Source organism: Etheostoma spectabile, unplaced genomic scaffold (assembly GCF_008692095.1).
Source record: "Etheostoma spectabile isolate EspeVRDwgs_2016 unplaced genomic scaffold, UIUC_Espe_1.0 scaffold00018250, whole genome shotgun sequence".
NCBI lineage: Eukaryota > Metazoa > Chordata > Actinopteri > Perciformes > Percidae > Etheostoma > Etheostoma spectabile.
In genome coordinates, this window is record NW_022604179.1 from 345,033 (window position 1) to 609,698 (window position 264,666).

General features: G+C 39.1%; 21 protein-coding genes, 2 long non-coding RNA genes and 1 other non-coding gene across 53 annotated transcripts; 11 read left to right on the forward strand and 13 right to left on the reverse strand.

Moving 5' to 3' along the window:
* Nucleotides 1-8,627: 8,627 nt before the first annotated feature.
* On the forward strand, nt 8,628-19,005 carry LOC116679841 (autophagy-related protein 9A). Of its 2 annotated transcripts, XM_032509320.1 has the most exons (21): nt 8,628-8,795; nt 9,080-9,135; nt 10,261-10,412; nt 10,547-10,590; nt 10,726-10,790; nt 10,907-11,056; nt 11,859-12,000; nt 12,147-12,287; nt 12,424-12,544; nt 12,735-12,910; nt 13,033-13,155; nt 13,440-13,627; nt 14,177-14,330; nt 14,514-14,693; nt 14,839-15,051; nt 15,167-15,393; nt 15,772-15,889; nt 16,019-16,289; nt 17,149-17,297; nt 17,394-17,425; nt 17,467-19,005. In XM_032509320.1, the coding sequence occupies exons 3-20, from the start codon at nt 10,310-10,312 to the stop codon at nt 17,400-17,402; spliced, it is 2,574 nt and encodes an 857-aa protein (XP_032365211.1). In that variant the 5' UTR covers nt 8,628-8,795; nt 9,080-9,135; nt 10,261-10,309; the 3' UTR covers nt 17,403-17,425; nt 17,467-19,005. The 2 variants fall into 2 exon arrangements, with proteins under 2 accessions (XP_032365211.1, XP_032365210.1); XM_032509319.1 differs by having other exon boundaries at nt 17,394-19,005.
* Nucleotides 19,006-20,332: 1,327 nt separating this feature from the next.
* On the forward strand, nt 20,333-20,405 carry trnak-uuu (transfer RNA lysine (anticodon UUU)). Its single transcript has one exon. It is a non-coding gene; the product is annotated as a tRNA-Lys (tRNA).
* Nucleotides 20,406-21,279: 874 nt separating this feature from the next.
* Nucleotides 21,280-23,462, reverse strand: LOC116679800 (uncharacterized protein C21orf58). Its single transcript, XM_032509242.1, has 8 exons — nt 23,448-23,462; nt 23,272-23,328; nt 23,047-23,104; nt 22,611-22,684; nt 22,191-22,382; nt 21,841-21,931; nt 21,619-21,758; nt 21,280-21,504 (listed from the first exon to the last, which is right to left on the reverse strand). The coding sequence occupies exons 1-8, from the start codon at nt 23,460-23,462 to the stop codon at nt 21,280-21,282; spliced, it is 852 nt and encodes a 283-aa protein (XP_032365133.1).
* Nucleotides 23,463-30,609: 7,147 nt separating this feature from the next.
* LOC116679818 (pericentrin) lies at nt 30,610-60,448 on the forward strand. Of its 5 annotated transcripts, none has more exons than XM_032509275.1 (56): nt 30,611-30,847; nt 30,935-31,303; nt 31,838-32,018; nt 32,235-32,651; nt 32,740-32,958; nt 33,197-33,292; nt 33,435-33,578; nt 33,736-33,955; nt 34,168-34,247; nt 34,393-34,690; nt 34,800-34,900; nt 35,160-35,271; nt 35,520-35,646; nt 35,893-36,012; nt 36,106-36,184; nt 36,379-36,483; nt 37,437-37,548; nt 37,640-37,680; nt 37,778-37,912; nt 38,044-38,269; nt 38,383-38,533; nt 39,042-39,495; nt 39,641-39,838; nt 39,944-40,015; nt 40,883-40,987; nt 41,261-41,413; nt 42,167-42,313; nt 44,152-44,312; nt 44,695-44,861; nt 45,059-45,240; nt 45,345-45,507; nt 45,741-45,983; nt 46,494-46,726; nt 46,950-47,057; nt 47,372-47,392; nt 47,779-48,015; nt 48,100-48,273; nt 48,483-48,635; nt 48,808-48,978; nt 49,087-50,115; nt 51,125-51,295; nt 51,476-51,665; nt 51,997-52,331; nt 52,431-52,533; nt 52,730-52,902; nt 52,980-53,255; nt 53,656-53,813; nt 54,196-54,325; nt 54,667-55,458; nt 55,575-55,775; nt 55,904-56,113; nt 56,656-56,879; nt 56,963-57,042; nt 57,138-57,279; nt 57,371-57,498; nt 59,975-60,448. In XM_032509275.1, the coding sequence occupies exons 1-56, from the start codon at nt 30,714-30,716 to the stop codon at nt 60,016-60,018; spliced, it is 10,995 nt and encodes a 3,664-aa protein (XP_032365166.1). In that variant the 5' UTR covers nt 30,611-30,713; the 3' UTR covers nt 60,019-60,448. The 5 variants fall into 5 exon arrangements, 4 of the variants coding, with proteins under 4 accessions (XP_032365169.1, XP_032365166.1, XP_032365167.1 ...); XM_032509276.1 differs by having other exon boundaries at nt 53,656-53,804; XM_032509277.1 differs by lacking the exon at nt 47,372-47,392.
* A 1,403-nt stretch (nt 60,449-61,851) lies between these two features.
* LOC116679809 (sentrin-specific protease 2) lies at nt 61,852-69,599 on the forward strand. 4 transcript variants are annotated; one of them, XM_032509255.1, is made up of 17 exons: nt 61,852-62,197; nt 63,736-63,797; nt 63,892-63,998; nt 64,306-64,372; nt 64,496-64,577; nt 64,708-64,870; nt 65,602-65,708; nt 65,818-65,900; nt 66,146-66,209; nt 66,277-66,343; nt 66,455-66,598; nt 66,696-66,827; nt 67,477-67,701; nt 67,931-68,010; nt 68,124-68,208; nt 68,296-68,391; nt 68,495-69,599. In XM_032509255.1, the coding sequence occupies exons 1-17, from the start codon at nt 62,019-62,021 to the stop codon at nt 68,555-68,557; spliced, it is 1,806 nt and encodes a 601-aa protein (XP_032365146.1). In that variant the 5' UTR covers nt 61,852-62,018; the 3' UTR covers nt 68,558-69,599. The 4 variants fall into 4 exon arrangements, with proteins under 4 accessions (XP_032365146.1, XP_032365149.1, XP_032365145.1 ...); XM_032509258.1 differs by having other exon boundaries at nt 61,853-62,197; nt 66,146-66,194; nt 66,271-66,343; XM_032509254.1 differs by having other exon boundaries at nt 61,854-62,197; nt 66,452-66,598.
* A 919-nt stretch (nt 69,600-70,518) lies between these two features.
* LOC116679811 (transformer-2 protein homolog alpha) lies at nt 70,519-76,144 on the forward strand. 3 transcript variants are annotated; one of them, XM_032509261.1, is made up of 9 exons: nt 70,557-70,783; nt 72,527-72,832; nt 73,161-73,294; nt 73,446-73,605; nt 73,947-74,135; nt 74,589-74,704; nt 74,815-74,970; nt 75,164-75,234; nt 75,406-76,144. In XM_032509261.1, the coding sequence occupies exons 2-9, from the start codon at nt 72,830-72,832 to the stop codon at nt 75,414-75,416; spliced, it is 840 nt and encodes a 279-aa protein (XP_032365152.1). In that variant the 5' UTR covers nt 70,557-70,783; nt 72,527-72,829; the 3' UTR covers nt 75,417-76,144. The 3 variants fall into 3 exon arrangements, with proteins under 3 accessions (XP_032365151.1, XP_032365152.1, XP_032365153.1); XM_032509262.1 differs by having other exon boundaries at nt 72,527-72,802; XM_032509260.1 differs by lacking the exon at nt 72,527-72,832 and having other exon boundaries at nt 70,519-70,783.
* Nucleotides 74,428-96,036, reverse strand: LOC116679812 (uncharacterized). Its single transcript, XR_004329513.1, has 3 exons — nt 96,023-96,036; nt 87,400-87,402; nt 74,428-74,519 (listed from the first exon to the last, which is right to left on the reverse strand). It is a non-coding gene; the product is annotated as an uncharacterized LOC116679812 (long non-coding RNA).
* LOC116679810 (probable nuclear hormone receptor HR38) lies at nt 91,474-97,526 on the reverse strand. Its single transcript, XM_032509259.1, has 7 exons — nt 97,336-97,526; nt 94,937-95,757; nt 94,113-94,242; nt 93,725-93,888; nt 93,397-93,599; nt 93,103-93,281; nt 91,474-92,998 (listed from the first exon to the last, which is right to left on the reverse strand). Exons 2-7 carry the CDS (start codon nt 95,753-95,755, stop codon nt 92,736-92,738), a joined length of 1,758 nt encoding a protein of 585 aa, XP_032365150.1. The 5' UTR covers nt 95,756-95,757; nt 97,336-97,526; the 3' UTR covers nt 91,474-92,735.
* A 1,150-nt stretch (nt 97,527-98,676) lies between these two features.
* On the reverse strand, nt 98,677-117,603 carry LOC116679869 (diacylglycerol kinase alpha). Of its 5 annotated transcripts, none has more exons than XM_032509358.1 (25): nt 117,343-117,603; nt 114,380-114,465; nt 111,047-111,123; nt 110,440-110,581; nt 109,467-109,541; nt 109,254-109,303; nt 108,443-108,517; nt 108,094-108,210; nt 107,335-107,452; nt 107,024-107,112; nt 106,051-106,125; nt 105,488-105,598; nt 105,301-105,399; nt 105,091-105,141; nt 104,200-104,273; nt 103,975-104,049; nt 103,656-103,741; nt 103,468-103,557; nt 103,207-103,367; nt 102,982-103,046; nt 102,780-102,870; nt 102,488-102,668; nt 102,203-102,323; nt 101,965-102,025; nt 98,677-100,718 (listed from the first exon to the last, which is right to left on the reverse strand). In XM_032509358.1, the coding sequence occupies exons 2-25, from the start codon at nt 114,450-114,452 to the stop codon at nt 100,638-100,640; spliced, it is 2,238 nt and encodes a 745-aa protein (XP_032365249.1). In that variant the 5' UTR covers nt 114,453-114,465; nt 117,343-117,603; the 3' UTR covers nt 98,677-100,637. The 5 variants fall into 5 exon arrangements, with proteins under 5 accessions (XP_032365249.1, XP_032365246.1, XP_032365247.1 ...); XM_032509355.1 differs by having other exon boundaries at nt 104,962-105,141; nt 114,380-114,461; nt 117,343-117,547; XM_032509356.1 differs by having other exon boundaries at nt 104,962-105,141; nt 114,380-114,466; nt 117,343-117,547.
* A 951-nt stretch (nt 117,604-118,554) lies between these two features.
* Nucleotides 118,555-124,809, forward strand: LOC116679870 (syntaxin-16). Of its 4 annotated transcripts, none has more exons than XM_032509360.1 (9): nt 118,556-119,054; nt 120,776-120,787; nt 120,892-120,999; nt 121,208-121,348; nt 121,592-121,754; nt 121,926-122,014; nt 122,581-122,724; nt 123,061-123,141; nt 123,455-124,809. In XM_032509360.1, exons 1-9 carry the CDS (start codon nt 118,929-118,931, stop codon nt 123,554-123,556), a joined length of 966 nt encoding a protein of 321 aa, XP_032365251.1. In that variant the 5' UTR covers nt 118,556-118,928; the 3' UTR covers nt 123,557-124,809. The 4 variants fall into 4 exon arrangements, with proteins under 4 accessions (XP_032365252.1, XP_032365251.1, XP_032365254.1 ...); XM_032509362.1 differs by having other exon boundaries at nt 118,557-119,009; XM_032509361.1 differs by lacking the exon at nt 120,776-120,787 and having other exon boundaries at nt 118,555-119,054.
* A 1,324-nt stretch (nt 124,810-126,133) lies between these two features.
* LOC116679873 (EEF1A lysine methyltransferase 3) lies at nt 126,134-128,930 on the forward strand. The gene is made up of 3 exons (XM_032509375.1): nt 126,134-126,557; nt 126,652-126,763; nt 128,109-128,930. The coding sequence occupies exons 1-3, from the start codon at nt 126,396-126,398 to the stop codon at nt 128,546-128,548; spliced, it is 714 nt and encodes a 237-aa protein (XP_032365266.1). The 5' UTR covers nt 126,134-126,395; the 3' UTR covers nt 128,549-128,930.
* Nucleotides 128,931-131,522: 2,592 nt separating this feature from the next.
* LOC116679871 (uncharacterized) lies at nt 131,523-137,010 on the forward strand. 3 transcript variants are annotated; one of them, XM_032509367.1, is made up of 4 exons: nt 131,525-131,574; nt 131,784-131,856; nt 132,147-135,436; nt 135,479-137,010. In XM_032509367.1, the coding sequence occupies exons 1-4, from the start codon at nt 131,541-131,543 to the stop codon at nt 136,567-136,569; spliced, it is 4,488 nt and encodes a 1,495-aa protein (XP_032365258.1). In that variant the 5' UTR covers nt 131,525-131,540; the 3' UTR covers nt 136,570-137,010. The 3 variants fall into 3 exon arrangements, with proteins under 3 accessions (XP_032365256.1, XP_032365258.1, XP_032365257.1); XM_032509365.1 differs by having other exon boundaries at nt 131,523-131,574; nt 132,147-137,010; XM_032509366.1 differs by having other exon boundaries at nt 131,528-131,573; nt 131,782-131,887; nt 132,147-137,010.
* A 1,273-nt stretch (nt 137,011-138,283) lies between these two features.
* On the reverse strand, nt 138,284-141,265 carry LOC116679874 (protein canopy homolog 2). Its single transcript, XM_032509376.1, has 7 exons — nt 141,004-141,265; nt 140,705-140,811; nt 140,482-140,597; nt 139,764-139,961; nt 139,469-139,565; nt 138,503-139,336; nt 138,284-138,472 (listed from the first exon to the last, which is right to left on the reverse strand). Exons 1-6 carry the CDS (start codon nt 141,066-141,068, stop codon nt 139,293-139,295), a joined length of 627 nt encoding a protein of 208 aa, XP_032365267.1. The 5' UTR covers nt 141,069-141,265; the 3' UTR covers nt 138,284-138,472; nt 138,503-139,292.
* Nucleotides 141,266-142,985: 1,720 nt separating this feature from the next.
* On the reverse strand, nt 142,986-160,557 carry LOC116679872 (natural resistance-associated macrophage protein 2). 6 transcript variants are annotated; one of them, XM_032509368.1, is made up of 17 exons: nt 160,385-160,557; nt 157,143-157,227; nt 155,383-155,519; nt 154,868-154,987; nt 154,187-154,306; nt 153,981-154,087; nt 153,793-153,863; nt 153,639-153,706; nt 153,367-153,522; nt 152,833-152,991; nt 152,578-152,664; nt 151,702-151,821; nt 151,457-151,606; nt 151,244-151,317; nt 150,249-150,402; nt 149,896-149,949; nt 142,986-145,684 (listed from the first exon to the last, which is right to left on the reverse strand). In XM_032509368.1, exons 2-17 carry the CDS (start codon nt 157,174-157,176, stop codon nt 145,613-145,615), a joined length of 1,683 nt encoding a protein of 560 aa, XP_032365259.1. In that variant the 5' UTR covers nt 157,177-157,227; nt 160,385-160,557; the 3' UTR covers nt 142,986-145,612. The 6 variants fall into 6 exon arrangements, with proteins under 6 accessions (XP_032365259.1, XP_032365261.1, XP_032365260.1 ...); XM_032509370.1 differs by lacking the exon at nt 160,385-160,557 and adding an exon at nt 160,072-160,096; XM_032509369.1 differs by lacking the exon at nt 160,385-160,557 and adding an exon at nt 157,630-157,653.
* Nucleotides 160,558-161,347: 790 nt separating this feature from the next.
* On the forward strand, nt 161,348-176,007 carry LOC116679845 (serine/threonine-protein phosphatase 6 regulatory ankyrin repeat subunit C). Its single transcript, XM_032509325.1, has 28 exons — nt 161,348-161,520; nt 162,558-162,641; nt 163,027-163,105; nt 163,266-163,336; nt 163,439-163,639; nt 163,990-164,077; nt 164,270-164,412; nt 165,005-165,217; nt 165,382-165,460; nt 165,615-165,729; nt 166,021-166,103; nt 166,218-166,320; nt 166,807-166,878; nt 166,961-167,101; nt 167,245-167,301; nt 167,882-167,993; nt 168,094-168,165; nt 168,280-168,481; nt 168,666-168,753; nt 169,378-169,495; nt 169,658-169,877; nt 170,313-170,400; nt 170,511-170,594; nt 171,003-171,148; nt 171,495-171,577; nt 171,967-172,049; nt 172,715-172,806; nt 172,924-176,007. The coding sequence occupies exons 1-28, from the start codon at nt 161,494-161,496 to the stop codon at nt 173,112-173,114; spliced, it is 3,135 nt and encodes a 1,044-aa protein (XP_032365216.1). The 5' UTR covers nt 161,348-161,493; the 3' UTR covers nt 173,115-176,007.
* A 581-nt stretch (nt 176,008-176,588) lies between these two features.
* LOC116679846 (probable aminopeptidase NPEPL1) lies at nt 176,589-183,980 on the forward strand. Of its 2 annotated transcripts, none has more exons than XM_032509327.1 (12): nt 176,589-176,861; nt 177,793-177,978; nt 178,214-178,384; nt 178,753-178,842; nt 178,949-179,030; nt 179,732-179,874; nt 180,676-180,753; nt 180,857-180,957; nt 181,138-181,261; nt 181,469-181,645; nt 182,257-182,371; nt 183,658-183,980. In XM_032509327.1, exons 1-12 carry the CDS (start codon nt 176,712-176,714, stop codon nt 183,771-183,773), a joined length of 1,533 nt encoding a protein of 510 aa, XP_032365218.1. In that variant the 5' UTR covers nt 176,589-176,711; the 3' UTR covers nt 183,774-183,980. The 2 variants fall into 2 exon arrangements, with proteins under 2 accessions (XP_032365218.1, XP_032365217.1); XM_032509326.1 differs by having other exon boundaries at nt 182,257-182,367.
* A 145-nt stretch (nt 183,981-184,125) lies between these two features.
* LOC116679847 (uncharacterized) lies at nt 184,126-184,379 on the reverse strand. Its single transcript, XR_004329520.1, has 2 exons — nt 184,272-184,379; nt 184,126-184,187 (listed from the first exon to the last, which is right to left on the reverse strand). It is a non-coding gene; the product is annotated as an uncharacterized LOC116679847 (long non-coding RNA).
* Nucleotides 184,380-186,087: 1,708 nt separating this feature from the next.
* LOC116679808 (cathepsin Z-like) lies at nt 186,088-190,055 on the forward strand. Its single transcript, XM_032509253.1, has 6 exons — nt 186,088-186,356; nt 187,363-187,526; nt 187,749-187,928; nt 188,022-188,172; nt 188,343-188,505; nt 189,236-190,055. The coding sequence occupies exons 1-6, from the start codon at nt 186,232-186,234 to the stop codon at nt 189,359-189,361; spliced, it is 909 nt and encodes a 302-aa protein (XP_032365144.1). The 5' UTR covers nt 186,088-186,231; the 3' UTR covers nt 189,362-190,055.
* Nucleotides 190,056-192,734: 2,679 nt separating this feature from the next.
* On the reverse strand, nt 192,735-199,563 carry LOC116679807 (negative elongation factor D). Its single transcript, XM_032509252.1, has 15 exons — nt 199,326-199,563; nt 198,165-198,271; nt 197,862-197,971; nt 197,577-197,686; nt 197,346-197,453; nt 196,617-196,769; nt 195,848-195,978; nt 195,575-195,740; nt 195,357-195,491; nt 194,963-195,102; nt 194,728-194,842; nt 194,545-194,640; nt 194,310-194,450; nt 193,560-193,689; nt 192,735-193,091 (listed from the first exon to the last, which is right to left on the reverse strand). The coding sequence occupies exons 1-15, from the start codon at nt 199,560-199,562 to the stop codon at nt 193,057-193,059; spliced, it is 1,914 nt and encodes a 637-aa protein (XP_032365143.1). The 5' UTR covers nt 199,563; the 3' UTR covers nt 192,735-193,056.
* An 802-nt stretch (nt 199,564-200,365) lies between these two features.
* Nucleotides 200,366-218,478, reverse strand: LOC116679806 (lysine-specific demethylase 5B-like). Its single transcript, XM_032509251.1, has 27 exons — nt 218,326-218,478; nt 214,027-214,104; nt 213,628-213,750; nt 213,327-213,497; nt 212,575-212,700; nt 212,157-212,241; nt 211,939-212,033; nt 211,604-211,762; nt 210,979-211,098; nt 210,224-210,382; nt 209,605-209,786; nt 209,152-209,314; nt 208,618-208,737; nt 207,965-208,159; nt 207,381-207,562; nt 205,998-206,122; nt 205,717-205,867; nt 205,263-205,383; nt 204,543-204,898; nt 203,633-203,771; nt 203,348-203,527; nt 203,105-203,263; nt 202,417-202,836; nt 202,210-202,300; nt 201,950-202,137; nt 201,577-201,840; nt 200,366-201,444 (listed from the first exon to the last, which is right to left on the reverse strand). Exons 1-27 carry the CDS (start codon nt 218,476-218,478, stop codon nt 201,307-201,309), a joined length of 4,443 nt encoding a protein of 1,480 aa, XP_032365142.1. The 3' UTR covers nt 200,366-201,306.
* A 2,802-nt stretch (nt 218,479-221,280) lies between these two features.
* Nucleotides 221,281-224,088, reverse strand: LOC116679831 (guanine nucleotide exchange factor MSS4). Of its 2 annotated transcripts, XM_032509299.1 has the most exons (3): nt 223,952-224,088; nt 223,265-223,416; nt 221,281-221,778 (listed from the first exon to the last, which is right to left on the reverse strand). In XM_032509299.1, exons 2-3 carry the CDS (start codon nt 223,406-223,408, stop codon nt 221,530-221,532), a joined length of 393 nt encoding a protein of 130 aa, XP_032365190.1. In that variant the 5' UTR covers nt 223,409-223,416; nt 223,952-224,088; the 3' UTR covers nt 221,281-221,529. The 2 variants fall into 2 exon arrangements, with proteins under 2 accessions (XP_032365190.1, XP_032365191.1); XM_032509300.1 differs by lacking the exon at nt 223,952-224,088 and having other exon boundaries at nt 223,265-223,568.
* A 2,510-nt stretch (nt 224,089-226,598) lies between these two features.
* Nucleotides 226,599-232,999, reverse strand: LOC116679830 (adiponectin receptor protein 1). The gene is made up of 8 exons (XM_032509298.1): nt 232,852-232,999; nt 230,665-230,880; nt 230,469-230,585; nt 229,402-229,573; nt 229,048-229,234; nt 228,273-228,460; nt 227,944-228,137; nt 226,599-227,746 (listed from the first exon to the last, which is right to left on the reverse strand). Exons 2-8 carry the CDS (start codon nt 230,809-230,811, stop codon nt 227,618-227,620), a joined length of 1,134 nt encoding a protein of 377 aa, XP_032365189.1. The 5' UTR covers nt 230,812-230,880; nt 232,852-232,999; the 3' UTR covers nt 226,599-227,617.
* Nucleotides 233,000-235,391: 2,392 nt separating this feature from the next.
* On the reverse strand, nt 235,392-252,366 carry LOC116679829 (innate immunity activator protein). Of its 4 annotated transcripts, none has more exons than XM_032509294.1 (11): nt 252,056-252,366; nt 246,092-246,206; nt 242,392-242,525; nt 240,827-240,949; nt 240,467-240,698; nt 240,209-240,262; nt 239,654-239,960; nt 238,955-239,086; nt 238,061-238,766; nt 237,181-237,258; nt 235,392-237,032 (listed from the first exon to the last, which is right to left on the reverse strand). In XM_032509294.1, exons 2-11 carry the CDS (start codon nt 246,144-246,146, stop codon nt 236,967-236,969), a joined length of 1,887 nt encoding a protein of 628 aa, XP_032365185.1. In that variant the 5' UTR covers nt 246,147-246,206; nt 252,056-252,366; the 3' UTR covers nt 235,392-236,966. The 4 variants fall into 4 exon arrangements, with proteins under 4 accessions (XP_032365185.1, XP_032365187.1, XP_032365184.1 ...); XM_032509296.1 differs by lacking the exon at nt 252,056-252,366 and adding an exon at nt 248,225-248,408 and having other exon boundaries at nt 238,955-239,083; XM_032509293.1 differs by lacking the exon at nt 252,056-252,366 and adding an exon at nt 248,225-248,404.
* Nucleotides 252,367-259,328: 6,962 nt separating this feature from the next.
* LOC116679859 (probable G-protein coupled receptor 25) lies at nt 259,329-261,448 on the reverse strand. The gene has a single exon (XM_032509344.1). It carries the CDS (start codon nt 261,351-261,353, stop codon nt 260,298-260,300), a length of 1,056 nt encoding a protein of 351 aa, XP_032365235.1. The 5' UTR covers nt 261,354-261,448; the 3' UTR covers nt 259,329-260,297.
* Nucleotides 261,449-264,666: the final 3,218 nt, after the last annotated feature.

Consider the following 264,666-nt stretch of genomic DNA (forward strand, 5'->3'; position numbering starts at 1 on the left):
ATTCATGCAAAAAGAAAATGAGGAAAGTATCTCAGCTTTCTAAAAAGCTGTATCTAATTGGATTCATAATAATTATTGTTGCCTTTTGTGCCATTTATTTGTGCCTAATGTAAGCTCTTTATTCACTCAGGAAGACTTCCACAATGGATTATTTGACCTCTGATCTTCTGGAAAAGAGCTAGACCGAACTTCATTCAGGAACATACTAATAACATTTACAATTGCAGAACCCACTTAAAATACCTGACAGTTACGATTGCAGGCTTAAAGTGGTAAAACAATTATTTGCCTACAGTATATATGTCTACTTTGGCGTGTATAGTATACAGTAGAAATTATTGTTGAAAGTTAAAATAATGAATTTTGACAAGTTGGCTTGATGGGATATGAATATGTAACAACATAGAAGAAGAAATCCCCCGATCACTGAATCAAAATTATGTCTTAATTAGCCATGAGGCAAGAGCTGTCTGCAGTATTCACTTTAATGTGAATCTAAAATTGCACAAAGAAAGAAAGAGTGAGAAGGGGGAGAGTGAATATTTCTGTATCATCTTTCCTAAAAAGCCTACCCCTCATTGCGTTAGAGGAGGAGACTTGGTTACAGGATTAGTCAGAGCCCACACGTAAATGCACACAGGACCAGAAGAGCAGGGGGGAAACAACCCAAAATCAAGGAGGATAACACACAATGTCCCCAAAGACACCAGTTTGTGTGAATGAGGTAGAAATAGATAGACAGCTGGTTTAAGCAATGTGGAACTTGTGTGGTTTTAGCCAAGCTGCGGGAGCCAGGTGCAGCCATCAGGAGCCCAGCGGCGTGAGGCCTCTCTGGGGTAGAGTATTTTGAATCTCAGCCTTTTCCCTCTGGAGCCCTGGGGGCATAGAGGGGCCCTCCTGTATGCATATGCCTGGAAGTATTATTTAACTGTGCCCTCCATCTTCATCAGGGAGACAGTTCAAAAGCCAGCCCCAACAACAGGGCCCCCTTTTTTGTTAGAAGTGTGTGTGTGTGTGTGTGTGTGTACACTCAGGAAATGAGACCTGATCAGACACTCGCACTCACTCTTAACTGTAAGAAAGATTGTCTGGACCTAAGCTGAGTGTTGTATAAACAAAAAACAGTAGAATTTTCCATCAAACCCCCGATACTGTTGTTGATCAAACCTTCCTCATACCCACCACAAGACCTCCAGCAATAAAGTCAACATTTATAGTAACACAATACACCAATTAGTTTAGGTCATACAGCACTTCTTGGAAGCAGACCCACAAAAACATGTTATGATGATGATCTGAAACTATGTGAAGAGCAAGCCTTGTAAGATCGTCAGAGGATAGGCATAATTCATTTTAAATATTCAATTATATGCATTGAAAAGAATTGCCAATATTATATTGCAGTTGTGCAGTCTAGGTACCAGAAGCAGTTTGTTGACACATGACTAAAAGAGGTTACAGCACTGTCAGCTTGATTAAGTGGCCCGCAATAGCACTTACAAATCATAATGGACTTTCAAATTATCTCTACTGTTTTCTCAGGAGTGCTTCTTTTAAAAATTTAATGAAGCCCTGGTGAAGGACACTGACAACACTGGCCACTTTGTAAGAAAAGGGGAGATTCATATTTTTGGGGTTGCTGCTGTCCGTGATAACATGCCTAAAAGCCATCGACTCAACTCATCTAACATGCACACGTGTGTTGGAACATGCATGCATTAAAACACACATTGAATCACACCATTAGAAAACATTACAAAGTCTGGGAAATTACCATGACAGCACTTAGTGACACTCAGCGTTGATTTGATTTAGTTCCCTGCGAGCAAGAGCGTAACTTTGGGTTCAACATTGGGGGGGTGGAGATCTCCACTTTTGAGCGAAATCGAAATGTAGCGTGTCAAACTCTTGCTTTTCTGCATTCTGATGATTTTGTTCTGCAACAATTTATGCTGTAAATATCTTTAATTGTGTAAAGGACGTTATAATAGGTTTTGAGGGTGGGTTGCACAAGCCATTTTTTGATTATTGGGGGAGGGTTGTTAGCCCCCCATACACCCTGTAAAATTACACCTATGCCTGCAAGTCAGGAGCAGAACTCTGCTTACTCATCTGACCACAGATCTCTGTCTCTCTCATTCTCCTTGATGTGTCCTTCTCCTCTTACAGTTATGAATATGAGTGTGTGTGTGGTGTGGGGGGGGGGGGGGGGGGGGGCAGATGATCAATAGGTCCTCTGGTTGTCTGAGTGAAAACGCAGACAGATTACTGAAGAGCCCACCCATCCACAGTGCTGATTCTTTATCTGTATGTACATTTCTATGAAACTGACAAACAACACATGAATCATTTAACACATGGATCTGGTAACTGGTGTGTTAGGCTGTGTGTCTCTGTATGTCATATGTTGCGTGCACCAATAGGCATCACTCACAATGTCACAGCCAATCAGTTTTTATGACCGGAGCATCCATAAATCTCTCTTCATTTATTAACCTCGTTCTCTTTCAGTCGCCCCTCTCCTGTGACCTGACTCTGCCCCCACCCCTGCAGACACATCTGTTTATGGCTGTCTGAGAGGACACGCTGAATCAAAGGCATGCAGAGAAACTCAGTGTTAAATGCTTCGATTGATCATCAAACTAACTTTGTACTGGTTAACTGGTATAATAGGACAATCCAAAACAAGGCCTGAAGGCTAAATTTGGTCATCAACAAGCTCTCTTTTGACTTTTTAAACGGTCCCAGAGAGACAACGCAGCATTATTTGGTCTAATTTAATGCAGCTCTGGAGAGAAATTTATATACAACGTATATAGGCTGAAATTAACCCCATCAAAAATACAGTACATTAAAAGCTGCCCCTTTATATGTTTACAATAATCTATCTATTTAATGTCTAATACCCTTCTCCATTCTTCCTCTGCAACAAAGTCCTTCTTTTGGCAGTGCAAAAAAAAAAATGGTATTACAATAACTGCAGTTGCTTTATTAAAACCTTGTTTTTATCAATCTACTTTGTGGTTTAAGGGGTTCACAATGACACACAAACACACATAACTCACACACACACTCTCTCGAGGAAAAGTAATATCGAGCAGATGAGGTTACTTAGTCTCTCAAATTTAATTTACTTTGAATTACTCAATATTAATCTTCTTCTGGCAGAGGGCAAACACTCCACACAAGCAATGTTTCCACATTGGTCACTCAGATACACATCAAAATTAAAACAAAACAATTATCACATTTAAAGTACCCATATTATGAAAAAAACCTATTTTTCTGGGATTTGGGGTATTATTTTGAGTCTCTGGTGCTTACAAACATCCATGCTGTTTGAGTGGGATGCAGGTTTCTGAATGTCCTCTGCCTTCATTCTCCGGGTGAGCTGTTCAAAATCTGCACGTCTTTCTACGTCACTAGCCAAGACGGGTTGGCTAACCGTAGCATGCTAGGGCTAGCATGCTAGCTCGTGCTCAATGGCAAAACACTGCTACAACACTAGGGTAACCAGACATCCCCGGTTTCCGGGGACAGTCCCCGGTTTTGGTGACCTGTCCCCAGCTGGATCTGTCCCCGGAAATGTCCCCGGTTTTCACTGTGACTGACAGACCCGAAATTAGAAGGAAAGAAAGAAAACATTGACCAAACGGAGCCAATAGTCGCTCAAGACAGCCAGAGCCAGCGCTGCTCAGAGATGTTTTAGAAAGCCGTATTTTACGATGCTAAAATGACTGATTATTTACATGGAGTCTGGTGGGTTTAGCGAACGCACTTTTCTGTTTTAAAAAAGGATCTTAATCTTTAACAGAAAGGTCGACCTGCTTAGAAATCCTTTCCACAATGGAGATTGCAATTTATTAATCCCCTTGAGGGTTTTTCGGTAATTTTCCATCACATATTGTTTGTGAAACATATCATAATACTTATTTTATGTTTTTGTTGTGAACATAAAATAAATCAAATCAAATCAAATGTTGTCATACACTTAGAATATTAATCTGAGCCTGTCAGTAGCAAAATGAGCACTTTTATGAACGTAAATACAAGCTGAACAATTATTCTATTAACTTCCATTGTAGCTTGTTTCGCAGCTGCCAACTGCAGCGATCTCGTTTAATACGTCAATGTGAAAAGGAAATATTTCCTTAATAGTTTTTATTGTATCTGATACTCAATGAGCTGTTGCAGAAACAAGCCTGAAGCAATAAAGCAAAAGTTGTCAGATAAATGTAGTTGAGTAAACATTACAACATTCCACTCTGAGGTGTAGGGGACTGCAAGTATGAAGTAGCAGCAGGGGTGTTTCTAGGATCAGACTTTTAGGGGGGCTCCGCCCTTAATGAGAACAGCTCTAGGTCTAGTGTCCCCGTTTTAAGTTTTACAAAAATAAAAACATGACGTGTTTTGGAGGTATATACGCTTCTGAGCTGAAAATGTCCCCGGATTTTGTCTGAGAAATCTGGTCACCTTATACCACACACACTAGTTCACCATAATCTACAGAAGAACTACTTCCATGTCCTTATTCTGCAAGTGTGCCCTCGTTTCGAAGAAGTCTCCCAGCTAATCCTGTCTTGTACTGACCAAAGTTGGAGAAAGCGTTATCCAGCTGATGTGATCTTACCTAGCTGCTGCGCACGTGCGACTCCCAACAAAAGAAGTGAGATGTCTCAATCTGTAGCTAAAACAGAGACCTAAACACACAGGGTGAAAAGAAGATTTGCAGAAATGTGCAGTACAACAAAAATACAGTGTTTTTTGAAAATGAAACCGTGTAAACCCATTCTGGTACAACCTCAAAATACAATTATGAACCTGAAAATGAGCATAATACGGGCGTTTTAAGGAAGGCATTTCCACTGGTCCAATAATAGACACAATATTCTACAAACTGAATGCCTTGTTTGGTTGTCAGAGAACTGGAGTTACATTTGATCAAATTTAGTTCCTCTTGTAAACTGATGGAGCAATAACATCTGGAGGACTAAAACTGTTCTTATGTTGAAGGGTGACTCGTCTCCTTAAAATAATAGCAAGACATTTTAGGAAATATGCTTATTTGCTTTCTTGCCAAGAGTTAGTTAGATGAGAAGTCAGTCTCCACAGGGAAGTTACCGTGTCTGTCTCTGCGCTAAGCTGAACGGTAATTATATTTATAATTAATATTTACCATAGCAACAAGAGGGCCAATTTATCATCTGACTCAACAAGAAAGCAAATAACGTGTGACAAATTTATTGATTGAACAAGAGTATTTCCCAAAATGTTGAACTATTCTTTTAAAGGGAGCTACTCTATTGTTTTTATTATTTGTACTTCCAGACAGTTTCTATCCATTCTATCATGCCACCATCTTTTCATAAGTCTTTACCTCTGTATTGATTATTAACTACAATGCTGATCTTGACCTTTAACCTTTCTGTCTAGTGAGCAAGTCTGAAGGAGACTTGCATGTCTGGACAAAGAACATTAATTAATATGCGATACAGGAACAACAAGGATAAGTATATAGAGAGTAAGGACAATGAAACAATATAAAAACATGGAGAGACAACTGCTGTGCAAAGTAAGAATTGCTGATTTTTTGCTCAAAATAGTCAATTATATTAATTTATTTTTTCAGGTAAAACTGCCTTTCCATATAATAAAAATGAATACAAAGACGCTGGTGGTGCTTGTGAGGGACAATCCATGCAGTCTGGTGTCAGAGTTCACTCCCCTGGGGACAAGTATACTGAACGAAAAAATGATTCATGCCTTCATGTCTGATGCACACATCCCCTCACACACTCACACACACACACTCACAGAGAGAGACATACAGTATATGATGTCAACCAATCTGTATGACTCATGCGAGACACACACACACATACACACACACACAAACACATACTCAAACATACACACACACACACACACACAAACACACACACAGTTTGTGGCTCTGAATTTTAAATGAAATCACATTTCTGAGAATAAAGGAGGACTAAAGGTCAGATTGGAAGAAACCTTACTGACCAGGTGTCTTTTTAAAAGTAACAAAATGTATGTGTTCAAATCATAATTACTATCAGCAGACCATGGAGAGTGTCATTGCTCCTATCCGGAGACAGATGTGAACTATTTAAATTAGGGCCAACGGTGCCAAGCGGGACAATTAGGGCTGTTGGACGATAAACCCTGTGTAAATTTTTGTGTGCATGTGTGTGTATAGATTTCATACCTGCTGTGTTGGGTACACATGGGTGCACGTACAGGAAGAAGCTTGATCTAATGAAGTTGCTCTATAGAGATGACCTCATCCTGATTCCCTTTTCACTGCCCCCCTTCCCCAGCACCCTCACCTGCCACACCCCACCCCCACCCCTGCTATCCCAGCACCACCCATAGCAGCATGACAGCACGTCTTTGGACCAAATTAGCTGCCAATGCAACCCCCTAATTCCCGAAAGACAGTGGGGGTAATTTAATCAGCTAGCTATGGCCTGCAGCAGAGCACTATCATGCTTACAAATACACACACACACACACACACACACAATCATACAGACACAATTAGTTGAGAGCCATCTCATATAACACAAGGATAGTTGACAAGTGTGGTAACAAAGAATTTAACAGTAAAATGCCATTTAATAAACTAATTTAAGGGAAGAAAGGGTACTACTCTCTTTAGCTTTATTTTAAGTTTTAAGACTCAAACTATCCTCTTTTTGATTTATCTTAAATACTCTATGTCAATGCAAGGTACTTTTTGTTTGTACTTTAGCAGTTCAAACATGGTCTGCTAACAATAGCTGAAGATTAATCAGAAACACTGGTTATCACATAGCTTTTATATCTGAGATACTGTTGGTGTTTATCAGCTTTAGTATAACAGATTTTTTTTCTTCTGGATTAAACTGAACAAAGACTAATCCAAATCAGAACTCATGAAATTACCCAGATCACTATAATAACTGGATTACACGGACTTCCCCCTTACTCGAGACACGCCCTTTTTTAAATTTATTGTTGAGAAAGAGGGAGCACAGAGAACTGCTTTCCTTTCAGATTGCAAACATGAATGGCCATGTGTGTCCTTGTGTGAAACCCACAACTTTTTAAATACTAAATAATAAAACAAAATACACACACACACACACACACACACACACACACACACACAGACAGTGATTGGTGTTAACAGTGAAGCTAACACAGTAACATAGTGAACAAAAGCCCAGCTGTCACTCCAGGAGCTTAACAGTCATACATGAATAATGAATATTCATCACAGCAGAGAGCGACAGAGGGTGAGCTTGGCTTTGCAAAGACTGGGGACTCAACTCTTGCACCTCATCTACTGTATGTGCATCGATACATGATGCACATGGCAAATAGCTTTGGGAGACTATTATTCATTTAGCGTTGTTAATAACAAAACGTGCAGAGGACATACTGTCCGTTTCAGTGTTAATATCTGTCGTGCTATATGCTATATCAATCTGAGCAAGAATGTTAATATTTGACCAAGAAAGCTATTAGGTTGTTGCCTTGTTTGGTCTCAGCTACATTTGAAATAAAAACAATAATAGTATTTTTTATATTAAAATGCATGATTAAGCAGGTAGATGGAAACTAGCTGACACATTATCAAAGCCTAAATGGCTGTTTTTTATATGGAAATAGTTTCTTTTGAAGACTCTACAGCAAAAATGCATTCTGATCACAGACTTCAGGTCATTTTGGGGTGGAGGTTTTAAGGCATGGGGGTGTATTTCACCAGCACTTGTTAACTTTACATAATTTCCCTTTTCAATTTTTCTTACCCATTTTGGTAATGCTTTTTTATGGGTTTATAGTTTCTCTTTAATTTTCAAATGTCCTTGGAATTCAGCACTAATTAGGGAAAATGTAAATGTTCTTCTCCATTTAAACTCAAGTAATTATTGATTTATTATTGGAAATGTTATTGCCCATATTGAATTGTATGTTAATGAAAAATTTCTCTACAGGAATGCCTGTTTAGCATTTTGCATTTAAGTTGACCTACTGTGCACTGACTAAAACACTCTCTAAGTTAAGGTGGCAATTAATTGAAATTAATTTATTTCGACGATAATCAATTGCCCACTGCTTCTATTTTCAATAACGTTAAACGTCTTGGAAACTATGATGAAATTTGTAATAAAATAAAGCATACCCTTATTGTTATTTATCTCACTGCACATTTTATGATCATGCCGTTGATTTGATCAAAAGTAGGCTAGTATTATAATGACTCATTTTAAAAGTATTGTAGGACATTAACAGGAGTTATTGCACATATTAGTTGATGTAGCAGCATCACCAAGAGTACCCTTGCAGTATTACAGTACCTCCGAGTCTGATCGCATTGTAGTGCTACTGAAAATGACCAGGCGGTGGTAGTAAACAACCATTCAATTAGACAAACCACAGTAGCCGAAATGAGGAGCCCGTCATGGAGGCTCATGCAGGGCGTGTCACTGATGTCCCATATTTACACACTCTGTACACAACCCATTCTAAGAGCCCGCCTCTGCTTGCACCTTATTGGCTGCTCTTGTAACAATCAAAGAACTCTCTTTCTGATTGGATATGGTCCTTGTCCCTCTGCTGTGACAGACGCCACACAGCTAGCTGTTTCGAAAATGAAACTGGCTCGTGTTTGACTTCGAGAGGCAGTGAAAAGAAAGCGAAATCGAGACCGGTGTTAGATTAAAAAAAATTCCGCGTGGAATTACTCTTTCAACCTGGCCCAGTGAAAGGAGAAGAACCCAACGGTAAGGACTTCATGCGACGACATATTTTTTTGTGTGAGAGGCAGGCCTACTGTCAAACCACGACAACAACAATAACACCTGAATCCTGTGTTGGCTTCGTATTTTCATGTGTCGCTGCTAATTATCAGTTTCCAACAGCCCTCAGCAGTCAGCAATGTCTGTCCTGTGTAGGTTTAAATTAGCCCTGTGTTGTAGGCCTACTGTATGTGTGCCATAAGCCCCGTCGTACATCTGTTATTGCGCTAGATAAAGACTGAAGAAAAATGTCTCTTCCTTTTTTACAGCTGGGGATGTTAAGTAAACACCAGAGCTGGATAGGACTCACTGTACTGCAATGGAGGTAAGAGTATCTCTGTAGCTGTCGTAAGCCACACCATTGCTTTGCTTTGAGACAGTATGTGTGGTGGGTTAGAAGTGTAAATGGAACATTATGGTTAATAATTTCACCATTAACGTTTCAAGGATCTGAAGTACCTCTTTCCACCTACAGTATAAACTAAGAAGGGTCACAGAGTTATGGTGTAATCACGGGGGTTTAAGTTATACCGTACGATTTTGTTATAACAGTTGGGTAGGCCAAAATAAGATGCTTCCTTGAGAAAGATTTAGTCTCCTTTTAAGTCATTTTTGTTGTACTTCAATCCTGCCAAGTGCCATTGTTTTGTCATTTTACTGTATGTGTTTGTACTCCAAACCGTGTAATTGTGGTCTTAAATCAGTACAATATCTTAATCTTTGTAGTCTTTTTGGTAACTCCTGACCTGCTGCTTTTATTATTTACCTGGAGGTTTTTAGATGTTGCTGTTACACCAATAACTAACAGATATTGAGGCAAAGACTGTAGTTAGTTTCAGTATAACTGATGAGGGTGGCTGTAACATAAAGTCGCTATACCAGAAGTAGACACCCTTTATTTGTACAACAGAGAACAGCAGAGAGAGAAGAGTGACATTCTTTGTAGACCATCAGTCACAAACACAAATTGTACTTTTTGGTTGTTTTCTACTATGCTCTCTCGAAATGTAGCAATATCACATGTGTGAAGATAATTTAATAATCCAGGGTTGCATTTCTAAGATGCAGACTGCCCTTTAACCAGGTTTTGAAACCCTTTGTCAGCAAGAATTCAGCTCCAGGATTGCAGCTCGGGCCCTGATCCTGACTTCTGACTTCCCCTTAAAAAGGATCAGGCAAAACATTCCCTACAACGATTAATATTCAATAATAAAATCAAACCAAAAATTAAAGCTAATGTTGTTGGTAAGGCCTATATAGAGGCTGTGGTCTGTACTACATGTTTAAATAATATAGAGTTTGAATGTAAACATGAGTTGATTATTAACCAACATATGATGTGTCCTTTCTATCACTTTTTTTCCTTCTCCTTCACCTTGTCATGTTTTCTATTATATCTTCCACCCTCCTGCCTTCCCCTCATCTCTCCCTGCCGTTCTCTGTGCTCCAGTCTGTAGCAGTGGGCTCAGCTACTTGGTGAGACTGAAGCTGCTGTCACTATGGCGCACTTTGACACAGAGTACCAGCGCCTGGAGGCGTCCTACAGCGACTCTCCCCCTGGAGAGGAGAACCTGCTGATGCATGTGCCTGAAGGAGCCAAATGTATGACATGAAAACACAAATCACACACACGTCATGAAGTTATCATAACACAGAAACACACCCTCGCATTTTTACAATGATGGTGATGCCTAACAACAACACACCATCACTAATTTGTAATCAATCTTTTGCAGCCCACTGGCACCACATAGAAAACCTGGACCTGTTTTTCCAGAGAATATCCTTTTTACATGGTTTGTGTTGTGTCCATTACGGCTGAGTTGTGGTTCTTTGGTTTCACACCATGGAAGTTTTTACATGAATAGTATTGCTAACCTCAGATACATTTACATTATTCCCTAACATCCAATACGTCTATAATCTGCACCAGAAGAATGGATTCACCTGTATGCTGCTGGGAGAGATCTTTGAGCTGGTGTATGTATTGTATCCGTCAGAAATTATGTTTTTTGAGGGATTCTCGTGTCTCTCTGTAAGCGGATCATTTATGGCGGAGCTTGATGATTTTTCTCCTTCTCTCTTTCTCCATCCAGTCAGTTACTGTTTGTGGTTGGCTTCACAGTATTCCTAGCTAACTGTGTGGACTATGACATACTCTTTGCCAACAAGTTTGTAAATCACACTGATTCATCTAAAGTCACCTTGCCTGATGCCTTCCTCCCAGTGGATGTCTGCAGTGCCCGGTAAGTGACACTTTATTTAGTTAAAGGTCCCATGGCATGAACATTTCATTTTTTAACATTAATATGAGTTCCCCCAGCCTGCCTTTGATCCCCCAATGGCTGGAAGGGGTGATAGATGTAAACAAAGCCCTGAGGATCCTGCTCTGACTTTGAGAAAATGAAAGCTCAGATGGACCGAGCTGGAATCCCCCCTTATGGCGTCATGAGGGGAAATGTTACAGTACAGTATTAGGGGACCACTAAGGGTATATAAAATCATCCAAAAAGTAGCATGTCATAGGACCTTTAATGATACTTACTTTTTTGCTAAAAAGCTGCAATTGTAGTTTCATTGCAAGTGTGTAGCTGAGGATAGGGGTAATGATTGTCTTCACACGGTTGTTTGGGAGGAACAAAAGGATCAACAATATTAAATTCCAGCAGACTTTCTTAGTGTGTGATGAAAATTATCACCTGGAGCTGTTATTTGACTGTTTATTCCTTACTTCATCTGCCAGGAACATAACTCGATCACTTATCAATGTGATGTTTAGTATAAGGCAATGCAACCCCAAACACCTTCTTACTTGTCAATTTCCTTTTTCATGCTGTATCTTCTTCCACAGTTATAACACTTAAAAAAATAAAGCTTCTGTTGATAAAACTGAAATGTGGCATGAGTTAAGTTATTCGGGTTAGCGCCCCTGTTTATTTTTGCTATATGGTAATATTAAATGTGTCAAAGCAATTAGACATTTTAAGACCTCACTGCTGTTGAACACACACATCTTTAAATTATAAAAGTGAATATTTTCTCCTGCAGTATCCGAGATAATGCATTTGTGATCTTCGTGCTGATAATCTCTGGGGTGTTTTGGCTACATCGCCTGGTCAAATTCCTCTACAACGTCTGCTGCTACTGGGAGATCCGATCCTTCTACATCAACGCACTGAAGATGACCATGGTGAGACAGACATTGTGTCAGGAAGACATTTTTTTAGATGGGTATTGAAGATTCGTTTTGTTGGCTTTGAATACATGTATTAGGATTTATTATAATCACACATATAAGTCATTGTACAAACTAACCTTCACTGTGTATTTTTTCAGTCAGAACTCCCCTATGCAACATGGCAGGAGGTTCAGGCCAGGATAGTGGAAATCCAGAAAGAGCATCAGATCTGCATCCACAAAAAAGAACTGACAGAGCTTGACATTTACCACCGCATCCTCCGCTTTAAAAACTACATGGTGTGTCCATTTGTGATGAAATGTCAAAAGCACTGCTTAGTTGCTGAACTTCTTCATGTCTCACACACTTTGCTACTTGCAAACCTAACAAAACAGTGTAACCTCAAACCAAAACTTTCTTCCTGTACTTCTCAAGGTTGCCATGGTGAATAAATCACTCCTTCCGGTGCGATTTCGACTTCCTGTACTTGGGGAGTCTGTGTTTTACACTCGAGGTCTCAAATACAACTTTGAGCTCATCTTCTTTTGGGGGCCAGGTGCGTCCACGTTTGATGGGATTCATTATGTATGTACAGTCTGCATGTGTTTACCTTTCTATGGTGTCATATTCAGGTGAAGTGAACCAGTTGCATGCATGCCCTTATATATTTGCCTATTTGTCAAGGTTTCAAATTACAAAGGAGTCTTCTTTTCAGCTCCCTTGGCTTTTTTGTTATTGCTCTATAGGCTCTCTGTTTGAGAATGAGTGGAGCCTGAAACCAGAGTACAAGAGAGGAGGTAACAGGCTTGAGCTGGCAGACAGGCTAGCATCCCGTATCCTGTGGATCGGGATAGCCAATCTGGTGCTGTGTCCAGTCATCCTGGTCTGGCAGATTCTCTATGCCTTCTTTAGTTATACAGAGGTAAGTAGTTCACGTGCACATATAAACTTTATTATACAATTTGTTTTTTAGTGCTCTAGACAATAATTTGTTGTGTGTGTGTGTGTGTGTGTGTGTGTGTGTGTGTGTGTGTGCGGGCCTAGGTGATCAAGCGAGAGCCTGGTTCTCTGGGAGCAAGATGCTGGTCTCTGTATGGCCGATGTTACCTGCGGCACTTCAATGAGTTGGACCACGAGCTCATGTCGCGCCTCAGCAAAGGCTACAAGGTCCATGCATTTACTAGTTAATCTGCTAATAGTTGATGCTCTTATGTTACTTGTCCTCTGAAACCTAGTTTTATAAAAGTTTTTTTTTTTTAGAAATTCAACAAAAAAAAAACATGTCTTTATGTGGCAGCGCATCACTCAAGTTAATTAACATGGTTTTGTATTGATATCATCATGCTCTTAATTCTTATACGTGTGGGTATGTCTCATCCACTGCCTGTGGAGTCAATAATTAATGATAATGTTTATTTATCTTCCTCTTCCTCTGTTTCTGTTTCATTCAGGCCGCATCCAAGTATATGAACTGTTTCCTCTCACCACTTCTGACAGTGGTTGCCAAAAATGTAGCATTTTTTGCTGGATCTCTCCTGGCTGTCCTTATCGCCCTGACTATCTATGATGAGGATGTTCTCGCAGTGGAACATGTACTCTCATCAATCACTCTGCTTGGAGTGGGTATCACTGTCTGCAGGTACTGGAGGAAATTAATGTCACCCAGTTCTACTGTTCTCATGCATACACCTGCAGAATTAATTTAATGATTTCATTTAACTGAAGACACTCTTTTAAACACACGGATCAATAATTTAATGTTGTTGAGGTTGCCCATGAATTATTGCCTTTGTTGCTATAAAACTAATATGAAATGGCAAAAATCAAATACGAATATAAGACACAAATCTTCACCGACGTGGAATTGTCGGGCAGCTAACAATGAGCCATTTCTTTATTTTTCAAAGCTACCCAGAGTTGTAATCCCGTTGGGAGCTTATTCTGCTGTGAAACTGAGGATATATAAGAAGGTTTACTCCCTTAAGTAGCTCTCGTCTAATTGAAGTCTGTTAATAGTTGGATATTGAAATAATTAGATATGTGGGAACATTCCCATGAATATAACTGTGTTGAACACAATAAATGATCCAAAACACCCCAGAATTTGGAGTTCAATCATTAGCTTTTGATTATAAACCTCTTTAGTTAATAGACTAAGTTCTTTTCTTCCACCTCTCTCTCTCTTCAGATCATTTATTCCAGATAAGCACATGGTGTTTTGTCCTGAGCAGCTGTTGAGGGTTATCCTGGCTCATATCCACTACATGCCTGACCATTGGCAGGGCAATGCACATAGATATGAGACTCGTGACCAGTTCTCCCAGCTCTTCCAGTACAAAGCAGTGAGTATGAATACTGAACTAGGAATACATATCAGTACTCCGAATAAGTATATTTAATCATGAAGTCAGAAGTGTTCCTCCAGATTTCAATCAAAATACTTTAAAAAAAAAACACGTTCTAACTTGTGAATCCCTACCCAAGAATACAGTGTCAACCTTTCCCCTTATTATTTTTTCCTCCAGGTGTTTATTCTAGAGGAGCTGATAAGTCCAGTGGTGACTCCCATCATCCTGATCTTCTGCCTAAGGAGGAAGTCTCTGGAGATCATTGACTTCTTCAGGAACTTCACTGTGGAGGTGGTTGGGGTTGGAGATACTTGCTCCTTTGCGCAGATGGACATCAGGCAGCATGGACACCCTGCTGTGAGTGCTGCCACACAGATGAAGACAAACATTAAAATACCTAAATAAGTTATCTATAGAATGTGTAACGTGCATTAGATTGAAAATATGAGTGAATAAGAGTGTGTGTATATCTGTGGGTTGATCATCTCTCCTCTCTCTGTAGTGGATGTCAGCAGGGAAGACAGAGGCATCTATCTACCAACAGGCAGAGGATGGGAAGACAGAGTTGTCTCTGATGCACTTTGCCATCACCAATCCTCAGTGGCAGCCTCCTCAGGAGACCACCCAATTCATCAGCCAGCTAAAGGAGCGAGTTCACAGAGAAGCCACAGGGGCTGCTTCGGACACACATCCACTCTCACTGTCTGAGTCTGAGGTACAGTGATAAACAAACGTTCATGCTCAAGTGTCACAGAGGTCATGAGTTAAATGTCATTACATCGCTAGAGATAAAAACAGATTTTCTTTTTTGTTCCTTCCCTCGCTTGCAGCCAAGGAGCCTCATTGCAAACCTCTTGGTAGGGCCCTCTACGCTGACCTCCGTTCATTTCAGCAGCTCTCTGACCAATCATGCAGCAGCTGGCTCAAGCGACGGGGCGTCGGCCTTGCGCTCCCTTTCCCCAATCAGCAGCAGTTTTCACCTGAGAGGCAGCTTGAGTGCAGCTAACAGGGCCTCGGGTCACACTTCAACTATGAGCAAAGCAATGGCAGGCTCTGGGTAGGAACATTCTTCTAAATTATGACTCAGCTCAATTTCTTTTCAGGCTACGTCTTTCTGTGCAACACATAATATTTACTTAGCAGCTGGATGAAATCTCTCTACAGAGTGCAAAATCTAAAAGCGCTTGGTCATGGATGAAGTATGCTTTATTAGTCTCGCAAGGGGAAATTACAATTTACACTCTGTTGTTATTACACACAGGCCTGTACCTATACATGCACTACTGGATAGATGTCAGAGTGAGGTATATAGGATAACCTAGTTTAAACCTTAATTTATATTCAGTGTTCTCATTTGTTTTTCTCACCTTCTCATCCCTATTACCTCCTCTTCATGTCCTCATTTTCTCTACATTTGTGCGTTCTCTTTCTGTAGGACGGATGCCCGGACTGTGAGCTCAGGCAGCAGTGCATGGGAGGGTCAACTCACCAGTTTGGTCCTCTCAGAGTATGCCTCCACTGAGATGAGCATCCATGCACTTTACATGCATGAGGTAACTGTGTGTGAGCATGTGTGGGATGAGAGTACAGGACATCTGTGGGTCTTCTCCTGAAAATCTCACAGATCTTCTCCATCTTGGGTCCTATACATTCTTCATCCTATCTTTTTTTCCTCCTTGCAGCTACACAAGCAGCAGTCCCGTGGCGAGCTATCCCGTCACACATGGCACAGGCAGGAGAGTGACGAAAGCAGTGACAGTGTCCCCGATGAAGTGAGAAGTGAACCGAACCCGCACTCCAGACATTTCCCTCGCTCACACACTTTCCCCACCACAGTTCCCAGTCCCAGTGCCATTCCCACGTCATCTTCAGCCATCAGCAGTACCACCCTGGGGCAGGAGGGGGCTTCATCGCACAGCAGCACTCAGCGGCGCTATAGTGGACCTACCACAGGTACATACCTTTTTTTTTTAAATTACTTATTATCTCTCTCTCCATGTTTCACATTACACGCATCGGAATGCTGTTTTTTATATTATCACAAGTGCATGACCAGCATCTACATATTTTTCTAAAGAGTTGTAAGAATACTGTACCATGACCTTACTTTTCTGATATTGTCACAGCGATGCTGCACTCTCGCAACATCATTGTTTTAACAAATGAAAACAAGTTGATAGAATAAATACACCTTTAGAAAGAGGGTACATTTAAAACAGAGACATGAGATCAGCTTAGGACAGGAAATACTGTATTGCAAGGTGAGGCAGTAACATGGCAATATCTAAACCCTGGTGTAAAAGTAAGTACATTTTCTCACTCTGATTACTTACTAACCTAATCTACATGTATCTCACACTGACTTAGTATTAGAACTATAGGGCCTTAGTATTTCATTTTTTGTTGAAATCAACTGGGGACAGTTGCTGTTCAGGTGCTATGAATCAGAATCAGAAAAGGAGTTATTACCACAGTAAGCTACACCTACAGCTACGTGGAATTTCACATTTTATTGCATTTAATTATTACTCTTACAATAATTTTACTAATCTGTGCAGTATTTTATTATTATTTAGATCTGTGCAATATATGTATTATTTATCACAACCTGCCTGCCCTTGTTTTATGATGAATGTTGGTTGTTGAATAAATGCTGATGTTATATTCGAATGTGTGCAATATAGTTGTTGGTTTTTGTTACAATTTTGATGTATACATTGTAAAATCATGGCATTAAAGGCTTCTTATCTTATCTTCTTCTTATCTTGCTGGCACTTTTTAACTCTAATGTCTATGTCTTTCTATTTTCCAGACTCTTTTGGGGCAGGCGGGAAAGTAGCGCGGTCAGCCCGTGGTGTGCCCATGGGAGGGTGGGCAGAGGAGGGTCAGGGAGCACCACGACACCATGAGACACTACCAGAGGAGAGCTCAGAGGACGATATGCCTCCTCAAATACACAAGGTGGATGCGGTTTGTGTGTGATGGGAATGGCGATGTTAATTTGCCTGTGTGCATTGCAAGTAAATGAACATGTTTCTTCTCTTTCTCTCACTTTAGATTGCATAATCAAGCCATGTGAATAAGTGTCATCGTCCCACCCTCCATAGAAATCCAAACACACATCCTCGTCCTTGACCAAACCTTTTCTCCAGGATTGACCATCTGATCTGACACAGATGGAAATGAACACGTCGCTGAGCGGTATACCATGATACCAACTAGAAACACTTAACTAGTGAAACCACCTGGACAAGTTACAACAGATGCCACGATCAACCATTTACAGATCCTTCGTGACTTACATGCCTAAACAGGGTAAATATCTGAATTTGTGTATCAGAAGAGGACCTACATGATCAAGTTATTTCTAATAGCCTGTGATGACAGCAGATTACACTACTCTTTTATATCGACAAAAGATTAAACATTGAAAGGTCATGTGTTGCTGGGATGTACTGTAAACAAAAGTACTTCACTTCAGTTTTACTGGATGCATCCTTGCGCAATGCAGCTGTTGCTTTAGAAAATGGGATCACAATAATCCTAATTGTGCTATCTGTATTGTTTTCCTTTTTTACAAATCGGATAGCATGACAGGTGAAATTTGAAAAATATATGGTGTCTCTCTAACAATAACAGCATTCACCAAAATGTGTTCAGAAAGATGCTGTTGTGTGTATCTGTTTTTGAACCAGTAGCAGGAGTTCATGTATCCTACCCTGTGCTCTGTGTTTCAGCTTGCATTCTGCCTCTTCTCAAAACATCTGAAGGCCTCACATAGTATCAAAGTCACCATACATTTTTAAATAACATTAACTCCTTAGAGAATTTTTTTTATTTTTTTTAGCATGTATTGCATTACAAAGTTCATGTTACATGTTCTAAAATTTGGCTGAGTCAGTTTGCACAGATAGATGCTTGTTTAAAACATAATTGTACAGCATAGCCCGGTATTCTGCACACAAACATGCGCTCTGTAACAAAATGTTATCAGGATATTTTACAGCAATCATTCAGAATATTATAAGGCCAACGTTTCGTGATGGGTGACCAGACATGTGGAGGCAAGCAAATTTTTATCTGATTTAACCCAGGTTAATTTTTTTTTACCATGCATTATTTTTTAATAGACTTGCAAAAAAGTGCAGCAAATAAACAAAGCTGTTTTAAGCATGTAATATTGACGTCTGTGCCATACAAAAACCCCTCAAGCACAAGTGCATGGCCATCATCCACACATTCTTCAAAAGAATAGCTCATTCTCCATTAAGAAGATTGTCCCCTCATGTCCTGCTTAATCACAGCACGACTTTCTCATGTTCTCCCACTCATAAAGCCGCATATCTATTCAGAGTTATGCACTTTAATTATCTGTTAATGCAGAGGGTGTCACTTAACTTGGATGTTTGTATGTATATGTTTTCGTATATATTTTTGAATTATTTTATTTATCAAAAGGGATGTGCCATGATCATTGACCGTTGGGAATAAAAGTTTGGTGTTCTGTTGTGCACTTGAATGGGAATACAGAAGCACTGTTGCAGGCACTGTATGGCCATAACGTTAATTAAATGAGTTGTGTTGGTTTTTTTTGTTTTATAGATCCTGTAAATACCATTTTGTACAGCTGTAAATTCATCAATTAAAAACACAGCAATGGCTCAATGATGTTATGTACAGAATGAAAAAGCTACCACCAGGATAAAATGACACGGATGACACTGACTATGCAATGACTATCATTAAAAGTTGCATTAGTTGTTAACATTAAGGCGGGGAGACCGGGTATGGTTGTAACACTTTTTGACTCAGCTCCTATAACTTGCAGAATCTTTGTGGTAAGGCACTCAAATTTTGGCGCAAAGTACCCTCATTTATCTACTACCAATAGCAATGTTTTTAACTTCTCCAACAATATCACAGAATTCATTATTTGATGTAAAATACCAGCGTACCACTGTTGCAACCTACCCCACCATCAGGCTATGTTGTAACACAACCTGGGGTAAATTGTAACAGTAAGATTGAAGAACTAAAAACTGAGACTACAACACAAAATATGCATCTATGTAAGTGTATTGTGCATGTGCCAACACTAAAGCATCTTCCTGTACTTCACTAAGAACAAATTCAGAATCAGAATCGGCTTATTTACTATAGTAATAGTATATATAGTAAAGTAATATAGTATAGTTAAAAATAACTCATTACTGATGGCTAAATGAAGAACAGTGTCAGTATGGAATGGATCCTAACATTAGAAGAGCTTTCTTAACGAACATTCTGATAATACCTATGAATGTTACATACAGAAATGGAAACCTTCAGGAGGAGGTCAGATGTTGCTCACGATTAACGTAAAAGTACAGGAAGACGTTTGACAATAAGTAAAACAACAAACATGCATTTTCTTATATGGTGTTACAACCATCCCCACCCCTGTCAGCCAATGTTTAGCTAGCTGTATCAGCATGGTGGTTTGAAATTAGCATAGATGAAATGACTCACATTTTACGTAAGAACCTTTCTTACCTGATACAAGTTACCTAGCTAATTCAAACTTTAACATACTAATTAAAATAAAGACTTGGTCCCGAAAATTACATTCTTACCTGAGAATTGATGTTTTGGCTGTACAATCTGCACACTTTACTGCCTTGCAAATTCATATGCAAGATCAGTGAGTGAGTGGTTATACGTGAAATGTACATTACTCTTATGTTATCCCTTATTGGTCAAAGTGATGCTGTTGCAACTATCCCTTTGTTACAACCATCCCTTTCATTAAGGTTACATTTTACTTTTGCGTGCAGTCATAGCGCTACAAGTTAGCATACGGCTAACTATTTTGCTACTTTCGGCAGCTAGCTTTCGTCAGCTGCTAACGCTCTAACATTATGGATATGGAATACATGTTTAATCTATACTCACTTGTGCCAATTAAACTTTTCGCACTGCATGATTTCTTAATAGGTCTGATATCAGACTCTGACAGAGCCCGGATAGCTCAGTCGGTAGAGCATCAGACTTTTAATCTGAGGGTCCAGGGTTCAAGTCCCTGTTCGGGCGTCAAATTTTTTTCTTCCGTACTTGATACAATTAACATGCAATTGTTCGGATGAAGAAAACGGTTTGGGAGTTGAATCGATCATTTTCCTTTGTTCTTCGTCATTCTCCAACTGCTCTTATGAATGAACTGTCAACTTTCAACTTTCATTTAACAACTTTTACGTTATAGCCTACATGTGTTCACTTTCTGTACCTGTTCTTATTGAACCGTGGGTCGGGGAGAAACGTATTTTCGATTCCTCTGTGTGTCTGGCACATATTGCAGAATTGTCAATAGCCTACAGTTGACTTGACTTTGACCTACCATTGATTGATATGCTAGAATAGGGTTAACTTAGTTTAAAATTTTGGTCAGGTTATTAAAACAAGCACTCACGTCTATCACGCATAACATTGAAACAATAATTGCTAATGTCTCCAGAATATAGGCTAAAAGATAAAGCGAGTAAACCGATACATACTGAGAGTTTGCGACTAACAGTTAGCTAAAGTAGTGCAAGCCTAATGTCTGTTTTTGTTTCTCTAGCATTCTCACTTAGGCCTTTTACATTTTGCATTCACACATGTATTTTGGAAAGATTTTAAGGATAAGCAATATTTCCATCTGACCTAATTTCATTCGTGCAAGTGCAATGTGTGCTCCTGCCTTAAGTTTTTAGTTATTTTTGTTTCATATGTTTGACAAGTCTACAGTCAGGGCTTCATTTCCAACCAAGTTGTCTCTGTGTACCACCGTTTTGGTTTTGAGACAACAAGGGACTCTCAAAGTATAACCTGTGAGTCCTGTATACACACAAACAAATGTGTGTATCAGTCAAATTGGTTGAAATGCTAGACACAAAGTGGACTACACATGCTGTTAGTAGGCTAAACCTTACACATTGAGTGGTGGGAGTCTCAAAGGGTCTGTTGCATGGTGTATGGAGGGTAGATGTCCCCCTCCTGGGTCAGATGACACCCCTGGTAGCCATGTAGGTTGGCTGATGGGAGGCAGCTGTGGTGCTGCAAGGGTAGGACCATAGTGATAATGATGATGGACAGCATGTCCTCTTGGTTTGACATCTGGCCTTAAAAAAATGGGGTTTCCTTGGTAACCATCCTGGAAATACAGATTTAGGACTTTGTTAAGAGACAGATAGGCTATGCCAATTTTCAGCATTAAGAAGTTTTGTTTTTTCTCTGTCTGCCAGACAATGTGTGTGTTTGTGTGTACCTGCCCAAGATATGTAGTTTGAGGGACACAGAGACTGGGCCCTCCAGCTGGCAACATAGGAGGCATGGCTTTCAGCATCATATTGTGCATTATGATCTGGTGCATCTGGGCATTTTGCATCAGCATCAATTCCACCATGTCTAACACACAAAATACACATATACAAGCATATGAATACAGGAAGTTACTCAAATAAGATGTTCTCTATCTTCTGTTAAATACCCTCTTTGATGCTGCCTGAGCGTGGTGCAGGGTAGGACTGAGGCAGCTGTGGCAGCAGCTGTTGTATGATGGCGGCAGGCTGCTGGGGTAGCTGAAAAGAGAAAGAAAGCCGGAGAAATAATTGCATTTTTTGCATATTTAATTTGTACTATTCTTACACTATACTTGAACTCAACTCACTGCAAGTCAGTCTGGATATCAGTGTCAGTATATACCTGACATGTCAAAGAAAATGATTGTAGTAGGGGATCAGGAGGAGAAAAAAAGAGGATTAAATACAGACCACATAGAAACAGAGTTATGGATCTGGGGGATTGGGGTGTTTTCAAGATTAATTCTGAGTGTCTCACAGTCTGCTGGATGATGCGTGATGGCTGAGGCAGAACAGGTGGTGGACGGGGCGGAAAGGACAGAGCAGGGACTGGTTGGTGGAGTGGGGGTGGTGGAGGCGGTTGAGGGGCAGTGAAGAAATGTGACTTGTACTGTCTTTGTGACCCTCCCCTGGTGTGAGGTCTGTTGAGGTCTTCTAACATGTGCTGCTCCTACACAAAATATACCAATTGTCAACAAAACACAAACAATTTGACATATTTTACACTGACAGGTGAAAGACTAAGACATTGGTTAAGTGCTTGAACTTATTGGGATTCTGTCTTTCTCTAGTTTTGTAGTATTCATCTTAATGTGTGAATGTAGGTATGTAAGAAATTATAGTTATGTTAATAAAAATATGTATTCTTGGAATACAAAGATAAAGATTTTGTTTATACCCTGAGTCTTTGCAACAGGTCCTGCTTTCGCCTCAGTGCACGGTGCAGTTGATCCAACTCTCCATCATAACTCCCTAAATGGACAAAATCAAGTTCTCAGAAACTACTCCCTTAACTTTTTATCAAACCCCATATCTGCTAACTTGCTTCAATATCTTGTTTTAAAGAAAATAAAAAACAGTTGCTTTTTTTTCTTCCTACTTACTTCCTACTATTTAGCTGATACAAAAGGTAGAAGCAATTGTTTTTAATAAGTATGCTTTTTATTATCAGGTTTATTTACATCTAAGTGTATTTAGAGTACGCTATCTTGCATACTTTCAACTTTCCATTTTGGGACGTCATTCTTAATATTAGCTAAATGTCTATAATGGAGAATGTAAATGAAGGCTTACCTTCCACAGTATTCATCACAAATAAATCTTTGTTATCTTACTTGCAGACTGGGCAGACTCCGCTCTGTCGTCCATATTGTGCTTTTGATTTTCCAGTTTCTAGAAATATAAGTAAAGAATACGTCTTAAAGATTTTAATTTAAAATTCTCAAGAATTTTTTTTCACTCACTCTTTCACTTATACTTTCTTATACTTTTCGCCAACACTAAATGACCAAAGCAATATCTTTCCTCCTTAACAAATTGTAGACTAGCCTCTCACTTACCTTCTCCAGCAGTTTGAGTTTGAGTCTTGTCATCGGATCAACCACTGAACTGTCATGCTAAACAATTACACAAAGCGTTATTTTAGTATTTTTAGGTGCTGGATGGAACATAAATGTTTAAAGAAGACACAAACATACATACACATACAATGCATACTTTTTAATATCTTATTTACCTGAAATCCTAGCATTTGGAGTCACATAGACTTGGTGTACACCTATGTGTTTTGAGTTGAGAGTAAAGCCAGACAGTGGTTGCCATGGGACACATCTGTTGTGTCCCATGGCTTTACTAATCAAAACAAACTACAAGGTTTCTATGATGAAAAAAAGAAGAGCTCAGACTCTCAACATCAAATAATTCCTCAACAAAATGTTTCAAATCCCATTTGCTATTTATTGTACTTTTTATTAAGACGTTCCAATTTTAGAACCTAATTGCAGGCCATATCTTCAGTGACACTGTAAATAATGTCCTGCCTGAATATATGGGCTAGGTGTAATACCACACAAGAACACTTGAACAAAAAAAATGAATGCAATCTGAATGGTGGGGATTTTTACCCTATTTTGCCACATAAACTCCATAAAGACCATTCTCTTATTACATCCATGTGGAAGACTCCCTACCCTACATTCACTTTCAAAACATACAAGTGAGCGGGGTACTGTTTAGTATCAGCTTGTCTTGATTGGCTACAAGAGCCGTCAATGTGAGATTGGTGACTTGACACAGCCATTTCATTGGTCTACTGTGTACATATTTTGAATGATGTACAAGACAGAAGGTGGTATTCATGCGACGCAACACTCATTGGCTGAAGACGTGGAACGTTATAATTTGATTGGTCCGTTTTTTCGGGGGAACTCGATAAGGGCGGAGTTGAAATGACTTGGCGGCCATATTGAATATTATCTGTTGACAGTTGTGTGAGAGAGCTCAAAGATTTTGTTTTAGCCAACTTGTGCTAGAAGTGAAGGTCTGTTTTGCTTTTCAGTTGAAGAAGGACGTGTGTCCTAAACTTTTAATGGTTTGATTCAACCCGAGAGATGGATGACGATGAACGGCAGAGGAAACTAGAAGCTGGAAGAGCTAAGGTTTGTTGCTAACATTTAACGCACGTTAATACTGAATGCTAGCAGGTAACGCTAGCCAACTCTTTTGTCATTAGCTTTGCGTTTGTCTACTGCTGCACTCCTCTAACATTATTGCATGTATTGTTTGTCGTTGCTTAGATTCCATTTGCCCGTTAAATTACAATTTATTGTAACTACTCATTTGCCGCGCTTATGCAGCGGGTTAATAATTAACGTTAGCTGAGGTTGCATACAATAACATTTATGGAGTAACGTTATGGTAATCTGCTATTTATTTTGAATCACATCCGTTATTGGAGTCCAGTAGATATAGAAAGATGCACCTATTTACAAAGACGAGGAATATCTGTTTCTTAAATGTTACTTATTTCAAGATGTTACCTTTTAAGCTGTGTCAAACGTTTTAAGGTTTTGGTACGTGGTTAAATGGACTTCCATTTAGTTATTGCCTAGTGTTGCCTTGGGGAAAACGAGTTTTTTGCAACCCAATAGACACTTTACAGATCTAAAATGTCCCCATTAATAAGTGTAATAAAGGGATTATGTCAGCCTCACAGCCTCGAAAACTTAAAAATTACTTTTTGAGTTTTTAGATCTTGGTCAATCTTGTTCTTACTAGTTCATCACAGCTCTAAACAGATGCATCTTAGTGACACGTACATGAGCCGACGACTGTATGTTGTAAAAAAAAATATGAAAAAGTGTCTCCTATCGCATTTTTTCACAAGTCTGTGAACATTTGCTACTGTGGTGTTGCCAAGATAGAAAAAGCAAGCAGCTGTTTTTTTTAATGGGAGGCCCTATTAGTAATGGGCCAATAATCAAGAATGGCCTTCCCTATATTGACAAGGAGGCCACATTGTATAAAGAGTTTCAATTCGTTATTTGTTGAACTATGAAGCATTTTGTAAAAAAACAAAAACACTTAACAAATCAAAATCATTTAAATGAAAAGGTTCATGAAACCCCAAGCAAAGTGCCACAAACCCCACTTTGAGAATCACTAGTAAAAAAAAAAAAAGGATTTTGAATTAGGTCATCTGTTAAGAGTAGTTCATTGAATTCCATTTCTTAGATGTAGTAGTTGCATCCGGCCCATGTTGGATCTCATTCAAAAGATTAGTAAATGATACAAATAACTCAACTGAACCACTGACATTCCTTATGACAGAAATCCTCCAACATGCCCCGAAGCCAGTCGGTAAGTACGCTATAGCAACTGGTGACTGGTGCAGACATTTAACTGTGTAGGGGATTGTGGACATTATTTTTTTAGGGATTTGGGTCTTCTGGCTTTGTGTTTTGTTTCTCTTTGCAAGGCAATCAGGGCTATCTTCTGCTTTTCTGCACCATGATACAATTGCTGTCAGCTTTGGAAATTTATGCTCTTAAAAGAATGACACGCAAAACAGATTATCAAGACTGTAACCCAGAAAGGAAAATTGCTTTGCAATTGTAACGTCTAATATAACCATGCAACTTTTTTTACACTGTCATGCTGGTGGCAGGCCATTAGGAGGTGCAGTGGCCCATGAGATTTGGCAAGGTTTAACTTGTTGCACTTGCATTTCACTTGAATGGTGTTGCTATGGTAATGCAGTGCTGTCAGTTGCCTTTACTGGCACATCAAAATTGATTTGATTTGGCACATGAAAAAGCTCCGATTTGATTTGCCACACTAAAAGCATGGGACGTATGTGTACAAATTGCACACTGACAAGCCAAACACGCACAAAACAACCTTGTGAGGTGTCTTGGTTAACATTGTAGAGAACACAACAGCAGCATTCAGCCAACCATTAACATAACGATGTGGCTACAATAAGCTCCATCCAGCTGGTTAGTCAGACTCTCAGTAGTGCATAAGCGGCCTTGGGCTAAACAACGCTCATCTGGCTAATATGTCTAGCTGAGATGTGATGTGTGTTGTGGCAGGCGGAGGCGGTGAACAGGGTGAAGAAAGGACATGGAGGGTGGGGTTTTAAGTGATAGTATGAAAGCAGATAAACAATGTGATGTGGGAAGAGATTTAAGTGTGGTGGTGGAATTAAGGCATGATTTTTTTAAGCAAAGCTTTTGGTTTTAGGAATCAAAAAAGGGGTGATAGTATGGTGGTGAACGCATTGCATGGCGCTAAACTGGAGTACAAAGCAAATCTACAATGTGGTATAATAAACGGTCATGAAAGATGTCATCAGAATTACCATTGGTGCACAAGCACACACAATGTTGTCATGCACATGCATGTGTGACTCATCATACAAAGCAACAAGTTGCTCTCCCGGCGCTGTGCAATCTCATATTGAATTGAGCAAGCACACTCTGATGCTGCTCGCCACACACAGAGCTCTGTCTCCTCCTCTCCATGTGAATGCATCTCCCAGTCTCCACCCTCTCTCTTCAGCCTAGGCACATACCATCCCCTATCCAGAGTTGTGGATCCCTTTGCACTGTACGTTGGTTGTGGCAGGGAGTTTTAGGATGAAGGCTGCAAGATCTACATCTGGACAGTAGAGCAATTGCCCTGATGAGGAAGAATTGACAGGTCAAGAAAGGAAGTCGATGCTTGGCTGTCAGTTATTGATGGAGGGATTCATGAGGGTTTCTGTCACAATGTGGACTGCTGTAATCTGATTTAAGCTGCTTAAAGAAGACAGATCGGCTGAGAGGGAGGGAAAGGGAGGGAGGGAGAGAGAGAGAGAGAGAGAGAGAGAGAGAGACTGCCATAAAAAGAGGACTGTGTTGCAAAGAGAAAGTGCCTGAGATGGATTTGTACCAAATCTGTCCCTCTGGAATTCAAGCTACATTCTGACTGGGGATGGTGTTTGAATGAACTTCTTGGGTTCAAATTCCTGACTTTTTTTTTTTTTTCTCTCGTGACTTTCAGAGGATGTTGTGATGCTTCTCGGAGCACCTGTCAACCTGTTTTCCTGTCTCTGAATTTGACTTTGCCACTTAAAAAAATAATAATCTTTTAACCTGGGACTGTTTCTGATCTGAGAGGTTGTTCAATGTGTGTCACAAAAATCTGCACTTCTCATGAGTTACATATAGCTCTCTGGAGATTTGACAATATTTAGCATCGTCACCTCATTTTAAACTTGGATACTTTGTCAGGCTATCGGGTGTAGGCTATTTTGGGTGTGAGTTTGGGATTTCTTCTTGGTTCATTAGGTACTGCAAATCAATTTTCTTTTCAACAGTGGGGACTATCAACAACTGGTACTTGTAATGATTTCAGAATGATGCTGTGAACATTCTTTTTCCTTTTTTTAACTGGGAAGATACCTCTGTACTCCAGTACTCTCTCACCATTGACCCCTGAGCATCACTATGCTGATAGTGTGGTGGTGCTCAGTGGTCCTGACCTACGTCTCCATCTACCTCTCGCTGTCCTTCCTGCGCAGCTTGCTAGCTTCCGACAGAAGCGGGCGAAAGGCGACGGTGCGGGGGCGCCGAAAAAGACGCAGAAGAGGAAGGGCAAGACTGTCACGCAGAATGACGGAGCGACGCAAGGCCGCCTCGTAGAACCAGCACTATCTTCAGCCAATGACACAGAGCTGAACAAGAAGACCAACCATGAGGTACACCACCGAATCAGTCATGCATCATTAATAGTTACTGAGGAGACTGGAGATATCTGATTTGTGTGAATCGGTTTAATTAGAACAGCTGCTCATTTTCTCCACACATACTGCTGTATTGCATGCCATCAGTCTGGATTGTTCCTGGGTCACACTACCTGACCTACTGTAGTTGTCTGTTTGCTCACTGTATGCTTTAACAAGTGGTCTGTGCCCCCTGCTCAGTAAACCTACATTAGAGAAATGGGTCACTAACCATTACGTTGCCTGTAGGGCATGTTGTCATAGCAACCTGGTCAGGATTAACTCTGGCACTATTTACTGCCTTTTTTAAAGGAAACGTTCACAACATTAGATCACACATGGATTGCAAGGATAAAAGATGGACTCAATCAATTCTAAACCTCCTTTAATCCTTCAGGAACCCCAGAAGCCAGAGAAATCAGAGGTTGAGCAGAACCAACAGAAGGCGGCTCAGCCCCCTACCTGGGACCAAAGCTCGTATCCTGTGGAAGATTTTAGAGAAGAGCTAGTGGCGCTCACTGGCAAAGAACAGCTCAAGGTATACACAGTTGGGGATTGTCTAGTTGTTGCTGTTAAAGAGTAAACTGGGCTTAGCTATGTGACTCAATATGAGTAGCACCAGAGAAGATAGGTTTAATGTCATAAATGCATACTCATTATTATAATCTTAGGCTTTGGATTCACACATTGGAACTGGGGTCTGAAATCTTGCTATAAATCATTGTTCCTCTTGCAATGTATTTAGATTTATTTTGTCATATGGAGTTATTTCTCTTCATGCTTGATTTACCCATTAGACAACTGGAGCCGTGTTGTGATAGTGTGTATGATTAAGAGGGGGTGTGTATTTGTGTGCAATGTGCCATCAGCAACCCATGGGAATGTAACTGCTCTTCTGCATTGTCTGCTTGACTGAACTGACCATCAAATACAGCGTAGTATATCTATTTGTTTCGAGTTGTGCAAATGCTATAAAATGTCTTTGTTATTTTATGTGATTTCAAGGCCTCAACTTGTCTTGACTATAGTGTCATATCGTGTGTCACATGTTACACATGTTATAGAAGTCTTAAAGTGCTCATATTATGCTTTTTTTCCCTTTCCTTTATTGTGTTATACTGTATATCGTTTTTGTGCACTTTATACGTTTACAAATTGAAAAAGCACAAAGTCCCCCCCCCCCCAGGGACAAACCATTTCCAAAAGAGAACACTGTTCACAAACCGCTCTATTGTAGTCCAACCTTTACTTCTGTGACAAACGTGATGTCACTTTGTAACAAACGTTATAATCCTCGCCTAGCTGCTAGCATGGCACTCCCTCATGCTCTGCAACTGACAAGCTAGCAGTGCTTACCTAGTTACTACACATTTGCGACTCCCAACAAAGATGGTACAGAAGCGAGATGCCTCACTCTGTAGCTAAAACAGAAAACTCTGTTGCTGCAGCAATGTGCGGTACAACAAAAATATGGTGTTTTCTGAAAACTAAACCACATAAACCTATTCTGGTACAACCTCTAAATACAATTATGAATCTGAAAATAAACATAATATGAACACTTTAAAATTATGGTACAGTTTCCTCTGATACTGTAGGGCAATTGGCATTGCCAATTTTCTATTCTAAATATGTATGATTGTGTGTATGTCTGTGCTTCGGAAAAAAAATCAACCCACACATTTATTACACTTGCAGCAGCTACAGCAGGCTGTGGAGAAGCGTAATGAGATAATTGCTAGGCTCAGCTCCAACCTGCAGGAGGCCCTGGCCAGCAGAGACCAGGTACAACTGGAGGCACAGTCACTTGCTGGACAGATTCAGGCGCTACAGAGACAGCTCCAGCAGGTAAGTGCCTCTCAAAGCTAAATCTGGCACAGCACTTCAGGATTGATGTTCACTAAATATAAGCATTTCACTATTCAAATGCACTGAACTTGGATGAATTGTCTTTTACACAGACCAGTGCAGAGTTCCTGCGCATCAAAAGTCAGTCAGGGGCTGAAGTCCTCAACACTCGACAACAGCATCAGCACGGCCCTTGCTCTCAAGATGCAGACCTTGGTCATAAGGAGGCTCCTTCAGGGGAATCGGGGAGTGCGGGTCCTGGCTCCCAGTCATGTGTTGAACGTTTTAGCATTGGCACTGACAGTGAGACAGACGTTGTTCGCAAACTGAGGGCTGAGCTGGAAGAAGAAAGGGAGAACAGCCAACGCATATGTGCTGAACTAGTGAAGGAGATGGAGAAACACCAACATGTGCTTTCTTTACTGGAAGAGGAGAAGAAAGGCAGGGAAGAGGAGCAAAAAGAAAGGGAGGCACAGCTGCAAGACCTCCAGACCAAGTTTAACTTAGTCCAAACTCAGTGCCTTGAGATGCAGCAGTACAAAGAGGAGAAGGAGACGCTGAACAGAGAAGTGCTGGAGCTGAGGAAAAGGCTTCAGGAGGAAGAAGATGACATAAAGAGGAGATTTAGTGAGGAGGTGGCCAGCTCTGCTCTTCGTCTCCAGAGACGGAGGAGGAGATGCAGAGGCTCAGAGAGGAGCACAGAGAGGAGGTAGAGAGAGTCAGGCAGCTGTTGGAGGAGAGGGAGAGAGAACTGAAGTTTAGAGAGGAAGAGGTCATAGGACTCAAAGCTTCTAAAAATCGTCAAAACAAGCAAAAGCTGGTTTTAGTTGTGATGAAAAGATTAGCATAGGTGAGGCCAATCTGGAAAGCGGACCTGATGAGGACAGCATGAATGTATCAATTCCTGGGGATATTCTAATGGAGCGCTACCTGTCTTCAGCTCCTCGTGCACACTCCCCATCTTCAGTGGTCAATGAAAGCTTAGAACACTGCAGTCAGCTGGACATCTCTGCAGACTACAGGTTAGAGGAATGCTAATTGTTATCTTTTGTGTGTTTCTGAGGCATAGGCGGGTTTAATCCCCTAATTTGTTTTTGTGCCTCTTGCAGTTTTGAGCTAAACAGTGAAATATTGGGAGATGAACCGCTGTTGTCAATTTCAAACCGTTTCGCCGAAGACGACAGCCTCCACAACAGCCTCCACAACACCTCTACCCCTCAGGGCTCCCCTGGCATCCCTGTGACTGACCATTCCCAACCTCAGTCTCCATCCCAGTGGCTTCACAACTCCACCTCCGGCGAGCTGGAGCTGAGTAAACTGTCCGAGCAGCACTTTGAGGAAACTGACCTGGAAAAAGAGCTGCTGAATCAGCAGTGTGGGGAGCTCCGTGAGGAGCTGGTGCTCAAGGACAGAGACTTGAATGTGCTAAGGGAGGAAGTCATCAACTGTGCTGAAGAGCTGGAGGAGGCCAGGAGCAGGTACTTAAGTTAATTAGGGCATGTAGTTAATACATTATTTTTTTCCAGATAGCTTTCTTTGTATTACTATTTAAGCTATTATACTATACATGTATTATTTCTTGGTGCTCACTTTCTTACAGTATGCATGTACCAATTTTAATTTTCGGGTTAAATGTTTCATCCTAATATTTTTCTCCAAGTAAAAATCATTGTTGGTTCATTTTAAAGTCTGTTAAAGCTTTTGGATAAAAGTGAATTTACTGAAACTCGTTATCTGTCCTTTTAAAAAGAAAGTTTTAGTGAACTAACACTCATACGGTTGTCAACTAACTGATTAGTTGGTTTAATTGACAAATCTGAAAAACTGAGTTTACCCACAGAGAATCATGCAAAAGCCCCTCTTTAAATCTTGTGTTTGCCAGAGCTGTGCTCATAAGTTTCTTGGCCCTATTATTATCTCATGCAAAATTGAATATGTTTTTATTGGTTGTCCAAAGCTATTTTACCATTTTAATCAACTCAATAACTTTTTGACTGTCTTTGTATGTTCAGGTGGGCCCAAGTAACAGAAGAGCTCCAGCAGACTCTGTGGGAGCTTGAAGAGGAGAAGGAGAAGAGGAGACATGTTGAAGAGGAGATGAACTTTAGAGTCCATGATCAAGACAACCTGAAGAACAAACTAAGTGCCTTAATGGAAGAAAGAGAAAATGACAACCAGCTGCAAACACTGCAGGTATGTGGGTTTGTCTTAACTGCTAAATAAGAATGTAAACATGCTAGTCTCTGCATGCAGTTTTTTGCCCAACTTAGTTTAGATGGATATAAATAATACAATACAGCAGCAGTAATGTGTTTGTGCTTAAAGCTTCAAAAGTAGCAGGCATCAAATTCATGAGAAAAATAAGTATTGTATACAAAAAGCTAATTGACATTTCTTCTTTTTCCCAAGGCTCAATGTGAAATTCTCACATTGGAGCTAGAGGAGGCCAAAACAGCGCACAAAACCACAGGAGCCCTACTAGGTCAAAGGACTATGGAGCTGGACGAAACATTAAAGGAGCTTGAAACTACTCGTGCACAGGTTGTAAATGTTCAAACCGAAGTGGAAAGGTTGCGGGAAGAGCTGGAGAAGAGCCAGGGCAGTCTGGACAGTGCTGGAAAAGAGAAGAATGAACTAGAGTCTCAGATCTTCTGTTTGAAACAAAACCTTAGCAATCTGGAGGAGGCCCAGGTCCAGGCAGCGCAGGAGAGAGAGGAGCACAGGAGAAAAGAAGAGGAGATGGAAGACCGGATTAAGAAAATGGAACAAGTCTTAGAGGAGGAGCTGGAACAGTTTGAGAACCTGCTAAAAGCCAAGGATTTTGAGGTGAGATGTATAATGTTAATTATTTAGCTTGTTGGAATGTCTACTGCTGTCAAGAGATTAAATATGATGTACACAATTGTTTTTAAAGTTGGCTGAAAAGAAGGAGAAATGGGAGGAAGAGAGACAGGAGAAGGATAAAGAGCTTATTGATGTGAGGCAACACCTGGAGGAGCAGAGGAGGGAGAGAGAAGAGGAGGTGAAAGCTCTTCTGGAGAAGCAACTTGTGGCTGTTGAGGAGGCTACAGAAAGGCTCAAGACATCTCATAAACAGGAGATAAAAGACCTGATGGAGAAATGTCAGCAAGAGGTGGGATTTACAGACTGCACAAACTTCAGAGGCCATTCTTTTTTTTCCTTTTTTTACAATTTGTATCTTTTTACCATAACTATTTTTTCATAAGCTACCATATGAACCTAGAGGATTTTTTTTTCTCCACAGCATTGAATGTTTTCTCACTGGGTGGATTTGATACAGATTCCCATTAAATATCTTTGCCTTCTAGGCCTGTAATTTTCTTAATATGTTTATCTCCATAAATTCTTAGATTTCTGAGTTAAACTCTCACCTGGAGTCGGAACTGCTAAAGCGGCAGGCCATTATGGAGGAAGAACAGAAAAGGCAGATCAGCCTAATCAAACAGGTATCAGAATAAAGTGTGATCACTGCACTTTCAGCAAGACTCACTACAGTGGAATCTCCTCTCTTAGTTATTACACGTTTTGCATTCAATTGCAATTTTGTGTATTATTTTTCAACCCATTCCCATTCTTTGTCCTCCCCAGGTGACTGAACGTGAACATGAGAGGATGGTTTCAGAGCTGACCACCAAACACAATGAGGAGCTGAGTCAACTAAGGGCAGAGTTGTTTTCTGAGCTGAGGGAAAGCATGGAGGCTGCTCACCAGGCTGAACTGCAGCAGGCCCAGGTACAGTGTCTCCTACATACCAGTTTTCATAAATTGGTATGTAGGATAACCGTGTCCCCTAAATGTAAAATATAACACACTACTGTCCCAACATGCGATCAATACTTGAGTAGGAAAAGCTCTCACACGAAACCTTATGCTTTTAACTTGACGCTAGGTTGAAAAGACAAGGGAGCTTGAAGCCTTGCGTCTGAGCCTGACCAACGTCCACGTGTCCCATGAGTCTGCTCTCACCAAGGTCCAGGTGTCCTCAAGGGAGACATTTGCCCAGGAAAGTGCACTCTTGCAGGCCCAGCATCAGTTCGAACTGGACCAGATCAGACGGCAGAACCAGGAGCAGCAGGAGTCTCTGCATGAGCTGCACCAACAAAACATGAGTGAGTGCAAACTAAGAGAGCTTTTTTAGTCATTGTTCTTGTTTATGTTTCCCCGTAGGTGCACTCAAAGTATGTTCCATTATAGATGCGAGTGAGTCACCCTCATTCTTCAGAGACATGTTCAGGACAAAGTAGAGCACAATGACTGTAACCTTCACATTGGAGTTGGACATGGCTGAATCTTTTCATTTGTTTTGTGGATTTATGTTTAGGTGAATTGAAGCAGCAGTGGGAGACTCGTGTTGCTCAGGAGAGAGCTGCCATGGAGGAAAAGCACTCCAAAGAGATACAGGTCAAGCTTCATACAAATTGGGTTGCATTTACGGCAATTCTGTGATTTTGAATTCTGTCAGTTATTTGATTCTGTCATTTTATTGGTACATTTAAATTATTTAGATTATATATTTCAAATTATCTTGGTCTTCTCTTTTTCTCAGGCTCTTAGATCACAGTGGGATAAGGATGCTGAGAGCACTCATTGGAACCTCCAGACATCTCTCTCAGAGACCCAGAAGAGCCTTACTGCGACCCAGACAGAACTCGCCAGCACTCAGGCCTCCCTCACCCAGACAAACAAAGCTCTGACTGAAGCCCAGGCTGCTCTGTCACAGACCCAGTCAGAGCTGCAGGAGTCACTGGCCCAGCTCCGGGAACTCCAGACTTCTAGTAAGGAGCAGAACCAGAAACGAGAGGAGGAGCTGAAACAAGCCTGGGCTGACAGAGATGCCGCTGCCCGTGAGTTGAATCCTTGTACTGAGTTTATGCCGTGCATGTTGTTCCATGGATTTTGTGTTCTTGTTCTTTTAAATTGTTATGGTGTTGCTCTGTTGTGAATGCTGCTTAGGTGCACTGGAGGAGTTGGTTTCTAGTCAAAGGGCAGTGCTGCAGGAGAAAGAGCAGCAAGCACTCCACCTACAGGAGAAGGAGCAACAACTACAGCAAGAGGTGAGTTCACTGAAACACATGAACACATAGTTTAGTTGCCATTTATTTCTCATTTCATAGGCTATATCATTTAATAACAATAAAGCTTAATAGTTTTTTAAAATTTTAGTTTTAAAGACATTTCACATATTAGGTAGCACCAGCCACTAAAATAATAGGACATTTATAAAAATCTAAATTCACAATAAATAAAAGTAAGTTTTTGTTAAAAAGAGAGAAAAAAAAAGAAATTGATTGATGTTTTCTCTCTGTGAGCCAGGTTTTGCGCCTTCAAGAGGAAAAGACCTTGCTAAAACGGAGCTCAGAGCAAGAAGTAGGTCAGCTGTGGACCCAGCTGGAGAGCATGAGGACCAGTCGCCAAGAGTTGGGAGGTGAGATTGATAAACCAGCCTGATATCTGCTTGACAATGCTGTACTTTCACCTGGTGCATTATGTAAATACTCACAGCTAAGTTATTCCAAACTTCCCCCAAATACAAGGTATAAAAAAACATGTTGCTTTATCAACAATGGCTGTTGTCTGTGATGTGATATGACACAAAGACAGAAAAATGGAACTTGACTGCAAGCATGTAACTTCAGTTGCTGTGCTCTTACCTTTTTTTTGTATTTGTTGTAGAGCTGAAGGAGCAGCTGCTTGCTCGCTCAACTCGTGTGGATGATATTGAGCGCCTGAAGACGGTATTTAATGAACAGAAACAGGAAATCAAAGAGCAGAATGAGGCTGAGCTGGAAAGCCTGCGGAGGTATGAGGGCACAAAACGGGATCGTAGGTTGATGCATTTCTTCTCACAAAAGTATTTTTTTTTCAGGTTTGAAGTGATGTTTAGAACCAAAATTGATGTCAGAAATTGTTTTGATGATGCGGTTTGCACTGCATGTCTTATGTTGGTCACAGTCTACAAGACTGTAACTCATATGTGTCTATTGTCCTCTGCCCTTTCACTGACCCCATGCAAATGTATACGTGCTTTACCTTTATCCTCCTTTAGGTACTTTGAGCAGCGATTGCGGGCAACAGAGGAGAGCTACAGAGAGGAAATTGCTCTACTCCAGCTAAGGCTGGTGGAAAATGCCTTGGAGGAATCAATGCTTAAGACTGTAGATAACAGGTATGCCAGTAGATGAGTATGGAAGACAAGATACATGTACTACAAACTTGGATTTATTTCTTTTCATATCAGTGCCTTTGGACTCTCTTTCAGTTCCATATCTCAAGGCGAAACTGAAGAGGAGAAAGATCATGTGCTTTCTGATACTGGTCTCAAACTGGAGAAAAACACAGTGCGTACATACTAAATGAGAAAATGAATTGTATAAGACATTTTAACCACCTTCTGTTGCTAGATAAATATGTGCAATTGAGCACTTTCATATGTCTTAATAGAATGTCACAAGATCTTCTGCACATTTCGAACTGCATTTGTTTTGTGATCTTGATCACAACGTATCTTAGCATCATGTTATCTCTCAACCAGGAAGCGCTTGACAGTTTGCGCCTTCAACTGGAGGAGAACCACACAGTGAAGCTTGCCAATCTACAATCTTCTATGGATCTTTCCTTTGAGGAAGAGCTGCGACAGGTCAGACACAAACTCCATCCTTCAATCTTGAATGCCTCAAAAAAAAAAGAATAAGAAGCTAATATGAGAGGTTCTTGGCGCACAGTAGCCTTAAGGTTGGTTTATGCTTTTTAGAGTCATTCTTGCTCATTCAGAACTAGTTTTTAAGATGTGTTGTTCAGCCACGTCAGAAATCAGAAGTGTTCATGGTTGTGCCAAAGGACAATGCTTGAAAGCGGGGTGAAAAACCAACTATCATAGAGAGATGGGGGACATGTGAAATTGTTTTAATGGTGCTCCTGTTAAGACAGTCTCTCCTGGAATCCATTTACAGTGTTGCACTTGGTTGTTCAGATAAAAAGTGACAGAATTGGTTGTCAAGAATAGGAGGGGGGAGGAGAGAACTAGCGAGAGGTAATTGAACCCTGCCCCCTTTCTCACCTCTAATTAGACAGCACAGCTGGCTAATTAGAGCGTGAAGTGGTGTGAATGTAAATGTAAATGTGCTGTATTTATATAGCGCTTTTCCAGTCTTACCAACTGCTCAAAGCGCTTTTACATCATACAGGAAACATTCACCATTCACACACATTTTTACACTGTGGCCGGGGCTGCCGTACAAGGTGCCACCTGCTCATCAGATAAACACTCACACACATTCACACTCCGATGCGCAGCACCGGGGGCAACTTGGGGTTCAGTGTCTTGCCCAAGGACACTTCGACAATGACTGCAGGGGCTGGGATCAAACCACCAACCTTCCGATTGGCAGGCAACCGCTCTACCACTGAGCCACAGCCACCCCAATGTAGAATTGAGAGTTCTTGAAATGGTTGGACACAGCGCCTTCAATCCAATGTTGGGATGATGTTGGCAGAGGAGGAAGCTATTTGAACGTCAAAGAAGCAGTTCTTTTGAATATACTGGCCCTTTTATTCTCTTGACTTGTTTTTAAATCGTAACTTGTGCATTAGGTGCGCTCAGACATCACTGACCAGTACTATGAAGAGCTGGAGGAGAAGAAGACTCGTCATGCCCTGGAGATGGAGCAACTCAGAGCCAAACTTTCTGACCATCATTTACATGGTACTTCACTTCACACACATTATAAAATACAAATATAGTATTGAGAAGTTGTTAAAATTAAATAACGACTCCTCAAATATCTTTGTCGCAGAGCTTACCAGAGTTCGTTTGGAGGCAGCAAGGCAGGTTGAGGTGAGAAGAGATAATTGGATAATCTATCCCAAAAAAATAAATAAAAATAACACGCTGACTTTGACCATATAATGCAATTTTGTGGTGATATAATTAGGTGGAGGTTGAACAGAGGATGTGGTCTCAAACTGAGGAGCTGCAGACGAGGATGAGCATCATTCACACTCTGGAGAACAGACTGGCTGCCTTGAGTGAACAACATGATGCAGAACTGCAAAGAAACACACAAGAGGTACACACTCGTATATAAGCCTGCATACTAGAAAGGTTGTAAAAATATATGATTGTTATACGGATTTATTAATACAATATGGGAAATTCAAACCATGTTATTTATTTATATGTTCCTTCCACCTCCTTCAGATGAAACAGGAGTTTGCTGGTGAGCTTGTTCATCTTGAAGAAGCACAGAAACAGCAAAGGGAGACGCTGAGAGAAGAGCTCCAAGAGAAGCATGAAGCCGAGCTCTCTGACCTAAGGTCAGACCTTCACAAAGAGACGGAGAAGGACAGGACATACCTTGAAAAATCACTTCATGAGGAGAAGGAGAAGTTAAAATCTCTACAGGCTGCACTGGAAAACGATGAGAGTAAGATCATTTTTAAAATACTCAAAGTAGAATTTTGGTTCATTATAGCTTCTAGTCAGATCAGAAGTGTGGGTTTTCTAATAGCTTCATACATGTTGTGTTTTGTCTTTTAGGCCCACAGGTCCTAATAGTGCGGCAAAGACTGGAGGCCCAGTATGATGATGAGCTGCAAAGGGCAAAGAACTGCATGGCAACAGAAATAAAGGAGCTCACTGCTCTCCTCCAAGAGCAGGGGGAAGAGCGGCTACGCCAAGCCAAAGAGAGGTGAGCTCTCTATCGAGGCTCTAGATTCTTAAGTCTTGATTGCAGCTGGAGGTCAATGTTTTTTTTGTTTTTTTTGTAGATGTGTCACATAGCATTAATGACTTTAATGTATCAAAAATCTATTTCCTTTTTTGACATAACAAGAAAACTTTAAAAAAGTGGAATCTTTAACAGTGTTGTATTTGTGATCAGCAGTCATAATCAGCTAATCTCAAGTATGAGAAACCATTAACTGATCAAATTTATTGTAATTTTCTGTTGATTGAATAATCGTTTCAAGAGTGTGTGGGTAAGGACAAAATGTATTTAAAGGGGCAGTCCCCTTTTCAAAAGTTGAGATTTGTGTCACTTCTATTATGGTATGAAAACTGAATGGTATGCAGCAAGCCACTGGAAACTGGTGTGTTTTTTCCTTTTTAGTCAAAATAAAATCACTTCAAGTTGGGTTTTGACGGGGACTGAAATTCTTTGTTTTGAAGAATTTGAGGTATTTTGTGTGTGTGTTCAGGTTCCAAGAGGAAAAAGCAGCGCTGGAGCAGAGTTTGGCCCAGAAATCTGAAATCTCTCTGGCAGAGCTAAAGAACAGACATCAAACTGAGCTGGAACATGAGAGAGCAACACTACTGAAAACACACTCGCAAGAGAAGGACACACTCATTGCCAAACACAAAGCACAACAAGATTCACTCAGTGCCAGTCACAGAGATCAGCTTGCCGCTACGGCCGTTGAGCTTGAATCCAAACACGACGCTGAGCTTGTTGCCTTGGAAGCAGCCTTCGATTCCAAACGAAAGGCAGACCTTGAAAGTCTGGAGGCTGTTTTTCAGGAGACCAATCAGGCTCAGCTGGAGGCTTTAGAAGCCGATTTGACTCGCAAACACCAAGAAGAGAGGGATGAACTGGAAAAAAGGATGTTGGGTAATATGGACACGTTGGAGGCAACATACCTGAAGGAAGTGCAAGTAAGGACACAGAATTTGTAACAAGTTAAACAATATAATTTCAGACCTCATGTTAGCAATGTTTGAACTTCTTTAGAACACAATACTGCCCTTGTTCATGGTTTCGAAGTACTTTTGAATGCCATCATTTTGTTGAAAATCTCAGACACTGCGTGATGAAATACCGCAACTTGAAGAGAGGTATCTTCAAAACCTGAATTTCCAGAAGTCACAACATAAGCAGACAATGGAGCGCCATGCCGCAGAGCAGATATCCATCAGGGAGGAACTGAGGAAAGAGCTGGCTCAGGTGCACGTAGAGAAGTTTAGTGCCATGGCAGCAGAGCTCAGCCACGTTCACAAGGTGAGACAAAAAGATGGGTGGCCGACCTCTGGCTAACATCAAATAATCAATCAATAAGCAAACATACAGGCAATTGACAACTTCTACAACAATTTGTTCTTACAGACTGAGCTTGCTACTCAAAAAGAGGCCTTAGATACTGAACACTGCAAAGCCCTGGAGACCCTTAAGAAGCAGGTACTTACCCAATCATCCTTGCATTACTATGGTTTTCTAATCTCTTAAAAAGCCCAAAATTTAATTGTTGACATAAATAAGAAATATTGAATATTTTGTGATTTTTTTTTTATTATTTATTTGTTTTCATTTAACTGATCAGAGACAAAAAGTCAAATGCAATATCTAGTCAAAGCAAAACAGTGTTTTCCACGGATTGCGAATGTATTTGCAGTGGTTGGCCATCACACACTACTGCACCATTCTGTCATTCCGAACTTGAAATCCCATTGCTTCAGTGGTTACAAAGGGAGAGTTTAAAATGTAAAAATACAAAATAAAATCAGTTTTTTGGGATCATATTTGGGTGGGATGCCCAAAAATTAAGACCAAAGCTTTTAAGGGAGCTAGATTACACTTGCTAGATGTGATCACTAATTGCTAGTGTAGGGAAATATGATATATATATATATATATATATATATATATATATATATATATATATATATATATATATATACATACACATACACACACACACACACACACACACACACACCCCGAAAAACAATAAACTGAATCTCTGGTATTTGACCTTTTGTAGGTAATGGGTCACCTGTCCGGTTATTGTATTCTATAAATTATTAAAATATTACTATATACATTGTTAATGCAACATAAAATGACATTACATAGTTAAAGGCCATATGAGGAGTTTATACATACTGCAAACCCTTATGCTGGTAGATTAAATAATCAATTTTCTTAAAGGCTTTTCCCTTTTGGACAGAAAATGTTGACCTTTCAATTGCGCACTGTCCAATTTGATGATGTTTCAATGTTCAGCAAGGTTTAATTTGTCTTTGCACTGTGTGCTCTGTTTCTCAGGTTTTAGAACTCGAGCAACAACACAGCACTGCTCTTCAGGAGCTCTCAGATACCTGCACTGCTGAAAAAGAACAACTCATTGCACAGTACCAGCTCCAGCTACAGGTGTGTATGTATGTGTGTGTGTGTGTGTATGAGTTTACGTGCAGTGCTCTGACAGTTTAATAGTTGTCAGTAGAGTTCTTGTCTCTCTGGCTCTTACAACCCATCACAGAAGGGATTACACAGAATTATTGTTCATCCTTCATAATGGTTTATTTGTAAGTAGAGAGACTGAGTATTTATTTGGATTTGCTCTGAGAAGCACTATGAATCTGCGCATTTGACCCAACTGCACTGTGTGTTATTAAACAAACACATGACGTGTGTCTGCTGTAGGAGTTGAGGGGTGTCTCTGCGCAGGAATTGGAGGCATGTCGCAGGGAGCTTGAAGAGGAGTCATTAAGACAGCGTCAGCACTTCCTCGAAGAGGTGGAGCTCCTCAAAGTCCAATCAGAGGAGAGACTGCAGGACCGGATTCATCAACTGAAGGTAAAATAGGAGATTCCTTGGAGTGATGAGGAAAGAGATGATGGAGAAAAAGCTTAAACGCATCCTTTTGCTAAACATCTAAATAAAGAACACCTTTTTTAGGCAGCCATGTTGCCTGTATACAATCATTCATGTAATGTGAAAAATATGATCTTTCCCATTATGTTTTGTTTATATATCTGAGTCTGAGTGCCTGTTTGAAACAGTATTATGTAATATCTCTGGATTATTGAGAGCTGTAGTGTGTAAGCGTGTCAGTGTGTTGTAGCGTTGCCCTCTCTAAGCTGCTGGTGCACCAGTTTGTTCCTAGGGATAGCTCTTCCGGTTGGACTCTGTCCCACTGGAGCTTTATTCAAACCCAGTTTCCACATAATCCCACCATCATATATGTAGAAGTGTTCTTCTCTGTCTGTCTCTTTGTTCTCTGAATCTGTGTGCTGAGCTGTACTGAGTGTGTGTTTTGTGTTACTGCCATCTGAACAGTGGCTAAATGGGATGGATCTAAGCTTTTTATCCTCTGATGCAGAAGGTTTTAAGGCTGGAGGTATTTAATTTTTTTTCAGACATTTGGCATTTAACCATCTGAAGTGTGCAAACCAGTAGCCGGCCCCAAGGCAGTGAGACATGGCCGGAGATCTCTTTAGCTGAGGAACAAATAAACCTGCAGCTTTTAAAAATGGTGATCTGCATCTTTTAAAGATGGTGATTTGCATCTTTTAATTGATGTACCAACATCACTGCTTTTGTTTGAAGACTGAGTTTGAAGAGCAGAAGGAGGCAGAGCTTGAGGACCTGAAGCAGAACTTTACGTCTGAACAGGAGGAGAAGGAGCAGAGCTACACGGACAAAATGAGCCAGCTCACTGTCCAACTGCAGCAGCTAGACGCTGTGGTGGCCCAGGTACTAGAGAGACACACACACACACACACACACACACACACACACACACACACACACACACACACACACACACACATACATATATATATATATATATATATATATATATATATATATGCAATCTTCTAGTCTAGTGTTTTTAAATTGTGTTTTTAGTGCAAACAAAAAGACAGGTAAGTGCCGCCTCACTTTGCTGGCGGTCAGACAAGACAGACCTGTTTTGAATTATAATAAATACTGTAATACAGAATAATCCGTAAACTCACATTTATACCAACATACATTTATTTTAATTTCATAACCGTAAATTCTGCCTGTCATTGGAGCAATGATTTATTTTGTTTGTTGTTGTCAAGATGTGAGGCATACTGAAACTTTTATGTTAATTGTTTACTATCCCCTTGGTAACTAACAAGATAGTCACTATACCCCCTAAATCCTTTGGCTGCATAGGAAGTTGCTTCATAAATACATGTGATTTCTGCTGTCCCATACCTTTCTACTACTTTTGATTTTATAAATCCATAATAAAGCTTTTCGGCCCAATCAACATGTATGTGGCTAATGATGTATGTATACATGCCATGTTTCCATGGCACCGTCCTGGCTTGGTTTGTGATGGTGAGATACCGGTATTAACTACACACACACACACACACACACACACACACACACACACACACACACACACACACCCCCATGAGGTTAGCAAAGAGAAGCTTAAAGAGCGGTTGGGAAGGTGCAGTTGTCAGGGCAACAACAATGTTTTGTTGAGGCAGGTGGCTGCATGAGACGTGTTTGATGGGAGGGAGAGGGAAAACGGGAGGGAAGACGTGATCAAAGGACAGGGAGAGAATGAAGTGTTCGAAGAATTAAAGGTTAAAAGAAAATGACTACAGACCTGAATGAAAACGCGGGTAAAGTTGTGCTTACCTCAAATCCCGCACTGACTTGGCACTTAACTGGAGTACGGCTGCCAAGGATGCCTGATGATTACAGTCAGTGTATGTATGCATGTATGCTTTAGGCTTGTTTTAAAAGAGCAGGAATGTGTTTTTTTTAAGCTTTTATATAACTGATGTGTTTTGGATACTGGTGCTGGTGGTTGTCTCTGGATAAGGTGGATTTCTCTAACCATCAACATCTGGTTTTGATTTCCTTTTTTGAATGTAGCTTTTGTCATGCTATTGGCACTTATAGGTTGTTGGTGGCCATGTGATTTTTGTTGTTTCCCTTGTGACTGAGACTATGTGATGCTTTTTAAACAAACCGAACGAGCTGGCAGTGAGCAAGTCTTTGAGGTGTTCATTTAACTAATTTTGGCTTGAACTTCTTGCTCTAATTGTGGGTCAATTCTGTGTTTCTCTCCTCTCTGGCACACAGTTACACACATGCATATCTTTTAAAGAAGTCAAAGCAGTTGGGAGATAGGGGTGGCGGGAAAAAAACAATACATCATAGTATCACAAAATTTTCTGTGGCAAAACTATATTGATACACAGATGCCAAGTACAGATCTTTCATTATGTGTGTTAGTCAGTTTGTTTGCTTGACAATCCCATTTTGCAGCAATAAAATTAAAGTGAAATGAACAAGCTATCTTTTTAGATAGAACAGATAATCACAAAGTTTTTCTTTGGGGACATACATTGCAATATATTGTAGAATATCGCAATAAACATTAAAATCTCAATATCTTATGTGCCATAAGTAAAATGAGAATATCGAATCATGGGTCCTCTGGTGATTCCCACCCTTAGTGGGAGAGGGCAGTTAATAGGTTGGTCTTAATAGTTTGGTAGAATTAACCTGCTCTCTCTGTGTTTCTGTTTTTCTAGCTGCGAGCTGAAGTTGGCTGTCTGCAGGGAGAGTTAGAAGGGAAGCGCGCAGAGATGGAGACTTTGGACAATATCCTCCAACGAAGGGAGCGAGAGAGTCAGGAGGAAGGCAACCTTCTCAAGATGCTCACTGATGACTTGCAGACTGCTAAAGAGGAAAGGTAAGTGATGGTCTTTGTGTTTTTATGTTGTGTACATTGTTTAATATGTATAGCTGGGTGAATTTCAGCCAGCCCTTTGTTAATATTACCTGGTGACTTGTAGGTTTTTCAGTTAAATGTATGACATGACAAGCTAATGGCAACTTTGGACCATATAGATTACCTCAGATTCAGAAGAAATGTTACTTTCTGCCTTGATAAGTCTTGTTGGTGCTACCGAACTGAAGACTTGCTTTTTTAATTTTATTTTACTATTTCATCCATTTTAACTTTATTGGAAACATTCTGTCTGTCTGTCTCTCTGTGAAATAATTAATTTGCCAACATAGTTGTGTGTGTTGCTTTAGCGTATGTGTGTCTGATGCCACTTTTGTTTTTGCAGACGTAAACTGCACCAGACCAATGAAAAGCTGAAGAAGGTTCTGATTGAGATGATTCGTAGCACCATTGCAACAGAAGACCTGATTGGACAAAAGATCACTGCCAGAGCTGAAACATCGTTGAGCCATCGGAAGAGCTCAACAGGAAACAAAGATGCGCACGAATCAGGTCTGTTGGCCTCTCGTTTGTTCTGAGGTTGCAGGGCATGTTATGCTTTGATGATGTGTCGTTATTTTGTCTGTCTAGTTTCTGGTTGAAATACAGATATACATAAATATTTAGTTCTTCACAAACCAAGGGTATTTAGTTTTGTATGTACAATTTAAATATTTTCATCAATGCAACAATACATATTCTGTTTGTAGGTATTTCAGTTGCAGACATGTCTTCAGAAGACATGGAGCTGACCCATCTGCTCTGTGAGAGCCTGCTGGTTTCAGATAGTCAGATCAATCCTAGGGGAGAAGAAGCTGCTCTGAATGCCTGCAGCAGACTGCATCACACTGTGGACACACTACTGGAGCTGCTCAACCAGGCCAACACACAGGTAAAGGATGCATATACCTGATATCTACAGTCCACACAAAAACCTTCTTTCTTCTTAGTATTGGAAGCTGTCTTATAATCGTGGGTTTTTCACTTTTTCTTTAGCTGGAGCAGACTCGTGATTTCCACCATTCTCTGGAGGAAAGGTTCTCTCAGGGCAGAGAGGACTCCGCCCAACTCTTTATGCAGCACAAGCTCCAATTGGAGCAGCTTGACCAGGACGCAAAGCTGAAGAGTAAACTCCAGCTAAACCTCCACAAGGCAGAGGGTGAGCACTGTATCCTCGTTGAGTGTGCTTCACATGACTGTTATGCTGCCAAGTTACAGTAGTAGCCACTGACTGTTAACACACCTCGTTCCTGTGCCTATGCTCAAATTTCACCATTTACACTAAAGTTTAAACATAACACAGCTATTTCTGATGCTGAGCATAATAATCTCAAACGTGTGTTGTTTTTTTGCCTTTCACATACCCCTAATGACTTTGCATGATGTGTTCAGGGCTTGTAGAGGGCTATGTGGCTGAGAAAGCAGTGTTAGAGGAGACTCTGCAGCGGAAGGAGGCTCAAGAGGAGAGGCTAGTGAAGGAGCTGGAGGACCTGAAAGCAAAGCTACACAAAATGCAGGGCCTTACTGCAGAGCTGGATATCCTCAGACTGAAGCATCAGGAGCTCAGTGAGGAGCATTCACTTCTCCTGCGCCAGAACGAGCACCTCTCTGCTGGACTGGGGGAGAGGGAGAAAGGTGAGCGGTTCAAGCACAAAATCATGAAATCATGCCTCTCTGTCTGCATAAAATCTTACATGACCTATTTAGTAAGGTTGACCACACACATAATATGTCACTTATGTCTGTGCTCAGATGTGTCTTCTCTCCATAGGCCATTGGCTCAATTTAGATCCTGACGCAGGTTTGTGGGTCAGAGTGGAGTATGAGTGTGTGTTGAGGGGGTGGGGATGAATATGTAGTATATTTGCAGTGCTGTGTAAGGTTGCTGTTTGTAACATTGCCATTGCCAGTAGCTTCTAGCAAAGGCTTTTTTGAGTGCCATGTCGTTTTTACCTCTTAAAATAATGTTCTAGTTCAGAGCTGTCAAAGCAAATGCATTCAGTGCCTTTTCTGGAGGAAAGGCACAGTATGTGTGGTAGTTGTATGTATTAACTCCTCTAATGGCTTGCCCACTTTTAAAATCCCTCTGTGTGCTTGTATTCATATCGAAACAATTGCCCTGACCTTCTGCTTTAATTTTTCAAGCTCTACTGGCAGAGACGGAGCGTTTAACCCGGGATAGGCTGGACTTGCAGCGGCAGGCAGAGAAGGACCACAGCTCTCTGTCCCTGCGCCTCAGGGCCCTGGAGAGAGAGCTGGAAGAGCAGGAAACAAAGGGCCTGGAAACGGAGCAACACCACAAGACCCACACAGAAGACCTCAACCAGCGTGTCCAAGCACTTGAGAAACAGCTGAAACATGACAGGCAGTTTATAGAGGTGAGATTTTACAAATTAGAAAAATCAGAAATCTTGAATAATGTTAATTGTATTTCTTCATAAATCTGCTCTTTTGTTTCTCCCTTTCATTTGCAGTCTAAACAGTTACAGTTATGACTTTCTTGCTTCATGAATGTTATTTGAGTGTCACAGGCAATTTTTTTATGTTGCTGCTTTAAGTAGCGGACACACTCTTTCATTTCACTTGTTCATGTGGATATAGGAGCAGGCTGTGGAGCGTGAACACGAGAGAGACGAGTTCCAGCAGGAAATCCGAAGCCTGGAGGCCCAACTCAAACAGACAGGCAGCATGGATAACAAAGGACACAGGGTGAGGCCTTTTCATTGGATAGCAAATATATACAGTAACATCTAATAATTTGTAATATTTCTCTACTGGACGATACCTCACAATGTTTTGCACAAAATGCACGACATGCTTGTTTCTAGATAAAGAGTGCATTGTATTTGCAGTGTTGTTTTGTGATGAGTGTCTGATGCATTGCTGATGGGATTATGAACCAGTTAACCGAAGTAGATGTAGTAGTTGTACTCACAGAGGTTGAAGTGATGAATGCATTGTTTGTTGCCAATGAGCCTGACCTATGCCATGTGTTTATCCCTGTGCTGAATGGATTGCTGTAGTTTGAGGACTTGGTTCTGCAGGTATGAAATCTAACTGTAGCGAACTTCTCTTAGCTCCTCTGACTCTTGTGCATGGTGTGTTCTGTTCATCATTATTTCTGTTTAATCATCCATAGATTAATTCTTCCTGCTTGTATGTGCTTGCCATTAGTTCAACAATAATTTCCCTTTTGTCCTCTGTTTGTTTATATTAATTTACTTCTGTTTTGTACTTCCATTTGTCTTTCACCTCCATGTCACTGTTCTTTGCAATGGCTTCTTCAATGTTTGGTACCAGTGGCAGCAGATCTGGAATGGCTTATTTATCTGAAGAAACCATGTCGTTTTCCACTCGAAACTGTTTTTCTGCTGCTTGGAACATGACAAACTTGTCATCCAAAAATGTTGCCCCCTCTATTTCTCCGCAGGTGGAGAGTCTACAAGCTGTCATCAAAGACAAGGCAGATGACCATGCCTCTTTGCTCGCAGCCAATCAGCAAGCACAGCGTGATATTGCAGAGCGCAACGAGGAGATAGACAAGTTAGCTGGGCGAATCAGAGAGCTCGAGCAAGCACTGCTCAACAGCGCTGAGCGTAATGGATCTATCAGTCATCTGGAACAAGAGCTGCACAGAGCAAAGTTGAGAGAACAGGAGCTTACACAAGTAAGAAAACTGAACACAAACTCACTCTTAACACTATTATGCACCCAACTGTTCTTTTTTCACAAATGTACTCCCTTTTGTTAGGATAAGGAGGCACTGGAGCAGCAGCAGCTATCTAACAGGCTTCAGATCTCTGCCCTGCAGTCCAAAGTGGATGAGACTAGACACTGTTTCCATGACAACACACGAGAACCCATCCAGGAGCTTAGCGATGCCCTGGACGCTGCTCAGCAGAGCCTACAGAGCAAAGAGCAAGAGGTCTGTAAGATTTTTCGCCAAGTGGTGGTTATTGATTGATGTATTTGGTTGCAGTGCCACCTTTTGGTAAAAATGTATATGGGTATGCTGATCCAGCTTTTAAAAGCCGACACTAGGAATAGAAAACTCTGAAAGCTCAATATTTTTAACTCCCTACCAAAAACTGCTGCATCTTGTCTTTTGTTTAATAAACATGGTATATCTTTTAGGTGGAGGTCCTACTTGGCCAACTGGAGACAGCGCAGAGGGACTTGAGCATCAAAGAGGTTGAACTAAAACACCTCACACTACAGCTGGAGCTACTGACCAATCAGAATGCAGCTCATGTTAACGAGCTACAGGAACAGATTGCTGCCCTAAAGGTAGATGCCATTTGGTTAATTTCATTAAATTTGCTAAATTTAAAAGGTTTTCTTATCCACATGGTGTTGATTTTGTTTCTTATATCCATTCTCTCATTAAGAAATTTAAAAAAAAAAAAAAAAAAAAACATACAACCTATTATTAAACAGGTATGTAAAACTGTATTTGCAGGAGACTGTGTCTGCTCTTACCATACTTGAGGAGGAGAAAGAGGAACAAAGTGAGACGGAGGAAGATAATCTACCCTCAGCATTACTTCAGGAGAAAAATCAGGAGATCGACCACCTCACCACTGAGATCCAAAGACTGGAACAGGCGTTGGAGAACACCAGGGACAACAAGGTCAGATTAAGTTAACACAAAATACATGCAGACAGTGTGAAAGTGACCGTAATTGGAATAGGAAAATGTAACTTTCTGATTCATTGTTCTGATCTTTCTGACAAAAAGGCTTTGGAGGCTGAGCTTGAAGATCTACGCTCACAGGTGGAACACCTTCAGTCTGAAATCATGAGAGTGCGTCAGGACAAACAGGAAGAAGAGGAGCGCCTTCATGAGGTCATCAGCACGCTGCAGGCGGAACTCGCCACATTAGGCCCCAACCTGCATGAAGTCAGTGACTCTCAGGATGGTGACAGCATCAATCCTTCGCCGGCTCCTAGCCCTGAACCTCCCCACTTTACCATCCAGGAACAAGAGAGGGTGGGAGGACCAAACAGCCTGAAGCAAGAGCTTAGGCTGAGTCATTCAAACTCCTCTCGTTCCCTTCGATCTCGTCTCAAGGCCCTCCAGAGTCAGCTGGAGACGGCGGTGGCAGAGAAAGATGGACTGGAGCGATTACTGCTCACCCAGGAAGAAGAGTACAGAGAACACGGCAAGGAGTTTGGAAAGAGGCTGACGGCTCAGAGAGAGAGGGCAGATGAACTCCAAAGTGTCCTCACTGTCAAAGAAGCTGAGCTGGAGAAAGTCAAAGCACAGATGGAAGAAGTGGGAATAGAAAAGAGGAAACTATCTGAAGAGGAGAAAGACATTTGCAAAATTCAAGCCCAAGAGATGAGCACTGTGCATGAGAGGAACGTTCACCTCAGCTCTCTAATTACAGAGCTCCAAAAGAAAGAACAGGAGAGCGTGAACGAGATCAAGACTCTAAAAATAAAAGAGGAGGAGATGAAAATGGAAATAAAAGTCCTCCGAGAAACCAGTCTCACTCTTGAGGGACAAGTCCAGGAGGTGAGAGCCAAGGTGGTAGACATGGAGGAACTGGTTGCAGAGGAAAGGACAAAGATTCCAAACCTCAATACTGTTAAAGGAGAGCTTTATGCTGAACGTGAGGCACTGAGGAAGAGGGAGGGGCGACTCCAGGAGGAAATTGAAAGGCTTAGACAGGAAGTGACATCAATGAGAGCTTGTATCCAGGACCTGAGCACTCAGCTCAACGAGAAGGAAAACAGTCAAGAAGAGGCTCATAAGGAAGTTCTGGTGAGTGTCAGCTACAAGGGTAACTGTGGTTTCAGCATGAAAAGCACATCTAAAATGTAAACCAAAATTTCAAAAGACAGAAATGCAACCACCTTGTCATTTCCAATCATACATATCTAAAAGGAATGAATATATTTAGGTGTGTGTGGAGGGGGGGGGGGGGGGTCAAAAGCACTGATTGGGCCTTTTAATCTTGTCATAAGAACCAGAACAAGTTTTTTCCTTTAACCCATGCTGAAGGGGGTCTGGGTTCTACCCAGCAAATTAATTCAGATACCTTGGTAAACCTGCTTAAACAGCCCCCATGTCCAGACAAGAAATATCTTGTGGACGTTTTTTTTTTTTTTTTTTGTTTTTTTTTTTTTTTGCTAGCGTACAGCTGTGCTAGCGACTGCAGGCGAGACCACATCTGGTTATAGTTAACTGCCGTAACACGTCACATCACAGCGTCGCTCCTGAGAGAACAGAATCTTACTAACACAGAGGAAGTGACCTTAAAATGAGGAAGCAGGAGGGAAATCTTTGTTAGCTGTTGTTTTTAAAGCTCTGATGCACTTTATTTTTCATTTCTTTATGTTCTAACTTGGCAGGATGTGGTAAGAAGAGGTTGTGGTTGTTAAAGAGAATGCATTGAGGCTGCAATCATTTGTTGGGCTGCTACATGTCTCCAATCTGATCTGTTTTTGATAAGTACATAGTTTGTAGCAAATGTAGCCAATGTTGTAGTGTACTAAAGAGGTATCTAGCAGTAGATGTTGGATATAAAATGAAGCATGTACATGTGGTACTCGTTACATTGCAATGCAGGTTTTCAGTTGTTGCTCGTATGAACGGTAGTTTTTCCAAGAAAAAACTGAAAACTATGACAAAAAAAATAAAGTTAGTTATGGTATGGGGTCATGTAGGATTTCATAAATACGAGTTGAAGGCATGGGGAAGTAGGGTTTCATGAAAATTAGTTTAAGAAAAGAACTATGTGGCTGCTAATAGGAATGTTTCTCTTTCTCAGACCCATGCTGAGGTGACCCTGGCTAAAGCAGACGCTGCCTTGAGACAGAGTGAGGCTGAACTCACCAAACTGAGAGCCGAGCATCAGGCTTTGAGTGCAGAGCTGACTGCGGTGAAACGGGGTCTGAGTACCAGTGCAGAGAGGGCTGAGAAACTACACAAGGATGGACAGGTGGGAATATATGACAACTGAGTACAGAATATCAGATATAAATTGCAGGAGTTTATCCATCCATCTGCACAAATCCACAATTTATTTGAAATCATGGCTGTACTGGATTGAGTGTAATAAGCTGTATTGACAGCTGTATTTTATTGTACATTATTACTTAATGTCACTTATTTCGGTCAGACCAAAGACCGTGCCCTAGTCGACCTGGAGAATGATAACCAGCGGCTGAAGGCGGAGCTTCAAGGTCTACAAGAAGACCTGGCCGTACAGGAAGAGGAACTTGCCTATCAGCAAAGAGAACTACAGCAATTGAGACAAGACTGTCAACAGCAGGACACCCTTCCTCACCAACAAGGATACCCACAGAAGGGTGAGTACTTCATGATGCTTCAAACATATACTATATATTTTCAGATTCTGTACAGTCTATGGCACATTAATGTCAATGACATGGAAGTAATTACTTTTACGTGTTACTGCCACCTATTGGACAGTGGAATAGTGTGACACCATTGGTAGGGCTGTGTAGCATCTCACCTGTATGTGTGTGCATGTACGTCCTCCTCTGCATACACAAGATGAACAAAAGGGGTACCCACTCATAGAAGAACTCCAGTGTCATTAGAGGTCTAAATCTCCACAGGGAAACTTTTTAAAGAATGATGACATAATGACAACCTGTTATTTTCTTCATCTGTCAGGTATTTCTCACAGAGCTTTTGAGGACATTGTGAGCGTCTCTCATGACGAAGCCTCTCTGAGCTCCCCGGAGGTTTTAAGGAGACTTGAATGCTCTGAAGACAGAATCCCAGAACGGTTCCACACCTCTGTTCTTGGCTCTCGTCTGTCAGAGTTCAGTGCTCTGAACAGCACAGGCCTGGATCTCCCCCAGGTCAAGACCTCTCCCAGGGTTGTGATGGAGCCTCCACACTCGAGGACCATCACACCAGATCCAGCCACAGAGAGTAGCCACTCCCCGGGCCCTGTGTCGGTATCTGACAACTTCTCCATGCTAGACTCACTCAACACTGACAAAGTATGTGGTCTTAAACTTCCATACATGCTACGTTTTTGAGCATTATGGCCTTTTCTTTGGTTCTGATATGGTTAATTTTTTTTTTTTTTTTTTTTTAAGGTTCGCGAGTTGGAAGAACTTGACGTAACAACGCCTCCATCTCCTCTTGGCTCCACCTCCTCTTTGTCAGCACCAGAATGGGCCAGCGATGGATATGGCAGCAGTGAGTATTATTGCCACTTTTAGAAATAAATAAATAAATAGTTTTTGGTGCTTTCAGGCTTTGGCTACATAGACAATGCTTGTTAGTAGCATAAATTAATTGTTGGTTGTAGTATTTTCATGGAGCTTGTTGACATTAGAAAAAAACTGAATATCACCAGACTTATTAACTTAACTCTTATGTTCTTGTGCTTCAGATGTGAGTTCAGAATTAGGTGCGAGGCTGAGAGTGGAGCTGGAACAGACTGAACGGCTGGATGCTCAGTTTCTTGAGTATCTCCGCTGCCGAGGGATGAACCCCACAGTTAACACAGATAGTGCTGCGGGTAGTATGAGCTACAGTGATGACCTGTTGTCACCTGAGCTTCAGGTAAGCTTAATTGATACTTGGCAGTAAATCTATTCATTTGACAGTAGGCCTAGATTTTACTCTGTGTCTTTCTGCAGGGTCTGTTAAAGAAAGTGTATCAAGAAAGCTGCAGAATTCTCACTTTGTCCCAACGTCGTGCCACTTCCTCAAGCCGACCTCATGTCTCCGACTTAAGAGCCTTCTCACTGAGTCAGACAGAGCAACATTCTGAAGGTGGCTCAATCATACTGGACCCCCGGGACAATTCATCCTCCAACCCCCCCATGAGCTGGCAGCAGGAGAAGAGAGCACTGCAGGAGACTGTAATTGCTCTCCGAGAGCTGCTCTGTCGAATGGCCCAGAAACACACGCATGTGAGTTTATTTGGTTTTGAAGATACTTTGCAATCATCTAGTGACGAGGAATTTTGTTTTAAATCTTACTCAGTGGCACGACACTATTACATTCTTTGTATACTTAACTGCAAGGTCCTCCTTCACTTTTTATTTAATTTTTTTTAGGTATAAGGCGAGAGTGATTAAACTTAAAGATTTTCATTTAAATAAATGTCTGTTGAGTCACTATCACTAAAGGAGGTAACACTGGCGACTCAACAAGCTAATGCAGGCACCACCCTCAGCTGTCTTGAGAGGGGCCAGTTCCGAACGCTGCAACTTTTCCCATCACAAATCTTAGGTCTGAACTGGGCTTAAGGAAAGCCATTATAATGTCTGAAATTTTGTCTTGCTGATTACCTTCTTCTTTCTTCTGCAGACTGACTACAGAGATGAAGAGGAGTGGCACAGAGATCAGCCCTGGACTGACAGACCGGTTGAATCCCAACTAAGGGCCGAGCTGGAGGAGAGTCAGAAACAACTGAAATGTGCCCAAGACACTCAGCATGAGCAAAAAAACAAAATTCAGTCAGTCAGGTATAAAGCACACACACACACACACACACACACACACACACACACACACACACACACACACACACACACACACACACACACCAGCTCAACCACCCCTCCACAAATTGACATATCAAACAAAAACCGACCACATTGTATATTTTTAATCATATTGGGTAAGATCACCAGTTTGTTACTAGCAGGATGCAACCAAACAGTGTTTATTTCAATTTTTAAAATAGAGATTAAATGACTGGATTTATCACGACTGGACTTATCACGTCAATTAAATTAAATCCATTATATAAATCCCTTTTGTTCTCTTCACTGTATCTGTTGCACTCACACAAAGTGGTGAAAAGTAAGGTTACACACAATTCCAATTGTGCTTTTTGTTCTTCAGGCTGGCTCTGGAAGAAGGTGAGGAAGCTTTGAGAAGGGAGAAGTCCAGAGTCCAGGAGCTTCAACAACAACTGGAGCAGGAGAGAGCTCTGAGTCTCCGTCAGGACAGAGAGGAGGAGGAAAGGAGAGAGGTGGGACGAGGACTAAAAACATGCATATTGAATATACTGTCAATTTTTATATAAAAGCTGGTATTCAAATGATGAAATAACCGACAAGAACAGCACAATAGAAGAAGTAATACATAAGACTAGTAAGATAGTAAATAAAATGTTTTTAATTTTTTTTTCTTTAAAAATATTTTATACTCCTAATACTTTATAGTATTAGTATTATTACCAGTTGTTTTTTTTAAGTTTGCTTAACGTTGTTTTGGGGAAAGGTCAAAGTATAAACTCAGAGTTTTTTAAGATGTTACTTGAGCTTTTCCTTTTTTAAGCTCTGACAGATGACCCTCCTCTTCTCTCCCCAGGCTTTGCAAATGTCTTCTGAGCAGCAGAGGTCAGAGTTCATGGCTCTGAAGGGTCAGGTGGAACAGGAGAGGGTGACCTGCAGCAACCTCCGACGGGAGCTTCAGATTGAACAGTCCCGCAGTGTGCTGCTGGAGAAACGTCTTAACGACACCCAAAAGGAGCTAGTAGACGAACGACAACGTTCTGTTCACCAACAAGAGCTCAACTTGCAAGACAAGACACGTCTTGAGCGCCTTCTGACTGAAGCGGAATCGCGCCTAACTGAAATTCACTCCAAGCTCGCAGATGCTCACAGCAAGCTGGATAAAGAGAGAGACCGTTGCTCCAAGCAGGTAGATGAACTCAGCCGCAGACACGAGGCGGATGCCGCCAGAGACAGGAAGTTCATCTCTGACATGCGCGCCCAGCTAGAGCAGGAGCGACGGCAAGGGGAGGCGCTGGCAGCTGTGATGGACAAACTGAGGGCCGAGGCCCTAGAGAGCAGGAGGAAATGGGAAGAGGAGGACCGAACGAGGAGGGTGGAGCTGCAGAGGGAGCAGGAGGCCTCCACCCGACATCGCGTAGCTATGGAAACCTTGCAGCAGCAGAAACAGGAAGCCAGCTGTGCTTTAGAGGTGGAGCGAGAGCGGTTCAGACACCAAGGGGTTGAGCTGGCCGAGCTGAAGGAGAGACTGCAACTGCTGAAGGACAAAGAGAGGGAGAGGGAGGAGCAGTGGGAGCGAGAGAAGAGGAAGGGGAGGCAAGAGCAGATGGAGAGGGAACGACGACAGGAGAGGACCAACAGCAAACTGGTAAAATTAAAAAAAAATCTTAAAAGTACCTCTTTAGAAATTTAAAATGTAATGCTCTTATTTGAGATAATTTTGGATACACACAAACACGCTGCCTTAAATATTTCTGACATTAGTGTGAGCTGGAGTTGTTGAGGCAACAGGACCAGCAGCGCATGCAGGCGTTGCAGCGCACACTGGAAGAGCTAGAAAGAGAAGAGAGAGACATGGCTGCTCAGAGGCTGTCAGGACAAACCAAAGGGCAGCAACACATGGCTGGCTCTTCACAGCATCTCCAAAGTGACTTCCAGGCAGGCAGCACACAACCAAACCAGCAGGTGCACAGAAGTTATTACACAAACACTTCAGTGAAACCAGAATGTGGTGCCATGCCATAGATTTATTTGTTATAGGAATGTAAAGTTACTGGATTGTTGTAAAATGAATGTACTATTTCTTGCTGTAGATGCCGTCATCACCCAGTCTGCTGGACAGGTTGTTGAAGGAGAACTCCGAACTGATGGAGCGTGTGACATCACTGAGTCAGGAGAGAGCCACTCTCAGACATAGACTCACCTGCCTGGAGCGACAGCTGCGGCGCACCGAGAAGGAGCTTGCCAAGGTCACCACGGAAACTGAAAACAGACCCATCAATGATGTGACCAGCAACTGCAAGGTCAGTGAGAAACACATGCACACTTTGGTGAATCCAAACTGTTTAATTACTACATGTTGGTTTAAAGCTGTAGTGCGTAGTTTCAGTCGCCCCAATGAGGAATTCTAAGTAACAACACTGTCGGCGAGTCCACATGATACAAGCCTTACGTGATCTGGGACACGCCCCCAACCCCTCCTCTTTGCAGTTGCTAGCAGCTAAAGAGAAAAGGAGGATTAAAAAAACATGGACTCTTCAGAAGTGGTCATTATCTTCACTCGAGTTTCTGCATGGGAAAGTCACCGAACGCCACAATCCCCTGAACATATCCATGCTGACAAATACAGAGAGAATTGTGTGGCGCTGATAGTCTTAATTAGCTTTGTAGCAACTTATTTGGCAATGGCTTGAATGTAAAAGACGTTTATTAATATCAACAAGTTACGCACTAAAGCTTTAAATGTAAAATAGCTTTGAAATGCAATGTTGGCATATGTCAACTTGAACATCTTACTGTTGTTACACAGTGATGAAACAATTAAAACCAGTTTATTGGTTTGCAGATGCAGCGTTTGTATGAGCGCTACCTGCGTGCTGAGAGCTTCAGGAAAGCTCTGGTGTACCAGAAACGTTACCTGCTGCTGCTGTTGGGAGGTTTCCAGGAGTGCGAGCAGGCAACACTGTGTCTCATCGCTCGCATGGGGGCACGGCCATCACCCTCCCTCTCCCAGAACAGACCCCTCGGGAGATTTAAGGCTGCTGTACAAGTTGTCATTGCTGTCTCCAGGTGGGGAGCGTACCAGGACGTAAAGATGTACGAGTTACCTCAGCCTTGTCTATGGATACAACTGATCACACACTTTCTTTCAGAATGAGGTTCCTGACCAGGAAATGGAAGAAAGCGATCAGAAGATTATCTGTACCGGGGACTGTCAATGGGCACGCTCCAGGTCAGCTCAGTGAATGCATTTCATGATGATATGCATTGTGTGTAGGTGTGGGTGTGGGTGAGAGGGTGGATTTTTAATCTCAGTCTTTCCTACAGGGCCTAAAGCTGAAGTTTTAAGGCAACAACAGCCAAGATTAAATCTTGACTCGCCACCAAACCGAGACAGCAGTGCCGTCCACACAGAGACTGTGTCCGCTCTCGTTCCACCCACAAAATCACCCTTCAGGCTGCGCAACAGGTTTGGGCTCTTCTTCCACTTCAGATTGTCAAGGGGACTTCGCAAATATTCAAATGGAATTATAGTCATATTTCATTTCTATATTCCTTAGGTCGTGCTCCAGCACCTCTCTGGCCTCGGAGCATTCAGGAGGAACGTCTCAGGATCCAGAACGATCTCTGACAGAATATATCCTCCATCTAGAGAAAGTCCAGCAACGGTTGGTGGGGGCAAGACAAGGTGAGCAGTGTTAAGTATGGGTAAACAGTTGAATTGCTTTATAGCACAGAAGACTGAGTTGAATGCACAAAGGTGGATGACATTTTGATGCAGATGGGAAACACTGGGGGTAAGGTCAACACTGGGTCCATTCATCGGTTAAAGGATTGGGACACTGTCACTTGCTGGCTGTCATTCACTGCACTTTGCTCCATGGCAAACATGGTTGTGTTTATAATTTATCAATGATTGGCTGCACAAGGCTCTGGGCAGCGTACAGTTAGGTTAGAAATTACACTGGTGATGGTACCCACAAATTTCAAGGCATCCCACTCAAAAACCGCCTTTATTAAGCACAACTTAACTTGGGTTAAAAGGGCCTAATTGGGATATTAGCGAGTGAAATCACACTGGGAGATGTTACAGGGCAATGGGTTTATGTTTTTATAGTTTTTATGCCAAGATCAGACTGTACAATATTAGCCCGATGCTTTTGACCAAACAAATGAGTTGTAGGCGCAACAGTCTATTATGTTTCCAGGTTAATATCACTCATGTAGGTGCTGACAGGTGGAACAGTAATGTTGTTTCCTGGCACCTTACCAATCACCTTAATATGTCATGCAAGTCAAAAAGACTGAGTCATGGCCAGAATTTAAAACTCTAATTCTGTCTGACACAATAACTATATTGTAAAACAAAAACAATTGTGTCGTCTGATCCCAGCATTAGATGCATGTCTCCTAATTTGGTGGCTTGTTTTCCAGGAAGTGTTTTTCCCCATTTCTCTATGCAATATTCAAAAGTGCTTTTGCACACCTTTTCTGGTCTGGTTTTAAGTCCCTCACACTGTCCATTACACAAATATTTTATTACATTTCGGTCATGCAGACCTTCCTCAGGTGAAATATGAAAGATATATATATATACATATATATACAGAGAAAATGCACTGCTCGCCACAGAGTTCTTTACATGACCAATAATTCTAGGGGGAAAAAAATCAGATTTTCTGACAGGTGTCCTAACACTTCCTGCAAAACAGCATGTTATTAAATCCAACAAAACCTGTTTGCTCTCCCATCTCCCAACCTAGCAAGCAAGACTCATTTAACCCTGCCCCCTAAAGAGGAAAGGAGGATACAATCAGCCTGTTCCCCAGATATGATTGGTTATCGGCAGCGCTGGCTGCAGGACAATAGGACATGGCTGTACCTGAGCTGCTTGTCACCCCTGTACCTGTATGGTCCAGGTGAATGTGAGTGTAACATACTCACTCCACCAAATGATAAAGCAGCACAATGCACCTCTCAGTGAATGATAAAAAGTCAGCACCTATCCTGAGTGCACTAATAGAGGTGCTAACACTGTCTGGAATGTACATACCCTGCAGGTTTATGATCCTCCTATATTGGTTAATTCATATTAAAGCCCATTCTTTGCCAGACTATACAGCCAGCCATTTGTTTCCGTACATGTCAGAAAGACATACAGCTTTTCCTCTCTCTCTCCCCCCTTTCCTCTCTGTCACTGTCTAAGTAAAGCATGACAATGCCTAAAATAAATCTTCAAAAATAAAACGATATGAACATTAACTAACTTGGATTTAGATTTAGGCATTCAAACAAATCCTTCATTGTAAGAAAATCAATTGAAAACATCTTGTTGGTGTGGTACTTTTATGTGATTGATGGGATATTCGACAATGCGGGTATTAAATTGCATTCCATGTGGTATTAAAAAGGTATTGTAAAAGTATTGGATTTAACTTGGTGAACCCTCCAGAAACCCTGAGTAATAAATGACCCTTGCCCCGTAGTAACATAGTCATAGTATAGTCATAGTATAATCATAGTATAATCCTATAACAAGAAAAACCTGGTGTAGGAAATAGAAAATGTGGCTCGTCAACTGTAACTTTGTTACAATAACAAAAAATTGCAAGACATTTACCCTCTAAGACCAGAGTATGATTGTGGACTATTTGTCATGTTTGATTCTTTTTTTTAATTGCAGTAGCATTTTCTCATGTATTAGTTTTCAGAACTCAATATTACATATTTCATCTGGTGATGATATGGAAGGTTCTGCAATCTGTGTTAAATTACTTTAAGAGGGTTAAGGTTGAGCTGTAGAGTCAGATATTCACCCACAAAACATTTATATGTTAATTCAAATATTGAAGTTTTTTAACATTTTATTTTTGTAGGTGTTTTTACACTATTACAGTTGTCTAATGGCAAAAATATCTGCAATTACAAAACTCTATTGATTGCTTATACATCGAGTCAGAGTTTTAATTCAGGACATGTATTCTTTAAAGCATGTACACGATGGCTGGGTTTGGTCTAGATATGTTAGGAATACAAGTCAGACCATCACTTGTGGTTTGGTTTTACTGAGAACTTTACAATAGACAGTTATGTATTTTATGTTCTTAAATCCCCAAAAAGAGAAGCTGTTGACCTGGTCTGATAATTTGTGTGTCTCCTATCAGGTCCATCAGTTTTCCAGCCTGACCCGAAGTTATCCGATCACTGAATGGAAGAATGTCTTCATATTGTTCCAAACCTGTCCATGCCTTACACCCATGTAGAAAGGAATATCACAAATCTTTTGTAAGACGTGATTTTTATAAGTACATTAATTATTTTTCAATGTTTTCTAATGTAATTTTTCTATTCTCTGTACAATAGTATTTTGAAGGGCACTCTTGAGATGTTGCAAGAACAAATGTTTTTTGTTGTTTTAAATAGTACTGTTTGTTATTTTTCTACTATGTTTTTATCAACTTTTGTGCTTGTAAATAGGACTGATCTGTTCATTGTAAATGTGTCCAAATTTGCATTGATATTTACTAGAAATCTATGATTGACATAGCTAGTGAGCACATTATTGCATGAAGGTGAACCGTTTTTTTGTATTATCTATGTTCCTACCATAAAATTGACATTTTAAATGTGTTTACACCCAACACTGGATTTTTTTTATGGCAGCTTATAATTGAAGTAAATTCTGTGGTTTGTGTCACTTTTGGACATTCTGGAAATTCTTCAAGAAACAATCCGTATTAGATGTTTGTTGTGTGCTATTTATTTATTTAACCATAATACTGGATCTACTGTTTCAATATTTCATACAAGAATATAATACAATACCCTGTTAAGTTTACAATAAAAAAAATACATACGTTAAACTAGTTCCAGGAATCGACTACTGCAGATTTTTGTTCTGCAGTAGCCGATAATAAACAATGTACAGACTAGTTTAAACTGGTCACAGGCAGGTAGAGGATGGTTCTTGAAAACAGACTTTAAAATATAACTATATAGACATGACAAAAGATCAGTGGGATTAGGAACGCTGTAAAAGTGAAATGTCATCAATGTCAGAAACCCCTCAATTTTTCACCTTGATGGAACCAGTTTCATCTTGGCTTCTCTATACAGATTATTTTAATTACTTTGTCATTGTGATAGTGTAAAGTGACTCCTGACCTTTGCTTATTTTACTTTTTGGTGAGATTTATGATTACTATGTATGGCTGTTTCCATGAAGAAAAGTCAAAATAAAATGCATGGTAAGTCAGATCTATGAGATACCAAATGTGAAATTTGCACTTACAATTTCTATTGTTAAAATACAGAGATAACTATAAAGAATCTACTTAAAAAGTAACACTTGAGATGACTTTTAAATGTCAATGATGTGATTCATACTTTGGTGTCTTTTTTATTTTTTTTATTTTACCCCTTAGAGTTTTTGATTCATCAACTCCTGCTTTTATAAAATTCCCAACACTGAAAGAGAGAAACAAAACAACCCAAAATAGAAATCATATTCCAAACCTCTACACTATAAAGAAATAAGGTTTGGATTGTGAATTTAACACTTATTACTAAGCTTGTTTCATAGATATTTAGTTGTAATAGTTTTTAGTCAACAAGTCACAATTTCAACCTCATAATTTTAATTTACCATTAACATTTTTTCCTGAAATGGGCTTTCCTGAGATTTTTAATTGATTACACCATATACTGTTTAAAACACTCGTTTGTTTTAAGCAGCAAATACAATTTGTTTTTATTTCAAATGAACTATATATTATACTATATATATTTTTCCAGTATTTGTTTGTCTACTAGGGACAATTGATCATTTCTACGTAACAAATATTCGAGACCTGGGATCTGATCAGCCAGTTTTCGTGTGATCGGCTTCTGACGCTCTTTTATCCGCCCTCTCGGTCAGGGGTTCGCTTGTTTATGAAGTCCGCAGAAGCCGCTTATGGTCGTTCATCCAGTTCTTGTTTTCATGCCAATTTTACTTTAGAACTCCGCCCACCCTTTTTCCGTAGGCGTACAAAACGTTCGCCCTACGTGAAACAGCAACATTGAAGGACGCACATCTTTGGCGTCTATCGAAGTGCTGCTAACGCTAAGCTAAGCCGACGGGAAGCTGTGTCGTAGATCGTTGTTTGACATATTATCTGTGGTGAAATAGTCCTGGACTACGCTACAATTTTCTCGTATTTGTCTGGGATGTATGGATGGATAGTTGACGGAATCTCGTCGCTGTTTGAGCCCGTTAGTGGGCAAACGTCCACCGAGTGGCCCGGGAAAGGTAACGTTAGCGAGAAAGTGCCCACGCGACCTGGCGTGAAAGCGGGAGCTCAGCGGCAAGATAACCACGGCAGACCGGCTAAACGGAACTACCAGAGGTCGGTTGTTGAGGATAAAGACTATTTTTCAACTCTGTCCAGCTAGCTAGGTGTCCACTAATATAGTTGAATTGTTGTGCCACTAATAACGTCAATTTGTTTTTAGCTATCTAAAGCTAATAATCAATAACATAACGAAAGAGGTTAACGTTAACCGCTAGTGGCTGTGGTAACTTTAAGTCATCAAGCTACGTTTACGTTAACCAGCTAACGGTAGCTACCTAACACTAACGTTATTGCGATGGCCTGTGCAAAAAATCAGCAACATAAAATAGTTCTATTACTTTAAATATCGTCTGGTATTGCCAATGTTTATTCATTTCCACTATCATCAGTCATTTGCAATACTGTGTATTCAGCCTCCAAATAATTTAGCTAAGCTGCAAAATACAACTCATTTCAGAGATAGAAACAGTGGCACTTCTCCACAATCCTAATTTAAGAAACTATTTGTAATCTAATCATATAGCTATACTTCTGCCAGTAATACAACCTGTATTCAGTCCGTTTACGTATTTTTACCTTCATTTTTATTTGCCGTTTTCTGTTCTATGGCTTGTTTTTACTGTTTTATTTAATCGGTTTTAAGGAATACCTTATTTTAAAGTATTGTGATATTGGCACACTGAGATCTTAAACATGTCCTTTCTGCCATACAGCATTTCTGTTAATTTGATTAACTCTCCTGAGCATAACATTAATAGTCTATATAAAACATCAACACTTTTTATTTTACATATTTTTGCTTATAGGATTGTATGAAGGCATCAACAGCCACCCAAATGTAATGCTTGCGCTAATGCAGTCTTATATAGGCTGTAGGTAATGGCAAATGCAGTCTTATATATGCTGTAGGTAATGGTACAGTGTAAATTGTATTGTGTTGAGAGAAGTGCTTTTTAATAGTATGTTGAGTACTATTATGTACTAGTATGTACTACTAGTATGTTAGTTATGTAAGTGAGGTATAACAATACATTTTGATACACTTGTAATAGCAACTATTTTGATATCATGAAGATTATTTCTTAAGCAGAACAGTTTCTGTTTTTAGCTTTTTTCTGTTTTATATCACAGAAGATACATGTTGTTTGTGTTTGGACGGTAACCATCATAGTTTCCCCGGACTGTTGTGCCAAACAAAATTTAAAGAAAATATTTAGTTTCAATATTTTGTCTACCTCATTTATATCTGCACCAAGTACTAGACCTTGGTAGTAGACCAAGAAACACTAAAAAACGGCAGCCTCCTAAATGAACATGAAGTTAAATCAAAACCACTATAAAACCGTTTCAACAAAAATTGAACATTATATTCTTCATGAAGGTAGGATTTCTTGCAGAACTGTTGCATTAGACTGAATACATTTTACGCAGGTGTACCTAAAGAACTGACAACTTGAGATTCAAAATATATGAGCGGCACAAATTGAAGCTAACCCATCACATGGTTGATATTTTGTTATTGAGTCAGAATCATTGTGATATTTCATATTGTTTGTACCACCCATCTCAAACTTTTTTTCTTCCTGTTACAGTGTTGATGTTGCAGACAGTGTCTGCCAGAGTGACCAGGTAGAGGTGAAAAGACGAAGGCTAGGTTTGTTTTGTTTCTAACAGAAAATCTTGACATTCATTCCCAAACTCTCCCACAAATGAAGACAGTTGTTGATTTGTGGTGTCCTGTGTGCCAGATGTAGTCATTAGCTTTGTGAAGAAGACGCTGTCTGGGGTAGCAGGTCTGCTCAGGCTGCAGAAACCGACCAGATGTGAGAAGACCAGACATTATGAAGAGACGCAGGTTTGTGCTCCAACTCCTCCATCACACATGGGCATTCAAAATCTGATCCACACGGATGCGCAGCGGCTAAAACATTCAGCAGTGTGACTCCTGTATTTCTTTTTGTTCTGCAGTGACCAGGTTCCTAATCATTTATATAAAAATGTGGTAGAAAAACTTAATTCAACTAATGGTTAATTAAGTTGCATTTGAGTTAGATAACAAGTAGATCAGGATGTAAGCGCAACTTAAGTTTGAAGCTCTGGCATTACATCTGTGATTTGTATTCTCCATCTTTAATTACCCTGCATTTCCTGTTTTGATCCAGCCTATTACGCTGATGGGAATAGATGAGCTCCACACCTCATGGCTGAACAGTACTGAGTGGAGAATGAGTAAGTGTAGCCAGCTGGTACTGCAGGAGAAGAATGATCTGTTGACTGTATTTATGTCACTTTGTTTCATCCACGTTCTTTACTCAGTGGTCCTCTCGTCCTTATCCCCATGTTTCTCCACAGGTATACCAGTAAGTGGAGTGAATGAGAGGAGTGGGAAGAATCCCTTTCAGAGCTCCTCGCCTCCTTTAATGAGGAAATACAGGCAAGTGGTCTACTGTTACGGTCCTTTTGCCTTTACTCACCCAGTTTGCTGTAAATATATCTAGGACTAACCATCAGTATCACCTTTGGAAAATGTGCCCTTGCTAATGTGCATAATATTTTTGAATCAGTGGGGCAGGGCTCCCTGACCGGGGTAAGGACAGGGAGAGGAGAGGCTCCCTCCAGCTGCTACCCTCCAGACCTGCTCTGAGGGTGGGAACCACTAATCCTGATCCATCTTGCAATGGCTTTGGACACAACCGCTGCTACAAGCCCAGTCTTACCGTGGAAGAGGTAAAATTGTCATTTTTGGGCTTTATTGGTTAGGCTTAAATAAGGATACTTTTTAGATGTCATTAATTTTACAATTTTGATATAAATTTAGAGTCTTTATAATTCCAACCAACACTAGATTTTTGAGGCCAACTCTGAAATCAATATTTGTGAGTTTAATAAATTTGGTGATGATATACACACTGATAGTAACATTTTTTCCAACAATAACACATAAACAATATTGATACAGATACCATTTTATATTTGTATTTTTGAGAAAAAAGATGTGATCAAAAGACAAACTGAATGGGACATTTAACGTAGTAGTAAAAAATAAACTTGGCAGTGCTCTCTGGTGGTCAAACACTGTTTCTAAATTACCTCAAACATAAGTTGGCTTTTTTTTTTTTTTTTTTTACTGCAATTTCTTGTACCTTATCAGCCGATTTATTTACCAATATGATAACAGCAACAAGCTGATATGTCAGTCTAGATCTAGTAACAGTCCCGAAGTACAGCCTCCAGTAGCTTTCCCCCCTTTTTAAGGACAGGTTGAAGGAGTCAAATTCACTCTCAAAGTTTGTCTTAATTAAGTTTCAACCTTTTAACCAGTTGTCCCCATTAACCCCTCTCAGCATTCCGAAGATCAGATGTAGTTTTAAGTTGAAAATCACTTCATAACACCACTTATAATGCTTTCTGTACCATTTGGCTGTGTTGGTTATCATTTATTTGTGTTCTTCCTTCAGGCCATAAAGCAGAACAATAAGGAGCACTACAGGCGCTTACTGGAGATGGTGACCGAGAAATACAGCAAAAGCCAACCACTACCTTTCACCCAAACAAAACCGAAAGAGTGAGTATAACCATCCATGGGAAGTATTTGAGAATTTCATCAAGACTTATAAAACAACATACGGTAGCACATGCGCTACTCTAATATCCTTTTCTCCTTCTGCTTCTAGTGAGTCACTTTCACAGGTTGATCACAAAACTGCTGCGTCAGGGAACGCCTATGAATCTGTGCCCAGGAAGACGGGATACACAGGTACGACGCCTATTCACCTCCAACCTGTGAAGGGACTGATCTGAATCTGTGGCTAGAGTTCCAGGTCCCTTTTTTAGGTTGTAATTGCCTCCTAGTTGTTTGTTTTTAATATATTTGAACAATTTCTTAAATTAACAGACCAATTTAGACAAAGGCCGCTGATTTAAACTAGGTTAAGAAAATGTCCACATCATTATACATGTTCTAATGTATCTAAACCAGCTCAACTGTCTTTTTTTGTACAGCTGCACCAAGTGTGTTTACATGGAGGAATGCATCTGCAACCAAGGACAGGTTAGTTTTGTGTGGGCGGGGGTGTGGGCGAGTAGGTAGTGTTTGTTTTTACTAACTCTTCATAATTCCTCTCCAGGCGGAGTAGTTTGACTTTTACGAAGACATTCAGTGGAGCCCTTGAGGACACACAGCCAGCTAGATGTGCAAAGGTAGTAATTTCTCTTGCTCATTCATTACATGTCAAAGCAACCATTAAGTCGTAACTATGGGTGAAAAATACATACGTTTTATTTCTGTAATTTCTACCTGTGTTGCAGCAGGAACAAGCAGCAGATTTGGACCTTTCTACAGAAGTAGCTACTCGCCTAAATCTAGTGGACAAAGAGACTTCTGCAGTCAGTCTCCCTGACACACATTCTGCACATACACGGCACAGCGATGAGGACATACCCAGGCTCACCAAGGTGAGATGGTCAGGAGTGGGGTGTAGTCACTGTGTTGAAAAAAGCATGGATACAATTTATTTGTCATATTTCATGTGTTTGCTGTCTTGTTGTGTAGGAAATGACAGTGGAGGTGAGTTGTGCGCTGGCTCAGAGTGATCCCAACCTCGTTCTCAGTGCGGCTTTCAAACTACGCATCACACAGAGAGACCTGGCCACACTGCAGGAAGGCGGCTGGCTCAATGATGAGGTATGTACTATTATTTCCATTACATTTTTCCACTTTTGCCATCTGGTGGAATTCCCCCACACAACTTCTCCTTCAACAGTGAAGAATGTTGGTCTTGTTGCTTGTACAACTTTTGTCATATTCAAACACACATTGGTGTTGAAGCTTTTATTGTTTCCAATGAAAATGCAGAACGCATTAAAAGTTAATGCTACCTGTCTCTTTATGAACAGTGTATTCATTAAGTGGTCTCTGTGTGTGGAGTGTCAATGTTTGGCATACCAGACAAGTTTTTCTTGGTGGTAGTAGCAGCTGCTGCACACAGTTACCATGGAAACGGAGCTTGTTTTGTGACCTGTTTTCTTAAATTAGTATTGTAAAATGAGGTTAATACAACTGTGATGCTCAGTATTATGTGAGCATTCCTCTTACTATACTGCTTCTACACTACTGTGTTGCTGACAATAACTTAACTAGGCAATTACTGTTTATGACAGTTATATATGAATTAAAATGCAATACCTCATCTTATTTTTGAGCAAATTGTATTATCATGTCAAATTTATTAAAGAATTCAGTCCCCTATTTTTCTAGTGAAAAAACTAAGAGATAACAGTTAGATATCTAATGTATTGTAGTCTATTGTGCCTCCTCTGTTTCCTCTACCAAGGTGATAAACTTCTACCTGTCCCTTGTCATGGAGCGTTGCTCTGGTGAAGCAGCAGGATTAAAAATCTACTCGTTCAGCACCTTCTTTTTCCCAAAGCTGCGGGGTGGAGGAGGCGGGCGGGCCGGAGGACACGCTGCTGTGAAGCGCTGGACCAAGGCTGTCGACCTTTTCCTTTTCGACCTCATCCTGGTCCCTCTGCACCTCGGCGTCCACTGGGCAATGGCTGTGAGTCAGAACCACAATGACTATAAGATGTTTGTCCCCATGTCACATTCCTCATTTTTCATTTGGTAATTATTGACAAACGGTGCCTTAAATGCTTGAGCAATTTTGGTGTAAGAACGGGATAAACATGTATTATAATTCATCAACTACTGGACTACTGTAGAAAAATTAAAAAGGGGTGATAATACTGTATATTTTAATGTTTTCTTTCCTCCCTCTCTCATTACAGGTGATTGATTTAAAGTCCAGGACAGTTAAGTCGTATGACTCGATGGGCCAGAGACACGATGACCTCTGTAGTCTTTTACTGTGAGTCCTCATTGTGCTCTTAAGCTTTAGTTTTCTGGCCATTTTAAATTCTTCTTTCATGTATCACCTTGATTTCTTGCACAATGAATAACATCAATGTGCTCATTTTCCAGACTCTACCTTAAAGAGGAGCACAAAGCAAAGAAAGGCAGAGAGCTTGACAGTGCCAAATGGACTTTTGGAAGCTTAAGGCCCACTGTAAGACAAACTGAGATAAATGACATATGACTAAATTTATTTTCTTTTTTAAGATTAATGTTTTGTACTCTGGTCATGCCTCTATAGGAGATTCCGCAGCAGAAAAATGGCAGCGACTGTGGTGTTTTTGCCTGTAAATATGCTGACTATATTGCAAAAGGAAGGCCTCTCACCTTTAAACAAGTATACACTTTATGTTCACCTAACATAGTAACACTTTTAGTTTTGTTTTATTTTCGACAACTTACTTTTTGCTGAAAGTAACATTTGTCTTCTTTGTCTACAGTGCCACATGCCTCTCTTCAGGAAAATAATGATTTGGGAAATCCTCAATCAGAAGCTGCTATAGGGGATTGCGAGAATCATAATGAACCGCCTAACAACAGTGACTTTCTCAATGGGAGCAACATCTGTGTACAGTAACTACTTTGGGAAGAAACTGATATGAATGGGCCAAAGTTGCGGACTCCACTGACTGAAATCTAACCCAGTGTAGCTGTTCTGTTCTGGAGAAATTATAACACAATAGTCTTAAAAGGTGATTGTTTATCTTTTTCTGTCTGGGACGTATTAACACTTTGTAATCTCTGAGTTGTAATTGGAGACATTATTGGGAAATAAGAAGTGTATGTATTACACAAGCTTTGGCACTACTGAGTGAATTGCTTTTTTTATTGACTTTGTTCGTTCTGTTTGAGGTTCTGCCTGAAGTGCCTTTAGCCCTCAGCCCTTTTGTATATTTTTGGGAGTTACTTGGGCACATAAAACTTAAACATCTGACTCAGAATTAATATTGTTGCTGGTCAGTGATATTTTGGTGCAATTTGGCGGTTCCCCTCCCAATTATGATCTGCAGAGCTTACTACAATGCTATTTAGTCATGAACCTCAATCTCTCTGTGACATATAGACAATGAAAATCAAAATACCTCCTTTCCAGTCCCTTTTTCAGACAAAAGATACATGGTTGAATGCTTGTATGTTTGTTTTGCTATTATTTATGACATGACTGGAGGAGAGACTGTTTTTGGAGTGTGTAAAGTTTGTTTTACCTCTGAGTGAAGCATTAAGAGTTGTTTTTCTGTTAACATAAGGCGCTGTTGTGTCTGAATTGTTTCCATGAGCATATTACAAGAGGCTATTTAGGGCTATTATGTTTACTGAAGTATAGTATACTGCATAGCAAATTACTGTACACACATGCATGTCTGAGTTTAATGCTTTCAAATGTGATTTATTTTTTTCCTCTCCCTGTAATAAAGTATTTCATTTTTTTTAAAATGGAGTTTGATATATTGAATGACTCATGCAGAGCTACTAGAGGTGTCAACTGGAGCTGAATGGCATGATTTAAAATCTATTTTACAATAAATTCACATTTATCTCAATACATTACAATATTATATTAAAAATGCATTCTGTTTTGGTAGTCTGCTACATCAGGGATTGTAATGCAAACTGGAGAGCAGGCACACAACTATATTGTCACTGAATCAGCTATTGAGAATTAATACATTGTCAATAAACCTATAACAAAAGGTGCTTTTTATTGCAAACAGCGCCCCAGTATGAATTTTTATATTGTATAGCTGTATTTATAACTTAGAGGGCCGGCACAACTGTTGTCATTTTTGTTAAGTAGCCTCTATGTTAATTTTAAGTTAGTTTTTGATAAATAAACGTCTAGGGGTGTTAAATTTGTGCAGTAGCAATGGAAGTTACATATACACTTAGTAAATAGTGCCAACATGCATTCCCAAAATTGCATTTCCTGATTAAAATGAAAAGGGGAACATTAAACAAATCGATTATTATAGTTAGTTTATTTGGCATTTAAATACCTGCTTTTCTGTCAAATATTTTTGTCGGCGTTTTATTGAGATGGCGCTTTCGTTCCATGGATTTATTCGTTCTGACATTCAAACCAGAACTGGAAATAATACACACCGCAGATAAAATCACCTTTTTCGTTTTTTGTTTGTTTAGCTTTATTTTTGTTTGTTTGGTTTGTATTTGTTTTATTAATAATACCATCATTTGATTATTACTTTATTTACCTACTGATATAAAGTAATCTAGGGAGGTTACAGCAAAAAAATATGTCCTAGGATGAAGGCATCAAGGAAGATAGAACAATCTGGAAGGTACGACCCACACTACTCTTCCTTCTGATTGGCTAGTAGTCGTTGCCTTCGTTGGTTGGGTTGGTTCAGAGCGGAGCCGTTTAAGGTCGCTGGATTGGTTAAGCAAGAGGAGTGGGATTGGATAAGGTTAGGGTGTATCTCAGGGTAGGCCAATCAGAGGTAGAGTAAGTCAGAGAAAGACGGCACATGCCTCCGGTACAGTAGGTGGCGCTATTACGATAGATGTAACGTTAGGTCTGACAACCCGCGATAAAACCAAAAGAAGAACAGGAAACCATCCGGGGAAACTGGTCTGCTTTGTGGTCAATTCGGCAGGCGATTAAGTTAAATCAGTCGTTACAGTCAGTTTTCCACGTTCTTTTTACACATCTGCTGACTAGTTAATTCAGCAACAATAACATGAGCGACAACGATAAAGATTTTAGGGAGCAGGTGAGTTGTGATTATAAGTTAAGATAGCAGTTGAAAACACCTAACGTTTGCTAGCTAGCTAGCTTTTAACAGCGTCTACAGGTCGGGTAACGTAATGGTAACACATTTTGAAAAATGGCATCAAACCTGAGAAAAATCAGTTTTATATAGCGTCAATGGGAGTTAATTAAACTAGAAAAGTAGACAATGAGTGTGGCAAATGTTTAAAACAATAACGTTACACAGCATACGGCCTGCAAAGCATAACGTTAGCTAGCAGTCGAGACATGCGGCTGCCCCCTTGTCATGCTATTTTAACAATTGCTATTGAAATATTGACTAATGTTACCAGTAAACATTATATTATGACTACTAAGTTTGTCACGACACTGAGTTAGCATCCGATTCGCAGCTTCCGATTCGGCAGTTAGCTAGCTAACGGTAACGTAACTAACGTTACCGTTACATTGCTGATCAACCGTTTTGCACCTTTAGCTATAGCTACTGTTGAAGCGTGTTAGCTAGACATCTTAGCTAAAGCATTACAGCTGTCTGACACCCACTTTGCGATTGGTGAAAGCTTTAGTCTATTTATGAAAATGCAAAAAGGGAAATTTAAATGATTTTTTTCACAAATAACGATAGACCAATTATACTAATACCTAGACATACTCCGGTTAAAGATTCGAAAACAGTTTATGATTTGACAATTCTAGCTAGGTGTAGGATTTTATGTGGGGGGGGGAAAAAAAAACCTTTTTTGCATTTTCACAAATAAAATAAAACTAACATCTTTAAAGTAGGTTTCACAGAGCTTTGACGCTTCACTTAAAATGTGGTACAAGGTGCAAACAACTGAAAAGCAGTCGCTCAGCAATGTAAAGGGTGTTTTTTTTTTCTTGACCTTCCACTTCCGGGATTGCTCCGTTGCTGCCGGAATTCCGCCAAATTTCACTCATTTAGGCCGGATATCCGGTGGCTTGGGCTTTCTTTTTATGTTCGAATTTTAAACTCCAGTCGTTATAGAGGATTACGGTTAACCTTTTTCTCAGATCTCTCCAGGGTAAATCCAGACAGCTAGCTGGAACTATCTGTCCAATCTGAGTTTTCTGTTGCAAGACTAAAACAACTTTAAAACGGACACGTTTCACCAAAACATGTTCCTTCCTAAGCCTATTTAGCACCGCCAAAGATGATTGTGATTGGTTTAAAGAGATGCCAATGAACCAGAGCATTTTATCCTTCCATCCCCGAATGCCATGTGGAGTATTAGATGTGAGTTGTGCATGAGTCACTTTGCGACAAGAAACCTACAAGATGCTAACGAGAAACTTCTGTAATGTCAATACATACATGTGACTCGACTCTTACGGGTATGACACGTTATGCCGTAAACGGTTTAAATTTGATCATGCGCGACTCAAATCTGCACTCGGCTCACATCGGGCAGTGACACCCTCCTGCAGCTCGCTTTGGAGGAGGGTCTGGATAAATGAGACTGTTTATTCCGTCGCGGCGAATCGGAAGCTAACTCCAGCGTTGTTTACTAGTCAATATTTAATAGTCGTAATGTTCTTCTTTGTGTCCGTTTTATAGTCATTTAGGACCAATCAAGACCATTTCAAGCTAAGTTACATACAAACGTGTATTCAGCTAATGTGTGTTGTTTTCCTGGTTTTGCTGTTTTTTTTGTTTTTTTTTTGTACATTTTGGTTTATTACAGAAACCAACATGCCTTATCACCCTTGTTTGTTCTTTGTTAAGGTTGAGGTTGGAAGAAAGAAAAAGGCGGAAGACGTTTCAGATGTGAAGTTGTTATTGTTTGGCGCTGCTGGTGTTGATGCATGCTAATATATTGGATGCTGAAAAGAAGCAATCAAGATCTGTCCCCACTACTAGTGTTGTAATGGCAGATGGTAAATGGGGGAAGAGGAGGAAAAAAGAAGTCATAATGTCAAACTGAAGAAAGAAGAAATGAAGGGTTGTTTTGAAGTAATGAAGTTAAAGAAGTTATGAAGTTAAGATCAGAAGTTTACCAGGGTATGAGTAATTTCCTAACAGCCTGCTATGGTACTATATTTCATCCTGTTTCTTTTAAGCATGCACGATTGTTTTCCTCTCTGTCAGAAACATCACTGGTCAACCCCTCCATACCTTTTTTAGGTTTACTTTTTGTACAATCTGTCTTTCAGCTAAATTAATGAATCTCTAATTTAAACAGTTGTTGCAATGTATGACCTTATCAAATTCCTAAATGTGTAGTTTAAACCTCGTAAATGCCAAAAGTGGTGAATTCTTTCTGAAGAGGGCATGTAGAGGGCAACGCTGTCACCTTCTTGCCCTTTAGGCACACACTTGGTTTTAGAGTGTTTCTAATGTCCGTGTCTGGTCTGTCCAGGACTCACGGCCTGGCTCAAGGAGTGCATCCCCTCAGGGCTCAGCGAAATCAACCAGCCGCTCACCAGCACACTCAAAAGATGGCTCCCGCCGCTCCAGGTCCAGATCCCGGTCTCGATCCAAATCCAAGTCCAGGTAAAGTGGCTTTATTTATTTATTTTGTGCATATGGAGATGTTGTTTATCGATGTTAGGTTGTGACATGTGGACTTTAAAATTAAATTTTCAAAGCTTGTGTGCATGTGACGCAAGTAAATGACATGCTCAGAGTTGACGTCTATTCCCAGGTCCCGTTCCCATCGCAGCTCACGCAGGCACTACTCCCGCTCTCGTTCCCGCTCCCACCGACGCCGCTCCAGGAGCCGGTCTCGTAGCTGGGAGTACCGCCGGCATAGGAGCCATAGCCGTTCCCCCATGTCAAATCGTCGCAGACACATTGGCAACAGGGTATGTATTAAGGACTTCCTCTAAATGATTGCTGTCAGGTTTCCATGTGCCTTTTTAAAGTTACAATTTTTTTAGTTACGAGTGGGTTACCTTTTTAAGATACTTGTTATAAATAAATTTAATGGACTCAGTGTGTTTCAGAGTCAAGATTAAACAATGTTATGTTGACTTTGTGATTTTACAGCTAAGATCATGTGTAAAACCTTTTTTTATGGTCTCAAATCATTAGGAATTTCATGTCTTGTGAGATATACCTGGCTTTCAGTAAAGCAAGACTTATTGCAGTGATGTGGCAGGTCAGTTGCTCACAATATGCTTTACGCTCCTCTTTACTCATACAGGCCAATCCAGACCCCAACAACTGTCTGGGTGTGTTTGGACTGAGTCTGTACACCACTGAGAGGGACCTGAGGGAGGTTTTCTCAAAATACGGCCCTTTGAGCGCCGTCAACATTGTGTATGACCAGCAGTCACGTCGCTCAAGAGGCTTTGCCTTTGTCTACTTTGAAACCTCTGAGGACTCCAAGGAGGTACGGAGGATAGGACAGGCGTATGAAACTTTTATAGTGTGAACTTCTCACCACCAATTACACAGCACATCATTTTTATTACTAGTACTTAGATAGTTTGGGATTTTCACCATTCAAGTAAGCAGTTTTGGGCTCTGGTAACGTGTGATTGATTTGTCGTTCTTTTTGTTATGGCCCGTGGATTGTGTAAATGAGAGCCAAAAAGCGTAAATACTGACGGGCAGAGAAGTAAAACTGTAACTACAGTCCATGCTGAAGTCTCAGCTAGTAGTGACAGCCATCATATAAATGGTTTATGTGTGTGTGTGTTCAATAGAGAACGTCTTACATACGTCTCAATATGGGGTATTTGTCTGTATTCTCTGCAATGCATTGGATTCAGGACTGTTTTGTTTGCTTATTAGATTAAAGAAGAAAAAAAGAAAAAAAAGTTGACTTCTAACTGGGTTTTAGGCCAAGGAGCGCGCTAACGGGATGGAGCTTGACGGGCGCAGGATCCGAGTGGATTTCTCCATCACAAAACGAGCCCATACACCCACTCCTGGAATCTACATGGGACGTCCCACTTAGTGAGTATTTCTTAACCAGGCAGCTGTGTTGTTAGAGTTGGGGGGGGGGGGTTGTCTTCTAAGGTGTCAAAAATCTTAATTCTGTGTGTGTTGTTTTTTTTTTTCTTCAGTGGTGGTGGTGGTGGTGGGGGAGGTAGTAGTAGCAGCAGTGGTGGTTCATCGCGGCGTGCCTCGAGGGACTGCGACAGGGGCTACGACAGAGGTTATGACAGAAGTTATGATCGTGACTATGATCGTTATGACGACCGAGATTACAAATCATGCAGGTGAGTTTGGGTTTTTCCCTAGTAGCCTAATACTAATCAGTAGATTGTGCCAATGGTTGATTGAGAATTCTAAAATAAAATGCGGGGTAAATGTCAGCTTTTAGGATTTAATGACTCAAATGAATCTAATTTAGTAAGTAATCCTGAAGATGTGTAACAAAAAGAGCTTGAATTGTTGTTTTTTCCCTTACAGACGCAGGTCCCCATCTCCTTACTATAGCAGAGGGTACCGCTCAAGATCCCGATCTCGCTCCTACTCACCACGTATGTTTAGACCACGTTTCTGCCATTAGACCGCAGGGATTGGAATATTGATGTATAATTTTTTATGAAATGCTAAAAGTTGTGTAACCTTCGCACATACTTTGTCACTGTTACAGTTTAGATTATCCACACAACTCTGACATTAATACCCTGTCTTTTTTTTCTCCACAGGTCACTACTGAGTGAAGAGTTGCCAACCGTTTCAGTTTTATTGTTCAGATATTTTTGTTTTTTTTGATCAGATTATCTATGGAATATGTATTCTGGATTTGTTAATGTATTGAAGGTATAAGACATAGTCCGAAAGATGCGGTCAGTCTGAGCACCACAAGTCAGTGGTGATCTGTTTTTATGTAGGCAGAATTTTCTGTGGTTGTTATATTATAATTTCTCCTTTTTGCTTTCTGTAGGTGGTTTATTAATATTAAACCTTACACATACATATTAGTGAAAATACACATTTTGTTTTAAATACCATGTTTCTTATTAGTGTTGTGTTTGCCGGTGTTAAGTACTTTTTGGGGGTGTTGTACATAAACAATAATATACGACTTGGATCATTTGCTCTGTTTAGTAACCGTGTGTAGTGTACTGTAATGGCCACACTGCCGAGTGGTTTTAGAGGCAGGAATAATGCCGGTAATTAGTCCCATCAAACATTATGATTTAATTGGTGTTTTTTTTTACTTGACATAAATAAAAAATATTCCTGCTTGGACTTCATGCATGCAGCCTCGACACCCTTCAACATCAGTGATCTTGCATAATGAAGCCCTGTTGTGTCACAGTTTGAGTTTTTGGTTAAAGTTGTTAACCGTATTGAGCATTTTTAAATTCAGTGAAATGTATTCTGTTTATCCTGTAACAATCCTGTTACGTACTAGTAAATAAAATATTTTGGGAAAAGAAATAGAAATCCCTGCATAAATCAGGCTGCCCATGACTTTCTGTAATTCTGTGTTAACATCCATAGGACAGCTGGCTTTCGCCCAACAGCAAAGTAAAAGTGTTGTTTTGACTGCAGTTCAGTTTTTATGCTAAGATAGTTTTGTTTTAGTAACCACCAGACGTTTGTTACAACATGTGAAGGGTAAATGCTGTGTAATTAAATGCAAATATAAACTATCATGTGGCGTAGTAATATGAATGTTTGTCACTGCCAACCATTGATATAAAAAAGTCAAAACAATATTAATATTCACCTTTGGTAATGTTGCTACGGTATAGGATTAGCACTTGCTTACAAAGGCTTTGACTAAAGGTTTATTTTTATTACTGAAATATGTATTGTACTCCTTCGAATTGAGTTGCTCAACAAGGACCTTCAGTCTTAAATAGGTTCATGGTTCTTTATGTGCTATACAATAACAAGTTGATAGTAAAAATATTCACCCTCAGGCACCCTTAATAGTGCACATTAAATAACTAAAGATAATCACAAGTAAAAGCCACATCTAACAAAATTAAGATAAAAAGTACTAAATTTGTGTAAATGGTTTTGCAAATGAATAAAACTGAATATGTAAAGGAATAATGTAGGCTATATATATTGCATAATGAGAAGTCACATTCAAATAAAGTGACTATCGGATGGTTTGTGGCTTGGGTGATTTGCGTCTTCCAGTCTTAGGCTGTCTCTTTGACCTCTGGCGCAGACCGTTGTGCTCTCTTGGACAGCAACTCGTGAACATCACAGTGCACAAATGTCCCTCCTAATTCTCTGGTTGGAGGCTATGCACTAGTACAGTCCAGTTCAAAATGTGCCAGTTTGGAACAGGCGGATTACTTGGCCTGTGGTATTGCTGCTTGTAGCATTCTCCAGAACCAAATTTTACCCCAAAATTGCTTATAGAAGGACCCCAAACCACTAAATATGCAACTCCACTGTATAGCAACTTCTACCACTGACTAGTGTACTTCCACATCAGAGAGACATTGTACTAATACATTTACCTGACAGAGAACATTGCAGAATTACAAAATATCAAACCGGTGTCGTGCCAATGTACTTATCCCCGCCAGGATCTGTATCCCCTGGCCGGGTCATAAGGAACAACCTGACATAATTTGGAGAGGTCTGCTGTAGTCTCTCAAAAGTTACATAGGGGGTACCCAAAATATCAGGCTGTTTTTCACCTGATATTTTGTGTACCCCACCCCCTAACATGCAGAGGGTCTGTCCTGTCATCATATGTGTTATTTTGTGTGTTTAATAGGTCACAATAAACAACCTGACAACATTTGGAGAGGTCTGCTTTTGTCTAGCAAAAGTTACATGGGGGTACCCAAAATATCAGGCCGTTTTTTGCCTGATATTTTGTGTACCCCGCCCCCTAACATGCAGAGGGTCTGTCCTGTCATCATATGTGTTATTTTGTGTGTTTAATAGGTCACAATAAACAACCTGACAACATTTGGAGAGGTCTGCTTTTGTCTAGCAAAAGTTACATGGGGGTACCCAAAATATCAGGCCGTTTTTCGCCTGATATTTTGTGTACCCCACCCCCTAACATGCAAAGGGTCTGTCCTGTCATCATGGGTGTTATTTTGTGTGTTTAATAAGTCACAATAAGCAACCTGACAAAATTTGGAGAGGTCTGCTGTTGTCTAGCAAAAGTTACATGGGGGTACCCAAAATATCAGGCCGTTTTTCACCTGATATTTTGTGTATCCCACCCCCTAACATGCAAAGGGTATGTCCTGTCATCATGGGTGTTTAATAGGTCACAATAACAACCTGAAACAATGTATTGTTATAATAATAATGGGTCTGTCCTGTCATCAGGCGTGTTAGTGTGTTTTTTGTTTGTTTTTTATTCACAACAACAAGTACTTAAAAAGTATGATTTTATAAAGTGTTAGAAAACAGACAAGGCTTTACAAAATAATAATGAACATCCCCTAAAACAAGTATAAAGAACGGCTGTTAAGGCCCTTAAAATGCAATTAAAGTGCATAACAATAATAATATAATATTTATAAGAATAAGTGATTTTAATTGAGCTTCCTGCCTGTCAGGTTGCATATTGTGACTTATTAAACACACAAAATAACACACATGATGACAGGACAGACCCTCTGCATGTTAGGGGGTGGGATACACAAAATATCAGGTGAAAAACGGCCTGATATTTTGGGTACCCCCATGTAACTTTTGATAGACTACAGCAGACCTCTCCAAATTTTGTCAGGTTGTTTATTGTGACCTATTAAACACACAAAATAACACCCATGATGACAGGACAGACCCTCTGCATGTTAGGGGGTGGGATACACAAAATATCAGGTGAAAAACGGCCTGATGTTTTGGGTACCCCCTATGTAACTTTTGCTAGACAACAGCAGACCTCTCCAAATTTTGTCAGGTTGTTCCTTGTGACCTATTAAACACACAAAATAACACACATGATGACAGGACATACCCTTTGCATGTTAGGGGGTGGGATACACAAAATATCAGGTGAAAAACGGCCTGATATTTTGGGTACCCCCTATGTAACTTTTGCTAGACAACAGCAGACCTCTCCAAATTTTGTCAGGTTGTTCCTTGTGACCTATTAAACACACAAAATAACACTCATGATGACAGGACAGACCCTTTGCATGTTAGGGGGTGGGGTACACAAAATATCAGGCGAAAAACAGCCTGATATTTTGGGTACCCCCATGTAACTTTTGCTAGACAAAAGCAGACCTCTCCAAATGTTGTCAGGTTGTTTATTGTGACCTATTAAACACACAAAATAACACATATCATAGACAGGACAGACCCTTTGCATGTTAGGGGGCGGGGTACCCATAATATCAGGTGAAAAACAGCCTGATATTTTGGGTACCCCCATGTAACTTTTGATAGACTACAGCAGACCTCTCCAAATTTTGTCAGGTTGTTTATTGTGACCTATTAAACACACAAAATAACACATATGACGACAGGACAGACCCTCTGCATGTTGGGGGGTGGGGTACACAAAATATCAGGTGAAAAACAGCCTGATATTTTGGGTACCCCCTATGTAACTTTTGATAGACTACAGCAGACCTCTCCAAATTATGTCAGGTTGTTCCTTGTGACCTGGTTAACACAAAAAATAACACCCATGATGACAGGACAGACACACAAAATAATAGGTGAAAAACGGTCTGACATTTTGCGTACCTCCTATGTAACTCATATGGTAGACAGGTGAAAAAGTGTTTAATTGAAAAGCCATATTAAACTAAATTAAATTAAAACAGAAATCACGTTAGAGGACAGGGAGGATACGCCTATCAGTCCATAATAGTAAACGACGCTATAAACAATTCACACGTGGCCTTAATGTAACAGACAAAAACACGTATTTATGTAGTTAACTGAGACCCATGTTACTATGGAAAACCCTGCCGAGTCTTCCACGTCGCTATTTGTTCCATTTAAAGGTAAATTAAAAGTGCAGCAGTTAAACAATTCGAAAGGCAGCAGAATATCCGCTCTGTGTGCATGCGCGCTCCCGCGGCCAGGGGATACAGATCCTGGCGGGGATAAGTACATTGGCACGACACCGGCTCTAGCCGAGTGCAGATGTTAGTTTTTGTGAAATCCATGAAATAATAATCTTTAGTATTACAAACAATAACAGAAGATGCGAATCATTTCAAAGACGTTTTAGCTATCTATCTATGATTGATTGGATGCTAACGTTGGCTCAAAACGCCATTCAAATGACAACCTTTGTTGCGTTTGATTGCTAGCTTTAGCTAGCAGTCATTTCAAAAACGTTGTAGGTTATCTATTACAGTTGATTGCTAAGTTAGCTCAAAACACCATTCAACTGACAGCCTTTGTTGTTTGATGCTAACTGTAGCCAGCAGTGAACCAACTTAGTTAATTAGCTATGTCCATTTATACTGTTAAGTAGGTCCATTTTTACTGTATTGACATTAGCTACAGAAGTCTCTCGTTAGCACATTATATGCTAACTGCTTGTCGCAAGTGACACATGCGCGACTCAAACTGCACTCGCCTCACACACATTGGGCAGACACTGTCTTGGAGAGAGAAGCTACGATTTCCATGTTGCAAGAGTCCAAGGTAAGCAAACCATTTCATCTCGTAAGTGACTTGTTCTTGCACATAACATAGTTCCTCACACCTGATAATGAAATCAAGTTAGGACATTTCTGGTCTCGATATGTTTAGAACTGAATCACATCTAAGCAACTCATCGAAGCAGAAGCGAAACATCCAAATTCAGTATCTTGCTAGGGGTACACCATCGTGATGTTAACACGTAGCTCATCCGTCTTGGCTGTTTGCATTGCGTTAACTATATTATACATCAAACAAGGAAGGGATATAGCATCCAGTAAACAAAAAAGGAGAAAAACAGCAGTAAGAGAAACAAATCAAGGGGTTGAGGAGCAGGAAGAGGGAGAGCCACAATAGTCGGTGGAGTTTTGGAGAGGGGGCATGTGATGAAAGTGAGGGCGCTGAAAAAGAGAGGGATGCAGAGGGTGAGGAGGTGAAGAAGAGGGTGAGGAGGAAGAAACATACAGGGACAGAGAAAGGCACAGCCAAGGGTACAGCAAGTGGAGGCATGTGGATCAAGTACAAGTACACCATCAGGTTTGTGACAAAGAAGGTTCTTACTATTTGCAAAGCAGTGCAATTACAATTTCATTGTAGGTCTACTGTCCGTCCTTAAAAGGGTGCATTCTGCTGTAAATTCTTTTTTTTGTGTTAATATGACTCTTTTTCTTTTTTTAAAGTACATACTTAGCCTACGTTTTGAAATGCATGCAGGTATACATGCATACAGGATAGACATAAGTTTAGGAACCAGCTGAAGTTAACTAAAAGAGGAATTAAAAGAAGATCTTTTGGAAATTGATCTTAATGCGTTATTAAAAAAAATAGGAAAATCCAACCTTTAAGGACACCAATTTGTTTTTGAATGAATAATGTATAATAAATAAATAAATGTTTTCCTTAAAATAAGGGGCATAATAAGTATACACACCCCTATGTTAAATTCCCATAGAAGCAGGCAGATGTTTATTATTAAAGGCCAGTTATTTCATGGATGCAGGATACTATGCATCCTGATAAAGTTCCCTTGGCCTTTGGAATTAACTAGCCCCACAAACCCTTCACCATACCTAGAGATTGGCATGGTTTTATGTCAGTTAGCCTAATACCTGGTTTGATTTGCATTGATATGGATCTAATTTCAGGGGTGTACTTACTAATGCCCCCTGTATTTTAAGGAAGAACATTTATTTATTTATTTATGATACATTATTTATTCACAATGAAAATTGGTGTCCTTAAAGGTTGGATTCCTAATCCTAATTCCTATTTTTTTTAAATTAAGGCATTAAGATCAATTTCCAAAAGATGTTTTTTTTATTCCTATTTTTAGTCAACTTTAGCATGGGTGTCTAAACTCATGCATAGCACTATAAGTAAATAAATGTTGTAGTTGTACCTTATGTTTACTGTACATCTTTCTACAGATATCCGCAAGTCCAAGAATGATGTAGCTACCAGTACAGCCCAACTTGAATATATTCCCACCATTGTTTGGGGGACAGGAGACGGAGCTTCCGGCCAAACTGCTATAATCTTCATCCACGGCTTGACCATTATGTCATGATGGACTCTACATATTGCTATGCATGAAGACATTTTTCATTTTTTACGGCCCTACCCTCTCTTGCACCTGCACTCACTCTTGTACAAAATAAATATTTATGATTTTAACGTAAAATAAAGTTTATAATCTTTAAAATATAATTTGTTGCCATTTTTAATGTGCCCCCTGGTTAAACACTGGCCCTTTCTTGGCCACCCTTGTAAAATTTGTCTAGGACCGCCACTGAACACTTGTGCTTAATATAATTAGTATTCCTAAATTTGCATGTGTTCCAGCCTGGCCCCTCCATTTGAAATGGTTTAGATCTGCAACTGAGGATCTTCACAATGGTTGGTACAGTCATTACTTTTGCAGGACAAATTAAAATTTTGATCTGATGATGGCACTAGAAAAGTTAAGGGATCACCAAAGTTATTACAATTCATCCTGGGGATGTGATACTATGTGAGTACCAAATTTCATGTCAAACCATGAAGTAGTTGTTGAGATAATTCAATCCAGAGCTATTGGGACAAGAGCTCCCTCCCGAAAATGTTTAGTCATGTTGAGTTCCCATTCAATTTTTGAGCATGTGTGAAACTTTAGGCGTTCAGTCATGTGTTGACTGTAGCTGATATTGATTTAAAATAGATCAGCAGTCAGCAGAGTCCTGTAGGTGGCAGACTGCCTTCAGGCCATCCATCCAGTCAAAAGGAGCAGCAGTTTTTGCCCTCAATGTCAACCCCTGAAAGCTGAGCTCAGAGCTACCTTGTGATCACAGGGGTGCTAGCTCTCTTTGCTTCAAGCTGGTTAGGAAACTCTGGAGAGGGATGGGCAGCCTTCATCTCTCTGATACTGAGTTGTGTCTACAGAGCTGCATTAATTGTAACTGTAAAGGTAAACACTTTATAATCCAGCTTTTGCTTTTGCAGTGTCATTTTGTTGTACTCAAATACCAATGAATTACTACAGGTTCTTACAGACATTTCTCTCAGCCCCCTTAAATTTCATCTTAGCCCCCCTAAAATTTATAATAACAATCATTTTTGTGCTTCAAAGTTAGAGTTGCAAACTGGTTTGTTAGTGACAAACAATTACAGTTCAAAGGGCTTGAGAGAGGTTTCATATCCTGTGTTGCCAATACTATGCACCTGCAACCCAGTCAAGGAAAGGGTTAACAGAAACCTAGTTTGGGCCAATCGGAGGTAGTTGTGCCATTCCATTGACTCCCATTCATTTTGGAATCAGTTTTACAGTGAATAACTTTACATCTAAAGCCTTTAAAGACTCTATTTGACCATTGTTTATTTCTAAAGACCCACAACAAGGTGTAAGGCTTCACCTGTATTGTTTCACGTTATGGCACCGTAGCATGCTGTAAAATAAGCTTACAATGTATCATAAACCAAGCAACTTTCTGTTGCACAGTAGAGAAATTACCGTATAGTTAAGAGAAGCTTGCAGGCAATCGGGGGAATTTGGAGACATACAGTCAAGGGAGAAGCCCATAGAGCAGGGGTTCTCAACCTTTTGCAAGCTGGGCCCCCCCAAAGCTGGTTCATTGTAGTTGGGGCCCTAGTGCCCAACGCCCCACACACCACGAACGATAGAACGATAGATAGATAGATAGATAGATAGATAGATAGATAGATAGATAGATAGATAGATAGATAGATAGATACATAGATAGGCTATTATTTTTAGGCCCACATTATTATTATTAATTTTATTATCATCATCAGTAGCGGTAGGTATGCCTATTATCATTACTAGGCTATTTTTATAATTGGCAGTAGTACCAGACTTCTAATGTGAGCTTGCAGATATTATTATTAGTAGTAGTAGTATTATTATTAGTATTATTATGAGTAGTATTAGGCCTATCATCATTACTAGGCTATTGCTATATATTATATGAGGTTACATGCTTTATTGTTATTTTATTATTATTATTATCATCATCATCATCATCATTATCATCATCATCATCATCAGTAGGCCTATTATCATTACTAGGCTATTGCTATAATTGGGAATTGGCACCAGACCTCTGATATTTATTTATGCTTTATTATTGTTATTATTACTAGGTCTAATAGTAGGCATCATCTGCATTTTGTAAAGAAGCTTGCAGGTTGGTGATATTAATGTGAGACCTGAGCCTGCTTTGCCTTGCAAAGATCCTCAATTCTTGGCTCAATGTTTGATAAACATAGCCTCAAATCATCTCGATTTGTGCACGATTACGGTATTTAGTTGGTTTTTTTTAAGTTATTTTTCGGGGTTTTTTTCCCTTTATTAGATAGCGTGACAGTGATGTGTGAAAGGGGAGAGAGGGGGGAGTGACATGCAGCAAAGGGGCCACCAGGTCCGCTGCGTCGAGGAGCAAGCCTCTGTACATGGGCACCCGCTCTACCCACTGAGCTATCTGGGTGCCCGGTATTTAGTTTTGAGTGCAGTCATTTTGAGAATCCAGCCTCACACAAATATGTTGACGCGAAAGGAAGGAGAATCTCAAGGCGACGTCCCAGAGTTCAGCGTATTCCTGCATCAATGATGCCCAGAAGGACGAAAGAGGGCAGGAGCTAAAGAGGTCCTTCAGTCGACTGTCACTCTTCAGCTCAATAAGCTGTTCCTGCATATCCATTGATAGCTCGTTTGCTGTGCACACAAAACGGATCTCGAACCCACGCAAAAGATCGATAATCCTCTTTAAAGTACGTCGCAAATTGTTTTGAATTGTTTTAAAATAGTTTGACTCACCAATCGGTAGATTTGTACATAAAATCCATCCGACGCTTTCTCGTGAAGACGTCGATCACATCGTTGTAAAACTCGTCTTTACGGCGCTTTAGTTTGCATCGTCTCTGACTCGGCGAGGGCTGGAAGACGTGCTGGCCCGGTCCGGTTCCGATGGATGTTTTGATCCGTTTCAGGGTGGAAATGTGCGAAGCTGTAGTTGCCGGTATTATATGAGCTGACGGTTTTTCCTGCTTGGTAAAGCTGCAGGCGGTTGTTCAGATCCCAGGACCCCGTAGAGGTCCCGCCGCTCACTGTTAGCACGGCCACATAGCCACAGCTTTTCTTCCATACCAGTCAGTTTGAAACGATGCGACGAGTATTTGTCCCTTTTGCTGCAGTAGTCCATTTAAGGCTGGCGTAGACCTCCATGTTGCTATTAGTTCTTTTCTTGAATTAAAATCGAGTTTAGAGAAGTTCCTCACCGCTGTGATGTCGGCGGACACCGCTGCTGTTATTTTGACTTTGAATTTCGCGGGGATTGCGCTTACAACGTAGCTGGTGTAATGACGTCAGCTACGCAAAGGGACAGTAAGATCTCGATTTTAATTGGTTCATGTTTGATATCTAACGGAGACGATTACTGGCATAACACATTTACGTACAAAGGCACGGCAGAGTTGTGCCTTTTGACGTACAGGTTAAAGAATACAGGATCGAAGTGCGCATGCGCGGTGTGTGTCTTCTCTCTGCTCTGACTGCAGGCTGTGCCTGCTGCGCGAGGCTACTGCTGACTGGGAGTGCTTTTGGACGGGAGAGGGGCTCACGGCATCTCCGTGGTTGAGCACAGTAGGCCTAACTGCAGAGTGATTCGTGCTTTCGATTCTACAAACACTACAAAGTCTCCAAAAACACCATTAAAAGTCGCTAGATTTTTAGCTTTTGAAGAAAAAAATAAATTATTATTATTTATTTTTTTTTTCAGTTTTTTTCCCCTCCCATCCTGTAGTCTACTCGCGCCCCCCCGGGAGAGAGTCCGCGCCCCCCCGGGGGGGCGCGCCCCACCGGTTGAGAACCACTGCCATAGAGAGTCTAGTAAAGCAACAAAACAAAATATTTCAGCAACGTTGGTGGATTGGAAATACTTCGGTATATGGCAAGTGAATTCATATGAAGTAACATTTATCCAGGAACTGATTTTTCAACAGGTACTTAAATGTACTGTAAAGGAACTATGGACAACAAAACAAACAAAATAACAACTAGGTATTTTAGATGAATGTAGATGGATTAAACATAGCCAATCTAAACTAACTATTTCTCACTCTGTAATTACACAGTAAGAACAAATTATGCAGGCTGTGATATAAAGTGTTCACGGTTCTCCCCTTTTTGCTCTCTAATTAAACAGCATTAACAAGGTAATATCAGATGTTTGTAGTTTGTATATCTCTAAAGCAGACGTTCTGTTGGGGTAACCTTTTAACTGCAATAAATAAAGGGTAAAAAAAATGTTTTTACTGTTTTTCATTGCGTTTTACCATTAAGTCCACTACAAGTACATTGCTGTCCATCAGTTTGTCTCTTTGTCACACCCCCACAACATGACATACCAAAGAGTATATGTGATCATGCAGTTATGCATGCAAACAAAGAAGTTGACATGTTAAAACGTGCACTCCGGTACAGTAACAGGCTGCCACAAATGTATCGTACAAAAGTAAATAACACTCATACTCCTTCTTTACACTGTGTAAAAGCCTATATGTTAGTTCCTATTTTAACAGCGCCTCATGTTCCCTCATGTGTGATGCTTTATCCTTCCCACAGCTCTCAAGGAGAAGTGTCCAAAACTGTTCAAGAAATGTGTGTGTGCGTGTGCGTGTGTGCGGTTGTGTACGTGCGTGTATATGGGGTGGTGGGGACTTTGCTATGAATAACTTCTCAGGCACGCAGCCAGTGCAACACTATCCGTCCTGTCAATCTTGTTTTATACCGTAATTGTAACATTCTCATAGTCTGCGGCTGACATATGCACACACACACACACACACACGCATTTTGCTAACTTGTATTGTTAACTGTACTTCTCCAGCAACATATTCATATCTCTATACAGTAGTTAAGGTTTTAAAGGTGTAGCATTATAAAGTTTATTGTTTGGGAAATAAAACAGTCTGTGAGTTGTTTGCATTCACTGTTTCAGTCTTTTTCTTTTACCTGTTTTGATCCAAACACCTTTTTTCTTTTTTTATACAGTAATAAATAAAAGGGAAAACAGTGTAATCTTAAGTAATCTTCTAGCATAATAACAGCATAATTATGATTTTAGCTTTGAAGCATGTTATCCGTCTTTGAAGTGCAGGACTAAAAGACCAGTTAACACCCAAGGACACAACAAAGACATCCGTTAAATGTCCACTGTGTTTCCACTAGGTTTCCACCATCCATTCCTTTCATACACTTCAGAATATTAATTCAGCCAGCTCACCATTCACTTATGAATTTAATCCTAAAGAGACTAAGAGTTTAAGACAGTGATGTGGGGCGTACAGTTATCACAGTGATGGCATGAGCAATGACATCTGCCAACTCATTTATCACCGGACTCCCTTGGAGAGACAAGATCCAATTACAGAGGTTTCTAGGGGCTCAACAATAGCCTGCTATAAATACACTCACAGAGGGTTTTCCACACTCAACAGTACACCCACATACAATAAAGTACCGTTGGATGAATATAAAGTATGTGTACAAATGAATGTGTGTTTGGAGGAACATTCTGTGGTCATCACTGGAACAATGATACCAACTTTTCTTAGACACCTTCAGTTTTGTCTTTTTCTGTAGCATGGTGAGGGATCCAGTATTGTGCTAAAATGTTCAGGAAAAGAAACGGGATAAAAATCTGCAAAATGTTATGTGCATCTGTGCATAGAAGCGTACAGAAGAGGAAGAACAGTGGATAAGAAAACAGAAAGGGAAACACAGAAGCCCCCAGAGAGCGCTAAACAGCATCACAAATCTATTTACAGCTCAATCAATCAACAAACGACAGGTGCAGCATCCACACAAACAAACCTATTAGCTTTCCTCCCGCTGGAACAATATCCTCTGCAGCAATTAGCTGCTCATGCACACACACACACACACACACACACACACACACAAACACACACAAACACAAACATTTTATGAGAGAAATAAACTCTGCATTTGCTGAATCTGTTTTTTTGCTGGAGGACAGTCCACCACTTTCGTTTATACCAAAATATTTGAACTACTATTGTATGTATTGCCATTACATTTTGTATACATATTCTCAGAGGATGAAATTAACGATCCCCTGACTTTTCCTCCAGCACCAACAGAAAGTCAAAGTTTTCACCTTTTCTGTGAAATATTTCTTCTAAATGGATTGGCACCTTCTAGTGCCCTTATGTTTGGAAAATATGCAGCACAACAACCCTTTTGGATGCCCCTATAGGTAGAAAAAACATAACATGCCATCCACGTTGGCTCAACGTGCAAGAAAATGTGATAAAGTGACATAAAGAGGAGGAAACACGGTGCAGTGATATATAGCCTGCTCTACATGCATATGCGGCGGCAGGGCTGGATTGAGCTACAGTCCCACTAAGAAAACTGGGAAAATGTTTGATATAAGTCAACACGTTCCATGTATTGAAGCTTACTTTGAACATTATGCTCTCCCGCTGACCCAACATCGCATCCACATACCACAGCAGTACAGTACTTAGTTAAACTCTGGTTAGAAAGCTAAAATTGTCAAGAAAATTATGCCCAAAAGAAAATACAGCAAATATTCACTAATTACACATCAAACCATTCCTGTACAGTAGGAGGTGGTGCAGACGCAAGTTTGGTTCAGCATGTTTTTGCAACAAATGACCATGACAAGTGAGCCACATATTACTGGGCAAAATGTAAGGTATCATGTGTACAGGGTTCGGCTATAGTTTGTTCCTGAATGCAGAGTGTTGCATGTCAGGGCACAGGTCAAAAGTTAAGGGTCCAATGGCAGCTTCAGATAGTACCTTTCCACTTTTGGAAAAAGATGGTGTGAAGACACACTGCGATTTCAAACATGCCAAATATAGACAGGAGGATGTATTTTGAGTTTGTGAAGAGCTAACGTGTTTGACTTGTCATGGATTAGTGACCATAAAGTATGAAAAGTCAAAAGGGACTTAAACAGTTCTGATTTAAAAAAAAAGCTGCCATATTCATCTAAATCCCTCTCATGAAAGTGTACTTGTCTGCTGTTCCCGTTACATCTGACTTGGGCAGCATGCTTGCCATTTTGTAACATAATGAACACCTCAATGCAAGCTAGCTTTCATATTGCCTTCTCCTTTTTTATCCTCTTGTCCCTTTTTTTCCACTCTGTCTGCCAACACCAAAATCCAGATAACCGGAACGTGGTGTACAGTAGGATCGGGTGTTGAGAGGCTGAATGCAGTGCTGCTGCCGTCTGCTCCGGCTGAGAGCGGCACGGTGTCCTCTTCCCTTTGGTCAGGGATGTTGCCAACATTAACACTGTGTGACAAAACAACAGACTGAGTGAAAAGGAGATGAAGGACTACTTTTGGTCACTTTTCATCACAACACTAATTCGTAACAAGCTGCAGCACAGTGAGTGCTTAAATAACGCCTAGGCTTTGTTTCCTGCACTGCACCATCTGATGGAAAACATTTTCTAAACTCTTCTTAAAGGTCCAGTTTGTAACGTTTTTAGTTGTTTTTTGGTATCAAAATGTGTGTTGCCCGTTCACAAACTTGTCCTTTTCATGAATATTTACCACCACCATCAATTCCAATTATTCCTATTGGGTTGAAATTTCACATTTGCACTTGCATGAACTGGGGGAATATTTTAGCTGGTAAGGGACATACAGGATATACTGCTCTACCTTTTGCGTTTTTGCAGTCACATGATAAACTTACAAATGCTGCTAATGGGTAAGGTCGCTTCCCCACCCCGGCAAGTTTGAAGAAAGAAACACGGCTAACATCAAGAAGACAGTTTGTAGTACTCACCGAATCTTTAGATAAAATTTCGCAATCAATACAAATTAAACAAATTGCTGGAGGTAAAGGATGAAGATGAGGATGACATCTTGGCTTTTTGAAGCGTGAAGGCTATCATAGCTGTAATACGTACTTTGAACTGCATGGTTCTGGCACCTCACAGTCTTTGAGGCTATGCAGTGTCAACATGTTAGCATTATGAAAATGGCAACGCTAACATGCTCATGTTTACCATGTTCACCATCTTAGTTCAGCGTGTTGCCATGCAAACATTTGGTAATTAGCATTAAACACATGCTGATGGGAACATCTTTAGTTTTTCGGTTATTTAGCAAAGTATTGGATAAATACTCATTTCTAACTGGTGATGGCGCTTTAAAAGTTATTTCAATTCATCCTGAAGGTGTCAAGCATGAATGCTGTACCATATTGCATGCCAATACACCCAATAGATGTTAAGACATTTCATTTAGAGTGTCAACCTCCTGATGGCGCTAAAAGAAAAAGCAGGGGGTCGACAAAGTCGTGAGGATTAAATTTATTGGAGGAATGACTGTAAAAAATCAATAAGCCACATGAGTGACATGTTCATTCATTACGATGAATCTGGGCACTGCAATCCCACAAACACAGTTCTGCTGCTGCAGATAGGCCTACTTACTAGCGCAAAGCCACTGCTGAAAATAATTTAATTGTTGGATTAACATTTGCTAAAAGCTACAGTGCCCCGCTGTTTGAGGAAATTATTTAGCTTTTGAAAAAAATGAAAGTATGTATTAGTGACCTGTTTTAAAAATAAGATTTACATCTTCTTCAGCAAGAACCAATGGGCTTGGGGCTGAGACCCAGAGACAGAGTAGGGAAATTGGAAAGTATTGAGAGACGGACACATAAAACATTGTTGTTTAGGGTCTTTTTGGTCTTTTTTGGTCAATTGATTGTTGATAGTCTGTAGCCTTGAATATCCGGATTTCAGTCATGTAGGCTGGATATCCGTTGCCTTGGGCTCCCTTTGTGTTGGCATTTTAACTCTGTTCGATTTATGAGGACTATGGTTAATTTTTTCTCAGATCTCTGCACGATAAATTCCGACAGCTAGCTAGACTATCTGTCCAATCTGAGTTTTCTGTTGCACGACTAAAACAACTTTTAAACGCACATTTGTACCACAAAAACAAGTTCCTTCCGAGCCCTTTTGCAGCGGCAACGCAGCTTTTCTCTGGTGCTTAGCACCGCCCAAGATTGTGATTGGTTTAAAGAAAATGCCAACACACCAGAGCACGTTTTCCTCCTATCCACGAATGCCATGTGGAGTAGCCGGACTCTCTTCCAGCGCACTTTGGAAGAGGGTCTGGCAAGCGAGACTAATTTGTTGACAAAAAAATCTACAAAATCGCCTGCCTTATCCTATAACCCATTTCTATACACAACCTGTGAGTTTCAAACCATAATGAATTGAAGCAAACATATAGAGAAATTGGCACATAAATCATCTTCCCCAATAGAAACCAGAAGTAACCAAAGATATATTCGGAGAACATAGAAACTATAAAATGGTGAAGGGCACAAGGCATACAGGAAATATATCACTCCATTCCCTAACATTTAAATAAAGGCAGCCAGGGGTGAATTTTCAAAAAAAGATTTAATATCAAATATTCTCTGTTTTTTATCACTTCTGCACCATTTTACGGAAGCCCTGGCAGCATTTTCAAAGTCCACAAACATCGCAAACAAAACACATACAGTAGGAGAAAGAAGTGTTCTTCATATTGGTTTGTACATTGTTTGAGTTACTCGTAGCTGCTCATCTTTTCATCACAATTTACTGTGATTCCTTAACATATTTATTTAGCTCATTTTGAGATTAAAATACAAAATAAATCCAACTGCACAACTCAGAATAATGTGGAAGACAGTAGAAGAGCTTTATGAAAACACATGTAGGGTAACAGATTTGCAGCCAAAGACAAGTAACCAGTGGATGCCAAACATGAAATGTCTGCTTGTGCATGTATATTTTCAAGCAGTGTTGGGTAAAAACAAATCAGGGTATACTGTTTTGTTGTAATTGTTTTAATTGATAGAGGGAGACTCTCTATTTAGCCGTGTGAAGTGTGTCTCAAGCACTGTATGTTTTTGTCAAAGTGTATTGAAAATCGCATGCCTTAGGCACTTCATATCAAATACAAAAATAATTTTTATGGTGTAAAAGATTATTTCACATCTGTAATAAATAGGGCTATGTGATTTTTGGAATGAAAACTCACTTTGTGTTACTTATTATGATTCGAGTAGTGAGACTTTATAAAAGGCACTTTGTATTTCCATTCAGAAAGTTCATTTTTGTTCTTAAAACTACAAAGTATGTTGTTACAGGAACATGTGGTTCAACAGGAACCCTGTCAGCACAAGCCTTTACAAGGTGTTGCAAAATGGCAGGATGGAGTTCTAGCATAAGTTAGCATAAGGCAATAAGGTTTGTAAGTGGCAGTATCAAAATAAGAGTAAGCTTTGGTCCAAGACCTTCCACAGGAGCATGATCATAACTAAAACTATCTTTTGTGATACAAAGAAAACAGTAAAATTTCCCTTTTATAAAGTAGGACTATCCCATCTTCTTAGTTGGATTAAAAAGCAAAGCATGCTTTTTAAGAGATTAGTGTGTTTCTTTTGTTCATAAGAAAAGCTGAGAATGTAACCAGGGATTTCATCTGGCCAAATATCCATGTCTTACTAGCTGCATAGCAGGACAACATTAACACATCCAGCACAGCAATAAAGTCATTTTACAAATGCACACAAACATATACAGTGTATAAACTGTGTCCTGAGCTGTATTTCAGCTCTGTCTGGGACAGTTTCATTAAACTGAAATATATCTTTATGCGGTACTCACACAGGTACCATATTCCATTTTTAAACTTAATGTTTACTGTGAGAATGATCTCTTGAACAATGTCAGACATTTGTCAGCACACAAGTCAGTGTGATGGAAGGAGGTTCACCAGTAGAATTAAAACCTCACATTAGGTTCTTTGTGTCTATCAATTTTTTTTGTACATAAACAACACATTTAGGTCCGTGTTTTCTTCAGAATGGCAGAGTATCCATAAAGATTTTCTCTACTATTGGTGGAGGGGGGACCAGGTCCTCCAGTTTCAGGTAGAAGATGCGCTGCAGGCCCTGTGTGCAAAGAGTCCTCAGTTCGGGGAGTTTGCCTAGAAGACGAGAAAGATAGTTGGACTGGGTCCGACTCGGTTCCGATCCGTTTCCACTCATGTGTTCCCTTAAACAAGTGATGAGATGAGTCTGAAAGGCCTCGACCCGTTTGGGCTCTTTCAGGCCATGGCGATCTAGATGCAGAAGAAGTTCTCATGAGAAATACAGTCATGCATATAAACATGAAATTTAAGTGCAGTGAGATTCACTATAATGAATGGCAAACAGTAGCTCTCACCTGTGATAATAACTAACGCTGAAAGGCAGGCAAACAAGGAGACATCTAAGTTCATGCGGTGAAGGCTCTGGGAGAAATCCATGATGGAGTCAATCCAGTCACCAAAACTGCGAATGCACTGTAGTCGGTGGAGGACCAAACCATTACAGAAGATCAGCTTGCTCTTCTCAGGATTTGACCTGCACAGTTTCAAAACAATAGTAGAGTCAGCATATTGAAAAGTGCACATAAGTCTAGTAAAATATTAGTTAACGTGTTTTTTTTTTTTTTTTTTATATTGTAAAAGAAGTTGACCTGTATGCGAGTCGCAGAATGAAGAGCTCAACAAAGGCTGATTCAAGAAGCAGTTCCTGGTCCTCTGCGCAGAATTCTGTGAATCCTGGGATGGTTTCAGCCCAGTTTGTTATTACATCCAAAGCACCGGTCAGCAAATCATAAAACTGCTGAATATCACCGGCATCCTCCTTTTCTTTCAGGTTGTCCACTGTCTCCTTGTACTGAGAAGGAAGAGAAGGGAAGGGTTCACTGTCTACGCTTTAATTCCACATCCTGTGTTGAGGTAATTGTAAGCGATCTGATTTGTACAAAAGAGCTCTGAACATGCTGCAATTCTTGGACTTACCTTGGAGTAGTCAAGCTTTCCAATGGTTGGGTTTGAGTCAAAATGAGCCCTGACAAGAGAGGCTATGGTGTTGACATTGGGGGTTGTGGATGGAGACTCGGCCACAGTCTTAGGTTTGGAGGGAAGACGACCCCGGCGACCTTTAAGGCTGTCTGTGCGAACAACTAAGAGAGGGACAAAAAAGAGAGACACTTGAAGCACATGTTTGTGACTCTTACATGGTTGTCACTGCATCCTGCAATTTAAAAAACAACCGCTATATCGGTTTCAGTTTCTCTCTTTCTGCAGATGACACTCTAAGGCTCTGGTTTCATATGTCTGTCATTACAAACAAGGGTTTCTCGTTATCATACATTAGTCACAGAAAGTGAGTCTGACGTTGCATTACCTTCTCTGACCATTCCCATTGCAAGACATTTCTGGAAACGGCAGAACTGGCAGCGGTTTCTCCTCCTCTTGTCCACAGGACAGTCTTTATTGGCAAGGCACACATACTTTGCATTTTTCTGTACAGTTCGCTGTCAAACAAAATTATCTTAATATGGGTTTGTAATGCTGCACATATAACAATTTAAATGACAAATGCAGAAATAAATCTGCATACTATCTTATGTAACTCTGTAATATAGTCTGACCAATACTCAATTTATGAGGCTGATACCAATATTTGAGAGTTCAAATAAAATCCAATAATTAATTTCTTACACAAACGCATGATAACATAAGGAAACACTTTTAATACATTGTAGAGTTGAAAAAATAAATTTGTCAATGCTCTCTTGTTGACAGATTCTATATGGTGTCACTGTTCATTAACTTCCTTAACCCTCATGTTGTCCTTGGGTCATTTTTCTTTGTCACAAAAAATGGGCCACCGAAATAAGCGCTGAAAATCCACAACATTAAAAATATCAAAATTTTGGAAAAAACACCAAAAACATAAAAAAGGCACCTACAACATTGAAAAAAGTGACACAAATGTTGGAAAAAGCGATAATAATGTTGAAAAAAAGGGACCATTGTCGACGGGAAGACAACACAAGGGTTAAACATATCTTTGACGCTTCTGTAATGTATCTTATTGTTGCTTATCGCTCACATTTCCACGGATATATGCAAAAAGCTATAATCAGCCAATATTTTGTCCTAGCCAAATTATCAGATGGCCCTACTTAGTAGAATAAACTTGCAAAATGCTATCCAGCAATTTACCTTGAAGAAACCTTTACAACCCTCACAGGTGCGTACTCCATAGTGCTGACAGGATGCATTGTCACCACAAACTGCACAGCGGCCCTCACTGGATCCTGGGTTCTGGGATTTTGGAGACGTCATGGCCCCCTCCACTATCCTGGGGCTTTCTAGGGGTACGTGCTCCAAGGAAATGGGAGGACAAGGAAGTGGAGAGACATGCTGCTGTGGAGGCATGAAGAAAGGGTCGTTGTGGCCCGGCTGAACATCCTGATGCTGCCCTACGGGAGAGTTCTGCTTTGGTGCGGGGTTAAAGGTGAAAAAGGAGAGCTGCTGGGCCATAGAGGCCTTATCAGCCTCAGAGGAGGGGGGGGCTGAGGGGTAGGGGCTGAAAGGGGAATCCCAGACAGGTGCAGGCTGGGCCTGAAAGCCAGATAATGGAGGAGAAACAGCAGCATAAATTGGGCTGCCATAATAGTCAGAGCCACATGACGTTTCATCAAGGCAGCTCAGCGCAAAGGAACCTGGGTAACAGCCATACACCTGAAGATCATCCAGTTTGAAGGCTTGGCTCTGCATCTGAGCGCAGGAGCTTTCAGCTACTGTGGCGTGGCTAAATGAAACTGTAGAGGCAGGAGGAGCGGTGGATATCTTGCAGGAATAAGCATCAAACTCTCCCACATAGCCATTTCCCACTAAGGTGTTGATGCTGGGCAATGAAGACGTAGACAGCTGGTCCTTTTGGCTACTGATGTCCATCACCAGGTCAGGATTCAAGAACTCAGAGCTGAAGTAGGTGTCATGCGGTAGGGATGCATACTGGGTTTGTACACAGGGCATCGCTAGGACAGAGCACAACAAAGATTACTACAGATGAAAACTCCAATGTTTGTCCATAAAATATTGTTTACATGTATGTGTCATTGAATCAAAGAAAGTTTTTTCTATAATTCAAAAAATGTTTCTATGTATGAAAAAGTGTTGATTGTCCCTCATTCAAATTCCACTAAAAAGTGTGACTTTCTATGCTAACTTGTTTCCAAATAAAAGCAAGTATAGTTAAATCAGTGGGATAACTAGGGCTGATAAGGAGGTGTCTGTCTGAACATGTTATACATGCACTGAAGTTCAGACATCCCAGTAAATTAGATCATGCATAAATACTCTAGGTCAGCATTTTTTAGTCCCCACTCTGTAACCATCCAAAGAGTAGCCTACATTTACACCTTGAACGCACACGGTCTCATTTCCCTACATGCCATAGCTATAGCTTCAGGGCCAATCCGTCCACTTTAAATATGCACAGGGTGGTCCATTTGGGAACTCAGATATAGTGTTACTGGCTATTATTGCTTTGAAAACCTCCTTCAGCGGCAGGGCAACCCTCTTCTACAGGGACTGTACTAGGGAGTGTTGCAGATTGTATTTCAGTGTGGGCTGAATGCCAGCATGCCAGCTTAAATGGAAAAGGTAGGCCTGTGCGTGCGTGCGTGTGCACGTGCATGCTTGTGTGTGTGGTTGGGTGAATGGGCGTGTACCAACAAGTGCGTACTTCCTCAAAGTAAAGTTTTCAATACAAAAGTGAAGCACATCTTGGTCACTCTTCAAAAATTGTTCAAACTTAAACCTGATTGTTAAATTATATTCGTAAACTTAAGCTTGACTTGGGGAGACCATGCTGCTCAAGTGTCAAACATGTACTTGATGCCCTCTAAGTATACCCTACTCCTTACGTCTTCTCATACAGCAACAGTAATAAACCCACACATAAAACTTACATGTAAAATCATGTTAATTCATAAAGATACTGACATACTCTCTGAGTTATTGCAGTATTCACTAATGACAAAATATACTCTATTTTAATGTTTTATCATGTAACAAGAATGGCTCTTTCCATAACATTGCACTCAGATGCTCAACTTTATTAGCTACAGTTAGCTAAAACTAATGCTCAGTTTTGGTTGAAACTGTTCAAAGTGGTGTTGATTCAACTTCATGGTCATTTTGGAGGCTGTAGTTTGTTCTGCTGGTATGGTGTTGTTTCTAATATGTTGCCACCCAAAAGGTAGTCTAGTTGAATCAACACATCTCTAAAATGGTTTTAACAAAACATTAAAACTATGAAGGAAGGATTTGTTGCAGGGATGTTGTATTAGACTGCATTACTAGGTGTAGCCTACCTAACAAACTTGCAACTGAGTGTATAGCTGTGATTGCTACCCAAAGAGGGAGACTGAGGCACATATGGCATATTTAAACATTATTTGAGTATAAGGGTAGCCCAGTCAGTCTTGTCCTATAAGCTTATATTATTATGGAAGTAGCTAATTATAATTAAACAGATAGGCATTTAACATCAGCATGAATGTGGCCACCTGATTAAATAGCCTCAATACATTTAAAAAACTTTCACTTACCTGGTTCATGTAAATTTCCGGATTTTAAAGCTTTTCATTTATTCCAAACGAGTGAAACTGATAAATGTCACCTTTGTCAGCTGCTGTCAGCACACACACACACACACACACACACACACAATTTCAAACACACTCTCACACACACATACTGGGTCAGACCAACGCAGGAGACTCCTCCACTCTTGTTTTATTTTGGCTCCGTCGACAAAAGAGGCGGGTTAATGCCCAAACATGGTGAACAGGGCGGTGGAACTTTCCGGGTCGTGAGCCAATCAGGGTTGTGTTCGACACAGACGTTCTTCCGTATGACGCACACACGGGATTCCATTGACGCAAGAACCGGGGGAGTGCGCGTTCTAAAAATAACCCGACAGTGGTGCTCACGTAGGGCTATTACTAGATGAAAAATGTAAAAAAAAAAAAAAAAAAAAAAGCTTAACACTTGCTTGATGATTTTATACTTTTTAAAATGTATGGAGACCAAATGTATGGAAACGCAAGCGGTTTCTATTTAAAAGGACATTCTGAAATAAAAACTGATGGAATTATATCTGCATTAAATTGTGTTATGTCATGTAGGCCTATATGTTTTTTTTTCTTTTAGTTTATATGAGTGTTCATTCCATAACGTTTTATTTGTTTGATATTCAACACTTTGGCTCTTCATAGTAGGCTTATTTACATTTCAGAAAACAGTCTTCTGTTTTTGTTCTTGAGTCTAATCTCAAGGTCCATTAGCTGTTCTTAAATCATATCATCATCACTAATGGAGTTTGTCCAATTTACATGGGATTGTGGACAAATGTCAAAGAACTTCCTGTCCATGTAGGTCTAAAAGCTGCATTTAGTAACTCCTTGGGAGCTTTCCCTCATATCCCATGTTAAAGAAATTTGGATTCATTAATCAAATCAAATTAATGTAAATGTTATCATCTACAGCATATAATTGAAAGCATAAAACAGCAACTAAATGGTGTTGTTTGTTGTTATACCTTGCATGTAATCATTATTACTTTGTAATGATGTGCTAAAGCTTTTTGTTTTATTCTGTGTTTCTGTTTTACTGCTGCACTGCCAATAACACCGTGGAGACAAATAAACTGACAATTTGATACTTTGAGACTTGACACAATGTGAAATTTTATTACTGCAATCAGTCATGCAAGATTTCATATTTTCAATTAGATTGTTTAAAAAAAAAGAAGTAAGTAATACTCCAAACTGTATGTTGTCATGTTTTGATATTAGGGAGATTTAAGGAAATTATTTTAAGCTTAGATTTGCATACAATGCTTCAAATAAATTCACAAATCAGTACTTTGAAATATAAGCATTGTTAAGTGCTGATAAACTTTCATTATGGCAGATAAGCATTAGGAGTGCACTACATGTGTTAAAGATGTTTTACAGGCAATTTTTCTGTATTTTCTACTTTGCAGTGTAAGCAATATGCAATGCATATGGCCATGTTAACATTTGAATATGCTGCCTTTTGTCCTTTAAAAGTTTAAGATTTCAATGAAAAAAATGTTTTCTGTATCCTCATAATAAACACTAGCACCTTATGGTAAAAGTCTCCATTATTCCAGTGTAACCAAAACTTTGAGAGTGTATTATTTAGCTGCAAATAACAGTAATATCTCCACAAATATAAATAGGTCAGAAAATATATAACAAAGTGATTTGGGGTTGGGGCAACAGATTGTAATTCTTTCTGAGAACAATTCGTTGCTGTATGAGCCTCACTGAACCTGAATATGCAGTATTGTCGAAACAAATGCAAAGGACAACTACACAATTTGACATTAAGACAATACAATAATAATAATAATAATAATAATAATAATAATAATAATAATGAAAGCATGTTACATGTATATGTTTACACTGAAAATCCAACACAAGACTGACTCCAGAAGGTTGAAGACACATATGCACATCACTGAAACACAATCTTATCAGCCTTTTCCCCCGACATTTCTCCAGTCACAAAATAGATTATTAGGTGGAATATATTTGACTTTAATAGATTTCTAAAGGTAAATCTCTATTGTGTGACTGCTTATAAGAAGCATCAGCAATGAGAGAATTTTGTAGTCATACACAGAGTTTGTGGGGTGGGGGGGGGAGCACTACAGAGTTTCACTTTGTTTAAATGGCGAAGTGGAGAGGCCTCGTTCACCTGTTTGGAGCTGGCTGGTGAATGTTCCAAGACAGCCGGGCCGCGATTGGATTTAATAAGGACAAATTGTTAAATTGTTACAATGTAATTTAAAATCTGCTTTAAAAATAAACATACATGTTTATTTATGTTTGTTTGTTTTGTCCATATGTGCTCGTTCCCCAATTGGTAGGCCAGGTCTCAGCTGCTACAATTAGTTTTTTGTTGTTGTTTTTTTGCACCCCACTGGCTCGAATGTCAAACTCTGCCAATGAGCGGAGTTACAGTACAACAACATCCAGAAAACTTACTAAACTAACTAACTTGTCCAGTGCACCTTAATGTTTTAAATTCAATGGAATGCGTTCTTTTACACTGAACTTGGAAAATTTGGGATAGCTCTGTCAAACCCCTCCGCCCAGCACTTTCAGGACTCAGTTATAACTGTGGATCAAATCTTTTTGTAGCCACATTTATAGTCAGTCAAGTGTTTCTCAAATAATTTCTCCACCTATCTAATAAACAGTAAAAAAAAACAATGAAATTATTACATTATATATTTTTCTTTTAGTTGGATGAAAACTGATAGTGAAAGTCACAAGAACAGACAGGTAGGACAGTGTCGTTGATCAAGGGTGAGCTGCTGGGAGCTTCTGAAGGCAGAACAAAGCAAGTTTATCACCAGCTGCATTAGGAAGTACAGATGAAACTCTACAAGACACTACTGTAAATTTGATTAAGCACAAAAAAAGCTCTCACAACGTACAATAAGCAATATATATTCTGTATCAGTCTACTGTAGAACATTCTCTGCTCTTTTATTTACAGAAAAACAAAAGGATGCATTGCATTGAAGTTGGCACACAATAGCAGCGATCAGACTGAGTAGTGAAATTTGCACTTTTGATCTGGCCTATCAGTGTGGTCTCTGCCTGAGTGCAAACTGTCTGTAATTATTTAGAATTATATCAGGGATTAAAGTGCAAAAGACATACACAATAATACTTAATAATAGAAACACACAGTTACACACTCAGCGATGGACGCTCCCTTTTAGTGTAGTCATCCTGCATCATTCAAGATAATATAGATGTTCTGTTGTGACCCTCGGCAGACTGGAGGATGTAGTGGAAGCGTTAATCTACTTGAGGTGAAAGAAGCCGGTTGGTTTTGTTGGTGCAGCCATCAGCATGTTAGCTTGGTTCTTGTGAGTTATGTGGATCTATAATAAATACATAAAATGATTTTGGTAAATGACAATTTTATTATTTGTATTCAAATTCCTTTAAAGTGATGCCTAATATCTGATCTTCTTAGGGAAATGTATAAAATGTCATTAAAAAAAAAGACCTGAGCACTGAATTCTACCTGAATTCTCAGTTCCCAGTTTACTAGGTACACCTATATAAACCTAATCCAGTCCTCCAATAAATCCTCCCATCTTCATGAAGGTTATAGTCTGGCATCGCTAAACCTATCCTCACAGGGCTGTACCAGCGCTGGAATATAGTCTGGCTTATATACTTTTGGATGGGTGAAAAAAAATGTCCCGACTTGTTCTTGTTTGTCCTTCTTTAAACTAATCACAACCGTCCTGTCCCAACGATGCTCTTGCAAAGTAGATAGCAGAAATACCAGAAGGGGGAGGGACATCACGTTGATGTCAGGCCTTATACCAGCAATGTACATCTGTTAAGCCAGACTATTCAGTTCATGTGCATTTTGTGGCGCTGTCATATTGTATGGCAATGACATTGTTTTTAATATCAAGACACTATGAACTGTGAATAACTGGGTGACCGAGATTCGGTTGGTAGTTTGCTATGAATCCCAAGGTTAGTGGATCGATCCTTTTCTTAAGATTGTTTTTGGGGCATTTTAGGCCTTCAATGACAGGACAGCTGAAGAAGTGAAAGGAGAGAGAGAGGGGGAATGACATGCAGCAAAGGGCTGCAGGTCGGAGTCGAACCCTGCCCTGCTGCGTTGGGAGTAAACCTCTACATATGGGCGCCCACTCTACCAACTAAACTATCCGGGAGTCCGAGTGGATTGATCCTTAAGCTTCCCCTGTTCACATAAGCAAATTGCACACAATGTATTGGTGCGATAACTGTAAGTCACTTTGGATAAAATTAATGTGATATAATGTACAAAAAAAGAGAAGCCTCAAACACTTGCTGATTCCACAGAGTGACAGCCCTGATCCCTCACAGATTAAAATTGGCTTCGAGCAGCTCATACAGATAAACATAATCAGGGCGAATACTAACTGTGTTTGTGCTGTAGTGGCGATGTGTCTCTGACACAGTAACCAAATAAATCTATGGATGAATTGAACTATGTTGTACACTACGATGCTGTAACCCCTGGCTTTAACAAATCTAAAATGGGTCTTGACCATAGAAATAACATTCTTTTTCTATGGTCTTGACTCTTGGCACTGAATTAAATTGGTTAATAACACTTACAGTACATGGAGGCTGCATCCAGGGCTCCCCATCAATTTGCATGGGCAAGGCTTTGATTGTCCTGCACACAGGGAGGAGATAAAGTGAGATTTAAATATACTGTACTATTTATACTGTACTTGAACATTGTGTGTCTGTTTACATCAGACTGCATAGAGAGAAACAAAATACCAGGACCACCTGTTGTTGTCTTATTATTATTATTGCCATGATCCACTTGTAGGTAAAAGTAAACAACCTGATGGTAATTTGGGAAGTCTGTGCCAGTCTGTGCCCAGCTCTCTTCAGTCCACTGTAGATCTGTCCCATTTCTATGGCTCCTTCCAGCCCCACCACTTCCAAACGCTCATCACTCATATCTGCGGAGTGACAAAACACACACAGATGACATTTAAAGTGTCTAAAAGATTAAATCAGCTTTAAAAATCAACCAGCGTGACAGGATTCACACGCAATGAGGCAGGGAGGGCTTACTGACAATATTCAGACACAAACAAATGTGGTGATTTATGAAAGTACAGACCTTGAGAGATTGTTTTTAAAAGGTCAGGGTCAGTGATAACCTCACTGTTCTCCACCTCTGGCACACTATCAGGCTTCTTGGACTCGCCCCAAAGGTTGGAGCCTCCGTGCATGCTGGGTATGTTGAGGACAGCTATGCCCTCCAGCGACATGTTGCTCAGGTCCAGGGTCCTCCCACAGCACTGGTGAAGGCAAAAAACAACAACAAGATGTTGACACAACTGAACAAAAGCAATTATGTGAATTTCTGTACAAATATTTAACAGCTACATGACTATATCAGATATTCTAACCTCAATCATTAGACACTCCTTCAACTTCTTACAAGACGCAGAAATGGTCTCAGTAGTGGCAAACTCAAAATACCAAAGTTTGTTCTTCATTCTTAAAAACAACAAAAAACAACAACTTCACCTTTATGGATTTAAAAAAGAGCTCTGTTACACTTTTCATCAGAAAACACTCTTTGTTCACACAGTGAGCATGAATCCTCACCTGCTGTTGAATCTCTGGGGGTGTTTCTCTCTCATGGAATGGAAGCGATGAGCGATAGAGGCATCCTGTCAAAGTCATATTTTCAATAATGTATTCTCGTTTCTGTGTACGTCAAAAAAAAATAGTAAGAAATGTTTTTTGCGCTTAGGGTTTTTTTGGGTTAAAGAAATCCTTCTATAATAATGTGTGATGTTATCATTCTTTCCAGCTGAGACAGTGACTCACCACTCCAATAGAGAAGTAGTTGTTAATGATCTGGAAGGGCACAGGGTCTCCTGCCTCTTGGGGGTCGTCTGGTATCACCTGGATGCTCCAGCGGTCCATGAGAACCAACTGGCTAGCTTCGATCTCCTTCAGGATCTCTCTCAAGTCTGACCCATCGTAGCCTTTCATAGGATTACAGAAGAAGCAGAAGAAGTTAAACTATGGCTCCAAAGGTGCAAATACCTCAGTGATGGTGTCGAGTTAACATGCTGATGGTTTTACCTCCTCCCCAGCGAAGACAGCGAGCCAGGTCATTCCCGGTGCCCAGAGGCAGGACAGCTACTGGAGGATGCACCGGCAGGTTTTCTTTGTCTGAAATCACAGGAACATTTTTTTTTTTTTTTTATATTTAGCCTTAGGGATGGTTATCTTAATTAACTCTCAGAAACCCACAAAAGGAGCCACAGTACCTATAGCATCCAGTAGCCAACCAACGGTGCCGTCTCCTCCACACACCAAGATCCTGTACTCACGCAGGTTGCGGAAGAAGTGTAGTCTGAGAAAACAAAGACAACATTAATGTGGAGAAAGCCAAATGTGTACAGCTAGTAGGTGAAATATTAGTAGCCTTACTATGCTGTCTGTGGGTTTTATTTGTAATCGCGACTTTTTTCTCTGAGTCCCGCCCTTCTGTCCCTTTCGTTTCGGATCTATAATATTCTATAAACTATATATAGAGGTTAAAAATTGCCTACTGTGTGCAGGTATAGTGGTGAAAATTTACTGTACCCTGGTGTAGGACCTCCGTTGGAAAGGTTGTACACTTGACGTGGGTTCAGCAGGTACTGAAACTTCCTGAGCACTCTGTGAAAAACATTGAGACGCACACACACAAATTGACACATCCAGGTGATATGATATTCTATGTGACATAAAAATGAATGCACTGTAGATTTTTTTACACTAAGAGTGAAATAAAGTTACACAAACATATCAAGACTTTGAGCTGCTCACCGTTGACCCTGCTTCCCTCCACTTTTTGGGTTCACAAACACCAGCAGAGGGTGGGTGTCTGGAATCGTGACAATCTGAAGAATACATGACAGATTAAGATCCAATGGATTATATGTAGGCTACTGTATCTCATCTGAAAAACACATACAGTACATGATATGTAAGGATATACGGACATGCTGTGAGTCAGGTCACTGTACACATTTTGTACATAATAACTTTTGAGGCAGTGTCATTTAAACTTCTGCTGCTGTTGAATCATAAAGATTTGGGGGTTTTCAAGGAAAATAGCCTTTGTTTACACATTACTACCATACACCATAACTTCTTTGTGTCCTGTCTCACATTAAAAATTTTGATTTCTTTAATATTCAAACATTATGATGGTATATAGCAATTGCCATAGTAGATATTTTTAGAATTTAGGAATATTCCACTTACACAATGAAGCAGTGTATTTAGACATATTTGAGAAGTGGAATATGCTGCAGGAGTACGTTTTGGTAGTTTTTACCAATGGTACCTTTGTAATATGTTGAAACCAACATGATTTTAAGTTTGTGACAGGTAGTGAGTATTAGGTACTTTAAATACTGGATCAGTGGCCTTGTCTCAGCTGAAGCGGACACAACCATGAGAGGTGTATTTGTCTAGGATTTCATCCAAAACCCAGAACAGAACCAATCAGTTACAAAGACACTGGCACAGTCTTTTTTAACATTAAAATCTTGTGAAAATAACATGACAAATCACTCAAATTACCTCTTCCAAAAGCAATGATATGAAGATTGTAGTTTGAGAAGACAACTTGAAATACACCTCACAGAAAAGACACAAGTGCACAGTTGGAAAAGAAATGCGAGTGTGTAGGAATATGTGACAACGACAGACCTGCAGGATGTGGCCATCAGGGGTGACATTTAACAAGCTAGTGTCCTCCTCCTGCAGGAAACACGGGACAGTTAAACAACAACAGACAATTAACTGACAATAATGAAAAAAATCTAAATCTGATAAAGCCAAATATATATATATATATATATATATATATATATATATATATATACATACACACACACACACACATACTGTTCATATTACCTTTGAGACAGCGTATATGGCCCACGGAGGCAGAATATGATCTCTAAGTTGCCCACAATCACAGGAGGACAAGCCAGAGAAAAGACACTCATCATGACGCTTAAAAAGAGACAAGACTCAGTGAACATACAAAAAAAAGATCCCCCTAATTCATTTATTATTGTCCAAACACGCACACACTCCTCACCATCTCCTGGCACCACACACAACGTTTCCCCGCTACAGTTTTGATCTTCTTGTGGCAAACCTGACACTTGGAAGAGTTGCAGTCAGCTCTGATCCAGTCGTGAGCTGCTACCTGAGACACAGAGGAGTAGAAAAGGAGAGGTTGAGGGAAAGGTGTAATTCACTGCTATTACTTATCTTGTTTTTATTAAGATTAACAGTTTGATAAATGGAAGCGATTACAGGACCATGACAGTTACTTCTTTTTCCATTTCTAATTACCCAGAAAAAAATGCACCTATTCTTCTACTCATAATGTCTAGGCAAGTCTTTAGATGATATCAAACTCCTGTTCCAGGACCAACGTTCACTACAGTGGTGCCAAACCCAACCCAAGCTCTGAATGGCTTCAAGGAAAATGATGTTATAGTTGAATTTAAAATAATCCAAACAGATCACACCCATCTTAGAGCAGCTGTGGAAGTTAAAGTTAAAGACAACGTTTGATTTATGAATTTTTGGATAACCTTTGACAGGTAGACGTGCATCAACAGATTTAATATAGAGCACACATGCACATCAAACCTCCGGCAGCAGCTGACGAAACTTGGCCAGTTCACTGTTGTGATCCATCACAGATCGTGTGTTGTGGTTGCGACACTACACCGGAAAAAGACAGTGAACACATCATTGTCCATGTCTGAGCAAAATCAGGACATTTAGCAGATGTGCAGAGCAGACTGTGCCAGCTGTAATCTGCACTTAAAAAACATGGATGGGCTGCACTTATTGCCGACTAATGCACTTTGGTGTTCCATGTCGGTAAAGTGTTTACTGTTGCTGCCGTTTTGGTCAGTAAAAAGAGAACTGACAGGGATATATTCACATGACAAATGTGAGTATTCAGTTCATTATTGACCTTGACAGTAGTTTGACAACATCATCACCAAAAACTCAAGGTCCATTTAATAGCTTTTTTTTTCTTTTTCTTTTTTTACAGATTTAGTTTAAAAATAAAAAATTCCAAAGATAAGACATTATCATTGTCAGCAAATCTCATGAAATGACCAAAACCAGTATGAATTATTATGAATTAAAGTATTGGCTGTATATCCACAGCCTGATTTTATTTCCATGGAAGTTAGGCTTCATTGTTGTCCAAAAACACACCATTGCACTGGATGATATGTTCTTTCATTACAATTTACATGCACACTGTAGTTTATTTTGAGTCAATCCCACATACAATGTTCTGCTGTCGCAATTATTAATTAATTACAAACGCACCAAATGTATATCAATCTGAAGCAGAAAATAGTACCCAATAAATGCACTATTTCTTCCCTTTTTGTGTGACCATAGAAAACTGTTTGCCCAACTGTTTTAGGGAATTACTTTTTTTTTTTTTTAAACGAAGTGGGAAAACTTATTGAGAGACAATCTAATGTATTGTTGGTTTTGGTTTTTGATTGTTTTTCATACGATATGTAGACAATTTCAAAAATATAGATTATATTTATAAATCCAAAGTAAGTGGGGTTGTTGTGTGTGTCCTTACACCAATCCTCGGTTTAGATTTAACAAAAGTACGAGCACAGGGTTCGGGATTCTTGTTGGCACACTGACTGTGGACGGTGTACTTGCAACCTGAGGAAGAAGAACAAATATTACAGAGGTGACTGAGTTCAATATAAAGCTTCCTCCACTAAAATGTATAGGATTTTATAGCAATAAATATTATACATATAATAATAGACAAATAATAAACAAGATTAAACAAGTGAACTAGAAAGGGTGGGACTCCTCCACTTCTTTTGTACTGTGTGTGAGGTGCGTGGCTGCCCCCTGATGGTGGCTGTGAGAGCTTACAGGTGCAGCAGAGTCCCTGCTTCCCGAGGCCGAGCAGCATGCTCTGACACACACTGCAGTAGGTTGGCCTGTTAAAGTGCTTCATCCTCCAAATATGCTGCCCATCCCTCTCTGTCATCTGCGGGTGAGGGGAAGACAAAAAAAAAAAATAAAAGAAAACAGGACCCATAGCTGATCAAACTAAAATTAGTCTATATCCACGTATACGTCCGGGTTTGCTCCGGTGCCGTCAAAAATTCTGCCGTATGTCCTTTTTTTTCTCCGACAGATGTCTGTTATCTTACGCTTTCTTGGTGTTGTAATTTTAAATTCCAGTGGATTTATCTATGGTTGACTGCTCCTTAGATCTCGGCAGGCTAAATCCAGACAGCCAGCTAGACTATCCGTCCAATCAGAGTTTTCTGTTGCACGACTAAAACAACTTTTGAACATACACATTCCACCAAAACAAGTTCCTTCCCAAAGCTATTTTGCAGCGGCACCAGGGCTCCGTCCGGCCCATGGCAATTGTGATTGGTTTAAAGAAATGCCAATAAACCAGAGCATGTTTTTCTTCCATCCCAGAATGCTGTGTGGACTAGCCAGACCTTCATCCGCTGTGCTCTGGAGGAAGGTCTGGTAATGCAATTCTACACTAAATTGACCCAAAAAAACATTAACATTTAGAGTTGGCTTATTCCTGGCAACATTACCAAAACAGGGGATGTTGTGGGGAAATGTAAGTGTTGTATGTGGCATCAAATGTTTTTGTCCTGTCACCTTCAGTCCAAGCAGAACAAGTAAAGGCACGTTGTTCATGCCTCCCTTCACCCATTCCTCCAGAGTGACAGTCCCACTGTCATCCACATCGATCGCTGTCATCATGTCTTTGAGCACCTGTTCAAATACAAAAACAGCTGGTGGTTATTTCTGGAATAACTCCTGTTTAGTAAACTTCCTTTTACATTTGTCAGCTTCTGTAATTAAGCTGTTATTTTGATGTAAAATAAATCTTCCGTTACAAATCCCACCCCTCATGTAGACCTTTTCTGAAAATTCAGAACTATATCAATAACAGAATTAAAATGAAAAGCTTTAAAATGAAAAGACATCAAAATGAGACTCATACTGGTCTGAGTTCAGTCACGTCCCAGCCCAGGTAATCAGCAGCTCGCATCATCTGGGTGATTATACGATCCACCTCCTGATGGAGAGACAACAGGGTTTACATTCACAGTAACCATATTCATCTTAATCAATGTGAAAAATACTGTCTACGGCTGACAACTTTGTGCTGTACATCCAAAACCAGCCACTCAATCAAAGTAAATATACAACTTCACAAAATTTAAATTCCTGTAAGTTAAACGTAGTCAAATTGCAGCTGGGTCTTATTATTTACTTTTATATGATGATAAAAGGTTGGCTTAGTGTTTACATTTTTTTGTCCTTTGTATAATTAAAGATATTGATTTTGAAAATGGACTGGTTTAGGATTATTGGACTGTTAAGACTTAAATAAGGCTTTTACAATATGCAGAGGAGAAGCAGCGCCGTAAAGGTTTAACGTATTAATAGACCTTTATTTACTGTTTGAACTAATTTGTGGGCTCATATTTTATCCATGTTGCCAGCCGCCGCACCAGCAAGATCCACATAAGGATGTTCACTGTCAGAGGCATTTTCTGTGCAGCTCCTTCAACTTACATATGTAGAAAAAATAAGGAGCTTAGTTATTAAGAACCCCCAATAACTTGACTGTTCAGGGGGGTCCAATGTGTTAAGGGGTCCAAGAACAACATTACATTTTGCAGAACTAACTGCAAACAAGAAATCTATACGGGTAACTGAATAAAAAAACATCCTAAATGCTTTGGTAATTTAGGCATCATAAACACAGAGCAGTTAGAACAACTTGTCAGTGATTCTGAGTAACTTACTGAGCTGTCCAGGAGTTTGTTGCAGTCTTTATCATACAGTTTGAAAGTAACTAGAAAAAAACAAAGTCAGTCAGTAATCCAACTGTTGTTTTTTCAGCTTTTACCTTCCAAATCATTAATCTTACTTATTTATCAGTATTAAAAATGTACATTTAATGCATTTGCACTATAATAAACATGTCACAACGAGTTCAAAAGAAAGATGAAACCAACATTCAAGCTTCTCCCGGGGCTGTCCTTCCTCCAGCACTGAGAAGTAACAGGACACATCACGAAGAAAGACCCCGCCTGAAGATAAAGAAATACTGAATTGTTGGACCAAACTGGAAACCTTTATTACATTCCTGAGGTCTAAAACCACCGTTTTTTCAGTTCCAGAGGAAAATGTATAACTGCAGGATTAAAACTTTAAAAGCAAATATGTTATTAAAGGTGCCCTGCCACATAAAACCGTTTTTAGTTCAATTTTTTTTAAATATGTTAGGTCCATAGTCTTTGTGTTATGTCATGAATGTGAAAATGAACTGCTACCTCTCCTGTCAGCTCTAGCCACTGAAAAGAAAAGCAGAGAAATTAGTCCAAATACAAAAGCTGGTCAGTCTGATGTCATGTTGCCTGAGCCTGATCTGCCCAGTTGCACTGAGTAAAAAATGCTGACAGCTAGGCTCTCATTGGTTAGCTGTTGACCAATCAGAGTCAAGCAGCTTAGCTCGTTGATTATTAATGAGAACTGGCACAAATCGAGCTGAGTCTTCCTGCAGGCTTTCTATACCACGCTAGAATGGTTTGAAACAAGGTAACCAAGGCATTTTTTCCACAAAAAGAGTCCATAGTAGAACTTCAGACATTACCACAAAGTAATGAAATACGTGTGGTAGGGCACCTTTAAAGGCTGGTTACTGGAACAGGTGCACTAATATCCAAAGCTATTCCACGCCTACGGCTTTATTGCAATGATGCAGCACTACAAGATAATAAAAAAAGACAATAAAACAAGTGGGCGTTGGACAAAGTGTCCAAAAAGAAATATTCTTTGTAGCATTCTTTCTTTCTTTGATTATTTGTAGCATGTTATATGGTGCATTCCCAACCACACTCAGAGCTGAGCATGACTGCAAAGCTTTTCCTCTTAGCACCGGCTCCATGCTATCATGTATAAAAAGATCAGGCTTTCAAAATGATTTACCTCCTTTGGGCAGATGGCTCTTTGTGGACCCATGCTCCACATGTTGAAAATACCTAAAAAGGCGTTGGCAAAAATCTGCAGGGAAGTCATCCACTTCTAGGTAGGTCTTAAGAAAGAGACAGAAACCAACTGCATCGACGCACTGTGGAGAGAAATGTAACTCATTGTTGAGACTCAAGGTCAAAACAATAATGTGTTCACATTTAAATTTATTGTAATGCTTTATTTTACCACAACTGTGATTTCTAGACAATTATCTAACAATTTCTGAGAGAAGACTATTTAAAAAATACTAGGAAAGAAACAAAAATCTTGAATTGATTCACTTTGAATTAATACATTTCATATAACGGCTAGCGCAAACCACAGCACAAACATGTCAATTTATATACAGTCAAGCAGACAAACTGACATACATGTAGAATATAATTTCCAGTATTACATAAATATATAATCAATTTTAATTGAAGATTTTCTTTTGAAGAAATTCATGTTTTCTCTATAGTTAATGCCAAATGAAATAGTTATTTTTTTGGAAACTTCCTACAAAATGTGTTACACAAAAATGGGAAATTACCACACCGTAAAATAAAGTAATCGGAGTTACCTCTCCGTTGCTGTACTGGGCCAGCCGACCCCCAGGTTGAAACTCCTTGATCACATCTTTCACCCTCAAACTGCTGTCTGCAAAGAGAACGTCCGAAATGTCAAAAAGTGAGTGAATTAACAAATCAAAAAGGACAGAAGAACATAACTATATTTAATGCCATTAACATTTTTCCTATACGAAGCTGTGCTATCTGTCTGTTCCGTACAGGAATAATAAGAAAATCTAAGGTTGATTAAAAGAATTAAAAGTTGTTAAAATTGAGAGCATAATAATTACATAATTACATCCTAAATGCTAAAACTGGAAACAAATGTGAGATCATCACTAATTGTGGACATAGACGTAATGTGTGTATCCTACATTAAATCTGGGCCATGCTGTCAGAGGTAAAACAGATGTTCTTTCAGAGGTCCAGAGAGGCGTGAGTGTAATTATCCTTCCATCCATTATCCCCCCCCACCCCCCAACACTAAAAGCCTAAAGTACACACTCATTTCATTTCTTTCAAAGCCTCTGAGTGTACAGCTGAATGTTTTTAGCCCCGTACCACTCCTGTCAACAGGTCTATCCAGTTCTGTATTAGCTCAAACTCCAACGGAAAAGCATGCACTTACAGCCTGGAGTTGTTGTTTGTGTTTTTGTGTTGATGCTGAATGATCCTCAGAGGATCTACTGTATGTGGAGCAATTTTGTGTTGAGTAACTTCCTCAGTCATTTATTAGATGTCCGACGCTTATTGATTACTGCTGTTTTCACTTTTTGTGAAAACTGATCTCCCAAAGGAGAGATTCTCAAGTTTGAGAGTAGCTGGAACACATTAAAGTAAGTCAGTGATCCATAAGGGTATAAGAAACGTCTGTACACCCAAATCAATCAGGATGTGCTTTTAAATCCAGTCTCTTAGTTTCTATATATTTAGCACACAAGAGTTATATGTTCCAGCATTTTCCTCCCATTTACTCTCTTCTGTTGGACATGTAAACTGAAGAATAAGTACTCTGATGGATTTAAGTGTGTGAGCTTGTCTTCAAAGTTACACTCTCTTCTTGACTTTGCTTTTCCCTCTACAGTGGTGAAAGTATTCAGATCTTTTCTCTTAGACTTAGACTTAGACTTAGACTTAGACTTCTCTTTATTTATCATTTTGGGATGACTCCCGCAAGGAAATTGAAAATTCCAGCACCAGTTTTAGCAAGAAAGAACAAATTAAAAAATAGATTAAAAAAAGAAAAGAAAAGACAGTATAAAGACAACAAAATAACAATAATGATAATAACAACAATAAGAACATTTGTCAAATAAAACAAACAAAAGACCATAAATTATTATTAAAGTGTCAGTGTTGAGTCCAGTATTGAAGTGATAAAGTGACTAGGTGTGCGTGTATGTATGTATGTATGTGTACTGTGTGTATGTATGTATGTATGTTTACTGTGTATGCATGTATGTATATATGTATGTATATATGTATATATGTATGTATATATGTATGTATGTGTGTATGTATGTATGTATGTATGTATGTGTGTATGTGTAAAGTACTAACATCACGCTGTAAAAATAACAGTAAGCCAATAGCCCACTGTACTTGTATATACTGTTGAGTCTTATTTGTACCAAAACGTATTTTATAAGCTCTTACTGTAATATGTTTTGTATGCAAAAATCTTAATTTTTAAAGTATTTTTAAACCTAGAAACTAAAACTTAATAATTATAATAATAATAATAATAATAATTGTAGTAGAGTACAGGTAGAAAGTGGTATGAAATTTAAAAAAAAAAAAAGAGTTTGTAGTAAGTACAGTACTTGAGTCAATGCACTTAGTTACATTCCACCACTGCAAAAAATACTATTACAGGTAAAAGTCTTGCATTCAAAAATTACGGATGTAGAAAAATATATTTAAAATATCAAAAGTAAAAGAAATGCAATAACAATCATGGTATACATTACAGTAAATTATTTGACAATTGTTACTGATGCGTGAAGTAGTGTTTTACTGTTTTTAGTTGGTCCAGCTGGAACTTATTTCAATTATATTATGTTAAAATGGGAGGTTTAATCTGTAACAATGTGTTACATTTGATGATCTGATTACATGTGTTGTATTTAAAATCTTAATCTACAAAGTAACTTTTGGCTGTCAGATAAACTTGCAGTAAAAAGTACAATAATTGTAGTGGAGTAGAAGTGTAAAGTAACATAAAATGGAAAAGTACAGCATGAGTTCACATATTAAGTTGCATTCCACCTCTGCAAATAATTATTATATATAAACACATATTCAGTCATAAGTGGATCTAAAGGCAGTTGTACATAATAATGCATATTTTGACTGATTTCCCAAAAGAGAGATTGTGTTTTTGTTTTGTCCACCACTCCACGAGCTATGTCAATTGAATATTCCTAAAATCAAAAAATATCTACCATGGCAATTACTATATACCATTATAATGTTTGAATATTAAAGTAATCAAACTTTTTTAGTGCGAGACAGGACAAAAAGAAGTTACGGTGCATGACTAGCAAAACTGTGGCGATGTTTTGTACATGCATGCTTGGTCTCAGAGTTTACATGCACAGGACACCGTATACCATGGAGCTCTGAGGTTCATCACTGGTTTTAAATCCCTCACTCGCCATTGTGAACCGTATGAACGTGTTGGATGGCCTTCTCTATCAACACAAAGTCTTCAACACTAGCATACTTTCGTTTACAGAACAAGGCTATTTTAGGTCTACTTCCATCCTACCTTCTGACCTATATCAGTGTAGATAGTATCGGGACTTACAATCTTTGTTGCCAGGATCTTTTCCTTTTGTCTGTTCCAAAGGTTAGAACTGAGCTGCAGAAAAATGTGTTTAAGTTTGCTGCTCCCTCTACCTGGAACAAGTTACTGAAATCCATGAAACTCAATGAGCTGGTCTCATTGGTTGCTTTTAAGAGGATGACTGATTGAGTGACTTGGTCAATCTTGGTCAACTTGGTCACATTTGGTTGTAGTTGTTTTGCCTGATGAGTTGTGGCTGCCTTTGAGGGATTTGCTGATTCTGTTGCGTTATGTTTTTAGTGTTTTGTGTATTCGTATATATGTGTGGTTGTACCGCTGCCTGTCTTGGCCAGGATACTGTTGAAAAAGAGTTTTTTTATTTTTTTATCTCAATGAGTCTATTCCTGGTTAAATAAAGGTAAATAATAAATAAGAAGAAGAAATCAGGAGACAACCATCTCATTGGCCGGTGCAGTACTGACATGCAGGTTAAAAACGGTTAATTGTAAAGAAAAAAAAGAAAAAAAAAGAAGTTACATGAAAATGTAAAACTTACATTCCATGTAATGCTGCAGCTGGATAAAATCCACAGGAGTCAGGGACCCCTCTGTATCGTCAGAGGAGGCCATGCTGATCAGCTGACTGAGCATAGAGAAGACAGAATGACAGTAAGGGGAACAACAACAGGATGAAGCGTTAACTGTACATGTATGTATGTATGTATGTATGTATGTATGTATGTATGTATGTATGTATGTATGTATGTATGTATGTATGTATGTATATATGTATGTAACTATGTGTCTATGTTTCGGCATGTCCATAGCCTCTTTCCGACCAAGTAGTTACAGGAACGTAGCAATAGGAATAGTCCACTTCTAAACAGTTCTACTAACTATTCTCCCCCAAAAAGGTTTTTTTCCGTTTGCATTCACATTGGCCAAGAGGCCATAGGAACTGACCTTTTGATATTATAACACAGCTATCTAACTTCCACTATGCGGCAAAAGGGAAAAGACCCTGCCCTGAAGTAGGAGCTGAAAGAGTTACAGGAACTGTGGCCAGAACAATTTAATAATCCCCAAATTGGTCCATTCAGAACACTAAATAAAGGGTTCTAGGAACGTTATGTTCTAAAAACGGCAAAAATCCCTCCGGTCGGAAACCGTGGTTACTGCGTCAAGGCTAAGCCTCTTTATATGAGAGTGCGCTCTACCAGGTGAGCCACCCTGGCACCCTAATTTTATTTTTTAACATGTTCAAAATAAACTATACTAAAAAAAGATGCAGGACCATGGAGGTATGGTCTTCCATTTAATAGGTATTAGGTCATCCACTGTGTGCATTAACATAACTGGTTTTCCTTCATTCTTTAAAAGTGAATACCAGACGTGAGTCAAACTCTTCTCTCTTTAGAACCCACTGATCAACCACAGTTTCTGGATCCAGACAGTCTGGGGCTTCCCTTCTAGCTGAGGAATCCAAGGAATCACCGATGACAATAGACCTCAGCAGTCCCACCCCTCCTCCGAGAGATCTTAGGTTCCGGAAGTGACTTTCCCATTCATTTCTTCCATTGACATCTGGAAAAATCTGTATGTAAAGAGTTTTACCCCATGCCTTAGGCTAACCAGCTACGACGTGACTCATAAGCATACAACATACCATTTCAAGTGAAAAAACTAACAGAAAATCCCCCAAAAAGTAAAAAGAACAAGATTGTGTACCTATTTTCCTTTCCATGCAAAGGAACTACTCATCCCATAAACCCCCGCACACCACTGAATAATATCATCGAAGACAACTGCCAAATAGCCTCTTGAACAACTTTCAATCCTTCCAAACAACAGCCTTGCACACTTTTTCCTAGTGATATTGTTTTTTATATAGTGAATGTACAGTTAATAGCAGTTATTTCAGTAGTAATCGTGTAATGATTGATATGACTCATACAGAATGAAGGCTAGTAGCCTAGCTAAAGTGAACGTATTATGTTAACTAACGTTACCAACCTCCCTGCAAAACTCACCACAACTTTGTAGGTCTTGTCCCTCATGCGACAACCTTGAGGAATCGTTTCAGCCCTAAACTTTACATTTTCTTGCCATTGACGTCACTCAGCTCCCCATTAATATACTGCTCATTTTAGCCTAACTTATTATATCTATCTGTAAAAAATTCAGTTTATAATAAAAGCCATCTGTATATATATTCATAGTACATATTCACCTGTAAACTCTGTAAACCATCAGTATATTATGTTCATTGTACATATCTGTAAAAATTCTATTTATAGTAATATCCCCCTGTATATTATATTCAGTAAATATCCAGCTGTAAATCTTGTTCACAATACTTGTTATCTATATATTATATTCATAAGACAAATCTATGTGTAAAATTCTGTTTATAATAGTATTCATTACTATATTTATTCACTACTTATCCATGTCCTGCACTTATGGAATCATTGTATATCCTGCACTTACTGCTATTGCACTTCTGGTTAGACCTTGTTGCCTTGTACCTGTACCTGTGTAATGACAATAAAGTTGAATCTAATCTAATCTAATTAATGTCCAAATGTCCCCAAAATGGTCTCAATTGTTTGTGCTATTATGTTTTTTTGATTTTTGTTTTTAAGTTTTTACACTTTGTAGGTTCCAAGCATGCTGCCGATTAATGTACCCTGGAATCACAGAGTTCTAGCGAGACCACAATTTGAATTTGCTCAGTGAGTTACTCAGGCATCGATTAATGATACTCATTAACTATACCCTTGTAGCCGAGCTGCACCCATCACTTCTCGGCGAGCTAAACAGATGACAACAGTTTAATCTACCAGTTACCAATTTTCAGTTATTGGCTATTTTCTGTTGTATGGTTACATTATGTAAAGATTTGCAAGTGTGTCTTTCAGTGCCTTTTGTGATTTTGATTATAATCACAAAAGGTAAAACAAATGTTATGATAGAGAAAAAAAAACTTAATAAATTAGATAATTCTATTTGCCACTTATATGGGGATTCTACCTACCGACTTCCCACGCTACCTTGCCAAGACCTCTTTGCCACCCTGTGTAAAACTTTCTAGATCCGCCACTGCATAAGGGTCTGTATGTTGCAAAGTTTCAGCCTCTGCTCCGACGATGGATAATTAAGTGTCATCATGAATTAAACACCATGGCTGAAGAGATATTGATATAGATATGTGCTGGTACATGTATCAACCTATATTCTCTGCACAAGTTTCCCTTCCCACAATAAACGCTTTGTAATACCACACAAGCTTCAACCAACAACATACTGTACATCTGGCGAAGCAAATCCCAAATTCAATTAAAACCCATTTTAAGAAGGGGCGTCTATCAGGCAGGAATATAAAGACAGGGTCGGCTACCTGACTGAGTGACATGACAGGCACGACTTTGTCATTAAGGCCCTACTATGCTCTCTAGTGCTGCATAGGTGTTCATCCACAGAGGGAGGTGACCGAAACTGAACTCTAAAGGCTCCTTACCTTTCTCTCTCCTCAGACGCCAGCGGAGGTAGCCTAAATAAAAAGCTGTCCCAAACTCGGAGCTTCACAACAGGAACTTTGATAGACTACGTTGGTTGACGGCAGCTGGAGCTTTAGAGGGTAGCCTAAATGTTTGACGCGGTATTAGAGGATATAAGGGATTAAGAAATGGGTGGAGGAGGAGCTCTCAGCGACATAATTACAGTGAGTGGCACCGCCTTGCGCGTGTACGCGTACACAAACGCAGAAGCCACCCACAGGCACGCGCACCTGTTTGATTTAGCCTATTGTACCCTGCCAACAAGTCAACACATTTTCTAAATACTGCGGCTTTAAGCCTCAAACTCAAAGTGAGGTTTAGGCTCTCTACTATAGCTCCCAGCGTTAACAAAGTGAATGAATGAGTAGATGTAGATTAATTAACTTATAAATTGGCTCTTGAAAAACTCACAGGCATATGTTGTCCCGGTTCTATGCAGAAAAGTTCACAGACACATTAAAATTCAAAATAAACTGAAATGTTGCCGACACATTCAATAGATACATGAACAAAGGGACATACAATCAAACTGTGAGCTAATTTTATTTAAGGGAGACTGAGGTTCTGACATAGATAAGATGTGCTGAAGCAGTGAGTGTAAATGAAAGCGCTGAAGATAAAATCCCACAAACCGAAATAGGAGGCCTGTTTGGCAGCTCGAAGGTTTTCAGAAGCAGTGACACTGTAGGCTAGCATGCTCATTGTTCCAAATACCTGTGCCCAACTAAAAGAGCAATACAAGATATGCAGGCCTATTCGTACACACTGTAGGGCTACCTGTTATGGCCAGAAAATGGTAATGAAAAGACATGTTTTAGTGATGGTAGGCCTATAGGAAATATTCTGCTTGGCATAATAACTATACACATCAAACAGAACGTTTAGGGAACGTTAGGGAACGTTAGTTTTTGGTTCTCTAAAGGTTATTTCAAACTAAACCAAAAACTAACGTTTACTCCGGGTTATAACGCTAATAGTTCCAAAATCACATTCTTATAAAAAATCAGGAATCCATACATTTCCAACTATTTGTAATTTTAGTGTAACTACTGGATGCAAGACGTTTCATACTACTTCACTGTAAAGTCCTACATGAATGTATAAGGACATATACTGCTATCGCCTCGCCGCGGCGGTAGGCGGCGACACGGACTCCAGTTACAATTGGCAGCCGCAGTAAATGAGTAGTAGAAGAAGAAGCAGTTGCTTTGCGCAGGTGTTTACGTTTTTCTACTTCCGTAGCTGCCTAAAGCGGAATAACGTTACTAATCTAACGTAATCCAGAATTTTGAGAAGAAACAGTCGGTCATGTTTCTCATTTTTAATTTAAGCATTAGAAATGCCTGAATGATAAATACAATTAAGGTATTTTGCTGTCCACTTTAGGCACTGTATCGCGAGTTTACCGCGTCGTTCATCGCAGGCAAAGCTAAAGCTAAAGCTAGCGGTGTGTTAGCAGTGGGTCAGCGGCAGTGGACATAATATAATAATCATCGCCTGATCCGCATTTTGTCCAGTATTAATTTAGATTTCAAACAAGGCAGTCATGGCCACTAGGCGTCTGACCGATGCCTTCTTGTTAATGCGGAACAATGCAATCCAAAACCGGCAGATATTGGCTGAGCAAGTGAGTACATACGACCCCCGTCTGAGTACACGTAGCAATGCTGCGGTGAGTGGTCTGCATCGTTTTGACATTTTACCGTGTGTGTTTGCATGTAGCCAGCCAGTCACTGAGCTGTGTTAGCTAGGTACAATAATGTGGTGGTAGCTGCTAGTCATTACTCTGGAAGATTTCTACGCATTCACCTCAAGACTGATTGATTAATGTGACTCAGTGGGATGATGGAGGAGGATGAAGAGGGGTGTGCAGGCATATTTTATTTTGCAGCTCGTAATAGCTAAATGTAAAGATAAATATTAGTAATTATTCCCTCATGTCTACGATAAAAAGGTACGTTTGTAAAATATGTGTTTTGTTAGTATGTGAAAAGCATTTCCACATAGTGTACCTCTCTAGTAAAAAGTGTGCTGTGGCAAGTACACAGTAATTGAATCCAGTCTAGATTAAATTCTGCCTGTAACCTGTACTAACTTGTTCCAGTAGAATGCTGGTGTGCTCCTGTACTTAAAAACATGTCATTAACTTAGGCAAGGGATATTACTGTATCCTGAAAACTACTGCAAAACGTTCAGAAATACTAATAATCCTTGAGTTGACTGTATCTCTAGTGAAGCCATTATTTAAAATAAAGAAATAAAGCAAGAAGGGAAACTCTGCCATGACATTAATAAAGAAACTGTATTTAATGTTGATCAGGCACATTTGGCCAAATACCCAAGTCACATGATAAGGCACAGTGTGAGGGCTGATACAGATCCAGCGTATAGGATCGGTGCAAAAATGTAGACCTACAAGTTATTCACATTCAGTAATTTTTCAATGAATGACTCCTATATATAAAAAAAAATCCTGTCATTATCTACATTTGAACTGTCAATTCCATTGCAGTTTTGTAAAGCACAAGGTAGTCCACAAAGTTTCCTCACATTCCTGGGCACTTTTTTTGAAAGTTCGAGCATGAATAGTGTACAGCTCTCCTGTGTTTGTGATGTGACCTAATGTCTCAAGTAGAGGAGGCCAGGTGCAGGATACAAAGAACAGCCAGCAGGTGCAGGGTGTGTGCAACCATTCACAGTCAGTTGTGAACATTTTAACCAGTTAACTGCACATAGAGGTGGCTCTATTAGCCTGTACACCCAGAGGCACTGGAGGATATCCTATCAGTTGAGGATGCATTGCGTTTGCCTTGGGAAGACGCACACTCAGCTTACTGAAGCTGTTTTAAAATAACTGACTTTGCCAGAAGGCGGCAGGGCCTTTGTCAGTTCAAACAACACATCACACATAAGACATAATTATCCAAAGCAAGGCACAGTGTCTTTTGAATTCACTATTACAAATCAACTTTGCGCTCATTCATTCAAGTTGTTGGTTCTTTTTGTTAAACTCAGCCAACTCAGGTAATCTTGAGGCTCAACCTTTTTTCTTTCTCTTTATTCTCACTGTTTCTTACATATGATTTGTCTAAAGTGGAATTATTCCGCAAGTTCTTTCTAGATAAGTATGATTTATTTTTGCATACAATTTCCAGTTTTGACACTGTTCCACATACCAACAAAAAACACAGGACAAAAGATTAAATTTAATTTCAACAGCTAGACCTTATGTGCTTCTGCTGTACCGTAATTATCATTTCAAATGAATTGATTGTTTAGTGTTTTTTGGTATTCACTGATTTTTCCAGGACTCACTTTCTGTTGCTTCTGTCTCTCTCTTTTTCCTTCTTCCCTATTGGTTGGGGCCAATCTGCTATCTGACAATCACATTAGGAGCTTGATGAGGTACTGTTATTTTTACTTAGTGGTAGAATTACTTAAGAAACATGAAATGATACACCATCATGTTGACAATGTTTTTTATAGAATAATCTGTTTTTGTTTTTAAGTTGGCTGATGATCGAATGGCCCTGGTGTCAGGAATTAGTCTGGATCCTGAAGCGGCCATTGGAGTCACCAAGAAACTGCCCCCCAAATGGGTAGAGTGGGTTAATGAGGTGAAACAAACTTGGAACAGGAATATAGATACTTATCTGTAAAATGCTGACCCATAAAAATACAGTGTCCCTAGTTATAAGATTGAAAGCTCATGCATGCATTTGGAACCCTGTAATCTTAAAATATTGACATTTTCTGTATGACCCCAATAAGTTGTGTACAACGTAAAGTCACATGGCTTTTAACCTTTAAAGTATTTCCTTACAGATCCAGTACGAAATCACACGGGTTCGGCAGAAAATGAAAGATCTGGCCTTACTTCATGACAAGCATATGAATCGACCCACACTTGATGACAGTAGTGAGGAAGAACATGCCATAGAAATCACTACTCAGGAGATTACACAGGTACAGTAATTTATTAGTCTAGTATAGAGTTAATGCTTAGTTTTTGGATAACCTTAAACCTTTTATTTGGAGATATTTTTAGTTGAGCACAAAGTCATAAGAACAGGATATAGTATTGACTGTGTGTCCTCTGATTGTTTGAGGTAGTGGATATGAACACATTTGACAATATTTCATGTTGAAGAGTTTGAAATGAAACATGGAGTTTGTTCTCCTTGCTCACTAATTTTGTGTTTATTGCAGATGTTTCACCGATGCCAGCGAGCTGTGACAGGCCTGCAGTCTCGTTGTGGCCACTGTACCGAGCAGGAGGAGAAGCTACTGCGAAACGTGGTCTCGTCCATAGCACAGAGCCTGCAGGATCTGTCCACCAATTTCAGGCACACACAGTCCGGCTATCTAAAACGTAAGGACTGCAGTAAAAGTGGGACTGGTTTCCTGTGTTCTAATTTCTCACTGTGGCTTCGCACATATTTGTAACTATTACCAAGGTTTTATATCATGTTAATTCTCTTTTATTTTCAAGTTGTTTGTTTTTAATGCCATCTAAGCATCACATCATTGGTTTATATTTCAGGTATGAAGAATCGTGAGGAGAGATCAAAGCACTTTTTTGACTCTGGACCTCTAATGGAAGAGGATGAAGATTTAGCTGTATATGACAAGGTGCTTTTTAGTTCCACCACCATTTTCTTTGGCTCAGGCGTCCTGTACAGTACAATAAAAGCAGAGACACTTTAAAATGTAAGCATGAGTAAGAAAATAACTAAGAAAAACATCCACTATAAGTCCGGGTGCACACTCATGTATTGATGCAGGTATCGCTGTTATCCAAATATAAATTTAGCATTTGTACGTATCAGTTTTTGTCTCTTTTATTAATCCCCACTAGAGAAGGAAATTACGTATATGTCTGGTGAATAAAACTGTAAAAAAAGATGATCTTGGCTGCCTGTGAAGGAAAATTTTGGGGGGGGGGGGGGGGGGGGGGGGGGAGAGAGAAAAAAACATTGGCGTACAGATCAATGTCTTTTTGCTTTTGCCGTAGGGGTGTATTCCAAAATCTGAGTGGCATAGTGAATCTGTTTTTTCTTTTCAATTTTGACAAAGGAAAATTGATCCACAATTTGGCTTGAATAGTGTTTGCTAAGGCTGTGGCTACATGTGCATTTTGGAGTGATAATTGTGTTACTAAAAAAAGTCACTGACTTTTATTCTTTCTTTTGTTTTAGGGGTTCACAGATGACCAGTTAATGCTGGTTGAACAGAACACAGTTATGGTGGAAGAACGAGAGAGGGAAATCCGACAAATAGTGCAGTCCATCTCAGATCTGAATGAGATTTTCCGGGACTTGGCTGGAATGGTGGTGGAACAGGTATTTGAGACAGTCCTGACCCACTTACATAAAATGACTTAATAGAACCAATTAGTAACTATGGCATGAGTCCAGTCACTGGGGAAAAAGGATACTGTCAGGTTATCAGTCAGTTGTACTAATGACTTCCAAAATGTAAAGCATCCTTACATATTGACAACTTGGATTTGTATCAACTGCTTGAATGAGAAGTCAGTGGCAGTGCTACACCAAACTGTTAACAACAGTTAACTGTTAACAACACTGCTAACATACAACATTACCTTTGTTTAAAATAAAGAATTTACAACTAAAATAATTTTCCTCTGATAATTAAATTCCCTCTTCTCCCTCTAGGGCACCGTTCTTGACAGGATTGACTTCAATGTGGAGCAGTCTTGTGTGAAAACAGAAGAAGGAATGAAACAGTTACAAAAGGTACTAGTAAACATGCCAACAACTAATATACTCAGTTGGCTCTACATTTCTGTTATCGATTAGTCAGACCGCTACGATGGCTAGGCTAACATTAGCAATGTTAACTTGAGATTTATTTCATGGCCTATTTTTTTAGATGCATAATAATTTTGTTTGGAAGCTAATAATGAATGTAAACAACCACAAGAGAAAATAAAAAGGTAACTTTCAGTATGCTAATGACATTAACTATTTACAGTAGTACAGTCATTAAATCTGTATAAACACAATTAGTTGCATGATGATAAAACACTAATTTTGATTTTCTTTACAGGCGGAACAGTATCAGAAGAAGAACAGAAAGATGCTGGTCATTTTGATCCTCTTCATCATAGTCATTGTTCTAATTATTATTCTTTTTGGAACAAAGTTTTAATTATGCATTCCTCAGGCTTTTGTTTTCTGTGTGGGTGTTTGTGTTGCATCTGTGTGGACTTGGACTTGTTGGTCTCGGTTCTACCGAAAACAAAGCTGACTGCCTTTCATTCCCACCAACAAACGTCAAGAAGATCCCTTTATAGGTGCACTTTGGGCTGTGTGGATATATTTGTGGTTGAGTTTAATGAAAAACAATCAACAATCTGTATGAGCCTTCGCACCCAAATCGCCAAGACTCTGTGACAGGTTCGTCGGACCTGACTATGTTGACGTGTGTCTTAACAAAAGAAACACAGTTTGTGTTGTATAAAAATGGACTACCAATGTTTAAATGCTAAAGCAGTGTTTTCTGCTTGAACTCAAAGCATGAATTGTGACGTCTGTTGTGTGACACTGCATCATTTCTTTCCAGAATCATTGCGAAAATGTTTCTGTAAGGAAGATCTGACAAGAGCGAATGTGTGTGAAAGACATTACATTTATCCCCAGGTTCAGTATTTTACGTTGGAAGATTAAAGGAAAATGTTTTGTATTAGGACAGTACCAGATATGAATAGAATAGTAATACAGTACCAAAAATATTCCTTTGGTTTAAGTACCACCTGTTTTTTATCCTTTTACTCCACAATTTAAAAATCCTACCGGGATCGTTACTTCAGTTTTGGCATTTTTGGTTTGAGGAAGATGTTGGCAGCCATGAGCATCTTCTACTTGATCTTCTAATTCTAAAATCATACCTGCGTCACACCTGCTGCACTTGTCATGAAGTGCTTATTTTAAAACACTTAATCGTTAATGGTCCTTGCTTAAAGTGCTACCTTTTTTAAACACTTGCAGTTTGCACATATTGAGGCCTAAGGGGAGGGTGGTTGTGTTATGGATGTAATACTACTGTCATCTGTAAGATGAAAATAATTATTTATTTTTAATAACTTTAAATAATCAAGAGATTTAGAGTTGTTCTTTGTCAAGCAGAATTGTTGTATATTGAGAAAAGTGTATCTGTATCTAAATCTAAATCCAACAGTTATTGTCCACTCCACTGAGAAAACCGCAATGTAGCCTAACAAAAGCAGACATATGAAGACAGCATTATAATTTCATTTTAGTTGGCTTGGCTCTGGGAATTACTTTACATGTCCTTGTGTTCTATGAAGACTGATTAGCAAGAATAATGAAGAGCTTTATTTAACATATCTGTACTGGACTCTACACTTTACACATGTTAAATCATTATTGTCTTGATGTGAAGTTTTGTGTGAAAAATGGTTATGTCTTAGTGGTACTCTACCTAAGTTTTGATTTCCAAACAAAACTGTTGAGACGGCAACTTTTTTTGTTTTTTTTAAATAAACCTGGAACATGATGGTTTGTGTGTTTGAATTGCACCATTGATGCATAGATACAGCCAAAAAGATTGAGTAATTGATTATACTATTTTGCTAATTGATAAGTCATTCAAATCACTTTTCAAGCAAAATTGGCAAGTATTTTAGTTTCTGCTTGTCACATGTGAGGATTTGCTGCTTATCTATTTATTATTCTATTGTCTATTTATACACCGAACGATAAATTAAGTTTCAAAAATTAGCAGATTGACCATGAAAATGATCATTATTAGTAGGTTAACTCATAAGTGAGTTGACATGAGATCGAGGTGTTGTTTTGAGAGCAGACAGAGTTGAGTTGCTAATGTTAGCTATAAAAATAAAGAAAATACATTTGTTTTGGGATGCAAAAATTGGGTGTTACTCTTGCTCTTACTGTCACTGATTTGAAAGTAAGGAAGCACCTGAAGTTGAGAGGGCTGTTCGATTATGGAAGACAACAAAAAAAAAATCCCAATCACGATTAGTTTGGTCAATGTTGAAATGGTGATTATTTAACACAATTACACATTAACTTTTGGAAAGATGTTGCAATTATTGAACTTAAACAGTGAAACAAACACATTGAACTGTGATTAATACTTTACCTTTTGACATTATTTCATTCAGAATAAAAGACAAAATAAGAATTTAGCTACTTGCAAAATGTAATGTGCAAAAAATGTATTTGTTTTGTTTTTTGTGATCAGAGCCTAAATCGTAATCACGGTTAACAATTACTACTTGCACAGCCCTAACGTTACATGAAGTCATAGTAACAGTAGTAGTTTTATCCCTCAAATTACATCAGCAATATGGGATGTATAAAGTTTAAGTATTAAATGTCATCAGAGCATCATATCACTCTTTTATAAATATTTAAGGTAACATATTTAACACTGTTTACTTTTGTGGTGCTCCTTTTGCAAAACCATTTACTTTTCTTTGATAGGTCTTCTAACCCGGAAACTACGTCATTTCAAATTTAAAAAAAAGCCTCGTATAATGGTATAACCTTACATTGACAATAATGTTCAATTAATAGAAAAACAATACATTCTGATAAAATGTATGACCAGCCTAATTCACAGCCCCTCGCTGCGGGAAGTGCAGTCTATAATTAAAAAACACAACACGCAAGCTACACAAGCTAGCTAATTCAGCTGTTGACACTTGTTAGCTAACGCTAGCTAACAAGTGTCAACAGCTAGCTAGCTAGCTTGACAGTGTTACAGATAGCATAAGCGAACCGCCAAGTAAAAAACGGTGTAAATGGCTAATTAACTAGTGTAAATATCTGCTAATTTGGCGAAGACCTCGCTTTTTTACATTAACCAAATAATACGCTACAGTTAACTAGCTAGCTAGCTAATGTTACTTAACCCTAAAGACGACCAACAGTCTGCCTGGGGCTGGTGCTTATGCTCGTTATCGACTTTAGATCAAGTGCACTGATTCTATTTACCCAACATGACTTGTGTGGGAGATGAAGACTATCCGTTCCCTGTTGATGACTGTCTGTTTGCGGAAACATTTTCTCAAGACACCGTATACACTTTACTTGGGCAAAAGATAAAGATAAGACAGTTGTTCGGTGCCAATCTCGGCGTGGCTGCCCCGGTCTGGGAAGCTGTAAGAGACAACTTGGTCTATGTTGATGTAGTGAAAATATATTAGCGTGAGCTTGATTGCCGATATAAAGGTGTGTATTTGTGTGTGTACGCAGGCGCTACACTTGTGTCGTTACTTTGAGGAGCAGTCGATTGAGTTGAGAGGAAAGCGCATCATCGAGCTGGGAGCAGGGACTGGTGTGGTTGGTATCTTGGCAGCACGCCTTGGTATGTTGTTCCTTAATTTTTTTCTGTTATTGCGTAATGCATTCACGTTATTGTGTGGGCTGCATTTATATTGTAACGCTCACCCCTGTGTTGCAGCGTTGAAGAAGGAGGCAATAACTGGTTTGCAACTTCTGTGCATTTATTTTATAACACAGCTTAACTCCGGTCACTGTTTGCCGTGACCACGCCGAACATTCAGTCCACAACAACGGAACAAGGAGCTCTTCCTCTACGGCCCAAACTCGGTCCCCCCCCCCCCCCCCTCTCAATAGAACCACACTGACCTCTGCTGGTAACAGTAGTGCATAACTAACAAATATGAACATTAGCTTAACTGATGAAGCTCAGCTCATTACAATATCAATCTTTCCTGACTGGATGTGTATGTACATGGAAGGTTATTTTATTTTGCTCCCTATATTTGGGAGTGACGCCAAATTCGAAAAGTGGCATGCCACTATAGCTAGTGGTATAGCGCATGGATGCATTATAGCGGCGGATGGGCTTATACCGCTGTCCTCCAGATAGTGGTGGGCGATACTGTAAAATTTGGTATCGATCCGATACCAAATACATATAGGGTCCGTATTGCCGATACCGATACCAATACGATACTTTTTACTTAAAAAAATACTTTTGTGTAGGGGAGAGCATTTCATTATTTCTGAGGTGAATGAATGATCAATTCTTTAGGCAATTTTTTTTTATTAATGTATTGAAGTGCACAAAATTATTAGTTATTAGGCACTGTAGAATGAATACAGAGAGTCGCTGCTCCTCTGCGCGTTGTGTCAGTGAGTCACGTGACGGCACAACAACGAATCACAGCAGAGGAGCAGGAGGGGGAGGAGGAGCAATGTGGGCCAAGATGTGAAAGCGGCGTTTGCTCAGGAAGGTGGAAGACACAAGCAAAGTACAGTGAACGTAGAGGAGAGATATCTAAATTAAAATATCGATTCAATTACAGTTGTATCGATCAAATACCAATACCAGCGTTGGCATCGATACTATCGATATTTAGATCGATCCGCCCACCCCTACTACCAGACAGTAACTTTTCGATCTTGGCTACTGTCAGTTAGCTCTGTCAGTTAACTCAACCCCATTCCCAGTCTACAGATATGCAACTCTCAGTTGTTTTTACAAGAGGCGCTGCTTGTCAAACATTGTTTATATTGTCACAGTTGCCTTATTGTTCTATATGGTGCATGATGCACCATATAGAACAGATGCACCTTGCACCAATCTGTAAATAAGATATTTAATAATTAACTGCATTGTTTAAAGCATCTGGAGTTGAGTTTCATTGACAACACATTGAAATAACATTTTCGTATCTTGACAGGTGCAGTCGTGACCCTCACAGACCTTCCTTTGGCTCTCCACCAACTTCAGGTTAACATCTCTGCTAACATGCCATCCAGTGGTTGGCCTACCAGCCTTCCCACTGTTCTCCCTCTGTCCTGGGGTGAGGACCACATGAACTTCTCTTCTGACTGGGATCTGGTGCTCTGTGCAGATATCATTTACCTCCCAAAGACTTACCCACTGCTAGTGGAGACACTAGCCCATTTGTGCAAGAACGGAGCCGTGGTTTATCTCTCATCCAAAATGCGAAAAGAGCATGAGACTCCAGTTTTCTATGAGGAATATCTGCCAAGCAGATTTAATGTGGAGCTTGTTCACTATGATGGAAATCAAAACATTAACATCTACAGAGCGTCTTTAAGGAAATCTGCTAGGTCTACTGCACTAACACCAGTTATGACTGTTACGAATGTTTGAAAAAAAAACAAAAAACTGACAGCTGTGTTTTACAAAATGCGCAGTTGTCATTTTGGATAATCCACTGTTGATGTCAGCCTTCTATCAAGTGACTGTAATTTGAGTTTCAGATCATTTTTAACTTCTAGATGCAATTTTGTGTTTTATAAGGCAACTAACAATTTGTACAATTATTTGTACCCTCGTCAACACTGAAGAGAGCTTTCTCTCATTGGGTTTTCCCTGTATTGACAAATGTTTTAGTCAATCAATTCCTTAAGCCTTAAGATTTAAAAAACAAAATTGTGCTAGGTTTAATGTCAGAAGTCATGTCAGAGTTGAGTGTATATGGATGTTTGAGATGCACCAAATACTGGGAGGTTGTTGAATAACTACTTCTTGTGTACTTAGGTTTGGACAAAAACTTGCAAAAAATCTCAAAATGAAAAAGCCAGTGAGGCACCGAAGGAATACATTTTACACAAGGAGTAAAAACGTGGCGTATTTGTGAGGTACATTTCATCATTTTTGACAAGCAAACAAACAAATAACAATGGCATCTCTCTTGCCCTGGTAAAACAAAAAAACCTGAGCACCCCCTGGTGTCTACCTGGTATTATCCCTGCTTTCCCAAATATGTCAACTTCTGCTGGTGGTTTAGACTGCCTAGTCCCTTCAAAACAAAAGCACTAAGAGGTACTCAAAGTAACTGCAATAATGATACTGATGTCTATTCAAACACGTTCAACTGTACGAAAACAAAACTGCAACAAAATAAATGAGTAAATATTTATTACTATTAACTATACTATTAAATATAATTAATAGCTCCAAGATAAAGTGCTATTTTAATTTATCGCTATTATTTATTATAAATATAATATTAAATATTAAAATATATTAAATATTATATTCAGTTACTTGAGAAATCTTTACTACTAATTTCACAATAGATGTATTAATTATCTGCGGAAAAAATAAAGTTTGTAATTTATCCTCAATTAAGTATTCAAATGATTTCACAATTGTCTTCAAAAAGTGCCTAAAGTGTGATTTTGAATTATTTAAAAAACAAATAGATTTTAGTTGAGAGATTTGTCTATCTAAAACAATTTTCTTTCATGGCTAACACATTAGTCCTGATTACAAATGGTACATATCTTTTTGTTTCTCACGTGCATCAAAGCACTTATTGTGAGCACATTAAAGTTTGGGACCAGTAACTGTAAAGGAGGGTTCAGTTTTTGAGGTCGGTTGCCATTGTCACGGGTCATGGGGCTTTTTTGTACAGTAACCATGGCTAAATAAGTGCAAGTTCTAATTGTGATTTTATGTTTAACAACTCGTATACTCAACTTGTGTTTGTGTCAGTCCTCAGCTTCTCATGTCTTGACTTGTTTTCACTGAGATGGGGATCAGCGCTGCCGTTACAGCTTTAGGCTGCAGTGCAGGTCTGCTCATGATCACCTGACTGGAGATTTTAGGTTCTGCCTTTTATCACTTGTCTATGTATTTATGTTGACTCCATGTTGTCATTATCAGGCACAATGTAGTTTCAGACACAAGCTTGACAATGTTATCAGTGCATGTCTTGAAAAGAGTTTAAAGGCCCTGAAAACCAAGTTTCTCAATTAGCTGCTTACTATGAGTGACTTGGTCCTGAATAGGCCTACCACATTTTCTTTAAAAAAAGGTGACATCATGCAAGCACCAATCAGGGTGCAGGCACATTTGGATTAAAATGTGATGACATCTTTGGGATCGGGGACAGAGCCTGGCAGTCCCTAACCTCTGACACTTTCCACAGGCAAAAATCCACAATGCCACATCAGCCGAGATATTTAAAAAAAAAAAACTACTTAAAAGCTCCCTGTTCACTACAGCATACGGATCCTGCCTGAATCCTGTTATTCCCGGCAAACTTTGCCACCACTAAATCCATGCATTCATTCAGTTTGTTACTTGTTTTGCCTTCATGCAAAGCGTCCTTGGGTTTCTTGAAAGGCACTAAGAAAAACCAAGCTATTATTAAATTAAAATACTTTTCAGGGGCTTTAAATTTAACAAGTGGGAGTCCCATTAATCCTCTTCATTATCAATCAATCCACCAATTAACATTTGTAAAAACAGTGATACTAACAAATATATATGTGTGTGTGTGTGTTTGATGGGGGATGTAATATTTGTTTTGAATTTAATTGTATTGAAATAAATAAAACCCAAAACAAAGTTACCTCATCGCTAACTATTCTGTCAACATCAACAGATTGCCCTCCCTGCAGCCTGCTGTCTGTACGTATTTCATCCCCTCTCTCCTGCTCTCTGCTGATGCACAGACTTTCTGTTCAGAGAAGGAAAGCCTGTTTGTTACGCTGGAGAGTTTCAAAGAAAGGGACACAACACGTCCGCTGCCTGTCTCTCCCTCCGCTACAATTCAGCCAACAAAACAACAGATCCCTATCTCCATGCAGAGTCTGCTCTGCCATCGCGCCGAGCACCTCCCACACGCGTGTGATGCAAAATCCTTTGTTGTCATTCATGATACTTTGTAAAAATGTTATGGAAATTGTGCAATGAAGAAGTGGTGATGTTGACCATAGTGCCATTTGAGACAATTAGGAAATGTTATAGTTGACTGTCTCTTTCTGAACTAAATCTATGTTAGTTTTATAGATGTTGTAAAACCAAATCTGACTACTTCACATTAGTTTTGCATGCCTTTAATGAAGAATAATGCAGCTAAAGATGTACATTTCTAAAAATCTGATTAAAAAATTCCTCAGTGGTATTTATAACTGGGCAGGTTCATTGGATGAGAGGAGGATGGGCTACAGTAACAAGGGAGTGTGTGTGTGTGTGTGTGTGTGTGTGTGTGTGTGTGTGTGTGTGTGTGTGTGTGTGTGTGTGTGTGTGTGTGTGTGTGTGTGTGTGTGGAGTGGGAGGGGGACTGAAAACCACTGTCCTTTCAAAACAAGTTGTCCTGTTTGGACTTCATTAGATCTCATATCCCCTCATGAGCAGCAAGGACAATAATCAGCGATCAAAAGGTATGTGTTGTATGTGTGTGCCTTATCTCTCCATTTATGTAACAATATCTAAATTGAAGGTAAGACGTTCATACTTTTATTTTAGTTTTTTTATTTAGTATTATCATGCTATGTTCAACATACAACATGTCTGTTTTTAAATCTTTCGATTCAATTCACTCCAAGAACATACTGAGTTCACTATATGTTCCTTTTTTTCCACATTTCAGATCTGTACATCAGAGCAACAGATGGAGTTCTGGCCCGAGAATCAGGGGCAGTCCCCTCTATACTCCAAATTTGGTACTGTTCCTCGGCGAAATTGTACACATAAGTGAGTTCAGTGATGATTGATTGATTACTTTTTCAATCAGTGTATGATCATTGGATGATAGAGTTTTTTATGCTTGTTTGACCAACTTAAACTTAATTTGTTCTCTACTTTACAAACTTAAACAGTTACTGCACAGTAGTCCTAGGTTCTATAGACTGCTGTTCCACACTGCTGTTAAAATCATGAGAAACTGCAAGATTTTTAGCAACACGTTATTATTGCTGAAATTATTGCACAATTTCCACCATTTCACCCACAGCTACCATGACAGACATCAGGTACCCCATTATCCACTGTACTACGGTGAGCAGCAGGATCAGGGCAGGGAGTCCAGTCACTGGACTGTACCAGGATCAAGAACAGGAGGGGCACCACAGGAGTACACTAACTGGATGGACCAAGAGCCAACTGTCCCTACTTCTTCTCAATTCCCTTTTATTCTAGACCGTCACGTACAGCAGCACCAGGACCTTGGAGACTATCAGCCGCATGAAGGCAGAGACACAGAGTGGATAGCAGCTCAGCGAACAGTGAGGGAATATGAGAGAGGATTTCTGAGGGAGGGATGGCAGAGGAGGTGGGAGCCCTGTGGTCCTGTTCGCTACAACAGGGACGTTTCTGCTAAGAGGAGCGACAGCAGCTATCGAGAGCTGGAGGCTTGGGCAGCTCGATACAGCCATTCACTTCCAAGGAAGAAACGTATAGAGGCAGAGTTGAGGGGAGCTTCTAAGGGGCTGTTGGAGAGCAGCAGGACTCCAGAGAGGGACAGCAGGATTGGGACAGATCCTAGAGTGGTAGCACTGCAACAAGTCAGACAATCTGCAAACATCAGAGAATCAGGACTGTGGGACAAAGGGGGCAGACAGCAAGCACCAACCTATTATTCATCACAAACTCCTGCCACAGACACAAGCCACATGTTGGACGTCAAAGAAAAGACCGGCTACCAACGGAAGATATTCAGCCAACCTCCGGGCTATATTGCTCCTCCTCCCTATGGCATCTCACAAAAAGGTTCACCTGTATTGCATCATTGTGACACCAGTTGGGAGCAAGACGGCAAGAGGCAAGCCAACTGGTCTCAGTTCACACCCAGAAAGCATGATGTCTCTGTAGATCTGCAGGATCACAGAAAAGGAGAGAAGGAGGAGTTTACAAAATCAGAAGGGAATCAAAGCAGCTTCCCAGAGCACAGACGACAGGAATCAGATGCTTTATATGCAAGCAGTCCTTTTAGTATCCAGGAAACACACCTACAGTATGAGGGTATGTTGCCTCTTCAACAGCCACAAGTGTTACAAGCAGTTGAGAATAAAAAGACAAATGAAGAACCATCCTCAAAAGTCATTGAAGGAAGGAAGTTCAGGTTAAACAAAAAGACAGGTGGGATGACCATATTTTGCCTGGTGTCTCGAATAGCAGGCACCACAGAAACCCCATCTTTGCCACTTTGTACCTCGCAAACAAACACCGAATTAGGAGGCGTTTCTAAAGGTCTAAGGGACAGTAGTGGCAGTAATCATACACACAAACTTGCAGATGAGGTAGACTGCAGAGAGCCATCACGCACAGAGCAGTTAAATACTTCAGATGCAAGAAATGTCAAAGCCAAACAGGAGACACCAACTTGTGTAGAAAGTGAGATGCTTGAGGATAAAATATTGAACAAACCAGAGACAGATGGTGTTGTCCCGGACAAATTAAAGACAAATTATGCTTATTCTACACATGGGAGACAAGTTAGTGAGTCAGTGCAACCTGTGTCACTCAAATACCCTTTGTGGAGGGAGCCTAGTATCACAGGCAGGGCTGAAACTAAGAGTTCATCCAAATGTTTGAAAGCAAACAATGAGGAAAGAGAATCAGATGGTGTGCACAAGCAAGAAGACTCGAGTAAAGTTAATTCAATTGATGTTGAAGTAAGGAGACTGGACATCGAGACAGACAAAGAATCTGAAAACAGTAAGGTTCTACTGGTTATTGACACAACCTGTGTTGTTGTTAAAATGGAGTTGATTCCATCACCCAAGAAAGAGCATGTTCACTATTTACACACTGAACACAGTCCCCTTGATATTCAATCAACCGTCTCTCCTGAATGTCTCCAATCTGACCAAAACTCAGAAAGCAACCTCTTCCAAGTTAATGAAAGGCCTGAAACCCAACTACACTCAGGTCTCATGGAGAAAAAGGCACCTGAAAAAGAAAGTAAAATATCTTCCTTTTGCATGTCCTCATCTTCGGTTTCTGAAAGGGAAACATTGGAGGAGCGCGCTGAAAGGATCCTAGGAATCCCTCTAGATGACTGCACTACTAAGCAACAACGTGAAGATGCAAAGTTGATTCTTGACTCGTGTGTGGAGGACCAGGAGGTTCAACCATCTCCATTTAAAGATAACAACGTTAATGATGCAGCTGAACAAATCCCAGAGGACACAAAAGAAGAGGAACAGTCACAGAACCAGTTCGAGGTTGGCCAAACTGAGGAGGCTGTATGTTTGCAAGAGAATGATGGTGCCAAAGATCAGGTGGCAAATGAAGGTGCTGAGGATTTTGCAGGACTACAGGTTCAGGTGTCTAATCTTTCTGAAGAGAATGACTCCCAAATCAAAACTGACATCAAACCTTCACCTGAAATTGAAATGACTGAGGATCATCTGCTTAAACCCGCTAGTGAAGAGGGTAGTACTGAGCAGGAAGAAAATCAGCCTATTGAAAATGATACCTCCTCTAAGTGTCTCAGTCCACCCAGGAACCTCTCGTATCCTTCTTTGCTTTCACCCTCCCCAGACTGTGAAGCACCAAACCTTACTCTTTCTCTCATGCTCTCATCCTCTGATCTTGTCCCTTTAATGCATATTTTAGAACCAAACATAGAGGAAGGTCCTGATCCTGAGTTGAATGCCCTCAATTCCGCAAAAAACCTTGCTCTTCACCCTGAAACCGCATCTCTTCCTTACACCCCATCACCTCTTCCTCCTGGATCTAATGACTTTTCCCTAAGCTCCATTCCCCATACAGACCATTCCCCAAGCCCGTCTCCTCTTGATTTAATAGATCAAACTGCAGAAGATGTAGTCAGTGTTGAGGACCAGGTAAAAGAGGATGAAGCATCACAGCTAATAAACAACGAGATCAGTGACCCCTTTGAGGACCTTGCCAAAGATATGACCGATGAGCTGTTATTACAGCAACAATTTGAAAGTGGCCAATCAGAGGATGATGATACTGGTGTGAATGAGAGCAGTGTCACCAGTGGGCAACAAACAGAAGAAGCCGATAAGGATCCTACAGGCCATACTATGGAACCGATTCTTAAAATATCCAAAGAAAATGCCATAGAGGTTGATATTCTGCAGCAACAACATGGATGTGTCCTAGCAGAGGATGTTACTAGTGTTAAAGAGAGTCATATGACTGAAGAACAGCTACCAAAAGAAGTTGATGATGATCTTACAGGTCTTTTGGAACAGACTATATCCCAACAATACATGACTGACAGTCAAATTCAAAAAGAGGTCAACATTTTGCAGCAACAATTTGTTGATGGCCAAGAAGAGGTTGCTTTTTTAAAAGAGAGTCATAAGACAGAGGAGCAATCACAAAAAGAAGCTGATGAGGAGCCTACAGGTTTTATGGAAGAGACACTATCCGCAGAAAATGCTACAGAATCTCAAACTCAAATAGAGATCCACATTTTGCAGGATATTGAACCACAGACTGAAACCTCTAACTCTTCTCCTCCCTCAACTTCAGATTCAGACTGCGGGGTGTCTCAATCACCAGATGTGCTCTCACCCTCCAAGCTTTCTTCTCGGCAACACACATCAAACGAGTCAGATGCAGAGCTCGTTACTCCTTTGGTAATGGACTCAGTCTGTCCCCCACCTCTAAATCCTGATGCTGCTCCAGCTGCTGGCATCCCAAAAACTGTCCCACCTCTTCATCTGGACTATTGTGAAGAACCCCTTCAGTTCTTGTATTCCTTTAGCACCGATTCCCCCACAGAGCTGCCTTCCAGCTCTTCAACTCCTTTTCTACAAGAGGGAAGTGGAAGTGTTGACCCTGACTTAACCCTTAAAGAAGAGCCCCAGTATCCCAAGAACCTGTGGGATGCAGTTAATCGCATTAGGAAACATACAGCGCCTGACTCTGAGAATGAGGAGGAGGACGTGAGTGAGCCGTGGGATCCAGAGAGTGTAGTGGAGGACTTGGATGTGATAGTCGGCATACATTCTAAGAGGATAGACTTTGACGGAGCAGGGCAACAGGAAGTTTCAACAAAAAGAAGTGTTGAGGATGTAGAAGTGGGACAAATCCAGGCGGATCGGTGCCATGAAGAGCCTTTACATGCTGAAGAAGACACACTGTCATGCAGCAGCACCTGCAGCCAAGGCTCTGGGGACACCGTTATTGTAGCAGATAAGGACGAGGTTGAGGAATCGCCACCTGATTCCGGGATGGAGAGCAAGGCTGAGGGGGAGCGATGCTTCTCTGCTAAAGTAAAAGATGAGACTGCAGCTAAGGAAGAGGGAGATAATGATGCCAACGAGAGTGTAACAAATAAGTCTAGTCAGAGGGAGGAGTGCCTGGTTGAGATGGCGAATATGACAATGCAGGCAGTGGAAATGACAGAAACAGAGCAAGAAGATGAGGAGGTGGTAGTTTCCGTGCCCTCATAGGTCTCCGATGAAAGGATGATTGAAAGTATGTCTTTAAAATAATTGGATAAACAAGGAACGCTAGTATGATGTTGAGTTAAACTTCTAACAACTCTGTAGGCCTATCTACATTTGAATTGTGCCTAATAAGGAATGAAAGTAATTTCCTCAGTAACATTTTGTAGCAGATTTTTAATGTATCTTTTAGTTTTAGTCTAATCCTAGAGCTGTTATTTTTGATGGGTAAGTGATGATTCATTTACTGTTGTTATAGAAATGTAGCAATTTGACATCTAATATTGCCAAACCATCCGTTTGACAGATTTATTCTTGTAAAGTAGATCTTGCATACTTTTTCTTGAAATGTGGGTATCTGCTTTTTCTAGAGTGTTTAGGGTTGATACTGTATGTGGCTGTGAAATTATGAAAGTTGATGTAATAAAATATTGAATATTTGGATTGGTTCATGGTTTGATGATATTTCTGGCTAAAATCAAGCCATTGTTCTTTATTACAAGTGGATAAAACAACAATAAGTCCTTAAGAAAAATGGACGAACTTCACCTGCTGAAGAAGATTGCATGATCCAGCTGAAAGCTCCAGAACAGCTAGTAAATGTACCTTGTCAACCAGAAGGAGTCTAAAAAAGAAGTTCTCTAGTGATGACATAATTGTTGAGAAAAGTCCTACATTTCAGTTTTTTCTTGTTTGTCAGCAGTCCATTATTTTAAATACAACTATTACGTAATAAAGTATTGGCTATATGTGTCTTCTCATCTTAATCAATTTATTTATTGATTTGTTGTGTGAAATCATATAAAAATACAATTTCAGTGAAATATAATGTCAGTATTTACGCATTACAGCAGTGATAAAAATAATTCTCAAAGAAATTTGTCCAACAATACATTGAAAAAGTTATATAAACATCCAACAAACTGCCTACAGTATGTGGAAACATTAAGGCTGTTCTTAAATCATTATTATCAGACTATTACCGGAACTTATTTATAATAATTTGGATGCTATCAGTACAGGCAACAAGAGGTAGCCATTGAAATTAATCTATGGAGTAAAAGAAATATTTTAGTGAATTAATCAATTTTTGATAGTTTAGAAATTCATGTCAAATATATTTCCATTGATTAAAGACAAAACAGATGCAAAGAACTTATGTGTATATATATATAAAAAAGAAAATATCAGAACGTTCAAATGAGACAGAAAGTTAATTTAAAAGAAAATACACTTATACCAAAAATACTTTTAATCTAGATTGACAGTACAGCATGAAGACTTTCTAACGGAGTGTGAGGCTTTAATTCAACAATCAATGTGTGGACTGGAGCACACTCTGGTGGGCTTACACTGGAGTTCAGTTTTACTGGCTGAAGAAAACAGAACTTTAGTCTTGATACTTCAAAGTAATAACAAAACACTTTAAATATCGTAATTCAAGGCAATTACAGCTGATTTCTGTAGTGGTTAATGGAAAGAAGGGATGTCCTGCTCCTGAAGCTATAAACTATTTTATACTTTATTTGTTTGGTAAAAATATATTGTTCTGCTCTGGATTAGAAAGGCAGCATAGACGGAAAGTAGACCTTTTCTGAAATAATTACTGTTAAAATAAACTCATACATTTCATCCTTGGGTGTCCTTAGTCCTAATTACACACAAAGCAGTGTTTGAAGATTTTCAAAAGTTAGAATTTTACTTCCTTCCCAAATTTTCTTTTTTGAGTTTGCTGCAACTTTCATCTTAATTTCCATTGCCAGTTTCTTTGGTGAAACATGTTTGATCAGTTCATGAGGACATCTCCAACATCAACCCACTTACCTAAAACAGTACATTTTATGTTTTCTTAACTGTTATACATTTCATGTCAACAGTTACAATTCTTAAAGGGCTAATGGTGATCAGTCTTTGAAGAGTGTGACATTACATGGGAAACATTTCTTCAGCAATAAAGGCGGATTTTGTCATTTGGCTAGCTAGCCACTCAGATCATCTTACTTTATCACCTTACATAATGTGTCTAGAACTTTTCAGCTTTTTTTCTAATGGAATATTCAACCAAAACAAGTTATTCCTGTAATGCTGTGATCTTGGACAGTTCCATAAAAACTGGTAAGCATTAAAAACTACAGCTAAAGCTAAAAATATAATTTGGCATCAAATTACACGTTCATTGATGAGCATGGGTGAATAAAAAACATTAATGCACTTTTTCCTGGCTTCAGTAAGGACTTTATCAATGTAAATTAATATTGACTGAGAGACCACTTGACCAAATTTCAATCTGATCTCTGTGTAATTAAATTACAATACTTAAACTATATACATAATTAATCCTGTAAAAAATCCAATACGTACTGGGAAGTATAACTTAATTTTTGCAGTTTCACAGTTTCAGTTTTATCTGATGAAGAGCATCTGAAAGCAAGAGCCTCCATATGAAACACAGATTATTGAAAAGTATAATAACTTACAGTTTATAAAGAGGTGACAAGATGGTCCAAAGAAATACAGCTAAAAAAAAATGGCAAACTGGTCCTTAAAATTGTCACAGAACAAAGAAATAACACTTTTATTTTAAGGTTGATTTTCTACTATCTCGCATAGAAATGTGTACACATCTTCCACCACTGCCATGGCGTAAACCGGTGCTAAGACACAACTGAAAACATCACCCAACGTCTCCATATCAGCTGAGGAGAGATGGCAGCCATGGCAGGGTGATATCAAAGTTCGTCGTGCGGCACTTTCAGAGCATGGTCACATAGGTCTGCAGAGCACACAGGACAGGAAAACACATAAAATACAGCCGCTGGCGCTGCAGTGAAACCACATAACAGAAATGTGTACAACTAAGGATAAAAAATATATAAAAATCAGACATGTTGAGTCAAAAACATACCTGTCCTCTTGCTACAGAGTTTGTCTTTGACATTATCTGTCTCCTGAGCGAAGAATTCAATGACTTCATCTTCATGCTGCTCAACAATTGTTTCACACTGGAGAAAAAGTTTTTAAACTGTTACGAGCTGCACGATTCACAGCATGAGTCACAAGATTTTGGGGTGTGGGTTGCAAGAAAAATATTCTTAAATATTATCATCCACATCATCATCGACAATAAAAGCATAACAGAAAGCCGAAATGAAAGACCATTAAAACATATTATGATGCATTTTATGGAATTTTGTACTCACGGCAAATTTTAAACTGCCTGTAACTCTTGAATCCAGCGTGGCCTCTGAGAGGTCCATGGCCTCACCGCTCCGAGATTTTATCCTAACATAAGACTTCCTGTTTGTCGAAGAATCTGTGCGCTCACCATAGTCCCCCATCCTCTCACACACATTCTCCATCAGCTCGAGGAGGTTTCCCTCTGAGCGAGCCAGAGGAACCTGTTGGCATCAAAAGTCATGAAAAACTAAAAAGATGTGAGGTTTTTCTACAAATGCAGTAATAATAAATTAAGTAACAACACTTTATTTTGCAGTCCAGTTTCGTTGCTCATTAAAGTCAGGTAACAATATGAGTTTTTGACTGCTTTTTTGTTTCTCTACTCTCACCTTGCACTTATGACAATATCCTAGAGTACAGGGGGATGCCATCAGGTGTCTTGTGATGTCCGACCAATAGTCCCAAATCCAAACATATTCAGTTCATCATCATATAAGACAAATACATTTGAGAAACTAGAACCAGAGAGGATCACTTAAGCGATTGATAATGTATCAAAATAGTTGTCCAATCGTTGTCTAAGTCTATTTAGTTAGGTTAGTAGCATCTCATCCCAGTGAGAAACAGTTGATAAGCCAAACTGCTTAAATCAAACGAACATGTGCAGCACTACAGTAGTAAAGTGGTGCAGCCTATAAAGGGGGTTTGACACATTACTACGTGGCTGTGCTGCAGCCTCACCTCTCTGATGGACTGGCTGCCGTCGGGGTTGATCCTGAAGGATCCCGTCTGGATCATTTTCCTTGGATCTATTTGGGAGATGGCCCACTCCATCTCATCTACCAGAGCCCTGCAAGCTGCGGTGAGCAGAAGGAGAGCAACCACGCATTAGGACCTGTCTGTCCTGAACAAAGCGTGAGCGAGCGACTTAACATGCAGACATACAGTACCCTAAGTTACATACCTCCACATCTGATGTCCTGTCCTTGTCTGGCTGCCTGGCTGAAGCTCAGAAGGAGACACAGAACCACACATGGTGTGAGCAGAACGGCCGCTTCCCTCATCTTGCATCTAAACCCAGATTTCAGCACAACAAAAGCTGACACATCAACCGGCAAAAGAAACATTCCAGTGACTCTTTAAGAAGGTAGCCCCTGGTAACCTCTCAGCCACTGCTAGCTACAACGATGTCCGACAAGCATGAACCAGGGAACAATTCAGACACAAAACACACACATCTTGATACATTTTCATTCAACTTACAAATTTCTGGCAGTGTTTTCTGAGACCACCTTTACGCTTTTACACGCTGTTTCGTGCCATCGCATTCGGTGGAATGTGGTGACGTAGGCAACGGAGCTGCTGGACAGGATGGAGCCGCGCTCCAGACGGCGCCCTCGCGTGGCCGGGAAGATGCCAACGGCTTCGTTCCTTCCGTTTAACGTTATTGAGGCAAATCGAGTCGGCTTTTGGGTGATTCTTTAACTACGGTAGCCTATTTATCTTGTCCCTGTATGAAATAATAATTTTAAAAAAAACACACTTTCTTCACCCTAACGCGAACTTGTAAAAAAAAAAAAATCGTTTTCAAAGTATCATAGCGCAATCGTTCTTTTTATAATATATGAGGCCTTTTATGCATGGTTTTTGCTGTTTTCCCTCTGTCCCTAAGCCAGACTTTGTATTTTAAACCTCGGTTAATTCTAAATTAAACATTTAAATAATGTAGATTTCAAGAACAACAAGAGAATCTTGGGATCTGTTGTTTTAGGTTCAGGCCTAGGCCTACTTAGTAACCATAGAAACAGAAACTCCACAGTGGTATTTGCTGGACTTACAGCTGCAAAGAGGATGATTGCAACCCATTGGAAACCACCTCATGACCTATCTATCCGTGCATGGACCCTTTCCTTCTTGGATGTTGTGTATATGGAGCTCTCTACGGCGCATTCATGGAGCGCCAGGAGACTCTGGACACTTGGCTGGGCCTCGCTCAATCTCCAGCCTGGTTTAACTTGCACAGGTGCATGGTCCCTTGTCTCGTGTCTGTCTGTGTATGTGACTATTTCTGCATGTGTTGTTTTGGCTCCCTCCTTAACTTCTAACGTTACCTTAGAAGAAAGCAGCCTCTATAAACAACAACTATTACTAACATTAGGCTACTACAAACAAGGATAGCACATTTGTGTGAAACCTTGGGAAAAAAACTAGCTATAAAGTGATTTAACAAAAAGGAGCAAACAATTTGCTCAAATAGGTGCAAGCCAATTTTGAAAGTCAGACAAAAGCTACTCATGAAGTAACATTATTCACTGGGAGCCCTATAAAACTCCTGCAGGCTATATCATGCTTATTTTGTGATACAGGGGCTAAAATGTGCGACGTACTGCTCCTCAGCAAAAACATTGCTGCTGTGAAATCAGACACTGATGTACTGTAGGTGAATTCCCCAGCAGTCATAGTAGGAAAAGTAAAGATACTGTCTTAAAAGAGCAACATGGTGTTTGGTCTTCAGAACCTATATTTTAATATTCAGTAGGCTGGATGTTAAAAGGCCACCAATAACAACCTATCTAGGTGAACTTAGTAACATTTGGGAAAATGAGCTTTATCTAAACTAATTTCTAGTAAAAAAGAAATAGCAACATGATGATTCTGTTAATGGGGATACACAATAAGGAGCCGCTGAGTGTAATGCATTCTGCATTCTGCGTTTTTCTATAAGATCTTTATGAATACGATCCAATGTACACCCCAGTAATGCATTCTTGTCTTATTTTTTCTTCCTAAAAGAGGAAATAATAGATAGATTTGGAAACAAAGATTTTTGAAGTATTTTTCCTTTTTTTTTATTCAACAAGACAAAACAATATTCACACATATAACAGAGATGGTAGATTATCTAAAACAATTGATCTTGTCAAAAAATGAAAGGAAAAAAAAATCAGGAATAAACACTTTCAGTACAGTCTTAGCTAATACTAATACTGTATCATACCATACAATTGAATCAAATCAGAAATATCACATTTACCAGAAACCAGAAAATGGTCTCTGACGATCCCAACATACTTAGACACTTTAAAATACAATTCTACATGTAACACATGACACAGTTAGCAATACAAAATATGGTTTAACTGAGGGCAGTGCCATGTTTTCAATAAATTTCACTAGAAGCTAGATTATAACACACTAACACTAACATTCTTTGACCAAATGCACTTCTCCGTCACAAAGATATGTTGAGTGAATGTTGAGTCCTCCTAACGTCATTTGCTAACCGCTAAGTATTAACCTTCTGCTGTGTCAGTGGTCCTCCATAATGTAAAACTACTGTATACAGCTTACAATATCAACTTTAATGCTTTAAATTATGCCATGGCCCATTATTTTTGTAATCAAGTGCTGGTTCACTTATTTATTTTAAAGTGTTTTTTCCAGGAGTGAAATTACTAAAAAGGTCTTTTGAACAAATATTTGGTTTTTATTTGGCATGACATGTCATTTCAAACTTGAAAGTAGTCACACAAGTTAATCATTTTATACAACCTATTAGTGGGGGGAAAATACACTTATACATTTCCTGAGAAAAATATTAGTCTTTCCTTTCAGAAAGTATAACGGCAAATGCAGAACACATTGGCCAAAAGAAATTTTGAAAATATATTAAAAATGTAGTATAAGCCTCTCTATACCCCACCCTACAGTTGTTCCACCTACAACATTGTGAGATTCTTGTACTGGCTTGTAATCCTAGTGACTGAATAGTGTGCGGGACATCCTAGAAATGAGGCACAGTGGTGAATACATGGGGCACTGTGGTTGTCTGTACAGCAATTCTAATATACAAGTGCAGTTTAGTATTTGGTAAGTAGTATTTTTTGGTATTTGGTATTTTTGGTACAGTGCACAATGATACCTCTGAAGTGTGTTTTCATGACAGATTCTCTTGTGGTTTGGCATTATTGTTTCATATAGTTTTCTGTCTCCTTCTCTAGTGTCTTCTCTGTACTCTTTTTACTTGTTTTATTTTCTGAAAAAAAAAAGAAAAGGCATTTGTCCCACGTATAGACACTCTGTTGCTAAGCTAACACTAATCTCCCACATTTGAAACAGTCAAACTTGTTCATGTTTTGTACAATTACAAACTCCCATGAATCTCCCGGTAAACCAGAGTCCAATAACCAAAACTATCTTGTGCCAGGATACCAGGAGCAGTGAGATACAATGGACATGTCCCGTGCGGTTACTCGTGATACAACACATTGCTTGTTATATATTTACCGTTTTATTTGCACCAGATTACCAGTTTCTAACTTTTTCTTCCATATTCATTTCAGAAATTATACGCCATAATTTTCTTTCATTCATCGATTCTTTTTTGCACACATTACACCCGGTGCAAATTTGGCTTAAGAAAGGCTAGCTGCTGATGTAACAAAATTAAAACATTTTAAACCAAACTAAACATCAACTAAAACTCCATAATAGCCAAAGTAGCATCTATAAAAAATATATTAACTACACATAAATAAACAAAACTAAAAACTAACTGACCTAAGCTTAAATGACAATAGAAATAATAGAATATATAAAATTATCACTTATCACTCAGTGGATCAAACTCCAAGGACTGCATTCACTGATCAATTATATGAAACTTCTACTGCAAATGTATTAACTAAAATTCATAAATTAATTAAATGGGAATGTATACATGTGAGTGTCTGCTGCCAGTGTCTTTTTTAGATACAATACTACCAAGGACCACTGAGATAGAATTTTAAATTCCTACACATGGTGGCAATAATTTAATAATTTACAATAAGCAATTGTTCATGACTAGACTTTGAAATACAAAACAATATGTACTGTACAGACCTCATCTCCTAGAACAGAAATTCCTGGACTCTAAAATAGATCTGTAACTGACCATAAAATGACATAAAACTGTCATTCTCTTTTATATCGTATAAAACACCAGAAAAATTGTGACTAATCACACACAAATATATTGTATATTTCTCAAGTGGTATAGTCATATTTAATATATTATTTTGCAAAAAAAATGTTGTCTAATATTTACAAATGTGAATGCTTTAAATCCCTAGAGATTTTATTGGAATAGAAAATAAAATAAAAGGAAGCTGATCAGTCCCCACCAAAATGCATACAAGAATTGTTAATATCATGCTGCAACATTGGTGTTTGACTTTTCTATTTTATGAATAAATCATACAACATTTACATATGACATTTATCTCGTTCTCACTTTGTGGGGGTGTGTGATAATGGAAAAATTTATGTCATGTCACCTAAACCAAACCAAAAGAAGTGCAAGATTGAAGGTAGAAAATAAACTAGATGAATTTTGCAGCCTGGTGGCCATGTTGGAGGCCCGTAGCATCTTAGGTGCAGCACCGGTTAAAAACAACCCACCGTGTCTTTGAACTCAAGACTGCCATCTCAATGATGTGGAATAGTGAGTTAATTATTGTGTGATTTCTAAATGGAAAGCAATAATCTCATCACAGTTGTGTCTGGTTGGCAAACATGATACATTGGACCTTAAGTTTCTTGTTGTGTCAAAAACCTGAAGTAGTTTACCGTCACAAGAACCTAAATCCTTTAAACATATTTAACCATTATTTGCATAAACATTATTTAGCTGAGGTTGCTGAGACCTTTGCAATGGAAAACACCCATCATTGGATTAGACATTGGCTGGTGTACCACACTGTGTACTGTAAGGAAACTTTAAAAACCTGTTAGGCACAGAGAGGTGACGACAAACACATATTGGCCGAGCTTCAGTTGTCCCACACTTCTGTCGGGTCATCAGTTCAACAGCCGCTCACAATGAGTCCTCCTATCTCTCAAACAGACTATCAGTATCCATGTCACTCATTAGGTAACCGTCTGTGTGCTGTGACAGTTGCATCTGAAAGAGAGAAGAGATTTATCAGTGAGGAGATTATTATTGTACACAGACGGTTAACTCATCACATGAATCAGCGTGGCATTATTTTAACATTAATGAGGACAACCTGAATTATAAAAGAAAATCATTCATATGATTTTGCCACAATTTATATTGATTACACCGGATTCTCAAATCTTCATAGCAAAAGTGTAAACTATGAATTATAAAAATTAAGAAAATACTCTGACCCTACTCTACTTACCTGAAGAAGAAAAAAACAACTACATGCTAGCTATACACATTGTGCTTATCGTGAAACGTGAAAGCATCAGTGTTACTGCAGCTCATTATACATGTACATACATCTACATGCTAGCTTTTCTCAGGCCATATGAACCTAGAGAATGCAGATACACAGAATGACAAGTGTAAGTGGTTTGCTATACTGCAATTTAGAAATTATATGCAAAAATGAAATATTTAATACTAATAAGAAGAAAAGATCACAATCAGTGCTGGTTTTTGATCATTTGTGAATATGGTTCAATCAGCTCACACTGTGAATTTGTAAATGTAAAAAAGAATTTATATTGCCTACCATCATGTTCTATCAACCCTGGCAATATAAAGTAAAAACAAAGAACAATTTGGCCTATGATCCTTTAATCCAGGAAAGAGAAATGTGTCCAACACATCTTGCATTTTACATTACAGCAGGATGTACAGTAAGGCAAGTTACATTGTCACAAAGCTGCCACAAAACAGAAACCATTACCATATTTTAACATTATTTTCATGGGACACGTTCTCCGGCTCAGTGTACTGTTTGTAATTGTTTGTTCCTTAAATTTATAATAAATTTTATCACAAAAAAAAACATTTGCATGAGAAAACTTCCATCTTAAGATAATTCTCTAGTCATTTTTTAGAAAACGGTCCTTTATTGCCTTCTAATATAATGTAATAATTTAATTCAGAGTTTATTTAAAAACAGTTGAAACACAATGCTTGAATCCTTTAGATATTCAGACAGAAGACGCCAACAAATGTCCATATCTCCATTATTTCCCATTTATTTTGAACACATGGGGTTCTTTATCCAGTAGCAAGGACAGACACTTTACACTTTACTGCATTGAAGGTTTAATAACCTTGTAACAGTCTAAATGTGCCTTTGCCATGTTTTTTTTTGTTGTTGCCTGTGAGATATTCATGTGACAATGTATAAAGTCACAGAAGCCTGAAAACCTTGAGAAACTTTATGAACGCTTTTGAGAACTCGGAATCGGAGTGCTGAAACTGTACTTGATTCACCACAGGGCAAACTTTAAAAATCGATAACTTCTGAAAGAACCTGAGATCGTGATCACATGAACTGTATGCTACACAGTACTTGGATTAGACCAAAAGGAAAGCTGCTGTGCTGTTCATATATTAATTTCCACATCAAACTGCTGCTGCTAAACTTGTGTTAAGCCACGCTAGACTTACACAAAGCTGTGTGAAGGCAGACTGTGCTGTAATCTACGGCACCTGGTAGTGGAAATGATGGCACCTGTCTTACATTTAAATATGAATAATTAATTTTAAAAACAAGTTTTAATTCTCTTTGCATTGTTTTATTTAATATGTATATTGTTTTAGTGAAACAAGCTATGTTTTAAGCTTTCAGTGAATCTACAGTTAATAGTAATAGTTTATTTTTAGTAGAAAGAAACAGACATACACTTAAAATAAACTAACATTGAGAAAGGAGAACAAAAACATTTCTGAAGTCTTAAATAAATCAGTGCAGAGCACTGGGCACACTGTAACTTCATTAACACCAGATGCACCCGAATTAGCATAATCATTTTCTATATTCAAATTCATCCGATTTGACCGGTTTTTAAACCAAAGCCGTAGCATTTTTGAAAACTAATTCACAGAATCACTGCTTTCGAGGGTTTAAAGATAGATTACAGACTGTAAATCCCTCTGAGACAAACTCGTGATTTTGGGCTACATAAGTAACCTCGACTTCCTCTTTATTTGTTTTGACTTTTGTTTTCAGTTCTCCTTTAAACACAGCTTTGTCATGAAAATAACAATTATGACAACGACAGTATTTCGAAGCTACCACATTACTTGAATTCATTTCCTTGTCTGCACAGCAGATTAAATAAGTCACAGTTTTCAAATTATAACACTATGTATCGCAATATGACATATTACAACACAATTCTATGAAGCTTTTCTCCACAGACAAACAATACTAAATAAAATGTAGAGTAAAGGTTTATCATGGTTTCACTAAAGAAAAGCAAGGAGAAAAAAAAAAAATCAATACTTCTATGGATTTTTTTTCTTTATCCAACACCTAAACTCACAGTCAGGAAGGGATGAAACAACATCTGTATCAACTTCACAGTGCTACTAACTTATCTTCCTTCACACTCAATTTTAATTCACTGATAAGCTCACTTTAAGGTGTTGATTAAGCAGAGTCACTGGCATCCTAATTATTTAGGCACTAAAAGAGGACAAGGTTGCAGTCATATAAAGTGTTACTAGTTTGAATGGAGTCTTTTAATTTCATGGACCAGTTTAGTCTTGATCACATTAACAATAGTTCTCGTCAGGTAGCGATGACCAAGTAAACTCTAACAGACTTTGCCTCATATCAAAAATTACATAGAAATCCCTCCTTCACAGACTTGGTTGTATTAACCCGATGTCTACTCTGTACTTGTGCAGAACAAAGAGACTGGGATGTGACAAATGAAGTGCATGCATAATTTATGCATGATACCAAAACTTGCCACTTTAGCTTCTTTGACATGTTAGACAGATATGGTTTTTTTTTTCTTCTTTTTTTACTTCTTCTTTTCCCCACAATAAGGGGCTGGATATAGTTTGGTGATTTTGGTAGGTTTAACATAACTGTCCTGTGAATTATGTGATTATCTAATTATATTATCTTAAAAATATGAATTATTATTAAAATGTTAGATGCAAAAATCCAGTGAATCAAATGAGATGAGTATGTTGAGGTAGACTGATTGGCAATAATTACTAAGCCTCGGCTCCTTCCACTAGGACACTGGGGGGTAAGAGGGCTCACAGAGAACATGGTACAACTAGCATAAGTACATGCCTTAGGGAACAAGAGAAATAACCAGTAATGAAAAAGACCACTACTTTAGGTGATAGTTAGGTCAGTTCTTACTTAATGAAAACAATCGTAAAATGTGAAAGAAAAGGTTTAATTCTAACCTCCACAGCACATTGGGCAGAAACACAGCAGCCATTATTGTTGTACTGCAAACGTTGGATCTTTCATACAATGCGTATATTCTGTTGTATTTATGTAATCAAACTTTATATATATATATATATATATATATATATATATATATATATATATATATATATATATATATATATATAGTTTGGTTATTATTTGAATTGTGGCAATTCAAATGGGCCTTTTCAAGGTTATTTGATGCTGAATAAAACTGGATTTTTGTGTAGCTATATTGTGCGTTTCGTCTGTCATGCTTTGCTATTCCCACAGGCAGGGAAATGTCAAGTTAAACCCAACTTGTGGCACGACTCTATTTGAGGACTTGTAAAATCTAACTTTTAATTGAGATCCTCTGTCATTCTCCTCATGATGACCAGAGTGTGTGAAAACTGTCGGGAATGTCTTTCCCAAAGATGTGGTGAAAATACAAGCTGAGCTGCTATTTCTTTTTTTTTTAAAGTGTAGAAAGTATTTTACAAAAATGGAAAATCTGGTTTAAAGATACAGATCATTGAGTTATTAATCAATAGAGCTACATGTTGTATAAACTACTCATGTTGCAGTATGCTGCTTTACAAGCAGAGTTGAATATAGTTTTTGCCATTGAGGATTGTAACACCAATTGATTTGTCAAATGATGTATATACATTTCCTTAGAAGTCTTTGTAATCATCAAACAATTTCTAAAAAAACAAATTCTGTGCTGGTTTACTATTAATTTGGTTACCTAAAAAATTCTGATAACCAGCCTAACACAAAATAAACAGGTGACAGTAGCAGAAAATGTGCTTTCAAGATCCTACACAATCTAGAAAAGTCTTGGTTGTGTACAGGGCTCAGTGTCTCCAAGAGGAAAGAGGAATGCTGGTGGTTACTGTCCTGTTCGGCTCTAGGAGTCGTACTCAGACTGCTCCTCTATGAGCACAGCAGGTCGATTGCTTACCCTGCTGCCAAAGTCCAGACAGGAAACCCCCAAGGCAACCAAACAGTGCCATGCCTGCAGACAACAACACAGGAGAGAGGTAAATGCTTTTTTTTTTTTTAAACTAAAATAACCGTGAGAGAGAAGACCTAAATACACTAAAAGCAGTCCATTTTCAAAATCAAATCTAAATTTACTCCATCGTCATGCTAACAAATTCTATGAAATGCATTAGAAAATTGATAAACTAATTTAAACTTGGTAAAACATTTATACTACTATACTTTGTCAGAGAATCATTATCTGCATTTTAAAAAAAAAAGGCTAAAAAAATGTACTAAAGTACATGAATGTAGTGATGCAGTAATACTCACCAGGTAGCATACAAAGCACAGATAGGCTACAGAGAGCAGAGCCGCGATAACATAGAGCAGCACACTGTTCAGCGCCGTCACGTAGACCACCACAAAGTACATGTTGATTGCACAAACCAACAGGATGACAATACCTCCGGAAATCTTCCACACCCTAAAGAAACAGGCAGTTTATTTAGACCAATGAGAAACAATGTTCTTTCACAAACGAACAGTCTCCTGGAAGTATGTTTTTCTGACAGTAACACTGAGGAAATTTCTAGTTTGCATAACTCAATCTTGGCCTGGATTGTTTTTTTCATAAACAGCCTCAAATTTAATTACCAGTCTACATGTCTGAAGATGGTGAAACACTCAATAAACATTGTAGTTCAAAATAAACTTGTCTGGAACAGAGTCAATCAGGGGGGTATTGCACAAAAGTAGAATTTATAAATCCAGGTTAACTGATAAAGCGAGGCTTGACCTAGTCTAATCTGTGCATCCTGGCTAGGTGTTAATACAGCAATACAACAGTAACAATGACTGTCACATGAATAATTATAAAAAAAATAATCGACAACTTTAAATAATAAGAGTGCTTTACGAACAGCAACATCCACTCGTATTTTAATGCAGGCTAATAACAAAGTAAAAAACACTGTTGAGTGAAGAGTAAAGGATCCAGGATTATTACATCCTGGCTTTTAGCCTGGTCAGGAGCAGGCTAGCTGGACAGAATAAATCTCTATTGTAACTTAGGTGCCTCTGCTTTTGTGCAACCAAGTCTAGGCTAAATTCATCCAGCATAACTGTATAGTGGGTCACATTGAGCAAACAAGTTGCATTTGATTTGTCGATGAATAACTTAACACAAAGAAATTCACTGGCTGTCAAACCAAAAGAGATCCCGTCTTACATTTTCTTAGTTTCAACTTGAATTGACTTGGATCCTAAAACACATCCTGAAAAAACGAAGTCACGAATGAATGATAAAGAAATGTATATTTACTCACATTCCATTTGCAAAGTCATTCATTATGGATGTCAGACTGGTGAATGTCAGAATTGGGATCAAAGCAAATGGTAGCTGTTGAATGGAAAGTTATAGTCAATATTTTTACAGTTTTGTGTAAAACACAATAGGACAGAGTAAGAGAAGGTTAATGTTATGGATTTTTTTTTGACAGAATTCATTGTGAGGGCTTTCTTAAATGATTCTTCCTGACCTGCATGCTTTGAAGCACGTTGAGGAAGTCGTTCATCCCGGTCAGATGCTGAACATCCTGAAAAACGGCTACCAGCAGTGTAGGTATGATGGCGATGGAGCGGGTCAGCAACACCCGAGCAAAACGGGACCATCGTAGGTTCAAGAAACCCTTTGCAAACACAAAAGTAAAAATATGAGCACTCCCACTTTTCTGTGTTTTAGTATTTGCCCATTTCCAGGTATATACCCAATAGGAAATCTTACCTCCATGACAAACTGCCCAGAATAAGTCCCTGTCATGGTGGAACTCTGTCCAGCTGCCAGGATCCCTATTGCCCAGATGTAGAGGGCTGCAGGCCCAAAGACACAGCCCAGGACCACTCCCTGAACGGACAGACATACCCACAGAGAAATAAATGATCTATCATCAGTGGTTGAAATGCGGGAGGGGGAACATTGTTCAAGGAGTAAAAGTCGGTAAGGAATATAAATTATTTTTTCCTTGTCTGTCATTTGTCTTTTACAGAGAGGAAGGCAGCATGAGAGTAGCAGAGTAGAGAATAGTAGAACATAAGTCTCATTTCATCGACATATTCTTTATGTAGTGATGATGGTAGAGCAAAACTTGAAAATAGTCAAGCATCCGGCTCTTGATTTTAACAGAATATCCTACATTATTGTGCCATACATGATAGGCACTTGAATTTATTTAATTTAAACAAATCTTTGAATTTGAATAACATCTTTGGTAATTATCTTAATTTTCCAGAGTATCTCAGCACCCCCAATTATGCACATAATGCATAATTTCCAATTAGTATAAAATGGTTAAGTATGTTGATTTAATGTATCCTAATTGCAAAAAACAGCACAATACAGATTAGTGTATAACATACCGTATACTGGATCCAATTAGTATGTAGCGTGGACACAGCTCAAATGTCTGCCATTAAAGGGTAACAGGTACATGTGCTTTGTCTCTTTTCTATACTACATAACTAATTGTATGAATACAATAGAATTAGTACTAAAATAAATATACCAACAGGAAGTGAAAGTACTAACTGGAAGTGATCTTATACGTCCTCCGACATCAATACAACTGTGATTTATTGTTGCTGTGGTGATGACTAAACATACCCCTTTGTAGATATCCACCTCCAGTGTGCCGTTGTTGAGAGGGAAGAGATCTGAGTGAGGGCTGCCGGTTTCATTGCACTCCTTATTCTGCAACCAGGGACACACGCACATAATAAACCACAACTTAAAAGCTCTGGACACTGTGTGTCAGCAGTACTTATCAGAGAACAATTACTCCACTGTGTTTCCATATGAAAGACAACAAGCTTCAGCAGTAAAGAGGAATGGATTCTTAATACTGTGGTGTACACTCACCATTTCAATATTGGTTTTCCCGTAGAACGCCTGAGCAAAGACTGCTACAACAAAGACGTTGATGAGGAAGGAGACGAAGAGAGCGACAGATGACTCAATGAAGTAGTACTTGTTTGCTTCCTTTACTTCTTTCTTATTTTTGCGATCAATGTCCCGAGACTGGTACATAAGGAGGTAAACAGAAAAACTCTCAAATTTCATCAAACACCCAAAGTCTGCTTCAAGAATGTTTTAAAACTGCATTTATACTGCAGAGTTTAGGGGTATAATTCATAATGTGTGTAAAAATGTATACTTTGTGTCAGACACTGACAAATATGCTGTAACTTCTGCAAATTGAATAAAAAAATTGGATGGGACGGCTAATCAGTTTATCAAAAATGATTGACAAGAGTCTATTGACAAACATGTATTTAGAAATTCTCTAGAATCTTGAAAAAAAAGAAAAAAAAAGTCTTTACTGGTTTCTGTGTTTGTCAAAAAGTTTTTCAGCTTCTCTTAGAGTCAGTGATAAGTTCTTAAATGCTTTTTAACCTTGACCAGCGCTGAGTGCAGGTAGATGTTGTGGGGCATGATGACGGCGCCTACAATTCCCACCGCCTGCTCCAACTGCACAGGCCCACACCCGGCACAGTACGGCACAAACATCCCCTTCAGCAGCTCCCCTTGGTCTGGACTTACCAGCACATACTACAGACAGGCAAAACAGAGTCAAACATGTCATGGTGTCATAAACGTCTTGGCAAAAACTCTGTCAACTGTTAAAAAACACTTGAATTATATTGGAAATTGCAAGGTCCTATTACCTCGTAACCAAAGCTCAGAGCCATTACTGTGATGAGGAAGCCAAAGAAAGCTTCAAGTTTTCTCAGGCCTAAAAGGAGATACAAACTGTATCAACGCTGAGATGCACAGCTTCTTTAGACATTGATTGAAAAGTAAGTGATGGTGTATCCGTACCATATTTGTCTAGAAAGAGGAACACAAATGTGTCTGTGATGGTGATGAGGACTCCTGCCCACAGTGGAATCCTGGATGAGAAAGAGAAGAACTACAGTAACTCCGTCCTCACCATCATCAGAAATGTACTTTGTAAATCTCTAAAAGGTTTGCAGTCACTTTTCATGGACAACCAGTGAAGGAAGTACCTGCCCACAGAGAGAAGATTGAAAGCTATGGCACAGCCAATGACCTCCTGCATGTCTGAGCCAATAATTGCCAGCTCCACCATCAGCCACAGGATGAGCCGAGGAACCTGAAAAAAAAGATTTTACAAATACGGTCCCAAGCATTAAAAGTTAGTCTACAACAAGAAAAGGGAAGTTAATGTGTATTGAGAGTAGGGAATGCTCACTGTGGGATATTGGCGGTTGCAGACTTCAGCCAAGTGCATCCCAGTGACGACCCCGAGGCGTGCAGCTAACCTCTGCAACAACAGCCCAATGATAGTGGCTCCAAGGAGCACCCATAGGAGCTGAAAGAAAAAAAGAAGGATACAATCAGTATTTCCTACTGTAATACTATCCTACCATATACTACTTCCTTTACTGGAGTTTTACTTGTGCAGACTGCCAGATTTAAATAATAGCTAACTGTGTAAATTCTCACTCATGTTAACAATAAAAACTGCCATTTCTTTTTAATAATACAGTGGATATACCTATGATGGGAATAACAATAACACCTTTATGCAGTAGATGCCTTTCCTTAGAGAAATATTTTGATCAAGTTTATTATGTGTCACTCCTCTAAGACACCAACACTGTACTCAGACAAAATATAACCGGAAGTATGGCCATTTTTTATTAAAATAATGACACTTTTAGGGAAAAGATATGTATCTGTGTGAAGAGAACAACAAAAACCTGTAGAACCACTTCCTCAAATATGGACGAAGAGAATAAAAAGCTAAAATAGATGACACTGTATTATGGTTCACATTTTGTCCTACACACACCCATTACCCACCAAAGGAAACTTGCAGAACAGCCATGTTAGTTTGGATGTCTAGGTTAACATGGTTTGTATATATCACCTTAAAGCCAGCTTTAGCTCCAGACTGCAGGTCGGACTCAATGTTCCCTGGATCCAAGTAAGCAATGCTCATCAGAAACCCCGGTCCGGTGAAGGCCCAGAGTTTACGGAAACTGAACACCTGAATAGAGGGACAGACAAATTTCATCATTACCTATGCTGTAATTTGATTAATTTAGTATTGTTTCAATTCCAAAATGAAATGTGTTTTGATTCCCAAATCTAACTGTCCAACAAGGGTAAAAGGATTATAATTGATCTTTCAAATTGAAAAACCCAGCTACTACATTCCGTACATGAATACCTTATGTGACGCCACTTTACTTTACTTCAGTCTACCTTCTGCACATTGTCTATTGTTTGCCTGTTTTTCTTGTGTGTTTACTTGTTTGTTTTGCTTTCATTGTAGAGAACGCTGTTGTAACAAGGGAATTTCCCCGCAGCGGGATAAATAAAGTATCATCTAATCTAATTATAAATCAACCAAAATTTAAAACAGCGGCTGTGAGACAGTACCTGGCTGACATTCTCGGGAATGGCCACCTTGTCTTCAAAATATGTGGAGAAGGGTTCATCCTGGGCCACTGGTGAGGCCGGAGGAGAGATGGAGCTGTACTGATTAGTCTGGACTCCATTCTCCTGATGGGAGTCGTCTAACAAAACCAAAGAGGAGAAAAACTAAAAATTAGTGATGAGAGAAGAGTAAGAGTAACGTAAACAGAGAAAAGGTTATCCACTGCTGGAACACTAATACCGCTTACCATCAAGTTCACGCTTTCAGTATCTCAAGGCAGCTGCCATTATGGAACATCTTTGTTTTTTTCTTACCTGGAGCTCCTACTTGCACATGCACATTATGAACATCATTCTGATCAGTTATAATAACTTTTCAAGGACCCATTCAAATGTTGAAAAATTCTATGGATGTGACACAATTACTGCAACAAGGTGCTCTGGGCCCTGCAACATGATTTGAGTGACCTTATTGTATATTATGGCACCTGCAATGTATTAACAACTTAATAAGATAACCTGAAATAGCCAGATGTAAATCAAAAGCACAATTTGCCCCATGAAACTATTTATATCATAGAAATGATGAATCATTTCTAGAGATCTGCTGTGCAACATGACTAATATTTTGGAAACTGCAACCTTTGTTGCTTTTCAAATCCTTAACCAAACTTACCTCTTTAAGCAAAAAAAGAGATGAAAAAAGAATAATTTATAAACTAGGCTGCCTATTAAAGAGAGACCAGTGAGATTTTAAGTTTGAACAGAGATACAGCCGATACATGCAGAACAGCAACAGCTCTGCCAATAAAAATAAACAAAACCAGACAAACCAGCTTTCTTAAAAAACTTGAGCACAAAGCACAGCCCTATTAAATCTTTATTCAGAGTATCTGAGACATGTCTGTGAAGGAGCTTTACTACATACACTTAAGGATTAAGCCATATGAGCCAGTTTAATGACCAGAAGCAACCATTCTGAGAACCTCACTGCTGATAAGCAAAAAACAATTCAACCTCGCATTCAAAACTGCTACATTAGAGATTTGGTTAAATGTTTATGTATTTAGTCAGTCAGTAATAACCTGGGATTTGGGCCACATCATTCAAATCTTAAACCCAATGACTCCATCAACATCTGTTATACGAACACAATTACAGAAAAAGGATTACAAACAAAAGACTAATTAATATTTACCAACTTAAAAATCTACCAGTAAACGATGTGTACTACTCACTGAGTTTGGACTTTTCATTCTTTTCACCCTTCATCTCCAATTCACTGCTGAGCCCAAAGTCCACTGCTCCCTAACAGTGACTCGGCTTTTATACAACAATGCCTTAATCATCACTTTTTTTGTCATTAGATGTCACAACGACATCCCATTTCTATAAATGACCTGCAAAGAAAGGGACCTGCCCTTTACACTTCAACAAATCACACAGCATCACACAAGCAGTGATAAAGATCACAAAAGAAGCAAAGAAAATTAAGAGCATTTTTGATTCTTAAAGAATTCCAAGGAATGAAGAAAAGAAATCTTCTTTTATATAAATATGTTGAGTATGAGGTTTCAGAAGTTAAACCACAGCGTTGTGGTTACATGCATCCAAGACAAAATGTTGTTTTAAGCTGCTCCGTCAACATGCATACTGACACAGAGAGTGTGTTTCAGCCAAATGCCCAGAGTGTTTAACGTTGGAGAACATGGCAGGTGTGTCTCTAATGTGATAGTCATGTTTCTGTTATCTTAAGCAGTTACCTTCGAGGAGGTCTCCGTCTTGCGCGGCCTTCATCAGGGCAGGCTGAAGGATCCCTGGGAACTTGAGGGATGAATATCAGCCTCCCTGGAAAAAGACAACAACAGTTACATTATCTGAAGGTGCATGAAAGTCAAGAGGGTAAAACAGTAATTATCACGTAAGTGACGCTTTGTTCTCTAAACTAACAGGCTTAAAAGTCTTGTTTTGTGTTCCTTTGTTTGATTGTTAAAGAGACGTCAAGGGTTTTCACATGAGGAACAAAAAACTTGAACATAAGACATGACTGTGCAACACTTTGTTATCTCCCCCCCCATTATTAGCAATAGAATTTACAAGTCATAAAAATGACTAAGCAACATTAACAGCATGTGAGAGGTCACTCACTACATTAAAGAGAAGCATTGACAGGAAACCTTATGTTGACCACTGGCATTTCACTTCCATGAATCACATGAATCCTTCCTCTCACTTCTTAACTAAACTTACCACATGAAAAATGAAGTAAAAGACCTCAGTCCATCCAGATAACTGCATTTTATAACACCACGTTCGGTGAGATCGAGAGTGTAGCTCCTCTAAAAAAGCACATGACTATGGGACCATGTGAGGTATAAGACGAGCTGAGGCAGCAGACGGCGCAGCTTTCCCAACAGTCAAAGTTTCCATTAGAGTGCCACTTCCTCAGGTTTACAACTTGACACATGCTTTAAGTAACAGGGCATAAGGTTCCTGGTGGCACTTTGTTTAGTCGCAACAATTATCATTGTGTCAGCTATCAGCAAAATATGAGCGGTTTCTTGTATAAGAACCACATAAACCCCTAATATCGCATATGTCAAAATGAATCAACCTTTCCACAAGGCAAGAAGTTATTTAGTTATTTTTCTATCAAAATAAGGTAACTTGCTGTTTTTTCCAACAATAAATTGATCTATATGACTCTCTACTACACCAAAAAATGACCAATTGTCTACATCTCTTGTAACATCTCTCCTCCTTTTTTTCCCCAGGTTTAAAAAGAAACATTTTCCATTGAGGCAAAAAACACTTATGTTGACAAGCTGCGCAGTTAGAGGTAGCTTGCAAAAATATTAAATCTTTACCCACACTCAAAAAAACGTGTTGTAAAATGTAATGATCATTCCACAAAAAAAAAAAAAAGATACCAAAGAAAGTTATATATATCACTTGGCTGCGGGACACTGCATCTTTTAAGAATCTCATGTGTCCTCATGTGGCTGCAGTCAGCTGTCATTTAGTAAATGAACACATTAGAAATAGTAAAGACACATGATCAAATCAAGCCAGCAATGATCCTGAACTAGTACAAATTATCCTACAGTTTAATACCTGATGACGGGTGGATCAGGTGCATCAGTTTGATTCAATAATTTTTCCCAGACTCAATCAAGTCCAAACAGCCCTCAAACAACCATGTGTCACACACCAACATGTACTAAATGGCATCCCTGTTGAACACACCCTCCTAATAACGGTTTATTCAGTCAGCCTTGTTGCAGGGTTCAACACAAAGAAGTATTTCATCTTAACCTGTGAAGCCAGGGGATTGCAGGTTTACTTCCTCCTAACATTAACTCACTAACTTGAAGATAAAATGAAAGAGTAATAACATCATTTTGGAGGACGGTAGAAGTGATCTCACCAGATCGGATCCCAATCACTCACGATGTAGGACTAATCATGTCAAACACCATGGGCAACCATATCTATGTGGTGATAAAAGAGTTAGACTGACAATGTTTCCCAGCAGAAGCTAAGAATTTGATAAAACTGAATCCATATAATACGCTAAACATTATTCAATGACAGCACCAGCATAAAGTTCAGGAATTAAAATTGATGTCATCATCTACATGATTAATTTTGACTTTACCAAATGTTGTAAAGTTAAATTGGCCAAGGTTGTACATGTCAATTAAAAACTGGTAAGCCTAGTTAGAAACCACATTACTGGATCATCAAACTTCTCCAAAAAGCCTTGGCCTCAACAAACACGTTGGAGGCTTAATCTGCACAGAACAGTTTTTACAATCACTAAATCTGTGACAACTCCCAAACTGGCAAATTATCTCTAACGTTACACCCCTCAAATGATGGCCCGTGCAGGCTTGTATAGCCCATGCAAAAGAAAACATAAATCGCAACATAATAATGCCAAAGAAAACTGATTCAAAATGTTAAACAAGAATCCTACATGACAAACTACCACTTCTTCCTGAAATAACACAAAAACTTTACTATTTTTTTTTTAAATGAGAACTCAGCAACTCCACAAAAACATAAAACCTCCATCTCCAACACTGCTACAGTGTCTTGTATAGGTTTACATACCCATGCTACAGTTGACTATCCTAATTTCTTTTAATTAAGGCATTAAGATAAACTTCCAAAGGATGATTTTTATTTCTCTTTTTAGTCAACTTTAGCATGGGTGTGCAAACTTATGCACGTCACTGTATGTTTAACACAACAAGCACACAGCTGTTGAAAAGGTTAAAAGAGTTATCTCTGGCTCTGTCTAACCAGGAAATTTAAATAATAGAACATGCACACACCTCGAATATTTGTTAGAAGGATATATAGAAGATAGTTATGTAATATAGAAGATATTTGTTTCCCGTGTATCCCATTCACGGTTACATTTCAGCAACTAACACCTTAAACTTGCCTGACAAATGGGCAGTGGACCAAATTCCGTTAATTTAGCTAGGGTATGTCTGTCAATTATCCTACTCTAGAAGAGAGTGGGAAAAGCAAACTTAACTGGTAAAAACTCCAGCAACACGTATTAAGAACAGCATGTTGTCCTTTGTAATACAATTACAACACGCTCTTTTAATGTTTGAATAATGTCAATTGATTTTTACAAAATCACAGAGTAAGTAACGTTAGTAGTAAAGAGCTAACCTGAAGTTCAACGTTTGACCTCTCGTCTTGATAACTTAACGTTAGCTACATGGTGATGTGGCGGCAGCTGAACCAAACATAGCTAAAAATGAAAGCAAGCTTGGCCGCTAACTAACTAACGATGTATGTGAACCAGAGAAGTTTCCATCGCCTTTAAACCCTTCTAACAAACCCGATAACATAAACCCCGACGCGCCAACACAGTCAATCTAGCCACAGTGTGACAAAGCTAACAAGTTTCTATGGTGAGTTAGCTAGCTGTCCTGATGGGTCTGCTGCCGTGACCCTTATCAAAGTATAAAAACGCCCTTACCTGGGTATACTTTATGAGAGTGTTAAATTACAGGTTGTGACGATTAAAGCTGCATTTCAACGGACCCAATATGTGTAAATTTAAAGGTAACTAGCTAAGTAGCACGTTATCAAGCTAAATACTGCCAAAGTCGTAGCTGTAACTGTAAGTTTAAGACTCAATGCGCATGTGCACCAACTTACCTGTCCTGATTGGTCAATGGGTGAGCTGTTGCAAATCGTTTGCCCTGGTTTTAGCTTGTCAGGCGGTGCTGATCATCCACATACATTTATATGTCTGTGGTGCTGACCATAGACATAATAAAGATATGGTGCTGACGGTCTTGCTCTAACCTAACCATCTCAAACACCTTTATTATGTTTTTGATGCATTAATGCGTAAGTAGCTAGCAGTTATTTTGCTGTAGTTCAGGTAGCTCATTTAAACTATTTAAAGCGTTGGGTAGTTAATCTATTGAAACGCATTATATTTTACATGATCATCGTATGTTTTGAATGTGAAATCTTAACTTGTAAAGTAACGTTATAAGTATCCTTTTCAGTATAATGACGTGTATGTGTATTAATTTGTTTGTGATTCTGTCAAAGTACTTTGTGTTTTTAGGCCAAAATAAAGTTTATTATTATTATTATTATTGTTGTTGTTGTTGTTGTTGTTGTTGTTGTTGTTGTTGTTGTTGTTAATATTATATTAAAACGGTCGAAGCATTAGAAATGTATTAGATTAAAAAGTACAATATTTCCTTCTGAATTGTATAGTAGAAGTATATAGTTGTATACAAAAAAAATATCAAAGTTAAGTATCTCAACTATGTAATTAACTTAAAGTGAACATCCTTAAGATTTCAGTCCATAAAGAATTTGTATTTTAGTAAAAGAACAATTTAATTAAATTTCTATGGACGTGTACTTTGGAATACTTGGCATGTGCCTCCAAATCGCGTTTCTTTATCTTCACTCGCGATATTCTTGCAACTGTGGTGTAACCTGGGTGTAACACATCACATATCAGCTAACTAAGCTAAAGCTAGGCTAACTAGCTGCTACAGAGTGACATGTAGTCAACTTTACACTCAGTCTCAATAAAGGAGCTTCCTGAGTGATTGGGACATGGAGTTAAGAAATATCAAGGACCAGGTAGTAAATAAAACTTAACGTTAGATAACTAAGATTAACTTTACTTCTCATAAACCCTGCAAACAGCTGGCTATTCATGTTAGCGATATGTCGAGCAAAAGTTTGCTACAAGGCTAGTTGATGTTACAATTTCTTTGCCTTGAAAAATTAGATTTAGTTTAGTTTGATGTTTCAATTGTGTAATGCACCTAGACCCTATCATAAGAGTAAATGGACTTCCTGGTACATGAATTCCAAACCCTGGTTCACAAACGTTTCAATCTTTAAATGGATCTATATTTCTCTTTTGTAGAACGTACTACGTTTGCTTAACATTAACTGTGAAAGACAAATCTTGGAGATTCATTCCTCAATTGTCTAAATATTCGCTAAAAGTGCTAGGAATTTTGCATGATTCACCCAAGGAAAGTGTTATTGGTCTTCAGTCTAATGCTTTGAGTGTTACGTGATGTCTTTATCGTTACTGAAAAAGACCGCATCATTTCAAGTTAAATATTATCTCAAGACAATTCAAACATTGATATGTCTTCTGGAAATGAGAAGAGATTGTTACTCACTCTTTACTCAGACATGTAACAGTTTTATTGACATCTCAGCAGTCTTGAATGTATTTTTCGTCCCAGTGGGTTTCAGCAAGTTTGCTGATGAAAGCTGTTGGTTGAAACTAAGTTAAATCACTGCGTTTATGTTTCTTGTTGCTTTCTGCAACAATAAAAAGTCTAGGAAACATAATTAACTTCACCTACTTTTAACATCTGTTCTTGTGACTGTGAAGACTCATGCACATGATGCTATTCAGTGTTTGTTTATGCACTCATATGGTTCCTGTCCATTTTATTATAAATAGTGGAATCTCCATTTTTGATGATGTGCGGTATAAATAGCCATATAGACACTGACCGTGGGCCTGACCGCTTACAGTCTCATGGTGCAAGGTGCCTTATAATAAGCTAAGTGCAGACTGGTACTGATTGACAGTGTGCAGGAATGTTCTCTTCTCTAACATTTTCTTTTGTTGTGTCACATCTCTCTTTTAGTCTCCATTGGTCCAGGCTATATTCAGCCGGAACGCAGAAGAAGTGACATTTTTGTTGAACCATAATGAAGATGTCAATTCACTGGTAATGTTATCCCACGTTAACTTTGCACTCATGTTTTTTTTTTTCTTGTGGTGTCAAATCTTCAATCATAATTTGGGTCATGGGTTAATATGAAGCTTCTACAAGTGGTTCAGCTATGTATTTCTGCTGTACTCACTGCTGCTTTCTTGGTAGCCCCACAGCTTTTCTTTACTTGTAAAGTCAAACTTGTCCAAGTGTTTGTTTACTGTCAGTTTGCTAAGTTTTCTGGAAGCATCTGAAGGGAAATTTCTGTTTTGATAAAATGTTTTACATGGACAAGGAGGGCAAGAGTTAACTGTGCAAACATTTTTTGTCAGAATATAACAAATATAATACATGGATTATCTGACTAAAAAGAAGGAAAATGTTTTTTCTTTTTTCTCAGGACCAAGTACAAAGCACACCCCTTCATGCTGCTGCTTATTTGGGTGATGTCCACACTATGGACCTACTTATTACTTCAGGTAAAAAAAACAGTTATCTCACTTTGAAATACAGCATAGTTAAAAAAAGGGCTGATTATCAACTACATACAAATGAGCCATTCTAGTAAGTCACTGAGTTACAGTGGAGCTGAAATTTACCCACAACACTCAAAAATGTTGCTTTTGCGTTCTATTACAGGTGCAAATGTCAACGCTAAGGACCAGGGTTTGCTGACTCCTTTACATCGAGCAGCCGCCTCTCGAAATGAAGTATGTTCCTATTTTTGGAAATACAGAGGTAGAAGGACTTTTAAAGACTTGAACACCATAATGTAATTGTGTAATTGTTTGAATCATGTGTGTTTTCCCCAGAAAGCTGTGGAGTTGCTACTAAAGCACAAAGCAGAGGTCAACACACAGGACAAGTACTTGCATACACCTTTACACATGGCAGCTGCAAAGTGGGCCATAGGCTGCGCTCAAGCTCTGATTCCACATGTGTGCGGCCTGGATGTTGCCGACAGGTCAGGAAGGACACCACTGCATCATGCAGCGCACAGCGGCCATGAAGAGGTAAACTGTAAAGTTGATGGTATTAACAAAAGTCGTCATCCTGATCTTTTTCCATGTTTAATGTAATAGATTTGACAATTATAACTTCAATACATAACAATGCTGGAGAGTACATTTGCTTTAGAAAAATGAATGACTGGGGGTCATTTGTTTTGGTTTCTGTCAGTTGTTGCAGTATTTGATCTAGATTGATATAGTAACCTAGTTTCACCTGATATTTGCTCTTATAACCAGAGCCCTATTAGAGTAATTAAAGTGTGTTTCCTAGACTGTTGTCAAGACAAAATGACACAATCCCCTGGACTATAGTTATGGACACACTGGTTGACCCAATTATTATGTTTCTGCAGATGGTGAATTTGCTCCTGAGCAAAGGTGCCATTGTAAGTGCCAAAGATAAAAAGGAGAGACAGGCAATCCACTGGGCTGCATACATTGGTAAGTGGTGTCATTCTCCTAAGAGACACAAGTATATTGTCACTTTTTACCCAGAATGAAAGCTTTCTCTTGTTTACCTCTTTCTATTTTTGGGAAATAGACTCTTCAACAAGCAACAGGTTATTTCACTGAGGAACAAGAGTTAACTGTCAACCTGCAATACTTGTAGTAAATGTTAAGCTCTTCTTTCAGGCCATGTGGAGGTTGTGAAGCTGCTGGTGTCTCACGGTGCTGATGTGATGTGCAAGGACAAATGTGGTTATACTCCGCTCCACGCTGCAGCTGCCAGTGGACAGTTAGACGTGGTCAAATATCTATTGAAACTGGTGGTGGAGGTAACATAGCTCCCATAACTATTAGTAAACTCAAATTGTAAAAAGGATTATAGCTGTCATGTATTTTATGTACTGTATGTTCTGTGACTCTTAATTTACCTGATTAGTTTCCTGACATCTTAATTCTTAAAAGTCCAAACTAAGATGTCAGGAAACATTAGACTCCCAAAACACAGCATGCTGTAGTTATAAATGGTTTGATAAAAGATTCGGCACCAATAACATGGTATCCTGCAGAGCTCCAGGCTTGGTTTCATGTTGATCCTGCTCTGTGTCTTTAATCCTGTTGCTGCCTCATCATCAGTAATCTGCTTTTTGCTGATGACACCATCTGGTCACAAAATGCATTACTACATTCACAACTAAAGTGAAAATTAGTTTTAAAATCATCTTTTAAACAAGCCAAATCTTTCAAACCAGACTTCTTTTTTCATTTTTTTTTAAAAGATTCCACCAGGCATCATCAGCAAAGTCACTTTACACTTGACAATGAAAATAATCTTCAGTGTTTCTTTGGCTGCCAAGAGACTCTCATGCTTACAAATCACTAGCCATGTTTCATTTGATACACATCAATTGTTTTCCTCCTCAGACGGATGAACCTAACATTTTTGGGAACACAGCGCTCCACATGGCCTGTCACAGGGGGCAGGACGCTGTGGCCACTGAGTTGGTGAACTGTGGTGCCAACATCAATCAGCCCAACCACAACGGCAGCACGCCGCTGCATCTGTCTGCCGCCTCCTCCAGCGGGGTGCTGTGTCTCGAGCTGCTAATCAACAACGGTGCTGATGTCAACGTGCAGGTAAAGAGCCTGTTTTTAGAGCAATCGTGGATTTGAAAAGAACAAAAAGAAGAAATGATGTATAACTGGATTGTAGTTATTGTTCAGAGCATTACATGTACAATGTGCAGATGAATTATGTCATTCTTTTAACTAAACATGTTTCCTTATCCTCTGTTTAACAGAATAAGGAAGGAAAGAGCCCTCTGCATATGGCTTCTATGCACGGGCGGTTCACGGGCTCCCAGATTCTGATCCAAAATGGTAGCATATTTACACTATCCCCAGCATCGTCTCTTAAAAACAAAAATGTACCCTCACGATATACTCTTAAAATGACTTCAAATATCAGCACATGTCCTCACTCAGCTGAAACACATCATATTCACATCATGTTTCCTTCTCCCTCTGTACACAGGCGGGGAGATTGACTGTGCTGACATGTTTGGAAACACTCCTCTTCATGTTGCTGCCAGATATGGTCAGGAGTTGCTGGTCAGCACTTTGCTGACAAACGGTGCTGATAAGACCAGGTATATCTGTCCAAACCTGAGATTGTTTTATGTTTGTTATTTTCTTGTTGCAGGTACACTGCAAGAGAAAAGCATTACACAGTATTACACATACACACAGACTCAATTATTACACATGATCCTGTAATATTCTGCTTCCAGACTAGGAAGTATATTGACAGAAAACACTTCAAGCTTCACTGTCACTGTCAATACTTCATCATCCAAACCAACAAACTCCAATTTCATACAATACATTGTTTCCCACTATGCACATACTAAAGTAACTTGTCTTTGTTATGATCTCTAAAGACAGGGGATTCATGGGATGCTTCCGCTTCATTTGGCGGTGCTCTACGGATTTCCAGACTGTTGTCGAAAGTTACTGTCCAATGGTGAGAGACAGTTTAAGTCAATTCATCCCATCCCTTTTAACATTTGAATTACTGACACAGCTCAAAATGTTTCAAACTTCACACAAGTGTTAATGTTGGTTCTGTATTGTTCAGGCCATTTTTACATCATGCCGTCTCAAGTGCCGTCAACTGGGGATGATATAAACTTCTTAGACGACCACGGAAGGACTTGCCTGCATGCTGCTGCTTCTGGAGGGTGAGCTAACACACACTCACACACACAGTGTTATATGTATTTTTTTGTCTTTATCTTTAAATACACTAAATTTACATACAGTTGAATAGTTTTAATTATTGTGAAAAATCTGTGTTCTACAATATCTTTAACTGTGATCAGTGTCTCAATTGATCCTAGTTAAAGATATTGGAATATTTTCGCAATGTAATACATATCATCTAGACAGTTTGAGGAATGATTTTTCCATGTCTAAATATTGACAATAATTTACGAACGTCTTCTGCTTATTTTTTGGCGGATTTTGATCACCTTAAACTTATGGATGATTTCAGTATATTAATATAAACGATGGATTTAATTTAATACTGTATGAAAAGGCAGCAATAAATGACACAATCAGTTCTTTCTTACATTTTGGAAGTACTATACATTTTATTTGTTAATAGCTCTGCTTCAAGTGTGGTCTACATTACACGACTAACAACTTTTTTTCTTTTGTGACAGAAATGTTGACTGTCTGAACTTGCTGTTAAATAGTGCTGCTGCTGAACTGGATGTAAAAGATCATTTGGGACGGTAAGCAGCCCTGAATAGATGGAGCTAAGGTTCAACTCTGGTGTTACCTGATATCACAGCTGTCTTCTGTTGCACCTCGCAGATCTCCTTTGCACTATGCTGCAGCTAACGGTAACAGCCAATGCACCATCTCCCTGGTGAGAGCTGGCGCTGATGTCAATGAGCTGGATCTGACGGGCTGCAGCCCTCTGCACTACGCTGCTGCTTCACACACCTTTTGTGGGTGAGATAGCATTTACCGCCATTTCAATGTTTTGCTCATTTTTCTTTGAGCTGCAAGGACAACATCCTGGGGACAGTTTTTCGCTTACAAAATCCTGATTTCATTCAAGCCTGTTTGAAAAGTATCCATCTTTCTTTCCACAGAGAAGAAAAAAACTCTGAGCCTGACCACAGTGAGGGAAAGGAACAAGAAGCTTCTCTGTAAGTCTCACGTGTCAGTCATATTAAATAAGTTTTTAGTCATGAAATAGATAAACTTGTATCTTTATACAATATATCTGCTCTTCTGTGCAGAATCCACAATAATCAGTCAGTAAATAACATCTAGAGATGTTGTTGAAATATCTGTATGAAATAGGTGTAACAGAGCGAAGCAAACCTTTTCCATTCTTTTAAAAAGTAGTTAAAAACAAAATAAGAGGTCAGAAAAAGTCACAATCAAATCTGTGCAACTCTGAGACCAAATGGGTCGGAGAAAAGGTGGAAATCTGACTTTTATTATGTAAGGTGATGTAAACATTTGTTACACTTTGGACACTTTACAGAAAAGGGTTTGATTTTGATGTGAAAATGTTTTGCTTTGGTGTACTTAATATTTAAAAACAAATAGCAACACACACAATTGTAATACACAGAAAAGCCATGTTTCATTTAACGGAACTCTTAATGCATTTCTCAAAGACATTCAGAAGTGAATGTTTATAATGGGTCTCTTTTTATTACTTGCTGTAAGAAGAATAAAACCCAGACAAGATTACAATGTTGTACTCTGTGTGTTCAGGTGTTTAGACTTCTTGCTTGACAGTGGGGCAAACCCAACTCTGAAGAACAGTAAGGGTTACAGTGCTGTCCACTACGCAGCAGCTTACGGGAACAAACAGCATCTGGAACTGGTTAGTGGTATCTTATGATTAGAATTTTCTTGTTAATCAAAACCAGACTAGACCCAGTGTAAGTTTTCTTTTTTTCTTTTTTCTTCTCTCAATCTTGCAGCTCCTGGAAATTTCGTTCAACTGTCTAGAAGAGGTTGAAAGTAATATTCCAGTCAGTCCTTTGCACTTAGCTGTGAGTGGCACATGATTACAGTGAATACACTGGAAAAGATGTGACTTTATAACTTGAAGACCATAAATTTACAAGCCTTTGACTCTACTGCTATTATGCGTTCTGCTGTTACAGGCGTATTATGGTCACCGTGAGGCACTGCGGTTGCTTTGTGAGACGTTGGTGAGTCTGGATGTGCGGGACATTGAAGGCAGAACTGCCCTCCACCTGGCTGCTCAGAGAGGTTTTGCCCCATGTGTGGAGGTGCTGCTGAAGCATCAAGCTTCTTACACTCTGAAGGAGCACAGACGCAAGTGGACAACACTCCATGCTGCAGGTGTGTGGGTTAAGGAAAGCTTAATAACATAGGATTTCTACAAATCTACAGTATAAATTTGGTATTGCTCGCTTTTGATGGACATTGTTATGTGAATAAACCATATTGTTTCATGGGTAACACATTTTTTTATCTGTGAAACTTCATCTTGAAATTTCCCTTCTACTGTTTTTCTCCTGTGCAGCTGCTGAGGGCCAAATGGACTGTCTGCTTTTATTGGTCAACAGAGAACAAAGTAGCGAGATCATCGACAGTCCAGATACACAGGGACAGTGAGTCACCTAATGTTTTTATACTCTGATTTGTTATTAACGGTAGACTAGGTAAACCCCTGACATATACAGCTTTTACATACATTACTGTTGTTTAAAATAATTTGTCTTGTTATTACATGACAGAATATAAAAGGGGGTGGAGTTGAAACAGGTCACATGCCTTTTTTCACAAATAAGAGGAACGTTTTATTTTGATTCATTTGCAGTTTTTTAGGGCTTTTTCAATGTCAAATAAAACCACACTAGAGCGCTGCTTACTGTGCTCCAAGGCTGCAACGCAACTGGCATTCGGAAACCAAAACTTGCGCATGTTAACTTGGGAAGCAAAAGATCGGATTTGAAAATACTTTAAACAATTCAGATAAAGAAATGAATCTACTGGAATCATAGTTTTTGTAACTATTCCAAGTAGGAGTCGGTTCTCGATGCCAAATCTAGTGATGTGATTGTTTGATGCAATGTACTTAACAAACAACATATTTCTTCTGAAAGCTGAAGACCTATAATGCAGGTTACTTTACCACCAAATATCCAACCAATTTTTACTATTCTGACACAATCAGAGAATTATCCTCACAGCAGTCAATTCTTCTCCTATTGTTTTCTTTTTGTCGTATGCAGGACGGCTCTCATGCTGGCAGCTTTGGGACAGCACACCGACTGTGTCCACATCCTGTTGGAGAAAGGAGCAAAGGTTGATGCTGCAGACAAAAAGGGCTTTACTGCATTACATAGAGCTGTAAGTGTACTTGCTGTGCTGTGTGTGAACAGTACATGTCCTCTCACTTTATTAATGGCACTTAAATAGTGTAAATGAGGGATAGGTCTCTTTATAGAGTCCGTGGTGTTCCAGATGTGTTGTTTTATCTCTCGCATCATAACTTTTGTCATCCTGCTGCAGGCCATGTTGGGCAGTGAGGACTGTGTATCTGCTCTGTTGGAACATGGGGCCTCTGCTCTGTGTAGAGACTCTCAGGGAAGGACCCCGCTGCACCTTGTAGCGTCCCGCGGCCACACGGAATTACTTCAAACTTTGCTAAAGGCTGCTGTGAAAGCTGACCCTCTGGATTCCATATTGGACTACAGAGGCTACACGCCCACTCACTGGGCTGCCCACCACGGTGAGACGTCAGGGAAATGTGGGCAAACCCAACTCAATTCCTGCCTTATTTTATTTTATTTTATTTCTTTGTTAATGCTTATAGTCTGTGTCATGTCATCAATTATGTATGGGCTGTGTATTGAACTTACATGCATGGATAAATTCTGGTTTTTAATTGGGCCCCGGCACAAAACTGCTGGTTCAGGCTCAGGTCCGGCTTGGACAGAAACTGTGGAGTCTGACCCGTTTTTTGCTCTTACATGGACAGAATACAGATACACATGGCAATAACATGTATGAATGAACTTTTTTCTCTTATCAGTAGTTTTTATGCACACTATTATTTTAGCCTTTGAATCAATTCTCTCAGTTAAACCACTTTGTGTTGCTGAGATACTGTATTACCATTTCTTTACAAAGATTTAAATAATCATTTGTCCATTTGTGTCTGTAGGGCGTGAAGGATGTTTACACATATTACTTGAAAACAAACTTTTTAGCAACCAGGAGGGAAATCTCTTCACCGCATTGCACTGTGCTCTGTGAGTACTGCAGTAAAAGTAAATGCTCATCATGCATATGTTTATTACATATTAATGAAAAAAAAAAATTTGATTCGTCAAAGTGTAACAACTCTGTTCTCCCTACGCAGAGTTAATGGACATGATGTTGCTGCTGGACTTCTAGTGAAGACTGTTGGCCCACAAATTGTAAACGTTACCGACACCAAAGGAAGGTGGGTTCTGCTCTAAGCTCTACTTATCATAACAACTCATCATATCAATTCTATTTCATGCAGCTCTTCTGGTATGTATCAGTTTACAGATATTGCAAATGTAGAAGTTTCAGATTTATTTTCAATTCAGGCATGCATCTACAAGCAGTGGTTGTACTTATGCAATTAAATCACTCTTATTACAGCTTAACATTACTATTGCCTTTCATTTGGTCCACAACATTGTCTGTTTTAATGCAAATATTAGTCAGTAAATAATTTTTTTATTCAAACCTCAAATGTATTGATAACTCTAATGTAGAATTTTGTTAAACTTGCAGTATTGTTTTATCTTGAAGGTTTCAACAAAGACCTTTCACAGCTTGCAGAAAGATGCAAATTGATCTGTATGTGTATGTGTGAGTGCAGGACCCCGCTGCATGCGGCTGCTTATTCAGGAAATGTTGCTGGGCTCCAGCTGGTCCTGGCCCAGGGAGCTGAGGTCAATGCTGTGGATCATTGTGGATGCTCTGCTGTGATGGTTGCTGCTGCCTGTGGACAGACTATGGCTGTTGGTATGTGATTTAAATTACCCTCATCTAAGAAACCTTAAAACGCTTCACGACCATTTTCAGCTCAAGAAGAGGACAAAACTACATGTTTTTCTGCAAGAGATATTCAAAGTCCCTCTTTCATCCATCTTTCCTTTCTAATGTATTTTCAAGCATTCATTCATACACAGTGATTTAAGAAACACATCTCCTTTTAGCATGTGGGAACAGTTCTTTGGCCCTCACAGTCCTCACTGATGGTTACCTTTAACACATCTGTTTCCCTGTTGCACTGATTGGAATTTGCTAATTTAGAAAATCTAAAGGTCTGGGTTCGTTGTGAAAGTTGTCTTTATTTTTTGCATTTCAGAGTTCTTGCTGCACAAAGCGAAGCCAGACCTGACCCTGGTGGATGTCAATAATAACACTGCCCTTCACTTAGCCTGCATTAAGGTCACATACACAAACACATGCAAATGCATGTACTGTATGCATGCAGTGGCACATTGAAACATTTTGCATGTGTGTAGCCAGAGTTATGTAACAACTGTCAGATAAGATAACCTGCTAAGATTTAGTAAATTAGGTTAAGAATGTAATCAAATGTGTTTTCAAAATTAACCTTTTTTTCATTTCATACCACCTTATTTAAACCCTGCAATGACTCATAACAATATGGTGCCATAACCTAGTTTGTTTTGAAATGTACTAAATTGTACAAATTAAGTGAAAGATTTGATTACATTTCCAGTCACAACTTATGAGATTTTTACATTTTCAGGCAGTGTGTTCAAAGTGATAATGTGATTTAGCAATATTGTACAATGTGTTTTATTCTGCAGGGTCATGAGATGTGTGCCCTGTTGATCCTTGGAGAGATCAGCGACTCCTCCCTTATAAATGCTACAAACACCGCTCTCCAAATGTGAGTAGTCCTAAAGCGCTGACTGCTAATTAAGAATACAAACTCATCAAAACTTGATCAAACTGAGAAATACAGGAAGTAATTGGCTTGGAATTTATGAATAAGGAAATCAACCTGTCTGGAATCTGAATTTTAGGATTAAGCCACATGATGCAGTGTGGATATAAATATCATATTTCAGTGAGACCTACTGTGTGTGTTAAGAGATTACATATGTTAATAGAGCAGGACATGAAAATATCTGTGTTTTCTATTTGAACTGTAACCTGGAAAAAAGACAGAACGCATGCAACATAAATTTTAAAGACATTGCAAGAAAAAAGTCATTATATCTGGACAAAATCTAATACTAAATCATTAACGGGTGAAGGGAACTTTCAAGTTTTTAAGGTCATTGTCAGCTGCAGGCTGTTCATCTAAGATGCCTCTGTTTTTCTGCTATTTTTAATTTTCAAATGTATTATAAAAAAAGGAAATGCATTGTAACAATGCTGGTAAATAATGATTGAATTTCAATAGTAGTTTTTGTATCTTAACGTGATATCAACGTGAAGAAATTTGTCCATGTGTACAGTATTGACTCTCCTTCCATCGGCCCCAGTAACATTGCATGTAAAAACATTTAATATGGTTGCTTTAAAGAGGTTTCTTTCTGTCTCATGCAGGCCCCTTCACATTGCAGCAAGGAAAGGCCTGGCGACTGTAGTGCAGGTGTTATTGAGCAGAGGAGCAGCAGTCATGGCTGTAGATGAGGAAGGTAAGCAGGAATAATTATATTTCTGTGATACAATACCAAAACATTCTGTGTTTCCTGATTTTAAAAAAGTTACTGGAGGACACTGTAGGATAATTCTTGCCTGTTGGCCCTCTGTAGGCCACACGCCGGCTCTGGCCTGTGCCCCAAACAAGAATGTAGCAGACTGTCTAGCCCTGATCCTCTCCACCATGAAGCCTTTCCCACCGAGAGAGGCCGGCGTAGGTACAGCCTCTCACTTCAACCCCATCCTGAAGAACTGCGGCATTGCTGCCACCTGTGGGTCCAGCAATAACTTGTGCCACGCCTAAGTCAAGGTGCCGCACAGGTGTTTGATGGAGGGAAATTTCATCACAGTGTTGCCACGATACAGGAATTTTAGACTTTTGATCAATACTTGATATTCAGTACCATTTACCACAGGGAAAAACATTCAAGGCATAAATCTTAGATTTGTATTAAACCGTCATGTGCTTTTGCTGTTTTGCTTTTGTTGTTGCTATTTGTAGTGTTAACATCTTTTTGTTAGCACTGCTCTGTAGCATGGCTTGCATCCTTTGCCTCAAAAGCAAAGTATTTCCAAACAGCACTCCCGCTGTTTTCTATGTCAACTAAAACCAGTCGCAGAAGCCCTTCACTTACCATCTTTAATGAGCCTACACCATAACAAAACCTGCAAGTTATTATATTCAACCGGAGCAAATAAGACTAGTGGCGAGATGGACATCACTGTGAGTGAGAGGAGGCGGGACTATGTGTGCGTGCGTGCGTGAACTTGCTGCTGGAGAGAAGATAGTATCGGTAATGTGGAAAATGAGCATTGAAACCCTTTAAAATATTCAGAATTAATTATGTATCAAATAATCCATCTATCCCGGTCTAGTCCAAAGTCTCCACGCAGAACCAATCGCACACACAAGTTTCCCGAAACATGTATGGTCATCACATTTATACTTGTGTCATATGCAGCTGCATGCACACTATGCTCATGCACCAGTAGCATTGATTGCTTCTCTAAAAGTCTAGTCTTAAACATTACTAATATTAGCAGACTTTTTAGATGATCTTCTCTGTCACATGAATGGAGTTTATTACGTATATAGTTATTTTAATGAAGTACTAACCTTTAGAAATGAGACAAAGTTTTAACATGAGCATGCTACACAACCCTCTACACTTGAACCCCATGAACTGTCAGTATTGGCTTAATTTCTCTTTAACCACCAAAGCCTGAAATCTCCATGTTTGTCTTCAGCTGATACAAGTGCAAGAAAAGTCAGATGAATGTGTTTGTTTTGTGTCTGCAAGCGCTGTTTTGCATATTAGACATTGCTTCTTAATATACTTGTTTTAAAATATCTAACAGGTGCTTTAAACCTTTTATGCAATTAATAAGACTCTATTTTTATATAATGTCCAGAGTGTAGCAGACTGTACACTGATATAAATAACCTTTTTATTCTAATATTATCATTATCATGATTTACATGAATTTCATTTCAGTTAAGTAAGGTCACAAGCATGTGTATAGTAGTAGTAGTAATATAGTTTTCCGAGTCTAGTGTGTATATATAGTTCTTAATATGAAGTTAACCTTATACTTGTATTTTCTTGAAAATCCCAAATTATTGAGAATAACCTCAGGTCACTGTGTACTGTACTGTGGGTGCAATAAAAAGCACATTTTGAGCTTGATGTAGTGTAACAAATGTATGACAGACGTTACATTTTTCAGTTAAATAAGCCAGCGAATAAAACAAACAAATGAGTGGTCAAAGAAATAAAAAACAAGTGTTGATATGAACAGTTTTAAACAACAGGGGAAACATAATCTCAGTCTCTGAGCATTAAGCATTAGAGTCTTTTGCAAATTTGTAATTAACTATGTCTGCAATTTCAGATGTATTTATTTTTGATTTGATTGTTTTTTCAACATAAATGAATGAGTGCACATTGTAAGTTTCAAGAACCGAAGGTGATGTTTTTAAATTGCTTGTTTTTCACCAGCCTCAAATCCAAAGATATTTAATTTACACTATCAGACTAAGAACAGCAGAAAATCCCTCAAGTTTAAGCAGCTGGAACCAGAAAATGTCTGGCCGTTTTTGTTCAATGTTTTAGTAAAATGTTAATTATGAAATGGTCAATTAATCTTCAGTTGATCAACCCATCAATTTATTGTTTCAGCATCACATTTGACGTTTGTTGTTGCTACAATGTTGTTTGTGCGCTTTGAAATGTAATTTAGGAAACTGCTCACATAAAATGGCACTAACAATCTCTGTTAAATACAAGAAAGAAAAATAAAATCATTGTGTCCCGTAAATATGTCACATAGTTACGATCAATAGAAGAAAAACTGTCCACAGAATTACATTTTTTTTTTTTTGTCACTGTTTTTCACTTGTTAAATAAATACGCACAATGGCACAAAGACTGCCTTTATCTCTTTAAAGATAACACTTGGGCAGTGGTGGCCGGAAGGTTGGAGAAGCAAGCTTTCCCCATCCAGATGTATTCATCTGGATCCCCTGGACTAGCAGAATAAATCTGGGTGAGGAAAGTGAGCCTCATTACCACCACTGAGGTGCCTTTGAGCAAGGCCCTCAACCACAACTGCTTCAATGGAGCTACTCAGTTGCCAGCTCTTAACTTAGTAACTGAGTAAATGTGATCTCAGTTAAACTACCCTATTTTCTTTTATAAATGGAGGTTTGCATTACATGTTTATCTTTTTATAATTTGAAAGCTGTTTACAGACTTTGATATGTTTTCCCTTATTTTCCCCTTTTGCTAATTGATTTCATTTTAATAATACTGGTTTTAAACTATTTGCACTCTGACATGACAGTTTACATTTAACAGTGTGGTGTCCTTAGGTTTATGCAAATATATGCAATTTGAAGGTGCATTTTACTTATAAAGTTACAATAAACATTAGCACCAGTTTGGTTTGAGTTAGTCTTTCCTTGTTTCATTTGGATGAAATTACTGGGAGGAAATGGTTTGACATTTCTAAACACAAGTTGGAGTGAAATGTTTTGAATAAAATCTCTGTTACAGCTTTTCATGTGAACATATTGTGTCCTATGTACATTTTACCGAGATTTCAGGGTTTAACTCCCAACTTGAATACTCTGTGTGATCTAGTTGTGGATGTTATTCATATAAGACAAAACAAATAAATCACTACTATGAGAAGGGTTTTGCAGTATTTTTCTTTATTTGAATGCTTTGATAGTTTGTACATACTGTTAATATAATGTAGCACTACACTGCCAAATGACACCTGCAAATTAGTGAATCACCTTCAAAATGCATTAAGTAGTGACTTTAACAAAAGTGCATGTCTTATTATGAGGGTGTAGATAATAAAGAAGGACTTGTGTTGATACAGTTTTCAACACCAGTGTAAGTGGACAAGGAAAAAGATGCTTGGTCCATGAACACCGGGCTGTTGGGGAATGCTGACATACTGGACACTGTAGCTCGGAGTTAACTCCAGAAGATGGCAGTAATGCAACATGCAACCTGCCGTTAGAACAGTTTGGTCCCTGGCACTCACCCTCCCTGCTGCGAGTTGTTTTTCCCAGGATGGTGAAGGCATGTCCCGCCCTACTTTGTCTTACTCTGTCTCTGATTGGCTTACCTTGACATTCTTACCTGAACCCTAACCAATTCCGCTACTCTTGCCTAAAACTAACCAACGAAGGCAACGAGTACTGGCCAATCAGAAGGAGAGTAGGGCAAGATTCGCCATGCCTTCGCCATACCTCCCGGCTGCCGTAGCCGGTCCGGGCTGCACCAATATAATAGCTACATCATGGGCTGCACCAGTGAATGGCAGCAGTTCGTCCACTGACGTTACCGTTAGCTAGCAAACGGTATCTCCCCGGCTAGTCACAAAGATGGCGAACGTGGTGCTGGAGTTTAAGGCTTTTGCCGGTGACTCCGAGCCACAGAGCCGCCCTGTCCTGATCATCGGACATCAGACCAACCTGCACAAAGTCGCCTGGAGCCAAATCAAAGGAAAACTACAGCCGGTCGTTAACAAAGAGGTAATAATGTGAATACAAATAATAGTTTAGTGACAGCTAACGTTACTGTTAGCGCTATGCTAATCCAAGTAAGCGTTCGCAAAATTAATATAACGTTGACGACTCTTGATTAGCGTTAGCTAGCTAGCTAACGTTAGTTCGAGGAATATAATGCAAACTAACCAGCTAGATAACGGTAAAGCTAACTTAGTGAAGTTAATCAACAAGTTATGTTTTACGTTAGTTCTAAAAAAGGATACGTTAGTGAGTGGTAACGTCAATATTGTCAAATATATATACACTATATTTTCTATAGTGTTGATTGCCTAACCATAGCTAATAAATAGTAGTTGGCTAGTTAGTGCAAGATGTTAGATCTTAATTAGCTAGTACTTATCTATAAAAATACTCTGCTCTAATGGTATCTAAGCTGGAAGCAGCAGTGTGTTGTAGACTGTCGAGCAAAGTCCTCAGAGATGGTTGTGCAAAGGTGAGTCTGTGAGGTCAAGGAAAGGTTTCCCATCATTCCCAGAGCCTCTAACATTGATTACCCAGCCTTAATGTTCTGCTTGTGTCTTTCTGGATGGTAAAAGTTCTTTACCATACTTAAGCTGATAATTGTGACAGTGTCTGGATGTGTGGGTGAAACTTGGAAGCTTCTCTTCTTTCTTTCTTTTTTTAACTCCTTGTCCAATTTTCCACTTCGATAATGGCAGACTTGGAAAATGAAGCGTTCATCAAGAGTGAGAGCGATATGTCTTTAGAGCTACATAATACACATGATTAGACACACAGATGACTGTAGTCTAACATGATTTTATAGCAAACAGTTGTCAACTTTCTTGCCCAACTTTTCTTAGTAATATTTTGAGAAATAGTCCTGGATACCCGTGGAGTAGGCTACTTCTCAACAAGTGACCTACAAATATGCAAATGTCTCATGTTTTCTCAGATCTGGCAGGCGGCTCTTGGTGCTTTGAACCCAAACCCTACGGACAGCTGCCCTCTGTACCTCAACCATGCTGCAGTAGCTGCCATTCCTTCACGGGTCAGCAGGCACAACAGCCAGTCGTCTGCCCACTTTGTGTCCCGTCTGGTCCGTTCCTGTCTGCCTGGAGGGAACAACCGCTGCATTGTGGTCAGTATCTTAAGAATTGTATTTGTTCTTGCCTGTAACATAATAGTTCATGGATGTGGGGTGAATTTCCTTTCCATTTCTCACCTCCTTCAGGAGGTCAGGGAGTACTATAAGCTACAGACCAGATCTGCTGTTTCAACCGGGATACCATCCTTCTATGACACCCCCTGAAAGTCGTATGGCACTTAAATCTCTCTGACCAAGTGGCTTATGTAAGCATTTTTTTCACCTCCAGATGGTGTGTGAGCGTTCAGATGTGTTTGCGTCCTCCTGTGCCATCGCCAGGGCCTTCCCCATCTTCTCTCGCCGCTCCACATCTTCACGCAGGGCTGAAAAGAAACACGTCACTGTGGAGTTTGTTATTGTTGGGCAAGAGAGCAGTCGTCTGGATACCGCAGAACTTGAGGTACTGCATTGTTATTTCTTTGCTCTTAATGTTCCTTTTTTTTTTGTTCAAGATTATTTCCATTGGCATTTTCGCCTTTTAATGAAAGGACAGCTCAGACATAAAAGAGGGGAAGATATGCAGGGAACCGTCAAAGGTCGGACTCAAACCCCGGACCTTCTGCGTCAAGCAATAAACCTCATAATAAACCAATAAATAAATAAACCATATCTGCTCTACCAACTAAGCTAATGTACTTTTTTTTTTTTTTTTTTTAAACACAATTTTTCAGGGCCTTTTAAGACATTACTTAGAAATGGCATGTTTTGTGCTGCTGTGGTTCATGTTAACTACTGTCGGCCGTAGCTGAAGGCTTTTCTTCTGTTTAGTGTCTCTCCAACGCTGCTCATGGGGTGCGGATGGCAGCTCGGATTGTGGACACACCATGCAATGAGATGAATACAGATCACTTCTTAGATGTAAGTGAAACTGTCTCTATTGTACATGTTGTTGAGTCTACTACAGGAACATGGTTCTCATTATTTAACTGCAGCCCTCCATCACAGACAGTGATTTCCGTTTCAGGAGATCAAGGCTGTGGGAACTGAACTTGGAATAACTCCAGTTATCATTCGTGGAGAGGAGCTGAAACAAAGAGGATTTGGAGGTACTGTGTCTCTAGATGTCTCTTTATGTCTGATTAGCTTACGTTATGACAATTCTCCGCCCGCATAACTTAGTATCAGTAATTACCTTTTTTACTGTCACTTAAAACCAATTTAGCTTTGTTGATCTAAATGGATTTTCAGTTGTGCACCTATTAACATAAAGACTCCATATTTTGTAGCTAGATCTACATATTTACTTACCACGTTATTCTGGAAATCCTTCTTCACCACTTAATATAAGTGTAACTTTGTAAAGTGCACTGTCAGAGCAGATTTCCACCAGGAATGTCTCCCTCTACTCTTTTAAACAAAAACAAGTTTAATTTCACTCAGTTACAGTAGCAATAACAGGGATCTCGTATTGTGCCTAACTGAAGGGATCGTAACATATCACGTGGAACTAATCTACAGATGCTCCGGTTCAAAACTTTTTTTCATGCTTGGCGTAGATAATGATAAAAATCTTTCCCATCTCAGCGCATTGTAATTTAATTTCACTTTGACTCGACATCTTTGTTATAGACAATATAACTTCATCCTTAATATTGAACTCTTCTTTGAAAAAATAACCACAAAAACCACAGGCCTTTTTTCATAGAGCAATAAACATGTCTATCTGTCCTCATTCAAGAGATGACAAATCCTCAGATTGATTATTGGTACTTACAATATTTTATCTGTTTTCTTTCTACCCTGTCAGGCATTTATGGAGTTGGCAAGGCGGCAGAGCATCCTCCTGCATTAGCAGTCCTGAGCCACACACCAGAAGGTGCAACCCAAACCATTGCATGGGTGGGAAAGGGCATCGTGTATGACACTGGTGGACTCAGCATCAAGGGAAAAGTACGCCTATTTTTTTTTTTTTTAATGCTTATGTCCTGGGAACAGCTCTACAACTAAAAATTACCAATCTGATTTTTGCCTGCCAATATTTGAAAATTGCTTGTGAATAGGCTTTAACTGAGATATGAGAAGAAAGAAGAAATCTAAATTTGAAAGAGTTGTTTATCAAGTTGTAAAGCACAATCATACTTACACATTGCATTTAGTCACTAAATCACCATGTATTATTTTCATGGTTTATTTTTATTAAACTGTAAACTCTATTTATCTGTAATGTAGTCCGCTGCAATCAGACAGACAACAGTGTAAAGCATTGTGTGCTCCCAAATTAGTTGTACTTGTATTTGTTGTACCCTTTTATTTGACGTTCATTGTGATTCTGTGGACTGAATTTATTTTACAGCTTTTACAAATGCACAACATTATCCATGTTCACCAGCAAAACCGCAACATGGCTAACACTGTGTGTGTGTGTGTGTGCGTGCGTGCGTGCGTGCGTGCGTGTCTGCGTGCGGCTCTATTACTGAAACCCCTTTCAGAATGCCCCCTCAAACATTCACGGTGTGACACCCCTGATCTGTTAAACTATAAAAAGATTTTTCTAAGTTTCCTATGCAATTAGAAAGGTAGAGGTCACTTATTTAGCAGGGACACATTTTACAAACCAGCTAAAGGTTTTCTAACTGAATATATGGACTGCTGGGTCATTGTCCTGATCAGTGCGTACGAGAGGTACATCATTAGTGACATCAGTGATAAGATCACATTTCATCAAACGTGTTTTTTTTTTTCTTTTCATAGACTACAATGCCAGGCATGAAGAGAGACTGTGGTGGAGCTGCTGCCATTTTGGGAGCTTTTAGAGCTACTATTAAACAGGTAAACTTTTGGATTATCCGTCAGCAACTGTCACAGCTGTTCTAGTCTCCTTTTTGTTTCTCTTCAGCAGTTTTAATCAAACGCTCTCCTCTGTTTGCTACAGGGCTTTAAGGACAACCTCCATGCAGTGTTCTGCCTTGCAGAGAATGCAGTTGGACCCACAGCCACACGACCTGATGATATCCACACACTCTACTCTGGAAAGTGAGACTCTTTTTAATAATAATGTATCAAATTACTTGACTGGATTTGTCTGTGGCGTCACAGTATGATTGCACACAAGACAGGACTGATATTATTTTACAAGCTAAATTGACAGGAATGAATGTATATTTTGATATTTAAAAAAATACATCTGTCATTTGTGTGTTTTTTATCCTCAAGGACAGTGGAGATCAATAACACTGATGCGGAGGGCAGGCTGGTTCTGGCTGATGGAGTGGTGTACGCCAGCAAAGACCTGTCAGCTGATATTATTCTGGACATGGCCACGCTGACTGGGGCACAGGTGGGTGACGGCTGCATACAGAGTGTTGTTGAACTTCAAACATAAAGTATCAACTGGAGCCTTTTTTAATCTCTGTCAATATAATTATATTTGATATAGACCCAAATCCAGGATTTTATAAAGGATTTTTTTTAAAGCAACGGTGTATTTAGCCTTCTAACAGGTAGCGTCTTTGTATCTTAAACTTTTTCTGTTTCTGTTGTGCAGGGGATCTCCACAGGGAAGTTCCATGCAGCTGTGATGACCAACAGTGAGGAATGGGAGGTTGCATGTGTGCGTGCCGGCCGCAGCAGCGGAGATCTCGCTCACCCTCTGGTCTACTGCCCCGAGCTGCACTTCAGCGAGTTCACCTCTGCCATGGCTGACATGAAAAACTCTGTGGCAGTAAGTGACAAAGTACAAGTTCATCACCCCCAAACGCCTTAACAAAATGATGTGACAAAGATCACAGAACTCTGGCTGATTGACACTTTTAAAGGACAAGAAATGTAATGGTGTACTTGGAAATACACAAAGAAATGTCCAAAAAAAGGCTTTACTGACACCAAAATTCCAAATCGCAAAGTTTTTCTTTTCACTTTTAGTAAAATTTTAAAGCCAAAAGCAACCAATACTTGTTTCTACATTCCCATCATAGCAGTGTTGGAACCTGTGACGTTCTTTGGAGAAACATGCTTCAGTGTAGCTACATACAGTAGGATTGAGTAGCTCTCTTTGGCTATATACAGGTGATAGATGAGGTTGTGTGAATTGCTTGAGTTTAGATTTTGATTTACAGTAAATCTGCATATGAATGGCTAGTATGGGCACTATATTTTATTATTTCCTGTGAGCCAGCACTTAACCAGTAGCTACTGTACAAAACTACAGTAACTAAACATAAAGTGGTGTAGATCTATGACCAAGTGTATTGAAGTGTAAATATTGGTTTGATAACTGAAGTTGTAATTTTGGGGGAGTTGCTGATGTTGCTCATTCTTTTCTTGTTTTGACAGGACCGGGAGAACGCCCAGAGCTCCTGTGCCGGCCTCTTCATTGGTTCCCACTTGGGCTTTGATTGGCCTGGTGTCTGGGTCCATATTGATATTGCCTCTCCTGTCCATGTGGTGTGTAATTGGGGCTTTGGGGTGCTGACTTATATTGTGCAATCAGTTAATGCTCTGATGTTTTTTATCTTTGAGCAAATCAGGTGACGATCATATCTCAGTGAAGTGAAAGTTTTATTGGGTCTATTCGTGTTTTCTGTTGCCTGCACCTGGCTTGACAAGACATTCCTTAAGCTGAGCTTGTGCAGAGGAGCAGAGCAGGAGTGTGTCATTCCAAATTACATGTTGCACTGCAACTCTGGAATAAGGAATTCTACTTGTTCAGACCATGTCTCACTTGAGCTGTAGATATTCTGTGCAGTTTTTAATCTTGGCTTTAGTTGACAAAGACACGTGTGCACCCTCTACAAGATCACCAAAACCCAACTTGTGATGTAAAACCTCCAACCAATGACTGGCCTAATATTTTTCACCACAAAGTAATGTAAATACAATGGTACTACAAAGTAATTTTTATTATAGCAGATGAATTATTGCATCTCCATAGGCAATATTAGCTTTGGCAACGACTCCACTATAAAGCCTAACATGTCCTCAGGTCCATATTTTTTTCAGTTCTATCTTAAAAGAATAGTTAGGTGCCAACTTGAACGCTGAAGTTTTTTGTTTTTTCTTGCTTTAAGCATTTCTCCTGTTTATATTGGACATTAAATGATCCCTTTCTAATGCACTATCAATGTAAGTGGTGCGGAACGCAGTGGCGAAAAAAAGTATTCAAAAGTTTTACCTAAAAGTCAAGTAGTTTGTTATGGTGTTCATGTTGTACAGAAACTGGTTGAGTCAAACAATTTTTATAGAAATACCAACTTCCTCTGCAGAGAAGCTTTATTTCTGCTGCTTCCTTTCCTAGTCCATTATGAAACCCGTCACTGCTTTTTAAGGAAGCAACCGCAGCTGTTTGTGTCTGGTTCTCTATTACACCTGCTCATTATGTATTCTTTTAATTTAAACTCCTTCTTATGACTTTTATGCAGGTGTGCCGGGGTTGTTTTAATATAATCGATTATTTAAAATCTGTTGCTCTTTCCCTGTCTTGTGGTTCAGCTCAAAGAATCACTTGTAATGTACTGAAGCCTGTAGTATATATTTGTTTTTTGTCCAGAAATTATTTAAGATCTTCACTGTAGTAACATTTTTGGAGAATTGTTGAAGGTCTCATGTTTCAGTCACACTAACTCTGAATGAAAAACAACTTTACGTTAGGGAGGAAATAAGGAAAACTGCAGGGTAAGTTTACTGTAATGACGCTGGAACCAGACCCTTGTTATTTGTCTCATATTTTGTCTGCAGGGGGAGCGGGCCACAGGATTTGGCGTTGCTTTGCTAATGGCCCTGTTTGGGCAGGCATCAGAAGACTCCATGCTGAACCAAGTGTCTCCTCTGGGTGCTGCCGCCAACATGTCTGAAGACCACATGGAGCGAGACTGCAAGAGACGAAGACTGGTGTAGAACACACAGCGGTTACTCGCGAACCCTGACTGCTCCGCTGCCACCACACACCCGAACCGTTGAAGAAAGTGCTCATCCAGTTAGAGTTAAAACATTTTAAACTGTGATTCAACTTCCTGTGTTTGATTAAATGTCACTGAATAAAATGGTAAATCATCAGTAAATCAGGTGTGTTATATAAGATAGAAAACAGGCCCTCCTAATGCTCATGACTGCACTGATGGTGCTGGGTATTGTATAGAAGTTTACGATACTAGTACCGATACCCTTAAGTGATACCGATACCAATGGAGTACTTAATTTGATACCTTTTTTTTCCTACTTCATTTAATACCCATCATGTAAATGGAAGCATTTAGTTGTTACCACCACTCCACAGCTAGCTACTGCGGTAGTGGGCCAATCACACGTCGCATTAAATCAAAGAATGCTTGCAGTGATTGGCTGTGAGCAACACTAAACAAATAGTCTTTTTTTTTTTTTTTTTTTTTTCTAGATCTGGGAACAAAAAGTATTGGGTATCTTTTGAGTGGAGAAGTTTCAATACTTGGTACGGGGCTATTTCAGTATGCACTGATCATCTCCATAGCTTCTCCATTTTTCAATTGCTCTTGATGAAGATGCATTGATTATTATGAAAGCTGAAAAAAAAGGGTTTATCTTCACGACTGATTTAATCAACGTTTTTTCTTTCAGCAGCGATTTTCTTTTTTTTGGGTCAATATTCATATTTTACAGTTAAGTTTTACCTTTTGAAAACCTTGTTTTTAAATATCCACCTCATCAGCAGGCTGTTATTCATGAATACTTTAATGCTTATCAAGGATTATAGCATACATAATGACTTTGTGAAAAATACTGGATCAGTAAAAGCTAGTTTTCTCTTTTGGAAACTACTGCACTTTGTGTTCACCCTGTGTATAGTTAGATTGTTTAACCTCTGGACAAAACTGAGGAGTGAGTGCTAACTGCAGTTTTTAACAGTTTCACAATGGTGTCAGATGAGTCATTGAAATGCTTTATCAGCACAAAATATGCATACAAGATGTCAACTGTTAGTTAAAATTTACACCAATTCCAATGCAAGTATGTTTTTCCACCCTTCAATAAAGACAGTGCCACCTGACCTCTGGTGTGTATGTGAAGTAAAACAAGGAAATGGCTTAAGTCAAGGTCCGCATACTATCTTTTTTGGAGAACTCCATCTGCTGAGAGATGTGATTAAAAGCTCATGAAAAAGTAACTTAGTGGACCTTGACTTCAGATATCTGTCTGTTTCCTCAGCCAATAATTAACTTGCACTCACCAACTCAGAAGTTGTATCCTGCCTAAAATCACCTTCAGTCATTCTTTCCTCACACAGTTCTGCTGAAGTCTTACACAACCAGTAAACATCAATCACTGCCATTAGTTCAAGTTGTTTAGATCCCAAAACACCCTGTAAGCATCAACCTTAAATAAAACGTTAATTTTAAGAGCTTTATTACCATTATGGGGTTTAAAGACAGTTTAAGATTTTACAGTCGGGAATAAAAAAGTTTTATAAGGGCTATAATAACTAAAGAACAGGTGTTCATTTAATGATACTGAATGGTAACAACTCAAGCTGCTGACACTGCAATCTCAATGGGTTTACAATAAACATTATATTTTGCATTACATTGGATTGTAGGTCTATTTTCACCCTTTTTGTTATTATTTTTGTCACCTTTTTTAATGTGATAAAAGGCGTTGGTGGTAAATGACGTCAGAATAAGAGTGTCGCCTGTGTGCCAATAAACTTCAGATAAATAAACTGGGCATTTATTAACTGTTGTGGGTACAAGAACAATGGATTTAATTGATTCCCGACATTGGAGTTTAAACCCAACTTTATTTTATTCAACTTTACATGGAGGATTGATTTTCTGTGTCCACCATAGTAAGGGTGTGACTTCTTACTTTAAAGTTTGGTATCCAACTGGGGAAAGAAAACAGAGTTTGGGAATAATAATTTAACTATTGGCAAAATATCTCATACTGAAATCGCTTTTTTCTAAATTTTTTAAACACTATTATTTGCTGCATATCTAAACGAGATAAAACTACACAAAATATGTAAAATTCAAAATATCTATGAATATCTATGTACCTTTTTCTGATTGACCATTCATTATTATTTATTTTTGTCTTGTAATTTGATAGTTTAAAAAAAAAAAAAAAAAAGTCTCGTGACTCCCGTGTAAAACATGTGGGTTGCGATGCGGCGGATGTCTTGTAAACGTGTTGTGACGATACTGGTCATATGACTGTAGAACCTGTTTATCACCACTCCTCTTCTGTGACTGTCCATGCTGTTTACCCGCAGACAGCCGTCAGTGTTTCGGCTTCTCTGCTAGCGCCGCCAGCCTCCTCAGCACGCTCGGTGTGTTAAAGATGGCTGGAACGGTTTCAGTCGTCCTGTTGTCAGTCCTGCTGTCCGGTGTGAGCGCCGGGGTGTTTTTCAACCAGAAGCAGCCGTGCTATGTCCGCACACCGAGGAAAAACGACTTTGGACTGAAGTAAGTTCAACTTTGTGATTTTAAGAATGACAAAGACTCGTAAACTAGTTGCGGGGAAAAGCGTTGTTAACTAACGTTAGCTAACGCTAGCTCCACACAGCAGTTAGTTGGCTTCTTGCTGAGACAACGTTAACTTAGGCTGTGTCCGAAATCACTATAGCTAGTGAGTGTGTGTGAATGAGTAAATAACGTCGGACACAGCCTTGTCTGTGTATGTCTCCAAGGCAGGTTACATTTACACTCAAATGTGAGGAATATGCCTTTATATAACATTATGTCATAACGTTACATTATAGCTAACTTGGGTGTAGGGAAAACAAACACAAAACAGTCAGGGAGTATCAAGTAGTTTTTTTTCAGTTTTCAATGTCATTCTCGTTTTCTGAATAAAGAAACTAGTACAGACTTGTAGTAAAACAAAACGAAACCAAAAAGAAATAATTACGTGTTGTCCTCATCACTATCTAGAAATGTCAAGGTTTAGTGAATCACAGATTGAGGACGTTAACAGCAGCTATCAACCCTTAAAGACTCATTAATAGAAATCTAAAACAAGAGAAACATCCCAATATTTCACATTTAGATTTTGTTTTTTTGTGTGCAGTTTACCTCCCAACAGTATGTAAATGTCGTTTAAAGCCTTAAGTGCTGTACATAGAGTATGTAATACGGTTAAGAATATAAAATTCCTTTACGTTATTTAAAGTTTTCAAGATAAATATCAGATTTATTATAATTGTTATAATTAATCTTAAAGACTGTAGCTAACTTTTATTTTTCAATGTATAATACAGTAAATTACAGCCTAGTTTCAAAGATCGGATAATGATATTTCACCTAGAGCAGCTAAAAAGGGGTTGACAGAAAATGTAGCTGCGCCTGTTTTGATGATTGAACAGTTAACATCTTTTTTTAAAGCAAAAATGCCAATATTTTGATGAGTCCAGAACAAAGGCATTCTTGCAGCCTGCAGAACTAATGTATCTAATCACCTGTCTATCCACAGGACTGCTCCTCGTCCTCATGAGTATTTAAACATTTCTGAACTGCCCAAATCATGGGACTGGAGGAACATTAATGGCACCAACTTCGTGAGCACGACCCGCAACCAGCACATACCACAGTACTGTGGCTCTTGCTGGGCCCATGGCAGCACCAGCGCCATGGCAGGTATGAATCATTATTTCCTCCTATCGGGGACTTAAAACATGCTGAATCATTGTGGTTTGGTGGCAGGGTAGAACAGCAGGTCCTCACATGACTGTTCAGGCACCTTTTTAATAGAGAATGGAAGTTTCACTTCCCCCTTTAACAGAAGTGATTACCAGGAACTGGTTGTGGCATTTTTTTGTTTTCATTTGTATTATGAATCTCTGTTTGCTCTCGCACCAGATCGTATCAACATTAAGAGGAATGGAGCATGGCCATCTGCCTATCTATCTGTCCAGAATGTGATTGACTGTGGCGATGCCGGCACTTGCCATGGAGGAGATCACTCTGGCGTTTGGGAGTATGCTAACAAACACGGGATCCCAGATGAGACGTGCAACAACTACCAGGCTAAAGACCAGAGTAAGTGTCCTTAGTGCACAAAGTAATGTTTACAACACTTTCCCTGTCTGAGTCTGAGCTGTATCCTGATTTATGGTATGTCCCTCTCTAAAGAGTGCAAACCCTTCAATGAATGTGGCACCTGCACCACCTTTGGCGTGTGCAATATTGTGAAGAACTACACCCTGTGGAAGGTGGACGATTTTGGAGCTGTCAGCGGGAGGGAGAAGATGATGGCAGAGATCTACGCTAAAGGGCCCATCAGGTTTGCAGTAAACAACTTGCTCTCTTATGTAATTGTTTAACTGCTGGGGGACATTGGAGTTTTGTAGATCCATGTCATTATTCCAGAGCAGCTGTACACTATCTGATATCTGTCATTGTTTCACTTTTACCCAATGGAAGAAAGTAATCTGTGGTGGCTTTTTTCTACAGCTGTGGGATTATGGCCACAGACAAGCTGGATGCCTACACCGGAGGTCTCTACTCTGAATATCAGGAGGAAGCTTTCATCAACCACATTGTGTCAGTGGCAGGATGGGGAGTGGAGGACGGTGTTGAATACTGGATTGTACGTAACTCCTGGGGAGAGCCATGGGTAAGTCTTTGACGAACATTGAACATCACACAGTCAAAGTAGAAACGGTTGTCAGATCTACGGTCTGCTTTCTGACACGAGTCGTATGAGTCATTTTCATTCTGTTTTATAAAAATGTCACCAAAAAGTCCCCTAAAAATTCTAGAAAGAGTCTCCTAGGTATTTGAGAGAGAGAGAGAGAGAGAGAGAGAGAGAGAGAGAGAGAGAGAGAGAGAGAGAGAGAGAGAGAGAGAGAGAGAGAGAGAGAGAGAGAGAGAGAGAGAGAGAGAGAGAGAGAGAGAGAGAGAGAGAGAGAGAGAGAGAGAGAGAGAGAGAGAGAGAGAGAGAGAGAGAGAGAGAGAGAGAGAGAGAGTCAAAAACTCAGATAATCTGCTTCAACAGGACTGTGTGGTTTAATTAGATTTGACTGAGAGTGACAACTCCCTTAACATAAACAAACAGCCCCCTGTCATAGAATTTAATTATCGCTGAACTCTGGTGTTTATAAAATGTCAGAAAATTATGTAAAATGCCAATCACAATTTTCCTAAGTGGAAAGCAACGTCTTCAAATTGCTTGTTTAACCAACAGTCAAAAGCCAAAGTTATTTAACTTACTATCACATCAGACAAAGAAAACCAACAAATTGTCACAACTAAGAAGCTGGAACTAAGGAACGTTTGGCTTGAAACAGGATTATGATTCATCGATAATCAAAATAGTTATTAATTCATTCCCCAACCCCCCACAGGGTGAGAAGGGCTGGCTCAGGATCGTGACCAGTGCTTACAAGGGAGGAAGTGGAAGCAAATACAACCTGGCGTTGGAGGAGGACTGCATGTACGGAGACCCAGTTGTCCCCAAAGCCTACCTATAGAGGAGACCAGGACCCACAGTGTCAGAGCTCGTCACTTTACATCCACTTATGTCTTCCTGTCTATGGGCAAAGGAAAACCTTTTATTTGTAAAATATTGGAGATATTAGAGATCTGTTTTTTTACAATTTTAATCAGGAAGTTGAACTCTCAGTGCCAAGGTCTTCCAGCTGGATATCGGACCTGCTTGAATCAATGCTGAGTATGTGAGTTTTACCACAGTGAAAAGGGTGAAACATAAACATTGAGTGGGAAGAGTGAAACACATCAGTATAACTAATTTCGGCAAAATTCAAGCATTGCATGCTGAATAGCCATTAACACTGAAAAGATGCAAAAGTTCAAGAGTTCATGATCAAGAGGACATTGACCGCTTTCGTAGTTTTTAGATTTTTCCATTCATACTGCCTCAGCCAAAGAACACAGTGCTTATAATTTTTCCTGAAATGTTTTGACTCTGAATGTTTTTAGTGTGTGGTTGTTAATGTATTGACAACATTACACTACACCCTGATAGAAAAACAGAAACTAAAATCTAATTTTAGTGTGCCTTACATGCACTGGCAGTCAATAGATTTATGTAATTTTATATTTGTTTGTTTTTTTACGCTTGGCAATGTACACATCAGAAATTCTGGAAAAATTGCAATTTTGTTGTTTTTAAACTGTGCTAATAAACACAGCCTCTTCAAGTGATGCTCCACATGAAATCTGTCCTTTTTAAGTATCGATCGCTTTGACTGTAGGCCTCAAACGTGTCAAAGGTTTGGGATTCTGTCAAAATTCAACTAAATAGCTCTGTGCTATGCAGAAAACAGGTCTGTTGCTGATCTGTACATTCTGTGGGGTTTTAGCTCTTTATCACTAGTTTGTCATTGCATGTCACTATACAATGAAATTAAGATGACATCAGTCACTCACTTAGCATAAAGATAAAAAGTGATCGTGTCATCAACAATAAATAGATAAATAATATTAAAATTAGAACAAGAAAACCAGTGCATTAGCAACACAGTATGGTTCCAATCCAGTTTAGCCTAAGCTTTCAGCAGCTCATTATGGCCCTGGGGAAAAGAAGCCATTTCTCATGAGGTTTGTCTGCATCCTCATGGTCCTAAGCCTGCCTGAGGGGAGAGTGTCAAAAGGCTATGGCCAGGGTGAGTAGGGTGAGCAGGTTGAGCTTTGATACTTGCTGCTCTCCTCTGTTTTAAATGCCGAGACTCATCTGACCTTGCCCCAACAATCAGCACCATGGGTTCTTCTAAGCAGTTGTCTAGAAAACTGAAACTGAAAATAGTTGACACTCACAAAGCAGGAGAAGGCTATAAGAAGATAGCAAAGGGTTTTCAGATGCCAATATCCTCTGTTCGGAATGTAATTAAGAAATGGCCGTCATCAGGAACGGTGGAAGTTAAAGCAAGATCTGGAAGACCAAGAAAAATATCAGACAGAACCGCTCGCAGGATTGTGAGAAAAGCAAGTCAAACCCCACGTTTGACTGCACGATCATCCAGAAAGACCTGGCAGACACTGGAGTTGTGCTACACCATTCCACTATAAAGAGATACTTGTACAAATATGGTCTTAATGGAAGAGTCATCAGAAGAAAACCTCTTCTATGTTCTCACCACAAAAATCAGCGTTTGAAGTTTGCAAATGAACATGTAGACAAGCCTGATGCATTGTGGAAACAAGTTCTGTGGACCGATGAGGTTAAAATAGAACTTTTTGGCAAGACAAAGGTACGTTTGAAGAAGAAAAGGCACAGAATTTAATGAAAATAACCTCTGTCCAACTGTTAAGTGGGGGGGGGGGGGGGATCAATCATGTTTTGGGGTTATATTGCAGCCAGTGGCACAGGGAACATTTCACAAGTAGAAGGAAAAATGGATTCAATCAAATTTCAGCAAATTTTGGACGCTAACTTGATACCATCTGTGAAAAAGCTGAACTTAACCCTTGTGTTGTCTTTCCGTCAAAATTGCAAAATCAACACTTTTGTTGACACTTTTAATCAATGTTTTTAACTTTTTATTAGGTTTTTGTCCCGTTTTTTTCAATGTTTGTCACTTTTTTTTACGTTTAACACTACGTAACACTAACTTATTAATTTTAGTTTGCAGTTGTTGGAATTTATGGTCAGTAAACCTCATTTATAGAAAATTATATCTAATGTTTAAGTTATACCTAATGTTTAAGTTAGAAAAGCAGAAATTATGTAGACTAAAATTAAAGGAAAGTATGTTGAGGGATAATCAGACTGGAATATGTCAACTTTTACTCAATACTATTTCAAAACCAATTTTTTTTTTTCTCAAATGCTATAAAATTTAATAAGACGTCCCAAAATTAATGAAAGTAGAGATTTGTACTTGGCAAGGAGCGTTGTGTGGAATCAATGTTATTTTGGGGAATTAAAAACAATATTGATATAGGAAAACGGGTCAGTGTGACCCGAGGACAACATGAGGGTTAAAGAGAGGATTGCTTCTACAAATGGATAATGATCCTAAACACACCTTAAAAATCCACGGTGGATTACATCAAGAGGCGTAAACTGAAGGTTTTGCCATGGCATTCACAATCTCCTCACCTCAATCTGCCTCTAATCTGTCATTTGATACCTTTTGGAGATTGTTTCCATCTTTTCTTGGCTTCTTTATGCACATTAATACAAATTTTTACTTGGCATGCCCAAACTTTCAAGCCCCACTTTATGTCCTAAAGGCTTGGGGGAGGGGCACCAATGATTCTCTGGGCTGTTCTAATTATTCGCTGCAGGTCCTTTCTCTACTCAGTGGTGCAGCTGGAGAACCACACTGTACAGCTGTGTTCCAGCACACTCTCTATTGTGCACCTATACAATTTGTGAAGAGTTCCTGCGGGAGCCCGGTGCCTCTTAGGGTTCGCAGGAAATAAAAAATAAAAAAGTCTCTGCTGAGCCTTTTCCCCTCTGTCCTATGTGTTCACTCCCCAGGTCAGATCCTCCGCTAGATACACACCTTGGTATCTTAAGCTTGGGACTTGTTCCACCTCCTCTCCATGTCTCGCAGGACTGTTGTGGCTTCTGTTTCTACATGTCCTAAAGTCAATTATTATTTTTATAGTTTTGTTGAAGATTAGGTCGTTTGTGCTGCACCATGATACCAGTAATTGGACCTCAATCCAATTTCACTGATGTCAGATAAGATAGATGTTAATTTAAACTGTCTGCATTTGAAAGAGAAAAATATTATTGAGAAACTTCATCTGTTCCCATAATGTATGAAGTCTTAATCCATAATGGGGAAATAGTTTTACTGCTGAGCATTTAAACCGTTTTATAAACGGACATGATTTTTATAATTGATTTGATTCAAAAATGCAAGAAAATTTATAGTTAGGTGTTTATTTTAAAACAGCTTTAATCAACGTAAAATATAGAAAATCAAATATACAGGGGAAAAAGAAAATGTTGAGCTGCATCTTCGGAGGCTTCTCCTTTGAACCAGTCTGTCTTTTTTTCTGTTCTATTACTGTACAGCTCAGTGACATTTGTCTTTTTGTTGCTTCAATAGAAACGAATCGTTCACTTGGTCAAACTGAACCGTCCGTATCCAAGCTATGTGCTCCAACATCCAGCAGAGCGTTCGGCTGTCATGGAGAATACAAATCTTCTGTCAGGTTTTCCAAGAACATTTTCATTTTCTTCTCGCCATCAGTTTATCATGATGAAGTTTGACTTGCAATGAGCTGAAAAACAGGGGAACATGACATACAGTCTTGTGCTTCAAGAGGTTTACAAATTTAAATACTCTAAACCCACTACACTTAAACTGTAAATGTTATTTTGTGTTCTAGTTTTACTTTATGTTCATGCGTGAAAACCACTTATTTTTTGTGTACTTGCAAAGCTCTTGTTTGTTGAACGTGGAAGCCCGGACTTCATCAGGATAATGTACATTTTCTGGTCAGTCCATACTAGACCTATATAGTCACTTCACAAATTGTTAACTCTTTATATTTCTGTGAGTGATTTTTATGTTTGTGAGATATGTGTTGTTGTTTTTTTTAAGATAATTATTTGGGTATTTTTAGGCCTTTATTTGACAAGACAGCTAAAGACATGAAAGGGGGGAGAGAGGGGGAATAACATGCCGCAAAGGTCCACAGGTCAGAGTCGAAACCTGGGCCTGCTCTATCTATCGGCACGTCACTTACCGATGAACTCTGCAACCGGGTCATTTTCTCCCTCTGTGCGGATCGTTCCGGCGATGCTGTCGTTCTCGAGGATGGGCAGGAAAAGCTGAACAAAGTCAGATGTGTATGGAGGCGCGATCACATCCAGCACCTAAAGACAAATGTTCAAGTTTAATTGGGTTGTTCTAAGGTTTGATTCAAAACACAAGTAACACAAGTCCTCTGATGGTGTTCAAGGTTTGTTTATGTAATCAACATTTATTAACCACAGTAAAACAGGCCTGGTTTCAATTAGGATCACATTAAATCTGCAATCACTTTTTTGGCCACTTGGGAGATGCGTATCTACATTGTATCTTTTCCTTTTAAGTTGATATTTCAGAATGTCCTGGCTTATTCACATTATTATCATTCATTTGGAGTCGTTTGTGGCCACCTGATTAATTTAAGTCCAATATTCACTTTTTTCAACAGTTTTTGGTCTACGGAAGAAAATATCTGAGTTGTTAGCTGCTATGCTTGCTAACGTTAAAATGTTTTTAAGTTAATTAATCTCAAATTCATACACGCAATATATTATTCATGGTAAGGGTGGGTAATGGATCTCCTGAAATCAAAACATTTTAGGGCCTTTAATGTATCAAACATAGTACTGTGGGGACCGGCAGACCCCCTGTAACTTCTGTGAAGGAGGAGAATACTAGAGGTCATTTCCTCACGTTCCCAGGTTTTCTCTATTTACCACTAATCGAGATCAGAAGCAGATTTTACCTCAGTGACAAAATATCTAATGAGGGAGATGTCTGTGTTGAGTTTCTCCAGACACTTGCGAATGTATCCAACAACGGGCAGGACGTAGCCACGGCTCAGCAGATGAACCATTCGGTCCAGCAGAGTCTTCTTCAACTCCAGCTTGGGGGAGGGGGGGTTAAAACAAACAGTCAGCTAAGAGGTTGCACAGTTACAACATACTGAAATAAGAAGAAGTAGAGTATCCCAAACAGACCTGCTCCATGACGTCCAGCTGAGAGTGCTCTGTCTCAAAAAGCTTGATGAGCAGCTGGAGGACCTGCGGGTGCAGCAGCTGGTGACACGTACAGATCTGTGTAGAGTACGCATTCACGTTTAAAATTTAACTACCGTCTTAATGAATGAAAATATTAAGTTTAATCTGCTAGTGAGGTCATACCTCGTCCAGTAAAGCTAAATGCACCGGTGTGTGGTCTGTCTGCAGCTGGAAGTACCGTGGCTCAGACACTGTCCAGTCCACCCATTTCAACACCCCCATAGCAACTACTGGAAACCTGAAAGGAAAACACACACGCATGCACACACACACGGCGGGCTATTGAACCTCAATTCTTACATGACTTTATATATATATATATCTATATAAAAATATGAGATCTTGGTCGTCTACTCACCGAATGCACTGGTACAAAGTGCCAAGTTCAGCCACTAGCTCTGTGGCTCCTTTGTTCTCATTGCAGCACAGGTTGTGCACAGTCTCTATGGCCTTGGAGGTGGATTTCAGCTCATCTTTGTTGATGTTGACTCTCTTGTTCTGAATTAAACAGAAAGAAAAGTGTAATGTTTAAAGGAGAGTTATGAAGCAGCTGTGAAGGTGAAACCAGCAGGTATATCTGTAAGGCAATAAGTTATTAACAACTAACTAGCTTAGCCAGTTAATAGAAATCAAACGATAACTGAAAACTGCCATTAAGTGAATTTAGTTGAACTAACAACCAACTACTCTAAACCAGTTACTCAGTTACTAACACACATATACATCAGCAAATTCATCCCTGTTTTCTGTACCTTTTTCCATGTTTCAACCACACTGGCAGCGTAAGCCAAGATGTGGATGTATTTGTGTTTATGGTCTTGGTTAATCTTTGATCCGGGCTTAAACAGTGACTGCATGAACAGGTCCAGAAAGGCAGGCACTCTGATCTAAAGACAAGTAAGATTGATATTTCAGCATCTTAACAAGCATGTAGTTGACAGAAACAGGGTCAACGACGCTTTGTCTTTACCAGCTCCACAGGAGGCGGGTCCATGCTGCTGAACATCTTGAAGAGAACTGTGATATCTGCAGGATTCAGGGCTCCTTTAGACAACATGGCACCTAGCGCCTGGCAAGCTCGAGGGTAGGCGGCTGCTGTGCCGAGCGCGAGGGTTATCTGACTGGCATCGTGACCTCTGTGATATAAGCCACAACCACAGAATTAATGTAGTGCAGATTTGAATGGATTTCTGGTCGTACAGGGCATGCCATGGTGAGATTCAGATGAAAAAGAGACAGTCACCTCTCATGCGCTGACTTCTGCACCTCCTGGCCGATCCTACGAACAGCTGAACCGCCCTGTTCCTCCTGAGACAGGATGGACATCATCGCCTGGGCAAAGAGGTAGGTGTGCTCGCCATGACAGACCATCTTCTACACGAGAGAGAAGGGAACACCTCAGCATGCAGCAAACAGAGGAACAGAAGAACACCACAATGTGTTGTTAACATAACACAGCTTGTTACTTCTATTTTGGACTAAACTCTCAGTTCATAAGGCAAGGAGGTAAATGATCTATGGAAAAAAAGAACCCTTTAGACAATAAAATGTATTAAGAAGAGTGAAGAACGTCACAGTTTCTAGATGACTTCTTGCTGGTTTTGTCTGATGGACCAACAGTCCAAAATTCATAGATACTCAATCTACAATGAAAAAAAAATGGCAAATCCTCAGATTTGAAGAGTGGGAGTCAGTGATTGTCAGTTTTGCTTGATAAATAAATTAAAACAATTCATTATCAAAATAGTGGGTTTAAGGATTAACTGTTTTAGCACTACAATCAGGGTTTTAACATGTCAATCGTGTATTTAAAGAACTGCAAGGTACAATGTAAAAGGACGTATTAATATGTGAATATTTGAGAACATAAAACCAGATTGAAAAAACATACGATTTACGAAACACTCACTGTAAAGTAACAGAAGCAGGACTCTAAAAATAATTGTTAAATGGAGATGGCATTTCATTTCATAGCACCATGGTTAATGAAACATAGAAGCTAACGGGCTCACAGCAAATTCTGGCAGGTTCTTCTCCAGGTTTTCTTCTCCTCCATCCAGCAGCGTGGCCAAAGATGTCCTCAACACCCGGGAGAAAACTTCCAGCTGCTGACATGCTGTGGACACACTGGTGATCTCACCTTGATAACCTGCGTCTGAAATGAGCTAAACACACACAAAATATATGTTCATCTTCTGAGGCATTAGAATGTAAAAAGTGAACTACAGGCGGAAAATAGCACTTGTGCTAAAAGCCAGTACAGTGCATCTCTCCTTGTTATTATGCAGGGTTAATGTTAATTTGTGCAATGTCCCTGTTTAAATAAAATAAATTCTAAAAACAACGCAAAAACTGCTTAGCTTCACAAAACTTAAGAGGCATTGCCAGTTCATATCAATCTTTCATTGTATTGAACTTTCAATTATTTGGATTTATAAATTTATCAATTATTGTTTAGGTTGTAAAAGGTCAAACATAATTACCAATATCTATTTTTTTTCAAACAAACTTTTCTTTCCCTTTATTCCTCCTTTTACAGCACATGTTGGTGACTTTAATACAAATTGACTGCCTCCACTCTAAAGCATTATTACATGTCCTATACCTCTGGACCAGGAATTGCTTTACTACTACTACTACTACTACTACTACTACTACTACTACTACTACTACTACTACCACCACCACCAGTACTGCTACTACCACCACCACCACCAGTACTGCTACTACCACCACTGTACCTTCACAGTGAAGTTGAGCATCAGGCAGTCTGGGTGAGCCTCTGCCAGTTTATAGAAAAGATCCCTCCACGTAGTGTGTGCTATCATCTGTTCGAGCCACGCAGGAGTCTGAAAACACAAAAGACTGTATTGGTTTGATTCATAATAGCTTCACTTACATGTAACCGTGACAACTAAATCTTTTTGCACAAGATTTCCGGGACTTGTGATCATTTGTATTTGTAAAATTACCTCTCCCTCGACTGTGAAAATGGAATCAGCTTTTTGGGGGTCAAAGTGTTTAATCAGGAGACTCTTGAGGTGATTTTCTACTCGCTCTTGGACCTGAGCAGGCTCTACACCTGTAATCAAATAAAAGAAATTACAGATTAATGAACAGTCATCAATGAGGCACAAGGTTACAGTCGGAGGAAGAGGAAGAGGAGGAGGAGGAGGAGGAGGAAGGGGAAGGTTGTTGTTTTTGGCACAGCCTGCTAGTCCGGAAAACATCACAGGACCTTGTAGTCCTCTACCTACCCATCTGGATGAGCCACTCTGCCAGCAAATTAACGGTCTGAGCCACAGCAGAGTAGTTTTCAGAGAGAAGCTGGATGACGTGTTCTGGGGAGCCGCCTGACTGGAAATACCTGAAAAAATATATGGTTTCTATGGTTACATTCTCAGTGGGTCTTTAGGATATACGTGTGCTCTCGCATTGGTCAAAATACCAGTCTTCCTGTGCAGTGTGCAGTTACTTTTTTGTCTTGTTCTTATTAAGAAGTGTTGGTAATTGGGATGATGGTGATAGTGTTGTGTTTGTATGAGAAAACAGATGCTTACGTTTTCAGGGTGTTGAAGATGGCCGGCTCCATGATGTAATCCCGGCTGGAGAATTTCTGAAGACAATCTTCCTGGATTTTCCCATCATTTTCCCCTTCCACATAATCCTTCACAAAAGACCATTGAAACATGTGTTTATGCATCTGCAATAACTCTCATGTCTTTATAAAATATCTATTCTCTTTATATCTTTTGCATACAGTAACATTTATAGCGTGACAACAACATTAAAAGTACAGAGGAGGAGTGACTTGTGCCACAGAAGAGAATAAACAATGAACAACGTTTTCGTGACACTACCGGATATATGCGACTTATTGAGCATCATCAGATTTGAAGCACAATAAAAGTTCAATAGCAAAATAAAGAGACTTTCCATATGGGGTCCTTCTTCTGGTCTTTTCTCGTTAAATGCATGTGTTAGAGAATAATAATAATACATTTCCTTTGGTGGATAAACAGTTTGGCTGAGAAATTAGTTTTTCTTATCATACTATCATTAGACTTTTAACCAATCAGAACAAATGTGCCATTTTTGATTGTCATAATAGGTTCTGGGGGGTCGTGTCTAGATTTCTTTAACTGTCTATAACCTATGACTTTGCGAATGTCTCGCGAGATAGTTAAGGTTACGAGAGGTTGTCGTGTAGCGATCTCGCGAGAGTTATCGCAAATTTTAAACTAGAGTTCTAGACACGAACGCCTTTGAGCACAAATGGGTTAATAAACATAGCGTGTGTGTTATTGAAAAACTGATTAGGCTTCTACTGGAGACAGACATTTAAAGCTTTATCTAAACAACCTACTGCCATTTAATGGTACGGAATATAATTACAAAAATAAAATGCGGTGACAGAGATCAAATAAATGGTATATTCAAGTGAGCTGAGTAACAGTTAACATCCATGTCCACACGCTGCAACGTTAGCTAGCCTGTAGCTGGCTAACGGAGCCGCTGAGCAGCTGCAAGTTCAATCCATGCGGAACATCTTATCAGTGCATCTGTGTGACACATCCGTCTCTCTGTTAGCTGACCGTTAATGCAGCGTTGTCACAACAAACCAGCAGCTAGTGTGGATAGCTGCAGCTAAGATAATGCTGCTTAGCTAGCTAGCTAGCTAAAGTAACTAGACTCTGCACAGCAACAAGTCGTCAACTCACTATGGGACCCTCCCCCGTGCCTTCCCAGTCTCCACCGCCACTGTAATATTCCTCGTCCATGATGACGGGAGACAAGTAGCGTCGATCTAGCGACAATAGCCCAGCTGTGCGTTTTAAATCTTGACGTGACTTTGTTTTCCGGATGATGATGCTAGCCTGTTTAGCTAGCAAGCTAACAACAACAGGACGGAAAATGGAGGGTCGGTGGACGGCAGGCCACGCCCCCTGCTTTGACATCTGTTGGTATTCCCTGAGTCTTGTCGCTCAGGAACAGCAGGCGTGATGAACAGACCGACGAGAATTATATTTGCAGCCACTGCACTGGAAAATAGCCCAAACAAGATGGTGAGACGGCTCAGGACTTAAAAACAGTGTTTCCGTTCATTACCGAAATGTAAATTGAGTGTGTGAGCAAAAAGTGAGTCCATTTGCGCACATTTGAGCATTTTGCAGGTACTGTATATGCACCAAATTAGGAAGTAACCTCAAGAGACAACTTAAATATATTCAAACTTTGATAATGCCTTGAATATAAGCATAACTTTTGTTTTGCAAAAGACACTGCACAGGGCAACTTTAAACATGAGTTTTACTAGTTTGATGTGCATGTAAAGTTCAATGTGAAACACTGATCTTAGATGTTTAGAAATGGCAATTAATAAAAATGTTCAAGACGGTTCAACCTGTTGTTTAACCTCAACTAGATGTTAGTATGTTGCCATAAATGACTCATGTACAGTTTAATATTTATGTAGTATCTATGTACAATCAGTATGTATAGTTTTCCATTTAAAAAAGGTTAAATGTGCATTTGTCATTCATAGAGAAATTTAAATTGTCATCTGCATTTTCTTGCCGTTTATAGTATAGATAATTTCAGTTCCCCTTTTACAGATCCTGGCAATAAATGTCAGAGGAATTTAGAAAAGAAGAAGAAAAAAAAAAAAAAAAAATCAACCCACCAAATTCTACTGCAGAATTTTTTTTTTTTTCTACACTTGTATGGCATTTAGCACCAAGAGGATTAACCAGTCCAAGCGTATGGGAACAAACAATTTTTATTTTATAATGCAAACTGCAACATATGAATTATATTATTTACCCAAAGGAGCAGAAAAAAGGTCATATACCTGTGGCAAATACATCACACAGTCTGTGTTAAATCTAAGTCCAACACAATATTTTCATCTAAACCATAAAGGGAAAAGCCACCCTAAAACAAAATGTACATTCCTTTGATGTCGGACAGTTCATTCTTATTTTGTGAACATAATCAAGTCTCACCCAACACAAAGAGTCTTGTTTTTCCTCCACAGACAGCGCTAAAGGGAACCAGACTTTATATCAAAGTCAGTGATTTGATACGGGATATTGGCAAATATTATTCAGGATCAACAAGCTCAGACATACAGTTGTTGCTCTTGGGTTTCTGATTCAAGTTCTGTTCACAAATTTTAATTGAACTGTGTAATATCATAGGATTCATAAAGTGAATTCATCAGGGTTTTTGCTTTTAGAAGGCATTCTATCAAAGGATTTCTAAGCACGAACATAGCTCAGTGGAACACTGAACCTCAATCAGTTCAGTTATTGCTTAGATAAATAATATTTACTCTACAAGAGAAAGATAAGTTTCTCATTATTCAGATGTATGTATATAAAAAAAAAAAGCAGTTCTAAAATGTTTTATCAAATTGACTTTTTTTTTGGTTGAAAAATCCCTGCGCTGTTGAAACATTTCACCATTTTGTACATCTGCATCAAGTCTTGGAAAGTTTCAGAAAGGATTAATTGATTGGCTGAAAAACCAGCCACGTGACGAAAACAGTGATAGAAGTCTTTTGTAACTCTGGGAAAAAACAGTAAGTAGCACCATGTTCGCTAAGAGCAAGCCAGAAGGTAAAAGGGGAGTTCAGGTGTGCACTTTAATGCTGCGGCTGGCAACAAAAACTGCAGATCCTTCAAAGTCACTTTTTGGTCTTCATTCTCCTCCGTCGTAGTCTGGCTGTGTGCAGCTTATGCAAATATAGTCCTCCAACTCAGCTCGCTCAGCAGACAGTCCCACACAGATCTGGTGGAACCACTGATTGCAGCTACCGTCACATTGGACCCAGTTTACCTGGAAAGCGGTAAGATGAGAAAGAAAGAAAAAAAACAAAAAAAAAACGTGAAAACAAAAACCAATACGTTTAAAGTCTGATCATTAAAACCCTTTCATGTGGTATATTTAGTAGAATGATATAAAACAAACCTCGTCGCCCTCTGGCTCTCTGCACCATGGTGCAGCACACAATGAGTAATCCTCTTCGGAATCTGAAGCAGCGGGGTCAGACACCGGGTGTGTGGGAGAACAAGTCCGCTTGGTTTCTTCGCTCCTCTCTTTGCTCTTCTTAGACTTCTTTTTGCGGCACTTTTTGGCCTTCTCACTGTGCTGCGAATCTGAGCTGTCCTTACGTCGCTTGGTCCTTTTGCTCTGACCATTCCCCATCTCCTTTTTGACACTGGAAACTCCATTCTGTGTCAATACCAATATTACAATAAATATACCAAAATTAGTGATTACATACCAAGTCTGATTGAGAATATGATCTACAAGCAACAGACTTTGCAGCATTTGTCATTACCCTGTTGTGGTGGGGGCTCCCTCTCTGAGACTGTTGGTCCTCTTCTGTGTTGTTCTCACAGGGGGCACTATGTGAGAGCAGGGGGGCCAGTTTGTACAGCAGGTATCTGTACAGCTGCTCGGTTTCAGGCAGAGTGACCTGCAGCAGGAATCCCTCCACCATCAGCTCCTCCAGCTCAGGGCCGAGACCTGTGACAAATATGATGAAAAAAAAAATACAAGTGTGCATAGATGCAAAGTGCCTAAAGCTTTAAAACTTACCCTCGAGTGGAACAGACTGGTGCGCTGTATGAAAATATGAACCGTTTATTTCCTGAGTCAGATGTGAAGATATTCCAGGTCCAGCTCTCCCCTGAAACAAAAAACATGCTTGACAGTGATGGGTGTGTCTACAACGCTAATGTCAAAAATCAAGAGACTCATTTATTCAACTATTTACATTGAGTTATAAAATGTGTTTCCACTGACCATCTTTGATACTTTCTCCAGCACTCCCTCTGTGCAGGCCTGTTGAACTCTGTGCTGCCATCGCACCGTCCTCTCGATGAGGAAGCGCAGGGCGTCCCCTTCTGGCAGCCGAACCCGAATCCTCTGCAGCGAAGCCAACAGGGGCAGGACCTTGTCCAGAGGGGGTTTCCTCGACCGATGGCAAAGTGGGCAAAGCCAGGCTTGGCCGTACCCGAGGTCTGCTGTTGTTGTAATGCAGCCGCAGTGGAAAACATCTCGACAAAGCTCACACTGCATCATGGCACCCGAAGGGGCCTTTTGGCAAACACAAACACTAAGTGCACAACAGTTTTCAGCAGGAACAAGCTTGGACTCATTTGAAGTACGCAGAGCTAATAAGATCTCCATCTCCCTCTGGCGGACCTCAGCAAGAGTGGCCATCTGTAAAATAAAAAATTTTACTCAATAAAAAGTAGTGTGTGTGTGTGTGCACGCACGCACGCACGCACACGCACGCACGCACGCACACACACACACACACACACCATTTAGGATAAATATGGGCCAATTTGGATTAATGAAAGAATTTAGTATTTATTTTGGTAACTTTTTGTTTGCATTTTGAGCCACTCTATTAAGTCACATTAAGTAGCAATTAGCACAACTGTACTGAGAAAAAATGAAGGATAAAAAAACTACAGCTACTCACAGCAGAGGCGGAGTCCTTGCTCTCAGAGAGAACTCTCTCTACATCAAACAGAGACTCCAGTTTTGTTGAAGATTTTTTACTGATCTGTGTAGCTTCCTTTGCTTTTTTAGCTCTTGACTTTTGATGCACGGCCCCTACGTCACATCTCGGACAAAGCACCTGAAAACATAAAAGCAAAGCACATTTTTTTCTTGTCATATTTGGAAAACAGCTTTGAAATGAGCACACCTAATATCTGTTTACCTCAAGGAGAGAGAAAGGAGAGTTTTTCAGTAGGAATGTCTTTGCTGCGCTCTCCTTCCAGGTCTGAACATCACTGACAAGAGCCTCCAATCGACTCAGCGGGTCAAGCCTCACTGGGATGCTCTCTGCTCTGAGAAGCAGCTCAGCAAGGCTGTCCAGCACAGGAATGCGTCCCCCGAGCTGCAAGAGAACACACACAAGATTTAGAATAAAAACTCGACCATCTCAGGCCAAGTGTTAAGTGCCGAGAACATTCAGCATGGCTTAAGTTGAAGTGTACTTCACCTGAAGTGCTTCAGCTTCATGGAGCCATTTCTTGGCCTTGGTGATGGCCTCCTTCAGCTGCAGACAGTTGGGCAGAAAGGCAGGGATGTTTTCTACTTCCTGTAGAGCGGCGTCGAGTGTAGCTATGCTGTGATACGGCCTGTGAAGGGAAATGGGCTTTAGTGAATACAGTGTTCATGTTCAGAATTTATACAATGTTTGATGTTGGAGTGTCATTTGATATTTTGTCTTGTGTGTTTAAATTTTAAATCTTAGTTACATAAGAAAAGATTTATGTAAACATTGAGTATGATATGATCACATGATGTGTTTGCGATGGCAGAGTCTGGTGCTTTACAGCGTGAAGTCTCTGTGGAGTCGTCACAACACCATGATCCCCTTTCCACCACTATCCAGCTCTGCAGACTTGGCACATTTCACTCGGTACTGTTTAAAGTTAAAGCTGAGTTCACGTTTTCACTTCACGTTTGTTTAATAAAGTTACAATTGTAGGGATGTTAAAGTATGAAATTACCGTTTAGATATACCGACTTTACTGTATTTTAGCTAAAGTTACAGGAAGCAAGTTCACAACTGGGACCAATGAATTCTGATTAGTGGCAGATTTCTTGTTCCTTTCATAGAAGAGATGTTCAGAACTAGTAGGTAGTAGGTGTGGTAGCGTGTTTGTCATGGGAAATGGATGGTCTCTCGTCGCTGTAGTTTATTATGTTTTTCAGGGTAAATTGATATCTTATGCTGAAACTTTGTCAGCCTTGACACTATCGTTTCTGAAGATTTGATATAAAAAAAAAAAAAGGTAATAACTTTGAAAAAGGATAAGAACAAAAACAATTATAGGAAAAAAAGCTGTATTATCTATTGGACCTAGAACCTGGACCTAAGCCCCAGTGCAGCTCAGTGTCCTCACCTGGCTTCCATGAGGCTGAGCACCCGCTCCTCCCACTGCTCAGACACCGTCAGCAGCTCCTGCAGACGAGCCATGGCTCTCTCCACAGAGCTGTGAGGGGCCAAGCCCACGCCCTGGTCTATCAGCCTACGCATGGTGTCCAGACAGAGGCTTTCTGGTCGGCTGCTGGCTTGCTGCACGGCCTCCAGCCAGCGCGCCTGCTCCAGTCTCTCCCTCAGCAGGGCCAACTGAGGCAGCTCCACGTCCAGGCCCAGGCTCACATCCAGCAGTTCCTGCAGCTCCAGCGGGCTGGGCGACTCATCAGATAGGAGGCGCTGGCTGCGCTGCTGGAAGTCATCCACCCGGGTCAACAGGTCCTAGGGGGGGGGGGGGGGGGGGGGGGGTCACATTCAACAGGCATTTAGGGTGGATATTTGACTACAGAGACAAGACTTGATTCAAAAACAAATCCAAATTCACTTACATAAACCAAAGATTCAGAAATTGTAAAGTGAACATGTGATGACACAGAAATGTTAGGAGAGCTTTAATGTTTGCTAATTTCTCAAAGGAACCAATTCAACTTTAATGATGACTTACAGATCTTTCTTTTTTTGACAAATTCTTGAATTGAGATCAGTTGCCACTCATGAAATGAGTCCTTCTCATGAGATATCAACTTAAATTACTTTTAGGATTCAGGTAGTCATGTAAAGAAGAATGTGTCTAATCCAAGCTAACCTTCAGTAAAGGAGCCTGTCGGATGTTGCACGGCAGGTTGTCGAACTGTCGGACAAAAGACCTCAGCTCCTCAACAGTCAACTCGTTCTGGTTTTGAGACTTTCCTCCTCCAGAACGATACCTGAAATACAAACACAACTCTCAGGAAAATGACAGAATTGTCTTTAACAGCGAAAAAAAAGAAAGAATGTTTATAAACTACAACGCTAGAACCTTGAAATTAAAAGTCTGCGTTCTGCAACCTTTGTTTTAAAAAAATGCAAACCGTAATAATGTTAATAAAAATAACAATAATAACAAGGTCAATAACAACCACAAAGTGTGACGCATTATGGGTCAGAATGATTTTTATGGATGGGTGATTGATGGTCTTATTCTGATTCATAGACAAGTCAAAAAGTTGTGTTACAAAATTTGAATCTAAACCAACAGTGTCAAAATCTATTTGACGTACCTCGTCTGCCTCTTTCCATTGAGAAGCTGTTGTGCCATCACAGCAACTTTTTCAGCCTCTGAGACAACTTTGCGTAACCGATCCAGGAGGCTGATTTGTGGAAACGCCCTTGTTTCTGCCAGCTCCACCAGGCTGTGAAGCTCTTCCAAACCTGACCAGAAAGCAAAGTATAAAATATAAGGTAAAGTAATATAATACAGTGAGAGTAGTAATGACTATCTCCTTAAAATGAGGACTTTATGATGTTTGTAGTACAGAATGTTTTTTCATGGACTTCTAACCTCTTTTCTTGTTTCCTTTGTTCTCCAGGATGTCCTGCACACTACAGAGCCAGTCTTTATAGGACTCTGCACGCAGCTTCACTGATGCCATCATGGGATACAACTCATCCAGTGTAAACTTGTAACTGCAGGGAAAGACAAAACAAGGAAATTAATGTACAAAAGATGTTTGACATTGTTAAGGTTCAATGAAAAGTTATATTTCTCCTACCTAATGCCAAATGTAAATGACACTTTTGTCTGAATTTACTTTAGATGGGAAACTGGACATAGGAAGGCAGCCAGGCTTTTTTATCTTTTTACATTTATTAGCTGATTTTCATGAGAGTAAGCAGGGAATTTTGTTTATTTACTTGGTGATAGAAATATTTCAATTCAGACAAAAATTGAAACTGGGGCTAATTTTTACTAAGTGCCGTGTGCTGGGTCTTTCACAGTTAAACACCTTTATTTCACTCTTTATGTAAGAACATGTCATCACAGCTGCCAACTTCTGCCAGTTTGTTTCTCGCATTATTGTTTTGGCTGATGATAAAGGAGCTGAAAACCTGATGCAAGCAGCTTTAGGCATGCCCAAAAGGTAGCTTCAGCTGATGCATATTTTGACTGATATTACGATATGATTCAAGATATTGGAGGGAATGATAATTTTTATTGTCAATCTTATTTTCATTAACAAACATTAAAATTAAACAATTCAAATGATTATATTGTGATTTTAACAAATTATCTGTACTAGGCATGAAAATTAAAAAAAAAAAAAAAAAAATCATCACTATAGCATAGTAATATATTCCGTGGAAATACTGTATCAATACCCAGACGCTAGGTATCGATCTTTTATTATATATGCGTTGGTTAGTTTGTCTGTTTGACAATCCTGTTTTGCAGCAGTAAAAGTGAAGTGAGATGAACAAACAGAGAAATGTATCTTTTTAGATAAAACAGATGTTGACAAAGTTTCCTTTTGAGGACATCATTTGAAATTGGGAAAAATTTCAAGATGGAAAAAAGGAAATAAATTGAAATATATTGCACTATGTTTAAAATCACAATAATATTGTATTGTGACATAAGTATTGTTTTGATATTGTATCGTGAGGCTTCTGGTGAGTCTCACTCCTAATCTGTACCAACCTAAGATGTTTTCTTTAGTCTGTAGGATACAATTTGAGGTTTGACACACAATTTGCTTTTGAACAAATACAGTATTGCGAGCCCCCCCTGCAATTTGGATTTGCACTAGTCCATATTGTGATTTGGATAAAATTGCAATTAACTGTGCAGCACTAATGCAGAGGATTCATAATAGTACAACAAATAAAAACATAAATTAAATTCAGAAGCGAGTATGTTCAGTTGTTGCGGTTAATGGAGACTCACTGGAGTGTAAGGTTGCTATGAGGACATGAGCAGAGGTCCCGGGTGTGGTACAGACAAACCCTCTTGCCAGGACTGCAGGCACAGGTGATGCCAGACAGGTAGCAGGTGGTCCGACACTTGCTGCACTGCCGCTCCTCATCTGGGAGCACCTCATAATCAACTTGTAGAGATTGCACCACACCCTGGGGAAAACAATTCACAGTCAGACCGAGGAGACGTGGAAACATGACAGCTGTGCAGGCAGAAAAAGTCTCTAGTGTATCCTTGACACATCATTAAGCGTGTATCAGCTTTGCTATAACTGCTCCACAAGACCTAATACAACAAACTAAATAATGAGATTCAGACCTTTAATTCAAACAATTTTCACTGTTAAAATGTGTTCCGTTCCCTTCAATCAAGTTTGTGACCTATTAACCGTTTGGAATGATATGCAACTTTCAAGATCACTCACTTTACCTCCTGGATATCTATAATGTGTGCTGAAATATTAAAACTACATTGTGCCGTCGTTGAACTTTTAAATCTACTGTACTAATAAATAAAAGAAGAGACAATAGATCCTTAAGACAAGAACTCCTCACCATCTTGTTAATCTTTTCTCTAAGTCGTTGTTCTTCTTGGACCATTACAGTCATCTCCTTCTGCACTGCTGACGCCAGCTCCACATCCATTGTGTCTGCTTTATAGGCCATGTTACAAACCATCTCGTCATGTGAGAAGACACAGTACCTGCTCAGCTGCCGATAGTGGGTCACACATTCACGGCCGATAGGCATCTATCAAAATAAATAGACAAGTTTGAGTTTACTAAATTTGGATTAAAAGGATTAAAATTGTTTTATTCATGTTTTGTAAAAGCACTTTGGTATACCCCTCGGCATGAAAGGTGCTATATAAACAAAGTCATCATCATACAATTTGTTACAATTTTTGTTTCCCAACAATTATTTTATTAGCATACCTCTCTCTCATATATACATAGACACATATATATATATATATATATATATATATATATATACACATATACATATATATATATATATATATATATATATATATATATATATATATATATATATATATATATATATATATATATATATATATATATATATATTTCTGTTTCTCAGTTAAATCTAGGTGCATAAACGTAACTCTTACTGTGTAACACCATGACATGAATCAAGTGAATCTGGTATTGTGAAACAAGAGTAGTAACAGATTTCCTTACCCAGTCCATGGTGCAAAAGTTGACAGCTTCAGCAAAGTTGAAGCCCTGGTTGAATCCGCTGTGGTATGCTCGGGGGAAAGTGATGACAAACTCGCCTGCACATTGGTTGGTGCGATAAATCTAGTTATCAGTAAGAAAAGAAAAAGGAGATTAAAAAAAATAATGATTTGTTATAAAGAGGGTACTGAGCCTGACAACCATGAACCCAGCTAAGTTCTGATGTCTTGAATTAGATTAGTTTTTATTAAAAATCTAGAATTTGATCTATTATGTACTTCAAGTAAAAGATTTTCCCCCCCAAAAAACAAGACAAGACACTGCAACATGTTTAAAATGTGTATCAACTTTGTTGATGCCAGAGGAGTATCATATTTGATTTATATAATAAGTGCCACACTTTGTTGTGCAACTGTGATGTGTGATATTTAAATGTAAGGAGTTTCATCATTACACTCAGCAGACAATGAGCTTGCTTTGTTTCACACATTTAAATGTGATAATTAATAAGTAAGTGCAACAGTCAGAACAGGTTACCGGGACGCCGTTGTTCATCAGCGTGTTGGGATTCATGATGGTAACCAGCTGGTGAAGGAGGTCTGGCTGGGACTCAAACAGCTCTGGTGCCAGGTTCTTCATGACTGACTCCAGGTGCTCTGCGGCGTAACCAGGCGCCCCATACCACGTCTTTGGCTCCCCCCTGCAAACATCATCCACACTGTTAGTGAAAAAAGTGTTGCCACACAAATTTCTTTGAAGACACACAGAGACACAAAAAAAACACACAATCATTTTTCAGAAAAAAAGGATACATAAATGTCACATACTCAAAAAAAGCTAACATGCACATTATACAATGTTTTGTAGGAGGTTTACAAAACTGCATTTCTTGTGAAAGGACCAGTATGTTCCTCGTGTAAGAAAGTCAAACTTCTACATTAAATCACTATAAAAAGATACACAACAGAGTTTAGGGAGAGTGCACTCTACCAGTGAAGATAGTTTATGGAGTAGCTCCAGTGGTCCTCAATATGCCAGCAGAAGGAGGAGAAGCACATGCCCACATACAGCCAGGGCAACTTCATCCCACAGATGTCGGCTGTAATGTGAGTCAGCACAGAGGAATCCAGCACCGGCATGTTGTTCAGGTTCCAGCCGCTGCTCAGGTAATGCTGCAGGTGAGATAATGTACTCCACTTTACTTTCTACTCAAATATAGCCGTGTTCAGCTGGCATTATAGTGTTTATCACTGGGAAAACCAATTTTTCCAGCTAACCAGCCAAAAACCTGCGAATTGCTTTAGGAAATACTGAAAGTTGTTTTGAAAAACAACATTATTTGTAGTACCTCAATGTTATTATTGCTTTGATGATCAAAGTTTGTGATGTATTGTGGGTGGGCATGTTTTTAGACATGTTGTATGAAAAAATGGTTGGGGAAGTAAACTATTATATACAATTCCCCCTTTACAACTCAATGACCACTTATATTTTCAGGTTTTAGAGAGACAAAAGGTATATATATATATACACACACTTAAAATTAAAACTTGATTCTGCCCGTAAATGGATGTTATACTTCATCCCTAAAACAGCAGGCAGATTGTACCTTATCCTCTGGAGAGACTTCAAAATGGCTGGTACTCAAAGGGAAACCACTTCCAAACTCCTTGGAGGCAATGTCTGCTCCATACTCCACAGTGACATCCTCCTCTATGGTGCTGACGAGACGCCAGAACTCCTTCTCCACTAGCTCAGTGGGAACCATCTAAAACACACAAGGAGATGACATGGTGGGGGGGTTGGTTACTGTCAGATAAACAGGACCATCTCTGAAGTAAAGCATTCCTTTGTTACAGCCCATGGTTATAAAACAGAAGTTATGGTGCCTTCAGGACTGTTTTCCCTAAAGATCTTCCAAAGTATGCCTTATAAATAGAACCATTACCAATTATTAAAATAACTATTGTGTGAATACAAATAACTTTTGCTTCCACTGTGCCAAACATGTCCTAATTAGCGTATTGGCCTGAATATAGGAAAATCCTGATTATAAGACAACCCCCCCCCCCCCCTTCTTCAAGACAATTTTGAAGAAAAAAAAAGAAAAAGAGAAAAGACAAAATCTTGTTTTTATTAAGGAAATCATCCCACAGAACGTCAGCCTCACTGCCCAGCTGCTCACTATTTGGCACCATCTGCTGTTGTGAATATATTTTGACATTTAAAACGCAGAATGTACTGTAAGACGACCCCACTTTTTTAGACGTATTACCAAGAAAAAAACCAACCCGTCTTATATTTAGGCCAATACGGGAGAAGGGAAACCTCTTCGTTATTAATTAACAAGTGATGCAAACTCACATGAACTGGCATGTTGAAATAATCAGACTTGAATGAATCGGCCATGTCTCCAAATGCCTGGAGGGTGTAGCTTCTGCTGGCCTGCTCAAAACCAAAGGCAACAGGAGGTTTGCAACATTCCTGTAAAAAGATGAGAAATTAAGTTAAAACACTAGGGAGTTGTATTATATTTGTGAATATCAGGCAGATGATTACACACTTCCCTGCCAGGATTATGAGTGCGGAACTCAGAAGTTGAAGCTGGAAATGACGTCACACCTGAGTTGAATGTGTTGGGTTTCATTGTTTTCATTAGCTCTAGCCAGGTTAGCCGTTGTTAGGAATGCCAGTTTGTAACAACGCAATACGCAGATTTTTTGTGCATACAAACAGCGTAACATCATGTCCACAGATAGAAGATGGACAGCACGACTGAATGTGTACGACTGATTTATTGAGACAAAAATAAAACAGAAGTGCTTATAACTATGTTACTACAACTTATGATGCACGGAGAAGCCATGTTGGATTTTTATCTTGGGTTACTTAGTGGTTGTCAGGGGGCGTGGTTCCGACTTTGACCTCGGAAATACGACTTCCAAGTACAAATGGAACACACTATAAGCTCCCTGGAGGTGCAGCTCACCTGAGCCAGGCACTTTGGGCATCTCCAGTCGCCTTTGGGAACGTCGTGGAGGGGAGGGATTAGGCAGAAGATGTGATAGCTGTCATCACAGCCATCACACAACAGCAGGCGGTCCTCAGCAGTCCCATTGCCACAAACCAGGCACATGTACTGGTCCACCTAACGAGGAGGGACCATTTTAAGTGCTGCCTTTGTCCAGCAATGTGCAATTTTCTCTGTTGTGTCATTCACAGCAGAGTTACAACACTACAGCATTGAAACATGTTTTTTACTGGCACAATATTGGAATTATGGTGATGTAAGCCAAGATTTTTAAAACAAAACAATAGACCTACTTTATTCGAGGGAGGTTTCTTATCGAATACGGTTTCTTCATAATATGTTGGATGTTGAATGGGTTCCCGTTTGACCTCAGTGATTGACATCCTCACTGAAAGACACATGGGAAGGCTCAATGAAAGGTTTAAGATTCTCCAATGATGTCACTCATCATATCCGACACATTCCCCTTTTTTATCTATAGTCAAAGCAGCACTGCATGCTTTGTTCTTACCAGGTTCTTGTTTGCCAGCAAAGATTCCCATCCTCCTCCTAAGATTGGGACGACTCTCACCTGGTTCGGTTTTAACACAGCCCCTCTGTCAGCGTCATAGTCAGAGAAAAAACAAAACAAAGAGTGAGACAGAGCGAACAGGTGTTTATTTTAGTGGGTCCTCAAAAATATATGAGGGATACTCCATTACATCAGAAAAAAAAAAATGTCAAAAACATATGGCTTCACTATTAAAGTGCAAAATGGCCACAGTCACAATATATATCAGCTGGTTATCTGTCAAAGTATTCCAGTGTGGATTGCATACGAGTATAAACATACACTTGAACATGCATATATTAAGAACATACATTAGCATATCATACACATATTGAATTAAACATAGCACAAGTAATTATGTGTGAGAGAGAGAACTCACTTCGGATCTCATGCGTTTTGCTCGGCGAGCAATGCTGCAGGTCTCCTGAGGCTGGACAGACTGCCGCTGCGGCAGGTCGTGAGGAGTGTACTCCTTATCTTTAGTGTCATTGGTCAAGGTGGCTCTCTGCAAAGAGAAATAGGTGAATGTGATGAAAGTGCCTTCATATATTATACTTCTTCAAAGACAATACACAGGAAATGCTATTATGAATGTGGGGAACTAAAGACAAATCTCATTAAAAAAAACTGTGTTCCTAATATTTCAATACTGTATCAGTGATTTTATTCTTGTCAGTTCTAGTTTTATGACACAGAGAACACCAGTGCTACCAAGGTTAATTTAAACCAAATCAATTGGTTCCTAATCTTTTAGGAATGTGATGCAGGAAAACTCACTTAAACACCAAAAAAAAAACCATCCTTAGAGTATTAAGTTATGTGCTAAATGAAAGGCCATACTTTTCTTTCTACAACTTTCTCAGGACTAAAAACTAAGACAAGATCAAAGGACCGCTTTAATTCAATTAAAGTAAAGATGTTCCCAAATTATAATGCTGTCAACTATCATATTATACTTAATACTGTGTGTATTAAGCTGGTAAAGAAAGAGTTCTAGTCACCACGTGTGGTTCATACTAATAAACTGTGAAACTTGAAAAAGGCAATTCCAATCAACATCCACTCAATTTCAAACAATTCTAAACAAGTTGCTCTGCTGGGAAAAGCAAACCTAAGCGATAGGGGACGTACAGGCAGATTGTCTCCAGTCTGGAACAGGTTATATGGGTAGAGGATCCTCTCATAGTGGGCCCGCAGATGGGAGCCAATAGCCTTGCCTGGAGCAAAGCCCAGCCTGACTGATATCTTAGTCCAGCGCCGCTCTCTGCAGACGGCATCGAAACCTCCCTCTTCATTCACCAGCTTGGACAAAGAAAAATGTAATATTCAGTCTGTATGTGAGAAAACTTGTTTCATTGTGAATTTCTTAAAACATACAAAATTAAATCTTTATAGAGTCCTGATATTAAAACCAGCCAGGATTTGCACGCACCTTATTCAGCTGGTAAAGATCCAAAATCTTTCTTTCCACGTGAGGGATTTTCAGAGTGCATCCTTGAAGCTCCCAGAACTTTGCTATTTGATCCAGGAAGTTAAGCTTAACCCTGGTCTGAGCCTGAAAGTATAGTGAAAAGAAAATGGCGTTTATTGAACATTTTCATTGTTTATTCTTTATCAACATAATAACAAAACAGCTCAACAATAATTCACCATATATATTAAAGCTTTAAATTGTTTGTTTTACATTGTTTGAGAAAATGGACAAAGATGGGAACAGTGTGGCAATAAAAATACCAGAATGAATACATTTTTATTTACCAAATACCCCCATTTACACTTACCACATTTTATGTGTCTTAAATATATAAACATAATAAATAAATGAATGTACCTCCAACTCATTAAGTCTTTGTATCCGTGGTGTGAATTTCAGTCTGTCAACATCACAGGCAAATGGTGGCTGCCATTCCTGAGAAATTTAAAATAAAATAAAAAATAAATAAAATCATTTGTAAATGACACCAAATCTTGGATGGGTACCCTGAAACAAAATCTGATGTGTTAGAAAGAATACATCATGTACAATTACCTTACTACTAAACACCACCCATTCTGAACATACAAGTCAATGCAGTTGTTCAGTAACCCTACAGGCAAAAGCACAGGAAGTCATAGTAGAGTGTCTGTGCAAACATGCTGTGCACAGGAAATCAGGTTGGTCAGTAATTTCTAGTAACGGTTTATTACATGCAAAACCACACTAAAATTTAAAAATATCTTCAAAATGTGTTTGTCTTATTCATCAAATAAACAATATCCCCAGGATGTCATTCCACGAAACATACAAAACTATCACATTGCTGCCTGTCGCTATGTGAAGGCGTTAACCACACCAACGTGACCACACCATCTGTCTTACTGACAGATGAAACACTGACATGTCTGATATCAATGCACTTTTCTTTCACTGTATTAAAACAAAAACCTACTCATGCTGGATCACACAACATCCGGCAAGACTATTAATTATTATACTTTGTAAAAAGAGATTATGCACTGGTAAACAAATGCAGTAAATAAGATAACCAGTTCCTTTGCCTATCCCATGTAACAGAAGCCCTACAATATCATCATCCTCATCATCATCCAAGACTAGAGAAGACGGTGTTAGTGGTGGCTCAAGAGAATTATTAAATGTGTGATACCACACTCCTGCTGAATTGTCAAGCCTGAGGATATTAACAAAATGAGAGAAAAACAACTCGAGAAATTGGGTGAGTGTGATGGAAAGTGTGCTATCCTGGATAATATGAAGTTGATAATGATTTACAATTATATTGTTACTTTGGTAGCTAAAAAACTGTTAGTATGAACAAAACTCTAAACTGTTAAATGTAGAGTTGAAATAATCCAGCTATTTCTTCAAAGATTTCCTACATCCCAGATTAATTTCTGATACTGTGGAACAGACAGAAATACTTATTTTAGCAGATAAGTTTCAGATTTGCCCTTCATAACAGAATGCAAGAAAAAGCTGACAGAGCACTAGCCAGTTTCACACCGTTTAAGGTGTTCACTGAAATCTTTGAATCTTCTACATGAATCCATAAACTGAAAGTATGTATAGCCACGCCTGCTCTGCCACAGCACTGATTGGATGGTTACTTTTTCCTTTGATGTGGTCAGATTCTGGGCTCAACAATGGGAAAAAAAACAAAACAAAAAAAACAGACCACATAATGAATACCAATCTTAAACAGATGAACCGAACAGGCTTTTTTGCACGATACACAGTATGTGTTTGATTTTTACATATTTAAGTGCATTTCATTCAATCTTATTACGGAGTAATTCGTAACTGACACCGCATTGCAATGAAAAGTGGGCATGCCAAGTTGGCATGCAAGATGTGTAAACTGATCATGCAAAATTAGGCCACAGCTCTGGGTCTAATTCAAACTTTAATTAGACCAATATTTCTTAATTGGTACAGAAGCATATAGTTCTTTTTTTTTTTATTGTCAGCATTTTTCTTTCTGACCACCTGCTGCATGCAATGTTACTGTGGCATTAGCACTAGAAAAAGTCAAATGTGGCACACAAGATTTACTGGGTCTGGCCAGGCCTTTTTTCTTACTAGGATGGAAACACTGGTCAGAGTAGGGACAACAATGGCCGCATTAACACAACCTTATCATCTGTAGACAAAGCTGGATTAGAACCACAATTGCCCTGGCACAAAAGAAAACCAATCGCTTTGAAACATATGGAACTGCACTGTTTTTTTGCTGTTGCCATCCTTAACACACAAATCTGACCACACCAGTTAAGAGTACGAGTGCAGTTTTGGTCTGAACACGACAAGCCTTCCGCCAAGCACAAAATGAGAAATACAGGTGGTGACTTGTTAACCACAAACAGCCTTAAAAATGCTAATCATTTGCATATGTGCTACTAACGTCTACAGTCAAAATGTGACCAGTGCAACTCCTTAGAGAATTAACTCTAAAGAAGTACTGTGCACCCAGAAATCACTGATCAAAAACAGGTTGTGATGCAATGTCTTCTTCCCATCTAAAAAAAAAAAATCTTGGTTTATACTCGTGAAAAGTAAACAAAGACAGAAGATCTCAAGCCAGATAAAATAAAAAAAATAAAAACACAGGACATTGCATGTAGATACACGGTGTAAAACTTTGCCATCGAGGATGCCCCATGTCCTCTTTATACAAACAAACACAAAACAAACAAACATTCACATATTTCCACTCTCTCAGATTCCCATTGCTAAAGGATTTAAGGTTGTTTATTGGGTTGTTTGGCCCACACATCACCCTGGAGCCAAATTCTGTTCTGAATGTTTAGTAGAAAATGCTGGTGCGTGACACAGGGCTGCAGACAATGGTGCTTACATAGAATTTGACTAAAAAGAAAATGTCTCTTTTTGGTATCAATTTTGGTATCAAGAAGCAGGCATTATAATTAAACTTGTTGGATATGCTGCTTCTTACCATATATCGGCATTTAGTTAAAAAAAAGAAATCATTACCCTGCATTTTTAAAACCCTTTATAAAGTAAGATATACCCAGTAAAATACATACTTCTTACCATGATAATTTAGAGCTGTCTGTTCAGGCTAGAGTGTAATAGCCTATAGCTCTGTGTCTTAAGTATGATACTTCTTAATTAGAAAAAAAATCTCTATATAAAGAGATTATGCTCAGTCAAAATAATTCAGTAAATAAGATAACCAGGTCCTTTGCCTATCCCATGTAAACATAGCCCTAGACTATCAGCATCCAATCTTTGTCAACAGCTTTTGTTTACATGACCTGTCCACTTTCAGCCATGCCTTCAAATCATTTTTTACAGTCTATGCTTCAAATCCAGGTTTCTTTTTGGATGAGCAAACACCAAGCAGTCTCCGACCCACCCTTTTTTTGGTCACGTTGCAGCCCATTCACTCCTACCCGTGCTGTTTAGCCGCATAAAATGGGCTTTTACAGCTTGCTTATTTCTTCTAAACATGAGTCTTATGTTATCTGAGAGTATACACATTACAAAAAAAAAAAAAATCCATCCATGACCTTAAACTGACACATTGATAACAGTCAGAAATTATGTCATCGGTCATGATTTTATCATTTATTCCAATAGAATTTGCTCTTTATCTAATTTGCGTGGAGGCTTGACACACCCTTGAATAAGATTACCCCCTTCTTTTATCCCAATGTATCAGAAATAAGGTCAATGTAATTTTGGGGAAAGGTCTATAACTAACGTTACTTTCTGTCCTGAAATACTTAATATTTGACTCATGCGAGGTGTTAGAGAAGTATGGATTATGGCATAATAATCATCCAATTAGAAAATGATTATATATATATATATATATAAAGTCCAAGAGTTGTTTTCATGATATAACGTTACTATGCCAGTTAGCTCACAAACTAGCTAACACTGTCAACAATCGGAGATGGCCGTGATCAACTAGGTTTCAAACATGTTAAAGCTATGATAACAAACAGAGAAACAGAGGATCCGTTGAGCTCCGTGTTATAAAGCGTCCCTTCTCTCCATAAACAGTTGGTCACCAAGCACGTAGCTACGTAACGTTAGCCAACGTTACGTGTCAGACAACTGCAGCTTTAAACAGGCCTGATTAACGTTAGCTAGGTCACCTCATACTGGCTAAATTGGTCGTCGAAACCTGCTGGGGAAAGTTAAGCTATACATATAACTAGCTAACTGTTTAAAAGTTCTGGGCAAATCATTAGTTAAAATCTTGGTGAGCTAGCTAATGTCCGTGCGGCCAGTCCAGGACGCATTTCCTACTGCGCTAACGTACACACTTTTATTTGCATACAGGAAAACTTCAGCGTTTGAATATTATTATTTTTAGAAACGTGTTCTTTAGGCTAGTTAAGTGGTATATACATAATAAATACATGTCTGGAAGGTAAAAAGCTAATCAGGAAACAGATTTCTCAGTCTGAAAATGCTTTGCTATCGTTGCAAACACAACACACTAAGCTCTGGCTAGCTGACAATTCAAGTCGGAGCCGCAATCCGCCATGTTGAAAGCGGTCTAAAAACACAACTTTGCCTGCTAAATTATAAACAGCAGCTGAGGCCAACATACCACGCCAAAAAAGCCTCGAATAACTGTCAAAATGAAGAAATACTCACCGGCGGCGGTCGGACCTTACAGATGCCAGTTTTCTCTGCAATGGGTCGTATTTTGTTGATGTACGCAAAAGGGTCGGCAAATTCCTCCCAGCTGGGCTCAAAAACAGGGCACTCCGGAGGGGGAATGAACTCATTCAGCTGTGGTTGAGTCATCGTTGCATCTTCGTTATGACTGCAGCTGAAATATTTTTATAGTCCTCACGCCGAATATGCTCGATATTAATTTTCTGTCTTTCAGTTCATGTCCACTCTCTCCACTCATTGAACTCAAAGACGAATTATCTAGTTGGAGATGAGATGTGACAGCCAGTGACGGTGTACCTCCGCTTCAAAAAGTAGACACCGCAACCTACAATCATTTTTACACAGTTTGATGTTATATCGCATGTAAACACACTATTTAGGCATTATTAAATTTGCCAATACTTATTGTGTATATAATTGTTTTTTAACGTCAGTGATACAGCTTGTTCGTATCGTTTTAAATTCGTGCAATGCCTTAAGGTCTGAGTAAACACCTTTAACGTCATTTCAATCTACTTTAATACCGTTCCAAAATAAACTATAATAGAGTTTGCTCTCACACAATTAACACTTTGTGATCACAGTTCTTTACAGTTAGCGATTATACACTTTATTGGTTCCGTGGTTTCCTATCAGATGATTGACCCTCTGTTGGATGAGTTTGATTCGTGCACCCTTTTGGCACGCGGGTGTACTGTGTCGAGTCAGTTTACAAATAAAGGGATTAGCTGCTTCGGCTCTTCCTTACCCCGCCCGGCTTAGCCCGAATAATAAACGTATCAGACGGTACATTGGGTTTTCTAATCGAACACACCCACTAGATCATTGCGCACAAACCGGCACTTCGTTTTTAAATGGTCTAGAGGAGCTCGTTGATTGGTAGAGACTACACTCATATGTTGATAGTTCAGCTGTCTATGGTTTAATAATAAACATTTTAATCAACTCATTTATTCTTTAATGACTCCTGAACGCCTCAAGCTTAAAGTAGAGCCTTTATAATATCGTAAAATACTATAGTTTGAAAATGTGCCACACTTTTGACTATGGTTTAATCATCTGTTTACATTTTTTCCCCCATTTCTCCCCAATGTGCACAAGGCCAAATGTTGAAAAGTACCAATAATATAGAAAAAGAATACGTACTTTCTTTACCTAGGCTGCACATTCTGAGGTTAACCATTTTACTATTATTTAATTTGGGTCTGCATTCAAATATGTTAAATACTTAGATTTTATATAATTACATTACTGTTGTTTTTCATCGTTCACACATTTACATGCTGTTGTATTGTTTGTTTTGGGACATTGTTAGTCATCTAGAGTTGTTTATGTATTGTGGTTGTCTAGCATCTGTTGACATCTGTCTACTTTGTCTAATAACTTAACTTAATATTGTTTGTCAAGCTTTCACACAATCGTACACTACTTTTTAATGAGCAACAGTTGTGTCATCTGCTGATTCATATGTTTCACCCAGTATACGAGACTTGATTTGAATGTCCCTGTTCTCTATTTCGTTTGAAATTCCCTTCACACAGGACAGGTGTCTTTCAAAGTCAACTGAATATATTTAAAGGTGCTCAAAATTACTCCCACAACAAACTTTGGATCACCACAAGTCATCTGTTTGGTTTTGAGTATTAAGTAATAATTAGGTGCATACATTTTCTCAAAAAGCATATACGGCCCTGACATATTAATGTTAATGATACACATCTGTATAATTGCTGTTTCTCCACTCCACATATATTCTCTAATGCCCTTTTTTATAGTATTCTGAACACAATGCTCTACATCCATAATGGGATTTTTGTTTGAAAACATACTAAGGGAAGCAAACAGCTCCACCATGTAGTCTGCTGACTACCACCACTGCCACTGATTTGGTGGTGTCCAGCTGCCAGGTGTCCTTTAGTTGATAAGAGCACATCACACACAAACTAATGACCACACATATAGGAGACGCCACAAAGTAAAAGATGCATGTGTCAAATAATGAATCACCACATCTAGTGGCAAAAAGGAAAATTACACCTTAAAATGATGACTGTGGAGGTTTATAAGGCTGGTTCACCCATGCTGTAAACTGTTTTCATATGGAGTATTTCTTCAGTGAGTATTATTTGCAGGTAGCAGTGAGGTATGTGGAAAAGCCAGAATAATCCATACATTGACTCTTCTTAAATACAAGTTTAGAACTCTATGAGCACCACAAACAAAATAATATTCATATCTGCAACCTAAAACTAAACCAAAAGGTACAAAAACAAAAGGCATAGACTTGCCTTGTTGTGTACTTGAAGAGTTGTGCGACCATGCGTGTGCTTTAGTAACAAGTCTATAACTGAAAAAGGTTTTTGTTTTTTGTTTGTTTTTTTTAAACATGGAGCAAACTGAATGTCAGGCTATGATGCACATTGCAAATAACAAAAAACAATACAGGGAATTTTCGCCCTGTATTTTTAGGTTACACAAATCGGGACATGCTTTTTCTCAACAGTCCTTGTTTAGGGATACAAACAATAATTGTTTCAGTAGTGAATATAATTAACTAATAATTATCTATCAAAAATGTTTTCAGTGAATAGTTTTACTTGGAAAATCTCGACCAAAAGGATAAAACTCAAAAGCAGTTAATTTACATTGATACAAAGACAAAGTAAAGCAAGACATACTCATATTTGTGAAGCTTGAATTAGTGCTTTGTATTTTCAATTGCATTTAACGAGTCATCAATGATCAAAGGTTTTTACTGTCAATTGATTATTCTGATTGTACTTAACTATTTTTTATAGATTTAACAAGCACTAACTCATGTTAGGATGGATTTTCATCACATAAATCCAACTGGAAGTGATTTCTTTCATGGGTTAAAAGACCCTGATGTGGGGGAACTTACATCACATTATCCAGGAAACACCTGCAGGATGGTGTTCAACATCAGCTTCCCAAAAACATCTTTATTAGAACAGGATGATCATACTGTTGTCAGTGTAATATAGGAGAATGAGAGTGACACAGTCCTGTTTTCATAAACAATGTACACATAGCATTATAAGTAAGTGTGTGTGATGGATTAGGTTGGGGTCAACTATGGCAGTGTATCCATCCATTAAGCGATGCATAGCCTGCCAACACATTTTTTCAAGTTCATGTGAGCTCACATATGCATTTAGACTATGCATGATTCACCCTTTCCAAAGCGACATAGAAACTTTTCTTGTCATCCAAACTGTGCCAGCCGATTGGTCCAATCTCACAATCTGCACAGATGAGATACTTGATTCTCCCCACGTCCTTAGTAAAGCCCACATTCTCAAAAGTGTACATGTCATCCACAAACCAGTGGGCGGTCAGTGTGTCCCCGTCCACTAAGCCCTCTGTGGTGCTGAGACCGCTCTTTTTCCGCATGGATGGTAGGAACAGCTGGTGGGAGAAAATACAGCCTCAGATGAGATAAAAACACTTCCAAAATAACTCAAAATCAGTTTTGCGGTAGTTATGGACATAGGATATACATGAAAAGGTTGGCATGCATTCATCATGTCTTTTGTTGTATATTCTTAGCTGGAAGAAAGATATATGAAAATCTGAATACATCATCAGAAACCTCCACTGGCAACCTGTTTCTTTTCAATATCCTCCTCCTGGTATCCAAAGCTTTGAATGGCCTCAGTATGATATTATGCTCTCTGTGTATAATTTATTTGGTTTTGAATTATCCTAAAGCAATTCACTGGTGTACCTGTCTTAGCATAGTTGTTCTTGTACAGTGGGGCTCGAAAGTGTGGGCATCCCAGGTAAAAATTTGTATTAATGTGCATAAAGAAGCCAAGAAAAGATGGAAAAAATCTCCAAAAGGCATCAAATGACAGATCAGACATTTGTATAATATGTCACAAAAAGTTAAGATTTCGTTCCCATCATTTACACTTTCAAAAAAACAGAAAACAAAAAAATGGCGTCTGCAAAAGTTTGGGCACCCTGCCGAGTTAATACCTTGTACTGCTTGATTTGAGGCGTGTTTAGGATCATTATCTATTTGCAGAAGCCATCCTCTCTTTAACTTCAGCTTTTTCACAGATGGCATCAAGTTAGCGTCCAAAATTTGCTGAAATTTTATTGAATCCATTTTTCCTTCTACTGGTGAAATGTTCCCTGTTCCTTTCTTGGCTTCTTTATGCACATTAATACAATTTTTTACCTGGGGTGCCCAAACTTTTGAGCCCCACTGTATGTAGGTGTGTGAGTATATATGTGTATAAATGTACCTTTCTGCTTATTGTTTTTATTTAGTTTTCAGATCCTTTACTCAAGTAAAAGTAGCAATACTACAATGTAAGAATTATCCATTGCATGTAAAAGTCATCCATTTTAGTACTTAAATAAAATAACTTAAGCATTATTAGCAAAATGTACTTAAAGTATCAAAAGTAAAAGTACTCAAAGCATAGACACTACCCCTGTAAGTGTTTTAAAATCAAACATGATCATACTAGATTGCTGATGCATTCATATGTAAGTAATATTTTACTGTTTACTGTAGGTGGTTGAGGGGAAGCTATTACATTGGGTTGTTTAATCTATAACACAGTCATATTTTAGAAATGTATAATATGTTTTAAATGTAACAACCTATTTTGTAAATGTATTTGTAAGCCATCGATCTAGTGGAACAAGTACAATGTTTCCCTATATGAACAGTATTGGAGTGTAAAGTAGCATAACATAGAAATAGTTATGTAAAGAAATAGTGCCTAAAAGTACACTTAATGTGCATAGTTGTTGTACCTTGGATGAAATTTTGCTGTACAAAACTATTAGGTTGATAACCTGAGAACAACCAGATTAAATACCCCTAAAGCAATATATCAGCCACTACTGTTAGCCCATCGCCTAATATCAGACTTACCTCTTTCTCTGCAAACACAGCCACCCCAGGGCACAGCACCTTGGATCCGCAGCGTTGACACACGACAGACTTGCTATTCTTGCCGTCCTCGGAAACCAGGTCGGAGCGGTCCGTGCTTGCTTTGGACGGTTGATTGTTGTCCATCTTGAACCCTGACAAACAGCAGATTCACTTTGATGTGTGCACTAAACAGGCGTGGGATCGTACCTAGCAAACTAAACCAAGGAACCCGTAAGGGCTAACTGGCTTATAGAGCTATCTTAACGAAGAGAGAGATGAGGCGCGCACAGAGAGAGAGAGAGAGAGAGAGAGAGAGAGAGAGAGAGAAAATAAGAGAGAGAGGCCGGAACTACAAATCTTCGGAACCTTTGTAGTGCGGAAGTCCGTGAGAAAGAAACTCAGCAAAAGAATCATGGATGTATTATATTGGAGATAATAGTTGTACTCACAAATGTTTACATTTGTTATCACCCACAACATATGAATTATGGCAATCTTAAAGCTGAACTACAGTCTGAGATATTTACGTTAAAGGCTAGCCAGATGAACGACAAACTGTAAACCCCACCCTTTGCATTTATGCTATCTTTGCTAACACTGAATGCAACAGACTTAAGACCAGGACAATTACTACATTACACATCTATAAAATGTGACACAGACTAAATAAAGTCAAATAAGACGTACCTAAATGTTGACGTAAAGACTAGGTTGAATGCGACAATAAAGTAGTAAGACAGACTTAGCTAAACCTGGGCTAGCATACTAGCTGGTCTTGAAGTGTGCCAGTCACTAAATGCTCTCGTCAGGAAACACATGGATGTGCTTTGGTTCCTCAACAAACAAACAGGCTCTGTAGTTAATAATAATTCTGCCACCTCTGTTGACGTTTGAAAATAAAGGTAATGTAGGAAGTAATAATTGTGACTAAGCTACTTGACAACGGAGATGTACAATAAATTATGCATTTACCACAGAAGATATATCCAAACTTGACTAATTTGAGTTGAGCAATGGTGGCAGAAATATTCTGATGTTTTACTTGTTACTTCGTTTAGATGTTATTATACCACAATATAAAATACTCCAAAATTACTCCACACGTAAAAAGCCTTCATTTACATGTTAACCTTAGTAAAAGTACACTACATTAGCAGCAAAGTAATAGAATGTTTTATGCAGTGTGACCCCTGTCAGTATTGATTGATTTTTTATTTTGGTGCATTTCTTTCTATAAACAGAATTTTGTAATGTAACTATAGCTTTCAAATAAATGTAACTGAATAAAATATACATAATATCTGCATATAATGTAGTGTAGTTAAGTAGAACGTATAAAATTAATAAATCCTGGCTGCCCAGACTGGTTTTTGGGAAGACTTTTCCAGTAGAATTGTACCCTGAGGAGACTGGAGATGTAGTATGTAGTATGTATGTCTGTGTTGCCCTATATAATATGCTTGCCGACACTGATGCTACAGTGTCAGATACACTCACCTAATGGCAGCATCTGGAGAGTTTCTACCAGGTCAGTGGGTTAGGTTGACTGCTGGAGGAATCAAGCCACGACAACTCTCAACTGAGGCCATCGCACGGCTACAACTACAGTCCTAAACAAGCTGAAGTAATTCCTAGGTCTTGTGCCCTGGCATGAGCAGTCGTTAGGAGAGGTTGTTTAAACTAGTCATGTAGATTTTGTGAAAATGGATGCAGAGCCTATGCATTCAACGCAAGAGGCGCGATAACATCTCTGTTGAGCACCTCATAAAAGACTAGATGCAGGATTCAGTCTATCAGATGTCTTGATTGAGAAGAAAATGTCCATCAACAGACTATGGGAGAGAGGTTTATAGGAGTTATTGGAGTGCACTGCATGATCCAAATTCATTTTTTAATGTTGTTGTTGCATAATTCACTTTTGTATAAACCCTTGAAATACATAGGACCCAGTAATAACAAAAAACAAATATTTTCTGTTTTAAGATAAAAAATCCCACATACCCCCTAGCCATAGTTACACAAGCACACCCAGCTTGTGCCATATTTTCCCCAATACCAATACACAAATTCATCAATATTTATTTTTAAAAAGTGATATCCCATTGTTAGTATACTGTGTTTCACTAGTCTAAAAGCCTCCTGTCCACTAGCTTGTCAAGGTTTTTCAAAACAATTCCTCTAAATTGTTCAGTGCTTCACCAAAGCTTAATTTGCCCATCACCATCTTCACGCACTTGCTTACTGCTGATTAGTCTCGCTTTGCCAGACCCTGCTCTGGTTTAAACCAATCACAATCATCTTGGGCGGTGCTACAGAGCACCGGAGAAAAGCCGCGGTATAGCTGCAAAATAGGCTCGGAAAAAAACTTGTTTTGGTGGAACATTGTGCATTTCAAAATTGTTTTAGTCGTGCAACAGAAAACTCAGATTGGACGGAGCTTGCTGTCTGGATTTAGCCTGCAGAGATCTGAGAAAAGGTTAACCATAGTCCTCATAAATCAACTGGAGTTTAAAATGCCAACACAAAAAAAAGTCCCAGGCAACGGATAGCCGACATAATTGATTGAAATCAGGTGGAGTTTCTTTAACTGTCTATGGATTTTCCGCTGATTGACATTTGCAAATGTATTGGCTTTGAAACAACTGGACACCATGTTTGGACATGTGGAAAAAAGATTTATTCCAATATTTTTCCAAGATTACCATTAATAAATATTTATGTTTACATTTCAGGGAAATGTATGATTTATCACTTTCTACACAGGACATTACACAAAGTCAAGAATACACATTGTTTTAGTCTTTGTAATAAAGCTCGAATAAGTTGATCTAGAAAAAGGAGTCTTAAACAGCAGTTGATACAACCTATCCATGGAGTTGTAAGTTCAATAATGATTTCGATTGTATATATGGCAAGGAAAACAAGAAAAGTCAACATCTGGAAATCCACGAAGCTCCCTTGACTGTTAAGATAGGCCGTTTTATTTCCATTGGCCTAAGGCACAGGAATACTAAAAGTTTATATCAATCATACATAACACATTTTAAACCCCATATGGTGATTTAAAGTTTTGAATTGAATAGTATACATTAAGGTGCATTTGATATTTACACCTATCATTGCATCTGAAATATAGCACAAAAGGAATATCTCTAGCTGACAAAAACACAATTTGACTGATCCAGATCTGTACATTGTGCATTGCCCAGGAACTATTACTCTAGAAATGAATCAAAGACGTGTTGCATGACTAAAACATGATGGCTGGGGAGTTCTTTTAACTTCTGCATTTTAAGCATTTTAGTCTAACATCAGCTGACCAGATTTATTTTTGCCATTGCAGCTTTTCTGTGCCATTATTTAATTTGAAAATCCTTTGTTTGGTAATATGTCAATTAACAATTCAACAACATGCAAAGGAACTTTAAAATGTTTCAGTATAAAGTTAAAAGAAACTGAGAAATCAGTTTAAGTATCCAACCGCTTGATTTTTTGATGATTTGGTAATAATTCTGATGAGCATTCACCTTGTGTTATTCAGACACATCTAACAATCATTTGTAGAATTTAAGATCTATGTTCCTTTATTATTAATAATAATAATAATAATGTATTTTAGACTGATTGATTGGGCCTTTAGAGTACAGTTCATGTTTTATTGCAGAGCGGGCATTGGTGGGTTCGTACTAGTCCTCCAGGTTTTAACACACAGCTGCACAATCAGTCTCAGCACAGATAAAAAACATCTGGTGACATCTATATACACACTATATGTGTAAAATTTTATCCTCCTAACACAAATGTGTGAGCGGGCCCTCAAGTACCTAAATGGTCCTGGACTGCTCTACAGCTCACTCCTGGTGGACAGTACATTCATCCTCTGATCTGCATGGAAACTGGGAGGAAGGATAGGAATTGTTTACAGTATGTGCCCTCTGCTACATCACGAATAATACTCTCTGTATTCTCTGTGCAATGGTAACAGACTATGAAGACGGGTTGGGGTGAGCTTCTAAGAAGTGACCATCAGTTTCAGGAATATACGATTTTGGTTTAAAAATCTCATTGTGACCTTACTTGAAAATGTAGACTTCAAGTTTCATAATTATTGACAAAGAAGTGCCTGTTGAAGTTTCCCTCCGCAGTTCAATGGCTAGTCAATGCTACTTTATTGGAGCAAAAAAGAGCCAAACATAAAGACCACCAAAACCCAAACAAGATGTTAGCAAATCAGAAGTACAGAAGGAGCAGTAAGTGACTATATTGAATTCCAGCAGCATTTTAAGTGATTGTGTGTGTGTGTGTGTGTGTCTGACTATAAAGAAAATTATGAGTAAGTCACAGTCAGGCCTCTCAGAGTAGAGTGTCATCTGTGCATCCTCCCTCCAGGCCGTAGCGGAACTCCTGCAGGTTGGAAACCCCGTAGAAATGGATAAATGCCGCTGCCACCACCAGAACATGAAATATCTGATGCGAGTGGAACTAGAAGGAGAGAAAGAGATGTTTATGTTAAAACTGCTCTGACATGTTTGAATTTCTTTAAACCAATCACAATCATCCTGGGTGGGGCTAAGGCCCAATTGCGGAAATAGCGAGAGTGGAGGATAATTCGGCGCATCAGGGTTTATCCCAGCAATGTACATGCGTTGAGCCAGACTATGAACACATCAAACACTAACCCAGATGTCACACTTTCCAGGAAAATAGCGTTCAGGGATTCTGGCTGCATAGAGACCAGCACCAGTGATGTACATGGCACCCATCAGGTAGAACCAACCCATCTGGCCGACTGTGGTGGCCTTAACAAAGCCCTCCTCAATGGTGAAGTGCATGGTGGGGACGATGCCGCTAAGTCCAAGACCCATGAACACACCTTAGAAGACCAAGGACTTCAGTTATTTTGTGTAATTTTGAAACACGTCAACATCTACTAACATTAAAATTATAACCTAAAGCAAACTTTACAGAGGAAACTAAAAAGTGCACATTATCATCAAATGGTTGGTACCTGCTCTTGTTGGTCTGTGACGAGGTGTAGAGAACCGGTCCCACTGGGCCACTATGATGGCGGCAATGCCGAGGACACATACAATGGTGAGGTAGATAAGTCGAGGTTGAGGGGAACAATAGAACGAGTAGTACAGCCAGGGCACAAAGGAGCCCATGATCAGAAGGGCAATGCCTGAGTAGTCAAGCCTGAAGAGAGGGGGTGACACAGAGATAACAGCTGGGTTTATGGCTGGATGGAAGAAAGCTAATGTTTTGTCATGTTTCTAAACACATGTATATTCCCCATAATAGAAAACAACTCTTTTTGATTACTGACAGTAACATCAATGTGGTCCTTATGGTAATAGTTTTATTACTCACTGTTCATTTAGGCCCGTGCATGTATACAGTATGATAATTCAGCCTAAATTAACTTGATGCCACAGCAGTCTGTCAGAGTAAATGCGCTAATCTACCACATGTAACCACAGATTAGTATAAAGCTCTTCATCATGCTACACAGATTGCTGAGGCATCACGTTTGTTTTGATTGAACAATGGTCCATTTTCCCTGAATAATGATTGTGGGTGTATTCCTTATTATTTGTAAAACTTTAGATGGTAAGCTAGAGCTGCAGGTCTAGTATGAAGAAACATATGGCTGCCTGAAATTAAAAACCTGCCTACTCCAAAACGGGAAAATATTTTGACAGTTACAGTTGACAGTTGATGATTCCTTTAAGGCATTCAAGGCAGGTGTGTGAGAAGCAGTGTTTGACATTGTGATGCCTTACTTGGAGAAGGTGCGAGACACTTTCTCAGAGTGGCAGTAAACGGTATGAAAAAGCCAGGAGAAGCTGAGGCATAGCACAGCTCCCAGGAAGAACATCCCAAACACCACTTTCTCTTGCAGCGGGGCCATAAAATACATGTTAGGCCGCAACATGGTTAAGGTGCCCAGACAAATGAATAAGATCAGCCCTGAGGGAAGAAAATAGTCTAGTTTTACTAACAGACAACAAGAGAAGAGCTACCCAGTCAAAATATATGTTATTACACTAACATGTCTGGTTGTAAAATTAGAATATGCTGCTAAAACCTTAAGTTCAACAATTTTAGGAATGTTACGTAAAGTGTTCAATTCTCACCTAAGAGGTGAGTCCAGATGTTTCCTGTCTCAGTGTGAATTCTGAAGATGCTTCCAAAACAGGCCCGGAAGGAGGGCATTGGGGGCCGATGTCCATGCAGGAGGTAATCGTTGTCCTTTAGCCACTCTGGCAGAACATGGAAAGGGATTACCCTCCAGCGCCCCTCCCAAACCTGAAAAATAAAAATAGCTTTTACACACAGATGCATATATTTACAATTACTATGTGGCCCTCACACTGAACGCCCGCAAGGATGATGCAGAGTCTAATATTTTGCAACAATTACTTTACAAGCGCTGATAATCTTTATTGAGATTTAAGTAGAAAAGACACTATGTATTTTGTGTTATGAGTAGTTGTGGAAGTTCCAAAAAATATTTTTGTATTTTCCAAGTTCTTTAGTAGCAGTAAAATCAACCTTACACCTTACAATTTGAAAATATGATAAATAGATATGCAAATTACGAAGAGTCTTTTTGATTTATTTTAAACTACCTTGTTGTTGGTCATTCTAAATAGCCACGTATACAATGTCTATTTCTTTTAACAATGAAGCCAGCATCATCGCCATCTTTAACTTACTTACGTACATTAAGTTGACCAGATCTTTAAGATAAGGGTTCTTCTCAATATCTAGATGTATAGATGTTTTACTGACCAATAAATTATTTTGTCTCCCATAGTGACATGTGCATGTCTTATACATACAACATGGCTGATAGGGAATCCTAAAAAAAACCACATGACTCACTCAAACGACAAAGCAGTCACAGGTTAATCCCTGGTTGTTGCTGTTCGCCCACATCTGCAACTGCCATTGAAACCAACACACCTTTGAGATGAACAGGGAGTTGAGTTTCAGCTCATTTCTTTTCACCAATGCAATATTTATGCTGGGTGCCAAATTGTGCAATGTCATTAAGATCTTTTATTCTCCTTATTTTGTCACATTTGAATGTTCACCAACCAACATTTAACAATCACAATCAACTCTCTCTTTTGTTCTTCTTTCTTTTCTTTTTATTAAACTAAATTTTCTTTTGTTTTTATTAAACAAGCCATTTTACCTTGTGTACAAACTCCTCCATCTTCTCCATGGCATGGTGAGCCTGAAGTGGTAAGGTCAGGACCTCTCCCACCTCATCGTCATCCTCCTCTTCCTCCTCAGCAAGCATTGAGGCTCCCTTAAATAGATCATAAGAGAATATTGAAGCGAATGAGCCATGACAACTACTCTCTGGGAATTTTGTGAAACAGTCCTACCTCTGAATGGACGCCTTTAGACGCTGCAGGTCGCCCCCCTCCCTCCTCCAGCAGTGGCCCCAGCTCCATCAGCTCAGCATCTGGGACATTGCAGTCCTCAGAGATCCGGCAGTCTGCATCACTTGCAGACCCGTTTCGGCCTGACATAGGGAGGCTGCCTGATGACCCACTCACAGCCTCTGTAGTCTGCTTCAGGAAGTTTACTTCAGTTTTCTCTTGAACAACCAGAATCAAAATCAAAAACTCTACTGGCTAAGTATGTTGACATACACAAAAAATGTTACTCCAGTTCTCAGTGGCTCTCAATATACTCAACAAATTTACAGTAAGATACAAATAAAGACCTAGAGCTAAACAAAGACCATAAACTACATAAATCAAACAGGCACACTATTATAAACAGGCAAAAGGTGGAATACAAACAGTATCTATACGCAGATCAGATTGTTACTTCCGGTATGTTATGCATAATACAAGGTTGAGTCCAAAAGCTGGAATAGGTTTTACAGAGACAATAAATAAATGTAATTGTAATTATTAATATTGCTCCAAAAACTGAATTTGACCTGAAAGGGGATCAGCTATCAGTAAGTGAAAACACAGAGGATTTTATTTAGGTCAGTTATGTTACTGTGGCCTATAAATGCTTGTCAATAAGGATAGAAGGTCTGACGTTACTTAGTTGGGGTGTTAAAATTAATGATTGCATCGACCTTGACAATTCTGCATCGATGCATTGACATACCATATGTGATTATTGCCTAATGATGTTACTTGCTGATTTTGCAGTCAATGCTTATTTGTTTTTGCCTTTCGTCTATCTTCTGCTGTATTCCGACTCATTCTTAGACGCTACATTCAGGAAGTGTCTTTTTTTTTTAAGAGCAGATACAAAAAAAAGGGGAATTCATATATGTCTGGCTGCTTGAATTTGTCTATGAAATGATGTGATGCATCGTGATGCATCGGAATTGGTTTAAATCGTTGACAGGATAATATCAATGTAATCAAATCGTGAGACCAGTGAAGGTTCACACCCCTGTTACTTAGTCTAAATATTTTAAACAAAAACAAGTTTGATATATTGTCACACACAAATTGGCCACAATTAAATATTATTTACTGTATGAACGATCAAGGCGCTCTATAGGAAAAAAAAGTCTTAATCTTTTTGCAATTACAACATTAGTATTATCGTTATTTATTTAACAGCCACAATAAACAGGTTGGTCCTGAAATGACATACTGGTGCATCAGTGATAAGTTGCTCTATATACAGAGATGGTTATATGTGTGCATATATTAATGGATACGGTAAATGTACAGTACATACAGTCTGCATAACCTTATATTTTAACAATGTAAGGCTATAACGTAGGCCTACATTCTATTAGTCAAGGGTTATGTTACACTGGAATATATAGTCATGAGATATATTGTACTGGAATATCAGTAAGGTGATTTTGTATTGCAGGGTCATAGCTGATCAATAACTAACATATAAAGTGATAAACATGTAGCTACCTAAGTGCCGATTTAAAATGGCTGGTGGTTATTTTGGGTTTCATCCGAAATGTGTGTTTCATCGATCAGACATTCACAACAAGATAACAAAGGAGCGGCTTAATTTATTTATCGTTACATATAACACTATGTCACCAGCCAAAATGATAATCGGTGGACATTTATAGTAGTGACAATACTCAAGACAGCATTATAGAGGACTGAGGCTGCAAAACAAACAAAACGTTTGACCGAGTTACTGCTGAGCAAAGCCTGCCAGACGGATGTTGATTAGCGGCGTCAGACGGAACATGGAGCACAAAATGTAAACAACCGCAAGATAACTGCTGACTGTATAACGAATATCCATCGTGTATTTACAGTTGGGTACACTTTATAGCAAGGAGCATAATTACATTTCAATTCAAAATCACGTAATCCTTTATAGGTTAGCAGGTCACGGATCGCTCAAGTCTCTTGCTAATCTTGCTAACGTTACCTTTCAGCTAGCTAACGCTAGCGCGGAGCAGTTGCTAACTAGTCGAGCAGGCGACACTGGTTTGTGAATCAACTTGCTAGCAGCAAGATAAGAGTCTTCACGACGACAACAACGTATAATGTTATGTAGATAACCTACTGAACTAGCATTTGCTATGGAAATTTTGTTAAATTGACATAACATACCTGACAAGATAGCCTTTAAACCAGGAAGGTGAATTATTTATCGATATGCGAAAAACAATCCTTTGCGGAAGTCGAGAGCTCTTCCGGAAACATAATCCCTACAATTTAAAAAAAAATAAAAGCACCAATTCACACATAGGAAAACAAACAAAATTACATACTTTGATCAGCAAAAACCTCTACTTGTTTACAATTACTTCACAAAATGTGAATACGGAAATAATTTATGTATAAGTCGTATAAAATGCATTTTTTATAGTGATTCTTTGGGAAGATTATTATCTGCAAATCATTAAAGTATCTTAATATTTAAAATGATAAATGTATCACAAACAACGAGCGTTTCTTTCTATTTAGAAGGTATTTGAGACCATATAAATTGTAGTCAATGTATAACAAATGTCAGAGACAGGAAGCACAGTATTGTACATCAGATCCATTTGAAATGCCCTGGACATGTTTACTTTTAAATGCAGTGCCTAACTTGTGGATTTACAGTAAAAGTCACTAAAAGTGGATTAACAAAGCATAGAAAGAAAAGAAAAAAAACATACAGGGTTTGATTATGAATGGATAACTGAACGGACACAGACCTAGGGGCCCAAAGTGTCAGAGGACCCCCCATGGCCTTCACCAGAAATATGTCACTGAAGAGAAACACACTGACCATAAAGAGATGCAAAGTAATCAGAAAGAAACATAAAACAATTAAAAAGATTCACAAAGTGACTACAAAAAGATGCACAATGACTACAAACCTTTCATTTTCTGGACAAAGACCCTGCCACTTAGACATTAAATACTACCCCAGACACGGTCTAGAACATAGACCCACATGGAAATGGTTTTCTATAAGGTCCTTATATTCTGTACCTCTATACAGAAGCTCTGATGTTTTATGTGTTGCTATACTGTATGTCAAAGGTGTTAGGTGGTGCATTCAAAGGAAAATGTTGTATGCTTAACCACATTTGATTGAATAGAGAAATGTACCATTTTTAATTAAATTTAAGTATGTCTGAACTTTACATGACAGTTTATAGTACTACATCAAACATTTCATCAACTTGGCAAATAACACAATGGTTAAAAAGCTTCCCCGAAACAACTCATTGAAAACTATTATAGGAATAGTGTTAATATGCTCATGTGGGTGTAGCTGCTAAAACATAATGGAAACATAACATAATGAAACCGTAAAAGTCTAAAGAAGGGAGATGGATTGAACATGATAGATTTTAAAACTACACAGCTTGAACTGAAATTTGGCACTGTATATTTAGGTAAAGTATTAGCTGAACTTAACATTCAGGATAAATATCTTCTCAAAATATTACTTCTAGCTTGCAAAAAAACACTAACTAAGAAGTGGCTAGAAAAGGAACCACCAAAAAAAGAGTGGATAGCAATTGTAAAAGAAACATTCAATATGAAAAAGCTGACCTTCTCCCTGAGACTTTGTGTTTATACATTTCAGAAGTATTGATAGGAATATTACATAGAAAGACAGGAAATATCTTTGTTCCATCTAGTTTTCAATCTGGACTGGATGGACTAAGATTAAGAATATATACAGATTTGATCCATTTTGCGCTGTCCTATGGGGGCTATCTGGGTAAGTCTCTTTCCTCTTTTGGGAATAATGTAAAACTAACCCTTAACAAAAGATTATAACTGTCAATATTGAGTTGTCTTTTCTCCTTTGTACTTTATTACCCTCAGTAACCTGACCCTGTTCTGTTTCTTTAAAGTGTATGAGGTTTACCCTAACACTTAAAAATAAGGTTTAAAAAAAAACTGTCTGAAGAAGAAGAAGTAGGCTTCTCTCTGTGCATCTGTAGACACCTTGTAAAAATATCCAAATTGCATATCAACTGTTGCCAGGTGAAGATTGCATGGATGTCAAGGTGGGGGAGCAGAGCGACCTTGCTCGTACAGAGCGAGGAGAACAAGTGCTGTAGCCTGTTCTGACCTTGTTGATAATCATGCACCTGTTTGTAACAAAGACTTTTATTCAAGTATAAGTTGCAATGTAATAATTTCTCCTTCAGTCTCATGTGTGGCTTCCCTTCGGCGTGCATGGAGGCTCTGTTTGCAAGCATTAAACAATCCTTAAGAATAAGAGACGTAGACATAACAGCTTTGGCACAACACCTAATTGCCAGGTTAGTCTTTTCTTTTATAAGTCTTCACCTTCCTTACACACAGGTGGACACACATTGCAAAACAAGGTAGAAATGCCAATATTAAAACAACAATAGGCCTTTTTTTAAAGCAGACATTTTGACTTATCAGAGTAGAAAAAGGTGATGCTAATAACATTGACAACAGCGTTAAACTATTCAAGTGTCCTCGTAAGCCTTGAAAGTGTGATAGTGAGCCAGCATGGACAACACCCAGACCCTGAAACTGAAGCAGCTAAATTGAATTCAACCATTATTATTCATTTATTATTTACAACTGTGCTTTTTCTACAGTGACATGTCAAAATATCTGCGCTGGTAAAAAAAGTATATGAAAGTACATGAAACTCTGCAATATGCAAACATTACCCTTTATTTTCTTCCACAGGGAAAACTTTTTCACAGATTTATCAACAGCAACATAACGCATTATTATTAGGTCCACCTATACTACTATAACTGATAAATAAAAAAATAAGACAGTAAAAAAGAGGCACACAAGGTAACATGATTGTGTTCTATTTTTCTATATACAGCTAGACACAGTCTTTACTTCTTCTGATTTTGCAAACTCAGGTCAATGTCTTTTTTTACTTCAAGTCTGCCTTTCCAGGGGTCCAATGGTGCACATCGCAATAAATAAACACATAAATAGATCACTGTGAGAGAGAACAGTATTTTTTGTTCAATTTGCTCTCATTCTCAAAAAACCTACCATCAAAAGCTGGTTTGTTTAGGAGACTTGATTGTAAATCACATATTGGAAATGTTTAAATTGTACTGGTTCAAACAAAAAAGTTAATGTCCAGTCATCTGCTGTCTCAAACACTTAGACACCAACACACACAGACACACTGATAAAGATTTTTGTTGAAGCTCAGGACATCTCAATTTCAACTGAACACATCAATTGCTAGCTGCCAGGCATAAAGATTCTGCTTTTGTTAATTATAACTCATGTAAGCAAAGTACTATCTTGTTTCAACTTGTTGATTAAGTCCATTAGTAATTCAAGTTAACAAATGCAAATATAAAAACAAGACATATTTGCCTCCAAAAGTACATGATATAGAGGACAAAACTGAGATCTTAAATTTAAGCAGCTCAAGTTCATTAACATAGTGACACAATCAGGGCAACAGTATTCAAAAAATGTAATCAAAAGTAAATGTTGCTCATTTACATTATTTTACAACCAATGAGTTTGCATCATACAGCGAGGTAAAAAGGAGCACTTTAATCCCCCTCTACCAAACTGCAAAAAGTAAACTTGTCTCCATCTTGAGTGCATCCCCACACAAATGAGCATTTTTGGGAAGGGTTTGTAGCTACAGATAGCCACATCTAATGCAGCACTATATTGTATCATTAAGAACCTAGAGCAGTTTACTTAAGGGCTTTACATGTGACTATTTTGAAATAAATCATAATCCATCCGAGATTGCTTTCAAAAATGTCCTAAATTTTTGTTACATGTGAAAGGTCATTTTAAAGAACATTCACATTTCTCACAATGCAAGAATGTGCAATTTTGTTGGACATTTTTGTTAGAACTCCTGCTATCTCCAACCAGTTTGTAGTCAATAGCAATTTAATTTCCTTATATCATATCATAATTGCATCGCATGTCAAAATAACCTGTGCTGATTTTGTTTTTGAGAAACCGAATAACCAACTGGCAGCAGATTTAGTCACCGGTTAAAAAATCCCTCAGTAACAATTACCAAGCATTCAGTTCAATGCTTAATTTTGTAATTGTTAGTACAAAACAACACAGAGAGAGTGGACATAAACAACAGGTACACTTTACAGGTGTGCTCCATATGATATACTGCTCTGCAACCAACTTTACTGTGGCTGTGTCAGGGAGGTGTTTGATTCAACTTTACAGTAAATTTGTTGGCTGTAAATTTGTTGTTATACTAGATTGCATTATATTGTAAGATGTTCCGTTTTTTTCATCCTCCTTCTATATGTCCAAATAGGGCAGGCAGGAATCATGAAAAAAGTATTTGTTCATGGGCATACACAGTTAATTTGACTTGATGTTTTTGACCACTTCACTTTGGTTAATTGTTGGGAATTAAAGCAGTTGCAGCCTCTGACTCCACATGTTCAGTTTATGGCTGGTTTACAATTGACTGACAAAGTGAGAACCATCATCTACAACCCAGTGCCCTTGAGCGTCATCTGCAGCTCTATGAAGAGCCCTTCTTTGGATGACCTGAAAGTTAGCAAAATAAAAAAGAAACAATACTTTTAGGACCATGATGAAGATGTGATAATATATTTAAGACATACATTTAATTTGGTAGTATGTAAATTTATCTGCAGCTTATTCTCATTCTCACAATCAAGACTGACATTTTGATGTTTAGTTTTATATACACACTCTTTTGTAGCATCCTGAGTTTGTCTTATATTCTGCTGTGACAACTGACTGTTCTACATGACCTATACTACTACAATATCTTGAAATAAAGAAAATGAGGTTGACTTTTTTTTTTTTTTCTATTACTGTCTTGAGCTGAGAAGAGATGTAGAGTTGCTGTTTCAATGTTACTTTTGCGTCAAATGTGTCCCTGTGTTTTAGTGACTTATGGCATGACTATATATTCAAAAACACACCCATTAATCAGGTTAATTAAGAAAGCCAAAATAGCATGAAAGTAGCATGTTTCTGGTAAAACAGGCTAATTTCCAAAATGGTACTTAATCTTAAATTAAGTTCTTTTCAAGCAGCTTTGGCTTGTAACAAGCTGTGATTTCCAAATATTATTACATTTATTAAAAAAAGTCAGGTATATTGTGAAAATGTAATGAAAAAAATCGATCACATATTGCAGTTAGTGTTAAATAAATGTGATTTCCTGCCTTTAACTACTAATTAAGTCAATTATTTAACACTTGTTGCAGTTACTTTGGCTGACAAACTGTTGGTAATGTTGACTGACTGACTGACATTGTTAGATATCTAACAATCTAAAAATATTTATTAATAAGTAAATATTGTTTTGTCTGCTTACCTGTTCATGGTACTTCTGATTTTGGTGCAGGGTCACGTCCCGAGCGGACATGTTTTTAACTCTGACCGCTCCCTGTCTGTCGAGAGAGCGGGCCCTGGGGGATTTGAGCTGACTGCGCCAGTGCCATGACTTGAGCTGTTCATTCACCACTTGTTGTGGGAGGCCACTAGAGCGGTAGTGTGGATGGTCCCATTGAGCCGGGGAGGGGGAGAGTCTAATATCAGGAGGTAAAGGCCTCTGTGCTCTCTGGTGGGGAACAGCGGCATCTTTATAGTAGTACTCATATCTGTTAGAAGGACTTGGAGCCTGCTGGGTGTAATAACTCCGTGCCAAGTCCATTTCAGGTTGGTAGACCATTCCTTCATTGTAATAGGCTTGGTGAAAACTATGGTTGGACTGGTGCCTGGGATTATGGTAAAAGCCAGTGCGTGGGAAGACTTGAGGTCCATAGCTGCCTACTGGGCCAGAGTGCGAAAGTGCAGACTGATATTGTTTTGGCAAATCACAGGGCAATTCCTGACACTGTGAGCTGTTGTAAGATGTAAACGAGTGTTCGGAGTTGCTATCCTCAGAGTTAACATGGTTCCCATAGTGCACCGTGGGGGGAGGAGTCTCTGGTAAAGTAATTGCATATTCTGTCAGTCGCCTCCTTGGACCTCTGGTGCGACCACGATCCTTTTCAAATGAAGATTCCGGATTGGATATCCTGTGCAAATAACAAGTGAATTAGTATAGCTACTCAGCAAACTCAACTTTTATTACATGTACTGTACATCTAACATTCACTGATTAAAAAAAGATAAATGATATTACTGCAACATTCAGTTAATTACAGGTTCAATATAGGTATGCTGCGGACATACAGTACTGTAGATGTATTTGAGGTGCGGCTACCTGAGGGAGAGTTGTCTGTGCACCCGCATCTCTGGTGTGGAAGGCGTGCTGTTCGACTGTGTGCGGCTCAGCCTCAGATGGGAAGCAAAGCAAGCCTCCAACGGTGGCAACAACTCTGTTTTGGCTGGACTGCTGAACACAAAAATGGCAGCAGAAGAAATACATTATATATTTTTATTTTTCAAATGCGGGTGTCATAAGGATTTATAGTTCTGTGTTCTTCCAATTGATTGTTCTAGCACCAGAGCAAAAGCAGGTGGCAGTGTTCAAGTGTACAAGGCAAGAACAAGAGGGGCTGCACTAGAAATTACTTTGCTAGATGGGCCTTTGTCTTCATCCTGCTGCATGTAGTCGACACTCTCAACAAATACGACCAAGAAAGAAATACATTCAGCCCAAGTAGACCAATCAGTACCGGTGCCAACATAGCATTGACGTATAATATGAGTATTGCAAGGGTGCACAATGTTTTGTTAAAGGGAGAAGTGGAGCATTAATTATTTACTTCAATAAACTAGTTTTTTTTCCAAAGAATCACACCAGGACCACTTCACTCAAGCTTGTTAATGCTACTAGTAACCACAAAATCTGCATTCACACAGTTTACCACAATCCAAGTAACACAAATCACATCTTGGTTTTACCAATACTAAAAAGTTGATGAACAGGAAAGGAGTTATGATAGATGGTCTTTGTTACCTCGTCTTGCTGGAGGAGCGTGACTTCTTGCTCTTCTGGTAAGGTTTGTCAAGACTAGACTCTGACCACGGGGAATGCTGGATGGGAGGAAGCTCACATACGGGGCTTGAGTTTAAACTCAGCATAGAGTCAAGGCTTGGATGGGGAGACGGGCTTGGGGTCAGCGGCAGGGTCTTTGGAGCCACAGATGGAGACATGTAGGAGGCGTCTATGAAGGACTGTGAGGATCCAGGGGCAGGCTGGGGAGAATCAATCTCTCCTGGACAAGGGAGTCCTGACGAAAAATGTGATGACTGACTTGTCACTTCTAGGGAAAGAAATAGAAATTTTGTATGATGCATGTGATGATCTATTAAGTGTTGATCCTTGAACACTTATCTCCTCCAAAGATTCTTTATGAAAGCTCATTTATCAAGAGGAACCGTGAGCACCACAAAGTTCAAAATAAATGTTTAATGGACTCTGCTCACATATGTGGCAAACGTTTCAAGCTTTCAAACTACGTACAGTTTTGCCCCGACTCTCATCAACACTAGATTTTAAGGTAAGTCTCACCTTCATCTTGCACTACAGAATCAGACAGAGAGCTGTCATCAGATGTACCCAGATCTGAAAAACAGAAAACGGCAAAACACTTTGATTCACATGTTAAGTATTAAACAATACATTTCTAAAAAAAAATCTATGAAAAGCCAACTATTCAATTAAGAATTATTAAGTTATGAAGTGACATTCAATTAACTCCTTGCACAGGTGATAATGAAAGGGATCTGACAGAAAACAGGTCTTCTAGTCTGGCCAGGTGCCTCTCACCATGTTGTGCAATATTAAAAGCAGGGAGTGGTGATGATCGACCGTGCTCCAGTCGTAGCTGAAAGGCTGTCTCTTGTAGCCGTTTCAGTTTTTTCTCCTCTCTCTTGCACTGCTGTAACCGGCTCCTTCTAACAGCCTTACTCGTATGATTCTCCTCGCAGAGCTTGCGCGCTGCCTCATATATCTTCATCTGAAGGGCCAACTCAGCATCCACTAAACTCAATTCTGACTCCTGTAACATTTTGGGGGAACAAGAGAGAGACAACAGTGTGACTATTAAGACAATGTACGTCCTTGAGGTTTACGCATCGTTTGGAAATTACTTGATTCATTCTTGCGGCCTCCAAATGCTGTTTATACCTCTGCTCCTTGAGGCATGCTTTGTTCGTCCAGTTTAAACGCAGCTCCAATTCGTCTGCGAATCTGCGGAGGCTTCTCTCTTGGCAGCAGAGGGTAATCATCTGACATCCGGCCTGTCAACTCCTAAACCACACACAAAATATCACAAATCCAAATGTCCACAAAGCAATGTTTGAACGTGACAGAGTTTATTTCACTAAGGGCAGATCCTGGCTTTGTGAAATAGTTAATCAAAATAAAGACATCTTTTCAAACGCTAATAAATCCTTTCAGTTTAGTTCCTCAAACTAGGACACACACATCTCTTCAGAGTTTATTCAACCATGTCTGTGCAGTTATAATGATACCCAAGTATCTCATTCTTCTTTCTTTACATGTTCAGGCATACAGGTTCAAGGAATCTGTTGCACAATTCTGCATTTCCAGAGATTTCCTTTCACAACACATTCTTTGGGTCTCACTTTCTCACTGTATGGAGTATCCGTGTCCTAACCGAACCCAGAGCACTGTTACTGATTTCGTTAAAGAACAGTCATAAAAACACTGTTACTTTGAGTCACTCCTAACCAGCCACCTTTGCAGACAGTCAAACACGTAAGCATGGCCAATGAGCTTACTTATTCTTTTGTCACTAAGAGAAGGGAGAGGCATCATGTTAAGTCAGTTACCTGAGCATGTCCCAACAGGAGTGCCCGGCCTAAGTGTCAACAGGAAGGAATGATCAGTCCTGGGATTTTACCCCCGAGCACAGACACATGTCAGAGATACTCCCAAAGCAATATATGTAAAGTTTCAAAATTAGTCAATGTGGCAATATTTAGTTTATGACCACTGACAGTGCAGTGGGAGAAAGAGAAGCAGGAAATATTGAAAATGAAGGGGGTGACGTCACAAAAGTCTTATGCTGGATTCAAATCTAGGCTGTCATGGAAACATTAAAATTGTTTTGGCCAAATAAACCACCAGGATACATCTTCAAAGGCTATAATACATAAAAGAAATTTTCATTGCAGCCATATTGCATGGCCAATTTTTACAAGACAATGTGCCTGAAAGTAAAGGGATGATGTTCCTCGGTGGAAGGAGCCAAAATAATAACGGGAGGAACAATTAAAATGCCTTTTATTTCCTGTTAGTAAACTGTGACTGAAGATAACCATTGTGACATTAAGGCATTTTTTAAAATAATCCAGACACATAAAAAACAAACAAACATCAATTTCATGGACATCCTGTGTATTTTAACTACTAAAATTCAAAATGTCCTCTCTTGCAGGTTGCTTTATTAACCTGCAGTAAAATTAGTCATCAAACACATTGCACTAAACTACTCCACCTTTTATTAAAAGGCGCTGAATCACATGCAATAAGCAAGCTGTCCTCATCACGTAACAATTGTCTTGAGTTTCACTTAGTCTAGGTCTGCTGAAACCTTTAGAGTTTTAATCATCTTACATAATCATGTCACTCATTTGTTCTGTGACATGTTTTAATATAATTCTTTTATGCAGCCTCATTTGTTTTAAAACTGTTGGCCAGTAGATTTGTAGATTAGTTTTACTTACTGCTTCTCGGATGCAGAGTTTCTTCAGCTCCAGTAAGCAGATCTCCAGTCGCTCTTGGAGAGCCTGATGTTTGAGCTTCATGGCCCGTGTGTGCGTGGTCACATCCTTCATATGTGTCATTGGGCTGTCAGAGCCTGCGTAATGGAACAGCAAAGATGCATAAGGATTTATCTGGCATTATGTGACTGTAACACATTTCTATACTCAGTACTCAACACATGAGACAATAGGTAAGTGGAAATCAAAGTTAGAAATGAGTAAGAACAAACCTAAAGCAGTGGCACATTTCGTTCCAAAGGAAAATACATAAAAATCAGTAAAAGCAAATTGAACTTTGCTTTTTTTTTTTTTTTTTTTTTTACTCGTTTACAATATCATTTAGTCTATAAATATAAAGAGCAAAAGCATGTATTACATACACAGCACAAATACACAGTTTAATGGGTACATCTGTTTCAATCTTATGCAATCCAATTGAGAAGCCTTGCAGTAAATGGTCCCTTTTATGAAGCGTATCATGTTCACTTTTTGTTGACATTTGTCACAGAGAACTTGACTCAACTTCGTGGTCATTTTGGTGCTTTTGAATTGCATTGTATTATGAAAGAGGCTTTAATATTATTTGGAAACTCAGCCAACATATGTGCACCTGTGTTAACAAGAAATACGTATTTTTAAGCACAATAACACAAAGCAACCAAATGTGCAGGAGAAAGGAACATTATACATTCATTTAAAAATTCCTGCAAGTGATATCTAAGCTAAAGTTGCTGAAACTGCATAAAGTCATTCATTAGTCATGTCTGAAGTCATGTTTGAGCAATAAAATAACTTGTAAAAGTTAAAAACGTCAGTCGTGAATGTTTTAAATCCTTAATATTCCATGTCCTTCAAGTTGATGCTTTGTCATTTTCTAACTTTATTTTATTTTAAATCATGTTTTTTCCTTTTTTTCCTGTTTCCTTATAAGTTTTCTGGTATGCTCATATTATGGTGCCCTTACCATTATTATAATGCTTCAGATTAACTCTCAAGCTCACTACAGACAACCACACAATGGTTACATTCATCAGATTGACCGTTTTTATTGTTGTTTTCTTTAGTGGCATGTAGAATGACAAGCAGGATATTCGCAACTATAAACAATTTGCAAATGTTTGACTGGTGCTGTCTGTAACCTTGGTGACTAATGACATTAAGATTAGTCCCAGGGCTGTGGGAGTGGCTTCAGGCAAAATGCATTGAGCGCCACATACCTTCAGAGATTATTAACAGAATCCCTGCAGGTACTGACAAACATCTAAGTTGCGACAGGAAAGAAGTGTGACAGCACTACAATAGGGCAAAGAATTCCTCTTCGTAGAGAGACATTCCCCCTATTCTTTGTAGATCGCCACTTTTTCATTGTATAGGATAGACATCACATAGCTCAAATAAGGTTCAAGGAATGCCAGAAAGGCTAGAACTAATCAGTGGACACTGCTGGGCGTCGCAAAAACAAGACTGCCAAAGTTTGCTGTTAATTATATGGTATACCATATGGGACTGAGGGAATAATTCAGGTGACCAAACTGTGTGACTCCCTTTATTGAAGTTGACAGTGGCAATCCCATAATAGGAATTGACTAACAAAATACAAAGATCAACATATTTACTTGAGTTGCACATTTATTCAATAAAAAGTCAGAAAAGAGAAAAAAAAATGCCCATCACAATTGCTTCTGTCTCCTTTTCAAAACCCAAGATGAAGTCTTCAGGCTGCTTGTTTTGTCTTATTGACAGTCCAAAAAGAAGAGATATACAGTTTCCAGCAAATATACACTACTGAGAAGCTGGAGGCAGAGAAGTTTTGTCATTTTTGCTAAAAAAAAAGAAGCACAAATGGTAAATCGAATACCACATATATTCCCAGTTTGCCATTTCTGTAACTCAACTTATTGATAGAAAAAACGTGTAACCGGCAAAAGGGCTGAATTTCCTCCTGAATAAAATCTAGACTTGAAAAAGTGAAACGCCACTAAATTTACATATCAAAGTCTGTTTACAGATCTCAGGAAATACACCTGTGTATGTGGGGGGAAAAAAAATTGTATAAAGCTTTTTGTGGCTCCAGAGTAACTTAAGGCAGCTTCAGTTGGGTCTGAAGACAAGTTGATGAGAACAATTAGAAGTTAGAAATAAGTGAGTTTACCAGGCCTCTCTAAGCTGCTCCTCATCTCTGCTTAAGGATAGCGGCTCAAGGCTACATTAGCTGCCAGTAGCATAACAAACCTGAATCTCCGACAGAACTGTGGTTGGTCAAGTTGCATTTTGGGTAATGCAGGCACCAGGTTTTAAAAAGGATCTGATTTGATCCTTTTCTTTTTACTCTCTATTGGGATAGACAATGTTATAGTGCAATGCTAAATCGGTGGAGAGCTCATTTAATCTGAATCATTTGTGATGCATCATCATCATCCATGTTAGGATATAGTTGCCAATCTGACAGCAAGTCACAATGGATAATATTGAAAAGTAAAGCACACAAATCGTTGTAGTGAGGTGCTGATTACTGGATTAACCTTGTAAGGAGGAAACCAGTGGTGCACACACTGCCTCCAAATGCAATTCTCTTTTATTCAGATGACGTTTCTTCTTCAAGAGTTTTCACATGACAACTTGTTTTCTTTCACAAAGCAGAAAACTAAACTGGCTGGAATTACCGCTCAAAACATTTGGTGTGTGCTGACTTAGGGGGTTTAAGATTGTAGATCATTTTATTGAGAACACGATTGAGATCTCTGTTGCCAAGGGAATTAAAGCAGTAGTTGAATCCATGTAATCAGCTATGAATGTGTTGGTCTCTGAAAGGATGTCATTTTGCTAAATATTGAGTGAAACACCAGCATGACAGATTTAATAATGATCTTGTAATAAAAGAGGCAAACTGTGTCAGGAGGAGGGCCAGATTTATGTTACCAACCAGGTCTTAATTTATCATTGGTGAAGTAAATAATGAGAAGGTAGAAGGGAATGGTTGGCAGAAAGAGATCAACATCAAAAGTAAATTGGGATTTTTCATATTTGTATACTGGTCAAGGTCATTTGAAAGCAGCAAGATGACCATGGGCTGGACTAAAGTGTGTACTTTGTTTCAAAATTGATTTGGGCCTCCAGTAGGGGTCTACTGGTTGAGCTTGATTATTTGCATTTTTAAATCAATTTGTAATTTTAATCAAGGGAGTAAGTCTCACACAATGTTGTCATTAGGAATTTCAAGTCTGAATAGTCAAAGAACATTTGGATAAGCAATTGTACAAACTTCTGAAATGAAGCAAATCCACTTTCTGTTTTCACATTTCTTAATGCAAGTCAATAAAGCTTCCCATTGTCCCTCAGACACATTTGGGCAACTAACCAAAGACAATATGCTTTTTTTTTTTTTTACTAATTTCAGGTCTCATGATGTTGAGATTGTTGCTGATTTCTAAGAATCACGATTTATTGCAGCCCAACCCCAAACCTTTCTGCAGTGAACAGTACTGACCATAAATTATCCCATATATGATGTTACAATGACATTAGTGTATACTACATGAAGAAACTTTAATGCCTAAAAAATACTGCATGTGCATTTCTTCATTTAACACAAAAATGTTTGTGACTTAGACAGCTGTGCTATTCATATTTCAAAATTCTGATGATACACAAAATGATTTACCTGAATGAAGGATGATGCCACTGTCAGTGTCACTGATCTCTCCGTTGCCATCCATGTCAGTGAATTGACTTCCTGTTGCTATTCTTCAGTGGATAATGTCGGCACTCACCATTTCCTGTAAAGTATTATTTCAGCTTTAGCATCCATTAGAATTTTCAAGATTGTTTAAGTCTACATCAATCTGAATCTCAAAAGAAGTTAGGGACCATTCGTGGCAAGGTCTTGAAAATGTACACACTCCTGAACAGCTGTTTGGAAAAGTTTTTGGTATAACGCATAACACAAAAAGCAAATTCCATCAAGAAAAACATAAAATTGAATTAGCAAACACTATTTAACAGTCCACACTGTTTTTCTTTCATTGCAATAAGGTATTACTCTTCTGTAAAGCCTCAAGAGACCAAAGCAGAACAGCTTTAAACTGTGACTGCATAGCCCAGTTTAGACCTGCAGCTTCCGGGAGTCCATTTATGGAAAGAAAACACCTGAATAGAAAATAGGATTACAGTCTATTAACTAACCATTGCTAGGCTACAAAGACAAGCCATAAAATATTAGTCAGTATCTAAAGACAAATCGAAATTCAAACAGCATTAACAAAAGCTTTCCAAAGATTGCACAATAGTTAATCTTTGACCTGTTGAATGAGTGATTCAGGTGTGACTTGCCTTCTTGACCCTACAGTCAGATGTAGTCATAGTTGTCTCCCACAGCATGAGTACACATGGATGTTGCCAAGTCTAGGGTGTTTCCTGTGACTGCCTGTTTGTTTGTCTCCAATGTCATATGATCGCATTATCTCATTTGTTTTCAGAGGCGCAAGAAGCATATATTGGGCTGGTGTCTAAAAACTGTGAAACTTGTTGGTTAGATAATTAACCAAGTCAATACAAGAACGTAGCGTCGGTAACATACCAACACACAAACGTGGCTCACTTCCGCTGCTGTCATTTTTTTGAGCAACAACGAAATGAGATGAGAAGTCATGAGCAACATACAAGAGCTGTTTCTATTATATGTTGATCCATCTTCATGATTACATTTAGAGAACCATAAAATGTATCCCATTATCATCCTGAACATGGCACATCTTCCAAACAGCTCACATGACTATGACTGGAGTCTTGACTCCTCCAAATCACAGACAATTGGTTGCTGTGTTTGCTAAATTAAGGCAGAACAGCTTATGTACACTTTAATAATTCAATAATTCTGTGCTGTTTTCAGTTAGAAAAATAAATGTAAACATATTTTGCAGAAATGTTAGGACTATCTACAATATTTGGTATCCAATGGTACTTCTGGCAAACAAATATCTTGTGTGTTACTACAAAATACTTGGTTGGCTGGTTAATCCTACTTGAGCACAGGATTTCTCTATTGTATATCTACACTATAAAACTAGCAGCAGCAGTTAGTGTCAATTTGATAACAGCAAAATTCAAAAAAGGTACTGAAATAAACCCACTAGGATTGCCAGTACGGATAATTTCCATTACTAATCAATAAATATTTTTCTATAAAAGACTATAAGAGTCTGAAATACTAAAAAGTACCAAGAGCTTCCAGAGCCCAAAGTGATGACTTTGTATGACAAACAGTAGCTGAATGTAGATGTGCAGTATCTTGCTGTCAAAATATACACTATGAATGAACTATTGATATTTTTAGCAATTTTTTTTAATCAAATGTTTTGTTGAACATATTTTATTTGAGTCAAAAGTTTCTGTTGTGTGTTAAATATCCCGTTTTTTTTTTAAATAGACTATTATATACACAAGTATAAAGTGGGCATTTCTTTGGGAATGGGTTTAGCGAAATCAAACACACGTATACAAAAAAACATGTAAGGAGAATTCCCATGAAAGTGCTAACACACTGTACTGAACTAAAAACCCTAGCCGAAAGAATTTTCCCTATTCAAGTCAAGTGTCAGTGTAAGTACCACAAAAAACAACCCCATCACACTGACATAGTTTGTGTAAAAGCATGAATGTTTCGATATGACATGTAAACTTAACATTACTATTAACACAATGACAGTTATTCCACATTAATCCAAATTAATACTTGACAAGATGAATTAAGTACACAAAACACTGCCAACTAGACAACATCAATCAATCAACTTACTTTATGAGAAACTGTCAAAATCCAAAGAGTGAAAACTTTCCCTCAGAATTCACGACTTGAATGGAAATGCACAAAACCTGAGCTGTGTAGAGTCTGGACAGGAATGAGAGACTCGCCCACTAAGAAAGCGCTGCCTGTCATAGAGGAGTGGCCAAATACAAAGGGCCAAACACTTGAGTCCGTATCATATAACTCAGTGTTCCCGTTTGAAACTGTGTCAACAACAACGACAAAAGATACAGAAAAAAAATTACACTTCACTTTACCCTCTTATCAGCGTCCTAATAGATGGGCGGTGACCACCTGAGTGAAACGTGTGTCCCATTACAAAAACACTACTACTATAAAAAGTAGACACAGTATGACAAAGAGTGAGGGCCCAGGAGAAACATGAGCAACAGCACTTGTATATAATGTCCATTTTAGAGCTGAAATGATTTGTCAACAATTCAGTTAGTTGATTGTCAGAAAAATAATTGCCAACATCCCCTTCCAATCTGCTTATCTGTGATTTTCTTTTCTTTTTTACCATGTTCTGACATTTTATGGAAACTTAAATAAATTGAAAGATAAAGTATTCAACAGATAAACTAAAAATGAAAATATTCATTAGTTATAGCCATAGTCAGCTTATCCACCAAAGTTCATGCTTTCATCACTGGTAATAGATGACTCAACGAGTTGATAACTGACTGTTGATGACTATTGCTCAGACTCTTTGCCTTGTCAACAATAAAGAACAATTGTGTCAGAGTTGGAGCTAATATCTGGTCAATGCATTTCTACTGCCATCTCCTGGATGTTCAAAAGGGACAGTAAAGATGGTTTCCCAATTATTAACTTAAAAGTGTAAAAGCTTAGATTTGCAAATAGCCTTCTAAAAATCACCACTTCTCTTCTTAGTTCCATGGTACTAATGCAGAGGCCCTTTTTTGGCCTGCCATTTTTGCCTTCACTCAAAAAGAGGGAAAGATGGTGGTGGATAGTCTGAATGATTTACAGAACCCCAGTGGCAGCACCTGCTCTCTTAACTGCATGGTTCACATTCATTCTGAATCTCAAAATTCATTTTGGCTTTCCAGGAATGCTGGTGCTCAGACCGAGGCTGAGAAAAGATCCAGCAATTCCCAGACACTCAAGTTCAGATCTCAAATGACATGGCACCAAAAAGGCAGCAGCTACGGTGACAAAGCAGCAGATATTTGGTTCAATAACTTCTACATTTAACCTAAGTTTCACAGTGTGAACACAACCAGGTACATTTCCCAGATACATTCACATTTGGCAATGACTATGTAGTGACTTATTATATCTGATTTCTTGCATTGTGCTGCAATTGGCTATTTTAGCTGGCCAATACTATGATCTGATATTGGCTTTTCACAGATCAATGACAAGTTGACATCACGTAGGCACCAGTAGCCTATAACAAAATACCAGCCATGGTACACCACCTCCATTATAGCTTGCTGGAAATTAGCAGCTTCAAGGCACTTCTGCATTGGCTTCACTTTTCAGGCACTGAAGTTTCCGCTTGATTAAACTGCATTATTTTTTGATTGATGTACGAAACTTATACATCTAGCAAACTGCAGTCAACTGAGTATAGGTGTGAGAAAAGGCTAAAGGGAGAGATAGCCCTTACAAGCTTCCAGCGCCTGTATGATTATTAGAATAAAAGAGCAGCAGCAACATCTTGTAAACACAGGCAGCATACCATGCACTTTGATAACTTAAAATCAGATAAGGGAAGTGAAGTCATGCAAATGATCAACAATCTCTCCTGTTTATGAGGAAACTACAGTGTTATCCCAACACTAATGCCACACAGTATTATATTGTGACACAAATTGGAAGGAAATCAGTTTTATCAAAAACATATTTTGCTAACGTTATTACAACACTGTGCAGTTCAATCGACCATGCTTCATGTAAAGACTAGTTAAACAACTTATCACTACACTATGGTACAACACAGACACTCGTCCTGTGTTAAAGTAGCCAGTTGGTGGAGTTCATGGGTAGTTTATATAAACCAGAGGTCCCCAAGAGACAGAGAAAGAGCTTTGTGTAGGCAACACAGCAGCTGGCAAAACAAATTCTTAAAATATTCTTGAGTCCTTTTATAAGTGTACGCTAGAATACCGCTGCCAGTGTGTAGAGCCATCAGCTGCCAGGGGATCACACATTTACCCTCAATATTTTGCAGCTTGGCACTTCCACCAGGTGCTAATAGATCATTTTGCTGTAATGATGCTTAAATCAAGGTGGTGTCATAAAAAGTGCTATAAAGTTACATTATTGCACCACAAATCCAAAAGCTTTAAAATGCAAACAAAGCAACTCTTGGAGCTGCCGGGTCTTTCCAGCCCACACCTCTATCTGCCTGCAGCCAGCTTTAGGTTTTATGTTGCCTAAAGGCTCTAATTGACTATAATAAAGACATGGAAAAAAACACATGTATCTCAAATGAGTGAGCATGCAGAAGTGGTGTGTCTGATGTGGATTACTGAATTGGAAGTTTGTGAACCACCATGCAAATCAAGGTCTATTCTAAACTGTGGCCAAGCCCTAAACTGTGGCTGAGAGTAAAAAGCTTAAACATATCAACACCATTACACAGAGACAGACATTTATACCTAAAGCTCCTCTTGTTCAAACTCTTCAATGAGGTTATATGATGTTGAAACGGAGGGAAAAATTAAAACCCATGACCAGATATGTTTTTTTTATACAGTACTTGTTACATTACATCACATTAATATTTTCTATATGTTCTTTGCTTCTAATTTATCCCAAGTTTAAACTAGCATATTTGGTATCTCTGAAACTTTAAGCTCTCCACTTGAATTTAAAATAAAGTTATATGGGGGTGTTATCAAAGTATGATTGCACAGCTTGTGTTTGCAATGAATGCCCCACCGGCAGGTCCCTTCAGGGGTTAAGCCCCTTCTGTCCTCTTGCCCCCTGGTCCATGCCCAGAAATGTGTAGACAGCAGAAATGTATCAGTGCACAGAAATCACAAACAAACTAATCGGACTTCTGCTCTGAAGGAAACATTTATAGAGGTTAAAGTTTTTGTTGAAATATGCCATTGATCATTAAAATGTATCTGCTGCAGTCAGATATTTTTAAATCGTTGTACATCTTTAAACTTTGTTTCACTTTTACACATACTTGACACATTCGTAAAAAAAAGAGCAGGGGCAATCCATGAAACCGACGCTTAATATAGGAAGTAAGAATTAAAGATGGGAATAAACTCAGTGTCCAATAATATGATAACTAGAAACTCTTCTGTTTCCGCAGTTTACCTCTAGCTATGTTTAAGTTAAATCTAGAGGGGAATGTGATGTACATGTAATGGATGTTACCTAACAATAAACCCATAATAAATATACACATGTAATGTACATTTGAATAGTGTTACGTTAGCTGTGTACGTTACATGCAAGTCGATTTACACAAGACATTTAAATGTTTGACAAAAGTCTGGACCAACTTGAGAGTTGAACTAAGGGCGAGTTATAGAACGTTATAGTAAACTCTCGGGTGTAAAGAAATAGACATCTTGTGGTATTTATGGATCCATTTCATCCACACGATAACTCAGATTCATAAAGCTGCTGGGCCTCGGCTTTGAAGAGTTTCTCAAAGTTTAGTAAACTCACTTTAGCTTTTCCCAAACTAGCTAACTATCCGCTCCCACTGCTTATTGCTTATTTTTTTAAGGATCAATGAGCTTTGTATCATTAATACATAACATATTGGGTATTTGCATAAAGAGTTTGCAAAACAAAAGTTCTAACTTCATCGTTCTTTGCTCTTACCTTCGTAGCTAGTTAGTTAGTTAGCTAGCTAGCATCGTGCCTCATCTTTATCCATACAAACTGCGCTCCACCGGTTCAGTCTCCCAGATTTGAGCTGGAAGTTTATTTATATGTACACTGACAAACAAGCAGAAGAAACCAACACTCACTCCTGACGTTACGAAAACTCTGTGGTCTAACCGAGTGGATACATTACAGCACAATCACTAAAATAACGCTTTGTACAAAACGTAACTTTTGTTCAAGAGGCTAGCTAGCTACTACTCGGCCAAAGTAAAGCAATGCTGTGCTGCCTTCACGTGCTGTCGAAAACACGACCGAGCTAACAACATCTACTATTTACCATGGTAACCGCGTTTTCCCTATGCAACTTAGAAATGGGCGTGCGAATCAAATTAAGTTATCAAAATCAATAACGCCATGGCGAAAGTGGTCAATAATCAATAGCCAATATGTAATCAATCCCTCGATCGGTCATGTTTTTATCATTGCCATTTAGTGAACCTTGATAGGGCTTTAATTATATTTACCATCATTGTCTTAGAAATCACGAGCTAAAAATGGTAAATGAACGCCGCATAGGTCACTTGTCCGCAGCCGTGTGGGCTCTTGACAGGTTATTTAGAGGATTTTGACGTCAAAAACCACTTAAATATTTCGCCGACATGGCAAAAATTATAATTTTTTATAACCGAAGAGGACACCGTGTGTTGAAATGGCCCACAATTATAATCCTATTATTTTTTAATTAAGCCACTAGAGGGAAGCAATGCGCTAAGTGGGCTACACCTTTGATCCTGTTAACCACGTTGCACGTAGAGGAATCAATAGGGTTAAAAGAATGAAAAATGATAATGAAATCCACTGCAAATTAAAAACAAACATTTGGAAATCAACACATACAAGGGGGAATCATTTCAAGAATGTTTTAGCTATCTGATTGATTGATTGCTAATGTTAGCTCAAAATGCTCATTCAACAGACAGACTTTGTGTTTGATGCTGACTTGTAGCCAGCAGTAAACCAACTTCGTTTATTAAGTCCGTTTTTACTGTATTGACATTATAGAAGTCTCTCGTTAGCATATTATATGCTACTTGTCTCCCCCCCCCCCCCCCCAGACAGCAGGTACCTCACAACATTCACTACACACCTTGGCTTAATATGCTACACAGCTGGTGGAAACTCCAAAAAAGTTGCTGCCATTCAGCAGGCTAGTGATCCACAAGACCCGACGGAACCAGAAAAGACACACCGTGCACGCCGGAGTGCTACAGACGATCACCAACAACACGGTAATGTTATACTTGGATCCAGCCAAAGACACAGAGCTTGTGGTAGATGCTAGTCCAGTTGGCCTGGGTGCCATTCTTTACCAAAAGGATGGAAAAAGAGAGGCACACTCTAGCATACCCCAGCCGTGCTCTCAGCGACGTAGAAAGACACTATTCACAAACTGAAAGAGAAGCATTGGCCATTGTGTGGAGTTGTAAACACTTCCACCTGTACCTGTATGTCAACTGTTTTATCCTTGTCACTGACCACAAAGTCCTAGAGGTCATATGGAACAATCCACGTTCAAAACCACCTGCAAGGATTGAGAGGTGGGGACTGAGACTACAGCCCTACAACTTTAAGGTAGAATACAGGAATGGCACAAACAACCTTGCTGACTACATCTCCCATCACCCCATCCCGATGCAGACAAGTGAAAGCACAAGAGCGATGAAAGTAGCAGAGGAGTATGTCAACTTTGTGGCTGACTATGCCACACCCAAATCCATTACTCTCACCAAGATAAAAGATGAAACACTAAAAGAACCAAACCTGCAAAAGGCTAGTACCCACATCAGAGATAACACATGGTATAAAATCATAGGTGACACACAACATGCCGCAATACTGAAAAAGTACAGACAGATTAGTGAGGAACTCACTGTATCCCACATCGATGACATCATCCTGCAAGGCAATAATTGTCATCCCTTCATCCCTTGAGCACAGAGTACTACAGCTAGCCCATGAAGGACACCAGGGCATTGTAAAGACTAATACATTGCTCAGGTCAAAGGTCTGGTTTCCCAACATAGACCAGAAAGCTGTTAAGAACTGTTTAGCATGTCAAGCCAACATACCTATAACACAGTCGGAATCTCTGAAAATGTCAGAATTACCAGAAGCTCCCTGGCATAACGTCAGTGCAGATTTTTACGGCCCCATTCCGACCGGAGAGTATCTACTAGTCGTCATAGATGAATATTCCCACTACCCAGTTGAAATTGTGAGATCTGTCTCAGCCAACACAGTCATCCCAATCATTGACTAAGTGTTCTCAATGTTTGGAATTCCCAGAGTCCTGAAAACAGACAATGGGCCCCCTTTCAATAGTGAACAAGTTTTCCAAGTTTGCAGGCCATCTAGGCTTTCACCATCAGAAAATAACACCTGTCTGGCCTCAAACAAATGCAACAGCAGAACGCTTAATGCGTACACTTGGAAAAGCAATCCATGTGGCAGAAACATAGAGCACCCCATGGACACGTTTCTCCATGAGTACCGCGCCACACCACACAGCACCACCGAAGCATCACCTGTAGAACTGTTGTTCCAGCACAAGATTCCCACAACGATCCCGTTAATCACCACAACCTGCAACGACAACGCTGATCATACTATCAGAAAGGCGGGACGCGACTGCAAAAGCAAAGATGAAGTCCAACTCAGATGCGCGCCGGCGGGCTAAGCCAAGCACACTCACCCCTGGGGACCAGGTACTTTACCAACAACCCAAGCACAACAAACTCACTACCCCGTTTAACAGCAAGCCAAACGCTGTGTTAGAGGTCCAAGCCTCCATGATCGCAGCGACTAAAGATGGACATTCCATAACAAGTTTGCGTTTAGTTGGACCATCATTTATTTTTTAACAGGACTATGACCCCAAACACCTCCAGGCTGTGTAAGGGCTATTTGATCAAGAAGGAGAGTGATGGAGTGCTACGCCTCCACAGTCACCGGACCTGAACCCAATCAAGATGGTTTGAAGAGAGCTGGACCGCAGAGTGAAGGCAAAAGGGCCAACAAGTGCTAAGCATTCTGGGAACTCCTTCAAGACTGTTGGGAAACTATTTCAGGTGAAGCTCATCAAGAGAATGCCAAGCGTGTGCAAAGCAGTGATCAGTGAAACTAGAATATAAGACATGTTTTCAGTTATTTCACACTTTTTTGTTAAGTACATAATTCCACATGTGTTCATTCATAGTGTTGATGCCCTCAGTGATAATCTACAATGTAAATAGTCATGAAAATAAAGGAAACACATTGAATGAGAAGGTGTGTCCAACCTTTTGGCCTGTATTTTTAATATATATTTAATAGCTGGCAACAGGAAATCCGCCTTATATGAAAAACATCATCCAATTTACATGAAACTTATAATTTGTGGTCTACCTGTGATACTAAGCCGCCCCATATATTTAAGCCTCGACCCTGTTTATGGGTTTTGAACCGTTTAAGGTAGAGTCTTGTGTGAGATATTGAACTCAGCAGGGAGTTCCATCTTCATCGGTGATGATTTGCGGTGTCTGATTGACGCGCAAATGCACGGTCGCAAGGAGCAGCGTCTGCCAGTAACCCCGACGCACGCAGAGGAGCCCCGACGCATGCAACGATGCTTGCAGCTTTAATTTTATTTGATTTTGATAGATTTTTCATATGTTCAATATTGTATAATTGTAAATACATATATTCATTGTTATCTAGTGAAATTACTGATTTAGCAGGGTGGGGGAGTGGGACAAGGCACTGTATCCATGTCACATTCTCCTTAGGGGTTGAGCTCCCCTAAAGGTCTGATCCTAGAATTGCTCCTTTCATTTCCTATCATCAAAAAGTACCAGGTATGCGGTAATCAGATTTCTTGTTATATCTATTTCAAATCTGGCTTTTTAACATTCAACATGATCTTTTCTCACTCTGAGTGGCTACGGATCAAGTGTAGCTACTTGAACTGACATTTTTTTAGGAACAAAGAAACCACAGTCGAGCACCTGACTTGAGAGTTGCAGCACTGGCATGATCTCGTCTGTGTGAACGTTCTGCATGTTGGTGGTTATGGTTAAACTGTGATAGTTAAAATGCACCACTACTTTACTACTACTGCTGCTTTATCTCTTGCACACTAAACTAGGAAAAGTTGAAAAATTTGATTTCACTAATGTGACAGTAGTTTGTGTGTGCCTTTGTTTCACAGCCTGCTGTTTATACACTTTGGGTATGCTATATTTGTACTGAGAAGAAAATATTCATAATATGGTAGCTATGCAAGGAAAATCGTTCATTAAATATTTTTTAGGTTAATAATCCATTAGGTTTCTATTATAACCTAGATGTATTTTACAGTAAAACTGAAGAAAAAACAAGAAAGTGTCAATGTCATGGTGCTAAAACATAAATTTGTAACAGTAGCACAAGTAGAAAAGAGTCATCATAGTCAGACAACAATATCTAACGTTAGCTATATTCTGTCTTCTTTCTAGTTCTTACAGAAGAGACATAGTCTTTAAAAAACAGAAACATAAAATAAGTATAGTAAAATACTGCCATAGGCTATTAACATCAAAATCCGTGTATCAGTGTATCAATATAAAATCAATACAACTGCACACTCCAGATGATCCAGTAGGCTTATATATATATATTTTTTTTTTATTTAACATTTTACAGTGATTTAATTGACTCACAGTTACGTATTACTCATTTGACAAGTTGAAGGTAAGTTCACGTATCAAGATGAATGACTAATTTAGATCTTGAAAATATAAGTTTTGTAGTTAGAGGCTGACAACAAAGAAGAAAAAGCGGCAACAGTGCTGTGAGAACATTGGCAGTTTGCAGTCCCACCATCAGCAGTGACAGAAACTGACTCAAAGCTCACCCACTTGAAAACACTTACTAGTCTGAGTGCCAAGGTCACACCTTTCATTTTGTGTGTACCAGAATGGCAGAATATTTCATAAAGGTCATTAAAGGGTTTCAACTCTTAACAACTGACAAATGCATTCCAACTACTTTCTAATTATTCAGAATTTTCTTTTTTTTAAAGGCTTACATAAAAAGTTCCTTCATTTTAATAAACATCAATGAAATACCAAACAAGGGACTGATAAAGCAGCTGTTGTCCATTACTGTCACTGCAGGACTGGTGGTTTGAACCGTTGGTCCTTGAGTAATTAACAAATTTCTTTAAACTTTAAATGTTATCTACAGTAACTTGTAAAAAGAAAAACAGTGAATGGAAAGCCACACACACATAAATGTGATGCATTTGTTTAATCCTGTAAAGAACGTTGTTTTCAGAAACAGTCTTCTTCAGGGTGAAGAAATATGTGTGTGTGTGTGTGTGCGTGCGTGCGTGTGCGTGCGTGTGTGCGTGTGTTGCATATGTGGCAGCACTTCACTGCAGGGGGTGAGCCTTTTCCTTCAATCATTTAAAATAAAAAATCAGCATCAAAATGCAAAGCATTGACAAATAATATTAAATATGTATCCACTTTTACCTTTTATACTTTTTACAACCTGTTTACATCTGTGTATATTACTTCTCATTACGCATAGACATTCACTACAATCCTATTCACATTCAGTTGATATATTTTCAATAATGTGCCCCTGTCTACCACAAATTTGTATTTTATTTTTATTTTATTTTAAGTTATATATATATTTTTTATTCCTATATTTTTCCAAGGGGTACGTGGAAAGATTGTAGAGTAGCTAAACTAATTATTATTATTTGAATAAGAGAATATTTCGACAAATTAACACAAGGTCAACTGTAACACCTGAACACTAATTTGTTGCAGTTATGTAAGTGTGTGAAAACAAGTTAGCAAGCGAGCACAGAAGTTTAAACAGGTAGCCAAAACTAATGACTTAACAGTTCAAGTGATTAACTAAAAGTAATGATAAAATGGTTATAATAGTTAGCTAAAAGTCACAAGAAAGGATAAAACATTCAGATTCACTCAAGGTAGTAGTAGCCTAGGCTAGTATACAATTGCTGAACAAACCAAACTTACCCAATAACAGTTCAATTTAAAAAAAAACAAAAAAAACAACAACATTTAATTACCCTAATACAAGTGTTTCATTTGGAACATACATTGGGAATCGATGACGGGGTACGTGAGTTCATCCCACAGAGCTATGGGAGTACCCTGGACCAAAAAGGTTGGGAACTACTGCTTTAGACGATGTAACAACAATACAAACTGATCATCTACACTATTGTGTATATTATACTTGATACCAGACGTATCAGTACCAGTGTTGAAACCATGCTGTGAGAAAAGCTTGTCAATATGTCCCTAAAATGACTTTTTCAACCATGAGAGGGGAAATTCCTGACCCCCTTGCACCCACAACCTGGCACCTAAGCTGGTTTTCTCACATTTGAAACTACACATGTAAAAAGAAGTGGGCACATATGATCATTTGAACTTTCACATACCCGACCTTCGCTGTAACACTCACGTCAATACCTTTGATTTCTCAGAAGTTACATTTATCAGTGGCTCATGCCTAAGTGACTCTGCTTTTGTTAAACAAAAGTTCTATGAAGAAACCAGGAAAAAGTGTGTTCACATGCAAATGTTTTGCATGCAGTCTTCCTCTCAGGAGACACCACAGATGTCAGATCTGAGCTGCCTGTTGTTTTCTCATTTATCTTGCTGCACTGGAAGCTTTTCTAAAAAAATTTGTTAGATAAATCTTATCTATCCAGTGGACTGTTTTGAAGCATTGTCTGAAAACATTTCTTCCTACCGTCTTCCACTCTCTATGCTGTTGTTACCTGTTGTAGTCGTATGCTTTCTGGGTGTTAGTTTAGTGTTTTCTTGTATAAATAAGAGGTTTTTTTGTCACAGTTCTTTTTGTGTTCGTGTTTTCTTTTTCAAAACTCACACCCGAGAAAGCAGAAACATGAATTACCTCATGTTTCACACCTCTCTAGGGGTTTTAGTCTACATGCTGGGTTTTTAAGTTATTTTCCCATCGACATCATTAAAATAAATACAAATACGACCTTACAGCTAATTGTCTTCACTACCGAAAAAATAGAAAATGATTTATTTGTTTTGAACCTTGGTAATGTCAGTTACAAGCAAATACAGTAAAGGCATAATTGAATTTAATAATAACGTATACTTTATACATCATTAATCCCGCGAGGGGAAATTTAATAAGGCTGCCAAGCTACAAACATTTACAAAAATCTAAATCTCCCAAAATTGAACTAAAATCATATTTTTCTAACATTATTTCAAGATTCTAATATATTGGATCCTCTAAAGCACAACTGTCTTGGCTGCAAGGCAAATTGGAGACTAACTGTATCATTGTGTCTACTCAGCATGATTTCATATGCTGTGAATGCACTTTTAATGTGAGTGCAACAACTCAGGTGTATATTACTTAAACTGTCATTTGTATCTGGATTCTAATTATGAAAAAGCTTGTTATAAATGTTTGAGGTGTGATGTCTCTTTTATTTTACAACATTATTACATCATGACCTTAAACTCTGTCATCCTTAATTAACAATTGTCTTTGGCAGATTTCTTTCATTCGATTCAATATCTTATCTTCATAATTTATTTATTTTATTATTTCATTTTTACCATTAAAAAACATCATGGTTTCCTCAGTTAAAAACTTACAAATACACACATTTCTTTTATTCTTTATTACAACAATATACTGTATCTACATTTCATAAATCATTATTCATGCAACAAACATTTTACAATAACAACAAAACTAAATTATTGCCTTCAGTATATATACCAAAACGTTTATTTACACCTCTATATAATTGCATTCTACTAATGCTGCAAAAATTGATACGGGTTTTCATACAAGCCTACACTATACAGTATAAGAAGTATAAACAGCATGTTCAATATTTGTAGAAAGTTTGAATGAAGAAAATGTACGACAAAGGAAAGTCACATTATGTCACTAATTGAAAAAAAACATTTTTCTTGCCTTGAATCAGATTTAACTTTTTTATATTTAAACATCCTTTGAGGGGAATATGCACAAAGTCTCTCAATATAAAAATGAACATGACAAGCTGTCATATACTAATAATCAAACAGTAACATTTCTACATTCAAAGTAAAAGAAAAGACTTATGTCTTCTCCTCCAACTCAACCTGCAGCTGGGTTCTCCCACCAGTTGTTAGCTCTCTGAAGTGCCAACATTGGTGAATGAAGCTGAGGAGTTGTGGCTCCGCTGCAATTTTGGCTGCCCTATGCACTTCTTGTACAGGCGCTCGGCCCGTCGTCTGAAGTGATGGTCCAGGAAAAAGTAAATGGCTGGATTCACACAGCTGTTGAGGAAGGCCAGGCAGCACGAGACGAGGAGCCCGTTTCTTTGCCACATCTGAGCGTCACAACTCAAATCAGCATTTAAGAGGTGTGAGCTGATTATAATGACTTTGAAGACGTTGAAGGGGAGCCAGGACACCACGAAGGCCACTATGATGGAGAGGACCATCTTCAAGGAGTGTCTGCGACGGGCTTCAGCTCGAGGATTTGCAGCACAGTGGTGGTTGAGATGCACAATGATGGTGCCATAACAGAGCACAATTATTAACACTGGGAAGACAAAGTTAAGGAACGCCATGGTGAGACTCAAGCCAAGAAAAAAACTTGAGTTGTTATCTTCCACGCAGTAGAGTCCATCACCGGACGGCTCCACTCTGCGGTACACCAGGGATGGGATGCCAAGCACCAGCGAGCTCAACCACACGGCAGCACAAGTGGCACGAATGCACCTGCTGCTCCTGAGGTACCTCGAGTCCATCAGCTTCACCACCGCCAGGTAACGATCGACACTCATGCAGGTGAGAAAAAAGATGTTAGAGAAACGGTTCACAGCTATGATGTAGCTGCTCAGTTTACACAGCAGGTCCCCAATTCTCCCAAAGTCCCAATAGCCACTCTGGCTTGCAGAGATTGCCCACAGAGGCAGCGTGAGGACAAAGATGAGGTCGGCCAGGGCCAGGTTGACAACAAAAGTGTCCACCAGACGCCCACCTCTCCTCCCTTTGCTGCCCACGACTGAGATAACAAAGAGGTTCCCCAAAAAGCCTGTGAAAAATATGAGGTAATACAGTATGGGCAGGAAGATGTTGGAGCCATGCAGGTGTGAGCCAGAGCAATTAAATAAACCATCATAAGTAAAGTTGTCACTGTAGTAATCATAACTTTCATCATCTGTGTAGGTGTCCATCCTGAGAGATCACAGAGTTCTGCAGTGCATCTGTTGCATGTGGCCGGGTGGTTAGTCTGACAATGTCAACATGCTGCTACTAGATATTGACTGTGAAACCACAGAAAAAAATATACCCTATTTCAGCTCTCTTCCTCTTACTCTTCAAAGTTGTCCTCCCTTGACTGTCTGTGAAACTTCCTCTCAGCGCCCATTCACATGTGTGGGCCAAAAGACTGAATGTTTTTTAAATTAGTTTGACACTGATGTAATATAACAGTTTGAAGCTTGATGAGCAATAAGAAACTCTGATATTATACAATACGAAGTGGGGCTGTAAGGTGTCTTATAGGGAGCCAATACAATCTTTTGCACTACTTCCTAAAAGCTTGAAAGCCCTTTTAAGTTTACAATTGCAGCTTTTTGATCTATTCATAAATTCCCTGTTGCAAAATATTTCCCAAGACAGACAGTGTGTGTGTGTGTGTGTGTGTGTGTGTGTGTGTATATTTCACAGATATTTTCTCAAATTAGTTGTCACATCTGCCTTTTAAATATAGAAAATAAACCTTATCTTTATGAGAATGATCTACCACAGAATGTCTTGTATCGTAGTGTATCAGATGTGTGTCACCAGTAGGGGGCATGTAAGATTTACTTGTTTTTTAACATAAGCAAATGTCACTGATCTTCTGGAAAAGAAAATGTTTGCTTCGCAGATAATTTCGTACTCATTAGTGAAAACATGCTTCCGTTTCAAGCCATGAAGGAGCAGTTAGAAATTTATGAATATTTCTTCCATCTATCCATTTATTCTCTATCCAAACCACCGCTTTTGAATAGCTTTGTATGTCCTCAACACATACTGCATATATGTACAGATGCTGCATATATGTATATATTTGCAGTGAGTACTGTAATGTGCAGTCTCTGCTCTTATATTGCCTTACGCTTGTACCACATGCAGTAGTGTTTGTTTAATTTTCAAGCTGCAGAATTTGAAAATGACCTCAATGATTCATTCTTGTTTCAGGACCTCAAGACTGTAGGTTAATCACTTTATACATTATTTTTAATTTTATTTGCGAGGCATGCACAAAGTAAACACACATTTTATCTTTTGTACCAGAGTTAGTTTAAAGACAATTTTCATTTGCAGTCCCTTGGTAGATCACATTAAAAAGTCAAGTCATGTCACATTTATTTCTATTGCACATTAAAAACGACACAAGCTAACCAAAAAGCTTAAAACACACACAAAGACAGAACCTTACTAAACAGGACAAAACACTTGATACAAAATTTCACACTGCCATAATTGCTTTCACTTTAGTAAAGATTTAAAATATGCAAGTCATGTCCATGTCTTTTTCAGCCACATTTACTTGTCATTGACCCCGATGAGAGCTGATCATGGACAAACAACTACAAAATCTTTATTGAAACAGACTGGATGTGAAGTGTTTTGTCCTTGTATTTACTTACCTTTAGTAGTAATTTTCTTGATTTGAAATAGTTTGTTCAGTCTAAGCATTGTTCTCAGCAGTATATAAATTACATGTGATTGTAGCCAATAATAAATTAGTATATCCACCTAATGTGGTCTTTGTCCGCAGTGTAAGTACTATGTATTTATTTATGTTTTTGTCTATTCTGTACACACGGCATGTATTGCAGGTTTTTCTGTCCTGGAAGACAGATCCCTCCTCTGTTGCTTCTCTTTTTTTTTTCCTTTTTTACTCTTTAAGTTATTCTTATCTGAGGTAAGGGTAACACATGCTGTACATATTATAAAGCAAATTGGGGCAAATTTGTGATTTGTGACTTTGGGTCATGTAAATAAGACAGACTTGATTAGACTTCTGACTTACTGCCAGGTAGCTAAAATCTTAAAAAAGGACAAGGATATCAAAATATCTTACATGAGCAATAGACATACTGTAGCTTGAATATCTAGTGTGCTGAGGCAGCAGACAACGTTAGTTATAATGTCATGTCCCAATAAAGCTGTTTTTTGAAATCAGCTGCTGGGGACGTACTGTTAAAACCCATCACCACCACGGAAACCAAGATGAAGCACCCTGAAACTGCTCACGGCATTGTGCATCAGCAGCTAATCTTTACCTACTGCATGGTATGATTCAACCTTACTACCTCTGCCCTAGAAGAGTCACCCTGGTGAAAGACAACAGAGATTGACAGGACAGAGAAGGCTTTGGCAGCCACAGCCATTGTTACAGGGGAGGAAACTGTCATTACAACTACCTCCTCAAGACAGAATTGACTTCAGGATAAATGAGCTCTGTGGTCCAGCTTGCAGCTATTGTGGTGTGGCCAGGAGGTTGGAGGACAGACCACATCTTATAACAGGCCGGAGAACGCTTCATTGTTCTGCTGGAGACTTTCAGTTTAGAAAGCATGGTGAACAATTGACCTCCTTATAGGATCCCTGTTCCACTTTCTAGCATTGTGTGTTACTCCTTGTAGTGTCAAGGTGATGTGTGGATATACTCATCACTGCAGAAAATCCTGTCAGTCCATCATTGTCCTATTTGACGTTGTTCTGCCGCATGTTCAGCTGTACCTTTTTCCTTTAAAAAGTTTTAATTATTTCTTCTGCATTCTTGCTGCTCTGTCAGTGGAACGCTACATTCCTCTCCTCGAATAAGTGCTGTCTCACTCCAATTGAGCAGAGTAAATGTGAGAGCCAGTGAATGGAGCAGCCTCAATAGGAGAAAATAAACAATTGCATTGGTCCATGGGTGCAGCGGGGGAGAGCGGATGAGAGGAACGGAGAAAAGCCTCCCTAACGTGCTAAGATTCCCATGGCTACTAAGTCCTTTTTCTGTTGAGAGGAGGATCTCGTAAAGTACTTCAACACTGGATGATTTCTCTTTTCCTTTTACTCTGTTTTATTTGAGGAGAGAAAGGGTGGTATGCGTCAGGGTGATTGTCAGACATGGGGGGGTCACACACACACACACACACACACACACACACACACACACATACACACACCACACACACACACACACACACACACACACACACACACACACACACACACACACACCACACACACACACACAAGCACACGTACAATTTGCTCCTCACTTGTCGAGTGCTAAGTTAAAAAAAAGAGTCCATTGTTTGGGTGTGAAAGGTTCTTGTTTTAGCTGTTTAACTAAATCAAACGTTCCTTCAACACAAAGGATTGGACAGCCTCGTTGCTCCATTCTGTGTCATTTAAGTGTTCCCTTTTGTCAAAAAAACGTAACATTTTTAACCCACTTTCCTCATCCTCCACACATCTGATTTCTACTTAATTTACATA

What these genes read in the sequence shown, in the direction of transcription:
- LOC116679873 (XM_032509375.1), top strand. Translation starts at nt 126,396, where the DNA reads ATGACTTGTGTGGGAGATGAAGACTATCCGTTCCCTGTTGATGACTGT. An exon ending in CTGCCCCGGTCTGGGAAGCT is followed by an intron (nt 126,558 to 126,651) that starts GTAAGAGACAAC and finishes GTGTGTACGCAG; the next exon opens with GCGCTACACTTGTGTCGTTA. An exon ending in TATCTTGGCAGCACGCCTTG is followed by an intron (nt 126,764 to 128,108) that starts GTATGTTGTTCC and finishes GTATCTTGACAG; the next exon opens with GTGCAGTCGTGACCCTCACA.
- LOC116679871 (XM_032509365.1), top strand. Translation starts at nt 131,541, where the DNA reads ATGAGCAGCAAGGACAATAATCAGCGATCAAAAG. An exon ending in CAATAATCAGCGATCAAAAG is followed by an intron (nt 131,575 to 131,783) that starts GTATGTGTTGTA and finishes TCCACATTTCAG; the next exon opens with ATCTGTACATCAGAGCAACA. An exon ending in CCCTCTATACTCCAAATTTG is followed by an intron (nt 131,857 to 132,146) that starts GTACTGTTCCTC and finishes TTTCACCCACAG; the next exon opens with CTACCATGACAGACATCAGG.
- LOC116679841 (XM_032509319.1), top strand. Translation starts at nt 10,310, where the DNA reads ATGGCGCACTTTGACACAGAGTACCAGCGCCTGGAGGCGTCCTACAGC. An exon ending in TGGACCTGTTTTTCCAGAGA is followed by an intron (nt 10,591 to 10,725) that starts ATATCCTTTTTA and finishes AACATCCAATAC; the next exon opens with GTCTATAATCTGCACCAGAA. An exon ending in CATCTTCTTTTGGGGGCCAG is followed by an intron (nt 12,545 to 12,734) that starts GTGCGTCCACGT and finishes ATTGCTCTATAG; the next exon opens with GCTCTCTGTTTGAGAATGAG.
- LOC116679800 (XM_032509242.1), bottom strand. An exon ending in CACGCATCATCCAGCAGACT is followed by an intron (nt 21,932 to 22,190) that starts GTGAGACACTCA and finishes TTCTCTTTTCAG; the next exon opens with CTACCCCAGCAGCCTGCCGC. An exon ending in CTCAGGCAGCATCAAAGAGG is followed by an intron (nt 21,759 to 21,840) that starts GTATTTAACAGA and finishes TTTGTGTGTTAG; the next exon opens with ACATGGTGGAATTGATGCTG.
- LOC116679810 (XM_032509259.1), bottom strand. Translation starts at nt 95,755, where the DNA reads ATGCCCTGTGTACAAACCCAGTATGCATCCCTACCGCATGACACCTAC. An exon ending in ATTCTGCGACTCGCATACAG is followed by an intron (nt 93,282 to 93,396) that starts GTCAACTTCTTT and finishes GAAACTGTGCAG; the next exon opens with GTCAAATCCTGAGAAGAGCA. An exon ending in AGCGTTAGTTATTATCACAG is followed by an intron (nt 92,999 to 93,102) that starts GTGAGAGCTACT and finishes TTCTGCATCTAG; the next exon opens with ATCGCCATGGCCTGAAAGAG.
- LOC116679874 (XM_032509376.1), bottom strand. Translation starts at nt 141,068, where the DNA reads ATGCGATGGCACGAAACAGCGTGTAAAAGCGTAAAGGTGGTCTCAGAA. An exon ending in CAGGCAGTTTAAAATTTGCC is followed by an intron (nt 139,566 to 139,763) that starts GTGAGTACAAAA and finishes CTTTTTCTCCAG; the next exon opens with TGTGAAACAATTGTTGAGCA. An exon ending in ACTCTGTAGCAAGAGGACAG is followed by an intron (nt 139,337 to 139,468) that starts GTATGTTTTTGA and finishes TGTGCTCTGCAG; the next exon opens with ACCTATGTGACCATGCTCTG.
- LOC116679818 (XM_032509275.1), top strand. Translation starts at nt 30,714, where the DNA reads ATGAATGTATCAATTCCTGGGGATATTCTAATGGAGCGCTACCTGTCT. An exon ending in TTGAGGAAGAGCTGCGACAG is followed by an intron (nt 36,484 to 37,436) that starts GTCAGACACAAA and finishes CTTGTGCATTAG; the next exon opens with GTGCGCTCAGACATCACTGA. An exon ending in ATGTGACCAGCAACTGCAAG is followed by an intron (nt 56,114 to 56,655) that starts GTCAGTGAGAAA and finishes ATTGGTTTGCAG; the next exon opens with ATGCAGCGTTTGTATGAGCG.
- LOC116679870 (XM_032509360.1), top strand. Translation starts at nt 118,929, where the DNA reads ATGGCCACTAGGCGTCTGACCGATGCCTTCTTGTTAATGCGGAACAAT. An exon ending in GGGTAGAGTGGGTTAATGAG is followed by an intron (nt 121,000 to 121,207) that starts GTGAAACAAACT and finishes ATTTCCTTACAG; the next exon opens with ATCCAGTACGAAATCACACG. An exon ending in CTGGAATGGTGGTGGAACAG is followed by an intron (nt 122,725 to 123,060) that starts GTATTTGAGACA and finishes TTCTCCCTCTAG; the next exon opens with GGCACCGTTCTTGACAGGAT.
- LOC116679831 (XM_032509299.1), bottom strand. Translation starts at nt 223,408, where the DNA reads ATGGACAACAATCAACCGTCCAAAGCAAGCACGGACCGCTCCGACCTG. An exon ending in CTGTGTTTGCAGAGAAAGAG is followed by an intron (nt 221,779 to 223,264) that starts GTAAGTCTGATA and finishes TTCTCCCACCAG; the next exon opens with CTGTTCCTACCATCCATGCG.
- LOC116679806 (XM_032509251.1), bottom strand. Translation starts at nt 218,478, where the DNA reads ATGACTCAACCACAGCTGAATGAGTTCATTCCCCCTCCGGAGTGCCCT. An exon ending in CATAGCAACCTTACACTCCA is followed by an intron (nt 206,123 to 207,380) that starts GTGAGTCTCCAT and finishes CTTTCCCTGCAG; the next exon opens with TTACAAGTTTACACTGGATG. An exon ending in GAGAGCCAGAGGGCGACGAG is followed by an intron (nt 201,445 to 201,576) that starts GTTTGTTTTATA and finishes ACCGCTTTCCAG; the next exon opens with GTAAACTGGGTCCAATGTGA.
- LOC116679846 (XM_032509326.1), top strand. Translation starts at nt 176,712, where the DNA reads ATGGCGAACGTGGTGCTGGAGTTTAAGGCTTTTGCCGGTGACTCCGAG. An exon ending in GGAACAACCGCTGCATTGTG is followed by an intron (nt 177,979 to 178,213) that starts GTCAGTATCTTA and finishes TTTCACCTCCAG; the next exon opens with ATGGTGTGTGAGCGTTCAGA. An exon ending in ACATGAAAAACTCTGTGGCA is followed by an intron (nt 181,646 to 182,256) that starts GTAAGTGACAAA and finishes TTGTTTTGACAG; the next exon opens with GACCGGGAGAACGCCCAGAG.
- LOC116679869 (XM_032509355.1), bottom strand. Translation starts at nt 114,452, where the DNA reads ATGGCCTCCTCTGACGATACAGAGGGGTCCCTGACTCCTGTGGATTTT. An exon ending in GCTGCAGCATTACATGGAAT is followed by an intron (nt 111,124 to 114,379) that starts GTAAGTTTTACA and finishes TTCTCTTTGCAG; the next exon opens with ACAGCAGTTTGAGGGTGAAA. An exon ending in CCCAGTACAGCAACGGAGAG is followed by an intron (nt 110,582 to 111,046) that starts GTAACTCCGATT and finishes TTCTCTCCACAG; the next exon opens with TGCGTCGATGCAGTTGGTTT.
- LOC116679807 (XM_032509252.1), bottom strand. Translation starts at nt 199,562, where the DNA reads ATGTCAAAGCAGGGGGCGTGGCCTGCCGTCCACCGACCCTCCATTTTC. An exon ending in AGAGTGGCTCATCCAGATGG is followed by an intron (nt 197,687 to 197,861) that starts GTAGGTAGAGGA and finishes ATTTGATTACAG; the next exon opens with GTGTAGAGCCTGCTCAGGTC. An exon ending in CAGAAGTCAGCGCATGAGAG is followed by an intron (nt 195,741 to 195,847) that starts GTGACTGTCTCT and finishes CTTATATCACAG; the next exon opens with AGGTCACGATGCCAGTCAGA.
- LOC116679845 (XM_032509325.1), top strand. Translation starts at nt 161,494, where the DNA reads ATGGAGTTAAGAAATATCAAGGACCAG. An exon ending in GTGCTGATGTCAACGTGCAG is followed by an intron (nt 165,218 to 165,381) that starts GTAAAGAGCCTG and finishes TCTGTTTAACAG; the next exon opens with AATAAGGAAGGAAAGAGCCC. An exon ending in AACGGTGCTGATAAGACCAG is followed by an intron (nt 165,730 to 166,020) that starts GTATATCTGTCC and finishes TGATCTCTAAAG; the next exon opens with ACAGGGGATTCATGGGATGC.
- LOC116679809 (XM_032509254.1), top strand. Translation starts at nt 62,019, where the DNA reads ATGTATGGATGGATAGTTGACGGAATCTCGTCGCTGTTTGAGCCCGTT. An exon ending in ACCCAAACAAAACCGAAAGA is followed by an intron (nt 65,709 to 65,817) that starts GTGAGTATAACC and finishes TTCTGCTTCTAG; the next exon opens with TGAGTCACTTTCACAGGTTG. An exon ending in GGCCTCTCACCTTTAAACAA is followed by an intron (nt 68,392 to 68,494) that starts GTATACACTTTA and finishes CTTTGTCTACAG; the next exon opens with TGCCACATGCCTCTCTTCAG.
- LOC116679872 (XM_032509368.1), bottom strand. Translation starts at nt 157,176, where the DNA reads ATGAAGGCCGCGCAAGACGGAGACCTCCTCGAAG. An exon ending in AGACGGAGACCTCCTCGAAG is followed by an intron (nt 155,520 to 157,142) that starts GTAACTGCTTAA and finishes TGGTTTTGTTAG; the next exon opens with ACGACTCCCATCAGGAGAAT. An exon ending in GAGCTAAAGCTGGCTTTAAG is followed by an intron (nt 154,307 to 154,867) that starts GTGATATATACA and finishes TTTTTCTTTCAG; the next exon opens with CTCCTATGGGTGCTCCTTGG.
- LOC116679859 (XM_032509344.1), bottom strand. Translation starts at nt 261,353, where the DNA reads ATGGACACCTACACAGATGATGAAAGTTATGATTACTACAGTGACAAC.
- LOC116679830 (XM_032509298.1), bottom strand. Translation starts at nt 230,811, where the DNA reads ATGTCAGGCCGAAACGGGTCTGCAAGTGATGCAGACTGCCGGATCTCT. An exon ending in CATCTGGACTCACCTCTTAG is followed by an intron (nt 229,235 to 229,401) that starts GTGAGAATTGAA and finishes TTCTTCCCTCAG; the next exon opens with GGCTGATCTTATTCATTTGT. An exon ending in TCACAGACCAACAAGAGCAG is followed by an intron (nt 228,138 to 228,272) that starts GTACCAACCATT and finishes TGGTCTTCTAAG; the next exon opens with GTGTGTTCATGGGTCTTGGA.
- LOC116679808 (XM_032509253.1), top strand. Translation starts at nt 186,232, where the DNA reads ATGGCTGGAACGGTTTCAGTCGTCCTGTTGTCAGTCCTGCTGTCCGGT. An exon ending in CTACCAGGCTAAAGACCAGA is followed by an intron (nt 187,929 to 188,021) that starts GTAAGTGTCCTT and finishes CCCTCTCTAAAG; the next exon opens with AGTGCAAACCCTTCAATGAA. An exon ending in TACGCTAAAGGGCCCATCAG is followed by an intron (nt 188,173 to 188,342) that starts GTTTGCAGTAAA and finishes TTTTTTCTACAG; the next exon opens with CTGTGGGATTATGGCCACAG.
- LOC116679829 (XM_032509294.1), bottom strand. Translation starts at nt 246,146, where the DNA reads ATGGATGGCAACGGAGAGATCAGTGACACTGACAGTGGCATCATCCTT. An exon ending in TTTTAATATTGCACAACATG is followed by an intron (nt 240,263 to 240,466) that starts GTGAGAGGCACC and finishes TCTGTTTTTCAG; the next exon opens with ATCTGGGTACATCTGATGAC. An exon ending in TAGATGATGGTTCTCACTTT is followed by an intron (nt 237,033 to 237,180) that starts GTCAGTCAATTG and finishes ACTTTTTTCATG; the next exon opens with ATTCCTGCCTGCCCTATTTG.
- LOC116679811 (XM_032509260.1), top strand. Translation starts at nt 70,751, where the DNA reads ATGAGCGACAACGATAAAGATTTTAGGGAGCAG. An exon ending in ATAAAGATTTTAGGGAGCAG is followed by an intron (nt 70,784 to 73,160) that starts GTGAGTTGTGAT and finishes TGGTCTGTCCAG; the next exon opens with GACTCACGGCCTGGCTCAAG. An exon ending in CCTCTGAGGACTCCAAGGAG is followed by an intron (nt 74,136 to 74,588) that starts GTACGGAGGATA and finishes ACTGGGTTTTAG; the next exon opens with GCCAAGGAGCGCGCTAACGG.